The sequence below is a fragment of the Stegodyphus dumicola genome, chromosome 4 (assembly GCF_044657685.1).
Source record: "Stegodyphus dumicola isolate Sdum_Otavi_A_Nest chromosome 4, ASM4465768v1".
NCBI lineage: Eukaryota > Metazoa > Arthropoda > Arachnida > Araneae > Eresidae > Stegodyphus > Stegodyphus dumicola.
The window spans coordinates 58,982,623-59,270,980 of record NC_140771.1 but is presented as its reverse complement, the minus strand read 5'-3'; the positions used below and the strand labels follow the sequence as shown (position 1 = coordinate 59,270,980).

General features: G+C 33.1%; 1 protein-coding gene across 2 annotated transcripts; it reads left to right on the top strand.

Annotated features, from left to right (window-relative positions):
* The first annotated feature begins 61,430 nt into the window (after positions 1-61,430).
* Positions 61,431-218,432, top strand: Pkn (serine/threonine-protein kinase N). 2 transcript variants are annotated; one of them, XM_035377398.2, is made up of 21 exons: positions 61,431-61,588; positions 63,998-64,318; positions 97,704-97,816; positions 114,816-115,011; positions 126,549-126,700; positions 126,823-127,076; positions 129,541-129,713; positions 133,287-133,396; positions 141,787-141,930; positions 142,022-142,094; positions 148,172-148,306; positions 148,577-148,722; positions 162,114-162,373; positions 178,578-178,647; positions 178,793-178,972; positions 183,924-184,075; positions 184,171-184,390; positions 187,522-187,629; positions 187,774-187,854; positions 213,158-213,217; positions 217,520-218,432. In XM_035377398.2, exons 2-21 carry the CDS (start codon positions 64,003-64,005, stop codon positions 217,661-217,663), a joined length of 3,087 nt encoding a protein of 1,028 aa, XP_035233289.1. In that variant the 5' UTR covers positions 61,431-61,588; positions 63,998-64,002; the 3' UTR covers positions 217,664-218,432. The 2 variants fall into 2 exon arrangements, with proteins under 2 accessions (XP_035233289.1, XP_035233290.1); XM_035377399.2 differs by having other exon boundaries at positions 61,436-61,588; positions 64,001-64,318.
* Positions 218,433-288,358: the final 69,926 nt, after the last annotated feature.

The window sequence follows — 288,358 nt, the reverse complement described above, 5'->3', positions numbered from 1 at the left end:
AAAATTGTTGCCAAAATCACATTTTTAAAGATGTGAGATGTGAGAAGTGTACTCGGAAGCTTCATTTAAAAAATCTTTTAAAAATACAAAATATTATCATTTTTCCAAAATTCTTTTTGTAAAAGCATTCGCAAGGATGAAAGTTTAACGTGTCCAAAAATCAAAGAAAAATAAACTTCACATTTTTAAAAATAAACGTTTTTAGAAAAAATCCCATTGAAAAAGTGTTAAGCTCTTTTTGTTCAATATATTCGTATTTAATCGATTTATTGAAACACGAAATTTAAGTTCGTAAAATAGCTAAGTGCCTACGTTTCATGACGATGTAAAAATGGAGTGTGTAGAGTAAAATCTCGCTTTCCTATAGCCCATTATGTTTCAAAATGACACGATTTCTCCACAAAACATGATATAAAAAAATTCGAATTCGAATTTCGAAAAAATCGCTTGGAAGTGCACTGGCTCTTGTGTAGATGTACCTATGTAAAAAATTTCGTAGCCGTGGGTCTATTAGCTTACGCGCAGCGCGAACGAAAGGCACACACACAGACAGACTCTTTCTTTTATTATACTCGTATGTAGAGAAGATATGTAGAGATAAGATTGTTTAAGGGAAGGAAACTTTTAAGTTTCGCAGCTGCACCCTGACCCTTAAGACGGTCATCACGGAGATTCTAGCCTTTTGCAATTATCTTGAGAGCTCACATCTACCGAACAATATCTAATGTAATCAATCTCACTTAGCGGAATCATTGAAGTAAAATTCTGGGAGGGATGGGAAATAACAAAAGAACTGCTTGACAATATTCAGAGGTTTAGGGTTATTTTCGCGACATTTTACGGGAAGTTCGGTCCAAAACTAGCGACAGTTTTAAAGGGATTCGCAGAAAATCACTCGACAGGCTAAGGGTTAAACCGCAACAAAAACAATTATTATAGTTTACTTCCATGGGTTAGGAAAATGATAGAATTTGATAATGTTGTTTATTATCTTACTTAGGCAGGTCAGAGCGTTGATCGGAAGATATTTCAGTACTTCGGTCGCGATGCCATCGTGCCCTGGGGCTTTCTTCATCTGTAAGGAGCTGATGCTTTTGGCTACGATTATTGGGGTTGTCAGGAATGTGAAGTCCGCAACTGACGCATATTCAGTCTCTGGTGCAGACCAAAAAACTGTGAAAAATCCCTGGCATCTATAACATTGTGAAGGGCCGAGTTTCTTGCGTAATAATTCTATTGATACGTTCACATAACCTATACGTTTGATTTTGAATACTTACTCATTTCCTTCTGATTTTGGTATATGCACTAATAATAGCGGCATTGACTTTTTTTTATTTGTCCTCTGTTTCTTAATAATGTAATAAAGTTAACTTTGAATCCCTTGTCAAGTAATTCTTGAGTGATGGTTTGGGGATCTGTGGAGATGGGTAAGAAGTCTCTTATTATGACTTTTAAAACCTTCTCTTCGGGCAATAAGTAGGCGTGGGCCTTAAGCTTTCTTTCTTCTACTATTTCACGAATGAATCGATGGATGCGAGTCAGAGTCTGCAGGCTGGATTTCGAGACGGCGTCCTTTTAAGGTGCCAGTTATCTCTTTTTGAGTTTGCTTGTTTAAGTTTTTTAAGAATTCATCCTCTCTTGGGACGTCATCTACGACAATAATAGGCACTTTATCATTTCTGTTCGTTTTTGGGTTGGAGTTTGGTTTTCTATTTGCGGGAATGGTGTCACTCTTGTTTCGTTGGTCTTTTGAGGTGATAGTGAGCTGAGTGGCTGATTTGTCTTCGTTGTCCAAATGCATGTCTTCTATTTGATTCTCTCATTGTTTATATCGATTCCTGGTTTTGAGGGAAGGCTCCTCATCGGAGTCAGAATCCGTTTGTCTACGGCGCAATTTTCTTTTTCTCTGTTCTTTGAAACTACTGGTGGATTGAAGTATGTCTCAGAAGTTTTTAATCTCTTCAAACTGTTTAGTGAGTGTATCTTTAGAGGCTTGTAATTCCTTTATTTTTGTATTGGCCATCTCGTTTTCCTGCATACGCAGTTGGTTCACCCTTAGCCTGTCGAGTGATTTTCTGCGAATCCCTTTAAAACTGTCGCTAGTTTTGGACCGAACTTCCCGTAAAATGTCGCGACAATAACCCTAAACCTCTGAAAATTGTCAAGCAGTTCTTTTGTTATTTCCCATCCCTCCCAGAATTTTACTTCAATGATTCCGCTAAGTGAGATTGATTACTAGATATTGTTCGGTAGATGTAAGCTCTCAAGAGAATTGTAAAAGGCTAGACTCTCCGTGATGACCGTCCTAATGCCGGATGGTACAGCTGCGAAACTTAAAAGTTTCCTTCCCTTAAACAATCTTATCTCTAAATATCTTCTCTACATATAATAAAAGAAAGAGTCTGTCTGCGTGTGTGCCTTCCGTTCGCGCTGCGCGTAAGCTAATAGACCCACGGCTACGAAATTTTTTACATAGGTACATCTATCTACACAAGAGCCAGTGCACTTCGAAGCGATTTTTTCGAAATTCGAATTCGAATTTTTTTTATTTCATGTTTTGTGACGAAATCGTGCCATTTTGAAACATAATGGGCTATAGGAAAGCGACATTTTACTCTACACACTCCATTTTCACGTAGTCATGAAACGTAGGCACTTAGCTATTTTACGAACTTAAAATAAATTTCGTGTTTCAATAAATCGATTAAATACGAATTTATTTAACAAAGGGAGCTTAACACTTTTTCAATGGGATTTTTTCTAAAAAAGTTTATTTTTCTTTGATTTTTGGACACGTTAAACTTTCATCCTTGCGAATGCTTTTACAAAAAGAATTTTGGAAAAATGATAATATTTTGTATTTTTAAAAGATTTTTTAAATGAAGCTTCCGAGTACATTTCTCACATCTCACATCTTTAAAAATGTAATTTGGGCAACAATTTTCCTGTCTTACTGTTGTTGATAGATTTTTGATGAAATCGCATCATTTTGAATAGTTTCATTCTTTTAGAAATATGGGTTTGGCAACAATTTTTCATCGTATTTCTTATGTCACTGTTTTTAAGAGATTGGCATATTTCATTGTCATTTTTATATAAATATTTTTTTTTTTTTTTTTTTTTTTTTTTTTGGATAAAGTTGTTCTGTGAAGTAAAATTCTGAGCGGAATTTTATGTTTTTTGAGTTGCTTTCATGTCATTTTTTTGCTTATTTCACTGTTTATAAGATATTGAAAAGTTTTACATGATTTTTGTTCTTCTACGGAAAGTTGGTTAATTTTTTAATTAGGATAATTAATATTTGTATTAAGGGATATAGCTTATTTCATTGTAATTTTTTCCCTTGAAAACATAAGATAAAATATCATTAATTATACTTTGCTTTTCAGAATTTGTTTTTTTTTTTTTTGAATTCCTTTATTTTATTTATTGCTCATTTCACTGTTTTTAAGATATTGAAAAGTTTTGACTGATTTTTTTAGGAAACAAAGTTATTAACCTCCTTTATACCATTTGAGTTCTTAAGATTTTGCAAAGGCAATTTGATTAATTTATTTATTAGGATAATTAATATTTGTATTAAGGGATATAGTGATAGTTTTCAAATAAATTGGTTTTAAAATTTACCCGGTTAAATTTTAAATTATTACGCATTTTTAACCTAAGTAACCTAAATCTGTATGTCACTGATTATCACCGGAATTTCAATGCAGAATGATTAAAGTGCTATCACTAAAATTATATTCTGACAAATATCTGGTGCAATTTTCATTCCTTCTGAGATATTGCTGAAAAATTTCGTATTATTTCCGATTTTCTGTATTTTTGTCATTAATTAAAAATCTTTAAAACCTTCTGCATTTTCCTATATTCTTCAACTGCAGGCAACTAATAATTATTTTAAATATTTTCTTTTTTCCTTAATTATTACGTAGTTTTAAGAGAGTAATAAACGAAATATTTGGGTGTTTTTAAGGGTGGTAATATTAATATTAAATTTGCATTTTACTTTTTCATATACATTCAAGATATTCAGAAAGGGAATTATAACATGAAACCGTTTTCAGTGTATCATAAATTTGTGGATTCAAATTAAAAATTCTTGCTTTCCTGTCCAAGAAACACTAGTAAATTTTATCTGAAATAGGAAGGATGAGACATATTAATAACAAACAAAGTAATTAATTTGGAAGTCAAAGAACAAAAATCAGCGTTATATTTTCAAATTTTCACAGGACTAGTTTCGATGGTTTTACCGAACCATCATCTTCAGCTGCAAAAGCGCAAATGAACGAGATAAAATATTGTTACGAATTTAGTATTTAAAAAGCTAATGTTAGTTCAATTATAAATTAAATGGTTTTATTTCTCGCGCAGTGCAGCGCGTGACGAATATTAAAAGAAAGCTAAGCCGGAAAATTGAAAATACAAGTGCGCGTGCATTAAATAAATAAATATCTCTTTTTGATTTCGAGAAAGTACTGGAAAATTCTAGCGCGTGATTTTAAAATCTTATAAAAGGAGGAAAACATCTCAGTTTGTAGCAGTTGCTTAGTTTGTTGTTGCTTAGAAAACTGCTCTTGTTGATTGTAGCGAATTCGTGGATTAGCGTTCTTTAGCTGGTTTGAATTACGTTCTATTGGATATTTGAGTAGCTAAAAGATAACTACTGTGAGATATTGTAATTTTGCATGATAATTTGAGAAAATTCAAGCATTTTTGTTGTGATAATAATAAATTTTTGTTCATTTTTCATCGGACTTGTGCATTCATTTCATAACGAACCCGTACGCACGCAACAATTTTTGGTGTCAGAAGTGGGATTTGAATGCCAATAACAAGAGCGATGGAAGAACAATTCAGGCAAATGATGACTGCATTTGCTGCTTTCCAAGAAAAGATGGAAGGAGCCGTCAACTCCGTTAAGGAAGATATAAAAGCTGTACAAGAAAAGATGGAAGCTGGCCAAACATCTTTTAAAGAAGAAATTAAAGAGGAAATGAAATTGGGCCAGGAATCCGTTAAGGAAGAAATGAAATTGGGTCAGGAATCCGTTAAGGAAGAAATGAAATTGGGCCAGGAATCCGTTAAGGATGAAATGAAAGCCGTTCAAGCTGGTCAAGAAGAAATGAAAAGAGAAATTACTTGCATAATAGAAAATAAATTTGAAGCTATGGAAGGCAGAATTGACGCAGTTGAAAATAAAGTTGAACATATTGAAGAAAAAGTTTCTTCCGTAAAAGATCATATTGAAGAAAGAGTTTCTTCGGTGAAAGAAGAAATAGAAGAAAGAGTTTCTTCTGTAAAAGAACATATAGAAGGGAGAGTTTCTGCTGTGGAGGAAGGAATTGAAGGAAGAGTTTGTGCCGTCCAGCACCAAATCGAACAACAAATTGATGAGAGAGTTTCTGCAGTTGCCAAAGAAATGGATACTTTAAAGAAATTCGTATCGTCGGCAGGGAGCAGGAGTGATGATTTTAAATTCTTACCAATGCCTGCTCGTCCACCTCTGAAGCTATCCACATATGATGGGAAGACCTCCTGGCAGGTGTATAAGACACAATTTTCTATCGTGGCGGATGCGAATGGATGGGATTCCCAAGCTAAGGCCTGTCATCTCGCCGCTTCTCTAAGAGCCGACGCAGCGGATATCCTTCAGACTCTTCCCGAAAACAAAAGGTTAGATTTCGAAGCTCTGTCCGGCGCCTTGGAGTTGCTCTTTGGAGAGAAGTGTTTAAAAGACTACAGCAGGCTCCAATTAAAATCTCGTCAGCAGAAGCCTACCGAAACACTTCAGGAGCTCGCCGCGGATGTTGAAAGGCTGTCCCATCTCGCCTTTTCGGAATGCCCGACAGAAACAAGAGAAATACTGTCCTTGCAATACTTTATCGACGGCATCCGAGATACTGAAATACAGAAAGCTCTACGAATGGCGGATGTAAAAGATTTAAAAAGTGCTCTAGTGTACGCCATGAAATTTGAGGCAGCCCAGCAAGCCACTTGTTGAGACCGCTACCCAGTCAGAGCTGTGCGAGTCCACGACCCAGGGTCCAATTGATGGCTCGTTTAGATGATTTATCCAGACAAGTCGATGCTTTGATACAGAGTAGCAGTGAGAACAAAGTGGCTGTAAGATGTTGGAGATGTGGTTCTGAAGGTCACCTACGACGGCATTGCAGAACACCCCAGGGCACGAATAATGAAACGGATGAGTTGACAAGACCAGTGAATGCTTTAAGACGGAATAGTGGTGAAACAAAACCGATCCTAAAGTGCTGGAATTGCGGTGTTGAAGGCCACCTACGAAGGAACTGCAGAACTCCCCAGAGCACGGAAAATAAGGCATACGATTTAAACAGACAATTAAATGCCACGGGAAGGAAAAGGACTGACAAGAAACCAAAGTGCTGGAACTGTGGAGCTGAAGGCCACGTACGAAAGAATTGCAGAACACCCCAGGGTACGAAAATTGAGACAATTTCTGAGCAACGGCGCAGGAAACAAATTAATGACCATATCAAGGAACGGAGGTTGCCAGATAATGAAAAACCCTGTTTTAAAGCGCTTAAGATCTCTATAGTGAGTGGCAACAATAACGGACTGTCCATCAATGGGAATATCGATGGAGTTCCTTGCAATATGATCATTGACACAGGAGCTAATGTTACCATCATTAGGAAAGATTTAGCTGAACAGTTTAAAGATAAACTTATTTGGACGCCATCCTGTGTTACCCTTCAGACTGCGTCTGGTGACAAGATCGACATAACTGGGAAGTTAAACGTAAACATCACGTTTGGAAGTGCCGCCTACCATCACACGGCATATGTGGCGGATATTACAGATCCATGCATACTCGGATTGGACTTTTTAAGGAAATACAATTTTTCCTTAGATTTCAAAAACAATAAGCTGCTTTCAGCATCTGATGGCATGACTATCCATCCTCAAAAGGGATCCTCGCCTGGAAATGTCGACGCCTTGTCCGAAAGATCGAGCTCGGGAAGCTGCCGAAATCATACCAGGCTCGAAAAGAAACTCAAGACTACCAGCTATTCTCCATCCCAGAAGCTCTTCGGTCGAGACCTTCGTCTGCCTTGTGACCGCCTGTTTAGTCGCCCTACGGATGCGCCTTCATCGCCTGAGGAACACATCCAAGATGCCCAGGCCCGGTTTGAGGGGATGCACCGTTCTGCACGAAAGCGAGTCAACTTGGCGACGGAGAACATGAAGACCAGATGCGACACAAGAGCTACTAGACAGAGATCCAACAAAGGAGACAAGGTGTGGTTGTGGAACCCAATTCAACGAAAAGGACTGAGTCCTAAATTACAGTCACCTTCGGATGGTCCATATACAGCGCTGAACACGAATGACGTCGTGGTTTGGATCCGTGAGTCTTCGAACTCTTACGACAGGTTAGCTTATTACTATGGCCATAGTACGTAATGTAAATAATTGTAAATAGTATCAGTCCATGATCCTTTTTTGTTTTTAAATGTGTTTGATTTGTTTTGTATTTAGTATTTGATAGTATTTGATTTGTTTAAGTTAGTTATTGCATTTATTGTTCATGTTGTTTGATATTGTAATGTAATGTTTATGCCTCAGTTGCATTTATGCCACAGTCGTAAGTTTAGCTTCCTGTCCAGGGATTGTACTGCCCGGGACGTGCAGTCCTTGGGAAGGGGGCAGTGTTACGAATTTAGTATTTAAAAAGCTAATGTTAGTTCAATTATAAATTAAATGGTTTTATTTCTCGCGCAGTGCAGCGCGTGACGAATATTAAAAGAAAGCTAAGCCGGAAAATTGAAAATACAAGAGCGCGTGCATTAAATAAATAAATATCTCTTTTTGATTTCGAGAAAGTACTGGAAAATTCTAGCGCGTGATTTTAAAATCTTATAAAAGGAGGAAAACATCTCAGTTTGTAGCAGTTGCCTAGTTTGTTGTTGCTTAGAAAACTGCTCTTGTTGATTGTAGCGAATTCGTGGATTAGCGTTCTTTAGCTGTTTTGAATTACGTTCTATTGGATATTTGAGTAGTTAAAAGATAACTACTGTGAGATATTGTAATTCTGCATGATAATTTGAGAAAATTTAAGCATTTTTGTTGTGATAATAATAAATTTTTGTTCATTTTTCATCGGACTTGTGCATTCATTTCATAACGAACCCGTACGCACGCAACAATATAATTAAAATTAGATTGTGAAAATTTGAAAATATAACGCTGATTTTTGTTGTTTGACTTCCAATTTAATGTTTGTTCGGTTTGTTATTGTATCTTAATTAAACAAAGCAATGTTGTTACTTATTAGCTTACAATATAATTTATTCAATATGGTATTTTTGTAAAGAAAGAGTGTTGCTGTACATTTGGTAAAGTATAAATAAGCATTTCATTTAATAATTATAAAAGTTATTAATTATTTAATAATTAATCATAAGAATATGAATAATTAAATATTTTTTCGGAGATATATTTTCCGGCGATATTTTTTTTTTTCTAGGGATCCCAGCATACATTTTTGAAGCATTATGTTCTAAATAAATGTCTTGTTTAAACATAGCATTTATTGTTGACAAATCTCCAACCAAAGGAAATACCTTACTAGGGAGGATATTCAAACAAAAATTTTTATTAGAATAAATATTTTCTTTATTTTAATACTACTAATAATATACAAACATTAGTTTAAGTTCACTATAGTTGAGTGAATAAGATTGCTGGATGTTGGTATTTTGTTGTTGGCAACCGAACAGTTTAGCTGCTTGTGGTATTTATGAATTTCTCGATGCGTAACATGAATTCAAGCCACTTTTATTTAGAAAATTGCCCACGAAGGTGTTCTGTTAAAGCAGATAACCCATGACTTCTTAAAAACTGTAAAATATAATCTGTGGATATTTTCCGTTATACGATAACACGAAGAAAATGATTTCCTATACGAAACATATGATCAGCGCTGTTATTGCCCGCCGTTTAATTAAATGCATCCATCTTATTCCTTACAATTAATTTTCCTTTTTCAAAGAAAGTTTGATTTCAGTAAAGTGTACTATTTACAATGCGTCATTTTATTTTGCTCGTTTTTTATGCAAATATTCAAATTCAGATAGATATTGCGTAAGTTCAGAAAGCCAACTAGTCTCCAAGCGGTAAGATAGCTGAGCACTGGTAAATTCTAGCGGCTGCATGGGAGGCTTAGGGGTTTTTCATAAGTACAATTGATTGTGAATTAACAGTTTGTTTCCCACAAAAAAAAAATCTACTCTGAAGACTTCCTTTCCCTTAGACAAATAGGTCCTGTGTGCTTTATCATAATTCAAAATCTTAAGCGTATAAATCTTTTATCATAGCCGATGATGACGATAAAATGTTTTCTATCTGATGTGTCAAGTTAGCATAATTGTATATTTCTAACGAAACTTGTTTGGCTCATGTTACCCTATAATGAAAAAAAGATTCAAATCGGTTTTTAGCTTAAACAGTATTTTCATTATTAGTTATATCACGAATTTTATCAATAGTATTCTTAGTATTAATTGCAGGCATGTATTCAAGAATATAATATACACAAAGCTGTGTCTAATGATTACGGCTAATTTTTATATAAAATTTTATAGTATAAAAATTTAGGTTCACAGGTCAGCCATATTTGAAAGAGTACTTGTGTATTATAAGAAAAGAGAGAGAGAAATTTAAGAATAAAAAAATTTACCAAAGTAATATAAAAATGTAATAGAATACAAAAGAGTACAATACTATTTCATGTTTTGTGGATATACTTGAAGACAGAAACATGTTTCAGCTGTATTCGTTCATCGGAGAAAATCTTTTCATATGAAGCTATTTTTTTCAAATCTTTCACTATACAAGTAATACAAAAGCAGTATAGGAATTTCTTTTCTTAATACCCGACCGAAGAGCTGAGGGGACGTACAATGATTAACATACAATGGGTGCCTTGAATTATTTTGCTTTACATGCAGTTACCTTATATATGTAAAACAAAATAAACTTTCACCCATTCCAAGATTTCAAGAACTCACAGAGAGTGAGAGAGAAATATCTATAACAAATTTTATTGCTGTCCGACTTCGGGAACATCTTCCAACTCAAGCTTTCAAGCTTCAAGCTATTCAAATACGAACGCTTCTCAGAAAAGCCATTTGGACCGCATCTGCTTTGTTAAAGAAAACCTTTTGGGGGTAAAATCATCCACTTCATGGGGATTTCAAACAAAGCAGTCAGTGGTCCTATTACTACCTGCTGACCTAGAGAAATTTCTCAGAAACATTTGTTCGAAAAAAACGAATTTCATATTTTTAAGAATGCCCATTCTGACAGCAAGATTTTGTTATTTTTCATATATAGATGAAAAGAAACTAATTTGTTTTTAATAAAGAAGAAAAAAATTAATAAGCTTATTTAAATTTTTTACACAGCACCGAGTAAGGAGACGAAATTTAATTTTCTTTATAAATATTTTTCTCAGACAATACTTTAGTGTTTTTCAAATTACGAGAATAGCGCGTTAGTGCATGCATTTTCAAATCAGATTTATTTAATTAATATATATGGATATGCCCGAACAAGCACACTTTCGCACACATACACTGTATATTAGTACATACATAAAAATGAAATAAAATTTGAAAACAAGCAATTTAAAAACTACTGTATTGAAAAATTATTGAAAATTTGTTTTTACCTCATTTTTTTTTTTTTTTTTTCGTTATATACATTTACTTCAGTTTTTTTATATGCATTTACTTAATTTATTTTCTTATATGCATTTACTTAATTTTATTTTGTTATATGCATCTGTTAGTGTTTTTCAAAAATTTTTAGATTTTTTGAGTATGGCAAAGGAAACGAGATCTATCAGCCGAAGGCAATGAATGTCTCCATGGACAACTTTCTAAGTAAAACGTACTCATGTTCATGTTACACATAGGGGAAATCACAAAATTCAACCAGTTCGTTTGTTTGGGTTCGAATACGAGTCGAAATAGCAATAATCAGATATCTTAGCCAGGAGGCCATTGATTGAGTTTGACAGATTTGAAAACCTAATAAATAGTATTTAATAAATATAATATTATTAATCCCCCCGAGTGTTACGGGTTTTTTCAGAAAACGACGTAAAAATAATCGTGTTTTCTTACTAGGACTGTGGCAAAAGCGGCAAGCAGTTTTACTCAAACTGCTTCAAAAGCGGGCCCCCCTTACCATGTGGATATAATTAAGCTAATTCTCCCCTCCGTTGAATTTAGCGAGTGAAATTAGTTTTTCACCCTATGGTATGTTCGTCACGAGACTGGTTGCTAAAATAGTATTTTATCTCCTATTTGGCTACTTTATAATTTGCACACTAACACATATGCTATATATTACTCGTACCTTAAATCAAGATGTGTGCCGAATACAGAAAGTTCGTCAATATACATCAGTAAGAGAAACTACGTAAAATGCTTTAAATTTTCAGTTTCTTTAAGGAATTGCTTCGATAATGGTGAAAAATTAATCTTGCATTTTTTTTATCCTTATTTTCTGAGGAAATACTTTTTAATATGCGAAGGGAATTTGTGAGAATTTTTTTTCTCTCGTGTTCCAATTTTTCGAATACAAATTATTCGCAACTTATTTTGGTATTATGTTTATATTTAATTTTCAAATATTATAAGTTTATTCCAGTTTAGTGTTAGATTTAAATGATTCTTTAGATTGCATCATAAATTTATTAGTAGTTAGTTATTTATGACACCGTTTTGACTTGTGAGAAATAAATAAAGTATTGTAATCGCGAAACATTTCGATTTTCATATTTCAAAGGAAATTTCCATTTTGAATAGTTCCATCATGACGTTTACACGTACGTATGACGCATAACTAAACATAAAATGTTGAAATTTTATGTTTGGGACTTATGACTAGTTTTAGCGCGACGTATGTCTGTACGTATGTATGCATGTATATCGCATAACTCAAAAACGGTTAACCGTAGAATGTTGAAAGTTTCTGTATGGGCATCTGTATAACGTCTAATTGTGCACCTCCCTTTTTTATTGCTTTCGGCAGTGCCAAAGGGGCATTTTGAAATGGAAGATCATATCTCATTTTCAAACGAAATAGGTTTAAATGAAGTTTAGCAAAAATTGCGTTTCATTTATTTGTCGTACAAGGAAGTCATGTGGTGTCCGCATCAGATTTTTTAAGATGTTTCAAAATAAATAAATATATGGTTTGAATATCAAATGATCTCAAATGTATCAGCTTCATTTGTTTGTAAATATTCTACAAGGAAGTCAAGAAATAATCTAAATAGCATACCTTGAGAAGAAACACATTAAATACATTTTCTTTTCAAGGAAAGTTGAAATTTGAAAGAATAACATTAAATTTTCTTTAAATCCTTTTATAAAATATTACATATAAAACCAGTTACGGTTTTCAGAAAGACAATTTAAGGAGGAAAATATTGTTTTAGAATGCATATCGCACAATATTTCCACCTTAAATAGTTTTTCTGAAAAATATTTGTGTAATATTCATTATAAAGTAATATTTTTACTCATAAATTTGGTATGCTTAAATTTGTGTTATCTACCTGTATATAATATAAGCAGTCAGTTCAACTACAATGTAACAATGATACAAGCTCTGTGTAAAGATCGATTTCTATCATCTATATCCATCTGTTCTATAATCTATTTCTAACTCTATATTCAGCCAAAATAGTGTTATAATTATCCTTTTGAATATTGGAACGGGTAAAATATATCAATGCGATCAAGTAAAATTATCTCATTGCTGTTACAGGAGATGTTGTGTGTAAAACGTCCTTTAAAAGGTGGCAAAAACACATAAGTGTTTTAAGTTTAGTTTTATTTATTTGATTGCGGCAAAACAAGTATTCGTAAGTATTATCTGCCTAATGGAGGCATGCTTTCGTGGAGAACTGCTTAAGGAAAACTGGTTGGCACTGACGTTAACACATAAGGAAAACCATGAAAGCCTCCATGCAGTCAGCCTGTTCGCCAGAACTAGACACTGGCTCGGAGTACTAGTGTTCAGAGATATTACCGCTGTACTATGTTAGAATTTTAAATCTATGTCATCTTTAAGTTATTTAGCAGATACTATGTAACAACAAATTACTAAATTCTCAATGACTTGATTCAAGTAATTTTCTATAAAACTGGGCCTTCTGGTGGCCGATTGGATAAGCCCAAAGAATTTGAGTTTTCGACCTGGGCCAGAATCATGGCAAATGCCTGGCTGCATTTGTGGATTTCTCCATAGGGAGTACAAATGTGAGGTAGGTTTCCTTACAGAATCCTTCACGAAAGCATTACGCTCTTTAGGCAGATAACCTTAGTATTTTTTATCGCTTACAGTTAAATCAAATGAGCTTCCGATAAAGTGCGATGTAAAAGTAGGACCGACGAAGTACGACAGTCCTCTATATACGAGGGCCATCCAGGAAGTAGATTACGTTTCCGTCTGTGTCCGCTAGGGGCGGGGCTATCGCGGCCATCTTGGGGTCAGAGCGTTGCGTAGCTCAGTCTGCATCTAGCCGTGCTAGTGAGAGGTTCGTGCTGTGCTCCGTTCAGATACTGTGACGGTTTGAAATGTCTGCGTTAATTGAAAATCCCGCGAGCTGCGAGGTGCGCTCAGTAATAAGGTTTCTGACTGCAAAAAACTGTAAACCGATAGAAATCTATCGGCAGCTTCGTGAAGTGTATGGGGACAACATTATCACTGAAGGTGGAGTGCGTCAGTGGGTCATAAGATTTCAAAATGGCCGAACCAATGTTCACGACGAAGATCGAAGTGGGAGACCCAGCATAGTGACCGCCGAACTTCTCGAAAAAGTCGATGCTAAAGTCCGTGAAAATCGACTACATCGCTACGATAAATGCCTTAATTTGTATGGTGACTATGTAGAAAAGTAGTATTTGAGTGTGGCTTTCATCTGTATATAATAAAATTTGTTTCCTATACTTTGTACACTTTTTTATTCCAAAACGTAATCTACTTTCTGGATAGCCCTCGTACATATATCGTTCTGAGGAAGTACGATATACATACACAGAGAAAGTATTACATAAAAAAAGGCAGTAAATACATTTGAAGTGTTGAAACTTTTTTCGAAGGAGAAACTTTTTTCGAAGGAATGCAAACAATATTTTGCTTCTAGACACACTTTCCAAACTGGGATAAATCAGAGTGCAGAATGCACTTAAAACAAATTAGCTTGAATAATTTTATCAAAAAACTTATTCATGAATGAGAAATCATAAACACAATTTTTGTTATTTTTTACGTTCTAGAGACATTAGGTATTTTGGAAGCAGAAAAAATGAAAAATAAGCAATGCCGGGAAGCGAACTATGGACCTTTCAATTATGCGCTGAGCGTGCAGACTACCACACCACGAAGGCATACCAAGAAGGTGGGATTTGGCAACTGGGTTTTTAGGTCGCCTAATCCAGGGGAAGGAGAATCATCATCCAACACCCTTTTAGTTCGAGCGCCACTGTAGAGATTAGGTAATTTTTGGAAAGCAGGAGTGATGAAAAATATGCAACGCCTTTGCCTTGAATCGAACCCCGGACCTCTCAATTACGCGCTGAGCGTGCAGACCACCACACCAAGAAGGCCTGAGAAATACCTTATAATGTAATGAAATTTATAAGTATTAAAAATTTTAATACAGCTAAATTAAAACTGTATTTATATACAGTATATTAGACATATAAAATATAAATACAGTATATTATACATATAAAATTAACTGCGATAATTCGATTCTTCGGTTATCGCCGTTTCAATTCTGCAATTTTAATGTAATAACATAATTACAAAATATTTTTGCCGGTTTTTCAGCCACCTTCTAAAAAAGGAGCATATGATATGACGTGATTTTCTTCACTGCTTAGTTGTTCGATATATTGCTCATTAGCTGTTTATTTATCTGATGTCTCACTATATATGTTATTAAATTAAGCAAAACTTTATGTATAATGCAACTTAATATTTGTCTATAGCAGTTCTGTTACAGATCGGACATACGTACATATTATTTGTCTCATCGGTATATCATATACCTGGGAGTCTAAATTCCCTTTTCTCATTATTTAAAATCTGATAAAATTATTACCTTTAAGCTGAGGTAATCTGGAATACCTTGTCACGCAAGGAAATTTCCCTTAAATTGTGCATTTTACATCCATTCGGTCGTTTTTTTTTTTTTTTTAAGTCCAAAAGTACAGGTTGGCTCTGAAGGACTATTAATTTCGTTTTGGCATTTTGCTAAGAGGCCGTATCACTTTTGAAATCGTTGCCACCATGTATTATCGCCCTGTCTTATATTTAAAGAAATTAAATAATGAAGAATCTCAATAAATGTACGTATGTTTCTCGCATTGTGATAAAACAACGGTACCTAGAGCCACCCAAATTTGAAAAACATGATTTTCCATAGAATATGGGCACGTGGAAGCCCTAATTTGAATTTGAAATTTATTTTATTATAGATTTCAGATTTTGTAACCCTTCAACGAATTTTTGATTAAAAAAACGAAACGATTTTATAGCAAGCAATAGCAACACTGTACGGGGGAAAAAAATTATCTCCAGCGCGAGGCTCTGTATCGGAAATTCTAAAGATATACGTAATTTGAGATATTGCTGTTGAACTGAATTTTATAGTTTGAGTTACAATGCAATTTCCTTGTAATTAACTATATAAGAGTTACAATGCAAGTATTTATATACTACGTGCATTATCGAGATGTTAATAGAAACCAAAAAAAAAAAAAAAAAAATTCTTTGTAGCAAAATTGTTAACGATATTATTTCTCCAAGACATTTACGCAGGTGTGTATTCTTTTCATAAATGATGAAAAATAAGTTAACAGTTTTCCGAGCAGATGCTCCAAATTATACAGCTTTGAAGATTAAGTAATGAAAACATAAACTCTTATTTCTGGTTATGTGCTGAAAAAGATATTACCCTTTTCAAAGAAAACACCTAATAGCGGAATCTTCAAGTTGACTTCAACGTAAATATACCTCCAGGGTAAACTGAACTAAAAGCTTACCACCTTTGTACATTTTCTACTTTGTATGGGAGACCATTACCTTTGTGCAAGGACAATCTATAATTCTGATCCTTCTCAGTTTGTTCCTTTTGTTAACTATGACGAGAAATGGAGCTGCCGTAAATTCTAAATTTATTGCTTCTTCCAAAGACTCTGATTTCAAGTTGTGTATTTGCATTCTGTTAGTAATTTAAGCTACCCTGGCTTTAAATTCAGAAACATCCTTTCATCAGTAATTACAGTACATATAAACACAATATCATTATTTAAATTCAGACTTTAAAATCTTCATCTATGTTAAACTATAGAAAGCGCAAGTAGTTTATTTCGTGAAAATTTATCACATTTTTCGTAGGAATTATTAAAACGGTTTTGTATGTAAACTATATATATATATGTAAACACACAGAACAAAACACTGTGTATACATATGGTGATGTATGTTTGTGAGCATGAGTGCGCGTGTGTGTTATATTTCCCTATTATATATCAGTATTTTATTGAAAGTAGTTGTAGACGACATTTATTTAAAAAAAAAAAAAAAAAAAAAAACTGAAAAGTATAGTAAATCTCAAAATGCCATTATGAAACTGAATATTACATGAAATCGAAAATTTATGTGAAGCAACTATGGAATGAAAATAAATTCTAGTTAGGTTTCACAGCATACAAAATAACACTTTAATCTAACCACTTGAGTAAAACGAATGCCAAGAAAATATCCTGAAAATGTATATCGGTGAAAAAAATCTCCGGAAAATGCCTCACGGAAAATATGCATCTGGTTAAAAATATCGCTAGAATAATAAACAATGTAAATCTTTTAATCAGGTACATATACACATGCACCTTGAAAAATATTTGTAATTTTTATACTTTGTAGAGATTTATAGCGGATTCTTTAACATTAAATATATTTTTCATTTATTTATTACAAAATATTCTTTCTTACTAAAAATATGCTTAATGATTACATCGTTTATATATCCTAATTAATTATAAATATTTTTTTAGTTTCTTGTTATTTGTGTTTCGTTTCTGAGAATTGTTAAAATTCAGGCAATCTTAATTTTGCACACAAATAAATTCTTTCCTTAGTAACAAGTATAACTTTTGCATTCGAAATTATTCACGATAAATGCAATCTTGCTTTTTCGCCAACAGAATGTTTTGGCTTATTTGACTACATCAAAGCATGCTAGAGCTGTCTGCCTAAGAATAGGGTCTCTTCGTGGAGGACTTTTTAAAGGTTAGGTTATTTAATTACGGCAAAGCCTCGAGGGCTATCTGCCTAAGGGGAAGGATGGCTTCGTGGAGGACTTTCTAAGGGAAACTGGCTCGTATACACGTTACACATGGGGAAAACCACGAAAACAGCCATGCAGCCAGCCCGTTCGCGGGATTCGAACCTCGGACCAAACTACCAGTGTTGTTCAGCGACTTTACCGCTTGGCCGCTGGTGGGCCCCAGGACTTTTTAAAAAAACTGCTCGTATATATGTTATATATGCGGAAAACTATGAAAACGCCCATGCAGCCAGCCCGTTCTCCTAGAATCGAACTTAAGTCAGAACTCAGTATTCTGTGACTATTCAGCGACTTTACCGCTCCGCTGACAGTGACAGAATGTCTGCTACCTATACATTAATCTACCACAGAGGTATATTTGTTTCCGAGAAAGAGATGCTAAACAGAAAAGAGATGCGAATGTGCCAATTGGTAGTGCTCTATTTAAATGGTCAACGTGTAAGTTAAGTGGATGGCCAAATCAAGTAAATGTTTTAATGATATATCTAGCATCTAGATATGATTCGAAATTTTTTTGAATTGGAAAGGCAACGATCAGTTTACAAACAAACTTAAAAATAATTGAACATATTATTCATTTTCAAATACTATTGTATCTAATTTTCGAAGTTAAAATGCCCAACAATTCATATAATTAATGCTGTCGTGCTAGTACATTTATAAAGACTTACTGGTTTACCTTGCGTCCTGTGGTGGTGCAAGTAGTAGCAGATCCAGCTAGTAAAATTGGAAGATCTGTGGTTCGAATCCCGGTCCTTAAGGGAGCAGAATATAAGGAATGATCTTTTTTTTTGGGGGGGGGTGCCCTTGTAAGGTAAATTGACAGCACGTCTAGATGAATAAGTTTGAAGATTCATGATTGTGATCCAAGCCTCATCAGTGGTTAAGATACACCTCTGAATACATGCAGTTCGACCTGTTTTGGGTTCAATTACAAGCGAACTGACCGGCTGCATGTTTGGTTCTTATGGTTTTCCCCCTGTATAATATGCTAGTTTCTCTCAGAATGTCCTCCACGAAAGTATCCTTCCTCATAGGCAGGTAGCCCTCGCAGCTTTGCGTGATAATAACTGAATCGATCATGATTTTGATCCTTCCAAGGACGTTTTGAGTTTACCTGTTTCATGGCTTTACTATTATTAATGAATTCCACTCAGGATGTTATCCAAAAATATATTAACAACTCAGATTTTTCGAGAACTTTTTTTTCTATCCGAATACCCAGTAAACACCTTTGTTATGCGTGAAAACTCTTATTCATCAGTTTCGACTGAGGGATGGTAATTGAAAGAAATATGATTATTTTCTATGTGAGCTTTAGTATGGAAGAAGAAAGATACTAGGATGCCGAAACAATGAAATTTTTATTAATTACATAAGAATAAACTGGCGGTTCTAGCTTCATTAATCGTTCATATTATGCTATTTGTAATTATTGAACTTAGAGTGGATCACTTAGTTTTAAAAAACAAGTGATTTATGCATTTACAATTACCAGACAAGGCATTTTTTAAAGCATAAAGATAATTAAATGTATTTTAAAAATTGAGTTTGTAATCAAGCTTCGCTATCTAGGAATAAGATATAGCGCTGCAGTTAAGTTATATTCTTTCTTAAAAATATATTTCTTTTGTTTACCTATTAAAAATAACAATCAGCAGCGTGTGTTTTTGAAAATATCCCTAAATGCAACATAAATACAAGGCAGATTTCTATAGGGAATCCTTTACGAAGACATTTTACCACTTAGGTGGAAAACGTTTTGCTAAATTAAACTCTAAATTTACAAAGGCGATTTTATGAGAAAACAGAAGGAGGACTCTACATTGGACTAATAATTAGAAAGTTGCTCATCAGGAAAAAATAATAGCAATCTTGGATAAAATGAAAATCAGAACGATATTATTGCAAATTCTTCAATAAAGCATCTAACATACTGCAAATTAAAAATTTAAAAAAGCGTTCTTTATTTTGTGAGTTTATTTGTGAAACTATGTGAGAAATAACCTCATTTTATCTTGTAATATTGGAAAATGTTTTCAGCTGTCATTATCTATCACAAATTAAATACCTTGAAATTGGATTCATTTTAAACTGTTTAAAATATTATTTGCGTTCGTGCTAGGGTGAAGAAATGTTTGTGTGCTGTGTTCATTCATAAATATATGTATTTCGCCAGGATTTTGATTTTGCACTTCCCAGTTTTTATCAAATAACATAAAATTAGCATTTCATGGGGGAAAAAAGAAAACAACATTTTTTGTTTATCTTTAATTTAAACAGCAAAGGGATTAGAAATTTTGTTACTTTGCAAAAAGTACTTAGTAAAAAGATGGATTTCGAATTTGAAATGTTTTTGCTATTTGGTTAGTAAATTAATTAATATAATGTAGTATACTACATTATATTAATTAATAGTTAGTTAACTATGTTTAGTTATAGTTAACTAACTATTAATTAATATAATGTATACTACATTATATTAATTAATAGTTAGTTAACTATGGTTAGTTAACTATGTTTTTATTGGGGGAACCATTTAAGGACATATTATAACGGTGGAAATTACTTTTTTTCTTTTTGAAGTTCCTCTATACATTATAAAATTAACCAATTGATAAAAATTTGCATTATACAATAAAATAAATACTGTAACACAACAACAACGATAAATAGCCTTCTTATATAACATCCCCAATTAAAATTGCTAACTAACTAAAAACAACGAACGTGGAGACATTTCTATTATGTAGTAAAGTAAGCTTTAAAATATTTTGGAAGAACTGGTCATAAATTATGTGAAAGTGAATCCTATTTTCATTTTAAAAAATTTTCTTATAATGTGTCAGCTTATTTTAAGCCATTTTATCTAGTAATAACAACATGATATTGTTTCAGATTAAAAATAATGAATGCAATATCATCCATATTTCGAAATGGGCTTATTTAGTTATGCTGTTATAACTACTAATAACTGTTGATGAAACATTTCCACAGCAACATAATTTTGATCTGCTATGCAAGTTTATTTATGTGTTTATTTTAATAAATATTGAATCGCCGAATGTAAAAGAAAGCATTAATAAAATCTTTAACTGCCCGTCTTTGAATTTGAGTTCGAACACAGCATATTCAAAACAAGAGACTATTAGAAGACTTTGCTAGAATCCTGCTAGCCGCGCAAGACGCTTTGTTAGAAGGAAACAACTGATTGAAAGCATGTGTGCAAATATCACATCTGTCATTTATCTGTCGAAGAAAAGGTAGGACTTTTGTATGAGTATGTTTCAAATCTTGTTTTTCCGTTCCCTAAGTACGCCAATCCCCAGGGGTGTAATTAGTCTTTTACGACAAATCTGAACTACTGCAGTTCTTCCGAAACGTGAAGAGAATTAACTTACGATGACATTACTGAATGATCTGAAAGCCATCTGCTATTCTGAACTATTTTGTACTTTCTTTAAAAAGGCAGAAGGTTATAAGTACAGGTTTTTTGCGCATCTACAGTTATTGTTTTCTAAGTACTGTCATGTAACATAAATGCAAAAGCATTTAATATTTATTTAGTCTTTCACATAATATGTCAAAACAAATTTCTCTTAAGTCATCTGTTTATGGCTGAAGTTGCTATGTGTATTTCTTTAATTTAGGCTATGGAAGTTAAAAATACACCAATCCATAAAAAATATAAAAATTCTGCACATGTGAAAATAAATTATGGTAAAATGCTTAAACACCATCTCCAAAACAAGAGACTAAATTTAAAAAAAAATCATGTTTAAGCTAAAATATTTATGTCTTGCAAAATCTTTTCTAACATACGTGACAATTTTACGTGACAATTAGAGGGACAAGCTTTTTTTTACTGCTTAGACCTAGAGTACTTTTTTTTACTTCTTATTAAAAAATCATAGATCCTTTCCCAAATTTTACTAATCAAGTCTTGTTGGCCTAAGATGTAATACTTTGATAAAGAAATTCTAAAAAGGTTAGCTTTTTTTATTTCAGTAATTCTAAATACTTTTAAAAATTCGGACTACTACAAATTTTATTAAAACTCATACTATGATTCAAAAAGGTGCTTCAGACCGAAGGTTTTTGAATTAAAAAGAAACTGTATTTGATATGGTAATGAAGTTAAAATATCATTGCACCTGCATAGACAATATTCAATCTAAGAATGCTACTATTTTAGAGAATTCTATGCATTTCAAATAAAAAATAGCACAAATAATTATTATATATTCAAATTATACACGACTACTGCGTCATTCGCCAACAACATATATTCAAAAAACAATAAAAAGAAAAAAATAAAAGAAAATACGTCCAAAAGGACATTTCTTTAACGTTTTGTGTGCTACCTTTATTTATTAAATACAATGTTCTTTGCACTTACACCATAAAATTCAGTTCAATAGCAATGTCGATAATTTTAAAATGAGCATATATTTAGAATTTCCGGTACACAATTCCGCGCGTTAGAGATAAAAAGGTTTCCACCCCCGTAGAGTGTTGCTATTGCTTGGTTTGAAATCTTTGAGATTGTTACTCAAAAATTCGTTAAAGTTTCACGAAATATGAAATAGATAATAAAACAAATTCCAAATTTCAAATTTGGTCTTCCACATGCCCATATTCGTAGGAGGATTACGTCATTCAAACTTGGACGGCCTTTTTTCAAAACTTTTTTTTTTTATCACAATGCGAGATATATACACACATTTACGCAGATTTTCATTATTTAATTACTTCAAATGTAATGAGGGACTCTAAAATTTGGTGGCAACAGTCTGAAAAGTGATTCGCCGTTTATAGTGATTCAACGCAAAATGGCAAAAACAGTATTAGTATTAGAAAACAGTATTAGTATTTAAAACAAGAGTCTCTCAAGGACTCTTGTTTTAAATACCTTTGGACTAATAAATAAAAATATGAAAGGTTTCAGATTTTAAACTACATCCCAAGGAGCGTTTTTAACGTTTTGTGTGTTACCTCATTAAATATCATGTTCTACGTACTCAAACCATAAAATTCAGTTCAACGGCAATATCTCAAAATTATTTTAAAATGAGCGTATCTTAAGAGTCTCTCGTGCTGGAGATAAAAATGATATTTTTTTTCGTACGGTGTTGACATTACTCGCTTTGAAATCGTTTAGTTTTTTAATCAAAAGTTCGTTGAAGTGTTATAAGATATGAAATCGATAATAATACAAATTTCAAATTCAAATTAGGGCTTCCACAAGCCCATATTGTATGGAGGATTACCTTATTTAAATTTTGATAGCTCTAGTTACCGTTGTTTTATTACAATGCGAGAAACATACGTACATTCATGATTATTTAATTAATCTTAAGATTCTTCATTATTTAATTTCTTTAAGTATAATACAGAGCGATAATATTTAGTGGCAACAATTTGAAAAGTGATTCGCCGTTTATAGTTTTCAATGAAAAATGCCAAAGCGAAATTAAAAGTCCTTCAGGGCAAATTGCCCCTTTGAACCAAAAATAAAGTAAGCAAACATAAAAAAGTAAATTTTCGTGCTTCTTTTCTTAATAGTATTTCGTTTTATTTATTTACTGCGGTTTTTTTAACTGAAATTTGTTACTTTTAGAAAAGTTGCGGGTTATATTTCGGACATTCAGTTGTTAGGCTGTAGGTTGGTTATTTTAATAATTTATATAGCAAAATACAGAAATTTTAACACACCTTTGCCTTTCGGCTTGTAGTTATTTTGCGTTGAACAATGTGATTACAATTATGTAAAAAAATCAAACTCATTGAATTTTTTTCTAATAAAAATCGCATTGAAGTCAATGTACATAAAAAGATTTGGAATATTTGAAATGAATTTGAACAGAACTTCATCAAACCAGTATAAGCCACGAATATTGTTCAAAAATGAATAAATAATTCGCCATTATTATTTTTACTATCAAATTAGATTATGCTTCATAAACCCGTTCAAAATACGCTTATTATAAATTACTGTTGATGGCTAATTTTTATTTGAATTATTGCTTAATTATGTAATTCTTTACATGTAATTATATATAATTCATATTAAATACAGTAATTAAATGCGCTTCGTTTCGCTCGAATAATTAAAATTTATAACTTATCGGTTTTAATTATGTATCTATATATCCATAAGTAAATTTGTTTAAATATTTCCTAATGCTATTTTTTAATTGAATTCACGAGCATTTCGCATATTTCTGAACATTCAATTTAAAAACTAAAGGATATTTTATGAAAATGTTATCTGTTTAAAGAGAGTATTGAAAAAACATGCTTACATGCTACTTTTTTATTTCGCAAAGAATGTCCACGTTTGTTTGTTTTTATAAACCACTACATGCTCAAGCGTTTTCTTGGCGATTAAACATATCGGTCTAAAACGAAAAAGAGCAACCCGCTTTGCCTCCTACTGAGAACTGTCATTTAGAGATCTCCAGGGTTCCAGAAATAAGGGGGGCAGGAGACATCTGCACGGCCGCTTTAAGGCGGTCATAACGCTTTCGAGGTCTTCACCACTGACCGCCTAGAACCGTCAGTAACGCTTTCGAACACTTTTCCAGTGAACGCCTAGAAGCGTCCGTAACGCTTTCGAGGTAGGCCGTCTTGACCGCCTAAACCCGGTCATAACGCTCAGAGGGTTAAACGAATCGGATTTATATAAAACAAATAAAATTCTTATATCGAACACAACTAAAACTCGATATGGCTTACACTGATAAACTGATGTGTAATAACACTGATAAATTAAAATACTAAACGGAATATACATTAATTCTTCATAGATAATTTTTTGTAATTTATTTCGCTGGGAATGTCTGGCCCCAAAATCCTGATTATATATACCCTTATTTTAAGGTTATCACATATCTGATGGTTTGACTTTTACCTCAAAACACAAAGAATCCACAAAATTCAGTAAAATTAATAACTTTATTTCCATGTTGAAAATTCTCTGAATCTTTTCAAATATAAAAGCACACACGCCAAGCAGTTTGCTTTAAATAAATATATGCAGGAACGAGAAGATGCGCTTTTGACAGCAACTCGTTTCGAAAATCGAAAATTTTTCTTAATGTAAGAGATTTGTCGCTTAAAATAATTTTTCCTTAAACAAAAAAGCAAAATAGAATCGCATATTATTAAAAGAATTTTATTGATAATTCAGATTCTGAAAACAAGAACATTGTTGTTATAAAAAACAAAGAAAAAATAAACACTATATTTCATTCAACGGGGGCCAACTTTGGCGCATGAACTTTTCAACATAAAAATATTTGAAGCATGTTATGGATAAAGGTTAATTTGATTATGGCAAAGTACTCGATGGTTATTTGCCTAAGGTGAAGGATGCCTTCGTTCCAGGACTGCCTAACGGAAATTGGCTTGCATACATGTTACACATATGGAAAACTAAGATATATCATCCTGGCAACCAGCTCGTTTCCCGGGATTCGAACCCCGGACAGAACCACCAGTTGTTCCGTTAGACTCCGCTCAGTCCCTGGTGGGCTGTCCGATAACGGAAAAGTTCAAAATTTCATATTAGAGGAAAAGTAGTAGCATAGTATAATTCGAAGTTATTGCCATTTCAGTAATGTGAAGAGATTTCAAGAATGTTTAATTATTTTATTTAGCTTATGACAAACTAAATAAAATAATTAAACATTCTTGGAATCGCTTCTCTTAACATACTGGTAGTTTGACCTGCATTCAAACCCCCGTGAACAAGCTGATTGCATGTGCGTTTTTATGGTTTTAACTTTTTGCAGTGCGAGATTGTTTCTCTTAGAAAATCTGTCACGAAAGCATACCTCCCCTTAGACAGATCGTCTTCACGTGCTTAATAATCTAAAAAGCCAAACCAAACATAACCCGAGCGAGGACTCGTAGTCAAGGCAAGTCATCATGAAAAGCTAAATAAATTGTCTCATATTCGCATTAAACATGCGCAACAAACATTCGCTAAAACTGGTATGCAGGCAATCCATTCATCAGGATTTGAACCCGCTTCAAACTATTAGTATTCAACGATTTTACCGCTACTTCGTTGGCGGCCTTTTGTAGTATCTATAAGAAAAGTAATCGCAAAGACACAATCATTGCGTACCGACGGATGAACTAAGTTCGGAATTTAAAGAATAACTTTCATTCGTGCTATTGCTGTTAGCATTGACATTTGGACAGATGTTAATTTATTTTAAATTCTTTTAATGTAATTAATTTATATCTTTAAATAATTGATCTTCTGACTGCAATTTTTTGTGCGCAGTATATCTAACCCTTCCGTACACTAACTGTTTTAATTAATTTACACTCCATTAATTTTAAGAAATTTTATATCGATAGATTTCTTTCCAAAAATGTTTCAAGGATTACATATTTTTTTCTTTAGATTTCAAAACATTTTGTATTTAAAATCTTAATAATAAAATTTTTAAAACAAATATTTCTAGAAATTTCTTCGGCGTATTCATTTATTCCATTTAGTTGAAGTTTCGAGTAGAATATCTTCCTTTCAACATTCATATAATTTTTAGATGTCAGTTCGCCATTTCTACGGAGCATAGGGCCACACATACGAGTACAAAACTCAGGCATGCTGAAAACACAGTTTTAAAATTAAAGAATGTAAAAAGAAGAATATAACATTATAATAACGCGCATTTGAAATACGAAGGCAAACAAGAAAGCTGGTTGCAACATTTTATATTGTTTCCTGACGAATCAGAAATTGTAATCATTTTTCAATACAAAAATAAAATATTTGATTCTATAACATATAGGCATAAAGGCGTCCTCCATTACAATTCTTATTTTTTCTTTTTTCTACTAAAATTCAGCAATGTACTATAACAACGTCGGATCCTGTTTGACTTTCATTTGTATAAAGTACCACAAGGCAAACAGTTGTAAAACGATTTATCTTCTTTCGCAAACTTTTAGTCGGCACACAGATAATACATACCTGCTGTCTGACAAAGATACTTCACTCTAAGGACTTTTTCCTAAAGTGCTCTTTTGAAAGAGACTTCACACCATATTTTAAGAGCTTTGTGTGAACTGACAGCCGCCTGCAGAAAGGTAGGGGAAGGAAGACCAGATCGCGTCGTCTAAACACGTCTTAAGCAATCTTCGCGAAATTCGGGCTTCGTGTATACACGTCTTAAGCATTTTTCGTGCGATTTGAAATTCGTGTAAAGACGTCTTAAGCATTTTTAAAGAAATTCCAAAAACGTTTAAACACGTCATAAGCAGTTAAAGGGTTAAACTGCTATCACTAAAATTATATTCTGACAAATATCTGGTGCAACTTTCATTCCTTCTGAGATATTGCTGAAACATTTCGTATTATTTCCGATTTTCTGTATTTTGTCATCAATTAAAAGTCTTTAAAACCTTTAGCATTTCCCTATATATCTTCATCTGCATGCAACTAACAATTATTTTAAATAATTTCTTTTTTCCTTAATTTTTACGTAGTTTTAAGAGAGTAATAAACGAAATATTTGGGTGTTTTTTAAGGGTGATAATATTAATATTAAATTTGCATTTTAGTTTTTTATATACATTCAACATATTCAGAAAGGGAATTATAACTTGAAACCGTTTTCAGTGTATCATAAATTTATTGATTCAAATTAAAAATTCTTGCTTTCCTGTCCAAGAAACATTAGTAAATTTTATGTGAAATAGGAAAGATGAGACTTATTAATAACAAAGCAATTAATTTGGAAGTCAAATAACAAAAATCAGCGTTATATTTTCAAATTTTTACAGGACTAGTTTCGATGGTTTTACCGAACCATCATCTTCAGCTGCAAAAGCGCAAATGAACGAGATAAGATATAATGAAAATTAGATTGTGAAAATTTGAAAATATAACGCTGATTTTTGTTGTTTGACTTCCAATTTAATGTTTGTTGGGCTTGTTGTTGTATCTTAAGTAAACAAAGCAATGTTGTTACTTATTAGCTTACAATATAATTTATTGAATATGGTATTTTTGTAAAGAAAGAGTGTTGCTGTACGTTTGGTAAAGTATAAATAAGCATTTCATTTAATAATTATAAAAGTTATTAATTATTTAATAATTAATCATAAGAATATGAATAATTAAATATTTTTTCGGAGATATATTTTTCGGCGATATTCTTATTCTAGGAATCCCAGCATACATTTTTGAAGCATTATGCTCTAAATAAATGTCTTGTTTGAACATAGCATTTATTGTTCACAAATCTCCAACCAAAGGAAATACCTTACTAGGGAGGATATTCAAACAAAAATTTTTGTTAGAATAAATATTTTCGTTATTTTAATACTACTAATAATATACAAACATTAGTTTAAGTTCACTATAGTTGAGTGAATAAAATTGCTGGATGTTGGTAGTTTGTTGTTGGCAACCGAACAGTTTAGCTGCTTGTGGTCTTTATGATTTTCTAGATGCGTAACGTGAATTCAAGCCAATTTTATTTAGAAAATTGCCCATGAAGGTGTTCTCTTAAAGCAGATAACCCATGACTTCTTAAAAACTGTAAAATATAATCTGAGGATATTTTCCGTTATACAATGACACGAAGAAAATGATTTCCTATACGAAACATATGATCAGCGCTGTTATTGCGCGCCGTTTAATTAAATGCATCCATCTTATTCCTTACAATTAATTTTCCTTTTTCAAAGAAAGTTTGATTTCAGTAAAATGTACTATTTACAATGTGTCATTTTATTTTGCTCGTTTTTTATGCAAATATTCAAATTCAGATAGATATTGCTTAAGTTCAGAAAGCCAACTAGTCTCCAAGCGGTAAGATAGCTGAGCACCGGTAAATTCTAGCGGCTGCATGGGAGGCTTAGGTGTTTTTCATAAGTACAATTGATTGTGAATTAACAGTTTGTTTCCTACAAAAAAAATCTACCCTGAAGACTTCCTTTCCCTTAGACAAATAGGTCCTGTGTGCTTTATCATAATCCAAAATCTTAAGCGTAAAAATCTTTTACCATAGCCAATGATGACGATAAAATATTTTCTATCTGATGTGTCAAGTTAGCATAATTGTATATTTCTAACGAAAATTGTTTGGCTCATGTTACCGCATAATGAAAAAAAAAAAAAAATTCAAATCAAAAGTATTTTCATTATTAATTATATCACGAATTTTATTAATAGTATTCTTAGTATTAATTGCAGGCATGTATTCAAGAATATAATATACACAAAGCTGTGTCTAATGATTACGGCTAATTGTTATATAAAATTTTATAGTATAAAAATTTAGGTTCATAGGTCAGCCATATTTGACAGAGTACTTGTGTATTATAAGAAAAGAGAGAGAGAAAAATTTAAGAATCAAAACATTTACCACGAAGTAATATAAAAATGCAATAGAATACAAAAGAGTACAATACTATTTCATGTTTTGTGGATATACTTGAAGACAGAAACATGTTTCAGCTGTATTCTTTCATCGGAGAAAAACTTTTCATATGAAGCTATTTTTTTCAAATCTTTCACTATACAAATAATACAAAAGCAGTATAGGAATTTCTTTTCTTAATACCCAACCGAAGAGCTGAGGGGACGTACAATGATTAACATACAATGGGTGCCTTTAATTATTATTTTGCTTTACATGCAGTTTCCTTATATATGTAAAACAAAGTAAACTTTCACCCATTCCAAGATTTCAAGAACTCACAGAGAGAGAGAGAGAAATATTTATAACAAATTTTATTGCTGTCTGACTGATTGCTTCGGGAACATTAAGTCTTCCAACTCAAGCTTTCAACCTTCAAGCTATTCAAATACGAACGCTTCTCAGCAAAGCCATTTGGACCGCATCTGCTTTGTTGAAGAAAACCTTTTGGGGGTAAAATCATCCACTTCATCGGGTTTTTCAAACAAAGCGGTCAGCGGTCCTGTTACTACCTGCTGACCTAGAGAAATTTCTCAGACTGATAAACTTACACTGATAAACTGATGTGTAATAACACTGATAAATTAAAATACTCAACGGAATATACATTAATTCTACATAGATAATTTTTTGTAATGTATTTCGCTGGGAAAGTCTGGCCGCAAAACCCTGATTAAATATACCCTTATTTTAAGGTTATCATATATCTGATGGTTTGACTTTTACCTCAAAACACAAAGAATCCACAAAATTCAGTAAAATTAATAACTTTATTTCCCTGTTGAAAATTCTCTGAATCTTTTCAAATATAAAAGCACACACGTCAAGCAGTTTGCTTAAAATAAATATATGCAGCAACGAGAAGATGCGCTTTTGGCAGCAACTCGTTTCGAAAGTCGAAAATTTTTCTAAATGTAAGAAATTTGTCGCTTAAATTAATTTTTCATTAAACAAAAAAACAAAATAGAATAGAATATTATTAAAAGAATTTTATTGATAATTCAGATTCTGAAAACAAGAACATTTTTGTTATAAAAAACAAAGAAAAAATAAGCAACATATTTCATTCAACGGGGGCCAACTCTGGCGCATGGAATTTTCAACATAAAAATATTTGAAGCATGTTATGGATAAAGGTTTATTTGATTATGGCAAAGTACTCGATGGTTATTTGCCTAAGGTGAAGGATGCCTTCGTTCGAGGACTGCCTAACGGAAATTGGCTTGCATACATGTAACACATATGGAAAACTAAGAATATCATCCTGCCAACCAGTTCGTTTGCCGGGTTTCGAACACCGGACAGAACCACCAGTTGTTCCGTTAGACTCCGGTCAGTCGCTGGTGGGCTGTCCGATAACGGAAAAGTTCAAAATTTCATATTAGAGGAAAAGTGGTAGCATAGAATAATTCGAAGTTATTGCCATTTCAGTAAGGTGAAGAGATTTCAAGAATGTTTAATTATTTTATTTAGCTTATGACAAACTAAATAAAATAATTAAATATTCTTGAAATCACTTCTCTTAACATACTGGTAGTTTGACCTGCATTCAAACCCCCGTGAACAAGCTGATTGCATGGTTTTAACTTTTTGTAGTGTGAGATTGTTTCCCTTAGAAAATCTGCCACGAAAGCATACCTCCCCTTAGACAGATCGCCTTCACGTGCTTAATAATCTAACAAGCCAAACCAAACACAACCCGAGCGAGGAATCGTAGTCAAGGCACGTCATCATGAAAAGCTAACTGAAATTGGCTCATATTCACATTAAACATTAGCAGCAAAAAAAATTCGCGAAAACTTTTATGCAGGCAATCCATTCGTCAGGATTTGAATCCGCTTCAAACTATTAGTATTCAACGATTTTACCGCTACTTCGTTGGCGGCCTTTTGTAGTATCTATAACAAAAGTAATCGCAAAGACACAATCATTGCGTACCGACGGATGAATTAATTTCGGAATTTAAAGAATAACTTTCATTTGTGCTATTGCTGTTAGCACTGACATTTGGACAGATGTTAATTTATTTTAAATTCTTTTAATGTAATTAATTGATATCTTTAAATTATTGATCTTCTGACTGTAATTTTTTGTGCTGAGTATATCTAACCCTTCCGTAAAATAACTGTTTTAATTAATTTACACTCCATTAATTTTAAGAGATTTTATATCGATAGATTTCTTTCCAAAAATGTTTCAAGAATTACATATTTTTTTCTTTAGATTTCAAAACATTTTGGACTTAAAATCTTAATAATAAAATTTTTAAAACAAATATTTCTAGAAATTCCTTCGGCGTATTCATTTATTCCATTTAGTTGAAGTTTCAAGTAGAATATCTTCCTTTCAACATTCATATAATTTTTATATGTCATTTCGCCATTTCTACGGAGCATAGAGCCACACATACGAGTACAAAACTCAGGCATGCTGAAAGCACAGTTTTAACATTTAAGAATGTAAAAAGAAGAATATACCATTATAATAACGCGCATTTGAAATACGAAGGCAAACAGGAAAGCTGGTTGCAACATTTTATACTTTTTTCTGACGAATCAGAAATTGTAATCATTTTTCAATACAAAAATAAAATATTTGATTCTATAACATATAGGCATAAAGGCGTCCTCCGTTACAGTTACAATTCTTATTTTTTCTTGTTTGTACTAAAATTCGGAAATGTACTATAACAACGTCGGATCCTGTTTGACTTTCATTTGTATAAAGTACCACAAGGCAAACAGTTGTTAAACGATTTATCTTCTTTCGCAAACTTTTAGTCGGCACACAGATAATACATACCTGCTGTCTGACAAAGATACTTCACTCTAAGGACTTTTTCCTAAAGTGCTCTTTTCAAAGAGACTTCACACCCTATTAAGACCTATGTGTCAAATGACAGCTGCCTGCAGAAAGGTAGGGGAAGGAAGACCAGATCGCGTTGTCTAACACGTCTTAAGCAATCTTCGCGAAATTCGGGCTTCGTGTATACACGACTTAAGCATTTTTCGTGCGATTTGAAATTCGTGTAAAGACGTCTTGAGCATTTTTAAAGAAATTCCAAAAACGTTTAAACACGTCTTAAGCAGTTAAATTAAGACGTGTATACACGAAGCCCGAATTTCGCGAAGATTGCTTAAGACGTGTTTAGACGACGCCATCTGGTCTTCCTTCCCCTACCTTTCTGCAGGCGGCTGTCAGTTGACACAAAGGTCTTAATGGGGTGTGAAATCTCTTTGAAAAGAGCACTTTAGGAAAAAGTCCTTAGAGTGAAGTATCTTTGTCAGACAGCGGGTATGTACGTATTATCTGTGTGCCGACTAAATGTTTGCGAAAGAAGATAAATCGTTTTACAACTGTTTGCCTTGTGGTACTTAATACAAATGAAAGTCAAACAGTATCCGACGTTGTTATAGTACATTGCCGAATTTTAGTAGAAACAAAAAAAAATAAGAATTGTAACGGAGGACGCCTTTATGTCTATATGTTATAGAATCGAATATTTTATTTTTGTATTGAAAAATGATTACAATTTCTGATTCGTCAAGAAAAAATAGAAAATGTTGCAACCAGCTTTCTTGTTTGCCTTCGTATTTCAAATGCGCGTTATTATAATAGTATATTCTTCTTTTTACATTCTTAAATGTTAAAACTCTGCTTTCAGCATGCCTGAGTTTTGTACTCGTATGTGTGGCTCTATGCTCCGTAGAAATGGCGAAATGACATATAAAAATTATATGAATGTTGAAAGGAAGATATTCTACTTGAAACTTCAACTAAATGGAATAAATGAATACGCCAAAGGAATTTCTAGAAATATTTGTTTTAAAAATTTTATTATTAAGATTTTAAATACAAAATGTTTTGAAATCTAAAGAAAAAAATATGTAATCCTTGAAACAGTTTTGGAAAGAAATCCATCGATATAAAATCTCTTAAAATTAATGGAGTGTAAATTAATTAAAACAGTTATTGTACGGAAGGGTTAGATATACGCAGCACAAAAAATTACAGTCAGAAGATCAATTATTTAAAGATATAAATTAATTAATTACATTAAAAGAATTTAAAATAAATTAACATCTGTCCAAATGTCAATGCTAACAGCAATAGCACGAATGAAAGTTATTCTTTAAATTCCGAACTTAATTCATCCGTCGGTACGCAATGATTAGGTCTTTGCGATTACTTTTGTTATAGATACTACAAAAGGCCGCCAACGAAGTAGCGGTAAAGTCGTTGAATAATAATAGTTTGAAGCGGGTTCAAATCCTGACGAATGGATTGCCTGCATACCAGTTTTAGCGAATTTTTGCTGCCCATGTTTAATGTGAATATGAGCCAATTTTAGTTAGCTTTTCATGATGACGTGCCTTGACTACGAGTCCTCGCTCGGGTTATGTTTGGTTTGGCCTGTTAGATTATTAAGCACGTGAAGGCGATCTGTCTAAGGGGAGGTATGCTTTCGTGACAGATTTTCTAAGGGAAACAATCTCGCACTACAAAAAGTTAAAACCATAAAAACGCCCATGCAATCAGCTTGTTCACGGGGGGTTTGAATGCAGGTCAAACTACCAGTATGTTAACAGAAGCGATTTCAAGAATGTTTAATTATTTTATTTAGTTTGTCATAAGCTAAATAAAATAATTAAACATTCTTGAAATCTCTTCACATTACTGAAATGACAATAACTTCAAATTATACTATGCTAGCACTTTTCCTCTAATATGAAATTTGCCCACCAGCCGCCGAGCGGTAAAGACGCTGAACACTGGTAGTTCGGTCCGAGGTTCGAATCCCGCGAACGCGCTGGCTGCATGGGCGTTTTCGTGGTTTTCCCCATGTGTAACGTGTATACGAGCCAGTTTCCCTTAGAAAGTCCTCCACGAAAGGCATCTCTCCCCATAGGCAGATAGCCCTAGTGTGCTTTGGCATAATTAAATACACCACACCACACCACACCTAATATGAAATTTTGAATTTTTCCGTTATCGGACAGCCCACCAGCGACTGACCGGAGCCTAACGGAACAACTGGTGGTTCTGTACGGGTTCGAATCCCGGCAAACGGGCTGGTTGCCAGGAAGATATTCTTAGTTTTCCATATGTGTAATATGTATGCAAGCCAATTTCCGTTAGGCAGTCCTCGAACGAAGGCATCCTTCACCTTAGGCAAATAATCATCGAGTACTTTGCCATAATCGAATAAACCTTTATCCATAACATGCTTCAAATATTTTTATTTTGAAAAGTTCATGCGCCAGAGTTGGCCCCCGTTGAATGAAATATGTTGCTTATTTTTTCTTTGTTTTTTATAACAAAAATGTTCTTGTTTTCAGAATCTGAATTATCAATAAAATTCTTTTAATAATATTCTATTCTATTTTGTTTTTTTGTTTAATGAAAAATTAATTTAAGCGACAAATTTCTTACATTTAGAAAAATTTTCGACTTTCGAAACGAGTTGCTGCCAAAAGCGCATCTTCTCGTTGCTGCATATATTTATTTTAAGCAAACTGCTTGACGTGTGTGCTTTTATATTTGAAAAGATTCAGAGAATTTTCAACAGGGAAATAAAGTTATTAATTTTACTGAATTTTGTGGATTCTTTGTGTTTTGAGGTAAAAGTCAAACCATGAGATATATGATAACCTTAAAATAAGGGTATATATAATCAGGATTTTGCGGCCAGACATTCCCAGCGAAATACATTACAAAAAATTATCTATGTAGAATTAATGTATATTCCGTTTAGTATTTTAATTTATCAGTGTTATTACACATCAGTTTATTAGTGTAAGTTATATCGAGTTTTGTGTTCGATATAAGAATTTTATTTGGTTTATATAAATCCGATTCGTTTAGTAATATTATATTTATTAAATACTAATTATTAGGTTTCCAAATCTGTCAAACCCAATCAATGGCCTCCTGGCTAAGATATCTGATTATCGCTATTTCGACTCATATTCGAACCCAAACAAACGAACTGGTTGAATTTTGTGATTTTCCCATTGTGTAACATGAACATGAGTACGTTTTACTTAGAAAGTCGTCCATGGAGACATTCATTGCCTTCGGCTGATAGACCTCGTTTCCTTTGCCATACTCAAAAAATCTAAAAAATTTTTCAAAAAGACTAGCAGATGCATATAACAAAATAAAATTAAGTAAATGCATATAAGAAAATAAAATTAAGTAAATACACATAAAAAAACTGAAGTAAATGTATATAACAGAAAAAAAATGAGGTAAAAACCAATTTTCAATAATTTTTCAATAGAGTAGATTTAAATTGCTTGTTTTCAAATTTTATTTCATTTTTATGTATGTACTAATATACAGTGTATGTGTGCGAAAGTGTGCTTGTTCGGCCTATCCATATATATTAATTAAATAAATCTGATTTGAAAATGCATGCACTAACGCGCTATTCTCGTAATTTGAAAAAGACTAAATGTGTAAAAAATTTAAATAAGCTTATTAATTTTTTTCTTCTTTATTAAAAACAAATTAGTTTCTTTTCATCTATATATGAAAAATAACATAATCTTGCTGTCAGAATGGAAATTCTTAAAAATATAAAACTTGTTTTTTTCGAACAAGTGTTTCTGAGAAATTTCTCTAGGTGAGCAGGTAGTAATAGGACCACTGACTGCTTTGTTTCAAAAACCCGATGAAGTGGATGATTTTAACCCCAAAAGGTTTTCTTTAACAAAGCAGATGCGGTCCAAATGGCTTTGTTGAGAAGCTTTCGTATTTGAATAGCTTGAAGCTTGAAAGCTTGAGTTGAAAGACTTATTGTTTCCGAAGCAATCAGTCAGATAGCAATAAAATTTGTTATAAATATTTCTCTCTCTCTGTGAGTTCTTGAAATGGGGGAAAGTTTATTTTGTTTTAAATACAAGGAAATTGCATGTAAAGCAAAATAATTCAAGGCACATATTGTATTGTTGCGTGCGTACGGGTTCGTTATGAAATGAATGCACAAGTCCGATGAAAAATGAACAAAAATTTATTATTATCACAACAAAAAAAAAAAAAAAAAAAAAAAAAAAATGCTTAAATTTTCTCAAATTATCATGCAGTATTACAATATCTCACAGTAGTTTTCTTTTAACTACTCAAATGTCCAATAGAACGTAATTCAAAACAGCTAAAGAACGCTAATCCGCGAATTCGCTACAATCAACAACAGTAGTTTTCTAAACAACAAACTAAGCAACTACTACAAACTGAGATGTTTTCCTCCTTTTATAAGATCTTAAAATCACGCGCTAGAATTTTCCAGTACTTTCTCGAAATCAAAAAGAGATATTTATTTATTTAATGCACGCGCTCTTGTATTTTCAATTTTTCCGGCTTAGCTTTCTTTTAATATTCATCACGCGCTGCACTGCGCGAGAAATAAAACCATTTAATTTATAATTGAACTAACATTAGCTTTTTAAATACCAAATTCGTAACACTGCCCCCTTCCCAAGGACTGCACGTCGCGGGCAGTACAATCCCTGGACAGGAAGCTAAACTTACAACTGTGGCATAAATGCAACTGAGGCATAAACATTACATTACAATATCAAACAATATAAACAATAAATGCAATAACTAACTTAAACAAATCAAATGCTATCAAATACTAAATGCAAATCAAATACTAAATACAAATCAAATCAAATACACATTTATAAAAAAAAAGGACCATGGTCTGTACTATTTACAATTATTTACATTACGTACTATGGCCATAGTAATGAGCTAACCTGTCGTAATGAACGACTTTAGGTTTAGAGTTCGAAGACTTACGAATCTGAACCACGACGTCATTCAGCCTTTTTAGGACTGTATACGGGCCATCCCAAGGTGACTGTAATTTCGGACAAAGTCCTTTCCGTCGAGTCGGATTCCACAACCACACCTTGTCTCCTTCGTGGAACTGATGTTCAGTAGCTCTTGTGTCGTAGCGGGTCTTCATCTTCTCCGTCGCCAAGTTGACTCGCTCTCGTGCAAAGTTGTGCATCACTTCAAACCGGGCCTGGAGATCTTGAATATATTCCTCAGACGATGAAGGAGCATCCGGAGGGCGGCCAAACAATAGATCACAAGGCAGACGAAGGTCACGACCGAAGAGCAACTGTGATGGAGAATAGCCGGTAGTCTCGTGGACAGCACTGCGGTAAGCCAGTAAAAAGAGTGGTAATTTCTTGTCCCAGTCTTGTTGGTTACTGGAAACCACTAATGAGAGGTTATTAAGGATGGTTCGATTGAACCTCTCTACCATGCCGTCCGACTGGGGATGCAATGGCGTCGTTTGAGTTTTGTCAATGCCAAATAGTTTGCATAGTTCTTTGATTACTGCCGAGGCAAAATTCCTTCCCTGATCGGAATGTAACTGAAGAGGCACTCCGAACCTGGAAATCCAGTGCTGTATCATTACCTCAGCTACTGTGACTGCCTCTTGATCAGGAATAGCATAAGCTTCAGGCCACCTGGTGAAGTAATCAATGACAACGAGTATGTATTTGTTGCCATCAGCAGTTCGTGGCAGAGGTCCCAGGATATCAAAGGCGATACGTTCAAAAGGCGCACCTACGTTGTAACGTTGCAGTCTGCCTCGGCTGCGTTTCCTCGGTCCTTTCCGACCTGCACAAGCATCGCAAGATCGGCACCAGTTTGGCACATCATCCTTTGCATTATTCCAGTAAAAGCGCTCACGAACTCTCTGCAAGGTCTTCATTATTCCAAAGTGATCTCCAGTAGGGGTGCTATGTAACTCTTTAAGGACATCAGGAATGCGGGATCTTGGAAGTATAAGTTGCCATCGGAACGTCTTCCCATCATCCGATTCGAATTTCCGGTATAAGACGCCGTTTCGAATATGAAGTGAATCCCAGAGTGCCCAATATTGTTTGGTTGTAGGACTACAGATAGAAATGTCCTGCCAGGTAGGTTTTCTGTTTGATGACTCCATTAAATCAATTATGGGTTTAATGTCGCGGTCTTCCAGCTGGTCTTTCCTGACTTCATCATCACTCCACGGTTCTCGATCAGCCGATGTTGATGTTGTAATTTGTCTTGCGACCGGAGTCATCAGCTCGTATTTCGCTTCCACCCTGGAACAATATCGGCAGCTTTCTTGGCAAGGTCTTCTAGACAGGGCGTCGGCGTTTCCGTGTGATGATCCCTTACGATGACGGATAGTGATGTCATATTTTGAGTCTCTGTATCCCCCTGGCTATTTGACCCTCAGGATTCTTGAAATTTAAAAGCCAGGTCAATGATGCATGATCGGTGCGGAGCAGGAATTTTCTGCCGTATGGATATTGATGGAACTGTTCTACAGCTTTGACTATGGCGAGCAATTCTTTCCTGGTGACAAAATAATTCCTCTCCGGTTTAGACAGGCACTTGCTCCAGTACGCCACTACACGTTCTTGGCCGTCTATTTCTTGGGACAAAACAGCAACGACACTTTCATTGCTCGCTTCGGTGTCGAGAATAAATGGTCGGTCGAGCTGAGGATACGTCAGGATTGGAGCAGATGTTAAAGCCTCCTTTAAGTTGCTAAATGCATCCTCGCATTCTTTTGTCCATAACAATCTTTGCTTGCTCTCTGTCAGCTTGTGAAGGGGTCTTGCGATGGAAGAAAAGTCCTTCACGAATCTCCTATAGTAGGTGCAAAGCCCTAGGATGCTTCTCAGCTGTTGGACATTTTCGGGACGTTTCCAGGATTTAACCGCTGATACCTTTTCAGGATCCGTGCGCACACCTTCTGCAGAGATGACATGTCCCAGGTAAGTCACTTCCTTTCGGAACAATTTACATTTAGCGGGACTCAGCTTCAGATTGGCTTCTTTTAGTTTCTGAAGCACCTTCCTAAGATTTTCTAAATGTTCTTCAAAACTCTTTCCGACGATGATGATGTCGTCCAGGTATATCAGGCAGGCTTCGTAGGAAAGGCCTTTCAAAACAGTCTCCATAAGACGTTCGAATGTTGCCGGCGCATTACACAGTCCAAACGGCATCACCTTGAATTGCCAAAGCCCTTGTCCCGTAGTAAATGCCGTCTTTTCTCGGTCTTCAGGCTATATTTCTACCTGCCAATACCCACTCTTTAAATCAAGTGTTGAGAACCACTTGCTTCCAGAGTGTCTAGAATGTCGTCAATTCTAGGAAGAGGGTAACTGTCTTTCTTCGTAACCTCATTCAACCGGCGATAGTCGACGCAAAATCTTGTTGAGCCGTCTTTCTTTCTGACTAGGACGATGGGAGATGCCCATGGACTTACTGAAGGCTCGATGACATCGCTTTCTTTCATATCTTTTAACAGTGTTCGCACCTCTTCCTGTTTAGCAAACGGTAGACGTCTTGGATGTTGCTTGATCGGGGGATGATCGCCGGTATCTATTCTATGTTGTGTCAAACTAGTTCGACCCACGTCAGAAGACGAGCGGGAGAAAACAACTTGAAGATCTTTAATGACGCGATCGGCAGCATTCCTCTCTTTATCGTTTAATTGCGCATTCTGCAATAACTCCGATGTAATTCTCTCTGAGGACACGGATTCTTGGATGTTACTCTTTCTTTCAACGGTGGTTACTGGAGTACATGTTGCAACCACTTCACCTTTCTTAATAATTCTCCCCTTCTCAGTTACATTGGCGACTCTCACCGGGATAACCGTTCTGGATAGGTCGACGAGTGTTGAGGCTACTAGTACTCCTTTTGGGCTATTACAGTTATTGGGATATTCTATGATGCCGTAGCGGAAATTTCTGTTTTCGGCTATGGAATCCAGGAAGTAAAATTTCTGTTCTTGCCGGTATTGTGATATTGTCTTGTGCTATGATTTTATGGACAGATTTAACTTCATCATTGACTCCAAATAACGCTATGTCCTCAGATGTAGAATGCAATTCGTTATTTTTAAAGTCCAAGGAAAAATTGTATTTCCTTAGAAAGTCCAATCCGAGTATGCAAGAATCAGTGATCTCTGCTACATATGCCGTGTGATGGTAAGCGGCACTTCCAAACGTGATGTTAGCATTTACTTTTCCATCGATGTTGATCTTCTCACCGGACACAGTCTGTAGGGTAACGCAGGGCGGCGTCTAGATAAGTTTGCTTCCCAGTTGTTGAGCCAAATCTTTTCGGATGATGGTAACTTTGGCTCCTGTATCTATCGTCATATTGCAGGGAACTCCATTAATATGTCATATTATGAAAAGTCCATTACTGCCGCCTCTCACTGCAGAAATCTGAAGCGCTTTAAACTGGGGCTTTTCATGATCTGGCAACCTCCGCCCCGCGAGATGGCCACTAATTAGTTTCCCTGCTGTTTGTTAGGAGCGGTCTTAGCATCCGTGCCCTGGGGTGTTCTGCAGTTTCGTCGGATGTGTCCTTCAGCACCGCAGTTCCAGCACTTTACGGTCAGTTTCTTGTCACCAATATTCTGTCTCAAGGCGTTCAGTTGTCTAGTTAAATCGTCTAGACGAGCAGTGACTTGATCCCCTGGCTCCTGGACTTGAGCAGCTCTGACTGGATGGCGGTCTCGACGGGTGGCTTGCTGGGCTGCCTCAAATTTCATGGCATACACTAAAGCGCTTTTCAGATCTTTAACATCCGCCATTCGCAGTGCTTTCTGTATTTCAGGGTCCCGGATGCCATCGATGAAATATTGCAGGGACAGGATTTCCCTTGTTTCTGTCGGGCACTCCGAAAAGGCGTGATGTGACAGCCTTTCAACATCCGTGGCGAGCTCCTGAAGCGTTTCGGTGAGCTTCTGTTGACGAGATTTTAATTGGAGCCTGCTGTAGTCTTTTAAACATTTCTCGCCGAAGCGCAGCTCCAAAGCGCCGGATAGAGCTTCGAAATCTAGCCTTTGATTTTCGGGAAGCGTCTGCAGGATATCCGCTGCGTCTGCTCTCAGAGAAGCGGCGAGATGACAGGCCTTAGCTTGGGAATCCCATCCATTCGCATCCGCAACGATAGAAAATTGTGTCCTATACACCTGCCAGGAGGTATTCCCATCATATGTAGATAGTTTCAGAACGGAACGAGCAGGCATCGATAAAAATTTGAAACCTTCCGGATTGCTACCTGCCGTCGCTACGAATTTCTTTAAATCATCAACTTCTTTGGTGACCGCAGAAACTCTATCATTAATTTGTTGTTCCACGGCAGAAACTCTCTCTTCTATTTCTTCTTTTACCGAAGAAACTTTTTCTTCAAAGTTTCCAACTTTATTCTCAACTGCGTCAATTCTGCCTTCCATAACCTCGAATTTGTTTTCTATTACGCTGGTAATTTCTCTTTTCATCTCTTCTTGTCTTGCTTCAATCTTTTCCTGTCCTGCTTCAAACTTTTCCTGTCCTGCTTCAATCTTTTCCTGTCCTGCTTCAATCTTTTCCTGATTACATTTCAACTCTGCTTTCATTTCTTCTTTAAACGAGGCAAACGCTGATATCAGCTGTCTTAATTGCTCTTCCATCGCTCTTGTGATTGGCATTTAAATCCCACTTCTGACACCAAAAATTGTTGCGTGCGTACGGGTTCGTTATGAAATGAATGCACAAGTCCGATGAAAAATGAACAAAAATTTATTATTATCACAACAACAACAACAACAACAAAAAAAAAAAAAAAAAAAAAAAAAAAAAAAAAAAAAAAATGCTTAAATTTTCTCAAATTATCATGCAGTATTACAATATCTCACAGTAGTTTTCTTTTAACTACTCAAATGTCCAATAGAACGTAATTCAAAACAGCTAAAGAACGCTAATCCGCGAATTCGCTACAATCAACAACAGTAGTTTTCTAAACAACAACAAACTAAGCAACTACTACAAACTGAGATGTTTTCCTCCTTTTATAAGATCTTAAAATCACGCGCTAGAATTTTTCCAGTACTTTCTCGAAATCAAAAAGAGATATTTATTTATTTAATGCACGCGCTCTTGTATTTTCAATTTTTCCGGCTTAGCTTTCTTTTAATATTCATCACGCGCTGCACTGCGCGAGAAATAAAACCATTTAATTTATAATTGAACTAACATTAGCTTTTTAAATACCAAATTCGTAACAGTATGTTAATCATTGTACGTCCCCTCAGCTCTTCGGTTGCGTATTAAGAAAGGAAATTCCTATACTGCTTTTGTATTACTTGTATATTGAAAGATTTGAAAAAAATAGCTTCATAGGAAAAGTTTTTCTCCGATGAACGAATACAGCTGAAACATGTTTCTGTCTTCAAGAATATCCACAAAACATGAAATAGCATTGTACTCTTTTGTATTTTGTATTCTATTGCATTTTTATATTACTTCGTGGTAAATTTTTTGATTCTTAAATTTCTCTCTCTCTTTTCTTATAATACACAAGTACTCTTTCAAATATGGCTGACCTATGAACCTAAATTTTTATACTATAAAATTTTATATAAAAATTAGCCGTAATCATTAGACACAGCTTTGTGTATATTATATTCTTGAATACATGCCTGCATATAATACTAAGAATACTATTGATAAAATTCGTGATATAATTAACAATGAAAATACTGTTTAAGCTAAAAACCGATTTGAATCTTTTTTTCATTATAGGGTAACGAGCCAAACAAGTTTCATTAGAAATATACAATTATGCTAACTTGACACATCAGATAGAAAATATTTTATCGTCATCATCGTCTATGATAAAAGATTTTTACGCTTAAGATTTTGGATTATGATAAAGCACACAGGACCTATTTGTCTAAGGGAAAGGAAGTCTTCAGGGTAGATTTTTTTTGTGGGAAACAAACTGTTAATTCACAATCAATTGTACTTATGAAAAACCCCTAAACCTCCCATGCAGCCGCTAGAATTTACCGGTGCTCAGCTATCTTAACGCTTGGAGACTAGTTGGCTTTCTGAACTTACGCAATATCTATCTGAATTTGAATATTTGCATAAAAAACAAGCAAAATAAAATGACACATTGTAAATAGTACATTTTACCGAAATCAAACTTTCTTTGAAAAAGGAAAATTAATTGTAAGGAATAAGATGGATGCATTTAATTAAACGGCGGGCAATAACAGCGCTGATCATATGTTTCGTATAGGAAATCATTTTCTTCGTGTTATCGTATAACGGAAAATATCCACAGATTATATTTTACAGTTTTTAAGAAGTCATGGGTTATCTGCTTTAAGAGAACATCTTCGTGGGCAATTTTCTAAATAAAGTTGGCTTGAATTTACGTTACGTATCGGGAAAATCATACAAGTAGCTAAACTGTTCGGTTGCCAACAACATACTACCAACATCTAGCAATCTTATTCACTCAACTATAGTGAACTTAAACTAATGTTTGTATATTAGTAGTATTAAAATAACGAAAATATTTATTCTAATAAAAATTTTTGTTTGAATATCCTATCCCTAGTAAGGTATTTCCTTTGGTTGGAAATTTGTCAACAATAAATGCTATGTTCAAACAAGACATTTATTTAGAACATAATGCTTCAAAAATGTATGCTGGGATCTCTAGAAAAAAAATATCGCCGGAAAATATATTTCCGAAAAAATATTTAATTATTCATATTCTTATGATTAATTATTAAATAATTAATAACTTTTATAATTATTAAATGAAATGCTTATTTATACTTTACCAAATGTACAGCAACACTCTTTCTTTACAAAAATACCATACTGAATAAATTATATTGTAAGCTAATAAGTAACAACATTGCTTTGTTTAATTAAGATATAATAACAAGCCGAACAAACATTAAATTGAAAGTCAAACATCTAAAATCAGCGTTATATTTTCAAATTTTCACAATCTAATTTTCATTATATCTTATCTCATTCATTTGCGCTTTTGCAGCTGAGGATGATGGTTCGGTAAAACCATCGAAACTAGTATATAGGACATGTAGATGTGCACCGCGTATTTTGGTTGCAATCGGCCGCACCAAACGTATATAAATATATTTATATATATATCCACTCTGTTACCCGGTTGAGTGATCTGAGGTTCTTTACTCTTATATGGTTGTAAATTGTACATTTTTTGCTTTAAAAATGATTGAATTATGTTGTTCTTATCTTCCGGTTAAGGTTTTTATGCCTTTAGTAAATCTGTATGCAATATTTTTAGAATCAACAATTTTAAAGTTGTTTAAGTGCCGCTAAGCCTAATAATGCTTTTGATGGTGGTCATTGCTTGTTTACATTTGAAACAGCAGAATAGTGGATTTGTTGCCAATCTAGGGAAACTTATCTTCGCAACAGCAAAGATAACGCCTTCATTAATTATTGCGAATTAAATCATGTTTAATCCTTTCTGGAATTTTTTCGAGAAAATAAGTGTTTCAGATTTACTTCGTAATTTTTAATACAGATATTTGGTATTTTTGCCTTGTCGCGAAATGAGAACTGAATTAATTCAATGAGAAGTACTCAATCGTCTGTGAAAAACTGTTTCTTTTTTGTTTTGTTTGCTTAATTTCTTTTATACATCGTTCTAGCTTTATTATAGTATTTGAATAGAACATGTGGCAACGATTAGATAATTCTTTAAATAATATAAATTTTGTGCATTCTGAGTTATAATATGAACGAAATATAATACTGTTAAGTGAACCTCGCGGCAGAGTGTCGCTATGGTAAACAAATAGAGTGAATTTTTAAGAATGCATTTATTCTATTGTGGTTTATGCGCTGTCGGCGAAGTAGATTTAATTCAATCCATTAAGTTTAAATGAAATGCAAGAAAAAATGCGTATAATTTAATATTCTGTACAAGGAAGTCATGTGCTGTACACATCAGATTTTTTATATTTATTATCGTACAAATGTTCGTTTAAATAAACTCGTGGCTTTTACAAAATATTTTCATTCAAACCTGATATGCTTATCAAGATATTCTGTAAGTAAGGATATTCGTAGAACAGCTTCTGTTTGTTCACAGCATTCTAAAAACATTCAAACTCGTAACAGATTTAAAATGTTAAGTTGGTATATTTCGGGGTTGTGGCTTTCATTGAAAAGATAATTCAAAGTAAATCAAGCCCAGTAAATCATTTTTAACAGTATGGATTTTGTATATGATCGGGAGTGATTGTAGGAAAGCTGTACGAAAACATTTACGCTTAAGAAATAAGATTAAAATGCAAAAGTAATGCACCCCTTTTCATATTTTTTTTTCCATTACAGTTCCAAATACAATGACATATTAGTAGTATAAAACAGAGAGCCTAAAAAAATTCGAAACACTACAGGTTTTATGAGAAAAATAGATATTCAACAGATATTTCAAGACAGAAAATATTAATCATCTGTTGAAGAGAAATGCAAAAGCAGTGACTTCCAAAATTATGTCATGAGAATAATATTTAGCATTTTTATATTACTATAATACTTGCATTTTGCATATAACCAGCAACTTTTATCTACATATTTTGTTATTAATTACAAATTACAAAGATTCGGAATCATTACGCCGGGATAGCGTCTACACACCGGCATCCGTTTTGCGAACCTCATCGAGTTTGCCTGAGCCGACAATAGCTTCATCATCATAGGCAGGTATTCTTGAGCAGTTTCTGTTCATGTTATCATTTATTAAATATATACTTTCTTTACAAAATAATTAAATTATTTTTAGCAGTGATCTTCTGCATATTTCCTTTATTTATTTTTATATTTGTCAAAATATGCCCCTGTTCGTATTTTATACGCAAATTTCCAAGTTTACTATTTTCTGCATTTCACTTATTCTTTTAATTGCTTCTGTAGAAACAATGTTTCTTACTTTTTTCTTACATATGGATCGCTTTAAACAGCACTTTTCTTGGAAAGAGAGATATAAAAATGTAGTACTGGAAAGAGATAATAGAAATCATGAAAACTAAACGCTTAATGAAATTTCCTAATTACGTTAACTTTTGAAATTTATTAGAATAATAACAAATCTAGTATTTAAATTAAGTGAAAAATAAAACATAAATGAAATTAATTTCCAAAAGAAATCTAGTCCTTTGAGTAAAAAGGCGAACTAGTGGCAGAGCGGTAAGTTCATTGAATCCTGGTAGTTCGATCCGGCTTCGAATGCCGGCAAACAGGCTGGATGCAAGGGTGTTTTGGAAGTTTTCACATGTTTAACTAGGATATAACCTAGTTTCCCTTAGAAAGCTCTTCACGAAAGCATACCTCTTTAGTTTGCTTTGCCACAGTAAAAGAAAATGCAATATAAGAGACACTTTAAGGAAAAAAATTGTTTGTTAACATGTAGGGATTATCTTAACTTTTGAGATTATTTTCTTAAAGATCAGAAGACAATAGAAGAAACAAAATTTTTTTGTTAATATCAAAATAGATAATTATTATCTCACATATTTTATATTTAAACGAAAATGTTAATTTCTTTTCTTCATCGCGTTTGCTGAAATTGTTATAAACTTGCCATTGTCCTGAAATCGGTAGCAAGTGAATGTTTTCGCGATTTGATATCTGAACTATTTAATCATGATATTTTAATCTCATAAATGAACTCAGTCCTGGCCAGAGATATGACGGTAACATTAACTTTCTAAAGCAGGCGGTACAATCAAAGTATCTATTCCCTATAGATTCTTGGTACAACTATTGTACCGCGAAAATTATTTGCTTTCAAGCCGTCTATGGTACAACTGTCCAACCAGCCTTACTGTCTCCCCCTTTTCGAGTAATCGTTTTTCTTTAGATTTTCCAGGTGGTCCAAATTCCTGTTCGGAGCAGCCCTTGGCTATGCATTGTTTCCCGTTTCTTAGCTGGTTAGCTACGTTTTGGCGAAGACCGTAGGTTTCGTCTCATGCCAGTGTACTTGAAAATAAAACAGATGATATCTCTCTTTCAAACATTAGAGCTTTTTCTCGTGTATCTTTTTTTCTCGTTGTCTTATTCAGTTCTTATAATGGCACCTCGTGTCAAAGGTCCCAGTCAGGACGAAATTAATAAGTTTCTAAAGAGATTTAGAAGAGGAAACTTTTGCTGATACAGATTCGGACTTTTCAGATACAGAAGAAATATATTTTAATCAAGCTTTTAATAAAGTTACCGATGACTTCAAAAGCAAGGCTAATAATTTATTTGAAGGGACACAGCGAAATGAGCATGACAAAGCTAACATATTGACATTTAGTGGTAATCCTGGTATAAAGACTGAATTTTCGGAAACTCATCTTGCTACTGATTTTTTAAATTATACTTTTCAGATGAATTGTTTAAAATTTTAACCAGAGAAACTTTTTTTGATTTGAGAATCGACATGCTTCTCAAATCTTAGAGCTGCCACCAAATATAAGCGGAAAAAGGAAGCACGAAAGCGACTGAACGCCAGTTACATCAGATAAGCTTCAGAAATTTTTTGAATTAGTCTTACTCACAAGGCGTATTGAAAAAGACAGCATTCGAGATTATTGGATCTCGCCCTCTGACGAGGAAAGCGATTTCATAGCATGTAACTCATGAAAATCCCAAATAAATATTTTTTACGCTCCTAATACCAGGAATTAAATCTTGACGAACTACCAGTGTTCAGTGGTCACATTCACTCAATCATGGTCTCTTAAATTACTATTTGTATATCATAAATAAGGATTAAAATAGTGAACAATAAAAATTAGCCCGGTAAATTTTTTTTAATGAGCTTTTTACTACAAATTTTGGAAGTTTAGTTGAATAGCAGAATTTTACATTAGATCATGGTATTTATTTAGAATTCACCGCTGCTACTTCTTCATACAAAATAAAAAACTGGAAAAAATATTCCTAGAAGAAGGTAGTTTTGTAAAAATTACACCCAGAAAAAGTATCTCTGGAAAAACTGTACCCGTTCTAGTATAACAGTATTTCAGTATAAGGGGAATATTTACACCTTATACTGAAATACTTTGGATTATGAGAACTGTTTAATACTTTTTTATTCATGGCAAAATATACACTAATATTTACTAGTACGTTGGCTATTAGCTTGTAAGGATCTTAAGTTTTACTAACGTTTATTTTATTTTAAATCTTTACTATCACTTCTTATTTTCTACTTCCGGCCAGAATTAAAAGCATTAACTTATTTATGCAAAATTTGTCTGGCGAACGCCAAGTACTTAAGTTGTGGCTTTTTGCCAAGCGAGAGAGAGGAAGGAGTTAGTCGAAGCAGGCCGCTTGCCTTAGAAGTTTTACTCGGTTGCTGTTTGCCTTCCAGGCCAGAGGTTTAATCCTCGTGATAATTTTAAACGTATTGTAGTGTTAACAGTTCTCCGTACTACATACGGCTTCCTGTTAATATCCGGCCAATCTTACACGTAGGCCCTTGTTGATTATTCCAAATTTAAGTTAGAGTTTAGTTATATTTTTATATTCTTACGTTCAGACCACAAGTAGTTGGTCTCTGTATTCCGAAGTACGGAAATTATTGTAAAGAGTGAAAAATAAAGGGTTTCATATACCCTTCCTGTGTATCTTGTCTATTTCCCACAGTTATTGAACATGGCTTTAGTAAGCTCCCTGTTCCGAGTCAGGTCTGTGCATGTTCCCAAAGAAAGTAAGACGGAACATTGAACCTGATAGTGGCGCCCAACGAAGAAGAATAACCATGGCCGAGTTTCAAGAAGAACCTGTGCTGCCTGCAGAAGCGGCTCAGAATCCAGAAATGCCAGCTGCCGCCCTGGAAGGATTTGGTTACATCGTCCAGACCATGCGCGCTTCGATGAAACCAGAAGCAACATTTAATGGAAACTCACCGGTAACCAGTTTTTTGGAAAAATTGGATGACCACTTCATGCTCTACCCCGTGCACGAGTTTCAAAAAGTTACCTTAGCTACCAGCGCTTTGAGGGGCCAAGCGCTTAACTGGTTCAAATGTATAGGCAGAAGTCTCTTGGGTCAAGCAGGAAGTCCCACCTATACTTACGAAAATTTCAAGACTGCCCTACTAAAAGCCTTCCCTGTCGTAAGGGATCGTGCGAAATTAGAAACGGAACTTTTCAGCATATATCAGCAAAGAATCAAAAATCTCTCAAGCTTTATTTTAAGAAAAATTCACGTCTTCAAACTCTTGTATGGAAACCGTCCGGATCCTGAGATAATTCAAGTGATTTTGCCGAGGTTACTTCCCCAAGTGCAAGACTTTATTGAATTAAGGAATCCGACTACACTGGAAAAATTATTTGAGCTAGCAATCCAGTTTGAAAGTAGAAGAACGGCGGACATTGAAAGAAGACGCCAATATCAACAACGAAACCAATTTGGTGCGCCAAGACCACAGCAAAGTCAAGCACACGGCTACGGAAGCAAAGCGAATCAGTGGGCAAGGAAACCCGAGCATTCAAAAACAGCCGGCGAACGTCGACAGTTCAATAGCAGTCCAAGAAAAAAGTCTCAAAGCCAGTGGAAAAAGAAGGAAAGCATGGAAATGAAAAATTATTTAAACTAAAACGGATTTCTGCTGACGGGAGGGTGCGGAAATCCGAAGGCCAAGAAAACCCCTCTTCCTTCAAGATAAATACAGTAATGGTGAAAAATTTGACTCTTCCGAAGATTGAAGTGTTGGTGAATAATATCCCAGCCACCGCACTCCTGGATACAGGCGCGCAGTGTTCCTGTGTGGCAGAAGATTTTTTTAGGAAGTATTTTCGTAAATATCGCATATATAATTCGGATAATACGACAGTGTTAGCTGCCCAAGGAGAAAGATATAAGTGCATAGGTAAATTACCGCTATACATCCGTATCAAGGACGAAAAAGTAAAGGTTATGTTTTTCATAGTAAAGAATCTGAAAGCACATATTATCTTAGGAATAGATTTTCTTCCAGAGGCACAAACAACGCTGGATTTTAATGAAGCGTCCCTTAAGCTGACGATGAAACCAGTTCGAGAAGAAAAGACTGAACCGCCGATGTTAAAACTTGACCACCTGCCTAATGAAGAGCAACGAAGAATCCGACAAGTGGTAAGTGAATTTGCTTCGTTATTTAGTGATATTCCAGGATTTACTCAGGTTACTAACCATAGTATTGACACCGGAGATTCAATGCCAGTTCGCCACAAAGCATACCGGTATGATAAGAATAAGGAAAAAATTATAGAATGGCATATCACCGATATGCTACGTAAAAAGATCATAACGCCCATCTCAAGTAGTTATGCTAGCCCGGTGGTTTTATGTAAGAAAAATAATCACTATCCATTGACACATCCAAATAGGTGGCGATTCGCTATTGACTACCGTAAATTAAACTCCATAACTAAATATCCGGTATATCCGTTACCTGTTATTGAAGAAATTCTAAGGAACATAACATCGACCAAATATATGACGACTTTAGACTTAACGACTGGTTATTTTCAAATAGGTGTTAGGCCTGAGGACGTGCCTAAGACTGCTTTTATAACCAAGTCTGTCACTTATGCATTCCTGCGTATGCCGTTTGGTCTTTCAGGGGCAACGGCAACATTTCAGCGATGTATGGACATTGTGTTAAGGCCTGTTCTTGGAAGGTCCACATTTATCTATTTAGACGATATCATTATTACTAGTGATAATCTCGACCAACATGTACAGGATTTAAGATAGGTGTTTTCTTTATTAAATGAGGCCGGTCTAAAAGTTAATGTCGAAAAGTGCAAATTTGCAGCAACTGAATTAAAATATTTAGGTTACAAAATATCTCAGAAAGGAATCGAGACAGACGAATCAAAAATAATTGCTGTACAAAAGTATCCGACTCCAAACACGGCGAAGAAGCTCTCTTCTTTTCTAGGACTTTGTTCATATTATAGTTCCTTTATAAAAGATTTTGCAGCTATTGCTGAACCATTGTTAAAATTAAAAAGGAAAAAGGCAAGATTCTCGTGGACGCCCGAAGCCAATAGTGCGTTAGAAAAATTAAAGCAAGCATTAACGCAAGCCCCTGTGTTGAAATTTCCTGAAAAGGATGAGAATTTAGAAATTTCAGCGGATGCTTCGGATTATGCGGTAGGAGCGGTACTTTCACAAAATCAGCAGCCCGTGGCATTTTTTAGCCGAACTTTAAATCAAACACAAAGAAACTATTCCGCGACCGTGAGAGAGGCACTTGCAGTTCTGTTAGCAGTGAAAAAGTTCCGAGTCTATTTTGGAAAGGCGCCAATAACAGTGTACTCTGATCATGCGGCGGTAACTAGGTTGTACTCAGGGAAAAACTTATCCCCAAGGTTAATAAGATGGGCACTCAAGCTACAAGAATATAATCTGGTAATCAAGCATACCCCCGGAAAGGAAAATTTCGTAGCAGATGCCCTATCCAGAATTAGAATAGATGAAGAAGGTAATACTATAAAGGTGGCAATGCTCACAGCATGTACAATAAATTCCCGAGAAACTGTAATAACCGAACTGGGTAAGGATCCTGAGTTTGGAAGCATTTATGAGTATTTAAAGGATCCTGATAATTTTAGCCACCAAGATATTGTGGCGATAAGAAATAGGGCGGCCCATTCCGAACAAATAGATGGTCTATTATTTTATACAAAAACCACAAATTCCAACAACGAATTTCGACCTGTTATCCCAGCTGGTCTTAGATTAAATATCCTGCAGGAGTTGCATGACACCCCTTTAGCTTCTCATGCTGGTATTCGAAAAACTATACAACGCGTACGCGAGGCAGTCTATTTTCCTGAACTGCAAAAGTTAACAAGGGCGTATGTCCAGTCCTGCCCAACATGTCAAGCAGTTAATTATATTAATTTCCGCCCGGCCGGGTTTCTAAATAGTATTAAATCCGAATTTCCAAATGAAATAATTGGCATCGATTTATTGGGCCCTTTCCCAAAAAGTCAGTTTAATAAAAGTCGCTATCTCCTTGTTATGGTTGATCATTTTAGTAAGTGGACCGAAATTGTTCCCTTAAAACGAGCCTCCGCAAAATTAGTTACTGATTCTATTTTAAATAAATATATTTTAAAATACGGGGCGCCCCTAAAAGTTATATCGGATAATGGTCCTCAATTTGTAAGTAATGTATTTGAAGACATGTGCCAAAAACTGTGCATACGTCATTTAAAAACGGTCCCGTATCGGCCGCAATCAAATATAGCGGAACGGGTCAATAGAAATATAGTGAAAATTATCCGTAATTATGTTAAAAATTTTCATAAAAGCTGGGATAACTATGTCAATGAGTTTGCTTTCGCCCTTAGGACCGCAAAACATAATACAACGGGCAAAACTCCTGCTGAGTTATTTTTAGGCAGAAAGATTATAACGCCGTTAGATAAATTATTTTATGTGCAACAAAGAGCCCCAGAATTTAAAATAGGTGATATAGAAAAATTAATTAAAGAAGCAAAAAAGAATACTGAAGTAGCACAGAGAAAACAGAAGCTTTATTACGATATGAAACGACGGGGAGTAACTTATAAAGTAGAGGATGAAGTGTTAAAAATTAAGCATTCACTTTCTTCAGCACCAGAAGATAAAACTGCCAAATTTTTTCCACGATTTGAAGGACCATATGTCATAGAAAAAATAACTCACGCTGTAGTGGTGTTAAAAGCCAGAAATGGTGAAACATGCTCCGCAAACATTGATCAAATAAAACCCTACTATGATCGTAATAAAATGCAAATTTTCAAAGATCTTTTGCAGGATCCGGCACGGCAGACATGGCAGGCACAAGCTCCAGAGGTGGAACAACGTCAAGCACAAGGACAAGCCATTAGGAGGCAGGAGCAATTGAAAAGAAAGTTTCCCTTTGGAAAAAGAAAAAGAAGAAAAAGAAGCCGTTCCACCGTCCAGAAAAGAGAGCTCACGAACAGCCCCAGAATGAAGAAGGGAGATGTACGACGAAGGCAAAGAAAGCCAGGAGAAATAACGGCAACTATAACCCGGCTCCCAAACGGAAGATCGACTCATCGGACAGGACTCTCCGCAGCAAATGTCGCCGAACTGCGGAAGGGCCACTAGCGGCCGAGGAAAAGATACAAGGAAAATTTGAACGGCCAGCAACGAGGTCCAAGCAGGAACGAGAAAGAAGTGCCCCGGTTCCGCCAAGACCAGCTGCCATCAAACGGCCAAGACCACAGGCAGAGGCAAAAAAGAAGGTATTCAAGGGTGACCGAACTGGAGGAAAAAGAAATCTTCTAGAGGAAGAAACTGAGGGGCGAGCCCGCACAAGAAGGAGGATAAATCAAACGAGAATCTTCGCTACCTTCCAGGACTGGGCTCAGAAAAGAATGTCCGAATATCACAAAGATAAGTAAAATTTTATGTTACTTTGCAAACTTAAGTTAATCTTTCATTCTTACTGCAAGTGGCAGATTTCAAGAAGTTTTACCTCATGCGAGGTCTACCTTTATCGCCAAAAGGGCGAGAAATGAGTTGTTACCGATTTTGGTATTATGTTTTTCAATTACTCGCGCGTAAAACTAAAGTTGATGTATAATAGGAATGTGTAAATACTTAAATATTGTAAAAGTTATTGTATAAATTTTATTTAAAACATTCTGGCAAGAAAGAAGTTTTAGTCTAACAGACTTTTTGAAATGTAGTATTTCAATGTAGAAGAATTGGCACTTCCTTTGAAAAGAATAGAAGTTAACAATGTACTACTAATGCATGTTTTAAAATGCGTAAAATTAACGGCATGTTAATATGTTCTTATATACAATGTGAACTGTTATTTTAAATGTTAAGAAATACTGTGATATGGTAAAAGTGAAAGTAATGTTAAAAATTTTTTTTATTCGTGTGACTGTAAAAAGACCAAATTATGGTGAATATGTGTTAAAGGTTGAATGAATGTAGTTAGGCTCTCTGACGCTAAACTTCAGAGTTAGCCACTTTCAGAATAGTACCTCAGGGTTTAGAGTTGAAGATAGGGTGTGTTACGAGGTGTTGTCATGTTGAATTTTAACACGTTAGTGTTTTGATTGTAGGAGGCAGTGTTGAACACGTATACATAAACACATTCGTGTTTAGTGTTCTTTTACAACACATGTCAGAGAGCACGGGGAGAGATAATTAAAATAGTCATGAATGAAATAAGAATGTTAAGAGAACTTGCCATTTTCATTGTGTAACATTTCATTAAACTAGTTTTCCTTCCAGATCTCTGGAAGGAACCAGATTTGAATAAAAGCTCCTGTTTAGATGCAGTACAGATGAAAAATTGGGTGTCCATGGAGCTGCTATTGTAAAAAACAATTTTTTTTTTAATTTCTAGTTTCTAGTGAGAAATGTTTGTAAAAGATTGGCCTCGCGTTAGATTCTAGAGCTAAAAGTTTTCAACAAGGTCGTTTTAGACCTCAGTTTCAAACTAATTAACTCTGGCGGGAAGTATGTAAGGATCTTAAGTTTTACTAACGTTTATTTTATTTTAAATCTTTGCTATCACTTCTTATTTTCTACTCAGAATTAAAAGCATTAACTTATTTATGCAAAATTTGTCTGGCGAACGCCAAGTACTTAAGTTGTGGCTTTTTGCCAAGCGAGAGAGAGGAAGGAGTTAGTCGAAGCAGGCCGCTTGCCTTAGAAGTTTTACTCGGTTGCTGTTTGCCTTCCAGGCCAGAGGTTTAATCCTCGTGATAATTTTAAACGTATTGTAGTGTTAACAGTTCTCCGTACTACATACGGCTTCCTGTTAATATCCGGCCAATCTTACACGTAGGCCCTTGTTGATTATTCCAAATTTAAGTTAGAGTTTAGTTATATTTTTATATTCTTACGTTCAGACCACAAGTAGTTGGTCTCTGTATTCCGAAGTACGGAAATTATTGTAAAGAGTGAAAAATAAAGGGTTTCGTATACCCTTCCTGTGTATCTTGTCTACTTCCCACAGTTATTGAACATAGCTTTAGTAAGCTCCCTGTTCCGAGTCAGGTGTGTGCATGTTCCCAAAGAAAGTAAGACGGAACATTGAACCTGATAAGCTATATATAAATCTACTTAAAAAATGTACAAAAAGAGTCTGTTTTCTATTCGATTGCGTATACAGCTCCTTAGAGAATAAATGGTATTTATACGATATATTTCAAAATGTTTTCGAATTGAAAGTACGATTCTGTATGATGCGTGGAGAAAATTAATCAGCGTAACTAACGTTTTGTATATATGCCCACGATTTTCTTCATTAAAAGTATAGCTTAAATTTATATTCGAAAATCCAGTTAATGAAATTATACTCGTATATCACTTCATGGGTTATTCTATTAATTCTCAATAGCTCTTAAAAATAATACATATTCAATGCATCTTTTATAACACAAATTATTAAGTGTAGAGGTAACATTATATATTCAAGTCAACAAGCCTTGTTAATGCATAAATAACTTTCGTTACAAATATGAGTTGAAATTATATAATTTCTCTCAAAGCTTAAAAAAAACATAAACAACAATGTATTTCTTTTGGCATTTTTCCCAAGAATAATAAAATACAATATTACTATAAGAAACGTGATAAAATTATCTCTTATGAAAATACAATAATGCAATGAATGTTTTTGCAAGTGTACTTATTATTCTGAAGCTTAAAATCAATTTACATACTAACTCAGTGATTTTCACATAAAACTCGTATTAGTTTGCTAGCATCTAGTGCTGCAGCTTTTACTTTTCAAATGAAACATGAAAGCAAGAGAGTCAGAATCCCTCTAAGCTCACTGTTTGAGATTTTGTGAGGATGTTAAAAAATATTGCACGTTTCTTATGATCGAAGCCTCATCAGTAGACGAGAAGTTAAAGACTGTTGAATTGTTGAATACTGGTAGTTCGATTTACTTTCGGTTGAAACCCAGGCGAATGGCATGCCAGCGTGTTTGTTTTTCCCGTATGTAAGGTTAATTTGTTCTTGTTTCCTACAGAAAGTCCTCTTTTTGAAAGAAGACGTAATTGTCAGTATAAAAAATACATGAAAATACTTTAATCTTCTTAATTTATAATTCTGAATATTGTTTAAATTTAACTTCTTTAAATCTCACATCAAATTAAGTTGATAAAATTTAGTGTAACTAATAAAGTAATTATTCATCAAATCATAGGCTATGCATTTTGTAATAATATTTATTAAAATAAGAAAACTGTAGAGGTATTTTTAAAAATAATTGTAAAAATAATTGTTGCTAATACATAAATGGAGAATAAGAAAGATTTTAAAGGTTTTAATGTTTCAATTCACAATGAAAAAGTACTGAAAAACAGAAATATAATTGCAATAGAAAAAAAAATTGATATTTCCGCGCTTCAGTCATGAAAGGAAGAATAGAAATTGAACTAAATAAAAATGATTTAAATTCAAGTTACGTATGAGAAAAATCATAAAGACTCAAGCAGTTAACCAGTTTAGTTGCCAGGACCCAAACTCGTCACAAACTACCAATTTTCAGCAGACTTATTCAATCCACTATAGTAAACTTAATTTATTTTTTATATATTAATTATTAACAGCATTAAAATAATAAAAACATTTGTTCTAAATAAAAGTTAGTGATCCTTCCTTGTATGGCATTTTCTTTGATTAGGAGTTTGGTGTAAATACTTAATGCTATATTCAAACAAGACATTTATTTAGAGCTTAATGTTGCAAAAAATGAATACTGGGAAAATTATCACCAGAAAAAAAATATCTCCCTGATAATGAATCCCATAATATATATTTAATTACTCATATCCTTTATTAAACACATTATCATAATTATTAAATGCAATCTTTATTTATTACAAAACATTGTACAATACACTTTCTTTACAATAATACTTTACTTTTCTATACAAAAATACCATATTGAACAATTATATTACTTATGTGAGTTAATAAACAACAACATTGTTTAGTTCATGCATAATAACTTAGATAAAGTGTAATAAAACATTGCATAGTGATATTAATTATGTTACATAATTTCTTTGCAGCTTTCAGTTTGTAGAGTCATTCGGTTATTTTTGAAGAAACGAAAAATGTGCAATGCCCTAGCCAGGACTTGAACCTGGGCCTCTCAAATACGCGCCGAGTGTGCGAACCATTACAGCACGAAGGTATAAAGAAAGGAGGGGAAAATACCTTATGTACTCTCCCTTTTAAAGAGCGACTGGGGATTAGAGTACCCAATCGCCATATCAGGATGGTGAAGAATCATCATGCATCACCTTTTTTAGTTCGAGTGCCACTGAAGAGTCATTAGGTTATTTTTGAAATAAGAAACATGAAAAATGTGCAATGCCCTAGCCAGGACTCGAACCTGGACCTCTCGAATACACGCCCAATGTGCTAACGATTACACCACGAAGGCCTAAAGAAAGGAGTGAGAAAATACCTTATAAGTTATAAAAGTAATGTTTTAATCCTATTTCACATCAAGTTTAGTGTTTCAGTGGCAGAAAAGTAAGAATTTATAAACTCAGTCAATTAATAATAAATTTCTAAGCTGCATGAATTTCTAAGTTCTGCAAGAATACCATTAAAAATGCAATCCTTAAAAAGAAGAGTGTATTATTTTGGAGCTGATATAGTTTGCATTGAGATTCAAACAACTGTCCTTAAATAATCCAAATTTTTGTTTTCGTTAAATAAGTCATATTTAATACCTATCCTCTTTCAAATCAGCAATCCACGTATAATTTTAAAAATGCTTTCCTTTACACTAAATTTTAGACATTTAGTCACAAAGTTAGTGAATATTTAAATTTGTTTAAAAATTCTTTTCTATAAATTTTTCAACTATAAACAAACAAATTAAAAATAATTTTCCAGAAAACACCATTCCTTCGGAAAAAGATTCGAATTTGAGCATAAGAGAGGCCTAAAGTTTGAAATATACCTTATTTGTCACTATCAGTTTCTTTAAAAAGCAGTTTTAAAAGTCACATCATATTCCGTTGATTAAACTTGCAGAAATCATAAAACACCATTTTTTTATAATAATTATTCGAATATTATGCTAAACATCTTAAAAATATAAAAAGAAATATATCTATAAGGAACTATAGAACTGTTAAAAGATAATTATTATTTGCATGCAAATAAAAAATATAGAAAAAGATTAATGTTTTAAAGATTTTTAATTTATGCTAAAAAAATCGGAAAATAATGTAACATTCAAGAGAACTAATAAATAATGCTATTTAAATGTTGTCACAGTGTCACAGAAGGAATGAAACATGTACCAGTTAATACAGATTTTATTAATAAATTATAATGCAATTTAATCGATCTGCAATGAAATCAGTGACTTCGAAATCTGGGTAACTTGGTTATAAAATGCATAAAAATTAAAAATCAAAACAGGCAAATTTTAAAAGCAATTTATTCGAAAATGAGATGTTTGTATGAAAGAATATCCTTTTAGTTCTGATATCGTTTACTCATGAAATGTTGATGAGTATTTGGTGGACAATTACCCTAGAGCACTCCCAGGGTCCGTCAGAGAGAAGCTATTCCTTCGCAAAGTTCTTGACAGTTCGCATCTACTAATGTTTACAGTGCAATCAATCTCTTTTAGGCGGAACAATTGATCTAAAATTCTGGGAGGGATGGGAAATAACAAAAGAACTGCTTGACAATTTTCAGAGGTTTAGGGTTATTTTCGCGACATTTTATGGGAAGTTCGGTCAAAAACTAGCGACAGTTTTAAAGGGATTCGCAGAAAATTACTCGACAGGCTAAGGGTTAAAGGGTTAATTGCTTTTTACAAGGAGAATGTTTAGTCGTTTTTGATCTCTAGCGAACATAATCACATTTGGGTCGTTACGGATATCTTGGATATCTCCCACCAAGGATGTGGTAGTTTTAACGTCATTAGATAAAGTAATTTTGTGACTTAATATTTAGAGAACGTGGGGTTCATCACTGAGATGTCTCGTGTGAGGATTTTCTGAGTTGAGATGAATTCTCCCTGTTTGTGTCATTATTAGTTAAATTTGTATTTGTTGTGTCATATTGATTGATCATGTGAGGAAAAAAAAGCCTAACTAGAGGCCGTACCCAAAGGCACCCTTATCAGCACGGTGAATAAAGAGAATCAGAAGGAAGAATAAAATACGACCTGTTTTGGTAAAAGCATAGAATAAGCTGCATCAAAAAATTAAGAAGGCGGAGCTGTGTGACGTCCATAAATAGGTGGGACTAATTTTCTGACTTCATAGTGTTTTATCGCATTTACACACACACACACACAGAGATCGTATTTTATTATGGAGTGTCAAGATGTAGAAACAATTTTTACTCGACTTCTGATAAGAATCTGGAGGAGGAGAAAGAGTGCGTACACTATGCGTATTTACACTATGCGTACTTTCTATTTTCTCTTGAAAATAACAATAATGAATTGTTTATTATTGTAAATTAATATCAAATTCTTTACTTTTAATTTATATTTATAGCATTTAAACTTAGGCTTTACTGAAAATAAGTATAATAAATTTTAATATCAAATTCTTTACTTTCAATTTACATTTATAACAGTTAAGCTTAGGCTTTACTGAAAATAAGTATAATAAATTGTTTATAATTAAAATTACCATGACACATTGAGCGAATTCCACCAATTACTAAAACGATAAACAACGTCATTGTCTCTCATATTTGTGCTTCATACTGCTTTAATTTTTTCAAAGATTTTTAATCTTTAGCATTTATACAATTAAAAAAGTTATTTTAAATTTAAATTCATATTATGGAACATTTTAATTTTATCATTTTAACAAATTACTTTAGTGCTACGTAAAGACGTTAATTCCTTACATACCAGTAATTAGACAATTTTCATTATTTTCTAAAAATTTTAAATCACGCCATATTCTCTGTAGGCATACTAAAATTCTACGCATTAATAAATAAAAAAACTAATTTCTCACAATGAAAGAAACCATATAAGAAAATAAATACTACAAATTTTGATCAGTAAGCAATGCTTCACATACGCACACACACACATATTATCAATGAACACATATTATCGAGTGCAATTACGATACCAACAACTACGTATTAAAATAATGAGGTCAGCGTTACTTATAGGGTCAAAGTTGACAGTGTTGCTGCTGTTTAGTAGATCGTCGGACTATCGATATTTATCATAAGTCGGAAAATATTATCAACATATCAAAAACAAACAATTAAAAATACAATTTAAATAACAAAAGATCACATTTTTCTTCAAGCACTCCACCCAACACAAAATTCTTTTTCAAGCATAACTCTATGCACACTTCCCTACAAAAACTTTTCCAATCTGTCACAGTAATTTTAGCGAGTAATTACGATCGTATAAAATCATTCCCGCACTTACCCGACCACATATAGGTAACTCACAAGATACCACACATGCTCAATGCCACACATCGATACTTACATTCGCCTCCAATAACTCTACACAGCCACTCAAAACTATCTATAGAGTTCTTTCGCTCTACTAGTTTCAAATCAGTTTCACAAATGGGGCATTTATACGATCTTGCAAGCAAACGTTTCTCCATACACCACTCAATAACGCCTTTTTTTACCTCTTTGCTCCAACTAATAAAAAAAATCAAGATTCATATAATCATCCATTTCTTTCTTTTCTGTATTTTAAGAAGTTACGGTTATAGTTTTTAAATCATGCATTCAATATTTTCAATCGTTTGATAATGTTTGTTTTCAATCGTTTGGTATCTTAATAATACATTTGTGAGAGATAACTCATTGCGTTAAATGCTAACACTACCTCACAACACACAAAAGTATATTTATAATTAAAAAACTCTCGCGCAGAACATTATAAATTTAACATTTCAATTCAGTTAAAATATAATTTAAGTTTTCTTCAAATAAGAATACTGTTTAGAAGCGCAAGCCAAACTTCTGTTTATGTTACTTCTCGCCCTTCAGCGCATGCTCAAGAATTACCATCCAGGCGAAACAATTCGATTTGTCCATGACGTCAAAAATTCAAAAAGTGGGGTAGGGTTTGGAAATACGCATGGCATACTTATAACTTGTTTTTAAGAAGAGGCGTAACCAATATTACGTCATAAAAAGGCGTGGCCAACATGTACATCGCAATCGTAAACACCTCATCGACTGAAGCAGCCTATTCTGCGTTTTAGCCACTGTTTCATCCAGCGAAAAAAGGTTGCATGCGAGGCGAAAGCGGAAGAAGAAACAACACAGAGCCCGTGAGGAGAGGTCGATGAACTTGGTTCAGCAGCGAGGTGGTAGCAACGTCAAGTCGATTTTTCCATGATGTCAAAAATTCGAAAAGTGGGGTAGGGTTTGAAAATACGCGTCCCAGTTCGGAATGACTGAATTTTAGGGTTTAATTGCGAAGAATGTGATATTTAATAAATAAAGGTTATAGAGAAAATGTTAAAAAAAATAACGCTCCTTCGGACGTCATTTAAATCTGAAACCTTTCAGATTTTTTTTTTTTTTTTTTTGCATATTTTGTTAAGAAGTACTGCACTGCCTAGTATGATCAGTTTTGAAAAACACCAGAACATTTAATTTCTGTCCGAAAGTGCGGTTTGTTAAGCCTGCAGTTTTATACTTTAAAAAGTATCGTATAAAAGTGTTGGCAACACAGGATTTTCTTGTTTTGATATACGGTAATTTAAGTGTATAGTGTTTCGGATATGTAGCGTTCGTAAATTGTTATTGTTATTTTTTTTTTATTTTAGTTATAATCGGAGGCAACTTTTATTTTTTAGAATTGATTTTCTGTGTTTGAAGTAAGTAATTTTTTATTTATTCTAGGACTTCACTCGTATCCAATTGTATGTAGCTATCCATACATAATATTAAAAATACTTTTATTAGCCCTAATGACAGTACATTTGATTTCATTCAATAATTTTTGGCATTATTGTTCATATTTTCTGTGGAATCAGTTTTATAGTTTAAGAATGAATACTTATAAAATGAAAGTTTTTTAAAAGTATTTTTTTATTTAGTCTGTGGTATAATTTCATTCCTATGACGATCTGTTTAAAGCCCCGGCAAAAATATAAACTTGTTTATAAATGATATTTTCGCCGTGAAATGAACGATTTTATATTTTTTTATTCATAAGTAATTACGCTGTTTGGGATTTTCCCCAGTTTTGTTTTAATTTATTTGTACGTTTCACTAAATTTATTTTGTAATTACATGTGTGTGTTGTAAATTATACATTTATTACACTGTTAAGTTTGTCTGTGTACCGCAAATGATGATATTTTATTGTGCAAAGTTTGTGATAATAAAAGTCAGTTCATTTTTTAATGCTAAATCCATTTTATTTTGTTAATTGTATTTCTAATATAATCTGCTTTAAATATTATTTTTTTTTTAAATTTTTAAAAGAACTTTAATTTTTTTTTCTATTATTTTGTAATGACAGATTGTGTATGAAGAACATTATTGTGTCAAATATTTTGGAATTTAAATCTCATTTCAGAAACTTAAAATTTTTGCTAAAATAATGACATTTTTAGTATATAATTTAAAAAATTTTGCTGAATTGAAATCGATTTGATTTTGATTGATTGATTGTAATTTTACTTTTTTTTATTGTAGGTGTGTTTTTATGTTTAATATTATTCATAACTGTGTGTTTCCACACTCTGACTCAGAGTTTTTGTAATAAATAGATATAATATATTTGCTAAAAAATTTCAGTTTGACTTCTAAATGTATAATTTTAATATATTCTACCCTGGAATGCCTCATGTTAATATAAATTTAACAGAGTGTGTGAGGACAAGCACTGTAAGTAAACCTTAATTTCCCATGCCATATAAATAAAAAACAGGAATCATTTGAGTTACATGTTTAATTTACAGATTTAAAGCATGGTGAAGTAGTGACTTTTGGCAAACATGTCACTTTTATCTAACATGTCTCTGTACTTTATATATAATCATATATAATCTTTCTTGGTTTATCCAAAATAATTATTTTATGTTTAAAAAAAATTATGACTTACAAATAAAATTCAAATATTTTACATAAATTACTATGATGTATAAGAACAGCCATCTGAAGGATGGTTGTATATTACTAAATGCTTCCTGAATGCTGTATTGAAAATAAGCTTTATTCAGCTTATATAGTATGAAATGAAAATTTCATTCAATTGCAAAACAGAATGTTATTAGACAGAAATGAAAATTTCATTCTGTCTAATAACATTCTGTTTTGCAGGTTTGAAATTATAATGCTTAAAATAGTTGAAAAAATTAGTAATATTTTTAGTTTTCTAAAAACCAGTTCTAAAAAGATACAAATCATAAATAAAGTGCTTAGTGGTCATCTTATTGCCTCTGATTCATTGCAAAAAATACCACTTTTAAAATAGTTGAAAAAATTAGTAATGTTTTTAGTTTTCTAAAAACCAGTTCTAAAAAGATACAAATCATAAATAAAGTGCTTAGTGGTCATCTTATTGCCTCTGATTCATTGCAAAAAATACCACTTTTAACTCTAGTTCTTGGGAGTGTTTGGTAACCTTGGAAGGTATTCTAAATACTTCTACAAAGATGAGATTTTTATTTCTTTTTTTATTAGTGTTCTCTTTCTCTTTTCAAAACGAATTCTGGGAAAGGGTGGGGATGATTTCATTTCAGTTCCAGCTTTGATTCCAAGACTGATGTCCAAACGTGAATAGTAAAGTGCTCATCGGAATCAGTAGGTACAAATCACTTGTCATTTTATTTGTCAGGGTTCACATGGAGATAGAGATAAGCTGTGGAGAATAGCAATCTGTTGGATGTCATTTTGAATGTGATTGCCAAACAATATCTAGAAATAAAAATTGAATAACTAAGTAATAAAGAGAGAAAGGGGGGAAAACTATTTTATTGGCCCAAAACACCAAAAAATGATTTACAGTGTATTGGTAGTTACTGGATGACTATCAAGTGCCCTTAATTTTATATAGCTGCTATTGAGTACCAGTCAAGCAGAAATACTAACTTCCACTACAGATTTTTAAGCTGAAAAGTTAACTATTTAATAACTATGAAAGTAAGTAGCAATCTACATGTAAGTGATAATGCAAAATGTGTTTAAAATACCAGTCAGATCTTTTTATAAAGTGTTTACATTTAGTGAATATATGAAAGTTGTGTAATTTTGCAAAACTTTTCTTTCTTTCATAGTAGTAATGAATCGTAGCCAGTCATCACACTGTGATCTTGTTTCAAAATATGGGTTATATCACAATGTTTCTGATGCTAGCTTACCTCCAAAACTGGAAGATATAAAAAGACAACTAAAAGAAGAAATCCGCAAGGAATTAAAAATAAAAGAAGGTGCTGAAAATCTTAGAAAAGCTACAACAGATAAAAAGTCTCTGTCCAATGTTAACTCAATCGTCAAAAAGGCTAACAGTAAATTGCATGAGCTTCAGCAAGAATTGCAGGATCTTAATGCTTATATGCTGGTCATTCAAGGACAAAGTTCTGATTTAAATTTTACTGGTGAGTAATTGAGTTTAAAGTTAGTTTTTCTGTATAGTGTTATCTTATTTATAATATTGTGCGATATCAACTTGTAAAATGCATCATTCTTTACTGCTTGTTTTCATCAATATGATGGATTGTGATATTGTTTATTTCTTATGGTTTTCAATACTACTGGATTGATGTATTGTGGAAACTGATGCTTCCATGTTAAAGTGGCAACCATACTTAGTTGGCAAACTCACAGACTTAATCATTCAGTGTGTAATGTTGGTATCTTCTTAACCAGTTCCCTGTTCTGATAAACGTAAACATTTCGTGCCATTTTTCTCCTCCAAAGATAAACTTTTTGTGTCTAAAACTTGCCTAAGAGTATTTCTTTCCTCCTTATTCAATGTCTTTCCCAAATGGTTCACTAAAACTGTCTGGGTACCAGTCTAGCAAAATGTCTCCAGGGATAACACTGCGTTAAGATAAGATGACCAGAGATTTTAACATTGGTTGACTTGGGGGTGGGGAGGGGTCTTGATTAAAAATTTGGTCTCTATTGAGCAACGAAAATTTTCATAGAATGCAAAAATAGCATTGTAATATATTTTTTAAAATTTCAACATAAGAACAATTTACAAATATAATACATTATAAAATATAAAATTTATACATAAATGCATAATAAAAACTAATACATACATACATAATAAAAGTTAATACATACGTACATAATAAAAAATTATGTATAGTATTATTTTATTCTTTGGCATATTTCTTATTTGGTTGAATTTTTTTTTATTAAATTGCTGTTGTTCTTTGAAAGGTCATAAAATTTTTCACAAGAATTTTTTATATTTCATGGATAAAATGGCTTTTAAAGTGTCAACACTTACGTAATTGTGTTTTTTCTTATGTCCACACTTTATTTACTGTAGAAAAACGCAAACGCGTTCAGTCGCAGCATTAATTCCTGGTAAGGGCAGCACTATTTCCACAATTTTTACTGCATTATTATATGGAACATGGTTTGTTTCAAAATGATAAAATATTTCTAACCATTTGTTATCTATTGTGATTTTTGCTGATGCCCAAGATTTAACCCTTTCCTTATCAATATATTTTTCTAATAATGATACCTCATTAAAAAGATCATTTTCAGAAATATTACTACATAGGAAATTTTGAGTAATATGATCGAATGATTTTTGCACATCATTCCAATTAAGTTCTTGTTTTAATGTAACCCACTGAAAATGTTCAATATCATTGTAATGAGAACTACTCTCATATACGCTCTTGCTTTACGACAAATTTCTCGAAAAATATCTTCGGCGCGAAAATCTATGTGGCCGTATTACTACCTAAATTTTTTGTCTACATTTCAAACTTTAAGCCTAAAATGTCTGCAAAAACCACGTTTTGAACACAATTTAAGCTAAAAATCCGAAACAAAAACAAAAAATTTAGATAGCAAAAACGTAAAGTTTCTAACCAAAAATATTTGACAAGAATCCATGTACAAAGCGATATGTTTTAACTTAAAGAAACATCACAGAATTGCACAATCTATGCAGTGAAGAAATTTACGAACTGCGCACACCTAGCTTAAATAAATTAACATAACAATAGATTTCAAAGAATACCATGTACACAGCTTTCTCTTAAAAAAATCTACAAATCACACAATCTAGGCAGCAAAGGAATCTATGACCTACGCACACCTCGCTTTAATAAATTAGCATAACAACAATAAATTTCAAGAATACCATGTACACAGCGTTCTGTTTAAACTTTAAAAAACATCTACGAATTGCACAATCTCGGCATTGCACACTAATCAACAAAATAAACAAATAAATTTCATTCAATCAATTCAAAAAACAACAATAACAACAAATTCGTACTAAAAAAACAATGAACATAACATTCCACAAAATAAGAACAAGAATAAAACAAAATGCACTTACCATGAATGAATGCTTCTTCGAACAGCAGAAATACCAATTTCAAATATTACCAAAACAATTTCACCACAAATTTCTTAAAAGCATCTTCTCCCGTTTTAGAACAATGATGGTAAAATATATAAACCATCAAATAAGTCGGCAACATAGATTTAACATGCCACCATGTAATCTCTATTTATATGATAGCCAGACTCACTATCCACAAAATTGATACTATGTTTCACATACAAATGTTCAAAACCTTCTTCTCCTAAATACTTGTAGAATTTCCAGCCACCCCAAAAAATAGTGTACCAGGCCACGTGACTAAAATTTTGCCAACACGTCTTTCATTACATATACGCCCTTGGTTGCATCATAAATCATTTAAAAACCACACACTTCATGAACCAACTAGTAAACTAAAACCTAACCACTACAGTAGTAAAACTTAGGAAACTAAAATCACTGCAGTAGTAAAATCCAAGTTTTCCACGTAAAAAGGTTTGCCATAGAAACCAACATCGCCCCCAAAACCACGGCAGAACATGCAATTGCGCCAGAAACCAGCGCGCAACGCATATCGCTGCATTTGGTGACCTGAGGGTGCATATAAGAGTAGAGCCTTGTAATGTACACATCCACTCTTCTCAATAATCTATGCAGTTGCTATAGGACTTTTTAACATGATTCATGATATCTGCAAAATTTATTACACCTTCTTCTTCTAGCTAGCATATACTGTTATGGATAGTTAAAGAAAAAAAAATTATTGGAACTACTTTGATATACCCCCAAATCGGAAATTTGGCGACTTTTTTCCCTCGCCAAGCAAAATACCTGTTTTTGGCGCCTTTTTTTCTCACTAAGATGGATTCTCGCTAAATGCAAATAATTAATACATAAAAAATACAGAATCATTAAATACAAAAAAAAAAAAAAAAAAAAAAGAATTCATAAAAAATACAAATAAATGACACTGAATAACATATTATATACAATTTTCACAAAAATTTTAACAAATACAATTGAAAATACGTGTCGGCAATCTAATAAAAAGAATTATTTATACAGAAATTTTGAATTCCTCCCAATTTACCCCAGCAGCAATTTCAATAAATCTATTGAAACAATCAACATTAACCACTAAACATGATTTACGAAACATGTACATCGCAAGGTAAAATTTATAATCTGCCTTGCGATTGTACGTAGGCAAAGAAGCTTTAACATGCCTCCACGTACTTTCAATTGTATGACACTCGGAATCGGGGTGTACAAATATTAAAGAATGATTTACCTTTAAATGCTCAAAACCCTCATCCGTCAAACAATCATAACTTTTCTAACAATCAGAATAAACAGACGTACCTGGCTTAATCCATTCCTTAATTACAGACAACAATGTCTCCAGAGACCTATCATGCACAGCAACTAAAAAAACCTTATCTGATCCCCTTTCAACACCACCAAAAACCCACTGACCTTCAATACTATGACCCCTATTGTACTTCCTTTTGCCAAACTTCGACTCATCTATTTCCACAACAACACCATCACCACATACCTTCTCAGAATTCTCCTCAATATAATTCAAAATGGTCTCGTTAATGAATTGCCTCAATCTGCTAAAGTAGTACTAGAGAAACCATACTCCTCTGCAATCCTACCTGTCTTAGTGCCTCTCAAAATCTCATACGTGATCAACAAAACCTCAAACAACTTAAGCTTAGACTTCGAAAACCAAGAATTATGCCTTATCAACATTTCAGTGCAGAGTCGTAGCTAGGGTTTTCAGCGCCCAGGGACAACTGAAGATTTCGTGCCCCCTACTGCTTGCCAAGGATGGAAAACATTTAATTCTAAAATGTCGTAACATCAGTTTGGCGCCCCTTGGATTCTGTGTCCAGGGACAGATGCCCCCCTCTAGCTACGCCCCTGTTTCAGTGTTGCACTGATTACCACCTACCATTTTGCGACAAACATACACAAATCCATCCAAATACGACTTCTTCAACTTCTGTTTCATACCAGACCCACATTTCTTACACACTGCAGCCTTCAACAATCCAACCTCCATCAAAAAATCAACATCTGCATATCCTGAGCCAAATGATGCAAAAATAAACAATTAACAATACCTGGCCTTCCAACTGTCGGCCTACCTGACGAAAATGAAGCACAACTATCAATTTTCCAACTCAAAATTCCCTGAAACTTTATATATTATATACAGTAGGCATATTGAAAGCTAAAAGCTAAAAATAATTAATAGAAAAAAAAAATATAATTGGAAAATACAACCAGATTTGCAGCAAAATACAGCAAGTCAGAAATCCGCCTGATCACTTCACAAAAAAATGGCGGTAAAACATATATGAAATCCAAAAATTGTTGCCACAAAACTTAAAAAAAAACTTAAAAAATGGTACAAAATACAAGAAAATACTAAATTTGGCAACAGAAAAAACCTAAATTGGCAACACCAAAATAAGAAACAGCAACCCTAAAACGTCTGTAGGGAGTGCCAGATTTGGTGCGTAATTTTTGGCAGGGTAACCGCTCTTGACACTGGAATTTTCTAACCGCTCTTGACACTGGAATTTTAAATTATTAACTTCATTTGCTACTTCAATTACCGAAATTTTATCACCTTCAATAAGTTTTGCAGCATTTTGAAAAAGAACTGCTTGATTGTGTACAAACTCTAGCCAAATTATTGAAGATTCTCTTAAAAAAAAAAACTCTACTAAAATTATAGGACGTTTATCCTGTGACAGAAAGTAGGATTTCAAAGGATCATAATTTTTCAAAATTCTTTCGAAAGCTGGCAAAAGAGCTAACCAGCGCGTTTTATTGTATCAAAGTATTTTCTGATATTCGACTTCCACCATTTCACAAAATTTTTTATGCTTTTCAACATGCATAGTGTATATATAGAAGTAAGAATATATTTTAATAACAATATTTTCCACATCTACGGGCAACAAGTCAGCAGCTGTTTGAATGGCATTATGTATTATGTGTGCTGTACGACCAACACCAATAATGCTTTGATTAAGGTTTTTGTTTAACTCATAGAAAATATTATTTGTACCTCTTCTTGCTTTTCCTCCAAAATTTGTGTTCATGTTATCTGCTCAATATGCAATCACTTTATATTATAGATTGTTTTTTTCCAAAATATTAATAATGGAACTGAAAATTATTTCGGAAGTTTCGCCGTGCGAAGAAACAAAATCTAAAATTCTAATTTTTTATTCCAGTTTCCAAATTAAAACAATCTATGGTTCTAAGATTCGTCAGAATATATGGATATAAAATTAATATTTTGTAGATTTTGTTTTTAAATTCTGAAAATGCATATGGGGAAAGCACATTACACACATTACACAATTGCCTCGAATTTTGTTCCTGCATAGGCAGATTTTTTGTTGAATAACTTTTGGACAATGTGTGATATGTAATCCATAGATCTTAAAGAATGATTGTGATTAATAGCATGAAAAAACGTCAAGTCCTTCTGATAATGCCAATTTCTTCTCTTCGTCTCCATAAGTTGTTTTCCGAAAAAATTCCTGTATTTTGGAGGAAGGGGCCGCAGTATTTAAATACCTTTTGTGTTTCTGTGTTCCCAAATGCTTTGAAATATTATTTTACCCACATACGAAATAGAAAATTCACCATTACATTTCTCACATTTTACTATGTAATTGCTTTTGATTCTTTTTAATAAAAGGAAACTCGCATCTTAGACCTCGTTGAACTTGCATCCTCTTTTCTTAATTATGCTAAAAATCTTTAAAAAAAATTATATTATAAATTATTATATTCATATTGCTTAAAAACACAGTAAATAGGTATATAATTATGTGAACATATTTATTGTTAGTTTATAAATTAATTTGGTTATTATAAAGTAACTATATTTAAAAATTTATTTCAATTTAAATCCTATATTTCTTTCTAAGTAATAACAGTACTGACTTGTATTATTTTCCTCTGAATTTACTGTAACGTGAGTCAAATGTGTCATTTTCAAGACCGGTACTAGACCTTTTTGTCGCCACTATAAAAATAAATAATACGATATAATAATAACTGATCAATGATGCGAACTTTGATAAACAGTTCTCGACAATAATGTTTTCAACAATTATTTGTTATTATTAATTATATTATTGATTTAACATCGTAAAATTAACAAAAATAATATAAAACTCATATCCTGTTGAAATAGCCACACGGCCGCCAAAAAGCATATATTCCCTTCCCGTTCTCCCGTGGTTGTCTAGCTTGTCATGCTTCCAAAATCAAGATTTCTTTAAAATGTCATGAGACATGGGACAAATTGTTAAAAATCGGATCTGTCCAACCAAAAGCGGGACGTCTGGTCACCTTGCGTAAAGAGTCATATAAATAAGATACAACTGTATTTGATTGTTTATGACAGGGTTTCTTAAACTTTTTTCAGTTACGACCCCCCTTTTATCATTGAGATATTTTCGCAACACCCAGGACCCTATAATATTTTAAAAAATTTTGTGGGATCCCATAAGTATTGTGCAAATCCGACACAGGCTTGAGTGAAACTATCAATTTTTTTCATTTGTACTGTAATATACTATTTGAGTTTTAGATCATTAACTTTAATTTCTCATTTTAAGACATAGAATAGAATTTTAAATAAGTATCAGACGAAGTGACAGTATCACTTGCAAAGCAAGGAAAATGAACGTTTATTTGTAAAAGGAATGTGTCAAAACATTTTCTTTTCTTTTTCTTTGTCTGTATTGTCTTATTTTTATCTATTTTTAGATGCATTGTGTAAAAATATTTGGTAATTGTAAAATTATTATAATAAGTTAAAGAAATATCAAAAATGCTAAAATTTTTGGGTACCCCTGCTGCAGGTTCTGCGACCCACAGTTTAAGAAACCCTGGTTTATTATACTAGTTATTTCCTAAGCATTTTAGCTATTTTCGCTCCTTATTCTTTTTAGATAAAAAAATTTCCTTTGTCAGAGGCTAGAGTAAAAGTTTTAAGAAAACAGATCATATCCTCAGCTACTTGTTAGAAATTGAAAAGATAGCATTTAAAACCTTCAAATCTCTTTGTTTTGCGGCGTGCAATGAACTGGAAGTTGATCTGTCAGCACTATCCTTATCTTCAGGGAGATGTTTTTATTTTATTCGCCTTATAATTCCTTACTAAATGTAGTATTTCATCTCGATGTACTCCTTCTTTGATATGATTTAAATCAAATTCCTCGTCATTATAAATACCACGAATACACATCAAATAGTTTTCAGGTTGCAATTTTCTAATTTCGACTATGCGTAATTTCTGCTTTGCGCATGCGCGCGTTGAAAGAAATGTTTAGAAAAGTAAACAAATAAATATTAAGCTTTTTTTTTTATATAAACTTTTATACCCTTTAGATCATAATTGCTCTTTATTTCATAAATTACGGTTTCATATTTTTAATTTTATAATTTCTGCATGTCATCTTACCAGATTTAAACTGATGATCTATAATCTGGAAAAACTGATAATCCGGAATCACAGAAGTCCTGACGAGTCTGGATTAAAGACTTTTGACCCAAATATTTCACCCTTTTTTGTTTATATATATATATATAAACAATAGCTTAGAGTAAATTGAAGTGTGCCCTTAGTATTATAGCAAAGTTCTTGTTTCATTTATCGCCAAGTTGTAGTTTCATTTATGGTAACCTGAGTTTTTGAATGTTATGGAAAGTCTATTAAGACATAATCAGTTGCGTGATTGCGGTAAATTTTTAATGATGGGAAAAGATTTGGATTTGTAAGGGCTTTTGGTATGTATTTGTTAGGAAGTGTATTGCTTGTTTTGTGGTTTAGATGATAGAATGACTGAATGTGGTAAGATTAATTTGAAGTTTCTATACAATTTGGAATGAAAGGGATAAAAGAGCATTAATTGACGGGTGTGTAAATGAAGGTTTCCTTAGTAGCCATTATATGTGTCCTGTTTGTAGGAAGGAAATGCGTATGGTCGAACATAAAGATCGTTCAGATGGCTTTGAATGGGTTTGTCGTAAGAAAGGTTCATGCAAGAAATGCCACCGACAGTTCGGCACTACGGAGGATATTTTTTAGTCTTGTTTTTGTGAATTTACGTGGTGACCCCGCTATACGATTCTAGTACTGATAATTTAAGAAGTTTTTGGTTGCTGTTAAGGAATTTTGTGCGATGCAGAAATTTCTAAATAAGGTAAGTGGATATTTGCTTTGTGTAGTGCTTAGATGCATAAGAGGAATTTTCTTTTTTATGTTATTTTATTGTTTATTTAAAATGTAGTTTATTGAGATTATGTATTTTTTTGTTTGGCTCTACTGTAGAATTGGGTGCTCCTTTGATTTTTTAAGTGAAAATAGGTTGATGTGTACATGGATAAGGGGACTGTGCAATTCTCTGATGGTTTTTTAAATGAAACTAGGTCGATAGGTTTGACTTGTTCTTTTGTCTTTGTGTAGTGGTGATTTTTGGTGCAAAAGTTGCCACTACACAAAGACAAAATAAGAAGTCATCTCCTACACAAAATCTGCTACACAAAGCCAAAATAGCAAGTCAAAGAATTGCAGTAACTTGGTATCCATGTACTGTTAAATGTCGCCAATTTTCCTCAAGGGCCATCCATAAATATATTTTTACCAAACATTTTACCAAACAAAACAATTAAAAAAATATGTAAATATGCCTAGTATTTTCACACTAATAAGCTGCAGAAAAATATCATTAAAGATTATTTTATATATAAAGTAAGTATTGTATATAAAGTAAGTATTATATTATTTATATATAAAGTAAGGAATTTAGAACTAATGTTTTACAAAGACAAAAATTTTGAAATTTATAATTAATAAATTTCAAATAATCTAATAAATGCAACAAAGGATTTAATAAATGTAAAACCAAAACTTCCTTAAGAAATTTAAAGGGAATATAAATAATAATAGTAATATATATGAAAAAATGAATCATTTCCTACTTAGGTCAACAAAGACAAATTTTGAAAATCCAAAAAAAGAAAAATTTTTGTGAAAAAACTGTATTTACATCAAGTGTCATCCACTACAAGTTTAAAAAAGGTATTTGAACTTTGGACGAATAAAAAGTATTTTATTAACGATTAAAAATTTGAACAATATACAGTCAAAAGTCGTTAATTCGGACACCCATAATCCGGAATGATCTATAATCCGGACCTCAAAGCTACAAACTTTCTGCGCATGCTTCGCGTTCACGCATGCGCACAGGCGTTTACGAGAGCGCGTAAGACCCTTACGGCTGCGAATATGTTTGTGCGCATGCGCGTTTAATGTTTAACGCAGTTATACGCTAAGCTAAAGTTATCTAATTCAGTTAATGTTGCAGATTGCGTTGTTCCTTAATCTTCGAATTTGATCCGGCTTATTATTTTTTGCAGACTGTTAGAGCAATTTTATAAAAGTAAGCTTGAACTTTCGATTATGTCAAATAAATTTCCGATATATATTTACTACAAAGCAAAAGTATGTTTTGAAATCCGAAATCTGTTTATCAATTTCACGCTGCTCTGCGGCAGAGGGGGGGGGGAGAAACGTCATTATTAGATTATGATAGATTAGAAAGATTATGTCAAATAGAATTTCCAATATATATTTACTAATATGTAATTTGTATCTACAAAGCGAAAGTATGTTTTGAAATCCGAAATCTGTTTATGAATTTCACGCCGCGGATTGGAAGTTGATCTGTCAACACTATCCTTATCTTCAGAGCAGATGTTTTTATTTTATTTGGATTATAATTCCGTACTAAGTTTAGTATTTCGTCTCGATGTACTCTGTCTTTGATATGATTTAAATCAGGTTCGTCGTCATTATAATTCGCTTCCGATAGTGAAGAAAGTGACCCAGAGGTTATTGAAAACGAAAACATTTCGATTGACAAATTAGTCGGTATTGTCAACACAGCAATTATAGGACTTGAACAGCGGAACTTTGCAACTAAACAAGAAATTATGTCTGTTTAATAGAATTAAAGAGAAAGTATTATCACATAAAACGAAGCAACTTACATTGAAGGAAATGTTTAATAAAGTAAACAAATAAATATTAAGCTTTTTCTTTTTGTAAATTTTGATACCCTTTAGATCATAATTGTTCTTTATTTCATAAATTACGGTTTCATATTTTTAATTTTGTAATTTTTGCATGCCATCTTACCAGATTTAAACTGATGATCTATAATCCGGAAAAATCGATAATCCAGAATCGCCGAAGTCCCGACGAGTCCGGATTAACGACTTTTGACTGTATAGGGAGAGTGTGAGCTAATAATAGGAATTTAAAAAGAGCATAACACAAGAGTAATTCAATCAACTTCATTGCTACTTCATTGGGAAAGGAACACTGAAATCAATTGAAATCTCTCTTTTACAAAAATCCTTGCTTTTCTGTTTCCAGAATTACCCTATGAACCATTTCAATGTATTTGAATTATAATAGCTCACCCGAAAATTCTGGCCCTTCCCCAAAGCAAGGGAAAAAATTCAATTAGAACTTGTACTTTAAATAAAAAGAATTTTATTTTATTTAAAAAATTGAAACCAAAAGTGAATAATTAAAATACTTCAATGAATAAAAAAAATATAAATCAAAATTTTACTTTTAAACATACAGTCAAAAGTCGTTAATCCGGACTCGTCGGGACTTCGGCGATTCCGGATTATCGATTTTTCCGGATTATAGATCATCAGTTTAAATCTCGTAACATGGCATGCAGAAATTACAAAATTAAAAATATGAAACCGTAATTTATTAAATAAAGAACAATTATGATCTAAAGGGTATCAAAATTTACGAAAAGAAAAAGCTTAATATTTATTTGTTTACTTTATTAAACATTTCCTTCAATGTAAGTTGCTTCGTTTCATGTGATAATACTTTCTCTTTAATTCTATTAAACAGACATAATTTCTTGTTTAGTTACAAAGTTCCGCTGTTCAAGTCCTATAATTGCTGTGTTGAGAATACCGACTAATTTGTCAATCGAAATGTTTTCGTTTTCAATAACCTCTGGGTCACTTTCTTCACTATCGGAAGCGAATTATAATGACGAGGAACTTGATTTAAATCATATCAAAGACGGAGTATATCGAGATGAAATACTACACTTAGTACGGAATTATAAATCAAATAAAATAAAAACATCTGCCCTGAAGATAAGGATAGTGCTGACAGATCAACTTCCAATCTGCGGTGTGAAATTGATAAACAGATTTCGGATTTCAAAACATACTTTCGCTTTGTAGATACAAATTACATATTAGTAAATATATATCGGAAATTCTATTTGACATAATCTTTCTAATCTATCATAATCTAATAATGACGTTTCTCCCCCCCCCTCTGCCGCAGAGCAGCGTGAAATTGATAAATAGATTTCGGATTTCAAAACATACTTTCGCTTTGTAGTAAATATATATCGGAAATTCTATTTGACATAATCGAAAGTTCAAGCTTGCTTTTATAAAATTGCTCTAACAGTCTGCAAAAAATAATAAGCCGGATCCAATTCAAAGATTAAGGAACAACGCAATCAGCAACATTAACTGAATTAGATAACTTTAGCTTAGCGTATAACTCCGTTACACATTAAACGCGCATGCGCACAAACATATTCACAGCCGTAAGGGTCTTACGCGCTCTCGTAAACGCCTGTGTGCATGCGTGAACGCGACGCATGCGCAGAAAGTTTGAAGCTTTGAGGTCCGGATTATGGGTGTCCGAATTAACGACTTTTGACTGTATATCATATAATCCAAAGTGCTGTAACTTTAGTGAAATTATAAAACTTTGGTGAAAAACAAGAAAAAAAAATCAATAAGGACTTGTACTTTAAATAAAAAGTATTCTATTTTGTTTAAAGAATTTAAATTGAAAGTGCATATTAAAATACTTCAGTGAAAAATATATAAATCAAAATTTTACTTTTAAACATATATCATATAATCCAAAGTATTTTAAACTTTAGTGAAATTATAAAACTTAGGTGAAAAAACAAGAGAAAAAAAACAATTAGAACTAAATAAAGAGTATTCTATTTTGTTTAAAGAATTTAAACTGAAAATGCATAATTAAAATACTTCAGTGAATAAATTAATCAAATTTTACCTATACAGTACAAAGTCTTTAATTCGGACTCGTTGGGACTTCGGCGATTCTGGATTAGAGTTTTTTTCCGGATTATAGATCATAAGTTTAAATCTGCTAAGATGGCATGCAGAAATTATACAATTAAAAATATGAAACCGTAATTTATGAAATAAAGAGCAATTATGATCTAAAGGGTATCAAAATTCACAAATAAAAGCTTAATATTTATTTGTTTACTTTATTAAATATTTCTTTCAATGTAAGTTGTTTAAGTTGCTTCATTTTTTGTGCTAATACTTTCTCTTTAATTCTATAAACAGACATAAATTCTTGTTCAGTTCCACTGTTGTCCTGTAATTGCTGTGTCGAGAATACCGACTAACTTGTCAATTGAAATTTTTTCGTTTTCAATAAACTCTCTGTCACTTTCTTCACTATCGGAAGCTTTACATCGAAATATGCTTTTGCTTTGTAGACCCTTTGGCAGCTTCAGAATCAGAAACTTTTTCTGACATAATCGAAAGTTACTTTTTATAAAATTGTTCTAACAGTTTTCAAAAAATAATAAACTGGATCCAGTTAGAAGATTAAGGAACAACGCAATCTGACCCATTAACTGAAATAGATAATTATAGAATTTTAGCCTAGCTTATACCATCCGTTATACATCAAATGCGTATGCGTAAACGTATTATGTGCATGCGCAGAAAGCTTTGAGGTCCTGATTATAGATCATTCCGGATTATGGACAGCCGGATTAAAGACTTTGTACTGTATACATATATCACATAATCCAAAGTATTTAAACTGTATTGAAATTAAAAACTCAGGTGAAAAAACTTAATTGAAACTCACATTAAGTAATTAAAAACCTCGAGCATTTTCATTAGATTTCAATGCAATTCTCGATTGTAGTAACTTACAGGTTTGCCATTTTGACTTCGTTGGCGAAAGAAAACAAACTTTGGCGAGAAAGTAATCGCTCAAAAGGCTGAAATTTGGAACATAAGAAGGAATTGTTGAAACCAAAAGAAAAACTTTAAATAATTGACTGAAAATTTTAAAAATTTTGACAAATAAAAAGATTACAATATTATTGAGAGAAATGAAATTTTTGACTCTTTGAAAAGTCGGAATAAAGAACATTCATTTTAAAACTTTAATTACATTTTAAAAACAGTTATTCTTTAAAAATTGCCTAAAAATTGGTCAAAAAGTTTTTACTAATTGTCCTGAATAATTGAGTAGAAAATTCTAATTTTAGATTTTTAAAATTGTGAATAAAAATTACAGAAAAGAGTTAGAAAAAGGAAGTAAATGAACTATTGTTAGAAAAGTAAACTTTGAAAATGTACAAGGCCCTTGTTTACTGACAGAATAGTAATTAAAATAAAAATAAAATTTATTAGAAAATAAAAACTTATAAACCCTTTAAAACATCCTTCTTTATCCTTCTCTTTTGGAGCTTTCAGATTAAAAATTCATACATTTAAAAAGTAATATAGAGTGTAGATTATTCCCGATATCTTTGAAAGGCTATTATTGAATTTTAAAGGAATTTCATTATCTTTTAAAATTTTAGTGAGAATTATAATTTCTTCTTTTTGTGTTTCTATATGAGTGTAAATGTTTTTAATTCTGCTGATTTGGTTAATAATAGTATTTGCGATAACTTTTTTAGATATGTTGGAGTTCTAATTTGTAAGTTTATTAGCTAAAAAATTATACACAGAGAGATATGAAAATGTGTATTTTCAATCCATTCGTGGATATAATATTGGAAACATATTCATATGTACAAAAGTACATTATAAATTATTAATTTTTGTATGCTTTTATGTGTTTACAATTAAAATAATGCTTAAGTGGCTTTTGAAGTAATAAATTCACAATAATAAAAAGTTAGTATTGCTTCCTCATACTAATAATATTCAAGCCACTTAACTGCATAACAAATATACAGGAAGAAGGTATGGAAATATTTTTAAAGAAGCTTTTAAATTTCAGCAGGGCAAATTTATGAGCACAAAAGTTTCTATTAAAGAAACTAATTTTATATGCACATATACAAACAACTTGTGTTGCAGTTCTTTCTGATTTTTATTAAAAGCAAGGTGTTAGCTGAGATTTCCAATCTTTGTTACCACAGTGTATGTGGTACAGCCTAATTAAGTCAGGAAAAGTGCTCTGAAATAATAGGATACCAGATGTCTGTTGCATTAACACTCCATCCCTCCCTCCTCCCGTAATGAAATTCACAATTTTTAAAAATAAATTTCCTTTTGCTGTAATTTTAACAAGTTGTTTAATAATATTCTCAAAATATGCTTAACAAATATACACAAAGAATTAAATTGCATTAAAATTCTAGATTTTTCATATAAATTAGTATTAAATAAAAAAATTTTGTTAAAAGTTTTGTGCTGTAATTGTATTTTATACTGTTGCAATTAAATTTTTATGCAGTGATTAAAAATGAAGTTTTTCAAAAGAAAATTTAAATTAATCTGTTTTCATCATTAAAAGTTTGAATTTTGCTTTTTTTTCCCCCTGCTTTGTTCGGACAAGGAATCATTTATTGTTTTGTAATAATTCTTAAGAATATGTCAGTAGCCACATGCACAAGCAGTCTGCTGGACGAGTGCTCATTTTCACATGCCTCAAATGGCAAATGTTTTTTCATCATTATAGTGTTGTTGTCTTTAGAGTTTCATTGTAAAAACTTCTGGCACAAATATACACAGTAAAATGTCCGAAATCTGGACGTCCAATAACCCGAATGATCTAAAATTCGAACCTCAAAGCCACTAGCACACCACCACATTGAATCAGTTTAGAACCGAGAAGTTTTGCCCGAAGATTGAAAACTGAGCATCATCTGTCCTATACACAAAAAAAGGAGACATTTTGGAATGTACCAACTACAGGGGAATCAGTCTCCTTTGTGTTTTCTACAAACTATTTTTCAATATACCTTTTAGTAGACTAGTAACTTATACAGAAAATATTGTAGGTGATTACCATTGTGGTTTCCGCAAAGAAAGATCTACAGCAGAACAAATCTTTAACATTAGGCAAATTTTGGAAAAAAAAACTAATGAATATGGCATTGCAATGTACCATCTTTTTGTTGATTTTAAGACTGCCTACGATTCAGTAAATAGAAAATATTTAATTGAAGCTATGAGAGAATTTGCAATATCAGAAAAACTTACAAATTTGGTCACCATTACTCTCACTGAGACAAAACTTAGGGTTAAAAATCCAGAATAATCTGTCTGAGCCTATTGTTGTTTCAAATGGGCTCAGACAGGGTGATGCACTGGCCTGCTTGCTTTTTAACCTTGTCCTCCAAAAAATCATAAAAGACTCCAACATTTATACTCATGGAACTATCTTTAACAAGGTCTGTTCAGATTTTTACGTTTGCTGATGATATTGACATAGTCGCATGCACTCCCGAGTCACTTAGAGAGGCTTTTACATCTCTAAAGGCTGCAGCCAGCAAAATGCATCTAGCAATCAACCAAAATAAAACTAAATACATGTCATGTGGTAATAAAAGCAATCCTTATTTTGAAATTGGGAATTGCAAATTTGAAACTGTTAGCAAATTTAAATATTTAGGATCAGAAGTTAATACTCTCAATGATTTAATGCCTGAGATCTGTAGTAGTCACAGATGCTAACCGATGTTTTTTCGGTCTAAAAAAAATACTTGAAGTCTAACTTCACTAGCAGAAAAACAAAGATTCTAATTTACAAAAGCTTAATCAGACCCATTTTTACATACTTTGCCTGGGCAATGACAGAAAAAGCTAAAAGTATCATTTCTGTCTTTGAAAGAAAAAATTTGAGAACTATTTTTGGTGGCATAAAGTGTAACAGTATCTGGAGGAGAAGAACTAACTCTGAACTCTATAAATCATTTAAAGAAATAGATGTAGTAAAATGTATAAGGATTTAGAGAATTAAATGGGCAGGACACCTGTGCAGAATGGATGGAAATCGAGTAACTAAAAAGATCTTCTCGGTCAGACGATTCGGCACCGAAAATTGAGGGAGACCTTAACATAGGTGGCTCGACTGTTTGGAAACAGACTTAAGAATTTTTAAAATAACCAATTGGATGTCCATGGCAAGGGAAAGAAGAGCTTGGAATTCGATTCTGAGGAAGGCAAGGGCCCATCCTGGGTTGTCTGGCCATTGAAGAAGACAAAGCCACCACCAACTCTTTTTTTTAACAATTTTTTTAAGCTTTATGCATGCACATTTGATTTTTTTTTACCCATAATAAAACATGGAGAGTTCTGATACTTAATTTCACTTCGTCACTAAATAAAATACTTCATTATTCAAGAAAAAATCATTTTACCATAAATTTGCATGATCAATAATTTGGCTCCTTACCTGTGTATCTGCTTGGCATACATCCCATACCGAAACATTCTACTTAGAAGCTTCATTGATTTTACACTACTAATATTTTATATCCCTGATGCCAACCTGGCGAATCATTATTATATTTTGCTTTTATCACTGCATATTTATCAACATATGATAACTTGAGTAATAACTCATGCAGCGATGCCTAGATAATTTTTTTTATATTAGTAATTGAATAGCAAAAAGTATGGTAAACTGTTATGTTGACATTACCAGGGTTGCCACGCTACCTGGAAAACCGGGAGAACCGGGAAAAGTCAGGGAATTCGAAAATTGACCAAAAAATTCAGGGAAAAGTCAGGGAATTTAAGTATTTTTGTCAAAATCTGGAAAAGTCAGGGAAGTTCATACAATGATCCCGCCAAAAAAAGCGATTTTTGCGCCGACGTCGGAAGAGATAACTTTTTTGGCGAATTGCCTATCACGTGAGTGTCTGCTGGCATAGAGCCAATTTTCGCAGCTCCAATTTGATTGCCTTTTAGAAAGGCAAAGCAAGTTTCCCGCAACTTTTGGTTTCCAGTATTCTCGACAATCGCATGTGCAGTGCATGAACTAAAGAAAGTACCTGTTCTCGTATAAAACAAAATGGGTTTAATCTTAGTATACGGTACCATGGAGGTAGGAATCAAAGAATATGTATTGTAAAGAAGGAAAACCTCTCTGCAACAGACGTGGCTCCGTTCCATCATAGAGGGAAACAGCTGTGCATGCGTGATATATCTGCCGCCAAAGCTGGAAACCGGTGTCGAAGTTCGAAGGTCACGTTATCAAGAGTTCATTAAATGAATATCCTTTAAAATTTCTTTAACCACTTGCGCTAAAAAGACGTGCCACGCACGTCGAGATGTTTTTGTCTCAAACTGCGAGCGACGTGAACACCACGTCGATAAGCATTTATCGCAAAAATGAAAATAACATGGTGCACACGTCGCCTAACAACGAGATTGTTTATTTCTCGAGTTACAGCTCTGGATTGCACTCGCAGATGCGGAGCGGCGTAAATGAGACACTTTACCACTTGCTATATTGTAGCGCACGGCACAAGAAAATATTTTTTGGCGCAAGTAAATTAATTCATAGGTTAGTAATTTTCAGGGGGGGGGGAACTATGAAAATCCGTTTTTAAAATTATTGCGAAAAACGGATTTTCGTAGCTTTCTTTTTGTCAAAGAACGTTTCTTCTTAACACGTTTCTCAATTTCCGGTACACATCGCGGAGAGGGAAATTCTGGCCGCCAGGTTCCGTCGCCAAATCCCTTGGCAAATTTTCCCTCCGCATTCTAGCGGCGTAATAGCATTTTACTTGTATGGAAAATTTTCTTCTTTACATAGACCAAAGAATTAGAGATTCTTTGCATAGACGTTTTTTGGTTAAAATAATCTCCATGTATGGATTTGGCGACATGATGATGCGCAGTAAACGGGTCATTTTGGTCTTGGCGACAATTTTCAAAATCGTGCCAAAGCCTTACCGTATACTAGAATTTTACCGCAAAATCTTTTAAAACTTTTCTTTTTAATAAATACCTTGCCATTTTGCAGTAAAATAAAAAATAGTAATCTGTCATCTAGGCTAACCATGTAATATAACTATATTCGCTAAAATATCGTTGACTATTCTAATTCAATTTTTAAGTAATTATCTTTATTTTTGTTATTCGTATAATTTAATGATGCTTCTTCCCTCTAAATTTATTAATTATTAGTAAATAATATTTCTAAATTTCAGGAAATTTTCTCTGGCATAATCTTGAAATTAATTCTAGCAGTATGATGACATACCATCACGAAATTTAATGCACATATTTTTTTTCTTATGTATGCTGCGAACTAAATATAAAATACCTCAATTTATTAAAATAGATTTCTTTGTTTCGTTTAGCTGCAGAATGTTTGCAAAAAAAGCCTTATTTTATTCCAGATTGGGAAGATTCTAATCTCAATCTTCAATGGAGAAAACAACAACTATTATAATTATATTTGTGTTTTCAAGTGTTAAGGTGCTTTTTAAGAACATACCTCACACAAATGAAATTTACCTAAAATCTAACCTAACTATTTAGCATTGCGTTGTGATTTATAAGGACCAGATTAGCCTCGTGTTGAACTGGTGATGATCATGAGTAATAATTAAATAAAACATACATTTGTTATCCAATGTATATATCTTAAATTTTATTAAGTTTCTTAAGTGGAAAAGTAAACAAAATTATCAAACCAAGTATACCAAGAATAATTAAGAATAAATGTCCTCTGGGATTTATTGAATAATTAGTGAATTTGCTACACAATACAAGTAATACCATAATTTACCTCTTAGCGTAGTCAACGTACGTTACGCGGATAGACTGGAATTGTCTTGAAACGCACCTGGAAAACCTGGAAAAGTCAGGGGAATTTCATTCTCCTGTTTGAGTGGCAACCCTGCATTACACTTGGCGATGATTACAGATTTAAGTTAAATGCGCTAAGAAAAGTTGACGTAGAAAAATTTATCAAAAATATCCTTCCATATGCTAAAAACAGGTTTTGTTAATGGTACTCATAGACCAGTAGATTACATTTAGTGCTATTTGAATTGAGAATAACTGATTTGTTATTCATGTAAACCCAGAACTGACAGCAGAGCTCGTATGGCCCCACTGAGCAGCAGAATTTAGGAAAAACAAAATTTTTAGAATTTAGAGAAGCACCAAGCAGCAAAATAAACAGTAGATTTAATTTTTACAATTTAGAGAAAGCACTGGGATCTAAAATTTAAGGGCGGCAAAAGTTTAGAGCTTAGGGAGGCACTGAAATGTGCAAATTTATTTATTAAGGACTTGGATAAGCCTTAACCTATTAAATGTCAAGTTATTTTGATGATTCTGGTGCATAAATTGTCAATTTTTTTTTTATTTCAAAAATTAAATGTTTGCCTCGCAGTCAAAAAAAAAAAAAAAAAAATGCCGCGCACTTTGAACTTTAACCTCTATCCTTTGAAACCTTAATAAAATGCTGCCATCTGTTGAACTGAAGCCGAAATAAACTTCTCACGATATATATTTGGGTATAACAATACGATGCACTCAAAAAAAAAATTAGCCCGAGTAATATTCGGGCGTGACATTTTGGAATACCAGTGCTGTGCTTGAGATTATTTCGGGTATGACAGTTAAAAGGTTATGTGCAAAAAATAGACGTAAGTATAATCAATAACTAAATTAATACAATTCTGGCTTAACTGCTTTAGTGCGCGATAGAAGCAAGACAAAATTTAGTGGAAGAACTTGTCTTTCGTTCTCATAATACATAGCCAATAATATATAATGGATGCTATTAAGTTCAACGCAATCTGCAACATTAACTGAAATAGATAATTAGATAATTTTAGCTTAGCTTATACCGTCTGTTATACATTAAATGTGCATGTGTAAACGTATTATGCACATGCGTAAATGTATTACACGCATGCGTCAACGCATTATGTGTTGATGCATGCGCAGAAAGTTTGTAGCTTTTAGGTCCGGATTATAGATCATTCTGGATTATGGGTGTCCGGATTAACGACTTTTGACTGTATACCAGATTGCCCTGTTGCTTAACTTTCTGATTTTATCCAGCTTATTATTTTTTGAAGGCTGTTATTATTACAACAATTTTATGAAAATTAAAGATTTAACTTCTGATTATGTCAAAAAAACGTTTTTAATTTGGGAGCTGCAAAAGGAATTACATTCTGACACCTCACTTGCAGTGAATAAAAAGAAAAATTATTCGTTATGCTAGAAGTGACGATCATGAGAAAATGATGATTGGAATGGGCCAGACAGCGTCGCAGTCAGTGTCGAGGGTGTGCCATTGTGGGAAACAGAGTTAATGGCTCATGCCAAAATATTTCACTAAGAAATAAGCTTAAAAAGTAAGACTATTAAAAATTTTAGGTGAAAGCTGCTGAACTATTTGCAGATGAATTTACTGAACTCATTAAAATTAAAAAGTTATCTCCAGAACAAACTTACAACGCTGATGAAACTGGTCGTTTTTTGGCAATATGTACCGCAAAATACCTTGGCAACCTCTACAGAAAAGGCTCCAACTGGTGTCAAAGATTCCAAAGTGAGACTAAGAATTTTATCATGCGCAAATGCTGCAGGAACATACAAGTGTAAACGTTTCGTAATGGGAAAAATTACATGAGCTTGAGCGTTTAAAGGAGTAAAGAATTTCTTCGTTATAAATTTTGAAAATAAAAGAGCATGGATGAGTCAAGTGTTAATGAATGATTGGTTTGAAAATCACTACATACCTGATGCTCTATAACCTTTGAAATCTGTTCATTTACCTGATGCCGCAAAAATTGTCCTGATTGTATAGAAAACTGTTCGGCTTTTATTTCACTTAAATTTTTAGTCAAAGATATTGTATCCACATTATGCTTTCCTCCAAATTGTACGGCCATCATTCAGCCTATGGATATCGTAATAGTGCGTGTTCTGGAATGGAAATATAAAATAGCATTTTTCAAATCAATGTTGAATTTCTTGAATAATGGCAAGATTTTTTAAGAGTTTTTGAAATAATTTGGCATAAAAAATCTGCTGTGTGGAATACTTAAGCTCATGGGAGAATGTGTCTCCAAATACTTTAAAAAATCCTTGGCATAATTTATGGCCAGCTACTATATTTCATGGTGAGGATGATGAAAATGATAGTTGTGAATCTGAAGGCTTTTGAATATCGCAAACCAAAGGTGAAATTGTCCAATTAATGGATTTTGTAAAGAAATGTGGTGAGGCGGTAATAAATGAAGATGATGTAATAGAAGTTTTTCATTGCGATGACAATGTCCCAATCATCAATAAATTAATGGACAGTGAAATGTGTAGTATGATTCTAGATTCAGAAAATACCACTACCGACAGTGAAGAAAGTGACAGAGAGGTTACTGAAAACGAAAATATTTTGATTGATAAGTTGGTCGGAATTTTCGGCACAGCAATTACAAGTCTTGAGCAATGGGCAGCAAACTGAACAAGAAATTCTGTCTGTCTATGGAATTAAAGAGAAAGTATTAGCACGAAAATTTAAGCAATTAAACAACTTATATTGAAAGAAATGTTTCATAAAGTAAACAAATAAATATTAAGCCTTTTTTTGTAAATTTTGACACCCTTTAGATCATAAATACTTCATTATTTCATAAATCATGATTTCATAATTTTAATTTTCTAATTTCCACATGCCATCTTACTACATTTAAACTGATGATCTAATATCTGGAAAAATCCCAAATCTGGAATCAACGAAGTACAGACGAGTCTGAATCGCGGACTTAGTACTGTATTGTTACGTGTGTATAGGTTCGTACTAGATTAAATGCACAAGTCCGATAAAAGGTTAATAAAACTTATTCTTATCAAAAGAAATATAACAGAACACTGGAATTTTCATCAGAGATATTCAAACAAGTGTTCATAATATCACACAATATAATCAGTAGTTATACTTCAAACTACTAAAAATGTTAAAATACAATGCAGTGCAAAGCGTTATCAAAAGAGAAAGCTAAGTCAGATATCCGAGTTCACGCGGAACTAAATAAATTACAATAACAGTGACTAAGCAACTCAGGTGAGATGTCTCTTTCTGACTTTTAAATAATTGTCAACCGGTCTCGCGAGATATTTCTAGTATTTTTCTGCTTCTTGAGATTTCTGAAAACCAATAAGAGGATGGAATTACGGTTTCGACTAACAGAGTAGTCAATTGTATCAAAACAAATTAAAGAGATATCAATTTATTCAATGTTAAATGCATGTGCTCCTGTATTTGGAACTACTCTGATATGCGCCCTCAAGTCGCCAAATTTCTCGCCAAATGTTTTTGGCGAGAAACTTTACGCTGCCATATTACTATCTAAATTTTTTGTTTGCATTTCGAACTTTAAGCCTAAAATGTCTCCAAAAACACTGTTTTCGCACATGCAAAAACAACGTTTTGAACACACGATTTAAGCTAAAAATCCGAAACAAAAACAAAAAACTTAGATAGCAAAAACGTAAAGTTTCTAACCAAAAATATTTGACAAGAATCCATGTACACAGCAACATGTTTTAACTTAAAAAAACATCTACGAATGGCACACTGTAGGCAATGAACGAATCTACGAACTACGCACACCTCGCTTAATAAATTAACATAACAACAATAAATTTCAAAGAATACCATGTACACAGCGTTCTGTTTCAACTTTAAAAAACATCTACGAATTGCACAATCTACACTAAAAACAAATCAAGAAAATAAACTAAAATAAATTTCAGACAATTCAAAAAACAACAATAAAAACGGAATTTCATACAAAAAAACAATGAATATAACATTCTACAAAATAAAAACAATAAAATAAAATGCACTTACTATAATGAAAGCTTCTTTTAAAAGCAGAAATATCTTTCCCCCCCTGTCTTCTCAGATACAGAGCATACAAGGTCCAAAATGCATTCGTTAATAAAATTCGCCAGTCACACAACGTCTGTGAAGAAAACTTCCACGATTTTGCTATATCACATGCCTTCCTACGATTCAAAATTTCGAAAGTAACAATAAAAACTTCCTCCAACGTTAACTTGAAACCCCGCTGAAACCCACATACTTTATTAGCAACAATTTTACTGCAAACCCGCACAAGTCTATCAGAAACACCATTTTTAGTCCGAGTTCCCATATCAGCTCCGCATTTCGGACACATCAAACTCCGTTTTAAAAGTCCCGACTCCCACAGAAATTCCAAAAATACACTTCATAAATACATCCGTGAACAAAAGACTCGTTAACAACTCCAACATCGTACCTTTTCATACTAAATTTACTTTGCATACAATCTAAAATACGCGGCTGAAACCTTCCCACCACGTCTTTCATCGCAACATAGGCCATTTCAAAAACACACGCGAGACGAACCAACTAGCAATTATTAAACTACTCCACCAAAAGATTTTTCAACGTTGACATGGTTGTTATACAACACGCAATCGCGCCAAAAACCAGCGCAAAACACATATCGCCACATTTGGTGAAATTAGGGCGTTTATCAGAGTTGTACCCTGTATTTTTACTTTACTGCCATAGCTTTCTCGTGAAATTTGTCCTGCGCTGTGTTGCATGGGGACATACAAGATTCATAATTCTTCTAAAATTAGTTATTGTAGCGTAAGCACATCCGAGATGGATGAATGATCAGACTAGAGTTGTTTTAAATATTTATTTTAAAACTTAACAAAACTTCTGGATTAAATAAAAGTAAAACATTATTATAATACAGCCATATCATACAAAACTTCTGCTTGATGCGGATTTGAACAGTCGCTCGGCGCGATTTACCTACAACATCTCTCTAAGTATAATTCTTTACACCAAGACCTCTTCCCTTCCTTTTACGCTATTGTAGCAAGCAAACCGCACAGGGGGTGTCCTTACGAGTTCCTTTGTTGAATTACCTTCCGTTCATTTAGCGGACACTAGGTGATAGTTCGCAAGGAAACCGCAAAACGGCGGTGTCCGCAATGCACTTCCTTTGGTAATTACCTGATGATTAGTTCTCTTGAGAACAGGAAGTCCTCTAATTTAAAAACCAAAAATGAGGATCGCTACACTATCTAAAAACTAAATTCATAACAATATTAAATTTAAATACTTTCTTTTCTATTATATACACATGAACTCAAAATTTTAGGAAGAAAATCTAAAATAAATTTTAAAAAAATTGAGATGAAAACTTTAATTTTGAATAACATTTACAAATTAATTGCACTACTGTTATAATATTTGAGAAGGTAAAAAAAATCTCATTTATTTTTAATGCATTGCATCCTAAAGAGAAAAAGAAAACCGCATTGTAATATATGTATTTATGCAACTGATGAAATGTATACTTACAGACTGTTGACTTTCAACTGGAACTAAAAACTATTACTGTCCAAACTTATAATATAGTTTATGATACAAAAAGATAAATTATACTGAAATGTTATTAAAGAAAAATATTTTACTTTCTTATATTTAAGTAAACATAATTTTACTTAATTTAAAGTCATAAATAGTTTTTGGAAGAATTTCATTTACCTTTGACCTTTCGGTGTTACCAATAGTACTTGCATTCTAGAAATGTATGTATTTTTAAAAAGATCTTTCACTGATTGTAAATGCCCATTTTATTCAGTTACTTGCGTTTTCAAGTGCTTTATAAACTCAGCAATGTCCAGAAAATAATTTCATGCAAACGTGGAAGCTACTGCCTTAACGGTATGCTGCTATACATTAAATTTAGTAAGATTTCATATTTTGCAGAGCAGCTGTATAATGTACATTTTCAAAATAAAATTTCCTTTCTGAATTATAAATTCAAACATGACAATACATATTCTATTTTATTCCTGTATCCCAATTAAAAAAACACATTATGAAAATGTGCATTTAAATATAGTATTTACTATAAAGTAAGTGGATTAATTACAAATAAACACTCAAAAATTAAGTAAAACAAAAATATACTACTTTGTATGAACACCAGTCTTTTAAACAGGATCAGGACACACATTTTGAACAAAAAGCTTTTGTTCTTCACCAGCTGCAAAGGATCCAACTTTCATCTGATAAAGAAATAAAGCTTTTTGTTTGAAAAGCATGTCCTGCTCATATTTGTAAGTTTGGTGTTCATACAAAGTAGTATATTTTTATTTTAAGTGGATTAATGCTTTTTTTTTTTATTTATTTAAATTATTTTTTCTAAAGTATATCAGGAACAAGTACCAAAAATCACCTACTCAAAATGGTAGTCAAGTATATTCCAAATTTCCTATTTTTGATTTGTGAATAAGTAATGAGCTTTTTAAAACAAAAACACGCAATTTGGGCGAAATATAGAAACAAGGTATTACTATATACTACATGAATAACTTTAATGGACCATGGAAATCTTTACGAAATATTATGAAGCAAAACGATATTACAGTTAAAAATTCTCTCTCTCTCCCCCTTTTTTAATGCTATTTAAAATATGGTAAATTTTTCACATCATATTTTTTCAATTATGATAAATTTCTAACAGCATCTTAAATGAGACAGAATTATAATCCAGATTATTTTTATTGTAATTGATTTTATAGAAAATAATGATAAAGCACTGAGCTTTATAAAAGTAATCTGATTTTTAAAATAATGCTGTTTAAATGTTTATATTCAATATTGCATGAATCAAGATTTTCAGCTTTTTTTTTAACAAAGTAAACATATCGCACAATCTTTTCTCAATAATTTAATAATAATAGCATTTTTCTTTTTTTTTTATTGCTGGCAGTACTTGTTTACGAAATCAAAAAACGCATACGACTTCGCAAAAAAAGGTTAGCGCCAATTGCCGCAGCTTTCTATTTCATTGGAGTACACGGAAAAAGAATATAAAATTTAATTATTTGTAAAGCGTGATTCCAGTAAATAGTGTCACAGTATTTAATACATTTTGATGCTAATAATACATGCTGAAAATGTCATATACAGCGGCAATTTTCTCATACAATATGGCTGAAACTTTCCAACCAATTCAACAGAGATGGTAAAAGGACAAAAATACTGGAAATAAAATAATAAATCATGCAGTTTTAACTTACCTATGAAAGGTTACAAGTCCTCCTTTTACAAAACTTTCTTTACATCCATAAGCACTGTAGCAGATAACAATTTTTTATTAAATTTTATGTGTCCAAGCAGAGCAGCAGTCTTTCGTCCCATAGAAATCAAAGTATTTCTGGACTTTCGGAATTCGACCAGCAGTTACGTGACACTAATGCTGGAACTGGTTGGAGGTTGCAAATACGCTCTCTACCAGTATATATCTCGTTGTTTAATCCTAGTATACGGTACTATGGAGGTTCATGTATTCTATTCTAACCTCCGTCTGTGGTACACACGGGATTTAGCGACTTTATGATAAGCAGTAAACAGATAATTTTGGTGTTGGTGACAATTTTCAAAATCTTTCCAAGGGCATCGAAGTGTTATACTACTAGGATTTTACCGCAAAATCTTTTAAACACATTTTTTTCTTTTTAATAAATGCCTTATTTGTCATTTTGCAGTAAAATAAAAAATTGTAATTAGTCATCCAAGCTAACCATTTAATATAAATATATTCGCTAAATTATCGTTAAATATTCTAATTCATTTTAAAAGTTTTTTTAATGTTACCTATATCATTTAATGTTGCTTCTTTCCTCTAAGTTGATATATTATTAGTAAATAATACTTTCAAATTTCAAGAAATTTTCTCTGGCATAATCCTGAAACTAATTCTAGCAGTATGATGACATACTATCATGAAATTTAATGCACATATTTTTTGCTTATGTATGCTGCTGAATAAATATAAAATACCTGAATTTATTTAAAAATATCATTAAATAGATTTCTTTCTTTAATTGCAAAATGTCAGAAAAAAAAAAAAAAAAAAAAAAAAAAAAAGACATTTTTTTAATCCAGGTTGGGCATCTTCTGTGGAAAAAAATAACTCCTATTGTAGTTATCCTGCAAGAACTCTCACCGGTTATGACATGCCCAATCCATTTTCATTCAATGTTTTGTTACTTTCTTCTTATCAGATTAAGCCAGAATTTCGTGTAGCTGTATTCAAAGGCACATTCTTTCAGCAGGGGAAAAACTAGTTCAGCTCTAAAAATAGATTTTGAGATACAGGTGTCTCAGGGGTATGTCATACCCGTGCTAGTCCTCGCATCAGTCAGATCTTTCCTTTTTTCTGACAGCTTAGTGAATTATGACGCGCTATTTGAATTATGACGAAGAAAATGAATATTTTCAACACCTTATCGAGACGTTTCTAGTGATGATGAACCTATATCTGATGATAGAGTTGCCTCTGAAGAAGGACTGAATACTGTAGCAATTATGATTCTTGCCCAGTTATGAAATTGAGATAAAAACAGATGATGAAAGTTCATTGTCAACAACTGATTTTTATATTGGTAAAGATAAAGTTACAAAATGGCAGAAGAAAAAATACCGGCAAAATGTTAGGAAGCCTTCAAGGAATATAATTAGCAAGCTTACAGGTAATACAGCTTATTCAAGAGATGTCGCTTCTCCCCTAGATGCATGGAATGTTTTCTGTTTTATGAAATCAGGCAATATATATGCCCAAAAAGCTTAACATCAAGATATTTGCACTAGCAAATTCTAGAGTATTTTATACCTGGAATATGGAAATTTATGCCGGTCAACTCGATGGACCATTCAAAATAGACTGTAGCTTGAAATGCATTGTGATGTGGTTGATGACACAGCTTTTCAATTCTGGACGCAACTTGACAACTGACAATTGGTATATGGGATATGAGCTAGTGCAAGAACTTTTGAAAAATAAACTTACAATGGTTGAAACACTTAGACAAAATATAAGAGAAATACCGCCTGGATTTTTGGAGAAAAAAGGAGCTGTACGCTTCAGTTTTTGGATTTAAAAATGAAACAACAATTGTTTCGTATTCTGCAAAAAAGAACAATAATGTAGTTATGTTATTCATAATTCATACTGGTGATAAAATAGACGAAACCACCATAAAATTGAAACAAAAAACGAATGTCATCACGCTTTATAATCTTACGAAAGGAGCTGTGGACGTTGTTGACAAAATGGCTCCAGTATACACTACAGCGAGTATATGAAATCGCTGGCCAATGGTTATTTTATTATATATGTTGAATGCTGTTATTAATGTTAGGATTTGTTGATGTCCATGAAACATCCTACCACACAGTTCAGAAGCAAACGTTTCTTTTTGAAAACACGGGAACTCGTTCTTTCAGAGCAATACAGAAACCGTAAGCCTGAAACTTCTAAGCACTTCCAAGGAACTGGAAATCGATAATAGTGAACTGCCTGTATAAAAAAATCTCAAAGCATATCATAAACAATGTGCATTTTGTCCATGTAATAAGGACAGAAAATCAAGATTTATGTGCCAAAAATGTGAAATAAATCTGTATTGAACATCAGTATGTAGTTTGTGAAAATTGTCTTTAAATGTGTGTGTATGCATAATTAAATTCACTAAAATTCTTTAATGTATTATTTTATAATATTTAATTACATAAGGTTTGCTTATAAACAGTATTAATTGATATTTCAATAGCAGAAATGAACTAGGGCATGAGATACCCGGTGCAAGTTTTCATGCTCGAAAATGGGTGCATGTTCTCGCAGGTTATAATGGGGGGATTATATATATTGAATATATGTATATAATCATAAGTAATTGGTGAATTTTTGTGTTTTTAAGTGGTAACATAATTAATTTACCTCTTAGAACAGCTAATGTGCATTATGCGGATAGACTGGAATTTTCTTAAAACACACCTGGAAAAGTCAGGAAATTTCATTCTCCCGTTTGAGTGGCAACCCTGATGAAATTCTGCAATATTAACCAATTGTCATGCCTGAAATAATCTCGGGCACAGCAATGGTATTCCAAAATGTCACGCCCGAATATTACTTGGGCTAATTTCTTTTGAGTGCATCGTATTGTTATACCCGAATATATATCATGAGAATTTTATTTCAGCTTCAATTCAACAGATGGCAGCATTTTATTGAAGGTTTCAAGGATAGAGATTAAAGTTCAAAGTGCGCGGCATTTTTTTGATTTTTTGATTGCAAGGCAAACATTTCATTTTTGGAATAAAAAAAATTGACAATTTTTGCACCCAAACCATCAAAATAACTTGACAGTTAAAAGGTTAATATACCCATTCTTTTAAATACAGAAGCAAATACCTTAATAAATTTAAATTTCAAGCTAGGCATAACTTAACCTAGAATGCTTTGAAGTGGTAAAATTTTCTCACTGCATGAATTTTAACTTTCTTTAAAAAATCTGGTTCCTTAGGAAATCTGTATGCTGACATGTTAGGGCATCATTATAATTTCCTTGGCATAATGACATGCAATACTTTAAAAGCTAATACACAGGCTGTTCGCACATTTTTTTAGACTATTTTGGTAAGCGGTAATAAAACATCGTTTGCTGAAAAAGAAGTAATTGCGATTGTACTATGTTTTTAAAAGTCAAAATTATCGTCTGTGACTTGAAAGTTTTGTTTATATTCAAAAGGGCGAATTTAACAAAGCAGTGGTTCGAAGGCTACATTTACGCTCTTTCCGAAGAGAAATATGCATACTCCGTTATCCAAAAATGATGTGAGAGTCATGGTTTTGGGATATCTAAAGTGTCGATAGGTAATATCATCAACAAGAAAGGAAAAAAAAAAAAAAAACGTTAAATTGGAGCCTCAAGTGGGACAAAAATTCCAAACAAGTATCCAAGGAAGAAACGGACATCTTCGACTATTGCAAAGGTACATTGTTTAATGTTAAAAGAAAATCCCCCTAGTCAAAGGACAGTTGCAAAATCATTAAAATGCTTGGTGTCCACTGTAAACAAAATGATAAACGTTGATTTAAATCTTAAGAAAGCAAAAAAGCGCAATGTGCATCGTCTTCTTCCAAAGCATATCGCTCAATGTAGGACACGCTGCAGAATTCTGTATGAGAAACACTTATCTAAAGAAAAATGGAAAACCATTGTCACAATAGATGAAGCAGGGGTGTATTTAAATGATTGTAACAAAAAAAGAGCCATTTATTATCATAAAAGGGGAAGGAAAAATATTTAAGTACATGGTTCAAAGAATCGAAAGAAAGTTTTTCTAAGAGATTCAGGATTGTTGCTGGTTTTTTTTTATAATGGCAAGTTAAAAATAAAGAGAGTGCAAAATAATGTCAAGATTAGCTCCAAATACTATCAGGAACATATTTTATCGCCAATTTTTCTGAATGAAATACCATCGCTTTACCCACAGTGCCATCAATCTGTGAGACTCCATCAGGACAAAGCTAGCAGTCACACATCAAAATCCACTGTAAATTTCCCAAAAGAAATGGAACAGAAAACTGGTATGAAGGCCATACCCTTCACTGATATTCCTACTAAATCTCCGATGTGTCACCTATGGATTTTTGTGCTTTCGGACTTTTAAAAACTGCATTATCCAAACGTTGTCTTAAAACCCTAACAGGACTCTGGAAAGCTGTTCGGGAGGAATGGGATAGAATACCTCTTCTGCCACTTCAAAAGGCATTATTATCCTGGAAATTGTGGTGTCGAAAGATAGTTCAGAATAAGGGATGTCAAATAGAACATTTAAAACACAAGAATTTTATGTAATTTAGTTTTGTGAATACGATATACACCATCTAAAAAATGTGTGAACCGCCTCTGTATATTGAGCCTTCAGTAGGAAGGGCTTTTGTTTAAGAAAGTATTGGGAATGTGCAAGTTTCAAATGTCATCACAATCCGTGCAGTCGCTGCTTTAACAAGGAAATACGTAAAAAGTGCAGAATTTCTCTTCTTGATCATGATCAGTAAAAATGTCTAACTATTTATATGTTATTAGAGAAACTAGACTGAATGACTAGTCTTTATGTGATTTTAGTCATATATTTTATTTTGAAACTTCAAGGGGGGGGAAATCCTTGGTGGCGTAACAGCCCTATGCCTACAATGCCCCAAAACCGTGACCGTGGGCCCCGGGGTACATAAACATATGCCCTGAACATTGTCGCAGGACCCCCAGTGTTTAGTCCCCAAGTGAACTTGGTACTCATTTTATCGACCCAAAAGGTGTAAATTAAGGGATGAAAGTCTGAGTTGACCTTGCCCAGCCCAAGGATTGAACCCCAGACCTGTGGTGCTGCTGTGCAGTGCGCTAGCCATTGCGCCACCGGGCCTCATTTTGAAACTTAATTAGTGTTCAATTTCTTCAATAAAAATGGATGCGACTGTTTTCATGAAAGGTGATTCGTAAAGGTTAATAAGACTTAACCATTGGATTATGTGGTTTCACTTATTAAATTTTTTCAATAAATATACTGAAAATGCTTTTGAAACCTTAGACTAATTTGAAAACATTAACAGACAAATTATATAGTCTTCATTTTGTGAAGTATTTGTTTTATTAAAAGTAAGGTTCTTTGGATAAATTTGGAAATTTTCAATTTTGTTAAAATTATTAAATCATCGAGTTTATCTGTATGTATGAACATAGTAAATTAAATCTTTTTTAAAGTGTGTTGGAATGTAAATTCTTTAATAAATCAAGATAGTTGCAAAGACTTGTTGACGTGTGAGCTTTTTTTGAGATTTCTCGTACTTGCTTAAAAGTTGATTTTGGAATTTAATGTTGTTGTTAAAAATAGTGCAGTTAAGTAAGGTTTTTCATTTAATCCATAGTCTAGAACTGTTAGCATAGCAGGAAAGATTTTAGGTAGATCATGTAGGCTAGTATAGATTTCTTCTAGTGGAAGTGAAGTATATAAGTTTTCAAAGTCATAGCAGTTGATTTACGGGTGCACCTTATGTGCCAGACATAAAAACAGTAGATTAAAAATAATGAAAAATCAGTATACAAAATCAGATTTTTACATGTACCTAAATGCTGTTTATTTAAAAGAAATGACATACCTTATAAACTTTTTTTCAGTTTCCATTCCAGTCCATTTTTTTTTTTTTCAGTTTGCACCTAGAATAATTCACTTGGTCAAACTTTGTAATTTATAGCAACCTATTTTCCTTTCCTTTTTTTCATTGCAGATGAGCGGGGGAAAAAGTCATCGTTCATACTTTCAAATAATTTTAACAAAGTGCTGAAACCATGTTTGGCATTATTATCGCTTATAACAAACATGCCAAATTTCAAAATGCCCCAATAGGTAAATTCATGTATATTTTAGAAAATTGTGAATAAAAAAACTCTTAATTTTTTGCAGGTGTGGCTAGAAAAACATCTACCTTAAGATGATGACAAAAATTTAATAAGTTATAATTCAAACTTTTTTTGAAAAATTTATAAAAATTATTTAAAAATACAAATTTAAAAAATAAATCATAAAAAAATGGGTGAATTTTATTTGGATTGAACCCAAATTTCGAAATGTGAAAGGAAGAATCAAATAAGTTTAATAAGAAAAGAGATATTGACCAAATTCAATGAACATTGAGGAGCTAAAGTTTTAAGAGCTAATTTGTTAAAAACTACTCTTGCGATTTTTATTAAACTTGGCAGTTTGGCATAATTTGAGTCGTAGAATCGAAATGTGGGAAAAAATTGGCAAGTCATTTCAGGAAAAGTATGAGAACAATGGTATATATAAATCTAATACATATCTTAAGTCTTGCATTCGAGGAGTGGAAAACAGAATTTGAATTTCGTAAATCGGAATAGTAGAACGGGAGATACAGAACTGACGCATTTTTTTTTTTTGCATAGTGTACATCTTGATTATGGAGTATAAGACAAAGGAAAAAAAAAAAAAAAAAAATATTACAGAAACTAAATGTGTTTCTTCTAATGCATAATAAATAAAAAATGTGTTTGAAAATTCAGTTCAACTAAAATTAGTTAATTATAAATACTTTCTGACGTAAACAATTATAATTAAGTGCAGCAAATTATTGTGACCAAATAATGTTCATAAAAAAGGAAAATACGAAAATTGGTGATGGTATAACTTTTAAGAGTAAAAGCAACTTTTATTGTGCCATCTGTATACATTATTTCAAAAAGTAATTATGAAATATTCTACATGTATTGAAAACTGTATAGTATATTTTATGTTTTATAGTAAAAAATATGTAAATGTTTGTGAATTTGATATTGTTAGGTTATTTTTAGTTTATTGAAAAAATGTTAAATGAATTGTACTTTGTTATTTTGTATCATAGAAAGCTGTGTAATTTCACCAGACAACTATGAAAGAGAACCTTTTGAAGTTCCCCTATCAACATCAGGGCAAAGGTTAAAGTCAATGGAAAAGCAACTTAATATTGAACAAAAGGTATTATTGCTTTATATATGTATACATATATTAATAAAGTAAATTGAAAATTTAGACCGGATATAATATTCAGCTTGAGATAATTTCTGAATTGATAAGTTAATAAAATCTAAATTATTCTGTAAAAGGAATAAGTTTTTCCTTATTTTTTCATAATGGTTTATTGCTTTTGCATAATAATTTATTACTTATTTTCCCAATTCCTTATTCCAAGTCGAATATGTATTAATTTTTTGATTTATTTTGCTAATATTGCGATTAATTTTTGCAGCTTATAATGCATAATTGATTATTGGTTTAGAACTTGTTCATTAGTGTATTTAATTACTTTTGTTGATTTTGAAGAAGTTCCTTCTTGAGTATATGTATTGATTGCTAGCATTTCTGCCATTAAGAATGTTTTTGGATACTGCTCATTTGTGATAGAAAATTTTCATCAGTTCCATTAATCAAAATAAAAAGGGTGTGACCTTTGAGAGCAAATTTTATTTGCAGGGGGGGGGGAATCTTTGGCATTCAAAACTTGGCCAAAAACTTGACATTAATAACTTTCTCATTTTTGCATAGAAAAAAATTACAAAATGCTGTCAGCAGTTGTTTACAAAAATCAGCATAACTCAGCATTAAAGTAAAATAATAACCTCTTAATAAAATCACAGATTTTTAAAATCAGAGCCAATGACATCAATTTTGATAATGAAATTATTATCAAATGAATACAATATCATTATTAAATAAATGCTTTATAAAGTCAGTGCTACTTTATAAAAATGAAATTGCTTGTAAAATTGTAAAGTCTAACTCCAGGTTTGTACGGTACAAAGTGTGAGATCTGGACGTCAAATATCCAGAATGATCTATAATCCTTACCTCAAAGTCACCAACAATCTTTTTCTTTTTTTGGTATGCTTTATTGCATACGAATCTGTTTATAATAAAACATGTGAAGAGTCCTGACTCTTAATTTCATTTTGGCAGTAAATGAAATGCCTCGTTATTGAAGAAATGATTTTAGCATAAATTTGTGTGATCAGTAATTTTGCTCCGTAACTGCATATCTACTTGGCGTACATCTCAAGCCGAAACATTCTACTTGGAAACAACACCTACTAATATTTTATATCCCTGATGCCAACCAAGAAAATCATTATTTATTATATTTTGCTTTCATTACTGCATGTTTATCAACACGTGGCAACTTGAGTAATGACTGCTGCAGCGAAGCCTAAAAAAATTTTTTTATATCCTTGTACGAAATAAAAGAAGTAGTGTAACCTGAAAAATTTCAGGTATCATATTTCAACAATAATGTCCATTTTGACTGCTATCGAATGCAATTTAACAATGTTTTTTGGGTGACATCTGTGCATAAGGACAGCATAAAGTACTCTTTTTCCCAAATTGGATTGTAAAATGGATTCAGAAGAGATCTTTTTATGATGTTTGTGCCTATGTATGCTTGCATATGTCTCATGTAACTCAAAAATGAACCTTGAAATTTTGCATATAGGAATGCTATAACATGCAGTTGTGCACCGTCCTTTTTAGTTGAAATTCACCGCACCAAAAGTACATACAGTACAAAGTCTGAGATCCGAACTCATCGGGTCTTCCGAGATTTCAGATATGGGATTTTTCCGGATATTAGATCATCAGTTTAAGTCTAGTAAAATGGCATGTAGAAATAATAAAATTAAAAATATGAAATTGTGATTTATGAAATAATGAAGCATTTATGATCTAAAGGATATAAATATTTAGAAAAAAGCTTAATATTTATGTGTTTACTTTATTAAACATTTCTTTCAAGTTGTTTAAGTTGTTTTGTTTTTTATGCTAATACTTTCTCTTTAATTCTACAAGACAGACATAATTTTGGTAAAATCCTAGTATAGTACAAAGTCTTTAATCCGAACGATCTATAATCCGGACCTCAAAGTTTAAACTTTCTGCGCATGCGTAAACGCATAATGCATTTCCGCATGCGCATAATACCTTTACGCATGCACATAATGCGTTTATGCATGCATGTATAATATGTTTACGCATGCATGTTTAATATGTTTATGCATGCACGTTTAATGTATAATGGACAGTATAAGCTAGGCTAAAATTATCTAATTATCTATTTCAATTAATGTTGCAGATTGCGTTGTTTCTTAATCTTCGAATTGGATCCAGCTTATTATTTTTTGCAGATTATTAGAGCAATTTTATAAAAAGTAAGCTTGAACTTTCGATTATGTCAAAAAAAGTTTCCGATTCTAGAGCTGCCAAAGGATCTACAAAGCAAAAGCATGTTTCGATGTACTGCTTCCGATAGTGAAGAAAGTGACAGAGAGGTTATTGAAAAAGAAAAAATTTCGATTGACAAGTTAGTCGGTATTCTCGACACAGCAATTACAGCACTTGAACAGTGGAACTGAACAAGAAATTATGTCTGTTTATAGAATTAAAGAGAAAGTATTACCACAAAAAACAAAGCAACTTAAACAACTTAAAAGTATATGGAAGAAATGTTTAATAAAGTAAGCAAATAAATATTAAGCTTTTTTTTTTTTTTTTTTTTTTTTTTGTAAATTTTGATACCCTTTAGATCATAAGTGCTCTTTATTTCATAAAATACGATTTCATATTTTTAATTTTATAATTTCTGCCCACCATCTTACCAGAATTGATGATCTATAATCCAGAAAAACCCCTAATCCGGAATCCCCAAAGTCCCGACGAGTCCAGATTAAAGACTTTGTACTGTATCCTAGTATAAAACACACAGTAGAACACATTTAAAGCATAATTACTGCTTTATTTTACTAATATTAAATAAATGAAATAAAAGATAAATTAAGGTGAAAGAGAATAGTACAGCTGGTAACCTCACAATTAAAGTCTCAGTCCATTTGAAACTTAGCAAAATGGTCAGTTTCACCAGTTTTGTTGTTTTTTTGCCAAGTGAGACCAGAAGTAAACTTTCAGTTTTGTGCACTGAAAAATCTATCTTCTTGCCCACTGGCCGAATTGCTTGTTTTGTGTAGAAACTTTTAATTTTAATTCTGAAAATTATTTTTTTATATTGTTTTGACTGCATTTGTTGTTTTATGTTTTTCCATATTTTTAAATTTTTAATGAAGGTATTTTGAGTTTTTATGCCTCACCGCAAAGTGAGAACTGAATTAATTGAATCAGAAATATATCTTTAATTAAATTTGAGGAAATAAGTTTAAATGAAATGCAGCAAACAACGTGTATAATTTAATAGGTCATACAAGAAATTCATGTGGTATCCATATCAGATTTTTTTATGTTAGTAATTGAATAACAAAGAGTATGGTAACCTTTTCTGTTAACATTATGCTTAGCAATGATTACAGATTTAATGTGCTAACTGATGCTGTCAAGAAAACATTTGACAAAAATTTCTTTCCATGTGCTAAAAAGAGATTTTGTTAATGATACTCATAGGCCAAAAGATTATATTTAATGCTATTTGACCCACAGAGACTGCACCAGGCAGTAAGATATATAGCACCTGCCTTCTACAAGCTTTAAGTATATGTGTGAATCTATTTATTAAGGACTCAGCCTTAAGTATGTGCAAGAGATATATGTAAATGTAATTCAGGCGTAATCGTCTCAGTGTGCATTAGAAGCAAGACAAAATTTAGTTGAATAACTTGTCTTTCGTCACCAATCTCATGATATATGGCCAATAATGTATAGTGGATGCTATTAAGCTGGGCTAAAATTATACTTTACTGATTCCAAGGAATTTCAGTTAATGTAGCAAATTGTGCTGTTTGTTTACTTTCTGATTTGATCCAGTTTATTATTTTTTGTGGGCTGTTATTTATTGCAGTAATTTTAGGAAAATTAAATTTTAAACTTTCAGTTATATCGAAAAGAGTATACGGATCTGCAAAGCGAAAACATGTTTCATTCAGAGTCAAAAAAAAAAAAAAAAAGAATTACTGCAAAAAACTGGATAAAGGTATATTAGTCTCAAAATAATGTGTGGATTATGGCAGTGGAAATTCAACTGTATATCACATAAAGAAATAAATAAATAAAAAGGGGAGAACATTTAGAAGTTTTTCGTGGATTCGGACACCACACTCGCAAAGACTAACAAAAAAATTATTTGTTATGCTAAAAGTGATGATCATGACAAAGTGATGATTGAATGGGTCAGATAGCATTGCAGCGAGGGTATGCCATTGATGGGTCCAATGCTAATGGCTAAAGCCAAAATATTTCATGAAACAGTGAACTTAAAATCTGAGTGCGCATGTTTAGGTTGCTTAACCAAATTTAAAAATTGCCATGGTATAAGGCAATTAAAAATTTCAGGTTAAAAAGCTTCAGCTGATACTGAAGCTGCTGAACTATTCACATTTGAATTCATTGAATTCATTAATGTGAAAAGTTATCTCCGGACTTATTTACAACACTGATGTAACTGGTGTGTTTTGTCAATATATACCATGAAATACCTTGGCAACCTCTACAGAAAATGCTCCAAATGGTGTCAAAGATTCCAAAGCGAGACTAACAATTTTAGCATGCACAAGTGCTGCAGGAATGCACAAGTGTAAACTTTAAATAATTGGAAAAAATATACGACCTCGAGCATTTAAAGGAGTAAAGATGTTTCCCATTATATATCATTGAAATAAAAGAGCATGGATGACATGAGCATTAATGAATGATTGGTTTGAAAATCATTTCATACCCGAGGCTTGGCAGCATTTGAATTCAATTGGTTTACCTGATGACACAAAAATTGACATGATTGTAAACAAGTGTTCGACTCGTACTTCAGTCAAAGTTTTATTGAAAGATAATGCATCTGTATAATTATTTCCTGCAAATTGTACATCCATCATTCAACCTATGGATATCGGAATAGTGCGTGCACTGAAGTGCAAATAGAAAATAGTATTTTTAAAATCCATGTTAAATTTCTTTAATAATGGCAAAACTATTGAAGACTTTTGGAAATATTTAGTATAAAATCTGCTGTGTGGAGCATCACAAGATCATTTGAGGATGTGTCTCCAGATATTTTAAAAAATGTGTGGCATATTTTAAAAAATGTTTGCCATAATTTATGGTGAAGATGATAGTTGTGAATTTGAAGTTTTTGGGATATATCAAACCAAAGGTGAAATTTTCCAATTAATGGATTTTGTAAAGAAATGTGAAGAAGTGGTAACAGACGAAGATGATATAACAGAAGTTTCTGATTATGAGGACAGCCCCAATCACCAATCAATTAACGGATAGCAAAATCTCTATAAGTTCTGTATCCAAAAAATATTGCTACCAGTAGTAATGAAAGTGATAGAGAGGTATTGAAAACAAAAAATTTCAATTGACAAATTAGTCAGAATTCGCAACACAGCAATTACAGGACTTGAACAATAGAACTTCGAAACTGACCAAGGAATTATGTCTGAATTAAAAAGAAAGTATTAGCACAATAAAAGAAGCATCTTCAACGACTTACATTGAAAGAAATGTTTAATAAAGTAAATAAATATTAAACTTTTTTTGTAAATTTTGATACCCTTTAGATCATAAATGCTTCATTATTACATAAATCACGATTTTGTATTTTTAATTTTATAATCCCTACACATTATCTAAGATTTAAACTGATCTAATATCCGGAAAAATCCCAAATCTGGAGTCGGTGAAGTTCCGACGAGTCTGGATCTCGGAATTTATACTGTATTTCAAGTTTAGTGATTTTGTTCAAAGGGGATTCATGTTCACACATGGAAGTGCAAATGCTAGAATCTTCATATCTGGAATTATCAAAACCCTGCTTTAAAATTGATTCAGCTTTACATGGGGAACTGCAAATGTTAGAATTTTCTTATCTGGACTAATCATGGGTGGGGATGGGTCACAAGAGATTTGTCAAACTCGGTTCAGACCAGTTGAGGGAAAGGGGGAAAAGACATGAGGGAGAATCTGTATAAAAAATAGTCTGTTTTTGCTCATACACTTTGTTTAGTTCATCTAACCATATCATGCTTTTGTTGTGGATATATGTTGTATGTCTCAAAATGTCCAAAATCAAGAACTTAAGCTTTATCTTTTAAATAAAGAAGAATTGTTGAAGCAATATCATACTTTACCAGAATGCAGACTACATGAAGCTTCTGTACAGCCTTGAATTTCATAATCTGCATTATGCAGTTTGTTGAAAAAAAGGCAGGCAGTTTTGGATGAACTGATGGCAAGTGCAGATGTCTCATTTAATGGAAAGCTAGGTGAAAGTCTACTGATGTGGAAACTGCCTTCTTGGGGTGGTTTTAAAATGCCAGGAATGCCACAATGTCGCGAGAAATTGCGTATCAGAAAGTAACAAACAGAATTCGTCAAAATGCTGGGAGAGGAGTCCTTACCGTTAGATGGCTCGCAAGATGGAAAGAAGGAAACAATATCGTTCTGAGAAAATTACATTGAGAGATACAAGATGCAGACTCTAATGAAGCCAATAACTGGATAGAAAAGAATTTATGTGGACTTTTGGAAAAATACAACCCACATCATATTTTTTACACTGGTGAGATTGGTCTGTTTTATCGAGGCCTACGTCAACACACTTTAATATTTAAAAAGTGAGTTGTCAGCTGGCTGTAAAAGAATGGTGCTTTTGCAGTATTAATTTATAATATGGATGGAACAGTTAAAAAGACTCCCATAGTTAACAAGGCAAGCAAAAACTCTCGCTGTCCGAAGGGCATCCAACATTCACCTGTGACTTATTACAGTAATAAAAATGCTTGAATGATGAGCAGTATTTTTAGTGATTTTCTTGCAAAGTGGGATTAAGAATTAAGCAAGAAAATGTGGCACTCTTGTTAGAAAATTGTGTTTCCCATGCAACTGATCTCTCCTTGAAGAACATAAAATTAGTTTTCCCAAGTACTGATATGACTTCGATTCTTCAGCCATTAGATCAGGATGTTAGAAAAGCATTCAAAAGTCATTACAGTAAGGAAGTGGCTCAAAATGTTATTAATGAAATTGACACGAGATGCAGTTTATTCCTCAAAGAAAATTAAGTTGATTTTTCTCTTAGATGCCAGGCATATTATTTTAAATATGAGGCATGGAATAACTTTGCAAACAATTTCATATTGTTTTAAACTGCCGGTTTCCATCCAGAGCAAATTTCTGGAAACTCTCAAAATGTGCCAGAAGGCAAGGGGGACAATGAAGAAATGCATGATGAAACTTTCTTTAAATATTTGGAAATCGATGAAAATATCCAGATTTGCTACGAAAAGAGTGATGCAGAGATTATCGAAGTTATCAGAGAAAATTAAGGAATTAGTGAAAATGAAAGTGAGTTTGAAAATGAAAATCCCTATCTTGTACCCACAACAGCATAGTGTCAATAAGCATTAAAATTTTTGAAAAGAATGCTCGTACTTAGGAGGTGGAGATATAGAAAGTTACAGGCTGTGTAATATCTCAGAGACCACCATTGAAAAGCTGCTAACAATCAATATGCAACAAACTCGATAAATTTTAAAATAATGTTTGATTATGCTTACATATTATATTAATCTGTGTAACATTTTGAAATAACGAGTTTTTCTGAATTAAGATGGCTTTTGTCATTCACAGAAAAAAATAATGAAAGTTTTATTAAAAGAAAGTGTACATAACTTTACATAACATATTAAACAATATATTGAAAAAGAATATTAATATCAACAGTAGGGCTGTATGCAAGGAGAGGGAGGTTCAGGTATGTGTACTTTTCATTAACAAAAATTTATTGAAATCTTATATAAAATAAGTCTACTTTAAAAATTTTTATTTTTATACCTCACTCCAGCCGGAAAATATCCAACGTGGTATCCCTAACCAAAACAAAATCCTTCGTGCGCCCCAGCACAGCATATATAACTCAACTGCTTTGATTTTGATTGACAAGTTAGTCGGTATTCTCGGAACAGCCATTACGGGACTTGAACAGCGGAACTTTAAACTGAACAAGAAATTATGTCTGTTTGTAGAATTAAAGAGAAAGTATTATCACATAAAATGAAACAACTTAAACAACTTACATTGAAAGAAATGTTTAATAAAGTAAACAAATAAATATTAAGCTTTTTTTTTTTTTTTTTGTAAATTTTGATACCCTTTAGATCATAATTGTTCTTTATTTCATAAATTACGGTTTCATATTTTTAATTTTAGAATTTCTGCATGCCATCTTACGAGATTTAAACTCATGATGTATAATCCAGAAAAATCGATAATCCGGAATCGCCGAAGTCCCGACGAGTCCGGATTAACGACTTTTGACTATATTGATGACTATGTAAATAAAAGGCTAACTGCATTCTTCCTTGAAAGTATGAAATTGTCCCCTGATTGATGGGATGTATGGTGGCAGTGAGCTATGAAGTAAGTCTTCACTTTTATCACAGACATCAACCCACAATGTCACGGAAGTGAAGTGTATCTGATGTTCATGTGGAAGAAAGATTGCAACAAATCATGTTCATGCATGCTCTATCTCATGCAGAGCAGTCCTTAATGAAATATGAAATAGCAGATGTAGTAATTGCAATTATTTAAAAATGAATGATAAAGAAATTTGGAGAATGAACTTTTTGGAACTAACAGTTTTTATTAGCTTCTTTTTCAAACAAAATTAATTATGTATTATATATATATATATTTGAATTCAGTTGCAGTATTTTTTGTCTTCCATTTATTAGCTTTACTGTTATCTTAAAATTAAATGAAGTAAATAATTTTTTGCTTTACTATGTATTCGTATATCTATATTAGTGGCTTTCAATTTAATGAATAATCTTAATTTAACATCTTGCTCCCACGAGATTCATTGAACCTGGCTTTTATATATGTATATATATATAATCTATTTACTAAAGAAATATTGATTATATTAGCTTCTAATATAAATTTAGTACAAGTATAAAAAAAGAGGGAACCCATATGTAGGAAGTTTAATTCCGAAAATTGTGTTTTGGTAAATTGTGTTTTTGAAAGTAACTTGAATGTAAATTATGAAAAAAATGTTTTTCAGGGACTTGAATTCAAATCATGAATAATAAAATTTCGAAACAGAAATTAAAAACAAGTAATTATTGCTATTGATTGGAAATTATGAAAGACCTATTTTTAGTACCTTTTTCAATTATCAAAAGATATCAAGATAAAAGTTTACAATCAGGTGCCCCCTGGCAATGATGCCAAGAATAGCATCTAATTTTCAAAATGGCTGTCACCCAAAGCAGTGTCAAAAATGTATGTTAAAAAAACAACAAAAGTACTCATGTTGTGTATTCTATGCTATGTCTTATTGTCAGTGTTGGATGACTGCAACACATACAGTCCTTTAATGCAGTTGATTTAGTTCCGGAGTGCTTCCTTATCCTCTTGATCCTGGTGCCCACGACATCACAAAAATTCTGCAAATTAGGAATCGGAAGTTTCATCTCTTATTTAATTTGGCTGTATATGTCCTCTGTGGTGTTCATATGAACGTTAATTTCAGGGTCTTTGTATGTCGGAGAAAGATCGACTGACGAATGCTCAAAACCTTGATTACCGAGGCAGTCATGCACTTTGTGATAGTCGGAAATAATTGTGAGGCTGGGTAAGATTTTCTGAAATGTCACATCCAACAATGTATCGTTCATGCAATCTTCACAATGGGAAAAAAAAAAAAAAAAAAAAAAAAAAAAAAAAAACAAGTATTTAAAACACAGTTAAAATTCAGAGTGCGTACTTGTGATGCACATACTACAAATTTTCTTCACAACTGATATCAAAGGAGGAATTTTGTTTTTCTGCAAAAAGCCAGAAATTAAAAATATTATTCATTTTTTGTTTTCTGGAATTTGCAGAGCAATATGACTTAAATCGGGAAAGAGCATGTAGGTTGATTTTGAGGAATTTTTCTCTGAAGAAATCATAATAGATAGTCTTTTAGTCATGAAAGAGCACATAAGAGAAGTCATGAAAGAGCACACAAGAGTAGTTTTGAACAGAATGCTAAATAATATCTAGCCTTTTACATAAGCGATAGCAGAGAGCAGATCTCAATTTTCATTAACCACTTGCGCTACGACTAAACTTCACGGTTGCGGTGCCGTGCGCTACAATATAACAAGTGGTAAAATGTCTCATTTACGCTGCTCCGCGTCTGCGAGTGCAGTCCAGAGCTGTAACTCGAGAAATAAACAATCTCGTTGTTAGGCGACGTGTGCACCACGTTATTTTCATTTTTGCGATAAATGCCTATCAATGTGGTGTTCACGTCGCTCGCGGTTTGAGACAAAAGCATCTCAACGTGCGTGGCATGTCTTTTTAGCACAAGTGGTTAAAGTAACAGATGTAGAAATTTCAGATCTAATGGACTTCAAATGATAATAAAATGTGAATAAGGGATGAAACAATAATTATCACTTAGGGTACTTACGTATTAACGCAACCAGGCCAAAATTCGCATAAATTGACAAATTTGGCGACCCTACTTACGGCAACCCTACGTGTTATACGTAGTTTTGTAAAAAGAGCATGTGGAAATTCACAAAATTTTCCTGCATTTTTGTGCAAATTTTTGTAATTTATGAGAAAATAGCAGTGTACATGGATAAAGTCAAGAGTGTGCGCAATGCCATTTTTGTGCAATTCTGGGATGATTTTTTAAGTAAAAATAAGTCGACGTGTACATGGTTTCCGGTTTCGAATTTGAATAAGTTGCAGAATTATTTTTTCGGCAGAAATCTTTTGGCTATTTCTTTTAGCACTGATTGAAAACCGTATTCGCCATAACCATGTACACGTCAACTTATTTTTACTTAAAAAAAAATCCCAGAATTGCACAAAAATGGCATTGCGCACACTCTTGACTTTATCCATGTACACTGCTATTTAATAAATGTACATTTTCTTTCTATTCATACTTTTTTACTCAAACTTACAAATCGCGCGAACCTGGTTGCGATAATACGTAAGTACCTCACTTAGTTTATGTAATTACTTATTTTACACATAATTTTCATAACTGTTCATTTGTTAGGATGATATTTAGGTCATTGAAGATTGTTTTATATTTTAACTAAGTATGGTTAATACGAAATGACAGGATATAGCTTGGTACACAAAATTTCATAACCATGTGTTTTGTTTATTACATATTTATGTAATTGTGAAAGACTGAAATCTGGAGAATGTCGACATGTATGTAATCTCTTGGTGTATGTCAGAAGTATTTGCTAAATGTCCTTATTTCTCACTTACACCAGCAAATGTTGACATTTGCCATGCACTGATGGTGAATATTGAATAAAAATATTTTTGTTACAATTTTTAATCATACTTTGTTGTTAAAACATATTGTGATATATGTCAAAATAGGAAAAAGCTAAAGTAACAGCACATGTAAATACACTGTTCAATATAAAATGATCAATACATTCTGAATGAGAAAAGAAAATAACATCAATCATAAACTTACTGAATTACGTGATTGACATCTTACTTATTGCAACAATAACAACTGGTGATGGTCCGAATGTATAAGAATATAACCAAACATTCAGTCTTTCACCAACGTATTAACCAATTTCGATCATTCATGGTAGCACTTCATCAAAATATTGTAAGGTTAATTACATAGTTAATTGTTTGAATGTGGGTTGATTCCAGTTTGTTTACTATTTCATTTAACAAACTCTTGCAAGCGAACGTTTGCATTTGTTAGAACTCTCTGGCATACTTCTTTTGAAATTGCAAGGCACAGTTGCATGGTAAGGGCCTTGAATAGCACTGCATATGCAGGTTTCCTTGCAAATAACTTATCTTTCAAAAATCCCATAGAAGGCAATCACATGGATTAATATCCGGGCTTCCACTGACTTTTACTTTCGATACATTCAGGAAACTAATGGGATGTTAAACACACACTAAATATCTCATATAAGAAACTAACATTTACTTATGTGAGCAGGCCATGTCATTCATGAGCAACAGAATATATTAAAAGAAGACCTGATACTAGGGGCTAAGGAATAAATCTGTTCTTCATTATATACTTGTATTGCTATTTAGTTAATGCTGTATCAAAGAAAAATTGGTGATTTTTTGGGATGAAATTGCTATTCACACAATGACCTTTTTGTCATCATTCTCAATTTTTTTCATGTTCGTTTGTCCAGTATTGAACATTTTGCTTCACCTGATTTTTATTTTTAGCCTTATTAAGGAAAATGTTTCACTGCAATAAATGAATTTTATTGAATTAATTAAATTCAAATTAGACATTTCGTTCTGCCACTTCTACTAATTTTCAGTATAATTTTTCTTATTAAATTCTATTTCATCTAAATCGTGTTTTTTGTTACATTTTATTGATCTTACTTAATGTTTCTTATTAAATTTCATTTGATCTGAGTTGTTTTAATCTATTGTGAAAATATATAGATTTTTATGTGAAGATTCAAGCTGTGTTTAATTAGTTTATATTTAATTTTATTTCAATATTGTCTTTTATTTATTTATTTATTTATTTATTTATTTAAGTTTATCTAGTTAATATGCGTAAATTTCTTCATTGTTGGTTTGTTTACATTCTGTACAATGAATGCAAACTTGTCTATAGCGAGTAGAGACAGATCCTAAAAATAAACAGTAGAGAGATGTATGTGGTGTTAAAAATAAATAAAAAAAACATGTTAACAGTAGTGTATATGTATGTATGTGTATATAAAATTTTAATAAATCCAAAATTTCAATTCTGTGCTTTTTATTAGCTACTAGTGGTGTTCATCTAACAACAGAAATGTGGAATATAGTGGCAGAAATGTGGAATAATACATAAAATTTACATACATATATTTTTACATAAAATGTTTTAATGCATTTTTACAAAATAATAAAGTAATAATTAATAAAATTAATAACTTATTATTTATTCTCACACATCTCCAACATTTTTTTTTGTGGTTTGACATTTCCTTTAACTATAAATGTATTTAAATGTATAATTCTGTATTTAATAAATCCTGATTAAATAATTCTTAACTTGTAGTTTTATTTGGTGCTCATGCAAAAAATCCAGATTTAATGTTAAACAAGTGAAAGTGTAAACAAAACTCGTACATCACCTAAAAATCTGTAAAAGCGAATATAAGTGAATATATTGTAAAAATAACTGTGAATATGAGAATTCTACTGTGTAAAATAAACGACCCTTTGAGGAAGCTTACTAAAATTTCATTTTGAATTTCAACCCAGTCAAAGTATGGATCTTTATTCCAGTGACATACTTGGATTGTACATAAATGATTGACACAACGGCTCTCACAACAAAACTATTACACTGTTTTGACGAAGAGAAAGCAAGTGAACTAGACATAAGGGGACATGTACTACTCAGAATGCATAGATGGAGCTGGCCACAAGCGAGAGGTATAAATCAGCCACTGTCCCTTTCGCCATCATCATTGAGAGTGTAGACAGCAATGATGGAAGGTTATTATCACAGTCAGCATTGGACAGTGTGGTTCATATAGAAGGAAGGGATACAGGGTAATGAGACCCATCATCGCATGGTACCGGTGTGCGGGAAAAAAGCACCCTCAAAGCATACCCTATCCCATTGGTTGACTAAGTTCAGCAGTGGAGTGGAGACCGCAGTGAAAAGTGTCAGTGCGCAATGACATCATCGCATACAGCAAGCAAATGTGGCAGCCGTGTCGAATTTGATCATGGCGAACAGGTGCATAACGTTCAACTAGATGCAGAAAAAGACAGAGCTTGCGCTAGGAACATTGCAGGCGGTTGCTTGTCATGATTTGGAGATGACAAATATGTGTGCAGAGTGGGTGGACCTCGGTCTACAGCTTGCTTGACAACATGAAGTATGCGGATGGGGGCCAACATGCTGAATCTTCTGCCGAATTGCATGCAGTTCTCCATAGGAGGTACACCAACACCCTCACAGACTGCTTTACCAAAGCCCTTCGGGACCTCCCAGCCAGATGGCAGAAGTGTATTCACATGGGCGAGGATTATTTCTAACAGATGTACTATCAATTTTTTCTTAATACATTGTATTTCGCTCTTTAGCAGCATTTGTGCCATTCATTTTTGTACGACCTTAATATAATGATACATAGTAAATACCACTCTGTAAAACCAGGACTATTAGTGCAATAATGAGTCTCTTTGAATAGAGTTTTAGAAGCAAATCAAGCATTAATTTTAATCCATTTTTGGATCTTAAACTGTAAAAATATTGAAAAATCATGCATTTTTTAAAAGTATCTTGCTTTTATATTATCTGTTGCTGTATATAATAGATATTTTAAAAACAGTATGTAGTAAGCCTAAAATTGCTAACCACCATGAACATTTGTAAAGGTATCAAGAAGGCAATCATATTTGATAGTAAATTAAATGAAACTGTTATATTTTTTACTTCTGCATTGGACATGATTACTTTGGAGAAACTTTGTTTTGCCTGAGCATTTAAATTTATCCATCTAGTCCAGTTTGTAAATTCTGAAGAAAGTAATGAAGGATCTTCTTCACTATACTGAAGTCCGCAGGTTTGTATAATGTTAGAAAATGGAGAATTCTGAGGCAAAATTTGTATCATGGATAATATATAAATGTGTAACCATCATTAATCTTTTCAAAATATTATCTGCATAAAGGGGTGGACATAAAGTTATAAATTAAGAACTTTTGTACTCAGTTTTTTAGAATATTTTTTCTTCTAACAATACTGTAATTTAATCTTAAGAAACTCAATGGACTCACAGGAAGAACAGCAATTCAATATTATGTTTAAAAAAAATATGTGCTAATTACTTTACAAGGTAAACAAAAAAGTTCTTGCCGTTTCTGATATGGCATTGGAAGAGTGAGCCACAACATAAAAATAGGCTCCAAACCTGGCGATGAAGTGGTTACGATGGGAGCCCGGACATTGTATAAAAGTGTGTTGCATCGGTACTTCAAACATAACTCACACAGTGACTGATTGAAATGGACATGTCAAAGGTGCTCGTTCGGAGTTGTTTGCTGTATGACTTTAAAGTGAGCTTATCAGCAGCAGAATCAAGTCGCCGAATTTTCCAGGCCTTTGGGGATGATGCCGTTAATGAACGAACTGCTAGACAGTGTTTCCAGAAGTTCATGTCATTAGATATGTCTCTTTAGTGATGCACAACGCAGCGGGCGGCCACAAGCACTGAATGATGAGGCCCCGACAGCAGCCAAACATGTGGTGAGCTTGCTGCTTATTTCCAGGTGTCTGATGACTTCATTTGCACTGCATAGGAAAGGTATACAATCTGAGCAAGTGGGTACCCCATTCACTACTCGAAGCAAACAAGCAACAGCATGTCGCTGCCTGTTTGTCATTGCTTACTCGGCACCTCAGTGCATTCCAGCGATGACAAGTGGGTCCAGTATGGCATACCCAGGTATTCGAGACATTGGTTGCGATCATGGGACCCTGTACTTCACACTATGAGACTTTCTGTCCACCCACGCAAGATCGTGCTCTGTATCTGGTACACTAGTAACCAAGTGGTGCACTATGAGCTCCTGCCAGTGGGCCAAATGATCACGGCATACCTGTACTCAACAGCTGGAATGAATGCATGAGGCACTGATGCATAAAGAGCCAGCATTGGTCAATCGTAAGGGTATACTCCTCCTCCATGACAATCCGAGGTCACATGTGGCTCAGGAGACTAGCGAAACCATCCAGCAACCAAACTGGGAGACACTCCCCAGACCTCGCACCTAAAGTCTACCACCTTTTCCATTCCCTTGACAACCATCTTCGTGGGAAATTCTTCAGCAACCAGCCAGATCTCGAAAAGGCCCTCACGGATTTCTGTGCATCCAAGACGCCAGAGTTTTACCGTGATGGTATTGCACAGGTGCTGATGATGTTAACTTCGAGGATTAGTGAGTTTTTCTTTCTAACTGTCCAAAATGGCAAGGACTTTTGTGATTACCTCGTACATAAATTTAAAAAAAAAAAAAAAAAAAAAAAGATTTTTTTGGAAAAGAAGTTAAAAAATTGAAGAATGGCGAAAGGAAAATAAAAAAATCTTGAGCTGAGGAGAAGCAAAGTGAAAACAAGGAAAAAATTTTTAAAAATCTGAAAGGCTTCAGATTTTAAAGTACATCCAAAGAAGCGTTTTTTAATCGTTTTGTGTGTTACCTTTATTTATTTATTATCATGCTCTTTGTACTTAAACCATAAAATATCGTAAAATAATTTTAATATGAGCATATCTTTAGAATTTCCCATACAAAGTTCCGCGTGCTGGAGATAAAAAGGTTTTTTTCCCCTCCCGTAGAGTGTTGCCATTGTTCGCTTTTAAATTGTTGAGTTTGTTAATAAAAAATATGATTACAAAATATGAAACCGATAATAAAACAAATTCCAAATTTCAACTTCCAGATGCCCATATTCGCCTTAGGATTACGTCATTCAAAATTTGATGCTTCTAGGTACCATTGTTTTATCACAATGCAAGAAACATACATACATTTATGCAGATTCTTTTATTATTTAATTTCTTCAAATATAATACAGGACAATAGTATTTGGTGGCAACAGTTTGAAAAGTGAAACGGACATTCAGAGTGATTCAACGCAAAATCGCAGAATGAAAACAATAGTCCTTAGGGACAAAGTAAAATAATAATAATAAGGCTTCTTAAAAATATTCTTAGGCAATGAATTCTTCTTATTATTTTATATAGTGTTGTTCATTTTTTACATTAGTGCTTCACAGGTTTGGTGAAATTATAGCTAAGATCTTGGTGCAAATCTAAAATTTCCAAATCTGGTTGGGGGCTGCTGTAACAAAGAAGTATCATTTCTCTTAATTATACTTTAGATATTCAGCTGTTTTATTATTTTTTTTATTTTATTTATTTTAATTTTTTTTTTTTTAATATAAAGGTGAAACTTGGAGCAGAAAATATGATCCAGATGTATAGTTCTGGATCTTCAAAAGATAAAAAACTTCTGGCTGAAGCTCAACAGATGTTGGCCGATTCGAAAGCTAAAATAGAGTACATTCGAATGATGATCAACAAAGTTAAACATGACAAAGAAAATCATGCAGATGGTAATACTGTTGGATCTGAAGGAGCAGGTAAATTGCTGTAAATATATATCTGAACATAGAATAACTTTCATTTTAACAAAATAAAATACAACATACTAAGGAAGTAATTTATTAAATAGTAATTTAGTGGCATAAAAATGTATAGATATGTAAATCTGTATTTTTAAAATTCAAATATTTGCTTTAATATATTTGTGAAAGTTATGATCTGTCTTGTGTATCTGTTAATGCAAAGTAAGTTCAGTATTCATGTTCACTTTAGTTGTAGTAACCACTGCAGCTTCATTTTTATAAGGATTGAGAATACAAAAATAATTAAAACACGCAGTGGCATGTTACAAAATCAGTTATGGGTACATCTAATAAACATTATTTCTCTAAAATATAAAATTATGTAAATGATAAATCAGAAAACACGGAGTGGCATGTTACAAAATCAGTTATGGGTACATCTAATAAACATTACTTCTCTAAAATATAAAATTATGTAAATGATAAATCAGATTTGTAGCTAATATAAATAACAGAGCCAAGCTATCAACTGAAAGTTAGAAATTATAGCATTTTATTTCAGGAATAACAGATTGTGGACAACAGCATCAAAATAAGGAGTTAAAAATTCTTGAAAGCAAAAAATTTTAGGATTTCAAATATGATTTTAGAGAAAAGGGTAACTTTTAAAATATTACAGTATACTAAAATTTAAAAATAGGGTTAATAATTCTCTTAAGACAATTTCATATTGAAATTATAAAATCTGATGTGTACACCACATGACTTCCTTGTACGGAATATTAAATTATATGCATTTTTTCATGCATTTAAACTTATTTCCTCGAATTTCAGTAGAGATATATTTCTCATTCGATTAATTCAGTTCTCACTTTGTAAAAAGGCAGAAATACATATAACCTCAAAATATCTTTAGAAAAAACTAAAAAAAAAAAGAAAAAATCTGAGTTTTCAGGTTTTATATTACACCCAAAGGGGCATTTTTTAAAAATAATTTGTATGTTACCTTTATTTATTAACTATCATGGTCTTCGCACTTAAACCATAAAATTCAATTCAACAGCAATATCACAATAATAATAATAATATCACACTAAGGAATAAACATGATTCTTTCATGAAGACCACGTTGTTTAAGTTTTTCTTATTTTTATCCATAACACGTCTCATGCATAAACATATTAGACTGAAATATAATAAAAGTATAATCAAGTAATCTGAGATAAAGAATAAACTAACCTAGTAAGCAAAAAATATTCGTTACATTCCGAATTCTTAATATTTGTTTACATGAACATATATCGCAAGCCCTGCAGGAGCACAGATATCAGATGATTACAAACGCACGATCGCCAGAGATCGTATGATAATTTTTTCCTCAACATTTTCAAAACTGAATTGACACAAAATGACAAAACGAAAGTACTAGCCCTTCTGGTCAAATTGACACTTGGGCTAATGCAAAAACAAGCAATTAGGCCAGTGGTCAAGAAGGCGGATGCAAGATACATACATACGTAGGTACAGATGTCACAAAAAATCTCTTCTAAATCCATTTAAATCATTTTTTCAACTCGTTTTTGTAGAAGAGTCCTTTATTCTGTCTTTATGTACAGTTGTCATGCAAAAACATTGTTCAGTTACATTTAAAAATGGTCGAAATGTATATTTTCGTTGAAATATGACACCCAAAAATTTTCACGATTACAATACTTCCTTTACTTTGTACTAGGAAGTAAAAAGGAAAGGAAGAAATAAAATATTTTCTGTAAGCTTTTATTAATTCACTTCTGTTGCTTACCGCTATGATCGAAAGTTTGTAATCAGTTTTTAAACTATTTCTTGATAAGCTATGAAGCTCAAATTTTGCACAAACACTCTTCGATAATGCAGTATGGTGTTGTATGCAGTATGCAGTTTGATGATAATGCAGTAGGTAAAGCGATTTTTTTTTTTTTCAAAATTCAGTTCAGACATTTTTAACATTAATACCAAAACAATTTTTTGCACATATCATCTTTGTTTACGAAACCAACTAAAAACCTTAGAATTTTACTTTCTGCAACATTGAATAGAGGAAAAAATATAACTTAAAGAATGTTTGTATGAAATTTTTAATGTTACTTTCTGATTTTTTGTGACAAATTTTTGGAACTTAATTTTTCTAACCATTTGATATCCATTACTATAAAAAAATTCAACATCTAAAATTATATGTGTTATAAAGTTTCTGAAATTTTCACAGATTATAAAACTTATAAAACAAACTCTTTGCTTTCTATTAAAACAAGAATGATGAAAAGATTTTAATAGATGATTTTGTACACTTTTTTTCTTAATATATTGTGATATGACCTTATGTGGAAGACAAAACATTGAATCTCTAGTAGGAATCACGTGACTGGTTCTGAAACATAGTACAAAGTTGTCACTACACTTTAGGCTGCATTTTTTGTTTTGGTATACATTTCTTACTCTGCATTTTGTTTCAACAAGAATGATTAAAAAAAAGTATTCATTTACATGACTTTTTAAATTTTTTTAAAAACTAGATACATGAATTGCCAGACTAAATCATGCCATATGTGGTAATATATCTAAGAAAACAATTATTCACAATGCATATGTTGCTTTTAGCAGCATAAAGCCACGGGAAGAACTAAAAGTTCAAGAGCTGTGTCGTGAAACTGAATGGAATAAGATTCGTTTGATAATAACATAATTAGAGAAAATAGAAAGAATGCAAATCCACTATCAAAGATAAATCTAGATTGAATACATAAATTTTTTCTTTGCAAATGATATATGTAAATTTTAATATTAAATTACAGAAAGTGTATATTATTGTAAGAATGTAAACAATAACAGAATTCTTGGATGTAAAGTGAATATTTATTGCTGAAATACGATTTTTCTGTTGATTACTTGATTGATAACATGCAACTGAGACTAAAATGGAGAATGTGAGACAAATAAAAATTTTTATAAAATAAGCTTATAACGATGTTTAACCACCATAAGACTCCATCAGAAAGGCCTAAAAATTAGAAATTTCAGCCATTGATTAAAACCAACTAGAGAAAAAGCACATCTCATAAGAGAATTCACTCAAGGAATCTCACAAGGAAATCTTGCACAGTCACATCTTGCAAGAGGTTAAATACACTCACTTCTAAAAGTTAAGCACAAAGATGTAAATTACAAAAAAAAAAAAAAAAAAAAAAAAAAAAAAAAAAAAAAAAAAAATCAACAAATAGTACTGCTTTGATTGACACAAAATTTGGCAGGAAAGTAGCATATATATTTATGCATAAAACAAAACCAATAATTATATACAGAAAAGAAAACAATATTAAATTTTTGTAAATTATCAGATAATGACATACTGGAGACTTAAACAGAATTATGTATAAAGTGAAAAATAAACAGCATAAGATTGGGGGGGGGAAAAAGGACATTAATAGGGTATGTGACCCTGCAGATCTGTGCTTGTTTGTCTGATCTCTGCTTGTAAATTTGGTAGTCCTCATCCGTATGCTTATACTAAGGACTTTTAGAATCTGTTCCGTGACAGGGTGGGCTGTATTCCGCTAATGAATTTTATTCTTTCCTAAGTATATGTATTAAAAAAAAAAAAAAAGAGAAAAAAAAAAAGAAACGCTAGAGGGTTGTGATGCGTAGGTGTAACTAATGACATAACATATACATCCCGCTTTGAAATTTCAATTTCAAATTTGCCATTTATATTATAATTCAACACTGACACAATAAACAAAGAAATACACATTTTTAAACAGATAAGGAAATTAAGTGAATAAATTCAAATATGAAAAAAAATATATATATACAAATGCAATTACACTATTACAATCAATGCAAAATGGAAATTCGTTCCTTCATTGGAAGCAAACAAATTTGGCTGATACCTCTTTTAAAACAACCTTCAGATGTTTTTACTAAAACTACTAACCTCTACATCTGATCCTTCTTTTTTAAATCCTTCTTTTATTCTATTCGAAAATTAACCACTCAATTAGCAGCCATTCAAACAATCCAAGCAACAAAATTTCTCATCGAACAAGCTAATAAAAAAGAATTACAAAAATCAAGTGATATTGACACATGCGAGTTACAGGATTCATTGCTAGGCAACAGAGGTAGAGGAGAAAGTTTCATATAGCAGACATTCAGGCGCCAACAAATAGCCTTAGTGGCAAATTTTACAAAGATTGAGACATAAATTTTTTTGAATGTGCCCTTGCATTGACCTTTGTATTTAATCAAAAACGGGCCACAGAAGTCGATTCCACAGTTATAAAATGGAGGACTAGGGTTAACTCTCTCTGCAAGCAAGTTTCCCAAAAGCTGCTCAGAGCGTCTGGGTTTATTTTTAAAGCACATTATTCATTTACGATTTTTCGAGCTAAATTTCTTCCTCCTGTTGGCCTAAATTTCTGCCTCATGCAATATAATAATTGACCTATATTAAAATATCTCCTATGGAAGGATTCCATTATAATTTTAATAAGTTTGTGCCTAGAAGGCAGAAGTTCTGGATGCTGTTGGTTTTGATCAAATTCTGCTTTTTGTAAACGTCCACCTACCTGAAGGATCTCATCCAAAAATGAGTTCAAATTACTTAATTTGCTACTCTTAATATTTTTGTTCCTCTTTAAACAAGAAATTTCTTCACACAATTCATTGCTTTGCACTAATCTTACCAATGCATCTGAAGCTTGGTTCAATTCTTCTACACTTACCCTTTCTGGGCTCCCTGGGATGTTTCATGTTATGGAAAAACCTGAAAATAAAGCTTAATATTTGACAAAGTGTAGTGTAATTATTACTTAAAGATAAAAAATTATCAATAAAGTCACAATTTAAATTAATTAATAAAATTGGTAAGCTAGACGGTTTTATTTCTTTTGCAAAGTCTTCATCAACTAGTGTTGCACAAGCACTGGCACTGGCACTGGAAGGTCAACAGCCACACAAGCAGGGCCACTCCACCATAAGGAATTGTTCAACAGTTCTGTAGCTGAGGTACCTCTGGAAATGATGTCTGCAGGATTATCGGTTGTTGGAACATACCTCCATTCAAAATTTGGGTACAGAGCTTAACCTGATTAGACACAAAGTTTTTTAATCTTTCAAGGAGATGTCTTGATTCAGGCTAACGTAATTGTTGAATCACTCCATAGATAAATGTGGTTAAATTGTATTTGAAGAATTAAGGCCAAAAGCCACAAGGCAGCACAAGAGCAGCGCAGCGGACAGTTCCAGCTGTGGAATGGTTAGAGATTTAATTGGGCAAATTCTTGATTTGCTGCACAGTAGACTTTTTTTCACAGCTCCTTTTCTTGCCTTTGAGATGATATAAATCATTGCTCCGAAAGCTTTTTCGGATGCATTGCAGAATCCATGAAGATCAGTAACGATGACTTCAGGTATAAGAATGAATCTAGAAATTTGTAATTTATTAATTTCTGGTAACTGCGTTAGAAATTTAATCCAGAACTTTAGCTCACTTGATGGAATGTGATTGTTCCAATTGAGTTTATTCTTCCACATTTTCTTGAAGAAATATTTTGGCCTTGGTAATACAGTAAACTCTCGCTACAGCGATACCCGATACAACAATAACTCCCTCTACTACAATAATGTTTTGTGGTCCCGGTGATTTTGCATATAAACTAATGTTAATCTCCCCTCAATATTGCTATATTCTCTAGAACAATAAACCTCTGTAAAACGATTTTTTCAATCTAAATTTCAGTATTATTTTCTCCCTTTATAATAATATTTTGATTTTCAAATGCTATTTTTTTTTTTTTTTCATTTTCTTTTGTTATTTTTTATGTCTATTAAGACTCATTGTGGATATTCAACTTATCCCTGAATAAATAGCTATTGTTCAGATTTCAAAACAGATGAAGACCACCCTTTTGGGAATTCGAGTGGGTGAGGGGGGTGAAGTGTAAATGTATGCCTAGTCTCATTTCCCAGTAAGCTTTGGAATTCTGATAAGGTTTAAGGACATCTAGACCTGTCTGGTCACCTTGTCACAGAACAAGTGCCCTTTGTTAGAGGAACAGGGGGAGATGGAGGCGGGGTATTGTTAAGTGACGTACTGAAAAGGGAGTTCAAAGGTTGTTTTATAGTCTTTAACGATTTTGAGTTCTACGCGAAACATTTGGTTTAAACTTTTCTTTCTTTCACGCGATATTGTTCCCTAAGATGGCAGGGCGAAAGCAACTATCTTTTCGAGATAAACTGAACGTTATCAATGATATTGATGAGGGAATGAAGCCGATTGATGCGGCTAAGAAACATGGATTATCGCAATCTACAGTTGCAACGTTCCTAAAGAAGAGAAAGCAAATCGAAGATGCTGTAACTTCAAATGAAATTAACCCAGAGCGAAAACGACTGAAAGTTGCGACAAATGAAAACATTGATGCTGCTGTTTTAAAATGGTTTCAAGAGATGAGAGCAACAAATGTCTCAATAAATGGACCTTTATTATGTGCAAAAGCACGGAAATTTGCAGCAATGCTAGGGAACGAAACTTTCAAAGCTAGCAATGGTTGGTTAATGTGTTTTCGAGATCGTCATGGAATAACTTTCCAAGAAGTTCACGGAGAGAAAAAGTCAGCCCCGATAAACGACGCAAATGAATGGCGGCAAAACAAGATGAAAGAAATCTTAGAAAAGTATGCTCCAGAAGACATTTATAATGCAGATGAAGCTGGGCTGTTTTTCGAACTCCTACCCGATCGAACATTGGCATTCAAGGGTGAAAAGTGTTATGGAGGGAAGAAATCAAAGCAGAGACTGACTGTTCTTCTGTGTACAAATAGCACAGGAATGCATAGAATACAACCTCTCGTCATTGGTAAATCATTGAAGCCAAGGGGATTTAAGAACTTGAAAAGTCTTCCCGTGGAGTATAAAGCAAATAAGAAGGCTTGGATGACGTCTAAATTTTTTTCCGAATGGTTACAGAAGTTAGACAATGAAATGAAGAAGAGAAAGAAAAAAATCGTTTTGTTGATAGATAACTGCGGTGCTCACACATCATTTCCAAAGCTACAAAATATCGAAATTGCTTTTTTCCCTGCCAATTGCACTTCAATTTTACAGTCTCTTGATATGGGCATAATTAAGTGCTTCAAAGGATATTACAGAAAACGGTTGGTACAAGCGGTAAAAAGTTTGGAATTAGTATAGAAGACTATTTAACAGCAGATGATGATCTTATGGTTTTCGCAGGAGTTACTGATGAAGATATTCTCTCTGAAATTACTGATGAGATAGGAAACAATAATGAAGATGATGATGATATTGATGATGATGATAATACAGGTCCATCGCAGTCCTTATTGTCATCCCAGGAAGCTCTTCAATCTGTGAATTCTCTATGGACATTTTTTTCAAGCCTTCCGTAGATAAATGAAGAACATTTTCGTGCACTGGACTCAATGCATACAGTATTGGTGAACTTAACAGTTAAAAAAATCAATAAACAAACAAAAATATTGGATTATTTTCAATAAAAAGTGTTTTCAGGTATGTGAATATGTCTGTGTTTATTTTCTGAATTTATCTTATTTATTTATTTTTTTAGTATATAAACCACTATTATTAGTATTTTACAAATTAATTTCTTCTAAATATAGACTTAAAAGTAGTATGTTATGCACCTTAAACTAATAATAATAATAAAAAAAAAAAAAAACTCTTATTAAATGCTCAAAATATGTGGGCCCTCGATATAACAATATGACAACAATATATTTATTTGGTCCCTAAAATATTGTTGTAATGAGGTTTCACTGTAATTGGACAAGTCCCAATGGGTCAAAGAGTCGAGTGATGGTTGAAAGGATTTCACGTTTTGTAAAATTATTGGACAACTGTTCAGATACTTTAAAATTAAAACAATCTGATGAAGGTTACACTAATCTTAACTGATGAGAATATGTATTCGGTTTTACTGTCATTTAACAACTCTGGATTATTCAAAACCCATTTATGTAGCTCCTGCAGCTAAGAGTTTTTTTAACTCAATCTGCAAGTTCTTTGCTTTTTCTAAGCAATTAGATCCAGATAAAATGTCATCAACATATTGATGTTGGTTAGTACTTTCGATGCCTGAGGAAATTTCCCTCGTTCATTTTCTTGATGTCTGCACTAAATGCATACCTATGAGTGTGAAATATGGCTACCGTAGAAAATAACTCTTGTTGTAGAGTTCCTCTATTTAACAATATAGAATTGAGTGAAACCACATTACTTGTTTTAGAAGACGCATCGAAGACAACGTGGAGGGGGGTTGTTGTACTCTCAGGACAAAAAAAGGGCATGGTTGGGGGATATAATATTATTCTATATTAGAACACTCATCATCTCTTTCCATGTGATCAAGGGACAGATATTCATCCATAAATGCCATACATAATGTTGCCATGGTTTTATTTTTATCTAATTTTTTTCAAAGTAAGTTTGATCGCCTTTCTGCTATTTCCTTTGACGCTCCCAACGTTGGTAGTTCATCTTCAATTACTGGTAACCTTACAATATATCTTCCATTTTCAAATCTCTTGTGTGTAAAAATGAAACTTTCTCACAGTATTGCTTTTCAAAGGTTTTGTCACTTACATTTTTAGCGTGATCACCAGGAAAGGATTCTAACTTGAAGAATTGTTTGACAGACTTATCTAAATTATCATCTTCTGAAATTAACCCAGAAAAATTATAAGAATTTGAATTTTATATCGAACCTGTTATTAAATAATCAAACACACTATTTTGTAACAACAGGGAACCATCAAAGGACCTGAATCTTTCTGCTTTTAACAATTCAAAAAATAATTCACATTCCAATAATACATGAATTTTGCTAGGTATATGAAAGGTAGGATCTGCTAGTTTAGTTTCCTTTGGGAAATCTATTTTAGAAATATCAATTTTATTTGTAGGTGTAAGTCCCGTAATATGAGGTAAAATCAAAAAGGATAAAGTCCTACGCCAATCACCATCTTCATTTGAGATTTTTGCAGTTGTTTTGTTTTTCACAAAATATTCATGTCCGCTTATTCCCATTATGGTTGTATTTATTTTTTGCTTATTCAGTTCCAGAGCATCAGCGGCTTCAGTTTTTAATACATTGCAGCTGCTTCCGGAGTCCAATATTCCTTTTAATTTTACTTTTTTCCAACATGTGGTTTCAATAAATAATGATACTGTACACAGCAATCCAGTTTGTTCGTTTATCTTTGTTGGTTAATATGGCACCTAACACTTCTGCAGACTGCTGTGCCATTGAGGTAGATTCGGAATCTAATCTTTTCTTTTCGGTGCCGATTGCTTATTAGGAACAATCTGAGAAACTTCTGGTTTTGAATCAACATGAATTAAACTATTTTGATCGGAATGTTTACAGATTCTACTTGTGAAGTTTGACTTTTAAAACTTTATGCATTTTAAAATATATCTTGCATAACTTCGATTCTTGAATTATTTGATTACGTTTTGAGACACTCGTATTAAGGAATTTAGAAGATTTGTGTAAAGAATGTTCGACGTTCCAGAGGATACAGGGTTTCATAATTTTTCTGGATGCACTTACAATTAAACTCTTAGGTTTTATATTCCCTTGATCTGAAATAATATTTTTATGCAGTAATGGTTTCTGATTAGTATTGTTATACAAACTTTCTAATACTAATGTTCTTTTTCCAGAAGACTTAAGAATTCTTCTAAAGTGGGTACTTCTTTTCTTTTGTTTTTAATGTCAACTCGATTTGTTTATGCATTTCCTTATTGATTTTTCGAAGTAGTATATTCATTAATATAGCATCAAATAAGTTACTTTGTTCAAATTCCAAAACCTTTAACGTGCACAAATTACGTTTTATATTATCCAATAAATAGCGTAATTCCCTGGGAGATTCATTGTCAATTTTTTCATGATTTAATATATTTTGCATGTGAGAATCAGCAATTGCTCTTTTATTTTCAAAACGAGCTTTAAGAAGTGAATTATAACTGTCTCGATCTGTTTCTGTTTGTTTTGCTTCTCCTCGTAGGGCAGCCCTTAAATAATGCAGCTTTTGTAAATCGCTTAGTTTATTATTATCGCCAGTTAAAGAAATAAACTACTGTTTAGCTACTAAAATCTTCATAATTTCCCATAAATATTGCCAGTGGAATTCACAGGTAATTTTACATTACAGAAAGTGTTACTTTGATTGTGAACTGTTATACCACCATCTTTAACTTTTAAAACATTATTTAATTTAATCGTTGAAAGAAGGTATTTAATTCTTACCTTCACGTTATCCAGTGATGAGTCCAGCTCTTCCATACTTTTTAAGCTTTCATCAATATCTAGCTTTTCATCAATGCTGCAGTAGTCGTTGGAAAGGTGAGTCATGCCAACTTTTAGTTCCTTGACATTCTGTAATTTTACTTCTAATTCAACTGAACTTCCTTCAGATTTCTTGAAGTTATTCACGAACTTCTCGAGTTTTGTAATTTTGCTTTTTATCACGCCTCTTTGGCGATTTTAGTTGTGCTAATTTATCCGTTGTATTTTTGCCGCTTTGAATAGGCACTGATCTCCGGCTTAACGGACCACTTTTTTATGAACTGTATTCCGCTAATGAATTTTTCTTTCCTAATTATATACAAAAAATAAATAAAATCAAAAAAAGGCCACTAGGGCTGTGGTGCGTAGGTATAACTAATGACGTAACAAGGGGTGTAGCAGTTTTGTATGCCAGAGGTGGAGTAACTTGGTATTAGGAAAGTGGTGTTTGATTACTGTATGCACATTTCAGTTTATAGTGTAGACATTAAGCTAAAATTGAATTGAACAATATCAAATGATTTTATCATTTATGTGATAAGACTTACAAAATAATGACTGTAATGTTTAACAAAAATAAAATGGCAGTTGTAGACAGAATTCTAAACAGATTTAAAAATATATTTAATTCATTCATTAATTTTACTTCTATGACGGTTAGATGAAGTGGACGTAATGTCCTGTTTTGTAGCAGGAAAATCTCCCCACATTTCTAGAATTCTAAATATTTATTGTTGAGTTTGTATATAGAGAAAAATAAATGTTCTTTTGTTAGTGCGATAATAAACTGAAAAATTATATGGACTGGTCTGTCATTATTAATTACTATCTGCAGCTTTACAAGTGGTCATAATGTTATGACTATGTAATGTATTTATATTAATATATTTTGGTGGAAAATATGTTGATGGAAGCTTTATTAATATTTCAAATGTGTTATATGACATCTTACTAATTTTCACATTGTATAGATCTCTGATAGTGAGATTTGTAACTCAAGATATAGATAATTGTGCTTTGTGTTAACAAAGTGCGAATGAAGCATTTATATTATGCTCAAGTTGGTTTTGTTATTTTAATGCAAATTGTATTTTTTCCCTCCCTCAGATTTTGTGAAAAGCATGACACATAATTCTACAATAAGCTAAAATTAAATTTTCTTTCTATTACATGTTTATAGCTAAATTGCCTGAGATAATGTCACCTTTAGAATTGAGAATAGAAGAACTGCGGCACAGACTAAAAGTAGAATGTGCTGTTGTAGAAGGGGCAAAAAATGTTATCCGTCTTTTACAGAGCTCAAAATTAACAGATAGGAAAGCCTTACAGGAGGTATTTTTTTTTTTTTTTACATTTATTTTTTATTTAGTATTTGTGTACATATTTTTGATTATGTAAATTATTTATTGAAAATTTTGGGTACTTTTCATGAGCTAGATTTGGTCATTTTTCAGGCTCAAATGAATCTATCTGAATCTAGCCAAAAATTAGATCTTATACGGCGATCCATGGAAATTAGAAAACTTGAACTTCCACCGGAGTCTCCTAAGTTGGAAATTCTGAAAAATGAATTGGAAAGCAGTCAAGCAACAAGTCCGGTGTTGTACCCGTCCACAATTCATCCTCATGGAACAAGAGAAACTCCTATACCTTCTTGTAGTACTTCCTTATCAAAACCTGCTACTGTGACTGGCAAGCTAGAAGTCAGGTGTGTTAGGAAAAAATATAATACCTTTAAATTAGGACTTCTTCCATTCAAGTGACTTAATTTATATTTTTATTCTCATTTTATTATATTGTTATTAATTGTTAAAAATGGCTTATCTAATCTTCTAATTTTTCACATGTTGAATACATTATGTTAATGCAACAGTAATATTCCTAACAATTTTGAAACTGCCAATTTTGAAATGCAAGATCATTAATCTGTTAGCGGTTATCAAAATCTTCAGGCTTTGCTCATGGCAGCAGTAAATGAAAATAGCTTCTACTTTTCCTGTTGCTACTTTCATAAATGAGATTCATTTTTCGGTGACACTGAAATATTGGTGGATTTTTTTAATGAGATCTACATACTTCATTTTTAAGCATGCTTTTCTTTCATTGGAGCTAGAAAGAATGTGGTAGTTTTATTAACAGCAGTAGAAACTGTTGCTTAAATCATCGTCTGTATTTGGCTTACTAGCAGCAGAGTAGTAAATTCATTGAATAGTAGTTGTTTGACTTGACCATTTAAAGGTGCAAATTCTGGTGAATAAGCTGGCTGCATGGGAATTTTCATGATTTTCCACAGCAAAGCCAGTGTTTTTTATTTGCAGCCACAAAATCATCCTCAAAATAAGGGAAGTGAAAAAAAAATGGATGTGGTCTTAAATGCACCTTCGATTGTCCGAGTGCTTATCAGAGGTTGATTGCTAGTTTCCAAGTTGTATGTTTGAACCCTGCACAAACAGCAGTTATTTCTGTGTCTTCTGTCTTCTCAGTGTAATAATGGTCACCTCCTTTTGATGCATCTTGGGCAACAGTTTTGGGTGACTAAATGATTGACATATTTGGCCCTTCATAATGAATGAATTAAATTGGAAATGGATAGCCATTTAGTGGAGAAAAAAATAGTAGCTTGTTTTATTATTGAGGAGTGCCTGTAATGCCATATATATTCACTAAATTCAGTTAGTTTTTGTGAATTAGTATTCAGATGTTGTTTGGAAATCAGTGAATCATTTTTAAGAATGAGGCCAGTTTAACTTGCATATATGTTTGTGTCCCATTAAGCAGAAAATGCTTAATTGAGCTGAGCTCATTTATGACTTATACCTCAAATGCGAACAAAGCTTGTTCATGAGTTAAAAAGTTAAATCTTCCTTGCCATACTTTCAGTTTTCATAATTATTATCAAGATTGTGAAAGATCCTTAATATATCTTTCAGTTTATAAAAGTGAATTGAAAGTTAAATGATTAAAAAGCAGTATAATGCTTCTTAAGAATTTTCCCATTTTTTTAATAATATATTACTGATGTAATTTATGGTGTATATAATTGTGGATATTCATAAGCATTTGCATCATAAATGCAACAATATATATATATAATGCCAGACATTATGTACTAGCTAGAAATTCATAATATTTGGCATAAGAAATCCTTTTTTAAAAAAAATCCAAATCTATGCTAGAGAATGAATGTTGCATTTTGGGTTACAACAAGTTAGGTAATGTTAAAATTATTTAAATAATTGAATTATTAAATGTCTTATAATGCATAACATTGTAAAAAGCACTGTGAATAATGCTTAAAATTAGTGCATTGCTTAATCAGATTCCAAACTAATATTCAATTACGTTTAAAGTGATAAATTTGAATTTATTGGGCCCTTTAAAAAATTTAAATATAACAATCTGTAATTTTTTATTTTTTACTGCAGCTAATCAGATTGATATGTAATAAGGTTCGAATGTATTTAATACTGTGATTATTGGTAATTATTATACACCTATTTCTACTTAGCCTTTTTTTGGGACAAAACAGAAATTTGTTTTTAATGATTTTGCTGTTATTTAAATTTCTTTATGTACAGTATATCTAGAAAGCCCCTTAGTGCTGTCAATAAGCCTTTATATTTTATTGTAATGAAATGAGCCTTCATAGTTTAATGTAATGAGTTAACTTGAGTAGTTGTTCTAGAGGTCTGCATTTACTTCCATATGTAGATATTTTACATCTTTATTTCCTTTTTAAGTTATTTCCAATATTTAGATATAGAATATATAGATAAGTTTGTCATATACTGTGCCTTTTTTACCATTCTTATGCTTCATATTTCATTTTTGCATTCATGTTACGTTATGTCTTAGGTAGTAAAGTATAAATATGTGTAAAATAATTACATCATTTACTGTGATAAAATAAGTAAATTCTATTTAAATACTTTAAAATTGTAGACAATGTAGATGTAAGTATATTATCTATCTAGTTGTAGATAATATAGATGTATGTATTAGAGACTTCTCAGATGCAGTCTGTATGTATTAAGTTTTTAAAACATGTATGATTAAAAAATTGAATATATATAAATATAGTTCTCATAGCTTTATATATATATATAGTTCTTGTAACTTTAAAAGTTTGACTGTAGTGTTTTTAAACTTAAGGTTTTATATTTAAATTTTAGACTTATGGGTTGTCAAGATTTACTAGAAGATGTTCCTGGTCGTTTACCTCGCAGAGAACAAGGCCCTCATATATCTAGCCCTGCTGATTTACGTAGTTTTGTACGGGCTACTGGAAAGGGACTGACTGGAAGAGGCTCATCTAAGTCATATAGCATTAAAGAGGAAACATCTAGTATGTATAACATTTTATATGTCTTCTAAAATGTATGAAATGTATGACTGACATATGAAACCTAAGGAAACGTAGGTTTTAGCCACCAAAACATTGTCAACAATCTGTTGGAATTTTTTGTCAAAAAAATATATTTTCTGCATTAATGGTTTAATTAATTTTTTTTTTTTTTTTAAATTCCATGTGTGGTAATCACTTTCGAAATTGCATCAGTAAAATGTTATCTTCTGCAAGTTATTTCTAAATACATGTGAACTCTGCTAAATAAAAAGGCAAGTGAAGAAGGAATTCCTATTTATTAGAATCATATACAGTCAAAAGTCGTTAATTCGGATACCCATAATCCGGACCTCAAAGCTACAAACTTTCTGCGCATGCGTCGCATTGACGTATGCGCGTAAGATCTTTACAGCTGCGAATATGCGAGTACGCATGCGCGTTCAATATATAACGGACGGTATAAGCTAAGCTAAAATTATCTAATTCAGTTAGTGTTGCAGATTACGTTGTTCTTTAACCTTTGAATTGAATCCGGCTTATTATTTTTTGCAGACTGTTAGAGCAATTTTATAAAAGTAAGCTTGGACTTTCGATTATGTCAAATAGAATTTCCGATATATATTTACTAATATGTAAAGGATCTACAAAGTGAAAGTATGTTTTGAAGTCTATTAAACCAAAAGTGGAATCGCTGTAAAAAATGGATAAAGGCATATCTTTTGTTTTTCTAACCATTCCGAAATCTGTTTATCAATTTACGCTGTTTTACGGAGGAGGGGAACGTAGCGGCACACAATGAACTGGAAGTTGATCTGTCAGCACTATCCATATCTTCAGGGCAGATGTTTTTATTTTATTCGGCTTATAGTTCATTACTAAATGTAGTATTTCATCTCGATGTACTATGTCCTTTATATTATTTAAATCAAATTCATTATAAATATCACGAATACACATCAAATAGTTTTCTGGTTGCAATTTTCTAATTTTGACTATGCGTAATGTATGCTTTATGCATGTGCGCGTTGAAAGAAATGTTTAATAAAGTAAACAAATAAATATTAAGCCTTTTTTTTTTTTTTTTTTTTTTGTAAATTTTGATACCCTTTAGATCATAATTGTTCTTTATTTCATAAATTATGGTTTCATATTTTTAATTTTATAATTTCTGCATGCCATCTTACCAGATTTAAACTAATGATCTATAATCCGGAATCGCCGAAGTCCCGATGAGTCTGGATTAACGACTTTTGACTGTATTATGTGTTCTTTATTTTAATACTTTTTCGACAAGTGTTAATTATTGCATTTGCATTGTATATATGCTGTCATATTCAGTTTCTGTACATGAAAATTGGATCATTATTTAATATTTTTTCAAAATACCACATACTCATAAAGAATACTTTATTTCTGTGCGAATCTAATATATGCATGATGAAAATGCAATAAAAATCAATATGAAATATTTTGAGAACTTATCAGGAGAAAAAGGTTAACAAAAATTGTTGCATTGTTTGTACTTCTTCTAATTATTCAAAATTTGATGTTTAAACATAGAAGAAGCTATCCTCGCTTTCCCTTAGTTAGAGGATAAATAAGTGAATAATAATAATAATAAAAGTAATCTTTCTTTAAAATAAATAAATAAGAAAAAAAAAAAAAAAAAGCTTTCCTGAAGAACCCAGAACAGCTTTCAGGATTGTTACTATGCTGCAAGAAAGGAATCTTTAATGATATTACTGGCAGTGTATCATTGGGTACCAGCTAATACCTGAATATGGAATTGCATGTTGTTTTTATAAAATGTAAAAAGGTGCATGTTGTAAAAAGGTGCATAATAAAAATCAAATCTTGGAAATGCTGTCTTATGTGTATTTTATTAAATTTATGACTCGATCAGAGTGCCTTTATGATAGTCATACAGTTCTGGGCCAGTTTGTAATTAAACATGGTCTTCTTTATCAATAATAAAAGTCAGAAGTCATACTCTTTCATTTCATGCAAATGCTGCATCTTTTATATGAGATGTGCATGAATTTAAAAATGTCACTGAAAGAAAGGTGCTGTTTTCCTACTATGAAGAGAAGAGAGAGTAATTACTTATCTGGGAATTCAAGTAAAGGCTCAATCATCTTGAAAATTTCACTGAAACTATTTAAATGTTTATTTACAACAGTTTTTATTTGGACTGAAAACTGAATGGTCATAAATGTAATTATGTCATAATATTTTTCACAAATCTTGATGTGTAGGTAGGTAATGGAGACCTAGAATTGTCCTAGGCTAACGCACATACCATTCAAGAGAAACTATGAAACGAATTGTTACCTCTTGGTAAAAGATTTAAAAAAACTGATAATATTTCAGTTTATATCTGAAATTACTGTAACTACTAATTGAGCAACTTCTGTGTAGATCAGAGTTTATAAACTGGTGATACTGATAAGTTGCGTTATTCAGAATGGATAAATTTAAAATTTCTATCATTAATAAGCTGTCTTTAGAAAGTAAAATAATATTTAAATAGTTTAATACCTTATGATAGTATCTAATAAAATTTTTATTGAGCTAATAAATTTAATATAGCAAAATTTTCATTCAAAAAATAAATATGGTCTTCTGAAGAGAAAATTTTATCTTAATGTTCAGCATTTTAAAAAAAAAAAATGCAGTTTATAATTTTTCCATTGATATTTCTTGCAAAGTTTACAAAATATAATATTGTAGCTTTATGTGTGGTACATACTTAAATATCTGTCTTCTGGATTTCTGTCATTGAAGCACGCAAGACTTTATTAGCTATTTTATAGCAGGAAACAGGAAATATCAGCAGTACTTTAGCTCAAACTTCAAATCTTCAGACTGTCAGCTGGCTGGGCATCATAAAGCACTTACATCATAAAGGCTTTGCAGTAAGAAAGAGGAAAATTACTTATATTCTCTCTCACTTAAATGGAAACTGGGGAGGGAGGAGACCTAGTCTTCAAATGCAGGTGGTCAAGATAAGAATAGTCAAGATAAGATTTTATTCTTATTTCTATGGATTGACTTCTGCATTCATTCCTTCAAACCATGGTTTAATTTCTTATTGTACTGAGCCCTTCTTTTAGAAATCCTGATATATTGTAGTTTATTCTGTACAAAATTTGGAAGAAATTGATATATAATTTCTATGATTCTTTAAACTTGAAGGGCACTAGTAAATTTTTTTGTTTTCCTTACTGTTGAATGAAACTGAAGCTACTCAATTTAAAGAATGTAGCCTTAAATGAAGAACCAGGGTTTTTCATTTAATATTCTGAAAATTATCTTATCAAACTTAACATAAAATCAAAAAACAAAGCATAATGTTCTGAAAACTGTCTGACCAATTATTGTTTATAAAATTTAGAAAGAGAATGCAATTTGTATAAAGAGAGTAATATTTTAATTTAATCATCTGTTTTATGTTAAGAAATAGTTTAAGAATGCTATCATTTCTATTCATTATTGCTACTTTGATATATATTTATGTCGTGCTTAAACTAAGTTTGTAAATTAAGACTTAATTATTCCTCTCTTTCTATATAGATGAGATAATGGCAGTCCTGAAGCTTGATAATGTCACAGTTGCTCAAACAACATGGAAACAATGTAGTCAGCAAGCATGGGATCAACGGTTTAGTATTGAGCTTGACAGGGTAAATATACTTCTCTGTAACATTTTATCTGGCTAGAAATTATTTCATGATGTTGCAGTAGTAATAATTTGGTAATAAATAGAATTCTTGTAATACTTTTTTTCTTGTCTATATGGAATGGCTCAAAATAACTAATATATTTTTAAAAATTAACACTATTATTTTTGGAAAATACTTCTATAAGGATACAGGACATTGATCAGAAATGAAATAGAAATCTCCTTGATTAAAGATAGCTTGGTTAAGAGCAATTAAAAACTCACCCTGGAATGCTTTATGCTGATTGTTCCAATTCACCACTGAATATTGCAGTTTGTGGTGATCATTAATATGTATCTTCACCAAACTAAATAAAATTATAATAACTAAATTTGCTAATTATTGTTCCATACATTGGTAAAAATGGTTTCATAGTATGCATTTGGTTTCATCATCAAATGTTTTTTTTTCCCTTCCATATTTGATACTATGATTAATGTTTTAAAATAAATTTATTCTATTTACCAATAATGAGTAATCTTATTTAAGCAATAAATTTGTTTTAGATAGTCTGAAATCATTTTAGAAATTAATAGATTTCTGTTTGTTTAATTAATTAGCAAATATTTATTTTATATTCGCCTTCCTTAAGTGCTCACAACCTTTTTCATGCTCATTGCATATCACAAGAATTTACTGCATTTCTCCTGAGTCTGTGGCATTGTCATAGAAGAAAAATTTGTATACTGTAGAGTGTCTGCATTACATCAATGTGAACACTGGTTATTTAAAGGCAGCAACTTCCTGGTAAAATTCTATATTTGTTAAATAGACCTTTTATCAATTTTCCATTGGCTTCAGAAATAATGAGCCTTGTAAGGCCCAATACTTCTTTGTAATCAAATTAAAAACTACCGTAATCTGCCAGCTAAGCTTCATTTTTGGCCTAACTTTTGCTCTTATTACTCCATATATCTGTTTTTGATATTATAAGTGCAAGCTAATTTGCAAGCTAATCCGTATTTTTAATATAATTGAAAATGGTGTTTACATGATTGTTTTAAATTATGTTTGTTACATTTATATGCATTTAATCTTTTTGGTAGTGTAACAACATTTTAAGTCTGTAAAGAAATTTTAGAATTTTGGTCAAACATCAAGCATTTTGTTTTTTCAAGCTTACAAAACCTAAGGCATTCCTGAGTGAGGATTTTTTAAGCATGAGAACCTTTTCATTTCTCACTGAATATTTATTTAGTAGTGTAACAATGCAAAGATGTTACAGTTCCCACGTACAGTGATTCCATCTGGCTTTTAAATTCTCAGAATTTTTTTTGAGCAGCTTAATGTAGGCATTGCATGTAACAGAAATTATACATAATTAGAAATTATACCAAAAGAATACTGGGGTAATATTTCATATGACATAAACTGTTTCATTTTTGAGCAACTTCCGATGGATTAGGCAATAACATATTTTTAATTGTCCATTCCTTGCAAAAGAATTAAACATATTCCAGTGTCTATCATCATTGTCATATTCATGGTGATGTTAAGAAGGTAAGGTGACAGTTGCCAAGGTATCATTAGGGTATTAAGAGAGTCCATCAATTTATATGCTGCATTACATGTGGTTAATCAGAAGAATTTTTATTTATTTTCATGAGCACTTTTAAGAGCTCTCTTGGAATCATTTTATATTATAAATGATGATGGGCGATTCAGTTATCCTTAAAGTGTTTACCAAAAATTTTCAATTTATTGGTTATTTTTCAAGGGAGATGTGTATTAGAGAATTTAGCACTTCTATATAGGATATTTTAGATAAATATGTAGGCTATTTAAGAAATCCTATATATATTATATAGGATATTTAAGAAAATAAAATTATTTGACAGATCTATAAGCCTTAATCATTCTAGGTATGTATTACCATAGACCTATGAAAAGTACAATTCAGAAAAAAAGTGTGAATCTTTGAATAGGGGGGGGGGAATAAATAAATAAATAAAAAACTAGATTCTAGTTTTAGTCCCTATTAACCATAGTATTATTTTTTGATTGGGGGGGGAGGGTTGGTGGTGAAGTGTAGGCTTGGAATTTTCATGAGTTAAAAATATTTATGAGTTATTAACAGTCGTTTTCTTCACTTGATTGGTTATTTTTCAAGGAAGATATATATTAGAAAATATAGCACTTCTATATAGGATATTTCAAAGAGAATAAAATTATTTGACAGATCTGTAATATTTTGCTATTTCATCTGTCCATAGCTAACTTAGTGATTTCTCCATTTGACATAAATGTCATCAATAATGATGACACTAATGATAGGGAAACCAGTCAATATCTATGAATAAGAACAATATCCAAGTTTTGCTCACAAAAATCTGCAGATTTCCTATTTAGATTGCATCTGAGGTAGTATTTGTATATTTCTTTTCTATTTGGAGCTTACATCAAGGAATGTGCCATGCTACCTTAAGAGTCGCCAATGTGATAATAATGTATTGAAGACAGCTTGACTTAGATTTACTGCAAGATGTGTGGAAAAAACGTGATTACAATCTGTGCATGTGGCTGCATTATATGTAGTTCATATATAAAAATATGGATTTTTGCGATCTGAATAAAATTTTAATATTTTTCTTGTTTGTAGGTATTTAATTACTTTCATATAAATACTTTCTTTATATTAAAATCTGGAAAATATTACCATTCTTCTTAAATTACATTTCTTGTTGTTCATGTCATCTTAATAAAAATACTTGTTATTAAACTCAGACTAAACAATTCTAATTCTGCAAACATTCTATTATGTTTATTCAGTTTACTTAAACAAGAGAGTTTTATCTTTTGTTGTTTAGAAATTATACGTACACCAATAATGAGAATATATTTCTTCTTTTCTTTTTCATTCCTTGTTTATCCCTCTTTCTTCTAAATATTATGGGAAATAAACATGTTCTGTAGGGTGTCATCCTTTGGACTCATGGTACTTTTGTGTTTGATGGTTTGCTAACATGCTCTTAACCTACATAAGTAAGTATAGCCAGCAGAAAAAAGCCAAAATGCATAATAAAAGATTTCAGTAATGGTATTTTAAAAAATACTTTATTATTATGATATTTTGTGTCATAATATTCTGAAGTTGAATTACTTTCTACATTTGGCAGCATCTTATGAAAGCATATAGTTGCTGCCATTTGCAAAACCTGAAATGTCACACAATATAATATAAAACTATTTTAATCATTGGCAAAAATGCAGTGCTTAACAGAATAAGCTGGATATAAAAGTGCTGCCAGTTCCTTGATTGATAGTATAATTGATCAAAGTAATATCTATACCCTTCAAGTAACTGAAACAGGGTTCGTACGGTAATTAAAAGTCCTTAATTTTGGCCAAAATCAGTAGAAGGTCCTTAATTTTAATCATCTGAAATTTCTCTCTGTTTTTACGACTCCCATTTTGAGTGTGAATTAGCATTTTGGAGGAATATTTTTGGCAATTCACTGATGTATATGGTTATCTTTTGAATTGGTTCATGGGTTATAATTTGTTTCTATTTCTAACATAAATGATGGGATACTCGAGTTTCTAAGCAAGAAGTGAAACATAAGCATTTCAAAATTCATTTTTTCTAATAAAGAGCTCTTAAACAACTTTTCGCTTTTGGGTTGTGAATTCTTCTATTGAATGATTTTAAATTTGACAACTTGTCAACATTTTGGCGATTTTAAGGTAAGTTTCTATAGAAAATTTTTAATTCCGAGATCTGAGAATTTTTCTGCGATTTTTTTAAAACATCATAACATTGATAAATTTCATTAAAATAATGGTAATATATTAGAATTATATTTAAAAAATAACATTAAAATAAAACATTTTTATTTTTCCCTGTCATATTATAGTTTCATTTTGGCAACTTATTATACAATATTTTAAATCTGAAAAACAAACAAGGTATATAGCTGTAAAGAATAATTTATGAAACAGCTCTTAGTAAAAGCAAAATTAGCTATGTAATTAATTAAAATGTCTTCTTTTTAATTTTTTCATAGTAAGCGTTTTTCCCATGTAATTGTCTCAGATTATTCAAAATTCTGAGAATATGCATCAGTTTTCTCTATAAAATTAATTTTACACTTTTTTCCTTCCCCCCTTTTTTTCAAAATATTTCTGGCTTTTTGCTGTTACAGAATTGGTTGGGATAATTTTTCTTTAGTATTTTTGACATTGCAGCATGGAAAGTTTAGAAGGATTTGAAGGCAAGGTTTATAGACCCACGATTCTAGAAGGTTCGAGAAATATGTGACAAAATGAAAAATGTCTCCATGGTATCAACATATCAACATGTAATGGATGCATTTTACAGAAAGTTTGCGATGAATTTCTTACTTTTGGAGAACATCTGCAAGAACAATGGAAACATAATATTTGAATGTTTTACTCCTGATACTAGAATCTTTTTTCTTAACATATTTATCTTCCCTTTATTTTCTCTACTTTTCACTAGACAAAAAGTATGGAAAATATCAAAAATGCTTCTAATCTTATCACTTGGGCAGGCATTATAGAAAGAGATTTTTTTATTAATAAAGAAATTGAAAACTTACAATTTAAAAGATTCATCTAATGTGTCTAAATGTATTGTACACAGAGCTGGTGCTATGCATTTTCCCACCTGATGCAATCTCTGTGTATCCTAAATTCTGCTGCCTAGTGCCTATCTAAATTCTGCTTCCATTGCCTGCTCTAAATTCTAAAAGTTTTGCCATTTCTAGATTTTGTTGTTCTGTGTGTCACTAAATTCTAAAATTTCTGCCACACCTGCTCTGTAACCGGCCTTTACCATATATATTTCATATTTCTTCTGAATGTTCATATTACTAAAAAATTAAATTAGCCACTTTTACTGTACATTCCAAATGCATTTAGTGTTTTTTAGAATAATAGAAATCCTTAATTAAATCCAAAAATTCTAAAATTAAAAGGAAACACGTTGAAGAAAGCAACCGAATACATAAAGAAGATCATTCTTCAAAGATATGTGCAGTTATTAGTATGTAAATTACCCAATTGTTTATCATTTCAGCCTTTACTATAATTTCCCACTTCTGTTTCCTCATATGATAGAGTTACTGAGCCAGATTAAATTAAAATTAAATTGTATTATCTTTGACCACTAATCCACATTTTTAGTTTGAATTTGACTGTTCTTGTTTAATTACGTCACCGTGAGCTGTAATTGACTTTGTTAGCATCAGAACATGCCTTTATGTTCTAAGTTCTTTGTCTGATATTCTAGTTACTTTCAGATACAGTGATAATTTGCTTCACATCTATTGGGGAGGGGGACTATTTAACTTTTACCAGATCAAGTAAACCTCATAGGTACATTGTGGAGAGGTTGAAAAGTTAGGAGATAAAGCACACAGAAACTAGCGAGAACATTGTTTTGTATATTGAGACAAATTTCTAATTATTGTTAGAAATGATTGATAATTAAAGAGAAGAAAATCGATATAAACTAGCCAAAATGTTTGGGAAGGCTTGTAGAGACATTAGGTATTTTTGAAAGCAGGAAAGATAAAAAATTAACAACGCCTTCGCCGGGAATCGAACTGCGGACCTCTGGAATACCGCTAACAGTGTGCAAACCACTACTCCACGAAGGGTCGCCAAGAAGGTGGGAGAAATACCTTTTATACTCCCTCTTTTAAACGGCGACTGGGATTTTTAGGGAATCCAATCGCCAAATCCTTTGTGTGGAGAACCCATCAAGTAACCATCACCCATCAAATAACCATCAACACCATCAAGTAAAACTTATTCTTTGCAACTGCTGAGACATATATAAAACAACTTATCACCGCTGGCGCTTATTGGAACCTTAAAGTATATTAACTGGGTTACAACCCCTGGAACTCTACACAAAGCTATGACATTAACTGGATTAAGCAGAGCTTGACTAACTTCAACACTTGCCAACTGTACCTACATCAGACCTTTCAGGTTTGTTCCAATCAGCAAGTCTCTCTATAGACAAGCAACAGAGGGACAACATTCAGTCTTTTGTTATGAATCATGCTGATTATGATCTCACTTCTCATTTTAACCTATGCCATTTGACATAAAATCTCCCTACTATTTGCTAAACCTCTAGACTGACCAATTATGTGACAAAATTAGACATAAATAAATAAATAAAAAAGCATAAAGCTAACTATTAGTAAAACATATATGTCACTTATCTTTTTTAAATATGTCCAACTATTATAAGTGTAAAATATTTAATGCTACGTGATAAACTGCATGAAATGTATTTTATTCTCAAACTTATTAATAATTATGTTAGTTAATTCATGTTTAGTAATAATGCATACTACTTAGGGATCTATTTTATTTTTAGGATGGTATTACAAAAGTGAAATTCAGGCATAGAATAATATTTTTAATTGAATTTATTCAGCTCCCATTTGCTCATAGGTCCTTAATTTTTTTCATTAATGGTCCTTAAAAGTACTTAATTTCCGTGTGCAGAAATGTGTACGAACCCTGTGAAAGAAGAGAGATTTTTTTCATTTAAATAATGTGAAAGAATTAGAAAGCTGTTTTTGATGGTGTAAATATTCATGTATGTTAATTTTTATTATCACACAAATGAAGTATTTTTTTAAATTTGCATATTATTTTGTGTGGTTGCACTAATTTGTCAACCCATAGTGGTAGGATGATCTCATTAGTAATGAGATATTTAAATTATCTTTTTTCATTATATTGATGATATATTATATTTCATTATATTATATTTATTCAATTTTAAACTGCTGAAATGTTACAAAAATTGAAGGGCTTGCAGCAAGAAGGGCCCAGCTCTACTTTTTTTAATTTTCGAAAAATTAAAAAACTTTCAAAAAATTATGTTTTAACTTATTTCTAAACTTTTTTCCTCATTAAAAGTGCTAGTAAAAATGAGTTTTTATGGCTACTGTAATGGCTTTTTGTGCCAATGCAAGGAATGATTTCTTTAAAACAAAAAAGACCCATGAATACAAAATCTAGCAAAGTGGAGCTGTTCTCTTCTTGCTGTAAGCCTTTCAATTATCTTGAGAGATTTAGAAACATGTAAAAATAATGCTTTTATAAAATCTGCAAAAAATATAATAAGAATGGTACTTAATATGAATGTTAAGATTCAGTACGATAAAATTAAATAAGGAACTAAAAAATGAACAGGGCTTTTTGAAGATTAAAATGATTTAATACAACAGACATGCTACTATCTATTTATTACTAATAATATACCTTTGTTTAAGGGGGGGGTGCCAAATCATTCTTGGTTTAAAGGAGAGTGGAAGACTCAATTTTGTAACTTGTAAAATATCTAGGTTTTTTTAATGTTTTTGAATGTTAAAATTTTAAAAAGACAGTTGTGCAGTGGTTTAAAAAAATCAACAAAAATTGGTAAATTGCATTAGAGATTCGAAATAAATTTGATTTGGAAGATCCCCTTCCCCTAAAAATTGCTTTGAATTGCACGCTTTTATTGTTCAGATAACTTGCACCAAGTTTCATACCTCTGGGTCTCTCTGTCTGTGCTGTATTGACACATATTCGCGTACTGACTAACTCTGTCTATTATTATAGATGTAACTGTGATTATTTATGTTTCCTTTCCCCTTTTTTTAATTTGGCAGTATTATATATTTTGAGTTTTGGACTGGTTTGTGTTTTGCTAGGAATAGAGTCTAGATATTCAGATTATCAGACTCATGTACTGAGTACAAAAGTGTATGGACAGAATGGTCTTTAATTGCTCAAGTCCTTCTCAATCACTTAAAAAAGCAACAAGGAGTGAGGTGATCCATAGTTGGCTGAATCAGTTGATTATGAGTTATTGTTCACCAGTTTTAGTTACGACACTTCTGTAACAATATGAAAAGTTAAAATGTAAGGCATATAGAAAAATTCATTATGCTTTTGCTGGGAATTGAACTGGTCTTCAGTTGATTGGACTAACATGCTGATCACTGCACTGCTAAAAAGTACGTAGGAGAAATATTTTTAATTGTTTACAAAATCAGACATTTAAATATGAAATCTTCATTGTAGTTTTAAATATTGAACTTCTAATGACTAAATCGTGGTTGAAAATGAAGATTATAATTTTCCAGGAAAAGAAAAGGACAATTTTTCAGAGTAGTGATATGTATACTTTTGTATTCTATGTTGCTTATCGTTCTGATAGTTGTCAGTTTTAGAACTATATATTTTTGAAATCTTAATTTGTCTGCAATGCATTTAGAAACTAAGAATTCGCATAAAAAAATTCTATAACATTTATATAAGAATGAGCCTTCATTAAATGAATAGTTTTATTTATGCATAGTTTCAATTTCATTTAGTCAAGAGAATTGGAAATTCAAGTTTACTGGCGAGACTGGCGTTCTATGTGTGCTGTAAAATTTCTACGTTTAGAAGAATTTATTGATGACAATCGTCATGGTATAGCTCTTCATATGGAACCACAAGGACTTCTGTTCGCAGAAGTAAGTTTTCTGCATATTTATAGTAGCTTATCCTTTTATATTTTGGACTTTGAGAGATTGAGAACTATAACTCTATGATGCTTTTAAATAGGTTAAGTTCTTAAATCCTATGATCTCAAGAAAACCCAGACTACAGCGGCAGAGGAAATTATTTAGGCACAAAGGTGATTCTTGTTTTTGATTTTTTAATTGTTTATTCATTTTTCCCCTCTTTCTGTCTTTTTTCTTTTCATCGAAAAATTATTCATTTTAATAGTTTAAAAACCACTGATCAAATTTTTAATTGAATTATGAATTAACTTTATTACAGTTTACTCAGGAATTCAAGCTTATTTATTGTGTTATGATACATAAATACATTAAAATGTGTTTTGATGAAACACTAAGTGCTTTTTTATAAATATCGAGGAAAACTATTTAGTATGAGTGGTATTGTAAATCTATGCCAATTGTTGCTTATTTGTTTGGGGGCTAATTATTGTGTCTTTCATTTCATTTTCAGAATCTGAATTTTCAGATTAAGAATTTTTGTTAGATTGAAATATACATGTACAGCATACCTGCCAACTTTTACGAATTTTTCGTAATTTTTACGAAAATGCATTTGTCTTTACGATTTTATGATCGTAAACCATTTTTTACGATTTTTTTCCTTTTTTAAGAATTTTTAGTGATTTTTGTCGAAATTTTAGAATTTTTCGCGAATTCAGCGATTTTTGCCAATTGCATCGTGTTTTACCGCCAACTACTGACTACTTCGAATCCAGTAGCCTGCGGTTTCTCCCAACTCGCCGCTTAACCAGCCAATCCAATGCGCTGAACTTGTTTCTCTCACTCTTTTCTTTGTGGGCGCCAGATTATTTTTTTCGCGTTCGCTTCAGCAGCAAGCATGAATTGTAGCATTTTTTTTTTTTTTGTTTTTTTTTTTTTTTGTTTGTTTGTTTGCGTGTGCTACGAATTTTCTTAATACGTCCTTGTTATGAAATGAGTTCAAAAAAACCGTATTCTCAATATTTTCGGCCTGCCTACAAAGCCGAATTTCCAACAATTAAAGAATCCTTCAAAGGAAATAACTATGCATTTTGCAACGTGTATGTGTGTGACTTCATAATAAGTTATGGTGGAAGAAGCGACATTGTGAAGCATTGTTAAGTCTAAAAAGCATGAAGTTAATGCTTCGGCTTCGACAATGTCAAAGAAAGTGGATGATTTTTTTTCAAATTCGGCTACGAATTCGGATGCCGATGTCATTTTGGCAGAGTGTTTGTTTACTGCATTTGTCATCGAACACAACGTGCCACTAAGCGCTGCCGATCACGCCGGTCAACTTTTCAGACGGATGTTTCCCGACTCCAAGCTTGCTCAGAAATATGCTTGTGCTCGCACGAAAACATCTTCTATTGTGAACGAAATTGCTTGCGATGCACAAAGTAAAACGATAGCTGCACTCCAGAATTCAACATTTTCAGTGTCAATCGATGGCAGATGGCAAAATCTCCCCTGCTTATCCAAATTCTTAATGATCTTTTGAAAGAACTTTATACTAAGTTTGTAAAACCGTCCGTTGTGAAAAACAGTGTGTTGATTCGTGTTGCCTATAATAGTTTGGCAAATCAAAAGGATGACAATGATCTTATAATTGGAAATCAAACCAAGGAACTTGTAAATTCTTTGAAAGACCATGAGAAAAAAGAATTTTTTCAATGTGTTAGAAAGTACTTTTCCTCAGCCTGTGAGTACATTGTAAGGAAGTTTCCTTTGCAAAATGAAGTTCTTTTAAATGCTAAAGTGGCAAATTTGAAACAAATTGAAAATTCATCTTTTGAAAAGATTCGTTTTTTTATTGATAAATTTCCATTTTTGTTAACAATTAAAGAAAATGAATGCCATAATGATGCTTTAGATGAACTACAGAACCAATTTTCTGCTGCACAGTTTGAAGACTTTGCCAGTTCTGGAGAAGATAGACTTGATGTCCTTGTTGGTACTTTAAAAAGAATAAAAATAGCTGATGGAACACCAAAATATGATAGACTAGCAAGAGTTTTATGTGCTATTCTTGTAATTCCACACAGTAATGCTGAGTGCAAGAGTCTTCAGTGTTGTGAAGAAAAACAAAACTATGTTTTGTTCTTCAATTTCACCAAAAACCCTAGAAAACATTTTAATTGCTAAATGTTATGAGGAAACTAATTGTTATGACAGGAAATTTTCCAAAGAATTTTTGGCTAAAGCCAAAAAATGCACTCTAAATTCATTGAAATAATTTTTTTGTGTAACATTAAGTTCTTGTTTTATGTTTCCTAATAAATTTTTTAGTTACTACTTAATTGAGATTTACTAATGTAAGTACAATTTTCTTTTTTTTTATTTGTATAAATTGTTATTTTTTTAATATCAAAGCATGATATTAATTCTTCGTGTTCTTCTGAATTTTGGAGAAATCTTCTGAATTTGGGGGAGAAAACTTCTGAATTTTTATCTTTAGAGGTTGGCAGGTATGATGTACAGTCAATTATTTTGTTTTTATTTCGTAACTTAGAAGATTTAAATTTTGATTGATTGTATTTAACATTTAAAGCATATCTGCCAATTTTTTATCAATTTTGGGGGATGTTTTGCAAAAATGTTTCTAGTGATACACTCTTATACGCAAAATAGGTTTTTGACACATTGCCTTTTTTTTTTTTTTTTTTTTTTTGTAAAATATCAAAAATTGTGTCAGTTCGTCACCAAATTTGTATTTTTTATGTTCTTACAGCAACATTCAGACATTCAGGCATATGTAGCAGACATTCAGATTACTGTCCGAATTCATCCTCAAAAGCATGTTCTTCCTTTTCTGAATATGAATATTTTTGTGACCTTTTGCTAAGTTTGGTGACTTATAAATGCTTTGAAAATGATCATTATTTTCGCTTCCACAATTGAAAAGGATTCAGTGTTTAACTTTTGAAACTATAGTACTTCAGATTTATTCTTTTTATGCCATTTTTCGTCCTCTTGCTCTGTCCATTTTTCGTAATTATCGGGTTTTCCTGAATACAATTGTTTCACACATTCAGACATGTATCAATTTTGTCTGCATATTCACTTTACTTTTATTTCCCAGAATTTTTTTCAAGTTCCAATTTTTATTCTCACAAAATTGGCAGGTGTGATTATGTATAGCATGTTAAATGACAAATTTAAGCTGTGTAGCACTTTTATACAGTACAAAGTCCGTAATCCGTGCACTCGGGACTTCGGCGATTCCGGATTAGGGGTTTTTCCTTATATAAAGTTTCCGTAGTGAGCTTTGCTAGGTCATGAGAAGATAGGTCTGCATATATTTTTAAAATTGTTTGCCTGGGTGACATAAATAGTTTACCATATACATGCTGATTATTGAAGGGCACCAATTTAGTTTTTGCACAAATGGCAATTAAATGAAGGTGCATTTCACTTTGAATACGGTATAAAGGGTGAAATCTGAATATCTATTATCTGTAGTAATCTAATATTAAAATTTCTGAGCCAGCAACCCTCCTCTACAAAAAAAAAAAGAGTCTTTTGCCCCCTTCCCAAATACAAAGTCCAGCAATTGAGAATGCAGTACTTGGGGGGGGGGAATGCATATGTGCATGAAAGAACTTTTTCTCCCTATTAACCAAGATGTCACCCAAGACATATTTGTTTGAGTTGGGATGTTGCTTATACTGCTCTTTTTTTTTTTTTTTTTTTTTTTTTTTTGGAAGGGCACCAGGAAAGAGTGAAAGAATTAAATTCAAAAAACTTCAGTTAACGTAGCAAATTTCGCTGTTCCTTACATTCTTAAATTGATCTTGCTTGCTATTTTTTTGCAGCCTATTATCTTATCAAAATTAAAGTCTGAATTTTTGATTATGTGGTAGAGTTTCTAAATGTAGAACTATAGCAGGATCTGCAAAACTAAAGCATATTTGGTACTTGCTTTTCTATAACAGTGTTGGCGCAGTTTGATGCAAAAATGTGATTCAAAATTAAGTACAACAGCTTTATTTTGGCCTAGATTTTAAACTCTACAGAAGGTAAAATTTAAATTTTACCTTCTAATTATCTAGATTTATTTTCTAGAATTTGCAAATAAATCTAGATAATTAATAATAAATGATGATTATAGGACAGAAGTCTTTCACTGTAATGACCATGCTGAATTGCTTTGACCGGGGGGGGGGAGTAAAATTTCATGATTAATAAAATTTGCAAGAAAATACCAAATGTAGATGATATTGCTGGAATTCTCAATGGGATGACAGTGCTCTAATTGCCAATCAATTAGTGAATGACGTAGTATGTCTTTAAATCCAGAAAATAACACTACCCATTGTGAAAATAGAAGAAGGAAGTTGTTAAAATGAAAAGATTTCAGTTGATTATTTAATGAAAATTCTTAACATGGCAATTACAAGACCTGAACAGTGGAGCTTTGTAGCTGAACAAGAAATTACACCTCTCTGTAAAATTAAAGAGAAAGTATTAAATAATAAAGTAAGAGTTAATTAAACAACTTATACAGTCAAAAGTCTTTAATACGGACTCGCCGGGACTTTGGCGATTCTGGATTATCGGTTTTTCCGGATTATAGATCATCAGTTTAAATCTGGTAAGATGGCATGCAGAAATTATAAAATTAAAAATATGAAACTGTAATTTATGAAATAAAGAGAAATTATGATCTAAAGGTTATCAAAATTTACAAAAAAAAAAAAAAAAAAAGCTGATTATTTATTTGTTAACTTCATTAAACATTTCTTTCAATGCGCGCATGCATAAAGCATACATTACACATAGTCGAAATTAAAAAATTGCAACCAGAAAACTATTTGATGTGTATTTGTGATATTTATAATGACGAGGAATTCGATTTAAACCATATCAAAGACGGAGTACATCGAGATGAAATACTACATTTAGTAAGGAATTATAAGCTGAATAAAATAAAAACATCTGCCCTGAGGATAAGGATAGTGCTCACAGATCAACTTCCAGTTCATTGCGCGCCACGACGTCTCCCCCCCCCCCTGCAGAGCAGCGTGAAATTGATAAACAGATTTCGAAATGGTTAGATAAACAAAGGGTATGCTTTTTTTCATTTTTTGCAGCAATTCCACTTTTTGTTTGATGGACATCGAAACATGTTTCGCTTTGTAGATCCTTTGGCAGCTCCAGAATCGAAACTTCTTTTTGACATAATCGAAAGTTCAAGCTTACTTTTTTAAAATTGCTCTAACAGTCTGCAAAAAATAATAAGCCAGATCCAATTTGAAGATTAAGGAACAATGCAATCTGCAACATTAACTGAAGTAGATAATTAGGTAATTTTAGCTTAGCTTATACCGTCTGTTACACATTAAACGCGCATGTGTAAAGGTATTATGCGCATTTCTATGCATGCGTAACCGCATTTTGTGTTTACGCATGTGCAGAAAGTTCTTAGCTTTGAGGTCCGGATTAACGACTTTTGACTGTATTAAACCTTTATGTTGCCTTAAGATCATAAATGTTTCATTATTTCATAAACAACCCTTCATATTTTTGTGTGATTTCTGCATACAATCTGATTAGATTAAAACAGATGATCTAAAATCTAGCTTTTGGACTAATATTCTAGAGTAATGTAATTTTGATTATATTCTATGTAAGTATTATAGTTGGTTTTGTGTTGATATCAGCAGTGAGAATCATTTATATTTATGGGTAGTTGTATATTCTAAAATAATATTTCTTGAATTTTTTTATGGTGTTTAAGTAAAGATATTTGAGATATGTATCCAAAATTTCATGTACTAAGATTAATAAGGGGTATTAAAAGGTAAAGAATAATCTTTTAAAAATAACTTAAAGGCTCATATTAAAAATTTAATAAAAATGTTAATAAATCACCTTTGAAATATTTTATAATATGTGAGAAATGAATAACAGTGCATGCATTCATTGATGAAAACCTTGCTTTCTTATTTATACGAAATTTAGTTTCAACTCTATATAAAATCTAGTTGTTTTAAGAATAAGCCAGATACTGGGTGATGTATGAATAAGATTTATTTTAGTTGACAATTGTATGTAGAATCACCTGGTAATTAGTAGAATGCACAGATTGATTTATCGTGAAATATGTTATTTAACAAATTTTAAAAAAATATTGTGAAATATTTTTTGTTGATAATTTACATAATTATTCAATGCTGATAATGTATTATATCCTTTTTCTTTTATTTAGGTAAAAATTTCTTACGTCCTGGTCAAATGAATATCAATGTAGCAACGTGGGGACGTCTTATGAAGCGAGCAATGCCTCAAGCTTGCTCTGAACAATCTGCAACTATAAGTCCTCCATCTTGCTTATTAGCACCAGGTATGAATTTCTGAAAATTTTTTTGAAGTATTCTTTAATTAGACATGCTTTTCTTTGATATATAATTTCATGTTGAGTTAGAAAACTGCTATTTCTACTATTTTTAATTAATTTATTTTATACTATTTAATTAGAGTTACAATATTGTATCAGCATTGTTTAATATATATATGTTAAATTATGTGTTTATAAAATATTCTAACTATACAATATTTGTGAACAGTATATAAATTCATATGTAAGTGTAATTTATTTTTTCTTTCTTTTTAGTCTCTAACAAGAATCGTTCCTTAGACAGCATTGTTACAAAGCTAGATTTTGATGCAACTCTTGGAGATGATCAAGTAGATAAAGAAGATAGTCGCAGGCTATCTAATACTGAACAAAATGCAGCTGTTTTAGAACTTGATATAAAAGTATGTTTAAACTATATCTGCTTACTTTAATAATATTTTATTGGTGGAGGTAGAAACAGTTATCTAATTAGAAGATTTGATACTTCAATATTATCATGTTGATTGGGAAACTGTTTCCAAGTAGTTTAATTTAGTGTCAGTTATGGATTAGTGTGATGCCATATTATCTGCACTTTCATTTGATGTAACTACTATTGATTCTTGGTAAGCTACCTTCTGTTTTTATGAGAGAGAGGGAAAAACATTATTGGTGTATTTTCCCCTTGCATTTTGAAAGAAAAAAAAATTGAGTAGAGGGCTATAGAATTACATTTGTGACTGCACTCAATTTCATTTGCAGCTGATGTAGAGAATTAACATCTGAATGTGAAACGAATAGCGTAATATGGTTGACAAAACAGTAATAGGGTAAAATAATCATCTGTAGGAAATTTGTACACTTAGCACTCTAAACAAAGCTGGTAAATTTGGATGGCTTAATGAAATAGTAATAATTTACATAATTATTTAAGCCTTTTTATGAAGTGTAAAAATCAAATTAGTCAAATACTTCTGCAGCAGTGGCTATTTGATGGATTTTGCAGAGAAACTGACATATATTTTATTGCAAGAGTTGCAGATAGAAGTGCAGGTCAAAATTTCATGGAAACAAGCATGACAGTTTTGCGGAATATCTGCCAACTGTCATGGTTTGATCATAGCTGACTTTTTAGTCAGTTGAATAGTGCATAAGTACTGAAGATTGATCTTAGGTAAATATTCTGTATATTACTAGATTGTAAAGATGTAATAAATAAATGTGAACGAAACAACCTTACAAGAATTCCGAGCATAAGTTTTACAGAATTTTTATTTCGTTTTCTAAAATAATTTAACAAGAAGAAGTTTAGTATTTTGGAAGAAAAGTGTGTGGGGTTCCACCCTTTTATCTAACAATTAAATGTGGAGGAACCTAGTGAACAGCTAAGCAAATAATCGCTTAAGTTCAGTAACAGTAACGTAAGACTCGAGAAGTGTCAATTACCCTTTATTGCTCAAAATGAGAATGAACAGTTGGCCCCTTTCTCAGGGCATACAGCAAAGCTTCCACTTGGGCTTGAACTCAAAATAATAAGAAATAAGAACTTAACTAATGCTTAACTAAAGAGATATAACTGGAGCTATCACAATTCTAAGTAGTTGGCCCCTAAATATCGAATTAACTAGCGAAGCCTATCAGTGGCTTGTAATATGTCTGAGCGTAGTAACAGCATAGAGAGAAAAGGCCAAAAAGCAAACATGCACTAGTATGAACTTTTGAGGCTCTCTCTCGAAGTCAGTGAAACTTCGACTTAAATACTACTCTTACTCATTTGCATTAAACATGATTCTAAAAACACATTCAGGTAGGAAATTTAAGCCAAAATTAGAAGAGATAGGAAAGGAACTTTAACTTCAAATAACTGTTAAAAACTTAGGATAAACCTTACACTTTCCCCACCAAAATTTAACTACTTGTAGAATAAGATCTCAGAATGAGCTTGTTTAAGATTGTAATATCTACAAAACTTCTTAAACTTCAGTGTTATATTTCTAAACTCTGCTTTCTTAAATCATTCTCATCATTAATTTTTTTTCTGTTAGGGCCAACTAAACAAAAAAATCTAAGGCTAGACTTAAAACTAAGAAAAATAATTTTTACAAATTTACAATCTCATTTGGTACAATCATTTGCTTCATCTTGACTTTCAGTACGCTATCTGCATTGGCCCTTCCAAATTATCTTAGAAGGAACAGTATTAGTCATGTTTTTTATGAAAAATTTCCATTTTCCTTACAAATACATTTTACTGCAATTCTTTGGCCCTTAAACAGCTTTCATTCACACATATTTTTAACTGTTCCCCTCATGATCTCCAGAGACTTGTTCTGAATGAACTGAGCATGTCGGTGTTGTGTAAACACTACCAACTAATCATCATGTACGATGTGTTAGAATTTGACATGCAAGACCTCTAAAAACTCTCTAAATACAAAACTGCACCTAATGTGCTAAAGAGAGCTTGATTTAAACTTTTAAGTGTTGGCTGGAGAACCTAACTTTTAACACATTCATTCTGTACTTTCTTTCCAATCGTTCATTTATACAAGGTTTTTGTATTTTGACCAAAGCTTACATTTACACAAGTTTAACTTTGAGATATTTTTACAACTGACATTTAAAAATTTTTACTTTCAATACAACAATTTTTCACCATATAACATTTTAAAATTCATTTTACATTATCAGTTATAGTTGCTATACACAATTTACAATCTTCTCCTAAAATCTTAAGTTAACAATTTTCAATATTATTTAACGTCTTTCCAACTAAAAGATATTTATAAACTAATTTTTCGCCAACTTGCGAATTAAAAAATTCTTACTTTTAATAGCATTTAGCAACTTTAAACAACATCATATAAATTGAACCTTCAATGCAAAATAAGCGAACAAAGAAAATTTTCACTTAACTTTTTGTTTTTAAACTTCTTTTCTCAGGTGTCAGAATAGTTCCTACATATGATATCTTATAGTTTGGATTTTAATTCTTCTGCTTGGGCGGCTGGTACTTTCTGTTGAAACATCTTTTCATTTCATTCTTGTGTTGATGAAACACGCTGATTTCCTGGTCAGTTGAGGGATCTGGAACTCAGCTCTTCTTTTGACCTTCTGGGGGCCACTTTGTTCCTGAGGATCCTTAAACCTCCTCTTGGATTTTCTGGCTTGCTGGAACGACACAGCTACCACATTGACTGTCCTTTTTCCTTTGATGATTCTTCACTCTAAACCTGATCTGACCTCCCTTGGGGTGGTTGTTGCCCACTAATAAAGACTATCTGGCGAAGCCTCTGTCGTTTCATCCGGATTCTGTAGTGGTGCCATCCGTTGTTCCCTTCCTTTTCTCCACTAGTACTGGAGTTCGGTGTAGGGGAACTTTCCTTACTGGCCTTTCCGTGGTTTTCCTTTTTCTCACTGACCCTGGACCTTGTGGTGACTGCATGCGTTTAGCCGGCCTTTCTTCCATACTTTTAGCCTGTTTCATCTTCTCTGTTCGGGGGACCAGTTCGCTGTGTGATTCACTGGAGTTCTTGGCATGATTCCACGATCCTGCAATAAATCTTTTAAAACTTTTAAGTCAGTGTGACTATAATGCGGTTTAATTTGGTCCATATTAGCAATTATTTGCTGGTCATTTGCAGCCTTTAAATAGACCTCCGCATGTTTAATCCTTTCAATGACATACGGCCCTTCAAACCTGAGTGCGAACTTTGCTACTCTGTTTCCCAGTGCAGTCGATAAAGAATGTTTAAATTTCAATATTACATCGGAATTTTTAATCGCTTCATTTATTTTTTCGATGTCCTTTAATTTAAATTCTTCTTGCCTTTGCTGCACAAAAAAGAGTTTATATAAGTGAGTTAGAATTTTCCTTCCTATGAAGAGTTCTGTGGGATTCTTATGTGTAGTATCGTGCTTCGCTGTTCTCAAAAAAAAGCCCAATTCATTGATGCAGTCAACCCAACGGTCACGATAGTTTTTAACGTATCCCCAAATAATTTTAATAATATTCTAGTTTACTCGTTTTGCAATATTCAATTGTGGTCTATATGGTACCATTTTTAGATGATATATGGCAATTCCTGTGCAAAGAATTTTAAATAAGTGACTCGCAAATTGTTTCCCATTATCTGATATAACTTTTACTGAGGCCCCATATTTTAAAATATACTTGTTTAAAAATGAATCTGCTACTATTTTTCCTGATGCTTGTTTAAGGGGAATAATTTCCACCCACTTTGAAAAGTGATCAACAATAGTTGAAAGATATCTGTTTTTATTTAGTTGTGTTCTAGAGTAAGGTCCCTGAGTAAATCAGTGTCAAACAGTTAATGTGGAAAAGTGGTTTTTATGTTACTTAAGTACCCAGCCAAGTTGTAATTAACATCATTAATTAATTGGCACAAGTGACATGACCTGATATATGCTGTTACCACCCTCGGTAACTGCAGAAAATAAACTACTTCGTGGACCACTGTTTTACTGACATCTAAAATGGCCCAAAATGGGTGAATCATGCAACTTCCCTAAAATATTTAAGTGCAAAGTCGCTGGGATCACTGACCGGTATTCTTGATTATCGTTAGTTATTTTTGTATAAAATAGCAATTTATTAATGATTTTATAATGGGCCGCCCTATTGCGAATAGCCGTTATGTCCACATGTTCAAAATGTTCCGGGTCTTCAGGATATGCAAATATATCCTTGAATTCAGGTTCTGTCTTTAATTCCAAAATTATTGTTTCCCATGGCACTCAATTACTTTGAAAATTAGCATCACACAGGTGATTGTGTTTCCCTCTTCGTCAGTCTTAATTTTTGATAGGGCATCTGCAACTATGTTTTCCTTCCCTGGTGTATGTTTTATAATTAAGTTAAACTCTTGTAGTTTTAACGTCCAATGTATAAGCCGGAGTGAAAGATTTTTCCCCGAATACAAACAACCAACTGCTGCATGGTCTATGCGGTGACCAGAAAAATGCCCACAGGAAAAAAGCCCACAGGAAAAATGCTTACAGGTATAAATGCTCACAGGAAAAAAGCCCACACAGAAATATGCCCACATAGAAAAAAGCTCACATGGAAAAATGCTCACTTAGAAATATGCTCACATGGAAAAATGCTCACTTAGAAATATGCTCACATGGAAATAAGCCCACTGATAAATAAAATATATAGAAATATTCTTACATTAATCAATCAATAATTAACCAATTTAAACATCGTACACCTACTTGAATTTTTCAAAAGAAAATTATTTAAATTACCAAAACATCTATGGTATATATATATATATATAATTGTATAACTTGTGTAGATTTAGTTGCTATATAAGATTAAAAAGTGGACCGTTTTGAATCTGGAAAAAGAGATGAGGAAGGAAGAAAAATGAAACAGTATATACAGCAAAAAATTATTACAATTTTAATTGTTAAAAAAATAAAATAATAGTATGAGTTATATATTTTATAATATAAATATTTAGAAGACTAAGCAAATAGAAATAATTATTTTATTTAAATTGTGTAAAATACCTTGTTATATATAAATCATGTATATTTTGCATAAACTTATAAGGTGTTTCTCCCGCCTTCTTAGCATGCCTTTGTGGTGTAATGGTCTGCATGCTGGGCGCATATTCCAGAGGTCTGTGGTTCAATTTCCAGCGAAGGCTTTGCTTATTTTTCACATCTCTTGATTCCAAAATACCTAATGTCTCTACAGTGGCGCCAGAACTAAAAGGGTGGTGAATAATGATTCTCCATACCCAGGATTTGGCGATTGGGTCCCCTAAAAATCCCAGTCACCCTTTAAAAGGGGGGGGGGAGTATATAAAGTATTTCTCCCATCTTCCTAGCATGCCTTCGTGGTGTGGTACTCTGCACGCTGGGCACATATTCCAGAGGTCTGTGGTTTGCTTTCCAACAAAAGCTTTGCTCATTTTTCACATCTCATGCTTCCAAAATACCTGATGTCTCTACGAACTTACTGAATATTAGCTAATATATGTAAATACCTAATTTTATCATCAATTTTATCGTAGTTTCTTACATCATTCGTGATTACCAAATGTAAGGTTTTTTTTTTTCTTTTTCACTTCCATATGCATTGTATTTACAATAGTTAGTAATAAACATTGACAGGCTAAATCTTTTTTCAGTTCATCAAACAAAAACCATATACTAAGATGGCTACAATTAAATAAGGAGTTTAGTACCTTATGAAAGCTTTTATAATAATTTGTTGTTTTAGGAGATTTTTCGAAGGCTGTTTCATAATGATTCCACACTTTGATTGGAAACTGTGGTCTTCTAGAACTTAAATACTGTGGTTGGAAACTGTGGCTGCAAACATAAATAACTACATCAATTTCTATAGATACACAGCAAAAGTATGCAAAAATAGAGTAAATAAAAAACAAAAATAAACTATTGGCAGTTACAGGAAAAAAAAATGTCATACAGGGGGCAGTGGTATAAAATATTACAGTACGTGCAAAATTTTATGATAGTTTTCATTCTTTAATAGACCGCCTCTGAAAAGGTTAATATGAGCATTTGTCCAATAATTTTTTTCAAATGATCAAATAATTTTTCTTTAAAAAATTCAAGTAGGTGTACGATGTTCAAATCGATAAGTTATTGATTGATCAATGTAAAGATATTTCTGCATATTTTATTTAGCAGTGGACTTATTTCCTTGTGAGCATATATCTATGTGATCTTTTTTTCGTGTGAGTATTTATACCTGTGAGCCTTATTCTGCGAGCATTATTCCTATGGGCTTTTTTCGGGTGGGTTTTTTCCCCTAGAATCAGCCTGAGTATACTGTTAACGGAGTGTTTCCGAAATAAACGCGGACTTTTTGCAATGGTAGTAAGACAGCGAGAATTTCTAAAGTTTTATTAAAAAAGGCAATTGCCTGCCTGTTTTGGGAAAGAACTACGTCAGCTGCGAAATCCGAGGCATCTGGTCTGCTTCCGTGAATTTGAGAACTGGAGCGTTAATTAGTGTATGCTTTAATTCTTCAAATGCAGTGTTCACCTCAGCAGTCCACGTGAATCTATTTTTGTGGTATTTAAGAACCAGCAAGTGTTGAACTGTTTTTGCTGTCTTTGATAAATACTTTGTAGTAGGAGCACATGCCCCAAAAGGATGATTCTTAGTGGTATTTGGAAGTGGATAACTCTTAATCGCTAATATTTTGGAAATATCAGTCTCGATTCTTTTTTTAGAAATTTTATAACCGAGATATCTAAGTTCCTTGCCTGCAAACTTGCATTTCTTTGGGTTCGCCTTGAGACTGGCTTCATTTAATAATGTAAAAATTTCCTCCAAATGTTTAATGCACTCATCCATCATTTTGCTAGTAACAATGATGTTATCTGGTTATTTTAATTGCCTAAGCCTTAAAACAGTATGCATTATTTTTTGAAATGTAGTCATACCTCCGCTTAAGCCAAACTGCATTCTCATACACGCCTGACTTTGTTCTAAAAGCTGTTTTCTCGTCATCCTCGGTTTTACTGCAATCAGAAAATAGTCTGACATCAGGTCTAGTGTAGTCATATACTTAGTAGAACAAATTTTTCTTATAATTTCATCAGTTATTGGGAGGGGATACATGGAGTATTTAGTTATGCTATTTAACTTGTGGTAAACGACCGCGAACTTCGATGAGTTTGGATCTGAAGGCGAGAATCCTTTTTTTTCGACATAAAACTACTGGACTTGCGTAGGGGGTGCTACTTGGCAGTATTATTTTATTGTCGAACATTTTCCTTATATGCTGCTCCAAAATTTCCTCCTTCACGCGTTCATACCGATATGGCTTAGACCAGACTGGCTGGAGGGGGATGTTTCCTATATTAATCTTATGCTGCAATATTTGACAGAAGCCAGAACTGTCGTCGAATAATTTACAAAATTTTCTTAGCGGTTTTCCCATTTTCTTTCTCTCTTCTTCCTGGAGATATTGAGATTTACCTCCAGCATAGCCCCCTCAACAGTGTCCATGTGCACCTGTAAAGTAGAATTCTTGAAATTTAATTTTGCTCTTACTGCGCTTAAAAAGTCAACCTCCAAAATAACCAAAGTTAGCAGGTTCTTTACTACCAAAAAATTAACTTTCTGAACCTCGTTCTTTACTTGAACGTGCAACCCCACTTTTCCTATGCAGATACACTGCTTTTCTTGGGTGCCAGTTACCCTCTGTCCCATCGTTTTAAACAGTCTATCAGGGTTTGTACGGTTCTTAAGAGTCCTTAAAAGTCCTTCGGTTTTCTTGAATCAATTTCTGGTACTTAAAAAAGTCCTTCAGCCAAAATGGGCAGAGGCTCCTTAATTCTAATCATCTGAAATTTTTGTCTGTTTTTACAACTGTCATTTTGAGTGTGAATTAGCATTTTGGAGAAATATTTTTGTTGATTCACTGACAAATATTGTTATTTTTTGGATAAGTTCATGGGTTATAATTTGTTCCTACTTCTAATATAAAAAAGGGTGGGATACTCGAGTTTCTGAGCAAGAAGTAAAACATAAGTGTTTTGAAATTATTTCATTTTTTAAAAATGAATAGCTGAACAGCTTTTCCCTTTTGGGAATGTGAATTCTTTTATTAAACAATTCTAAATTTGGCGACTTATCAACATTTTGGCAATTTTAAGATCAGTTGCTATAGAAAATTCTTAATTCTGAGATCTGGGAATATTTCGACGATTTTTTTTCAAACATTCTAACATTGATAAGTTTCATTAAAATAGTGGTTATATATGGTATTATGTATAAAAAATAACATTAAAATAAGACGTATTTAATTTTCGCTGACGTATTAGAAAGTTTCAGTTTGGCCACTTTTTATACAATATTTTGAATCTGAAAAATAAACAAGGTATAATGCTATGAAGCACAGATTATGAAACAGTTCTTAGCAAAATAGCTATGTAATTAATTAAAAACTTTTTAAAAATTTTTTCATGGTAAGAATTTTTCTCATGTAATTCTCTCAAAATATTCAGAATTCTCAGAATATGAATCAATATTCTCTATAAAATTAATTTTACACTTTTTTCCTCTTCCCCCCCCCTCAAATATTTCTGGCTTTTCGCTGGTACAGAATTGGTAGGGGTAATTTTTCTTTAGGATTTTAGACATTGCAGCTTGGAAAGTTTAGAAGGATACACCCAGGATTCTGGAAGATTCCAGGAAAAATGTGATAAAATAAAAAATGTCTCCACGGTATTAGCACATTACGGATATATTTTACAGAAAGTTTGCGATGAATTTCTTACTCGTGGAGCACATCTCTAAGAACAATGAAAACGTAATATTTGAATGATTAACTTCGGATACTAAAATTGTTTTCTTTAACATGTTTGTCTTCCCTTTATTTTCTCTACCTTTCACTAGACACAAGCATGGAAAGTATCAAAAAGGCTTCTAATCTTATCACTTGGACAAGCATTATAGAAAGAAATTTTTTATTAGGAAAGAAATTGAAAACTGAAAATTCAAAAGATTCATCTAATATGTCTTAATGCATCATTCACAGGGCTGGTGCTAGGCATTTTCCCACATGATGCAAACTCTGTGTATCTTAAATTCTGTTGCCTAGTGCCTCTCTAAATTCTGCTTCTAGTGCCTGCTCTAAATTCTAAAAGTTTTGTTATTTCTAGATTTTGTTGCTCAGTGTGTCACTAAATAGTAAAAATTCTGTTGCATCAGCTCTGTAACCATCTCTTACCATATATATTTCATATTTCTTCTGAATGTTCATATTACTAAAGAAATAAAATTAGCAGAATTTTTGCAGATTTTTTTTTTTACTTTGATTTCATTTCTCAGTTTTTCAACTTGAATTCTGATTTTTGTGAAACTTTGCCATATCATGAACAGACCTTACCTTTTGACTTGATAGGCTATTGAGAAGAGAATCTCCAAGTACCGTGCTGCTGGATGGTGTCACTGGAGTTTCATAATTTTTTCACATCAGTTTTGAGTACTATTTAGTCCTAAATGAAAAATTTAATGCCAGTGCCATAAGGCACATTTTCCCTGATCATGCACTAAAGCAGAAATGCTGTGTGCTCATTCCATTTGTCCAAACTAAGTCAAGTTTATCGACACCAGCAGTGTATATATTAGTTATATCATTTTCATTGTATTTAAAAGTACTTTGATAAATACAGAGGCTGTTTGCACATTTTTTAGACGATTTTCATTGTAATTACAGAAATATTTTACCTAAAATTTTTATGTTTTAAATGTTCTATCTGATAACCCTTAGTTTTCACTATCTTTATGCACTGTAATTTCCTTTTGTAGTGTCAGAAGAGGAAGTTTATCCCATTGCTCTCAAACAGCTTTCCAAAGTAGGTCAATGTTTGGGCAACCTGCTTTTTAAAAGTCCAATAGCACAAAAATACATTGGTGATTGATCAGGAGATTTATTATCTCTCTCTATTATCTTTATAACAGCCTCTGTAAAAGCTTTCCTTCCCTATTCAGGATATTTCCAGTGTTAAAGTATAAAAAATTTAAAAAGAAAATGAGTCAGAGAGCATAAAATGTATAATATGTAATTAAATTTAAATATATGTTACGCCATAGTCACTTTGTAAATAGTTCAAATCATATTCAGTGAATTTAAACCACTGAATATGATTTGAGTTTGAAATGGTGTTTGAAATGGTGTAGCCATGCTATGTGAAAAATTTCCTGAAAACTGTTTTCCCATGAGATCTTTCCATCTTACGAATATGAGGGAAGGGTATGAGCCTTGTTACCTATTTCTTGATCCATTTTTTCCATTAACTATTTGCGGCACAGAGTCAACTTTTGAAGCCACATGTTTAGATTTTTTTTTCTCAATTGTGAAATGGTTTTACTGTGTTCATATTTTTAACACTCAAAAGAACCAACAGATGGCAACACAAAACAGAGCCTTTTTTCTGTGTCGATTTATAAGTGCTTAAACTTTGAACAAACAAAGAGAAAAAATTAACAAAGAGAAAAAATTTCATTTTTTCATTTTTTCTCTAAAAATGAAATTTTTTCTCTAACTCCATAAAAATTGCGTCTGGTTCCCCAAGTATAACATATGAATTTTTTATTTACGTACTCTTTTTATTTGTGAAAACACTAATCTCAGGAGAAATCAGTAATAAATTTTGTATTTTTTCTATAATTCAACATGTGGTTTTCTACTGAAACCACCGCCCTCTTAGAGCTAAAACATTCCTGTGTATTTTCTGTTTGCTAAATTATAATGTGATCTTAGGACTAAAATATTCCTATGTATTTTTTGATTGCTAGAGTGTAATGTGATCTGTAATATGATCTTAGAGCTAAAACTTTCCTGTGTATTTTCTAATTTCTAGGGTGTAATGTGATCTATATGTGATCTCTGTGTTAGCAAGAGAGGGAGTATGTTATAAGTTTGGAGAGAAGGTATTGCCCTTTTCTTTTAGAGGGAAAAAATAAAAGATTTAGCGGAAACTTTTCATTCTTTTAGCCTCTTATTCTAAAGATAGCCGTGTCTTTAACTTTGTACCAATATGTAATTATCAGAAAGGCATCACATGCTTTCAAAATTTTCATAATTTGTAAAGCTGTGTGAATATGTCAATAGTAACATATATTTTAGATAACTGCTGCACACTATTTTTGATGAAAATACAAAGTTTTAATGATATAAATTTTACATTTTTAGCATTTACTTTGTATATTTATACATTTAGAATAACATCCTATGAAATTTCCTTCTAAAATAAGATCAGAATAAATAGTATTATTTGTACTATATTTTTTAAATTATGGAGTTAATTTTCAGAAATTATATTATTATTAATATTTGATAAAAAATCATAAATAATTATACTAATATGCATTATTTTGCTATAAAAATCAATGCCCAAAAGGTTTGCAGATTTCATGCTCTACATGAGCAGTGGTTTCACTCCTTAACCACCACCACCTCCCTTCTAAGGTGTGCAAAAAAATTTTTTTCTTTTGATTAATTTCACATTTACTAAGCTCAAAGGTACTCATTATCATTTAATTTCACTAAAGACTGAAGAATTTTCAATGTGCCCTTTAAAGAATTAAATTAACAGTTTCTGCTTGCTTTGTCGTGATGCAGTTCTGCTGATTGATCGCACTGTGTGTAAAGAAAAAGTATTTCATATTTGAAAATTGGGTATAAAATATATTTCTGATAATATGTGGAGTTAATCTTAACATTTTTCTCCACTCTCTTTATTTTTAATTTACCATTACATGAAAAACCAGCAACAATCATTAATCTCTTGGAAAAACTTTAGGTTACTTGAACCATGTTTTAAGATATTTTTCTCCTCTTTGATGGTAATGAATGGATCTCTTTTTATTGCAGTCATTTAAGTGCATCCAAGATTCGTTTACTGTGACAACATTTTTCCATTTTTGGTCCAGCTAAATGTTTCTGATAAAGAATTCTGCTGGACGTTCTGTGTTTGGCGATATGTCGTGGAGACAGACGACACACATTATGTTTTTTTTTCCCTTTTTAAGATTCAAATCAGCATTAACCACTTTGTTTACAGTTGACACTGAGCATTTAAATGATTTTTCAGCGGTCATTTGATTTGGTGGATTTTCTTTTAACATTTTAAAGATGTTACTTTTGCAACATTTGAAACATTCTGCCCTCTTTGTTTTTGACAACAGTTCCTATCATTACTTTAGATATATATATAAAAATGGCTTTCACAGTGTTTTTTTAATAACTAGATACAAATAATTTTCTTCGGAAAGAACACAAACATAGCCTTTCATCTATTGCTTCTTTAAAAGTGACATTTTGCATGAAAACAAAACTGTCAAATAGCAGATAATAATTTATACTTTAAAAATATAGTTGCAGTTAAAAAAAATTCCAAATGGAAGATTTTCTTTTACAGCAAAGATAAAAAGCCCTAAAAATGTGCGAACTAAAATCCTTGTCTAAAAAATGTCCGAACAGCCTCTGTAGAAGCTTTCCTTCCCTATTCAGGATTTTTCCAGTATTAAAGTGTAAAAAAAAAAATAAAAAAAAAATAAAAAAAAAATAAAAGGAAATGAGTCAGCAAGCATAAAATGCATAATATGTAATTAATTTTTAATATATTTTATGCCATATTCACTTCATAAATAGTTCAAAAGCATGAATCATATTCAGTCAATTTAGAGTTTAGAGAAATGGTATAGCCGAGCTATGTGGAAAACTTTGTTTTCCCATGAGATCTTTCCATCATTTATATTTCAATACTGGCAGCTGTGGATGCATGGATGATTCATGGTGTATTTATGTATGTATGCCATTAATTGAGGTTTACAGTTTGTTTTTCAATAAATTTATGAGACTCAGAAAATTTCTTTCATTATTGAAAAATATTCTAATGAATATTTATTCATTGAGCTGATCTCTGTGTTAGTTTACACAAACATTATTGATGGTGTATTTGGGATTCTTGTTTTACGTATTATATTTCATATAAATTGTTTCTTCATTATTTATTACTGTAATTCCATTACTGAAATCGAGTTTCTTTTTTTTTTTTAACTGTGGTCCTGAAAAAGTATTGCATCATAAAAGAGTGTGTGAGGGGGATAGAGGAAATTTGAAATTCAGAATTTTCCAGTAAAGGATAAATTTAGTATTCATCTTTGCTTAAAAACCTAGTTTTATGTTTTTTTAATTGTTTAAATAATTAATTATGTAAGCTTTTTTTCTTTGTATGATGTATGATAAAATTTTTAGAGAAATGATTTTGTCTTTTTGAACTTACTCTAGACTGCACTTGGTGAATTTGATTTCCTTGGATCTGAGTTATACCCGCCTAATACTGTCAAGAAAGATTGCTATCCTATGAATGATGTTGGATTAGATCGGTATACCCACAGCTCTAATATTAAGGAGTGCCTTACTGAATCTGATTTAATTGTGAATAATCGAATACGTCACTCTCCAACACCTGAGCCATTAGTGGAAATGCCAGATGAACAAGGAAATCTGGTAACTCAGCTTCCTCCTCCAGTTCAGGAAGCTGAAAAGTATGCAAATGATTGTTTTCTTTCAGCACTTAAAAATTTGAAATTTAAGTCTTTTAATGTATTTCATAAAATAAAGTGATAAGTTTAGTAATAAGTGATTGTTTGTTTAAACTTCCACTTCATGGATATTCTAATGTTCTAATTGTCATACATGAGTTTAGAATTAGAACAGTCCTATATGTGTATGAGTATAATTGGTTATAATTAACAAATTTCTAGATATTTTATATGAAATCTTAAGCATAGTGCTGAAGGGGGCAAGCCTACCAAACCCGCTGTAGATGTCAAGAAATAAAAGTCATTTGAAAAATTTTATAGCATTACTATGAGCTCAAAGATCTAGATGTTTTTTAAGAGTGCTTTATAAAGTTTCTTTATTATTAATAAAGAACAAAATGTTTCTCGAAATCAAATGATAACTCAAATCTAATCATTTATACCAGTGGTTCTAAACCTTTTGTCTAACACGTAGCACCTAAACAAAAATTGAAAACCTTTAGTACCAACACTGCAAATACTACTACCACCACCAATCTTGAACAAAGCTCAGATCGCATAAATTTATGAGTGTTAAAGAAAATCAGGATGTTGGTGTTTTAATTTTTGAATTTAAAAGTTAAAAATACTTTGCTTCTTTGCTATTTTTCTCTTGCGTACCATCAATGGTAAGCGTACCACCGGTTGAGAACCCCTGATCTATGCTATTAAAATCTGTGCGTATTTGTCTGTTTGTTTGTGATCAACAACGCAACTCCCCCGGAATGGCGAGGGAGTTGCGTTTTGAGAGAGGTACCTTCCAAAAATTCATAGGAAGCCGTTTTGACCATTCTCATTTTCGAACGACTTTAATCAGCTGAGATATTAGTTGAAAACTCTAATTTTTACAAGCAGGAAATAAAAATCTGCTTTATTTCGAAAAGTGTTGCTAATGCTCGCTTTCAAATCATAGAGTTTGCTAATAAAACATTTGTAAGTTTTACAAAATATGAAATAAAAATAGCATTGCCAAACATTAAATATATTCTTATTATATAAGGCATATTCTGACATTGAAGAAAGTATGCAATTGCATGTGCTGTCATTGTGTGTCGAAAAGTTTTCGCTAATGGTTAGCATTTTAAATAAATAGCTGCTGTTAACACTTTTTTGTTTCAAGTTATGATAATTCACTTAATATGTTATTGCCACATATTAATTCTTTTATTGATATTGAGAAGAATTTGTTATATTACATTAAATCAAGATTTCATATGTATACGTATTAACCTGATGTGTATAAAAAGGTTTTCTATCCTGGTTTGGCAACAAAATATTATTTACGGATTGTTTTTTGTTTGGAAAGAATGAATTGATTTCATTCATATTGAAATGTTTTTATACATTCTTTTTTCAGGTGTAACTAGAACTTATAAATTTTGCTTTGGCAGCAGCACGCTGATCTGGTGGGATTGCATGCTAGCATTTTGCAGGAAAAATGCCAAAAAGCAAAATTCCAATAATTGTTCAAAAAAATGACAAATAACAAAGATGATATTTTAATTTCTTTAATAAATAAAATTTTATGATACATGTTTTATACATTTATTAAGGAAACTGATGAGTGGAAAACATTTAAACAGTTTTTATAGAAATTTAAATATATTTCAATATTTATAATAATCTTTATTGGTTCTGATAATTAATTATTTATTGGCATCATGATAAAAACAGCAGAAAGCATTTGTTGTATTACACATGGTATTCTTAAGGTCTTTTTTACAACATGTGATAAGTTCTGTTACTAAGGAATGTAGTATGTTTTCAGAAACTGATATTCAATTTGGTGTTGAAATAGCAAACCATGAATTTTATTGGTATCTGGTTGTAACGGAAGTTCTTTGCCAAAAAGCATTCTTAATAAAGTTAGGGTGAAAAAAAACTTTTCAAAGCCTTCAACCCAGAAAATTGGCAGCCACGAGTCCAAAAACAGATCAACCTCATTTCGAATGTCCTGTGCAAAATGGAAGATGACGCCAGCAAGATGTAGCTGCAGGTGTGAAAAGAGGTAGAAGTCCAAAGGAGCAACATAGGGGCTGTATGGTGGGTGTGGCAAAATATCCATAAAGAGTCCAGCCAGTTGCATTATCTTGATAGAAAATTACCTTTTTGTGCCGGAACTCAGTTAAAAATTTTTCCTTGATAGCAGCATCTCGCTGTACACCTTACTGTCGAGAGTTTTACCTTTTTCCAGATACTCTTTGTAGATAATACCATGGCAGTCCCACCAAAAACAAAGCGTTATCTTTTTGGTAGTCAAATTGCGCTTTGCAATGCTGCTGAGATGCTCACTGGGAGCAGACCAACCTCCTTTCCGGCCAGTGTTGTTAAAGTAAATCCACTTTACATCACAAGTGACAATCTGGTCTAGAATTTTGTCCTTGCGTTGATATTCGAGTAGATTGGTGCAGGTCTGAACACATCTGTGTTTATCTGTTTGAGTCCGCTCATGATTTGCGATTTAACTTGTACGCCATATTTATGCAATTCACAACACGACTAATGATATGGCATTAACATCTAACTCTTTAGCAAGCTCTCGAATGGTTGCATACTGATTTTCTTCCACAAGTTCTCACAGGCAGGCTTCATCAACATCAGTAGGCCTGCCAGAGCGCTCTGCGTCTTGAATTCATAATCCTTGTTTTTGAAATTTAGGGACCAAATCCTCACAGTGACGTATGATGCTACTTTAGTACCTAAAGCTGTACACATGATTTCGTGGCATCCTGTTAATATTATGAATTCAAATTTATTTAATTATGCTTTTGTTTCCGTGTGCAATGTATTTTTTATTATTTGTCTCTTTTGGCAACATTCAACTGTAGTTTAGAAAACCCTGTTCTAAAGAAACTGAAATGTAGTGTTACCACTTGTCTTCACTACACATTCTGTACAAGGTAATAAATGCTTTTCTGGTTGTATAATCTGAAATAAATTAAGCTGTAATATGCTTTGCATTCCTGATTGAATAATACTGTAACAGGTTATGGGCCCAGTATAACATTATCTACGTTATAAGAAATTTTATTGCTTAGCCTAACCGTGCGAGTTCCTCAGAAGTGAAAACGAGTTTCATTATAATCGTGGAAGTATTTGGTACAGAAAAACTTTTTGAATTGCAAATTTGGAGACAAGCAGTGGAAGAGGATGGTTGAAGGTTTACTTATAGAAAAAGAAGGAGCTTTCGAAGTGTGTTCTGGGGAAGTAGTCAAACCAGAGCCGGTTGCCGAAGGTGCTCCCCTTGAAGTCTGGAATAAGTACAACCGAGAATTAACCAAGTTTGACAAGGGTAAAAGAGCTGCTCGTGGAATTTCTCGCAACATTATACTCAACAATTTGTGATTTAGTTTCCATGTGCAAAACAGAAAGAGAAATATGGATGAAGCTGCATGAATTGTTTGAACAGAAAAATAAGCAAGCAAGTATGCATGCCAATTGCAGTTTTCATCATTTATGCTTTATCCTACAGATACAATGGCCATCAATATAGCAAAACTAGAATGTCTGGAGTCACGAATGCACGATTTAGAAATTAAACCAAAAGACTTTGTTATTATAAGCAAACTGTTAGAAACTCTCTCTAATGAATTTGAGCCACTAAAAATTGCTTGGTGTGCAAGGCCGGAAGAACAGCAAACACTGCCGGAAATGAAGGGACTGCTAATTTCAGAAGATCAGAGAAGGATGTCAATGGCATGTAGGGACAGTAAACTTGTTGCATTAATGGCTAAATGTACTGTTGGAAAAACTCCAAGCACTCAAAACATTTTCAAGAAAAAATAGGCCTGTTAACAAACAGAGAAAACAGTATAAATGTTTTAAATGTAGCAAAAAGGGTCACTTTAAAAGAAACTGTAAATCCCAGAAAAATAATTGCACGACAATCAATCATGATGGAAAAGTCTAACTGTGGAGAAGCTTTTATTAGTGAGAGTCTCATTGTGACTGATAATAATGCATGGGTAATGGACACTGGAGCTACTCAGCATATTACAAACAAAATTGACTGGTTTCAATCATATACAGTCAAAAGTCTTTAATCTGGACTCGTCGGGACTTCGGCGATTCCGGATTATCGGTTTTTCCGCATTATAGATCATCAATTTAAATCTGATAAGATGGCATGCAGAAATTATAAAATTAAAAATATGAAACTGTAATTTATGAAATAAAGAGAAATTATGATCTAAAGGGTATCAAAATTTACCCCCCCCCCCAAAAAAAAAAAAGCTTAATATTTATTTGTTTACTTTATTAAACATTTCTTTCAATGCGCGCATGCATAAAGCATACATTACGCATAGCCAAAATTAGAAAATTGCAACCAGAAAACTATGTGATGTGTATTCGTGATAATGACAAGGAATTTGATTTAAATCATATCAAAGACGGAGTACATCGAGATGAAATACTACATTTAGTAAGGAATTATAAGCCAAATAAAATAAAACCATCTGCCCTGAAGATAAGGATAATGCTGACAGATCAACTTCCAGTTCATTGCCGCAATGTTTCCTCCCACCCCCGCAGAGCAGTGTGAAATTGATAAACAGATTTCGGAATGGTTAGGAAAACAAAGATATGCTTTTATCCATTTTTCGTTTGATGGACATCGAAACATGCTTTCGCTTTGTAGATCCTTTGGCAGCTCCAGAATCGGAAATTCTTTTTGACATAATCGAAAGTTCAAGCTTACTTTTATAAAATTGCTCTAACAATCTGCAAAATATAATAAGCCGGATCCAATTCAAAGATTAAGGAACAACGCAATCTGCAACATTAACTGAAATAGATAATTTTAGCTTAGCTTATGCTATTAGTTATACATTAAACGCACATGCGTAAAAGTATTATGCGCATGTGTAAATGTATATGCGCATGTGCAGAAAGTTTGTAGCTTCAAGGTCCGGATTATAGATCATTCCGGATTATGGATGTCTGAATTAACGACTTTTGATTGTACAAAATTTGAGCTTCCAATTGAAGTAATAGTTGGTAATAATGCAACAATGAAAGCTTATGGATGTGGTTCCATATCCACTTAAAATATTAGTGCAGAGTTCATAGAAAAACAGCTTCGTGGAAAATGTACTGCATGCCCCTGATGCTGCAAGGAATTTATTTTCTGTAAGCCAGGTGCTAGATCGTGGATGTGAGTTTAATATGTCGAATGATAAATGTGAATTTTTGAAATCCAAAAATGTTTTTGTAGTTGGAATTTGCTGTGGTAACTTATTCAAGTTATTGTGTCTCCTGAAGTTGAGTGTAGTGTTGTGTGTCTCCCTGAAGCGCAGGCAAGTGAAACAAATTCTTTTCAACTCTGGCATGAAAGGCTGAGACATTTAAATAAGCAGCATGTTAAAAAGGTATTACAGTCCAATGGCATTGAAATAAAATTGGATAGTGATTTTTGTGAGGCCTGTATATTAGGAAAACAGCACAGGTTGCCATACCAGTCATGAACAACATGCTAAAGAGGTTACTGAACTCATTCATACTGATCTTTGCAGGCCTATGGAACTAGAATCCATAGGTGGTTCTCACTATTATATTTGGTCTATTGGAAAGTTCTGTCCATTTTTGAAATAAAACAAAATAAAAATTTTTCTTACCGTCAATAAACTTTATTAAATTAATGTAATTGCCATTATTATTAATGACTTCTTGCCAGCGTGAGGGCAATTTGTATATCCCGTTTTTGAAAACTGATGTAACTTTTGATGCGAAAAATTGAGCTGGTGCTTGTTTGATATCTACTTCATTTTTGAATTTTTTGCACTTCAAAAAATTTTGTAAGGACAAAACCAAGTGATAGTCAGAGGGTGCTAAGTCCGGGAAATATGGTGTATGTGACAGAATTTCCCAGCCTAGTTCTGCAATTTTTTGATGAGTCCACAAAGCAGCATGTGGCCTGGCATGATCATGATGCAGCAATGTCCTTTCTGTTGAAAATCGCCGGCCTCTTTTCTTGAACTGTTGTTTTAAATTTTCTAATTTCTGACAGTACTTCTCCGAATTGAGCTTTTTGTTCGGTTTCAAAAACTCATAATGTACTGATCCTCGAATGCTCCACCATCATTCTCCTTATTCAGTGTCAAATTTCGTTTAGAGGTGGGAGGGCTAGGTTTTCTGGGTTCACAATATGCCCTTTCCTTTACGATTTTTCTGTGGGTGATCCACTTTTCATTCCCAGTTATCATCCGGTTCAAGATGGGCTTCATTTTGTTCGGAGCAAGCAGAGATGTGCATATGATGACTCAATCATCCAAATTCTTCTGACTTAATTCATGTGGCACCCATCTTGAATATTTCCACACCAATCCTATCTTCTGAATATGGTTCGAAATGGTTTGTTGAGCTGAATTAAGCCTTTCTGCGTGCGATCTCCAATGTTGTCGCAAAAGGATCTTGCTCCAACATGTTTGTAACAACCCCGTCGCTGATCGAAGATGATCGCCCAGAATGTGGCTTATCAGAAAGTTCGAAATCACCTATTTCAAATTTTTCGAACCATCTTCTGCATGCCATATCAGAAACTGTACATTCACCAAACACTTTCAATAAATTTCTATATGCTTCCGTAGCATTTCTTCCTTTTGAAATTTGTATAAAATACAGTGGCATAAATGAACTTTATCAGTGGCCAGGGGTACACTATCCCTTCACATTTAAGACTAACATGAATCAACTTTGTTTTAGTTAACTTGCTACTTTAGCATGTATACATTAAGCAATAAAAATAGAGAGCCGAACATACGGCAAATAAACATGAGCTTACGCGTTGAAAACTGTTGTCGTAAAACGGACATAACTTTCCGGTAAAACGAATATATGCTTTACAGATGAATTTCTAAGTGCAGAAAAGTTTATTTTCTTATGCATAAGCCAGAAACTGTAGCTAAGTTTGAAGAATTTTATACATTTTTTAAAAATAAAGCATAAAAGCCAATCAAGGTAGTTTTAAGTGATGGTGGACTGTATATAAACAAGGACTTTAAGAATATTTTGCAAAGAATGAGAGCAGAGCTTTGCTACAGCACCCCCTATACCCCCACAGCAAAATGGAATGTCTGAAAGAACAAATAGAACGCTTGTTGATTTAGCTTGAACAATAATGATTGCTAAATCTTTGCCAAAGTCATTGTGGGTAAGGTTGTTAATACTGCTGTATGTATATTAAATTGTGCTGGAACCTCATCAGTAGATGGCAAGTCTCCCTTTGAATTGTTTTGTGGCCTAAAGTTACTCCTGAGGTAGTTTTATCATCCACTACTGTTACATCAATTCTTGAAGAGCCTATCAGTGTATAACTTTACCTATCAGACACCAATGAAGAGGAAAATACTACAGAACCAGCTAATGAGGACATACAATCAGAAAGACATCTAAGAAATCGACAAAACCTGAAAGCACCTGAAAGGTTGATCGAGTGTTGTTTTGTTGAGTATGTGGAACCAGAAAATTATTGCCAAACTGCAAATTTGGGTAATGCCTTGGAATGGCAGGCTGCAATGGATGAAGAGCTCAAATCTTTATCAGAAAATAAAACATGGTGCTTAACTGATCTCCCAGAGGGCAGACAAGCTATTTCAGATAAATAGGTTTACAACGGGAAATGTCATACAAATGGAGATACAGATTTAAAGTTCAGTTGGTAGTTAAAGGTTTTTTCAAAAAGGCAGGCTGTGAAATGTTTAGTCCTGTGGTACGTTTTGAAACCATTCATTCTGTGATTAGTGTTGCTGCTAATGAAGGTCTAGATTTGATGAAATCTGATATCAAAACTGCATTCTGTATGGGACACTGAATGAAGAGATTTATATGCTTCAACATGAAGGTTATGATGACATTTCAGGCAGATTGTTAGATTGGTAAAAGGTCTGTATGGGTTTAAACAGTCTCCTCATTGTTAGAATAGAAGATTAAAAAATTTCTTGTGACGTTATGGTCTGAGGGAGAGCAAGAGAGAGTCTTAAAATATGTTAAAGGAACAATTAACTTTGGAATATTGTTCCAATGAGCCTTCAAACCTGGAATCCTGTAAGCATATTGTGATGCTGATTATGTGAATGATTCTAGTACTAGGAAGTCAGTGTCTGGCATGGTATTTAAATACAGTGATGGAGCTATTAGTTGGACAAGCAGACGCAAACAGTGTATTTCTTTAAGCACCACTGAAGCAGAGTATATTGCAGGTAGTGAGGCTGCCAAAGATGTAATATGGCTGAAGTGGTTATTTGAAGACATAGCTCCTCTAAAAGTAACCCCATCACTACAGATTGACAATAAGTGCTGTTCGCCTGACTAAACCCAGAATATCATCAAAGAACTAAACGCATAGATGTTAGGTATCACTTTGTGATAGTTTTAAATGGTGACCTCTATGTTGATTATACCTCTGGTAATGAACAACTTGCTGATATTTTCACAAAACCATTGCCAAGAAAGGGTTTTGAAACTCTGAGCTGCTCTTGTTGTTGTGAACATTAATTTATAAATCGAGTTCAAGGGGAAGTGTTAAGATTATGAGCTAATTTACTGAATGACTGAATTTATTTAATTATGCTTTTGTTTGCATATGCAGTGTCTAATTTTTTTTTAAATATACAATTCATTTGGCAACATTCAACTGTAGATTAGAAAACTCTATTCTAAAGAAATTGAAATGTAGTGTTACCACTTGTCTTTGCTTCACACTCTGTAAAAGGTAATAAATGCTTTCCTGGTTGTATAATCTTAAATAAATTAAGCTTTAATGTGCTTTTCATTTCTGATTGAATAATGCTATAACACATTCTGTAGCTGACTTTTTGCAACAGAACTGGGAAGTAAATGATGGTTCTAATCTGGTAGTGTGATATTCCCATGTCAGACACCTTGTATCTAATGATAATGATATTTTTTAACAAATTTCACAACACAATGTTTTAAAACAAGTCTCTTTCTTTCAAATGCCAAAAATCGTTAGACAAAATATGATTTAACATGGCAACATGAAATGTTTGTATGGAGATATTTGCGGTGGTGGGAAACTTCCGTTAAAACCCGATATGAGACAGAATAGTATCTAACGACCAAGTGATACATATTTTTAAAGAAATAATTTCAATTACTGTAGTAACAGAAAAATTCAACAATGTAATCTATAAGTTTAGGAAGTTCTTAAGATTGGGGAAAAGTAAAATTTATTCATAACTAGAAGCATATTTTTTAAATTAATGAAAGTAGAGTTTAAAAAGGTTTTCTGGTCAGAATAGATAATTGGAAAGTATTGATGAAAATAATATGAACCTGTTATGTTTTTAATGTGTGAAGAAGACATTCATGAAATAATTTTTCTTAAGTACAAGCCCTTCACAACTGCATAATTCAGAATGAGGATGAAACTCAAGGTATGAGGTTTGCAAGATATACACTCAAGAATGATGTGAATAACAATTTAGTTCTCAGTTATATTTACTACAAATATCTCAAATTTATAATAGTAATGGCCACCTTTTTGCATTACTGCTGGATTGATGTTGTGGGGAGGGGGGGGGAAAGAACTGTAAATGTCATTATGGTACCAGTTCCTCAGAAAATGCTGCCATGAATATACTGATGAAATGGAAGACTGGGAATGACAAACAATGGAAAAAACGTAATCATAAAATTTACAACATATCAGTAAAACTGTACACACAGTGCTGGAAACCACTAACACCATTCACATAGCACAAGGGCTGCAGTCATTAGTGATATATCATCTAAATGTGATTTAGATGTTATAGACACATATTACAAAAGATGTAATAGCAACTTGGATTACTTATTTTCCTCTGATTTTCTACTGTATATATGCTGTGCTGCCATGCTCAAATTACATATATTTACAAAGATATGTGTAGTCTTTCTTCTTCTTTTTTTTATTTTATTTCATTTATATATTTATTTATTTTTAATCCTATGCCTGTCTTTGGTATTTCTGCCATTAGTCAACGGGCAGCCCAATGAGAGTGTAAAAAAGCAAGGATAAAAATTAGCCTCCATAGAGTTGTCTGTAATAAACTTTAAAATAGTCAGGCAGTTCTTGAAGTGGTCACTATCCATATGACCCTGATGACACAGAGGGTAACAAGCTGAATCCTTGATTCCAGTCCAATATAAATGTTGCTGTAAATAATCATGGCCAGTTGTTGAACGAAAGCTAGCAACTCCAGCAGCCAGAGGGATGGAAGTTGGTTCCCCCCCCCCTTTTAAGTAGGTTATCCCACTTCGTATCCATTGCTGCATCAACATCTAAAACTATTCTAAAAAACATTGCAATGGCTCGGAATCCACTGAAAGACTCTTTCTGTTTTGTCTTAGTTAAGAAAGTTTCACTTTTCAAGAATGATCCTGCCCATTGTCTTTATAGTTAGAATTGGTAAATGACAAAATAGCAGCTTGTGAATTGATGAAAAGCACAATATTTTGATCTAAAGTATTTTTTAATTTGTCATTTGCATATAGCTGCTATTTCTCCATCAGTATTGTCACAATACTTCCCAACATTACAGATAATACTAAAGTTACTCCAGCTCAGCATTTTTTTTATTGCATTTTCTGCTGAACCATAAATGTGAAACCTCTTATTTGAAACGTACCTGTAATGGTAGCCAGAGCAGCATTTTTTAAATCATTTGGAGTGGAAGGGTGTTTGTTGACATTCCAAACAAGATCCAGGTGTTTTTCCAGCTTATCTAAATTTAAAGTGGGATTCCACTCCTGTTAGAAGACCTGATGATTGGGTATAGGAATATCCTAAGAATTATAAAAATCATACATAGTCAAAAGAAAGGCTGTATGAGTCTTTCACTTGCTGGTCTATAGCAGTTTTAAAAGTTTTCTTAAGATTTTTTCAGCAAGATTCCATAGCACACCTTTGGCACCTTTCACTTAAAGGCTCCAAATCTGGCTGTAATTCCATAGCAACAATAGGAGTTGATTTTGCATCATTATCGTCCAAGCCTTTGGTGGCAGTTGTTGGACCGGTTTTTTTCCTCTTCTGCTGCTGGCGTTCGGGGGTGTAGGACGGGGCTTCGGTCTGTCCTCTCCCTGGCCAAGATGATGTGCCATTTTCCTGCTTCGCTTTGCTGTACCTTCGATGCTGTCTGCCATAGATGAAAATCCTTTTAGTGAGATTTTTACATGAAGATTCAAGAAAATAATTACTCCTGTTTCCTATACCTCATTGCAGAAAATAATTTTTTTGAGCTTCTTCCTCCTTTCCAGAACTCTTCGCGCGCACGTGTTTGTGAGATTTCAAACTTCCTGATTTAAAGAAGAAAATGCAGAAATACCAGGATTGATCAAGTATGCTTAATGACTGCCATCAAATTTTGATTGTTCCTTTTACACCAAGACTTTGTTTCGAGCGGATCCAGATAGATTGACTTTATTCTCCGTGCAGTGTTAACTCTAGTGATGCGCATCACTCGTGCTTGATGTTCAAATATTTTCGTCTGTCTGGTTGATAAAATCATTTATATTAATGCTTGTCTCAATATCAAAGATGAAGAATAAAATATAATTGATTTGGTAACATACAGTAGTCATTCTCTGGGGTAAGTACTTTATTTTGCTATCCTCTGTGGGTCACATATTTTATCCCTGTCATTCGGGTTATTGCGGAAACAACGTGATGTACTCTTAATCATTGTTATAATTTCTTCGCTGATAATTACATAAGAAATTAAAATATATAAATATTTTTACTGCCACAAATATTTTCACCACATATGGTGCCATAATATTTTTACTACATATACTACTAATATATTTTTACTACAATCATCAGTGATCAATGACAACATGTTGTTTTGGAAAATATTCAGCTTGTTTCTAACACTCTAAGGCAATAATAAAAACCTCATTTTTATATTCAGCAACAGGATGCATATAACCTGTAGTTTAGATATCATATATCCTTGATCAATGGCTGCATTTGCAGTCAAAAGTCTGTAATCCGGACGTCCATAATCCGAAATGATCTATAATCCAGACCTCAAAGCTACAAACTTTCTGCGCATGCATAAACGCATAATGCCTTTACGCATACAATATGCATTTTCGCATTCGCATAATACATTTATGCATGCGCGTTTAATGTATAACGGATGGTATAAGCTAAGCCAAAATTATCTAATTATCTATTTCAATTAATGTTGCAGATTGCGTTGTTGCTTAATCTTCTAATTGGATCCAGCGTATTATTTTTTGCAGACTGTTAGAGCAATTTTATAAAATTAAGCTTGAACTTTCGATTATGTCAAAAAGAATTTCCTTTTCTGGAGCTGCTAAAGGATCTACAAAGCGAAAGCATGTTTCGATGTCCATCAAACAAAAAGTGGAATTGCTACAAAAAATGGATAAAGGCATATCCTTTGTTTCTCCAACCATTCCGAAATCTGTTTATCAATTTCACGCTGCTCTGCGTGGGGGGGGGGACGTCACGGCGGCCAATGTACTGGAAGTTGATCTGTCAGCACTAACGTTATCTTCAGCGCAGATGTTTTTGTTTTATTCGGCTTATAATTCCTTAGTAAATGCAGTATTTCCTCCGTCTTTGATATGATTTAAATCAAATTCCTATCATTATAAATATCACAAATACACATCAAATAGTTTTCTGGTTGCAATTTTCTAATTTCGACTATGCGAAATGTATTCTTTATGCATGCGCGCGCTGAAAGAAATGTTTAATAAAGTTAACAAATAAATATTCAGCTTTTTTTTTTTTTTTTTTTTTTTGTAAATTTTGATACCCTTTAGATCATAGTTGCTCTTTATTTCATAAATTTCGGTTTCGTATTTTTAATTTTATAATTTCTGCATGCCATCTTACCAGATTTAAACTGATGATCTGTAATCCGGAAAAACTGATAATCCAGAATCACCGAAGTACTGACAAGTCCAGATTAAAGACTTTTGACTGTATTTGCGTTTTTCAGAGTAATTTTGTTTCTAAATGAATGCCTAAGTAAACAAAATCATATGTTCTATTTAGATCTCAATTATTATAATGAAGGTGAATGTCATGGTATATGGTAATAAGGAAGAACGATTAGAAGGGTTTTTTTTTTTTTTTTTTTTCCTCTTCATTATTTACTACCATATTATTTTCATGAGTCCAGGTGTTAAGAACATTTTAAGGCTTATTGCAAGACATTCTCCAGGACAAAAAAGTCTGATCCAGTAGCATCTATCACCGTATCATCAGCAAATATCAAGATAGTAATGTCCAGAACAGATCTAGAAATATTGATAATTAAACTGTTTATCATAACATTAAAAAGAATAGGACTCAGTACTGCTGCCTGAAGTAAACTTTGTTTTGTTTGTTGATAACCCAACACATTTTGACCATATTTAACACTTATGAATTGGTGGTCAAGAAAACTTTTAATCCATTCGTATAAGTCGCCAGAAATGCCATAGAAATCAGTCTTTTAAGCAAACCAGCTCTCCAAATTTGATGAAAAGCATTTTTGAAATCTACGAATATAGCAAGGGTACTAGAGATAAGCGGACTATTTGTTCAGCAGCATGTCTGTATCTTCGAAAACCCACTTGCCTTTCAGAAATTACAGCAGCTTTATCCAACACAAACAACAATCTGTTAGGAACCAGTCTCTCAGTTAATTTACATGAAAAGTTTGTAAGAGAGATTAGGTGATAACTGTCCAAATTCTTTTCAGATTTGTTAGGTTTGAGAATTGGTATTATCATAGCCTTTCCCCAGGCACTTGACAAACTATTTCTTGAAGTTTGGTTTATAAACTTCAATAATAAAAGTTTTGCAGACTCTCCGAGGTTAATGAGAAATTCAGGTAAGATCCCATGAGAGCCTGCACTCTTACATTTCACTAAAGTACGAAGACAATTTTTCAGCTCCTCTGTACTTCAAATCAGCATTGAAAAAGCTTTTCAAACCTTGATGTATTTTTGTCTTGGATAGATCTCAATTCATTTTTCTCCATAGCAGCAGTATGTTTTTATACGTATGAACCATTCATCCATAGCAACAATATGTTGTGTATAAGAGCAAATGTTGTTCTCCATAACAACATTTATCTTTCTTCAATTCTCATTTCCTTTCCTTTTCTTTATTATTACTCTTGCACTGACATTTTCTGATTTATGAAACATTACATTCTGATGTCAGTTATGATTTTTCTCTGTACTAATCACATAATAATGAAAAAAAAAAAAAAGTAGGTATTGCTTTTGAAAATTTTCAAAATTTGTTCACTAACAGTAATCATAAAAGTTCAGTTGCCATGATTCATGTAACACCCGAACATGTGCTTTGCAGTCCTTATATCTTGAGATTCATTTTCATTTGTTCAGGCATATTGCTGTTAAGAGGCTCATATACAAGTAAAGTTATTTTATGGTCACCTGGTGTTAAGAATAACTGGAGTTTGATAAAATTCATCATCGATTATGTATCATATTTATTTGCATATTCTTCCTCTTGCAGATACCTTGTAGTATTTTGAACATAAGATTTAGAAACTTTTAGTTTGTAATAAAAATGTATACTACATGGGTAGGGGGTAATCTGCAGTATGGAAGAGAACAGAATAATACAGTCAAAGGTCGTTAATCCGGACTCATCGGGACTTCGGTGATTCCGGATTATAGATCATCATATTAAATCTAGTGAGATAGCATGCCGAAATTATAAAATTAAAAATATGAAACCGTAATTTATGAAATAAAAAACAATTATGATCTAAAGGGTATCAAAATTTACAAAAAAAAAAAAAAAAAGCTTAATATTTATTTGTTTACTTTATTAAACATTTCTTTCAATGTAATTGCTTCGTTTTTTATGTGGTAATACATTCTCTTTAATTCTATAAACAGACATAATTTCTTGTTCAGTTACAAAGTTCCACTGTTCAAGTCCTATAATTGCTGTGTCGAGAATACCGACTAATTAGTCAATCGAATTTTTTTCGTTTTCAATAACCTCTGTCACTTTCTTCGCTATCGGAAGCGAATTATAATGACGAGGAATTTGATTTAAATCATATCAAAGACGGAGTACATTGAGATGAAATACTACATTTAGTAAGGAATTATAAGCCAAATAAAATAAAAACATCTGCTCTGAAGATAAGGATAGTGCTGACAGATCAACTTCCAATTCATTGCGCGCCGCGGCGTTAAAGATAAACAAACGTTAAAGTTTAGATAAATAAAGGATATGCCTTTATCCATTTTTTGCAGCAATTCCACTTTTTGTTTAATGGACTTCAAAACATACTTTTGCTTTGTAGATCCTTTACATATTAGTAAATATATATCAGAAATTCTATTTGACATAATCTAAAGTTCAAGCTTTCTTTTATAAAATTGCTCTAATAGTCTGCAAAAAATAATAAGCCGAATCCAATTCGAAGATTAAGGAACAACGCAATCTGCAACATTAACTGAATTAGATAATTTTAGCTTAGCTTATACCGTCCGTTATACATTAAACGCTCATTGGTAAACGTATTTTGCGCACGCGCACAAGCATATTCGCAGCCGTAATCAATGCGACGCATGCGCAGAAAGTTTGCAGCTTTGAGGTCCGGATTATGGGTGTCCGAATTAACGTTTTTTGACTGTACTAACAATGACCATCATTTTGCAATTATCTGATATTCATAGTATGATTATGTAAGTATATTTATTCATTAGTGCTTTTTAAAAAAATGGAGGAAATATTTAGATAAATATGTTATCTCTTAAAACAAATGTTGTTCCATTGGAAAAAAACTAGAGTACTATTGATGTAGTGGATAAAAAAGTTTATTATATAATTTAATTTCAAAACTATATATTTTATGTCGACAAATGATTACAGTTTTTAAATTTTTGCATTTTGCTTTATTAACCTGCACAATGTTTTATTTGTTTGGTTACTTTAATAAAGAAAGGTGGATACAGTTTCATTTAACTATCTCAAATTGCATTTAGCATTTTATCTTTGTATTATTGTCAAATAAATTATTTTAATTATTTGCTGCTCTGTACTGAAAATTTTGCTTTGTATTAGATGGTATCTTCACTTTGTTTAAAACTTTCTTAAAACTGAAGTTTGTTTAAATCTCCATACTCATGTTTATAATACGTTTTTATTTTTATTTAGTGTCAGAGTTGGTCTTTCTCTGGAAAATTTTCAGTTTATTAGTCTTCTTGGCAGAGGTCATTTTGGAAAGGTGAATATTTTTTTCTGGCTTTCTCATAATGGTGTGTTTTACGCATGGAAGCTTATTCCTGTGTTTCAATTTGTTTTGAAATAAAGTGTTAAATTTTTCTCTCTCTCTCAACTTTATAATGATAATAATATTAATATTTATGTAGGTTATATTAAGTAAATTTAAAAACACAGATGAATATTTTGCTATAAAAGCACTGAAAAAGGGAGACATTCTTGCCAGAGATGAAGTAGAAAGTTTAATGGCTGAAAGAAGAATTTTTAAAATAGCTAATTCCATTCGCCATCCGTTTCTGGTGAATTTATTTGCCTGCTTCCAAACTCAAGTAAGTTACTAGAGCAGATTTTATTACCTCTGGTTTTATTGTTATTTGGATGAATTTTGATCTTTGTAATGATGAAAAGAAAATTGGTTGTGTATGTTTTCTGTTTCATATCTTTTAAAATATCTGGATTAGAAATCTCGTTTTTATGCTATATAATATATAGAATAGTTAATCAATATAGTCTTCTAACAGTGTAAAAATATAGCTTACTAAATTATTTCCATTCATTTGACAAGTATAAACAAATATAAATTCTGTAAAATGTTTTCTTCATAATAAAAGAATGCATACACTTTTTAAGTTTTTCTTCTTAAAGAAAATTTAAAAGCTCTTGAATTTATGTTCCCCCCCCCAACCTATTTTAAAATCATTTATATATTTGGTTATTTTTTTCATTTTATTCATATTTTTCCTACCATTTGGTTTTAATGCATTTATGTAATTTTTAATTGATTACTTAGCATATAGTGAAGTTTAACTGTTGCATTTAGTATCTCCTTTTTTTATCAGTGTTCATGAAAAATTCTTTGGAAGATGAAGGTGCATATTTGGGTCTATTGGGTCTTTTCCTACATACCAGAGATTTTTATAAGTTCTAGAGGTCTGATTGTCTAAACTTCATGTCAAACATTTCTCCAACACTGAAACCTTGTTGATTGTTATGTTTTTTATCATTATGTAGATTTGTCAGCATTTCCTCCTGGTGATAATTTACTGTAGCAATTGTCCATATTCCAGTTTTATTAAAAGTTTGCATTCTTCTGATTTTAAACTTTTGAACAGTGATTTCCTTCATTAACCCTTCTTGATTTATTTTTGTGTTTCAGCATTTTAAACTTTTGTATCTTTCTGTATCGTTTGGATATATGTTATATTCATGCATGACCCTTTGTTCAAAAGTTTATGGAAAATGTCTGTAGAGAGTTTTGTTGAATATTACACTTTGTCACCTTCTAAGTAATATCTATCAGAACACATACACTTATTTTAGTATTTTCAGTATTTCTGGAAATACAGATACTGGAAATGTTGACCCCTTAATCTCATGTTGATAAGGGAGGGGAAACATTTTTAGTTGAATGATGAGAAATCTGAAAATAAGGTAATTATAGCTTGGTAGGGATCTGGTTCTGGTTCCTGCCAAACCACAGTTTTGGATTTTGAAATCTATGTGAATTTATGTGAAGATAAATATTGTCAAAATAAGGGAAAATACCATTTATTTAAACATGTGCATAGAAAATTGTGTTTTGTTTAGAATTGCTGTATTATTTTCACCATCTTCAAAAAAAGTGTAAAAAATTTTAGTTTTCCATTTTTCTAAAACATCAGAAAGCATTCTTTGCATATTCTGTTGTGAAGTTCTTTAAATGCAATAACTTTATTGATATTATTTTTTAAATTCATAAGTTATTGCAAATATGGTTTTTATGAGGGGCCATTTATATATCTGAGAGTTTTTTGTAACCCTTTGCATTTGAGCCTGCAGTAACAAAGATATTTTTAATTCATTTCATTTGTAATGTATAATTTATTTAAAAGGAAAATTTATGAATAAATTTAAATACACTATTTTTAAACTGTATTATTTTTACTATGATTTGAACATGTTATAAATCAAAATTTAATTATAAATTATTTGGGATATTCAAGTATGAAACTTCTGAAGCAAACAACAATATATAAAATATGAATAGCAGTCACAGATTTTGCAGTAATAAATGGTTTGTTTTCTAGTCTTTTCAGATGAATGAACAAGACAATTTTTCTTCGTTGGTTAAGTACTCACTATCATCAGAATCATAACTTGGCAATGCAAAACTTGTATGTATCCTGAAATAACGCTTTCTGTCTTTAATAATAAATAACAGCTTTTGCTGTGATGAATATCTTTTTAAAAGAAATGACTTAATACTAAAATTAGTAATATATGAAAGTAAATGCAACTGAACTTTTGCTGGAAATCTTAAAAGTTCAGTGTGTACTGGTTCGTAATAGATTGAATGCACACAGGTCCAGTAATAGGTTGATAAAATTTATTTTATGAAAAGAAACATGTCAGAGTTCTGGAATTTTCTACAAAAATCCTATAAATCTTTGTAGTTTCACAGCAGCATATCTGCCAACTTTTACGAATTTTTCGTAATTTTTACGAAAATGCGTTTGTCTTTACAATTTTACGATCGTAATCCATTTTTTACGATTTTTTTTTTTTTCCTTTTTCGAGTGTTTTTAGTGATTTTTGTTGAAATTTTAGAATTTTTCGCCAATTCAGCGATTTTCGATATTGCATCGTGTTTTACCGCCAACTACCGACTACTTCGAATCCAGTAACCTGCGGTTTCTCCCAACTCGCCGCTTAACCAGCCAATCTAATGCGCTGAACTTGTTTCTCCCACTCTTTTCTTTGTGGGCGCCAGATTAATTATTATTATTATTATTATTATTTTGTTTTGTTTTGTTTGCACATGCTACGAATTTTCTTAATACGTCGTTGTTACGAAATGAGTTAAAAAAAAAACGTATTCTCAATATTTTCGGCCTACCTACAAACAGGGTTGCCACGCTACCTGGAAAACCGGGAAAAGTCAGGGAATTCGAAAATTGACCAAAATATTCAGGGAATTTAAGTATTTTTGTCAAAATCTGGAAAAGTCAGGGAAGTTCATACAACGATCCCGCCAAAAAAAGCGATTTTTGCGCCGACGTCGGAAGAGGTAACTTTTTTGGCGAATTATGTATCACGTGAGTGTCATTCGGGTAGCTGCCATAGAGCCAATTTTCGCAGTTCCAATTTGATTGTCTTTAGAAAGGCAAAGCAACTTTCCCGCAACTTTTGGTTTCCAATATTTTCGAGAATCGCATGTGCAGTGCATGAACTAAAGAAAGTACCTGTTCTCGTATAAAACAAAATGGGTTTAATCCTAGTATACGGTACCATGGAGGTTAGAATCAAAGAATATGTGTTGTAAAGAAGGAAAACCTCTCTGCAACAGACGTGGCTCCGTTCCATCATAGAGGGAAACAGCTATGCATGTCTGATATATCTGTCGCCAAAGCTCGAAACCGGTGTCGAAGTTCGAAGGTCACGTTATCAAGAGTTCATAAAATGAATATCCTTTAAAATTTCTTTAACCACTTGCGCTAAAAAGACGTGCCACGCACGTCGAGATGTTTTTGTCTCAAACCGTGAGCGACGTGAACACCACGTCGATAAGCATTTATCGCAAAAATGAAAATAACGTGGTGCACACGTCGCCTAACAACGAGATTGTTTATTTCTCGAGTTACAGCTCTGGATTGCACTCGCAGATGCGGAGCGGCGTAAATGAGACACTTTACGGCTTGTTATATTGTAGCGCATGGCACCGCAACTGTGAAGTTTAGTCTTAGCGCAAGTGGTTAAACTCTAAAGGAAAAGAAAATATTTTATGGCGCAAGTAAATTAATTCATGGATTAGTTATTTTCAGGGGAAAAAAAAAAAAAAAACTACGAAAATCCGTTTTTAAAATTATTGCGAAAAATCCAAGAAAAAACGTCCTTTGATAAAAACGTTTCTTCTTGGATTTTTCGCAATAATTTAAAAACGGATTTTCGTAGTTTTCTTTTTGTCAAAGTGCGTTTCTTCTTAACACGTGTTTCCCAATTTCCTGTACACATCGCGGAGAGGGAAATTCTGGCCGCCAGGTTGCGTCGCCAAATCCCTTGGCAAATTTTCCCTCCGCATTCTAGCGGCGTAATAGCATTCTACTTGTATGGAACCTTTTCTTCTTTACATAGACGTTCTTTGGTTAGAATAATAATGGGATTTGGCGACATCTTGATGCGCTGTAAACGGGTCATTTTGGTCTTGGCGACAATTTTCAAAATCGTGCCAAAGCCTTACCGTATACTAGAATTTTACCACAAAATCTTTTTAAACCCTTTTTTTTTTTTTTTTTCTTTTTAATAAATACCTTGCCATTTTGCAGTAAAATAAAAAAAATAGTATCAGTCATCTAGGCTAGCCATGTAATATAACTATATTCGCTAAAATATCGTTGATTATTCTAATTCAATTTTTAAGTAATTATTTTTATGTTATTCATATAATTTAATGTTGCTTCTTCCCTCTAAATTTATTTATTATGAATAAATAATATTTCCAAATTTCAGGAAATTTTCTCTGGCATAATCCTGAAATTAATTATAGCAGTATGATGACATACCATCATGAAATTTAATGCACATATTTTTTCCTTATGTATGCTGCGAAATAAATATAAAATAGCTCAATTTATTAAAATAGATTTCTTTCTTTCGTTTAGCTGAAGAATGTCTGCAAAAAAAGCCTTATTTTATTCCAGATTGGGAAGATTCTAATCTCAATCTTCAGTGGAGAAAACAACAACTATTATAATTATATTTGTGTTTTCAAGTGTTAAGGTGCCTTTTAAGAACATACCTCATGCAAATTAAATTTACCTAAAATCTAACCTAACTATTTAGCATTGCGTTGTGATTTATAAGGACCAGATTAGCCTCGTGTTGAACTGGTGATGATCATGAGTAATAATTAAATAAAACATACATTTGTTATCCAATATATATATCTTAAATTTTATTAAGTTTCTTAAGTGGAAAACTAAACAAAATTATCAAACAAAATATACCAAGAATAATTAAGAATAAATGTCCTCTGGGAGTTATTGAATAATTAAGTGAATTTGCTACACAATACAAGTAATACCATAATTAATTTACCTCTTAGCACAGCCAACGTACATTACGCGGATAGACTGGAATTTTCTTGAAACACACCTGGAAAACCTGGAAAAGTCAGGGAATTTCATTCTCCTGTTTGAGTGGCAACCCTGATTTATGTATTTAAATCAGAAATAGCTCATGACTATAATGAATAAAAATATGAAAATTAAAATAAATAAGCCTCTTTCTCTTTTTTCTCCCCAGACACATGTTTGTTTTGTCATGGAATATGCATGTGGTGGAGACTTAATGATGCATATTCACACAGACATTTTTCCAGAACCAAGAGCTGTTTTTTACGCAGCTTGTGTTGTTTTGGGTTTACAGTACTTACATGAAAACAAAATTATTTACAGGTAAGTGTAACTTTTTTTTAAATATATCATGGCTATAAAGATACATAAATGTGTTAAAATATTTTTAAACACATCTTTCCTCTGTTTATTTATAGGGATTTGAAACTAGACAACTTGCTCCTGGATTCTGAGGGATATGTCAAGATAGCAGACTTTGGCCTCTGTAAAGAAGGAATGGGCTATGGTGACCGCACAGGAACATTCTGTGGGACTCCAGAATTCTTGGCTCCTGAAGTTTTAACAGAAACTTCATATACCCGTGCTGTTGACTGGTGGGGTCTGGGTGTTCTCATATATGAAATGTTGGTTGGAGAGGTACAAATGAAAAAATCTGTTATTACTAGCTCATAGTTTAAAAAAAATACTTGTCTAATTTAAAATTTAAATGCTTCCATTTAAAATTTTACAATTTTTTTAAGAGTTAGTTTGATATTGGATTTATAAATTGATAAGATACAAAATATTATTTTAATTTCTGATATATATGTAAAATATAAAATATGAAACAAAATTATCAAACTTAATTGGAACCAATTGGCAATAGACCTTTAAATTCATAAATTTTAATTAAACACATCTCTACTTCAAGGATATGCTTTGCACTATTTTGCGTCACACTGCATTGCATTTATCCCATTCATTGTTCATGATTAAAACAAAGACTTTCTGGCTTATAAATATGACTGCAGTTAGTATATATTACTTTTTCTCCCCTTCTGCTGCTTGAATAAATAAGGTCTTTTCCTTTCTCTATTGTTTTAAAAAATGTGAGTGTGTATTTAAAAATTTTAAGGGGCAGATTGTCCTTGATTGTGCTACTGAATGTAATGTTTGACCAGCTTAATCATCAAGTAATAAAGATGTATTGTGATTATCCAAGGATTTTATGGTCCTTTTAAGAGTTCAAGACATCTGCTGTATTATCTTCTTGTGTGTCACATCTATTATCACTTGGACCATGACTAAAAAGGGAATCGTACCACAATTGTGAACCTCTAAATTATCACATATATGATAATCTACATAATACCTTTTCTTTTCGCAATGTTATGTGGAAAAGGCAGCATATGGATTGTACTGTTTTTTTTTTTTTTTTTTTTTTTTTTTTTTTGCAAGCAAGCCGTAAAAGGAAAAAAATGAAATGAAAAATATATTTTTCATGAGTTTTAAAAGAGAAGTAAATAATGATTCTCCTCACAAACATGAAACTTCCATACATGAATAAATCAGAAAACTTCAGAATTTGGCGGAAATACCCGGATACAATTTTCTATGTAAAATTTTAAAATCTCATTCTTTATTTTTGCATCTGTAATTTTTGGATGTATTTATTTACTTGCAGTTTATTAAAATTATGTTGCATTTATTTGCAATATAATATATCTCTCCTCCTTTTTTTTCTGAAAACATTTCTATAGTCGTTTCTGTAACTTGTAAAAATTCTTTAACTTTGTGATCAAATTATGTGTTTACAAAATGCAAAGGAAAGCAATATTTAAATTAAATCTGTTTTTTATTTGGATTTGAAAGTATCAAAACGGGTCTTAAATAGAATTTTATTCGGTTTTATATTCCTAAAACAAAATTTAGTCAAATTTTCATTTTTTAATTCTTATTATATCGAAAGGAAGTTTATTTTTATATTTGAAATTTTGTTTAACAAAATGTTACATGAGAAAATTTAGTTAAATTTTACAACATAGAAATTTGGTTTTTAGTTCACTTAAATACGAGGGCTATTTTTTTTTCAACCTCCGATGGGCCATAAAGAAAAGACGGGTGAATATACAAAAAAGATTTTATTACCAAAAGTAATGTACAATACAGGTTATTTCTCTACATAATCACCTTGGCGATTGAGGCATTTGTCATATCTGTGAACAAGCTTTGCAATACCCTCTTCATATAGTGTCCCCGCCAATGATTGGAAGTGAGTTGCGATGGTTTCTTTCAGCTCCACATCATTTCGGAAGCGCTTCCCACCAAGCCACTGTTTCAGTTCAGGGAACAGATGAAAGTCACTTAACACTAGGTCGGGACTATATGGTGGATGTTCGAAAATGTCCCATTGAAATTGCTGAAGGAGCTGTTAGGTTACACGAGTGCTGTGAGGATGGGCATTGTCGTGGATCAAAACAATTCCAGAAGTCAGCATGCCTCTTCGTTTGTATTAAATAGCTCTCTGTAAGCGTCGCAAAGTTTCGCAATATGAATCTACATTAATTGTTGTTCTAGGCTGCATAAACTCCACAAGCAACACACCTTTTTGGTCCCCAAAAACAGTTGCCATAACCTTACGGTTGTTAAAGGTTCGTTTGAATTTTGTGGGTCTCTTTGGAGAATTTCTGTGCATCCATAGTTGTGATTGTCGTTTCGTTTCGGGCGTGTCATATTGAATCCAAGTCTCATCACCTGTCACAATGGATTTCAAAAACTCTTCTTCATCAGTATTGTAAGGGTCAAGAAACTCAAACGCTGCAACCATCCGTCGAATTTTGTAGTCGTCAGTCAACATCTGTTGGGACCCAGCGAGTGCAAACTTTTCTGTAGTGCAACTGTTCAGTAACAATAGAGTACAGGAAAGATCTTGGAAACTTCCGGAAATTTCATCGATAATTCACTTATGGTTAACCTTCGATTTTGCTTAACCGCTTGGTCAACCCATTGTACAATGTCGTCTGTAGCGACAGACATGCGTCCTTCACCTCCTTCATCATGCACATCAGTTTGACCATCTTTAAACTTTCGACACCATCACTCATAAAGCTGTTTCCATACACTCGATTCATTCTTCGATGAATTTCCGGTGCACTGTTCCCTTCTGCCTGCAAGAAACGAATAACAGCTCGCAATTCACACTTGGCGGGAGAATCAATAGCGACAGCCATGTCTGCGTGACTGCAGCTTAACAGAAAATGGCGTGTTGAATGCGCCAGTGACAGAGCGTGTGGAGGGGAAGATGCGCAGTCGCCTACTATGCACACCAACCACCTGCCGCATACCTGGCCATCATGCTGTGCGATCGGAGGTTGAAAAAAAACAATCTACGTATATTGTTGTTTAATTTAGTTTTATGGAACTAAGTTAAACATGTTATTACTATGTAAACTAAATTAAATATGTTTTATGGTTGTTTAGTTCTGCACTTTTTAAATTATTTATTTTGCTTTCCTCTCCTCTTTTTGTGAAAATTATAAATTAATTGCTTAATAAATACAGAAAGATAGCCTATTTTTTACATTAAATATTCTTTCTCTTTGTTTGCATTTTTTTACATCTATACTTGGCTTAAAGCCAATAAATGTACCTTTTGTGTATCTCTTTGTATGTTCAAAATACAAACTCAAGCTTTTTTCCTTTACAAGTTTGAAATATAAAATTTTGTGTTTAATTTTTGCTCTAACTTTTTAAGTATTTATTTTAACAATTAAAATATTTTATTATAGTCTCCTTTCCCTGGAGATGATGAAGAAGAAGTATTTGACAGCATTGTTAATGATGAAGTTCGGTATCCCACATTTCTCTCTCTCGAATCTATTGCTATTATGAGGCGTGTAAGTAAAAATTTTGGATAATATGTGTAATTAATTTTATGTGTTTGATATTGTATTTCAATAGAATTGCAATAAATTTGTATATATACATTTTAATTGCCATGTTGAAAATTGTAGAAATTCAACAAATATTTGTATGTTTAGCTTTTGCGAAAAAATCCTGAAAGAAGGTTAGGAGCAAGTGAAAGAGATGCTGAGGATGTTAAGAAGCAGGCATTTTTCCGAGTGAGTACATACATTATTTACTTTCTTCCAGGTTGTGTGCATTATGCATATAAGATATGTGACTGTTAAATAATGCACTTGAAGACAAAAGCTATTGTTAAAATCTGAAGTGCTATCCTCTAGCTATGTACATTAGTCTTCTGTTGCTGAACACTGTTGCAGGTCTATTTGTATCAACTCTTTCAGTATTGCACAGACTTCTTTGTCTCATCCATAATCTGAAGTAAATATAGCAGTGTTGCTAATTCTCCCGATTGAGGCGGGAGACTGCCAATTTCTGACTATACTTCCATAAACCCGATTTTCAACACATTTCTCTGGGCTTTCTGTGATTTAAAAAAAAATTTCTCATGATTTTTATATAGCTTGGCTCAATACTTCATTATTTTCAGCTAAAAAAGTGATTTTTGGTGTCTGAGTTTTTCTCTAGATGCATATAAAAATACCCATGTCATTTTATCACTGGCAAATCGTGTGCTTCTGCGTTGTGTATAAATCCAAAACCCGTGTCTGAAAATGTCATGTTTCAGTTCTCCAGTGAGAATCAAGCACCACTGTGGTTCACCTGGCATATATTAGCAAATGATACACAAAGCTAGATCAAGGTTGTTTATTTTGTTTGTCTCATGCGTGAGCAGCTTAAGTTTCGTGTGCTTCCTAGGAACATATTAAGAAACTGTGATCTTTTGTCTTAGTTATTTGTATGAAAAATGTAAAATACTCAGCTACTTTTCAAAAATCATACACAGATGACTTTCCTTCTGTTATTTTAAGAAGATGTAATATTGCTACGTATATCATCTGTCATTGAAATTTTTTGATTTCGCAGGGTGAAAGGGCCAATGTTCTGAAGCATGTGCTTGCGTACGCAAGGACAGCATCAGTTGTATTGGAAAAAAGAAATTATATGGAAACAAAAGACCAAAAAGTTAATTATCCAGAATGCCCATTCTCTGCCTTTTTACTGGCACTTCCTCCCACTCATTGCATCGAATCATGCTGAGCTTTTTTCGAAAAATATTTCCCATCAGTAAATTCGCTAAGAAATACTCAAGTGCAAGGGCAAAAAAGAAATTGGTCTGAAAAATAACAGGGTTCGTATGATCCTTAAGAATCCTAAAAGTCCTCAGGTTTTTCTAAATCGATATTTGGTCCTTAAATGTCCTTAATTTCAACCGAAATCAGGAGAAGGTCCTTAATTTTAATTATCTGAAATTTCTGTTTGTTTTTACTACTGCCCCTTTCAGTGTGAATTAAGCATTTTGGGGGAATATTTTTAGCGATTCACTGACAAATAAGGCTATCTTTTGAATGGGATCATGAGTTATAAATTTGTTCCTCTTTCTAATACAAACAGTGCGATACTCAAGTTTGAGTATCACTAAAGTGAAACATAAGCATTTTGAAATTATTTCATTTTTTCCAATGAAGAGCTCGTAATAACTTTTTGGGGATGTGAATTCTTTCATCATTTTGACGATTTTAAGATCAATTTCTGTAGAAAATTTTTAATTTGGAAATCTGAGAATTTTTTGCCAATTTTTTTAAAGCTTACAACATTGATAAATTTCATTAAAATAATGGTAATATCTTGAAATTGTATTTAAGAAATAACATTAAAATAAAGCATTTTTATTTTTCTCTATCATATTATAAAGTGACATTACTTTCCATTTTGTATAATCTAAAAAAGATTAGAAAAAAGAAGGTAAGCAACTGCATAACCTTATCTATAAAAAATTGCTAACTTAATTATGAGATTATTTTCTTCACTTTTGTTAATCTAATACTCTTATAGTGAAAATTATTTCTTGTTTTGTTTCAGTTTATTCTTAAAGTGTTATTAAAATTTTCATACACAGCATGCAGTCAGTTACTTGAATGTCGATTTGTTAGTTATGATGAAAGTCAGCTATATAATATTTCAGTAGGGTTTGAATTTATTAGATTGTGCCAAAACACACTATGGCTATCTGCTTAAGGGGTAGGATTCCTTTGTAGAGTACATTCTGAGAAACTGGTTCATATGCACATTATACTTTAGGAAAATCATGAAAATCTTCACGCAGCTTTGTTTTGTTTTTTAGAAATACTGTATACTTGCAGTGAACCTCCTTGGTGACTATCTAAGACGAACAGTGTTTTTGAGATCAATAACATAGGTTTTGATCATTATTACGCTAGTTCACCACATCCATACAAAATTAAAAAAATACGGAATTTTAAGTGGTCGCTTTAAATTGGATAGCTTACATTTACTTTTAGATTTAGTTATTTCTTATTAGCACTGTAAAAGTATTATTTAATTTTTCATATACATTTTATTCGAAAATTTCATAGTTACTTATTGAACTTGCAGTGACCAACTTCCTAAGACAATTTTTAATGTTTTTCTTCGGTGTTTCTTAATTTTCAAAATATCTTAATTTATGCACTTCAGAAATCTGTAGTGAAATTAAAATTAATATTTCTCAGTGAGATTCTATTTTGGGACGATTTTTTGTCCTTGGATTTCTTTGCTTAGCAACTTTGAAGGGACTAATTTTTTTTGTAAATTTTTAATTAAAAATAAAATTTAATGAAATAAAAACTAATTTAATTCTCCTTATACAATTTTCAAGGATAAAAACTGCATGTATTTTACATTGGCATTTATTTTCAGTGAGGGAAACGTTTCAAGTATAATTTTTTTTTTTTTTTTTTTTTTTTTTTTTTTTTTTTTGTATTTAAATGACAAACTGTTTGGAATAAGAAAATGTAATATTTTTATGTGTCATTTTAAATGCTTTAGAAACATGATTTTGAATATCAATCATAACTAAATTTTAAAATCCGAGATTGCTTTGTTGCATGATTATTTTTTAATTAAAGTTACCAGAAAGAATATTTTTTCAATAAAATGAAAGTATTTAGTTCTTCTACTCATTAAACTATTGGAAAAAGATATCTTGAAAGAAGGCATATTAATTTCCATAGTTTACGTCTTAAATCAAACAAAAGTATCTTTTAGTTTTAATAATTTTACAAATCTTTTAGTTTTTTTTTCATCTGTAATTAACTGTAGTTTTAGTTTCACAATTCATAATAATAAACAAAGATATACTGTGAATTATATAAATCAATGAGGTAAATGTAGAATTCAGTACATCCATGTACACCACTGTAAATAACAAATATCATAATTGCTTGTCTGATTTCTTTTGATGATTGAACTGGGGGGGGGAAATAACCACAGTAATTTTAAAGCATTATACCAATTTCATATACTTGTAAAGCACTTATATTTTTTCATTTCTTTTTATTTATATTCTTCTCATTATTTACATAAAGTTTTGTGCTTAAATACATTAAATTGTAAAAGCAAATTTTATAATTTTTATGTGTAAAGACCAGACACCAAATTTTCAACGTTATTTTGACAGAGTAAAACATGTTTCGGGAAAATCTGTATATTTCTCTTATTGGTCTGAAGAAATATTTAATAATAAAGAAATAAAAAAGGAAATAAATGCATATTGCACAGTTCTAAAAACACACTGCTTAAAATTTATATAATTAAAAAAATATTTAATTTTGGAAAATGTTTGCCTCATTCTAAATATTTTCCATTCTCAGTGACAAAGTTTGAATTTATGATGTTTTTATCATGCGTATAATCGAAAAGTTTTGCCTCCTTAATCAAACTACATGAATATGTAATTTTATTGGGAAAAGATTAAAATGTTGTATTATTCATTATTCATTTTGCTGAAGGTTGGCCAAAAAAGAGAAAAAAAAAATATCCATTAAATCTATAATTTTAATATGCATAATTCATTGATGAAATTATATATTAATTAAATAAATATGTATGTATGAATAGATATATGCAAAAGAGGCAAAGGTCTTTATCAAAAACAAACAAGAAAGGGTGATCTAAACATGTTTGGTAAACTCTTAACTAAACCTTTCTGGGTTCTCTTTTTAAACTGCATGGTAGCTGTAAAATATACAAGTTAAGAAATGCTGTTTCTGTCTGTACGTGGAGCATCATCAGTAATGACTGAAATTTTCAGCTGTCTTTTATTAACCAAATATCCTTAAGCGCCCAGAGGGGACAGATCATGGAGGTAAGAAAGCTTCTTCCTACCTCCATGGGACAGATTTCCAGGAGTTACGCTTGATCGAAACACCCGTTCTAACAGTTGACTCTCCTCAATAGTATAATTAGCTGTAATTTGTCCCTCCCCCCTGAGTTCAGCCGCTTAGCTTGTTTTACAATGCCATACTCAGAACTAAGGTCTTGTTAGTTTCCTGAAAAGTTCCTAAATGCTTTTATCTTGCGTACAGATTGCTACAGTTTCCAGCCAAACCCTGATTCTCACTTCTTTTTCGAAACAAATATATACTACTATTAATGAAAGAAAAAATTTCATTTCATGAATAAAATAACTGAATATAAAATGTGAAACTAAAATCATTTATTAAAAAATGAACTTAAAAAAAATGCTCATAAATCAATATTCTTAAAATTTTAAGTGCGGTGAAATACAGCATTTAATTCTTTCCCTTAAACATTTTAAGATGTTTTTTAAATTTTCAATATTTAGTTATTCAGATTTCAAGCAGCAAAATCATCTTCTCCAAATGCCAATTTTTAAATGTATTTAACTCCTCAAAAAAGTATTTTTTCTTTCATTTAAAGATTTTATATTTTGACAACTTGCATATTTTTGTTTTTGATATTCTGTACTATATCACAAATAAAATTATAAAATTTTGCTCATAAAAATTCATAGATTCATGAGTCTATTTGAACTAATTGTGTTTAATATGTTGAAGGCTTATGTTAATAGAGTTTTATAATATGTTTTTAGTAGAAAGTATGCACTAACATACAATGTGCATTAAATTAATTGAGTCGCAGGATCAATAAGAAACCATGGTTATTACCAAAATATATGAGGACAAAGTCTACAAAAATGAATGAGGGCAATATTTATAATAAATAAGAACTATATACAACTTCTCATACTCCCACACCATCGCCACTATATAAAAATTAAACATATTGGAACAATAAAATGAATAAAAAAAGGAAGTCTGAGCAAACCAGTACTCCATAAAAAAATCATGTGGTTCGAGTATATACAAGTATTTCGAGTATATATAAGTATTAGTATATAGTATGAATCACAACCAACATACTAATTAAGCCTAAAGAGAACATATATCAAAGTATAAGAAATGGCTAACTCCGTGAAATACAAAGATGAAAAAGATATTTTTGTTTGATTTAAAACGTAAACTATGAAAAACATGCCTTCTTTAAAGATATCTTTTTCCAAAATGTGTCAGATGCTTTTAGTTGAAAGCGTAGAACACTAAATACTTTCATTTTATTTAAAAATTATTCTTCCTGGTTATTTTAATTAAAAAATAATCATGCACAAAGCGAACTCAGATTTTAAAATTTAGTTATGGTTGATATTCAAAATCATATGTTTATAAGACATTTAAAATTATACATAAAAATGTTACATTTTCTTATTCCAAAAAATTTGTCATTTAAGTACAAAAAAGCTGTACTTGAAACGTTTCAGTCACTGAAATAAAAGTCATTATAAAAATATGGAGTTTTTAATCCTTGAAAATTATATAAGGAGAATTAAATTAGTTTTTATTTCATTAAATTTTATTAATTAAAAATTTACAAGAAAAATTAGTCACTTCAAAATTGCTAGGCAAAGAAATCCAAGGACAAAAAATCGTCCCAAAATAAAATCTCACTCAGAAATATTAATTTTGATTTCACTACAGATTTCTGAAGTGCATAAATTAAGATATTTTGAAAATTAAGAAACACCGAAGAAAAGCATTAAAAATTGTCTTAGAAAGTTGGTCACTCTAAGTTCAATAAGTAATTACAAAATTTCCGAGTAAAATGTATATAAACAATTAAATAACATACTTTTAAGTGCTTAATAAGAAATGTCTAAATCTAAAAGTGGGTTTTTTTTTTTTTTTTTTTTTTTTTTTTTTTTTTTTTTTTTTTTTTTTTTTTTTTTATTATTGGCGGGCTCTTATCCGACTTGGACTGGGCCACTACTAAGGCCAGAAGTGATAGTCACTTTATTATGAAGGCACCGAATACCTTTTCCTCCTATGAAGAGATGGACAGTTAGAACCATTCCTCCTCCAAGATTCGAATCTGGGACGTTTGGTATTGCAACCAGACTCTCCAAACCACTATACCGTCTGGGCGGCCTAAACCTAAAAGTATTTGTAAGCAATCCAATTTAAAGCGGCCACTCAAAATTCCATATCTTTTTAATCTTGTGGGGATGTAATGAACTTGCGTAATGATTAAAATGATTATTCTTCTCATAAAAGCTGTTCATCTTAGAGACATAGTCACCAAGAAGGTTCACTGCAAGTATACATTACGTCTAAGGAAAAAAAAAACCTGCATGAAGATTTTTGTGATGGTACTTTCTAGTACCCGGTACAAAATACCCTTTACTCAAGTAACCATTACTTTGAAAAGTACCGAAAACCGATTTCAAGTATCGAGTACCCAAGTAACGATTTGGAGTACCGGAGTAACAGTTTGCTGTACCGGAGGACCCTAGTAACGATTTGGAGTGCCGAAGTGCCCTAGTAACGATTTGGAGTACCGAAATATGCAGTTAACGATTTTGCGCACTGAAGGAACTCTGCCATGTCACCACGTGTTTGATTTTATCTGTACGGAGTAAGATTTTGAATATCAGAAAACATGTCAACTACGGAAGTGTCTGAGGAGCAGGAGAGCGCGGCGGGTTGTTTCTGGTGTTGGGTTTGTGTAGATTGTCTGTGATGGCTTGATGGCAAGGGGGTCCAAAATTTTGCAGAAAAGTGTGACATGATTTATGGACAGCCCCAAATGAGCATAGTTGCATACTTGAAAAACGTCGGAAGATTTTCTTTGTATGATATTGAAGGAAGGCAGAGTACACTATGTTTTTTTCGGCTGTGTTGTGTTGTTGGAGGGAAACAAAGGATAAAAAATCGGAAAATAGAAATTTTGATGTAACGCTATACTATGAGTAAAAATGTCACAATAAAATAGAAAATTAACTATAACTAGCTGTGTAGCAACCTGATAGGTTGCAGTTCCCTAAGTAAATATCAGAAATTTAATGATCAATCTGTTTTAACATGATATTTTTTATTTATATGGATAAATAACATACCACAGAAGTCGTTTAATACCTTCAATTCGGTAGTAAAGGGCATAGGGGTGCGTAAGGTCTAGAAATTAAAATAATCACAAACCTTTATCCTACTTATAGATAAGATAATGACCTTCAGTACCACTGCGAAATAAAACTTATTCAAGCTACCAAATTTTAAAAAAGATAAATCTCTTATTCTCTACTCTCCCCTATATATATTAAAAATTCTGAATAAAAAAGTAAGATAATTTAAACATTAAATATAACATAAATGACCTTGTATGTTTAATTGTACAATACTGGCATAAAATAAAATTTACACATTTATTCATATACACATGGTTGAAGAGTTTTTCCACAAAAAAGTTTATACTGTTCCTTTTTAAATTACATTTAGGTTTATTTCGAGTTAAATTTGTACTTTTGGAGACTTGACACCGTACAATAAACAACAAAATGATGAGAAATATTTTTAAAAACAAATATGATTTTAAAAAATGCATAAACATATATATCTGATTTAAACATTTTGAATTATCAAAAGCACTAGAAAATGAGGTGTGTTTTGAAAAGTGAGATAAGTTAATATATTTGGATGTACTACACTAATCAGTAAATTTCAGCAAAATGGTTAAAAATATTTTTAAAAATGCACAATATGATTTTAAAAGGCACATTCGATATGAAAATTTTGAATTGAAGATTATCAAAAACACCAGCAAATAAGATATCAAAGGGTTTAAAACTGTGAGAGCGCAATACCTGGATGCAGTAACTGCTGTAAACACAAAAATGTAACAGAATGGTAAAAAATATTTTTAAAACTCAAATTACAGCCAAAGCGCATTCGACATAAGAATTTTGAGTAAAAGATTATTAAAAACACTAGGAAATAAGGCAGCATGTCTTTAAAACTACGAGAACGTAATATCTGGATGCTGTAACAGCAAAAAGCAACAAAAATATTTGTAAAATCGCATTATATGAATTCAGTAAGTACATTCGATAAAAAAATTTAAATTAAAGATGATTTAAACACTAGAAAGTAAGATAGCATGCTTTCAACTATATGAAAATTTAACATATGTGAGCAAAGCTAAGTAAGTTATAGAACTGTAGAACTTTATATTATATTAATAATCTAAATACAATTTCAAAATAATATTTTTTTTAAGAAATTGATATTTGAATGAAGTAATATTTCATTTAATTAAAACAAATAAAACTAGTTAGATAGGCTGTGCAAAACGTTATAAAAGTATCAAATTTTTTAACTTTATGGAAATTTTAGGCATTTAATTCCTTTTATTTTTTTAATAAAGACCACTTAAAATATGTAACGAAAAATTAAGCATAAAAAAATTGACTCCCAGAAACAGTTTTGAAAATAATGCAGCGAAAATAAACATAGAAAAAAACATTTTAAGCTGAACTTAGGTTGGAATTTTAAGAAGGTCAACAAATGATTAAATATTATAATTGTAATGTAAGAAAATTAGTTGTTTCAACTTTTGTCCACTCAAACGGTTTCGCCGATTATTCAGTATTAATCCAGCTTTAGAGAACACCCTTTCGCATGGCACTGAAGTAGCCACAAGGCCTAATTTTTTCCGTGATAATTCATACAAATTTGGAAATACATTTTTACTCTTTTCCCATCACTCCAGTGGATCAGATTTCCTGGAAAGAATGGGCTCTTGCAGGTATCTTTTCACTTATGTCGCAGCTTTGTCGATCGCCACATCTGCTGCGGGAGCTGATGAAGTTCGAGAGTCTTTAACTTTACTCTTAAACTCGAACCAAACCCATGATTCGTCTATCTCTTCATCATCCCCTTCCACATCCTCAACAAGATTATGTGTAGTTTGTGCAACTACCGATAACTCGCAGATAATATCACTTTCAATTATTTTGGCGACATCACATTTGAGCCCTAATTTTTTTATTCGGGTGTCAAGGAAAGCGGCTTGAGCCAATGTCTTCTCTTGAATCGATAGTTGTAAATCTATTACCCAATTCACGTTATAGTACTAGTACCACATTTTGTACTTGTTCATTAACACTTTTTACTAAGCAGATTTTCACAGATTTTTTGAAGTCCGCCGATTAACACAGGCGCTGATGCTGGCAAGTATTTTTCCGAACTCAACTCGCAAGTCACCTTTTCAAAAGCTTCCAAAACGTCACAAAGATGTTGGACACTTTCCCATTCCGGCACATCAAGAGCCTCTGGGGGTCGTTCATCAAACCCATTGTAGAACGAATAGCGTCTTTCAGTTCAAGGAAACGTTTTACCATATAAAACGTGCTGTTCCAACGAGTCTTCACATCTAAGATGACTTTTAAGTCTTTTCTCTCCTCACTAGAGCACAGGTATTTTCGCAGATTTTTTGCAGCGATATTACTTCTCCTGTAAACTATCACAATATCCCTAATTTCCGTTAGAAGGTCAACCTCGTTTAGAAAATTTGTGACAGCCAAATTGAGAGAGTGTGCAATGCATCCTAAATGTTTTAACGTTGGATCGCTGTCGACAGCGTTAATCATATTTTTGGCATTGTCAGTCACTATTAAAGACACTTTTTCCATCGGAAAATATGGTTGGCAAATGTGTATGATATTTTCTGCAATATTTTTGGCTGAATGACGTTCATCAAAAATTTAGCAGTCAATCAGTACCATTTTCCTTTGCATGTGTTCGTCAATAAAATGGCCTGTCACGGCCATGTAACTTTCAGCCTTTGCTCCAACAGTCTACAGTCAAACAGATATTTTGTACAGCACTAAGAACGTTTTTTAAACTATTCTTTTTTTCTTCATAAGCAGCAGGAAGCAATGATTTAGAAACCGTTTTCCGTGAAGGTAAGGAATAGGTTGGATTCAAAGCCTTTGAGTATTCTCAGAATCCCTCGTTTTGTACGATACTTATTGGTTGTAAATCCTTATATGCCATTTTGATCAGTGCATGATAGATTACTTTTTTTTTATGTACATCCATCGTATTTCTCTGGACAAACTGCATTATGCTAGACTGGGAGTTTTGTGAAAATACACCAACAATATCACAAACACTGATGTCTACCGTAAGTTGTGTAGTCTGCTGGGATGTGCATGGTTGCCCACCATCTGCAGGGCTAGTGACGACAGAACGGGCTATAGCAGCATCAATATCATCAACATCTTGATTCAGCAAAGTGCGTTTCTTGTGAAGATTTATACAAGGATGATCCTTTGCAAATGTTTTTTTTAATTTCCTGTTGAACTACTACCTTTGATGGATAAAAGGTCTTTACAAATGTCACACATAACGTTTTCGTCTTCATTAGTGTAGGAAAAGTGCTGCCAAACCAAGCTGAATTTCCTTTTCTTACTAGACATTTTGTAATTCGATTTTTTTTTTTTTTTTTCCTGAGACGTAAGAAACTGATAGAGACTAAGCAATTCTATAACGTACCGATACTCACCAGTACGAAATAAGAATGAATCTTATGGGAAAAGTGATGAAATTGGGAGATGGTCATCAGCATCGTCAGATAAGCATAAAAAAAATTCTATTAACGACTTCTGCTGTTCACTCTAGCTGCAAATTCTAAAATCAGCACTACGCTGTGAAAAGGGTAAGTGCAATATCGCTTAATGATTCTATTAATCAGGCGTGAAAGAGCAAAAAATGCAAAGGAAAAAAAGGGAGGGACGTGTATGTTTACATAAACATGTCCGTATAATTTTCGGTGTTCCATTCGATAGTTCCCCCCCCCTCAAATAAGCTCCAGAGGGAGTTAAAAAAAAAAAAGATTCGGACTGCCAGGTCAAAGTTCACCTCTCTTCTTATCGGAGGAGCATCGTCACGTCCTGGGGGGTAAAGCAGGCGTTGACAATCCAGCGTTAGGCACGTGACCTGGGTTTAGTTTTTGGAGAGATGAAAATCTGTTTTTAGAAGGGGGAAGAATTATCATAAGTGGGTCAGTTATCTTTGTTCTTTCATTAGAAAAGTTTAAATTGCATCTGTATTTTATGTTGATCGGCTTAGCGATCCACTAGATGCTGTGGCATTTTCTGAAGTAGGTACAGCGGGATAAAAAAGGATCATATGATTTACGTTGCCCTATTAAGCAAGCAAACGAAAAATATTTTTCGTCATTTATGCTAAAAATATGTTGAGGAAAAGGAAGTAATCTAGTTGGTAGTTGATTCCATTCACCAATCCAACAACAGCAACTTACCAAATCAATCATTTCAGATCCACGCAGTTTTTTTCCTACAAACAATGAAAAATTAAAACATGCACAATTTGGATTGCAAATCATCTAGCACTCCCCTCCCTTTTCCACCTGACTATACCGACTCCAATCACAAGCGAGCAATGCCGGCGACAGTGACTCCAACTGCTACTATTCCCCCCACACACAACAAATGGCCTTTCGAAAAATTTCCACTATTTCACACTCGTCCTCCTGCGCACACAAAGGCAATTAATTATACTCCCTCAAACTCTAGTCTCCGTGACGAACGGAACGGAAGTTCTCCCCTTTCACGTTTGCCATTCAATGCCCTATTTCAAAGTCATTTATGGACACAAGGAGCGCATATCACCATTTCGCAAATACAACCAGATACTACTTTCCTCGTACCAAAACCGAAGTGAGCTAAACCCTCATCTATCCTCCAGTAACGAATACCGAAATACCGAGAAGAGACGCATATTTTCGTTACAAAGTAGCGAATACCGAAAAGCACCCGTTTCGGTACAGAAGTAATGAATACCGAAAAGTACCCATTTCGGTACAGAAGTAACAAATACCGAAAAGTACCCATTTCGGTACAGAAGTAACGAATACCGAAAAGTGCCAGTTTCAATACAGAAGTAACGAATACCGAAAAGTAACGGGTACTTGGATGTACCGATTTTCAGTACCCGTTACAACTAAGTACCCGTTACAAAATACCCGGTTCGGTAGTACCGACTCATCACTAAGTATAATGTGCATATGAACCAGTTCCTGAGAATGTACTTCACAAAGGAATCCTACCCTTTAAGCAGATAGCCATAGTGTGCTTCGGCACAATCTAATAAATCCAAACTCTACTGAAATATTATATAGCTGACTTTTGTCATAACTAACAAATCAACATTCAAATAACTGACTGCACTCTGTGCATGAAAATTTTAATAACACTTTAAGAATAAACTGAAACAAAACAAGAAATAATTTTTGCTATAAGAGTATTAGATTAACCCTTTCTGGCATGCTACCTTTTAAAGTCGGAGTTTTGATTAAAAAAAAAAAAAAAAAAAAAAAAAGTAGGCAGTCTAATTAGGCCTAGAGGAGTACACAAGTAAAATTTTGTGAAGATAGCACTTATCGTTTTAATTCTGTGGATGTGCCCAAAGTGGCACACTGATTGAATAGAGCTTCGAAAAAAGTGCTGAAACGAGCATTGTTGTCAATGAACTGACCGATGAGATGCGGAGAAACAAAGAATACAGACTCTCATTTGTCCTAGATAGATTATCAGTGAGACCGGTCTGGGCACACCTAGGGTTCGCCGTTTGATTTTAAGCAAGATTTCAAGGTAAAAATTTAAAACTAATATAGAATAAGGAGATTAGCATACAGCCAAAAAAATAACATAGAAATTTCTTTTCAAACAATTCCTTTTATACCCTAAAAAAAAATCTGGAAGATTTCTTTGAAAAATGTGGATCTTAAAAAACTAAACATGGCTAAAATATAAGGACTGGTTTGTGTTGAGTTACCATCTACTATAAATAAAGAAGGTTCAGAGTAACCTATAGTAACCTATAAATCCTTTTTCATTAAATTTTTCTGTGCGTACGGAAGGAAATTTTTTAGACTGGACACTTTCTGCTGCAAAGGGGTTAACAAAATTGAAGAAAATAATCTCATAATTAAGTTTGCAATTTTTTTATAGATAAGATCATGCAGTTGCTTACCTTTCTTTTTCTAAGCTTTTTTAGATTATACTTTGCATGAAAAATTGCCAGTAAAAACTTCATAAAAATGATTTATTAATGACTTTTGTTAGTTACCTATGTTGTTATAAAATTGTATTAAGTGATATAACTTGTATTTATTTTCTATGCTTAAGTTTCATTCTTACTTTATCAGCAAAAATTTATTAGTTAATAAAAGTATGAAAGTAAAAATTATCCTTTCTCTTATCTTGCGCTCACAAATCAATATGGGAATATCCATTTACATTTATTAAAGCCTGAAAAAAGCATGTCTGCAATGTTATCATAATGCAATGATTTGTAGATACTTTATTTTTTACCATGATATTTTCGACGACGATGTTTTTAAACTGCAAAGTTTTTTAACTACTTTATTTTCAACGACGATATTTTGTACCACGATGTTTCAGAACTGCGATCTTTTCTCCCACGATGTTTTGTAGCACGACATTTTCGTCTTGTGTTGTTTTCATCCGTGCCAGACACTGTTTTTATATATATATATTTATAGCCCAAAGGAACGTTAGCTCAGAAGGCTACTAATTTTGTTTTGGCATTTTGCGCACATCGGTTCGCTTTCTGCGTTGTTTCACTTTTCAAACTGTTGCCACCAATTATTATGACCCTGTGTTACATTTAAAGAAATTAAATAATGAAGAATCTGCATAAATGTATGTATGTTTCTTGCATTGTGATAAAACAATGGTACCTAGAGCCATCAAGTTTTGAATGATATAATCCTACTGCGAATATGGGCATCTGGAAGCCCAAATTTTAAATTTGGAATTTGTTTTATCATTGATGTCGTACTTTTGAGTAACAAACTCAACGATTTCAAAGCGAGCAATGGCAACACTGCACGGGGGGGGGGATTTTTATCTCCAGCACGCAAGATTGTGTATTGGAAATTCTAAAAATAGGCTCATTTTAAAATTATTTTGCAATATTGCTGTTGAATTGAATTTTATGGTTTAAGTGTAAGAAACATGGTATTTAATAAATAAAGGCAACACTTTTGAGATTTATTTATTGTTTTATTTTTATTTTATTTATTTATTTATTTATTTATTTTTTAATTTTAAATAAGTAGTATGTAGGTTGGCAAGAATGTCATAGTCATTGGTTCTTTTTGATATGTATCTTGCAATCAGTTAAACATCACATGATGATAAACCTCCCAAATCGTAATGAAAAATCCATGTATTGTTTTTCATTTCTCAAGCATATTCAAAACTTCAGGAGAGTTGTCATGTCTCCCAATTTTTGACCCCCACCAACCCAATTTATAACATATTACTCCCGACTTTTCTTGTTCTTAAAATCTGTCATAATTTTTATATCGTTTGGCTTAATGCTTCATTATTTTTCCCCAAAAAGTGATTTTTGGCTTCTGAAAGGGCTTGTTTTTCCGTAGATGCATTTAAAAATAAAAAACCGAAGTTGTTACATCACTGAGATATGGTGCTTTTCTGCTTTGTGTATGAAAATCCGAAATGTGTCCAAAAATGTTAAGTTCCAGTTCTTCAATGAGAATCAAGTGCCGCTGCGGGTTTATCTGGCATATATTAACTAATAAGCACAAAGCAAGCTCGACATTGTTTATTTCGATCGTCTTGCCAGTTAGACGCAGAAGCTTCATGTGCTTCTCAGAAACTGCAATCTTTTGTCTTAGTTATGTCTCCAAAAAAGTGTAAAATACTCATGTACTTTTTAAAAATTGTACACAGATGACTTTTGTCAAGGAAATCTACTTTTGCAATGTGTGTCATGTCATTGCTTTTTTTTCATTTTGCACATTAGAAGGGCTGATGTTCTTAAACATGTGCGTACACTACAACATGAATTGTACTGGGAAAAAAATTAAGTTTTCTGTGAAATTAAAGGACCAAAATGTAATTAATGCAGAATGCCTGTTTTCTGCTTTTTTACTGGAGCACAACTTGCCACTGAATGCATCGGACCATGTTTCAGCATTTTTAGAAAGATGTTTTCTGGCAGTAAAATTGCTAAGAAATACTTGATGGCAAAAACAGCTGCAACTGTAGAAGAAATGGGTTCAAGAAATTGGTTTGAAAAATAGGTTTTCAGTTATTGATTGCATTAAAGCAGTTCCATTCCACCTCTCTATGGATGGAAGCAGTAATACTGATGCAAACTGATTCTGTATCCAATTGTTTTTATTTTTATTATTTTTTTTTTAATCCAATTGAGTGTAGTTTACATTCTTTCCCCACTTTAGAAGATATTCAACAGGCTTTAATAATAGCACAGCTAATTTATAACTTTAAAAGAAAGTGCAATTCTTCAGGATACTTGCTTAGCAATTAGTGACATAATGGGAATGCAACAGGAATTTTAGGCTTGAAAATTGATGCTGCAGGCATCTTAAAAAGCGATTCATATTTGCAAATTAAGAAATGCACCTATGACCTCTTAAATTTAACAGTCAAAAAGGATCAGCTTCTTTGACAATAAGTGTGGTTGAACTCATTTTTGATATTTATTATTATCTTAAGAAAATTGCTAAAAAGGAAGAGAAAATCAAAACAATTCCAACAGCCACATAATACTGAAATAAGAAAAAATCTGAAATATGTATGCACACACTGGTTATATTTAGAGAAATGTTTAGCTAAAATCCTCGGCCACTTTATGCATTTTTTAAGGAAGAAGTAAATGCTTCTAGAGTTAAGATAAAAGGCTCTGTTGAAGGTTATAAAATACCTTAACTAAATGAATATGTAGTTATTTCATCCGCTGCCAATTTTTCGATGATTCAAGTTAGAAAATGTAATGATCATTTAAGATTCAAATGACCAAAAAAAAAAAAAAAAAAAAAAAGGCTAAAATTACAATTTAGAATTTTAAATATTTTCGAAGATTTGTGGAATTGGAAGATTTGAATACCCACCAGCGACCTAGCTGTAAAATTGCTGAGCAGTGGCATTTCGACCAGGGCTCTTATCCTGGAGAACTGGCTAGCTGCATGGAAGCTAGCGTGGTTTCTACCATGTGTTAATGTGGATACTGTTGCCATTGGAGCAGTCACAAAGCATACTTTGCTTTACTTAAATAAATGTGGAAATTAATATAAAAATAAAACTAATCTTTACTTCATAACTTTAAATAAAAATAAAATAAAATAAACTGTACCAATGGCCTTTACATTAAAAGTAACAAAGAGAAAAGAAAACTAGCGAACTCCTTCATGTTCACTATCTTTTCATATATATGCAACATCGACCAACCCACCAATATAGCGTCATCGGCCAATCAACGGTAACCATGTTAGTTAATCGCTGATTGACCTCTGAACTAAATTTGCATGAGACAAACAACCAAACATTAAGTCAACAGTGACCCCTTTTTCCTCATACAAAAATAAATAAGTAAATAAAAATTCTGAAAGATTTCAGATTTTAAATTATGTCCAAAGGGGTGTTTTTTTAATGTTTTGTGTGTTACCTTTATTTATTAAATGTCATGTTCTTTGCACTTAAACCATAGAATTCAGTTCAATAGCAATGTCGTAAAATAATTTTAAAATAAGCATATCTTTGAAATTTCCGATACACAGTTCCGCGCGCTGGAGATAAAAAGGTCCCCCCGCGTAGAGTGTTGCCATTGCTCGCTTTGAAATCCTTGAGTTTGTTAATCAAAAATTCGTTAAAGTTTTACAAAATATGAACTCGATAGTAAAACAAATTCCAAATTTCAGATTTGGTCTTCCACATGCCCATATTCATGGGAGATCATGTCATTCAAAATTTGATGGCTGTATGTACAGTTGTTTTATCACAGTGTGAGAAATATAAATACATTTATGTGGATTTTTCATTATTTAATTTCTTCAAATACAATGCAGGACATTAGGTGGCAATAGTTTGAAAAGTGAAACGGACATTTATAGTGATTCAACTCAAAATCGCAAAACGAAAACAATAGTCCTTCAGGGACAAAGCCCCTTTGGACTAATAAATAAAGTAAAATAAAATAAAATTCATACTTCGTTTCTATAATATGGACACAATACTTATTGTTCTTAAATACTGTAAACAGTTAAACAAAACTTTTTCAAGTCCATAGCAGTTACAGCTTTTGTAGATAAGTCCGCATTTTTAACTTGATGGCGATGAATTCGAAGTCAAACACCCCATCATTCGCCAGTCTTCTAATAAAGTGATATCGTATGTCAGTATGCTTAGTCTGACTGTTTTCTATTGGTGATCTAGAAAAATCACTTGCAGATTTATCGTAAAATAGTTTACATTCTTTTAAAACTGAACTTCAAAACTTTAAATGTTTTCCCAATTACTGTTACTTCATCCAAATACTATATGAATCCACCCATGGACACATGGTCATCCCTGTTACTTTCATAAGTAAATCAGCATCTGAATAACAATATACATTTAGATGTTTAATCCTCAATAAGTTTAACTTATATGATTTAGTACTATTGAGATTACAAAGCAATTTCAACAATGCGTTCCAGTGCCTAATTCCAGGATTCTCCTGAAATTGCGATAAGATCTTCACTGCATACGCGATATCGGGCTTTGCAGTGCATGATTTACGTATAAGCTACACAAGCTATAGCTTAAGGCGCCAACTTTTTGGCCCCCACCAAAAAATTTAAATATAATATAAATATAGTATAACAGACTTATAAAGGGCTCCATATCTCATTAAGTTGAAATCTGGTTCTGGGACCTTTTTCTATTAGCTACAAAATTTAAACATCCCAATAGATTTCTAAAAGGTAGGTTTTGCATTTCAGCAATTTCTACATTTGTAGACAGACAGTCTAATTTTGTAAGAATAATGCCTTTAGCTGTGGGAAGTAAAGTTATTGGTATCTGAAAATGTTCAAATTTTCGAAAAATTTCTTCGATATATTTTTACTGATGTATGAAAGTGCCCTCGTTGTTTTCTAAAAATCCGATTCCAAGTAATTTTCTAGTTCTGCCTAATACTATAAGATCGAAAAGCTTACCCAACTGTGAGATTACTTTATCCATACACTGTTGAGCTTTACTAAAAATTACAATATCATCTACATATAATAAGAGGATTATATGAGAGCTTTTATAAACACAATTACACCATAGTATTTTCTTAAAATCTAGATTGTCTAAGGTATTTTAAAATTCGCAAAACCATTCATGGCTACTTTCATGTATTATGTGTGTACTTTCATGTAGACCATAAATGGCCCTGTGTAGTAAACTCACGGTATTTTTTCCTTCAATAAATCCCTCTGGCTGAGTCATTTATATGCAAAGCTTAATATTTTCTTATTGAGCTTTGCATGTAAATATGCATTTTTCACATCTTATTGTCAGTTAGTCCATCCATACAAACATACTAGTATTGTGAAAAATATTCTTATGATTGAATGAAAAATTTACTACAGGACTGTAAACCTCATCAAAATCTTCACCCCTTTTTTGTCTGAATCCATGTGCCACTAGATGTACTTTATATCTAACTACTTTGGTCTTTTCATTTCTTTTTAGCATATAGACCCACTTGTTTCCCAGCATAATTTTCTTTTCTGGTTTCTCAACTAATTTCCAGACCTTCCTTTTCTTCATCATGTCAATTTCTTTCCTCATTGCTGTATTTCATTCTTTGGCATTTACAGATTTCTGTGCTTCTTTCAAATTTTGTGGGATAATAATTTCTACAGGATTTCCCTCTTCAGATACAGAACCCTCTTGTTCTACAAAATTAACTTTTCCAGAGTATTCGTTTTTGCAACTGAAGTCAAATATATCTCTTTCAAATTTAATATTTCTAGCCTCACGGTATTTTTTTAAATGTTGTTATGAGACCTAAAATGAGTGTCTGTTTTTTCTATGGAGTAATATTTACCTGTACCATCTAGCCTCTTAACCGCTTTTCTTTGCCAATTTAAGTCTGAAATCTCTTTTGAAGTAGATTTATGTTTTAATGACTTAGTTCCTTCTGTAGAAGTTTCCTGTTCTTTATCCGATTTTGATAACCCCTCTGATTCTTCTAGTCTTTTAAACTTAGTTTTTGATTTCTGGCCCACGATGCTATCTTCTGTGTTCATTTTTTCATTAAATTTCACATTATAAGTTTAAATTCTTGTTATTGTAGAAATGAGTTGTAGCTGCCATATCTACAACCCAATTAAATTTATCTGCATAACCTCCTTTATCTGTAGTTGGCACATAATTTTCTACTAACATTAACTCTTTGTCTTTAAACGGCTCATTTTTTATCGCCCACCTTTAAACTTCTGATTTTTACTTAAATTTTCTTTACACTGAGCTATTATAAGTGTCCACTTTTATGACATCCACAACAAGGTCGTATTTTCGTATTCCCCACTTTTTTTAAGATTTAGTTTTACTTTCAACTTGACAATTTTTTCTGGCATTTGTGCTAATAGTATTAAATATGCTTACCTTGCTGTCTTCTAAATCTGCCTGTACCTGGCAAAGTCAACTTCCTTCCCTTACCAGTTCTTCAGCAATTTTTTCCAATGTAAAATCCTCATCCTTCCACCTATAAGTCAATTGCACAATCCCTGAGTATTCCTGGGGTAACCCCGAATTGCTTGAAACCCTTTAAAAAGATCTGCTAAGTTTTGGCCAGCTTCTTTGTGGTCATTTTTATCCTCGCGATCAATAGCCCGATTTTTTCATCAGGTGCATATCTAATGTTGAAAAATTCAAATTGCTTCTGTAGAACCTCCCATGCTTCTTTACCACTTGAACATTCTTGTATCAATGGCCTGAACTCAGTTTTAATTCCATAAAATAATGTAGTGGAGGCTCTGTTTTCTCTCAAAGTGAAATCCTGCTTGTCACGCCTTGTTGCACTTTTGTACAATTTTTCTTTACCTACTATGAAGCTCCAACAATTTCTGTCTAGCAACAGCATCTTGATATTGACTATTCACCTGTCCCAGTTCTTGTGGTTGATTAATTCAAACCCTTCTGGTAGCAATGACATCTTTAGCCACGTGTAAGCACAAACGCTTAAACCGCCATCTAGACACTTCAACTTCTTTTCGCAGATAACAGCCCTCTTTGCTTAATTCCTTCAAAGCTAAGCTGAGGTGAGCCCATATTGACTATCCACCGGTCCCAGTTCTCGTGGTTCAATTATTTAAACCCTTCTGGTAGTAATGACATCTTTAGCCACGTGTAACCACAACCACTTAAACCAATATCTAGACACTTCAATTTCCTTTTGCAGATAACGGCCCTCTTCGCTTAATTCCTTCAAAGCTAAGCTGAGGTGAGCTCATAACCTGTTGCAATTGGAGGAGTACTTTGCTTAGTACTGCAGGCATATTTTGCTTTGCTTAAATAAATGCTGGGACTAATATAAAAAAAAAAAACAATCTTTATTTCATAACTTTGAATAAAAGTAAAAAGGGGGGGAAAAAGAGTTTTTTTGCATAAAAGAAAATCTGAAAATTTTCCGTCTTTGCACTTAAATCATAAAATTAAATTCAGCTGCAACATCGCAAAATAATTTTAAAATGAGCATGTCTTTAGAATTTCCGATACCCAGTTTCATATGCTGGAGATAGCACCCCCCTGGGATAGTATTGCCATTGCTTGTTTTGAAATTGTTGAGTTTGTTAATAAAAAATTCGTTAAAGTGTTACAAAATATGAAATCGATACTAAAACAAGTTTCAGAGTCCAAGTTAGGGCTTCCAAATGCCCATATTCAGTGGAAGATTACATTATTCAAAATTTGATAGCTCTAATTACGTTGTTTTATCACCATGCGAGAAACATACGTACATTTATGCAGATTCTTCATTATTTAATTTCTTTAAATATAAAACAGGACGATAATATTTCGTGGCAACAATTTGAAAAGTAAACCAACATTTAAAGTTTTCAATGCAAAATGCCAAAATGAAATTAATAGCCTTCTGAGCTAATAAACTAGGCTGTAACAATAGCCTTTACAATAAAAGCAACAAAAGTGAACTCCTTCACTTTCATGATCTCCCCCTATATATGCAACATCGACCAATTGTCCAATTGACCTCTGAACTAATTTTGCATGAGGAAAACAACTGAACAGTAAGTCAACAGATACGACTCGGTTGTTCTTAAGAAGTCCTCTACGAAGCCATCCATCGAGTTACTTTGTCTTAAATCACTTAACATAATCTCAGGATTCAAATGTGCCATTCCAAGAAAAATGTAAGTGATAAAATTCAGTTCACGTCTAAGGAATTAATTTAATTATGTAAGATTAAATTAGATCTCGATATGATGGTTATTGTATTAATTGCGTGGGCGGAAAGCTAAATTATTTACGTTTTTGTTCTCATAAAGGCCATTAGATCTTATAATTTCAGCTTGCATCTACTTAAACCATTCAACAGTTATATAAAAAGAAAAAAGGATTAAAAGAAAAGGTTTTTTTTTTTTTTTTTTTTTTTTTTTTTTTAAGCATTTTAAAATAGTCTCACATGAGTACCTTATAAGAAAATATTTTCTTAAGGATAGAGAAGTAAGAATAACATTTCTATATATAAACACATTCTTTTCTTAAAATTATGAATTTCTTATTAATGTACTGCAGGCTTTTTTTCCCCCATTTCAAATCTTTAACAAAAATATTAATTTTAAAATGAAAATCTAGTTGCTCTAGAACTTTCCTGAATTCCAACATGCAGGTCCTACTGATATGAAATTTGGCCATCTCTTCTATATATTCACCTTTCATGTTTAGTCCAGCTTAGCAATGCATAGTATACCGTATTTGACGGTATATAAGACACACCCTTATTTAGAAGGCCACACACAAGGGAAAAAAGTTTCAATAGTCCACACGATAGCGCAGTACCACAATAACTTAAAATGTGGTTTCTTTTAGTTCTCCCGTTTCGTGAAAGCCAAATAAACAATCATTGAATGCAATTACCGAACATATTTTTATTAAGGAAAATTAACAAACGGCAAGCTATTTTGAACATGATATGAAAATTTCAATAATGAATAAATGAATGAACAGCAAGCAATCAAACATAATACAAAATAAAGCAGAAACAACAAAAAACACAGATTCAAGAAAAACGTTGCCTATCATGAAATTAGACTTTAATCACTTTCAAAACCATAAGAATCCTTTTCACTATCATCATCATCGAAAACGAGAATATCGTCATCACTACTGTTTCCGTCATCGCTAGTATCACCTTCTTCGAATAATGCGTCGTCTTCTGTTCTGTTAAGAGCATTACTGATTCCGCACTTCTTAAAGGACTTAACAATTACTTCAGTCTTTACATCCTCCCAAGATCTTTTTACTCACTTGCACACTTGTGAAATAGAGGGTCGCTTCATTCTACCTGAGGGTGTGAGGGTGTGATGTGGCTCTCCTATCTACTTGTTCAATCGTTCTCGCACTTTTTCCTTAAATGGCTTATTCACCAATACATCTAAAGACTGCAATTGGCTAGTCAGTCCACCAGGAATGATAGCTATCTGGGTTTTTAATTCTCTCGCTTTATTCTTTATGGTTTCTTCATGGTTCTCTATGGCTAAACTGATCCAAAACCAAAAGAGAGGGTTTTCTTAAGAGTCTACCAGGTCACCTCGCCCATATAATCCGAAAGACTGGTTCATCCGAAAGGCTGGATGGACGAAGCTGAAATGTAACCACAGTTTCATTCCAGCTTCGTCCATCCGGCCTTTCGGATGAACATCAACAATTACACCTGTTGGAAGTTTTTCTTTTGGATGTGTTTTTCTTTTGAATATGAAAAATGGCGGTAGTTTTGTGCCATTAGCACAACATGTTAGAACTACCGTATATCGGGTTTTTTCATGACCTGTGGTTTTTATGGTTATTGATTTAGAACCTTTAATACTCACAGTCTTGTTGGATGGTAAATCAAATGTGAGTGGAATTTCATTCATATTTCCTATTTGACCGAGCTCAAAAGAAGTTTTCTTACCTATGAAAGAAACCTATGAAATGCTAGTATTTTTTCTTCATAATCTGCTGGCATTTTCTGTGAAATAGTTGTTTTGTGCGCATTGATAAGCTGTGCCTTTTCATGAACCTGTAGCACCAACCCTCAGACCCTGAAAAGTTCTGATTCCCATGTTTTTCTGCAAATCCTTTGGCCTCATTGATTAGCATTTTGGTTGAAACACTTGTCCCAGATTTCCTCTTATCTATTACCCACATTTTTACGGCATTTTCAAATTCAGGCCAAGATGGAGCTGGGCATCGAAGGTTATGTTTTTGTTTTTTAGCAGTCTTCAGTTGATCTTCCTGCAGTCGCCAAGAACGTATAATTTTTTCGGTATGTGGTGGACCGAAATGCCTTGCTGCTGCTCTGTTTCCATGCACTTTGGAGTAGTTTAACACTCCTAGTTTATACTGAATTGTATAGCTTAATCTCTTGTTTCCTGTAGTCATTTTTTCCAGGGTATTTCTTTTAAACAAATAGTTTTAAGCACCAATACCAACACGTTTATACAGAGTAATACCGATACCTACACGTGTACCAGCTGAGTCATAGAAAGTCTATGTAAAGAAGGAAAGGCTCCATAGATGTAATGTGATCGTTGAACCTGTTTGAACTTCGACATCAGTTTCGAGTATTGGTACTTTTTGGCAACAGATATTTCATGCATGCGCAAAGTAATTATGGCAGATGTAGAAAAAGTTATGTGTGTCTAGAACTTTATCCGGGCTAAAAATAGCATTCAGTGTTGAAAGTTAACCTCCGTCCTTCACGTTTAAGAGGCAGGTAACTTTTTTGAGACCAAATTTAGGAGAAAAAAAAATGTGTGTCTTATATGCCGTCAAATACGATATTTTATGCTTAATAATGCTATATGCCAAGAAATCAAACAATCTGCTAAAATGAAACTGTAACCCAGTCTGCCTTTATATAACTTTTAAAACTTCTGTTTATTCTCTGATAAATTATTTTAATGTTTAACATGGATTTAAGATACTGTGAAGCATGGTTTGTTTGAATCCAGCAAAAATGTTTTAGATTACTGATAAACTGACAAAGTTTGCTGATAGAAGTTGCAATATCAGCTTATATTTATGTAGCTAAATATATTAATAATCTTATTAAAGGTTGATATTTATTTTAGTGTATACTTATCTCTTCTTTGATGTAAATAAAAATAATTAAGACTACATAAAAAGAAAATGATTCCATTACTTCACTGTTTTAAACATAAATAAAAATAATTAAGACTACATAAAAGGAAAATGATTCTATTACTTCACTGGTTTAAATATTAATACTCTTTCAAGATTGAAAAACTTCTTTTGTGGTTTATGGTTTGAAGATTGTATCCTTATAAGGATAGATTAAAGTATGAATATTTTATCACATATCAAGCATAATCAAGCACACAATAAAATATCCCTAATTGAACATGCAATAAAAATGGAAAGAACGAGATAGTTAAAAAAACAGCCAAATTTAGTCGCTCCATTTAAAAAATAAATGTTATATTTACTCCTGTATTGCCGCCTTTTTTTTTAATTAATATTATCATACCAAAATTAAGAGGGGTAAAGTATGTGAATAATTTAATTTCCATCGAAAGCAGTTTGGTAAGAATGGACCAGGTAAAATGTATTCATGTATAAATTACCAGTAACTTTTACAATATTTAAAAGAAACCTATATTGTAATAAGAATACATAGTAATATTAACATAAAAATAGCTAATAAGATATCTTCAAGGAAATGTTTTTAGTTCTGTGGCTTGATTATTCTTGTTACAAAATTTTTTTTTTTTTTTTTTTTTTTTTTTTTTTTTTTTTTTTTTTAAGTTTCTGTGTCATGCTTATGTTAAACTTTTCATTTCTATGATCCTCTTTATTCCATTTATTAGACTACCAGTGTTATCTCTTTTTTAAAGTGCCTAGTTGTGGACTGGTGACTAAAAATTAAATATTGCTCCCTTCCCCATACAGATTTGTAGAGGCATTAGAAAAATGTAAATTTGATTGCGAAAAAATATCAAACTTCTGAACCAAGAGATACTGTATTAAAATCACGAACAGCTGTATTTCAGCAATATAATTTGATCCTTTTGTTAGATATTATGTTTTTTTAATTCATTGATTAACTTTTTTAGAATATTAGATGGGATGATCTTTTAATGCGAAAAGTGAAACCACCATTTATACCTGTTGTGGTAAGTTTCTGAGACATACTATATTCATCTCTATATTATGTGTTAAGTAGTTCAAATAAAATAATTGTAATATAGAAATTGCTTGTTTTTTTATTAATTAATTATACTTTTAGTATGTCTATAAAGTGGTTGTTTTATATTTTCTGTATAAGTTGTATATTTATAAACGGCAGAAATTCACTTTATTTAGATCTTAGAATTTATTTCTTCATTAATAACTTTATTTAGGTATTATTAGATGTTAAAAAAATGTTTTTATGATACAGTATTTGGCCAAAAGATCCCAGATACAGCAGAATCGGAGAACTCATGTGGTATATATTAATAGGATGTCAGTCCGCTGTTTGACATCAGTCATTGCCTGCACTCATGCAGGAAGACTTCCTGCATATATATCTGCAGGAACCGCTTTATATTTGCATATGAAAATGAATGTCTCTGAAGAGGAAGAGAAAAGGTTTAGGCAGGTATATAATCTACATTCTAGTTCTTCCCAAAATTTTTCTGTGGGATTGAGATTGGGTTCTGTGAAACCAGTTCAGTTTTTCAACACCTAGCTCTTCAAATCACAGAAGCATAATCTTATGTGTAGACAGAGCATTTATCCTATTGATATAGGTATGGTTTTTCCTAGAACTGATTGATGCTAGAGTGTTGAAGTTAAGAGTTGTAAAAACTATCACTATACATCTCGGCATTCATTTTTCCAGGCACAGGAACTAAAGAGATTCAGGTCAGGCCATAAAGAACAGCCCTAATCATGTTGTGTTTGTCGCCAAACTGGCATCAACCAAAGAGGTGCTTCCATTATACCACCTAATCTTATAGCAAGATTTATCACTCTACAATCCAATCACAATTGGTTTTGCTTTTCTGCAGCCAGTGTTTGACAGTGACTGTGTTTATGCTGGATTTATGAGCAGCTGCATGGCTATGTAAGCCTATATTTTTTATTTTTCTGCAAATAATCATGGTGCCAGCAACAGCACCAGAGGCACTTTGAAACTCATGAATGAGTGTTGTACTGAGGATGTATGATTTGTTTTGTTAACAACCCTTTCAGAGCTCAGCTGCTGTGATCATTAAGTTTATATGGCCTACCATTTTATTTTCCTGCCCTTTCACATTTCAGACATTTATATTTTTCAGCATCATCACTTAAGTTGATTTAAGCACCTATAATAGGGCAGATAATTCATGAACTGATATGTTGCGTAAATGATATCCATTGATGTACAATGTTCGAAATCACTAAGCCCTGCCATCTTATTCATTAGCTGTCTAATGCATGTGTATTAGACAGCTAATGAATAATCATGTCACATGTCATGATCTCTAAACGCTTTTATCTTGTTTGATGTCATTTCAGACCATGATAATAGTCCTATCCAAAATACTCTAATCCAAAATACTTTTGGCCTCTAATCCAAAATACTTCTGGCCAGACAAGAAAAAAACATAGAGAAATTATTGTGGCTCTTACAGTGTATATCATACGTTCCCATTGGGGTTGGTACTGCACCCCTCAGTGAACCCTGAAGCCTTCCATGGGTTCGGTAGCAGGCTCAAAGGGAAATGGGATATGTTCAGACAGTTGAGAGGAGCAGCCGTGGCTTACTACCTATTTAGGAATTAATATTAATAAAATACTTTGAAAATACCTACTGTTTTGATGAACAAATATTTTATGTAACTAGCTAAAATTGTTACCTAATTGTTATCACATAAATAGGCATTAAAAATTTTTAATTAGCATTAGATATACATGTACCTAATTCAGTGACGAGGCTTTACAAGTTGGTAAACAAAAGCGTGATTTATGCAGTCACATATTTTAGTAAAAGTATAGAAGCTTGTAATGACTTATTTACAGAGCAAGTGTAACAGCATCATAAACAAGCAAACACATGTATAATTTTTGTTTACTTTCCCTGTAATTTATATTCGTGAATGAAACTGATAGAAATTATTATAGCCATTATTTTTATAGCTATGTATATATTTTTTGAAAAGTTAATTTGTTTAAACCATGCAAATTTTGCATTCCAAAATCTAGTATTTGAAATATAGGTTTATGCACTCACGTACAAACCTATCATTACCTATGTGTTTATTTTCCCAAAATAAGGCCAGAAGCTTTCTAGTCTACAAGAGCATTTCAATGAAAGACATGCTAATAAAAGGACAAAGAATTATCCTATTTTCAAGGACTGAAAAAAGAAATATTTAAAAGAGCCAACTCTACCAAATGTTTTTGTGTCGTCATCTAAACAAGATGATGGACTCTGAACCTCATATAGTATTTGGTTGTTAATTTTAAAAGCAAGAAAACCACATGCAGTTGAAGAGGAATTAATCTTGCTGATAGTCAAAGAAAAGTAACAAAAACTGTTTTTCATCTGAAGACACTGTCAAGTATTATCAGAAAAATTTGTCTGATTAATAATTTGATGCAAAGAAGAATAGATGAAATGGCTAAAGACACTGAAATATCATTATGCGATTGCATAGACTTGCAGATTTAGATGGATGAATCAATCTACCAAATAATGAAGCACTACTCTTATGATATGTTTGATTCATAAAAAAAGAAAAAAAATTGTCAATAGTTATTATTTGCTAAAAATTTGGAAAACCAGTACAAAGGGAGAATCGATATTTAGTACCATGAATACATTATTTCTAGAGAAAGAAATTTCTGTTTGTAATATTTTGTCATCTGCTACTGATGTAGCTCCAACAATGATAGGGCATCCTATGGGTGTCATAGCACATTTGAAATAAGCAATACGAAATGTACTCCCTGTACATTGTGTTATTTATCATTAGCATTTGGTTGTAATATTTGTAAATGAATGCCTGTTTTTTGTTGCTTCATCGCAATATTAGAGCAGTCAATAAGATTAGAAGCAATACATTGCATATCAGATTATTTGACCAACTTTGTAATGGAAATGATGAAGATTACAGCTGCTGCACAGCATGAAAACCTTCTGGAAACTTCTGTTTTTTGGTCGGTGAACCTTCCTTTAGGTTTTTCATGTTTTAAGGTTGGCAGTTGTGGTATATATATGTGTGTATATTGCAATGTTTTTATATGTCATAATGTTTAGATTTTTGTATGAATTTCATATATCATCATAGAAATATTTACATATCAATATTACATATCAAAGTGCAATATTATTATTATTGAATTAATTACTTTTTATTACCTCAAGAAGGGTTTTTAGTATATACAGTCAAAAGTCGTTAATTCGGACACCCATAATCCGGAATGATCTATAATCCGGACCTCAAAGCTACAAACTTTCTGCGCATGCGTCGCGTTCACGCATGCGCACAGGCGTTTACGAGTACGCGTAAGACCTTTACGGCTGCGAATATGTTTTTGCGCATGCGCGTTTAATGTGTAACGGACGGTATAATCTAAGCAAAAATTATTTAATTCAGTTAATGTTGCAGATTGCGTTGTTCCTTAATCTTCGAATTGGATCTGGCTTATTATTTTTTGCGGACTGTTAGAGCAATTTCATAAAAGTAAGCTTAAACTTTCGATTATGTCAAATAGAATTTTCGATATATATTTACTAATATGTAATTTGTATCTACAAAGCGAAAGTATGTTTTGAAATCCGAAATCTATTTATCAATTTCAGGCTGCAGATTGGAAGTTGATCTGTCAGCACTATCCTTATCTTCAGGGCAGATGTTTTTATTTTATTTGGCTTATAATTCCTTACTAAGTGTAGTATTTCATCTCGATGTACTCCGTCTTTGATATGATTTAAATCAAGTTCCTCGTCATTATAATTCGATTCCGATAGTGAAGAAAGTGACCCACAGGTTATTGAAAATGAAAACATTTCGATTGACAAATTAGTCGGTATTCTCAACACAGCAATCATAGGACTTGAACAGTGGAACTTTGTAACTAAACAAGAAATTATGTCTGTTTAATAGAATTAAAGAGAAAGTATTATCACATGAAACGAAGCAACTTACATTGAAAGAAATGTTTAATAAAGTAAACAAATAAATATTAAACTTTTTCTTTTTGTAAATTTTGATACCCTTTAGATCATAATTATTCTTTATTTCATAAATTACGGTTTCATATTTTTAATTTTGTAATTTCTGCATGCCATCTTACCAGATTTAAACTGATGATCTATAATCCGGAATCGCCGAAGTCCCGACGAGTCCGGATTAACGACTTTTGACTGTATAGCTTAAATTGAATTCTTATTGATTTTTTGATTACTTTTTTTATCTTAATTAGCTGTTTCCACATTTTTTTAGAAAAGTCCTGAAGATGTTAGTAATTTTGATGAGGAGTTCACATCTGAACAACCTATTCTTACACCTCCAAAAGATCCACGTCCACTTACAAAAGAAGAGCAGTGCTTATTCAAAGACTTCTCTTATATGGCTGATTGGTGCTGATTTTAGCCTTTGTACATATGGTAGCACATACATGCCTTGTTTTGCCTTAACAAACAAGTCAACTCCGTCCTCCAGTTCTGAGGTCAGTGGATGTGGGAAATCCCTGTGCTTTGGGATTCCTGTGAGCATGCAGCTAACTTCATTAATGTAAAGTATGTTACATTTGTGTCCTAGCTCAGGTCATCTTGTTCATATGATGCAAACTTCATCATTGCCTTACCTTGTGTGCCTGTCCTGCATAGTACTGAGAAGACATTTTGTGATATCTTTGAGCCTTGATATTTGTTTTAAAGGAGAGACAGTGCCAAAAGCCATAAGAGCAATGTCTCTAGTTTTTGCTCTTAATGTCAATTGTTATGTCTCAATAATATTAGGCTCCATTGCATTGTACAGTTTTATACTAGTTTAGCAAATAATCACAAACAGTTTTTCAATATTCATAACAAAGTATATATTCTTAAGTTCTAAATGGTTTTTTAGAATCTCTATAAAATTATTTTATGTAGATTTCAAAATCTAAAAACTACACATTTATTAATTTTTTTTAAAAAAAAATCTAATTTTTCCATTGGATAAAGCAAATAGTTTTTGATCTCTACTATGGTCGACGGTGATTAATAATTATTTAACTTCTATGTGGTGATCTCAATTGCATTTAAAATATGAACTAAAAAGAGCATTTCAAGTAAACAAATGCAGTTTCTTTAATGTGTATAATTTTCCCTGATATTTTTAAATGACTGTAAAATAAAGCTGTTATTTGTCTTCATATCAGTGTAGTTTACTTTTTGTTTAAATTTCATCAGGTGTATATATATATTGGATTAAATATCATTCTCTTTCAGTGACTTCAATTTATAGATATCTGGCAGATCTTTTGTTCTTAGGGTAGTCATATTATTTGCCAAAGGAATGGATGCCCTTTGGAGGATTTTTAAGGCAAACTGGTTTGCATCCACTTTACAGATAGGAAATGCCACGCACATGTAGCCACCCTATTCACCAGAATTCGAAATCAGAACCAAACCACCAGCGTTCAACAACTTTACTGCTTGTTTGCTGGCCTGCTCGACTTATCAACATCTTTTTTTATTCTCAAAATAATAATGAGTCTGCTTATCTAAAAATAAATAGTGATAAAAATTAGCTGCTTAAATTCTGTAGTTACGCAAACACAAATATGCAAATTACAATAATATTTGATGATTTTTCTTGTTTTTAAAATGTTTTCTCAAGTCCCTGGATGATTGATTCTTGGAAAGAACATACAGGTTTATAAACAAGTAGATACATGCTGGATTATATTTTGTATGATTTATTCATTTAGGAGTTTCATTACTGTTATTTTATTTATTAGTTAGATTAGTAAAATATTGCAGTCAATGTTTTTTTCATATTTTTACAGCATCTTGTGCAGGGAAATGTGCATTTGTATATATATATATTATTACAACAAATTATGTAAAAGGAACTTAATAATTGTTCCTGTGCAAATTGCTCGAAAGATTTAATTAATAAATAATCTAAAAATAATTATACAGGGTTACCACGCTACCTGGAAAACCGGAAAAGGTCAGAGAATTCGCAAATTATATATAAGCGAGTTATATTTTTTAATTAAACACACAAAAGAAATTTAGCAAAAAAATATAATGTAATGATATTACAATGTTAAAATTATAAAAATTATTTTGCATCTGTTGGAATTGCAAAAATTATAAAACTCAAAATGGGACTGTGAAAAAAGGGGGGCAAAACTTCTAACAAAGAACAAATGACATAGAAATAAATAAGAAATAAAAAATCCTTAAAAGTCCTTAGGTTTTTTGAAACCGATTTTTGGTCCTTAATTTCAGCCATAATTGGCAGAAGATCCTTAATTTTAATCATCAGAAATTTCTGTCAGCTGCCATTTTGAGCGTGAATTAGCATTTTGGAGGAATATTTTTGGTGATTCATTAAGAAATGTGGGTATCTTTTGAATGGGTGAGTAAGTTCATGGGATATAATCAGTTCATATAAATGGCCAAATAAGGAGTTTCTGAGAAAGAAGTGAAACATAAGCATTTTGAAATTATTTCATTTTCATCTAATGAAGGGCTCTTAACTTTCTGAAGCCGGCTGGTACAGCAGTTGTACCAGGAAAATGACCTTCCTTAACTCCGGCTCTGGTACAACTGTCGTACCACCCATTCCCCCCCTATTTTAGAGAATCGCCTATCAATAGATCTCAGGGTGGTTCATTGTCGCTGCTCAGAATAGCCACTGGCTACGCATTATTTCCCTCTTCTTATCAGTTTGGCTACATTTTGGCAAAAACCGCAGGTTTCGTCTCGCGCCAATATACTTGAAAATCAAATAGAGGCCATCTCTAATTTTTTTAGTACTGACTTTTGCTATGATTAAAACGTCAGCGATTTTGCACGCTGTTTAAGCTTGCCAGATTTAATGCTTTTTAATCATAGCAAATAAGAATAGATTAATTTTTTAGATTTAATGCTCTTCTAGAAAATAGCTAAAACTGCTTTTATCGTTTACTTCCTTTTTATACTTTTCGTGGTTTTCCCCATGTGTAACGTGCATACGAGCCAGTTTCCCTTAGAAAGTCCTCCACGAAAGGCATCCCTCCCCTTAGGCAGATAGCCCTCGTGTGCTTTGCCATAATTAAATACACCAACACCTTTTTATACTTATGAATAAGATTTTATTTTGACATTTTTTTTGAGTGCGTAAAACCCTTAAGAACTGTTAACTCTTTCAAAGTGCTTGTATTATATAGGCAATTTTGTCTGATTTATCAGGAGATAAATAAGAGACAATTGAATGCATAATAGTTTTTGTGATTTTCATTCATTCAATGATTGCTTTCATTGATTTTCATTGATTGTAAATTAAGTAAAATCAATTTATCTTTAAACCCTCTTTTAGGATGAGATCTGACAAAAAGTGTTTAAATATCAGTAAAGCTCACCTTACTTCTAAATTGAATCAAAACTTGAGTTACATTGTATAAAATTCCGGCCAGTTTTATTTGCTGAAATACTTATACTTCTCAAGAGATAAAGGGAATTCAGGCAAGTTAATAAAAATTTTTTTAAAAAAAGCTTGTTATTTTGTCTGTTATAAGGTGTATGTCAACTTACTATTAAATGTATAAGAATTAGGATTGGATTACAGGAAAGCGCGCGAACGCTCTCTGCTTAAGGGGATGGATGCTTTTGTGTAAACCTTTTTTAAGAGAAAATTGCTCGCATTTACGTTCCTGGTGGAAAACTCCACATGTAATCAACCCATTCTTCGGGTTTGATTGGATTAATTTTGTTCGCTTACTGAATTACATCAAAGCACACAACAATTACCTGTATAAGGGAAGGGATGCCTTCGCGGAGGACTTTCTAAGGGAAGCTGGCTTGCATTTACGTTACACAAAAACCATGAATCCAACCCTTTAGCCTGGATTCAAACCCGAGCGAGCTACAAGTGTTCAGCCACCTTTACCGCTCTACTGAAAGGCCCGTAAAAAAAAATGATAAAGAAAAAGTATTGAAATAACCGGTTTAATTTACTAACCTATATTTCTCAATCAACAGTACATAAATTATGCATATGAGGGGATTATTTGAGAATAAATAAACTGTATTGCACTTTTCTCCACTATTTCATATTACGATGGAATTATTGCATTTCAAAGTTATTTCTCATGAATTAATTTTGCTCCATTCATGATTTTTTATATTTTCAAAGAGAAAACTTCACACTTTAAATAAAAAAATATACGAGAAGATACTTTATGCAAAATTTGGTGTAAAGGGTTGTTTTAATTTTGCTTTGAAAAATATTCCAGGGTAATCGTTTTCATTACTGGAAGAAATATGAAAAACAGATTTACTGCATTGTAAGTGTCAAGACCCAGTATGTCCTTATTCTTTTGAAAACGTGAAAGATTACTCTTTCTAAAATAAATTAGAAAATGTATTATGTGCAAATAGAATATTCGTTGAAAGTGAAGGACTTCAACCTCTAGATATAACGATGGTTTTAGATGAAATTTCTACCTATGAAAAGAAATTGACGTATAATTAATTCTTCATGAACATTTAAAACTGTTCTGAAAAATACTTTTGATGATTGCATGTATAGGTCACAGATTTCTTTTCTCTGCTAACATAAACAAAAGCCAATTTTACAAAGAAAAATTCTCGTTAAAGATACACCTCCTTTGCCTGATAGTCCAATGTAATATTTGTTAAAGTTAAATGATGAAACGCAACCAATGTATCTCAGATTTTCTTTTTTATATTATAATAACAAAATTATCGAAAAAAACAGACTTAAATCTCTGTTATTGTTATGTAAAGCTGTAAGTTCTTATTCTTATGTTATTGCTGTAAGTTCATCTCAAAATCTAATTGTATTGGATCTCATTCTAATCATCTAATGGTAATAATTATTATTATTATTATTTCCTTAAATTAGTCATTACCATTATTTTGTTAATGAAAATATGTTATTAAAAATCGCATTCCAGCTTGCAGACTTATAAAGCTAGTTCGTATTTATTATATTTTGTAAAATTTTGTTCTCGTTTTCTAATTTCTAATATGAAAATACGAAATATAAATGAAGAGTGAAAACAAAGTTAAAAAATTCACAAATTATTTACGAGATTGTTCAGAAATAGTGAGTGAAATATAAACATTGCATACATTTTGTTCTAAATAAATAGTGCACTGGATATGCATCCAGTACTGCATATTTATTTACGCACTATTTATTTAGAACTTCATTTAAATGAAAGCAAAATAATCATCCAAAAAAACCCAAATCTAGCAACCCATCTACTATGGGGCAGCGTCCGACAAACATGTAAATTTTACTGCATCTATGAAGGGGGGGACTAACGACTTTTCTCATTAGGAAATTGTCAAAGATGGGGCAAAACTGTTTCGAATCGCGCCAGTCTGAAGGCTATATCACAAGAATTTCAGTCCGGTTTTAGAAGGTTAAACAACTTTTCGCTTTTGGGGGATTGAATTCTTTTACTAAACTGTTCTAAATTTTGCGACATCTTGGTGATTTTAAGATTGGTTTCTATAGAAAACTTTTAATTCCAAGATCTGGGAATTTTTCAACTTTTTTTTTTTTTTTTTTTAAGAATTGTAAATTTGATGATTATCATTAAAATAATGGTAATATAATTGAAATTATATTAAAAAAATAACACATTTTTATTTTTTGATGTCATATTATAAAGTTCCATTGTGACCACTTATTATACAAAATTTTGAATCTGAAAAATAAACAAGGTATAATACTATAAAGTACAATTTACAAAACAGCTCTTAGCAAAAGCAAAATAGCTCTGCAATTAATTAAAAATTGTCCTCTTTTAATTTTTTTCATAATAAAAGTTTTTTCCCCATGTATATGTCTCAGATTATTTGGAATTCTTGGAATATGCATCCGTTTTCTCTATAAAATTAATTTTGCACTTTTTCTGTGTGATTCCTCCCCCTTCCCCTCGAAACAAAAATTATTTCTGGCTTTTTGATGCTACAGAATTGATAGGGGTATTTTTTCTTTAGGATTTTCGACATTGTGGCTTGGAAAGTTAAGAAGGATTTGAAGATTCCAGAAAAATGTGACAAAATGAAAAATGTCTCCATGGTATTAACACATAATGAATCTATTTCACAGAAAGTTTGCAATGAGTTTCTTACTGTTTGCAGAACGTCTAGAAGAGAATGAAAACATAATATTTGAATGTTTTACTTCGGATACTGTAATATTTTTCTTAACATGTTTATTTTCCCTTCTCTTCGCTATACACAAGGATAGAAAATATCAAAAGTGTTTCTAATCTTATTTCATGGACAGACATTATAGAAAAGAATTTTTTTATTAATAAAGAAATTGAAAACTGACAATTTAAATGATTCATCTAATATGTCTTAATTCATCATTCACAGGGCTGGTGCTAGGCATTTTCCCACCCGATGCAGTCTCTGTGGATCTTAAGTTCTGTTGCCTAGTGCCTTTCTAAATTCTGCTTCCAATGCCTGCTCTAAATTCTAAAAATTTTGCCATTTCTAGACTTTGTTGCTCAGTTTGTCACTAAATTCTAAAAATTCTGCCACACCAGCTCTGTTACCGACAATTACCGTATATATTTCATATTTCTTCTGAATGTTCATATTACCAAGGAAATAAAATTATCAGCTTTTTAGAAGTGTTTTTAGAATAACAGAAATCTTTGATTAAATCCAAAAATTCTAAAATGAAAAGGAATCGTGTTAAAGAAAGAAACTGAATACATAAAGAGAAAGAAAATTATTCTTCAAAGATATGTACACTTATTATTATGTAAATTATCCAGTTGTTTATAGTTTCAGCCTTTGCTATAATTTCCTATTTCTATTTCCTTAACAGAATGCAAATCTCTTAGACAGTTTTAAACTGAGTTTTTTAGTACGTAAGACAGAAGTGTGTTTTTGACCTCCGCTTGCTTACTGCATTAGTTCCTGCCAGTTCTGATAATTTGTAATTATTCGTCTTTGCATTATCGCTATCGACATTTGAATTTCTTATGATGATAGAGTTTTTGAGCAAGCTTAAATTAAAATTAAATTGTATAGTCTTTGACAGTAGTCCACATATTTAGTTTGAATTTGATTCTTCTTAATTACATCACATGAGCTGTAATTAATTTTGTTAGCATGAAGCATAAAAACATGCCTTTATGTTCCAAGTTCTTTTTAAATCAGAGGCTTACTTAAACCTTTGTCTGACTTTCTAGTTACTTTCAGGCATAGTGATAATTTTCATATCTTTTGGGGGGGTTGGACTATGTAATTTTTACCAGATTAAGTATAGCCTCATAGGTACATTTTGGAGAGGTTGACACATTAGGGAATAAAGGATGCAGAAACTGTTGAGGACATTGGTTTGCATATTGACACAAATTTCTAACCATTATAAAAGATGCTTAAAGAGAAGAAAATCGATATAAATTAGCCAAAATGTCTGGGAAGGCTTCAAATTAGAAAGATACATAAATCTTTTGTTGAGTGTTGTTGCTACAAAACATAAATGTTGTATAGCTTTTAATGTTAAATTATCCTAATATTTAACAATGAATGTTATAAATTACTTGTGAAATTTTATTAGATTCTGATTTTAATAGGGCTTTTTTAACAAAAATTGTTAAAAAGTAAATAAAATTTAATAGTGGCAATGTAAATTTATAATTATTAAGGTTATCTAACTACCTAATTTAATTATTTATAATTAACCTCTTATCCTTAAAAATTATCTCTGCATATTAATCCTTACCGTGGTCGCAAGATTAAAAACAAAAATGTAAAAATTCGTGTAAAACTTATTCTTCGCATCTAGTGAGACTTAATACAAAACAACTTATCAGCTCTTGTGCTTTAGTGGATTATTAGTACACTACAAACAAAAAAGCGGGCAGTTCTATATCTCTTGCTCTACTGGGCCGATTGATGAAATTCAACTTGCGTTTTTCATGTCTCGAAAGCGCAAATTTGCATATGTATTAGATTTATATGTAGCATTGTTATAGGCATCTTGACATAACATTGGAGTTTTTCTGAAATGACATGCCAATTTTTTTCCATATTTCGATTTTGCAATTCAAATGATGCCAAACTACCAAGTTTTGTAAAAATCACACAAGTAGTTTTTGAAAAATTAGCTCTCAAAGCTCCTCAATGTTAATTGAATTTGGTATATATTTATTAATACAGTACAAAGTCCGAAATCCGGAATGATCTAAAATCCGGACCTCAAAGCCACAAACGTGTTTTTTGTTGTTGTATGCTTTATGCATGCGCGTTTAATTTTTCCTTCCATAATAAAACGTGGAGATTTTCACTTAAAAATTCCGATTCTTAATTTCTTTTGGGCACTAAATAAAATACCTCGTTATGGGAAAACAATCTGGTAAGCATAAATTTGTGAGATTAGAAATTTGGCTATGTAGCTGAGTTTCTGCTTGGCATACAACTCAAACCGAAACATTCACCCATTTTATACTCCTGACGTCGACCTGGTGAGTCATTATTTATTATATTTTGCTTTCATCACCGCATGTTTATCAATAAGTGACAGCTTCAGTACTAACTCATGCAGTGATGTCTAAACTTTTTTTTATCTTAGTAATTGAATAACAAAAATATGGCAACCTTTTATGCTAACATTATGCTTGGCGATGATTATTGTTGTGAAATGAACTGAAGTAATAACTGGCGCAAGGCGCTGCTGTTCGTGACGTCAGCCTGCGTGCTGCATGGACCTTATAACCTTATAAGACCTTATAAGGTCCATGGCGTGCTGAGTGTTTCGAATGGTTTGCTTGTAGACAAATCGAAAGCTGATCTCGGAAGTGAAAGACTGTTTTGATGAAAATAAAGAATGGCTTATTAAGAATTTTCTTGTCTTTATTCATAATGCACCCAGCCTCGGGTAGAGGCAACCCGCAACTGAATGAAGGTTTAATCCTAGTATCCGGTGCACACGGGATTTGGCTACTTTTGGCGACTTTATGATGAGCAGTAAAATCTGGACATATACGATGAGTAGTAAACGGGTCATTCAAAAAATATATACCGCCGTATACATAGATCTACTCATTGTATACATAGTATGTACTATGGTTATAGTGATGGTATATAGTGTATAAACATAGACGTTCTTTGGGTCATTTTTGGTGTTGGCGATAATTTTCAAAATCGCACCACGGCTGCACCGTCTACTAGGGTTTTACCCTGAATGAACTGTTTTGAATATATTTGATTTATATATTTTCTGTGTTCTTCGTAACATAGTGGTACCCTCGGTGGAACCGGGTGTTATGAATTAGAATTTTCCGATTGAACTTTTGATTTTGAACTTCGATTTTGAATATACTTTGATGATGGATTTGATCGCTTTAAAGGCCCAAAGAAGATGACTTAGAATTGCGTTTTCTCATACCTCGAGGAAAACGGAAAGTGGTGTGTGGTGTATTTAATTATGGCAAAGCACACTAAGGCTATCTGCCTAAGGGGAGAGATGCCTTCGTGGAGCACTTTCTAAGGAAAACTGGCTCGAATACACGTTACACATGGGGAAAACCACGAAAACACCCATGGAGACAGCACGTTCGCGGGATTCGAACCTCGGACAGAACTACCAGTGTTCAGCGACTTTACCGCTCGGCCGCTGGTGGGCGAAAACCGAAAGTGAATTAACTAAAGAAGTAAGAGATTTAAAAATACTTTCGATTTTGAAGTGTCAACTTTGTGATAAATTCCAGAGACATGACGTATGCCAGAGTGCTATATCGCAGCAGATTTTGCAGACTGAAGATGGAGAAAAATTATTTAGTGATGATTTTCAAGAAGCGAAGGATTACCGAGATAAGTTTCTTGAACAGTGTGCTCAAATAGATGCGGAAATACAAGCCTCCTCTCTTCCAAGTAACTCCGAATCTAGGACATTTAAATTGCCTAAAATTGTTAAAATTCAGTGGTGAAGCTAAGGATTACCTGACTTTTTGTAGTCAGTTCCAGAAAATCCACGACGACAAAACTATCGCTGATGAAGATAAAATGCAGTATCTGTTGCAGGCCATGGAACCCAAATCGAAGGCAGAACGCCTAGTTCTTAGCAACTAAGAGAGCGCTTTGGACGCGAAGATTTACTTGTGCAAATCTATGTGAGAGACTTGTTAAGCCTAGTGATGAAGAACGCTGTAACCGGAAGAGCAAAAACGGATCTACCCTCCCTGTATGATGAACTAGAAGGAAAATTGCGAGCGTTGGAAAGTTTGGGAAGAACGCAAGAAAAATACGGGGATTTTTTTACCCCCTTAGTTGCTTACCAGAAGAAGTACTGATGGCATGGGAAAGAAGCAGAAATCACGACTCCATTGAAACTAAAGGCACTCAATCCTTGCAACATTTAATGAATTTCTTAAAACAGGAAGTTAAGGGGGAAGAGATGGTTCTACTTGTAAGAACTGGTATCGCTTCCCAACAGAACCATCGGAAGAAAGACTTTTAACCACGAACAGGTAAAGCAAAATGAACCTGTAACAGCGTCAGCTCTAGTAAGTCTTGAGAATTCAGGTAAGAGTGTTCCGAACTGTAATTTTTTGTGAAAAGAAACATTGTATTGAAAAATGTTACTCTGCAAAAAAAAATGACTTTAGCTGAAAAACAACAATTGTTGTTGAAAAAAGGTGCTTGTTTTTCTTGTCTGAAAAGAGCGAGTCACATTAGTAAATTTTGTCCTTTCAAAGGTAAGTTAAGTTGTTCTATTTGCAAAAGTTGTAATCATTTTGATGTAATGTGTAATCAAAAGGTAAAAAATAATGATCAGATAAATGTTTCAAAAGAGAGTTCTCTTTCTAACTGTAGCAGAAGCGAAACTGTATTTTTGCAAACGCTTTGCGTTCGAATTCGGTGTCAAGGTCGCGAGAAAGTTATTCGCTGCATAATTGATAGCGGAAGCCAAAGTAGCTACGTTAGTGAAAATATGATGGGTCAGCTTAAAGCATCTCCACTTCGGAAGGAGACAGTTATACATGCACTGTTTGGGGGGGACGAAACGAAACCTAAACAACATGAAGTGTTTTCGGTCGAGGTCAGCAATTTAAAAGGAACATTCGCATGTAGTTTTGAGGCATTATCGGAAAAAAAGATTTGCGGTGTTATTCCTAAGGTTAAAGATAAAGAGATTTTGAATGAATTAAAAGAAAAAGAAATCGAATTTTCTGATCCATTGCGAAAGGAAATTGAAATTAACCTTTTAATCGGAGCAGATGTTATTGAAAAATTATTGACGGGAAATTCTATTGAATTACAGTCCGGGGTAACGGCTGTCGAAACGAAACTTGGGTGGACGGTATTTGGAAAACGAAATTCGGGTGAAAAGGATAATATTTTGAAAACATTTTCAGTGCATGTCAGGAGAATTCCTCTGAATGAGTTATGGGAACTTGAAAAAATAGGAATATGCGCTCCAAACGAAACTGTTAAAATGAATGAAAGTTTTAATTTATCTGAATTTGAGAACAAAATGAAAATTCTTCCAGATGGAAGATATGAAGTAGAACTTCCGTGGAAATGTGATACGACACATTTAGCCGATAATAAAGAATTATCCTGGAAAAGGTATCAAAAGATGATCTATAAACTCAGATGTAGTAAATTTTTCGATGATTATCAAAATATGTTCACGGAATGGGAAAGGTTGAATATTATTGAACACGCACCAGAAAACGAACTGAATAATGAATGTCATTATTTGCCGCATAGGCCTGTAATCAAATTAGGAAGTGAAACCACGAAAATTCGTTCTGTTTTTGACGCTTCTGCGTCTGAGAAAGGGAAACTCTCTTTGAACGAATGTTTGTGTAAAGGAATGAATCTTATTGAATTAATACCTGATATAATCGTTTTAGAATGCATCCGATAGATATTAGTGCCGATGTTGTAAAAGCATTTTTAATGTTATCCGTCCATCTAAAGATAGAGATTTTCTCAGTTATTTTTTCCCATGCAATGAAGGGCAATTAATTTATAGGCATTGCAGAGTTGTGTTTGCAGTTTCTTCGAGCCCCTACTTGTTGAACGCATCTATAATTAAGACACAATAACACGCCGAATGAATACTAATTCAGAAGTTAAACAACAAAAATCAGCGTTATGTTTACAAAATTTTCACAGGGCTAGTTTCGATTGTTTTACCGAACCACCATCCTCATGTGTAAAACCGCAAATGAACAAGATAGGAAATAATGATTAGATAAGATAAGAAAGCCTGGACAAGAATAAGCAAGTGGCGCCATCTGTTGGTGGAACCAGAACTAAAACATAATTTCTTTAAAGGCCGAAGGCAAAGTTGGATTGGAATTAGGATCGTTAACTAGAACATTTTTATGAATGTGAAATGCCTATAGAAAATCCAGTTCTCCAATAGAAGATGTTTTTTGAATAATTTTGGCAGCAGAAAAATTGAAGGTGTGATTTTCGGACCGACAATGTTGAGCAACAGAAGACTTCTGTGTTTCCTTTTTTCTAACATATACCTCATGTTTGAGTACATACAATTCTTAAAAAGGCGTCAAGCAGTGCGTGATTCTGCACTTACCCAAAATTTTATTGCCGGCTTTTCTATTGCCGACATGGGCAATTCCCAAATTGTTAAATCCATAGAATATCAAAAAAGGATTTAAAAATTAAACTATTATTTCAATGGCGTCCTAAGAAATATAGAACTATATAAGCTTACGCAATCTGAAATCAAGGCGTACGCTAGATTTGGCGCGCTGTTAAATGGGCGCGTTTGCGCATACACTTTCGCTGCAATTTTTTTACGGTCCTCAAAACAGAATAGTACCGAAATAGTTAATAAAGTAAACAAATAAATATCAAGCTTTTTTTTTTTTTTTTTTTTTGTAAATTTTGATAACCTTTATATCATAATTGCTCTTTATTTCATAAGTTATGATTTCGTATTTTTAATTGTATAATTTCTGCATGCTGCCATCTTACCAGATTTAAATTGATGATCTGATATCCTGAAAAATCCCAAATCCGGAATCGCCATAGTCCGGACGTGTCCCGATTTCGGACTTTGTACTGTATCTTTTATTATTATTATTATTATTATTATTATTATTATTATTAAACTCATTTGATTCTTTCTTCCAGAATTCGAAATTTGGGCTTAATGCACATTTTTTATTATTTATTTTAAAAATTTGTATTTTTAAATATTTTTTATAAATTTTTTGAAAACAAAATTGTATTATAACCTATAAAATTTTTAACATCTTCTTAAAGTAGATGTATTTCTAGACACACATGCAAAAAGTTTTTTATTCAAAATTTTCTAAAATATACACGAATTTATATATTTATTACGAATTTGGCATCTTTTTTTTGAGCGATAATAACGCCAAATGTGGTTTCCGCAAGTTAAATTTATTAATTTCTTCGTAAATTTTGCACCAAATTATACAAAGTTTAATATTTAGGCATAATATGAGTCGTAGAATCGAAATATTAAAAAAATTGGCATGTCATTGTAGGAAAAGTCCGATTTTGTGTCAAAATACCTATGTTAGAACGATGCTATATATAAATCTAATACATATCCTAGGTCACGCTTTTGAGACATCAAAAACGCAATTTGAATTTGGCCAACTGGTCCCGGTAGCGTATTTCCAAACCCTACCCCACTTTTCAAATTTTAGACGTCACGGAGATATCGACTAGTTTCACCTGGCAAATAGAAGATGGCGTATTCCAATTTTGACTACTACGGCGCCCTTTCGAAAGAATTGTGGTGCTGAGTAGTGTGTTTAAGTGTTGATTATGAGATTTTCGCAATTTAAATTATTTATGATTGGAAATTTATGCAGAATCTTTAGTAAATGGTTATTGTTTATCGGCGTAGTGTATTTGAGGGAAAAAGAGAATAATTCACTGCTGATGTATACATTAACAGTATGAAAAATAGGAAAGGTGATACTCAGCAATAAATGTGATGCATTCATCGCAAAATTCCGCGACGCCAGTAAAACAAATGAGATTGTTCGAAAAACTTATCCAGATCTGAAGTCACTATGCAAAAAAATTGTATGTGGGCCAATACAGCAATTTTAATAAAAAAAACACTTGCAGAAAACTTCAGATCAAGGAATAAGAATTGCAGTGCCTCTGTGTGCTTAAAAACTACGAAGCATTCTGCAGACTTTTGTGCCAAAATCAAGGTTGACAAATAGATTAATACATTTTAATGTTTCTTTTAGTGTATATATTTCAAAATTATTAAAATAACTTGCACAGTTGTTTAATTGCTTAAAACAGCAATAAAGTTCATCTATAAGAATATACAAAGAACTTCATAATTATCAAAATACTTCATTGCTTTGGTGAAAAACTGAAATTTACTAAATTACCTAACTTTATAACATTAAATATCTTCGCAACTGTAGTATTATGTTCTATTTGATAAAAGCTTAAATACTTTATTCATTTGTTATGCTTTAAAATATTTTCTACCAGTTTTTTGTCAAATTTTAATCACCAAAAAAATGCTAATTTCTCTACACCAAAAGCTATAATCGTAAGTTTCTAGTGTTTCCTCTTGATTCTAAATGGCAGTGAATACTCAATATTTTGCAATTATGAAATTCATATACATCATTCCAAGGTATCATGTTTGAAGATTGATAAATTCTATTGGAGGAAAAGAAAAAATTTAAAATCTGTAAATATATGACGTACACATGCTAAACCTTTTAAATTTACTGCATTTCAATCAAAACTGATAATTAAAAGAAGGTTATGTATACGTTTTTAATACCGGTGCGCCCCTACTGAGGGTACCTTGCCAATAGATGGCACCAGGCTTCTCCTTCTCTACTCAGTGAAATGACAACAGTTCTTTACATTGTAATAGTTTATGATGTAATAATTTGTTTATGATTAACTTACAAGTTGTTTAGGATTCAGTATTATGTTCATGGAAGAATGGGGAGTTTACTGACCCTGCACTAGGACTGAATACAAGTATATTGGTTTCTCTTTATTCTTTTTTCACTCCGCTCGAGTTTCATTCCTCTCTATTTAGTTAAAATTTTAACTTCAGCACTTCACCCTTTCCCAAGAGAAAGACTCATCGATTTCAAAATTGCTGTCTGGGTTCAAAATTTTACACAAAAATAGGAGTTAAATGTGGCATGCTAGCCGCCAAAAGACACCCGTTGCTTCGGGTTTTCTAAAATCCTAGAATCCAAAGAAAATGAAAGGAGGTGATTGACAACTGGTTTGTCATTCTGAAGTCACGCCTTCTTCCCTTTGTGTGGTATGATAAGATCACACAAAGAGAAAGCTCACTTAAAAATACGGGAAATGGAAGTGTACTCTTAGTGTAATCACAAAAACTGCTGATTTGAATTTTATTCTAACTGCTTTTATTCTTAACATCTTTGTTAATTTCAGATGAAAGACTAGGGAACGCAAGAGAAATTTAGACAGATAGGTTGTTTTTGAAATACATTTCACAGTTGGTGAAATGAGGGAAAATATTTCTAAGGCCGGTTTGAGATGCAAACTAGAATTTATCCAAAAGTTGAAAAGGATCTCCTAGGAAGCCAAAGGAGTTAAAAATCGAAATAAGAGCTTTGAGGTGTCTAAAATAATAAAGTTGTTTAACAGCGTTTCTTCCTGAACAAAAAGATATATTACAACCTATATGTACAAAAAATGAAAAAGGGGCCCTTACGGTCCTCAATAATCTAAAGTGTGTGTGCGTGGGTGGGGGGCGATTTTTTGGAATCAAACCATGAACCACGGTTTTTTTACATAATATCTAAAGCATAAAATATTACTTCAAAATTGCAACATACTTTCTCATCGGAGTCGTACTGTTTCATTTTTAATTTTTTTTATTTTTCGGCCTTTATATCTCCTTGTAATATTATACTAGTTCGTTTACAGCATGATACGATTTACGCATGCAGTGTTATATTTGCTAATTTTTTTATACAATAATAATATTGAATTTAAGTCAAGTTCTTCAAAAGCTTTTTACCCATATTTTACATAAGTATGTTCAGTTGGGTTGCACCATCAAAGTGCATAAAAACATAAATTTAATTTTTAAAATTTTAAATTTCTACCGAAATTTTAAAAGTTTTTGTCTTCAGACTTACATAACCATATTCATGCACTCATCTCTACAGATGCACGTCAAAAGAACGCAAAATTAATTTTAAAAACAAAAATTAACAATTTGCAGCTACCTGTAAAAAATAATGTCTTAGAGGGGCGCCAGTATAAAATATATAATAGGCTCTCAAAATTTAGTATTTCGCTTTAGATTTTTTTTAAGTCTCAATTTTGTGTCCTTAGGTTCCATAAGTTATAGTTCATGCAAATTTTACCACAATTTAAATTATTTTATATACCGCCCCTCAAAGGGTTAACATAATTATCAGGATTATTAAATGAGTTAAGAATTTCTATACAAGCTTGTGCCGTGTGATCGCATGTTTGTGAAATGAACTTTTTAGATTTTCATGAACGAAAAAGAAGTACAATTTTGTACTTTTTTGTTTTCCAGTTCCTGTGTTCAACTGTGAAAGTAAATTCACTTCAAGTATGTGTCTGTGCACTTTTTATGATGTAAATACTGAAATGTGTGTACAGTAAAAACTCAAAAAATATCAGGAAAGCTCTTGAAATTTTGGATAGTCGAGCATATAAAAAATGAAATACTGTAGTGAATGGAAGAATAAACTATTAGTCTAAAATCATAAAAACAGTTAATCTTATTTATATCGACTTGGCTATCAAAAGCCAATATTTAATATTATGCAAGATTTTGAAAAAAATGTATGCTGCTGATTTTTGGAATTTGATAACAGGTGATTTTTGCAATGGTTGTTATGTGGATTAAGATTGCAAGTTGAAACTTTAAATATGAACAATAGTAATCTGAAAATTTGAAGTAGTAATTTTATATCCAACAATCTCTGCCAAATAACTTCTATTGCTTATTATGCTTCTGAATTTAAATGATATTGTAGATTAGTTCGAGAATTAAATCTTTTACATGTTTGCATATTTTTAAATTATTTTGGCTTTTTTCCCTTTTTTAGAATTTAAATTTGCTTTTCTACTTTTTTACTTTTATACGTATTTGTTTAGAATTTAAATTTGTTTAAATTTAAAAGTAATTAAAGTATATATTTTTAACCATTTGTTATTAATTTTATAAAGTACATTCTATAATTTAAATTTTATTTACTTTTATCTATTTTAATGTTTGCCATTATAAATTTCATACTACTTTTTTAAGATTTCATTGTTGCTAATTAAGCGAACAGAACAGAATACTTTTTATCCTGACTTCTTTTACAATTTATTTAGTTATTTTATACATACATATTTTATGTAAGAAAGGGATTTATGTGCAATAGATATATATACAGATGTGTTTGGACTATGTATATACAAATAAGTTTTTAAAAGGAAAATTTACAATCCTTCCAAGAATTTTCGTGCATTATGCTGCTAAAAATTGATCAGTAAATATACAAAGAAAGAAATTTATAACCAATGTTTTGTAAAGACTAAAACTTGAAATTCAAATTAACTTGCTAAGATCCTGTAAATGTAAAATATCAAATGTTCTTTTTAGACTGATAAAATCTTTTTAAATTGGAAGAAATTTTTAATGATTTTACTTTGTTTTTTTCCATTTTCCTTTGCTACTGGTGTTTGATAAGAAGTGTTAAGATTATTTTGAACTTTCAAAGATTTTTCACGGTAGGATTTTAATTTTTTCAATATTTTTAAGGGCATGTTTTCATTTTTTCAAGATTCTTTTTAGATTAGAAAAATATTTTTAAATTGGAAGATATTTTTAAATTTTTACCTTGTATTTTTGCTATTTTCCTTCGCTTTGAAGAGGACCAGAATTTTCGAGTGAACCATTAAGATAAAAAATATACTGAAATGGTTCATTAGCTGATTCTGGATACAGAAAAGCAAGGATTTTGTTTTAGAAAGGGTATCAGGACTTGTGTTCCTCTTGACTTGCTTTGGAAACATGAACTGTCCTGACTCGGAACAGGGAGCTTACTCAAGCTATGTTCAATAAATTGTGAAGTAGACAATACATACAGGAAGGGTATACGAAGCCCTTTATTTTTCTATCTTTACAGATATTTCCGGAACTTCGGAATACAGAGACCAACCATTCGTGGTCTGAACGTAAGAATATAAAACTATAACTAAAACTAACTTTGAATTAGTATACAAGTGCCTAGCTTTAAGATTGGCCCTTATTTAACAAAGTCCGTATGTAGTACGCCGAGCTGCTAAAACTACGATACGTTTGAAATTATCAAGAGGACTAAACCTCTGGCCTTGAAGGCAACCAGCAACCGAGTGAAAGCTCGTAAAACGACAATGGCAAGCGGCCTACTTCCAATAACTCCTTCCTCTATCTTGCTTTGCAAAAAACCACAACTTAAGTACTTGGTGTTAGCAAGACAAATTTGCATAAATAAGTTAAAGCTTTTATATCTGGCCGGAAGTAGAAAATAAGAAGTGATAGTAAAGATTTAAAATAAAATAAACGTTAGTAAAACTTAGGATTCTTACATACTTCCCGCCAGAGTTAATTAGTTTGAAACTGAGGTCTAAAACGACCTTGTTGAAAACTTTTAGCTCTAGAATCTAACGCGAGGCCAATCTTTTACAAACATTTCTCACTAGAAATTATCTAATCTAGAAATTAAAAAGTCGTTTTTACATTATCAACTCCATGGACAAATAATTTTCATCTGTACTGCATCCATAAATAGGAGTTTCTTAGTTGAATCTGCTTCCTTCCAGAGATCTGAAAGGAAAACTAGTTTAATGAAATGTTACACAATCAAATGGCAAGTAACATAAATACTTATATTTCTCTTTTAAAATTCCTATTTCATTCATGACGTTATTTAATTATCTCCCCGTGCTCACTGACATGTGTTGTAAAGAAAAACACCAAACACGTGCGTGTCTATGTACAAGTGTTCAACACTACCGCCTGCAATCAAAACACTAACGTGTTAAAATTCAACATAACAAGACCTCAGAACATACCTTATATTCATCTCTGAACCCTGAGGTACTATTCTGAAAAGTGGCTAACTCTGAAGTGTAGCGTCAGAGAGCCTAACTACATTCATTCAACCTTTAACACATATTCACAATAATTTGCTCTTTTTACAGATATACGAATAAGTTGAAATTTTTTGGCATTACTCTAATATTTTCACTTTTAACATATCACAGTATTTCTTAATTTTTAAGATAACAGTTCACATTGTACATAAGGACATATTAACATGCCGTTAATTTTACGCATTTTAAAACATACATTAATAGTACATTGCTTGTTAACTTCTATTCTTTTCCAAGCAAGTGCCAATTCTTCTACATTGAAATACTACACTTCAAAAGTCTTTCAGACTAAAACTTCTTTCTTCCCAGAATCTTTTAAATAAAATTTTACACAATAATTTTTACAATTTTCTTAAGGTACCTTTCTCAAAGATTATCAATGCTTTTACAATATTCAAGTATTCAAATATTTACACATTCCTATTATACAATAATTGTAGTTTTACTCACGAGTAATTGAAAAACATAATACCAAAATAGGTAACAACTCATTTCTCGCCTTTTTGGCGATAAAGGTAGGCCTCACATGAGGTAAAACTTCTTGAATTCTGCCACTTGCAGTAAGAATGAAAAATTAACTTATTGTTTCAAAGAAACATAAAGTTCTACTTATCTTTGTGATATTCAGACATCCTTTTTGCTACCCAGTCCTGGAAAGTGGCGAAGACTACCGTCTGGTTTATCTTCCTTCTTGTGCGGGTTCGCCCTTCGGTTCCTTCCTCCATGAGCTTTCTTTTTCTTCCAGTTCGGTCACCCTTGACCTTCTTTTTAACATCTGCTTGCGGTCTCGGCCGTTTGATGGCAGCTGGTCTTGGCGGAACTGAGACAACTCTCTCTCTCTCGTTGTTGCCTGGATCTCGTTGCTGGCTGTTCAAACTTTTCTTGCTTCTTTGCATCTGCAGCTGATTTTCCTTCATCAATTCGTCGACATTTGCTGCGTAGACTATCCGATGGGTAGATCTTCTGTTTTGGAGCCGTGTTATAGTTGCTGCAATTTCTCCTGGCTCTCTTTGCATTAGTCGAACTTCTCCCTTCTTCATTCTGGGGGTGGTCGTGCACTCTCTTTTCTGGTCGGTGGAACGGCTTCTTTTTCTTGTTACCTTCAGTTTTCCAACAGGGGAACATTCTTTTCAATTGTTCCTGTTTACTCATGGCTTGTCCTTGTGATTGTCGTTGTTCCACCTCTGGAGATTGTGCCTGCCGTGCCGGATCCTGCAAAAGATCTTGAAATATTGGCATTTTATTACGATTATAAAATGGTTTTATCTGGTCAACTTTTGCGGTGCAGGTTTCACCATTCCTGGCTTTTAACACCACTACAGCCTGAGTTACTTTTTCTATGACATATGGTCCTTCAAATCGTGGATAGAATTTGGCAGTTTTATCTTCTGGTGCTGAAGAAAGTGAATGGTTAATTTTTAACACTTCATCCCCTACTTTATAAGTTACTCCCCGTCGTTTCATATCATAATACAGCTTATGTTTTCTTTGTGCTACTTCAGTGTTCTTTTTTTTGCTTTTTCAATTAATTTTTTATATCGCCCATTTTAAATTCTGGGGCTCTTTGTTGAACATAAAATAATTTATCTAACGGCGTTATAATTTTTCTGCCTAAAAATAACTCAGCAGAGTTTTGCCCGTCGTATCATGTTTTGCGGTCCTAAGGGCGAAAGCTAATTCATTGACATAGTTATCCCAGCTTTTATGAAAATTTTTAACATAACTACGGATAATTTTCACTATATTTCTATTAACCCATTCCGCTATATTTGATTGCGGCCGATACGGGACCATTTTTAAATGACGTATGCCCAGTTTTTGGCACATGTCTTCAAATATATTACTTACAAATTGAGGACCATTATCCGATATAACTTTTAGGGGCGCCCCGTATTTTAAAATATATTTATTTAAAATAGAATCAGTAACTAATTTCGCGGAGGCTCGTTTTAAGGGAACAATTTCGGTCCACTTACTAAAATGATCAACCATAACAAGGAGATAGCGACATTTATTTAACTGACTTTTCGGGAAAGGGCCCAATAAATCGATGCCAATTATTTCATTTGGAAATTCCGATTTAATGCTATTTAGAAACCCGGTCGGGCGGAAATTAATATAATTAACTGCTTGACATGTTGAGCAGGACTGGACATACGCCCTTCTTAACTTTTGCAGCTCAGGAAAATAAACTGCTTCGCTTACGCGTTGGATGGTTTTTCGAATACCAGCATGAGAAGCTAAAGGGGAGTCGTGCAACTCCTGCAGGATATTTAATCTAATACTAGCTGGGATAACAGGTCGAAATTCGTTGTTGGAATTCGTAGTTTTTGTATAAAATAATAGACCATCTATTAGTTCGTAATGGGCCGCCCTATTTCTTATCGCCACGATATCTTGGTGGCTAAAATTTTCATGATCTTTTAAATAATCATAAATATTTTTAAATTCCGGATCCTTACCCAGTTCGGTTATTACAGTTTCTCGGGAATGTATCGTACATGCTGTGAGCATAGCCACCTTTACAGTATTACCTTCTTCATTTATTTTTATTCTGGTTAGGGCATCTGCTACGATATTTTCCTTTGCGGGGGGTGTGCTTAATTACCAAATTATACTCTTGTAACTTGAGTGTCCATCTTAACCTTGGGAATAAGTTTTTTCCTGAGTACAATCTAGTTACCGCCGCATGATCAGAATACACTGTTACTGGCGCCCTTCCAAAATAGACTCGGAACTTTTGCACTGCTAACAGAACTGCAAGTGCCTCTCTCTCAGTCGCGGAATAATTTCTTTGTATTTCATTTAAAGTTCTACTAAAAAATGCCACGGGCTGCTGATTTTGCGAAAGTACAGCTCCTACCGCATAATCCGAAGCATCCGCTGAAATTTCTAAATTCTCATCGTTCTCAGAAAATTTCAAAACAGGGGCTTGCGTTAATGCTTGCTTTAATTTTTTCAAAAGCACTATTGGCTTCGGCGGTCTACGAGAATCTTGCCTTTTTCCTTTTTATTTTTAACAATGGTTCAGCAATAGGTGCAAAATCTTTTATAAAGGACCTATAATATGAAAAAAGTCCTAGAAAAGAAGACAGCTTCTTCGCTGTATTTGGCAGCGGATACTTTTGCACAGCGATTATTTTTGATTCGTCCGTCTCGGTTCCTTTCTGAGATATTTTGTAACCTAAGTATTTTAATTCAGGGGCTGCAAATTTGCACTTTTCGACATTAACTTTTAGACCGGCCTCATTTAATAATGAAAACACCTCTCTTAAATCCTGTACATGTTGGTCCAGATTATCACTAGTAATAATGATATCTTCTAAATAGATAAATGTGGTCTTTCCTAGAACAGGCCTTAGCACAATGTCCATACATCGCTGAAATGTTGCCGGTGCCCCTGAAAGGCCAAACGGCATACGCAAGAATGCATAAGTGCCAGACTTGGTTATAAAAGCAGTCTTAGGCACATCTTTTGGTTTAACACCTATTTGAAAATAACCAGTCGTTATATCTAACGTAGACATGTATTTCGTAGAAGTTATGTTCCTTAAAATTTCTTCAATAATAGGTAACGGATATACCGGATATTTAGTCATGGAGTTTAATTTACGATAGTCAATTGCAAAACGCCACCTTTTCGGATGTGTTACTGGATAGTCATTATTTTTCTTACATAACACAACCGGGCTAGCATAACTACTTGAGATGGGCGTTATGATCTTTTTACGTAACATATCTCGAATGTGCCACTCTATAATTTTTTCTTTATTCTTATCGTACCGATACGGCTTGTGGCGAACTGGCAGTGAATCTCCTGTGTCGATACCATGGTTAGTAACTTGAGTAAATCCGGGAATATCACTAAATAACGAAGCAAATTCACTTACCACTTGGCGAATTTTTTGTTGCTCTCCCGTAGGCAGGTGGTTGAGATTTAACGTGGGTGGTTCTCTTTTTTTCTTCCAGAACTGGTTTCATGGTCAGCTTAAGGGACGCTTGGTTGAAATCCAGCGTTGCTTCTGCTTCTGAAAGAAAATCTATCCCTAGAATTACATGTGCTTGTAGATTTTTTACGATAAAAAACATGATCTTTACTTGCTCGTCCTTAATGCGAATATAAAGTGGTAGTTTACCTATGCATTTGCATCTTTCTCCCTGCGCAGCTAACACTGTCGTATTATCCGAATTATATATTCTGTATCTACGGAAGTACTTCCTAAAAAAATCTTCTGCCACACAGGAACACTGCGCGCCTGTATCCAGGAGTGCGGTGGCTGGGATGTTGTTCACCAAAACTTCAATCTTTAGAAGAGTCAAATTTTTCACAATAACTGTATTTAACCTGAAGGAAGAGGGCTTTTCTTGGCCTTCGGATTTCCACACCCTCCCGTCAGCAGAAAACCGTTTTAGTTTAAATTTTCTTTCTTCCTTTCCATGCCTTCCTTCTTTTTCCGCTGGCCTTCAGACTTTTTTTCTGGCTTACCATTGAATTGTCGACGTTCGCCGGTTGTTTTTGGATACTCAGGTTTCCTTTCCCACTGATTCGATTTGCTTCCGTAGCCGTGTTCTTGCCTTTGCTGTGGTCTTGGCGCACCAAATTGACTTCGTTGCACATACTGGAGTCTTCTTTCAATGTCCGCCGTTCGTCTACTTTCAAACTGGATTGCTAGCTCAAACAACTTTTCCAGTGTAGTCGGGTTCCTTAATTCAATGAAGTCTTGTACTTGGGGAAGTAACCTAGGCAAAATTACTTGGATTATCTCAGGACTTCCATACAAGAGTTTAAAGACGTGAATTTTTCTTAAAATAAGCTTGAGAGATTTTTAATTCGTTGCTGGTATATGCAGAAGAGTTCCACTTCTAATTTTGCACGATTTCTTACGACAGGGAATGCGTTTACTAAGGCAGTATTGAAATTTTCGTAAGCATAGGTGGGACTTCCCGCTTGTCCCAAGAGGTTTCTGCCTATACATTTGAACCAATTAAGCGCTTGCCCCTCAAAGCGCTGGTAGCTAAGGTGACATTCTGGAACTCATGGACTGGATACAGCATGAAGTGGTCATCCAATTTTTCCAAAAAACTTGTTACCGGTGAGTTTCCATTAAATGTTGCTTCTGGTTTCATCGATTCGCGCATGCTCTGGACGATGTACCCAAATCCTTCCAGGGCGGCAGCTGGCATTTCTGGATTCTGAGCCGCTTCTGCAGGCACCACAGGTTCTTCTTGAAACTCGGCCATAGTTATTCTTCTTCGTCGGGCGCCACTATCAGGACTTGTGTTCCTCTTGACTTGCTTTGAAAACATGAACTGTCCTGACTCGGAACAGGGAGCTTACTCAAGCTATGTTCAATAAATTGTGAAGTAGACAATACACACAGGAAGGGTATACGAAACCCTTTATTTTTCTATCTTTACAGATATTTCCGGAACTTCGGAATACAGAGACCAACCACTTGTGGTCTGAACGTAAGACTATAAAACTACTAACTAAAACTCTAACTAAAACTAACTTTGAATTAGTATTCAAGTGCCTAGCTTTAAGATTGGCCGTTATTTAACAAGGTCCGTATGTAGTACGCCAAGCTGCTAAAATTACGATACGTTTGAAATTATCAAGAGGACTGAACCTCTGGCCTTGAAGGCAACCAGCAACCGAGTGAAAGCTCGTAAAACGACAATGGCAAGCGGCCTACTTCCAATAACTCCTTCATCTATCTTGCTTGGCAAAAAACCACAACTTAAGTACTTGGCGTTAGCAAGACAAATTTGCATAAATAAGTTAAAGCTTTTAATTCTGGCCGGAAGTAGAAAATAAAAAGTGATAGTAAAGATTTAAAATAAAATAAACGTTAGTAAAACTTAGTATCCTTACAAGGGAAATGTAATTAAATTCGGCTTGACAATATTACGTTGACAATGTTACGTTGAAGGTGGTTGGATTCTTCGTCTTTCTTGTTCTTTTATTCCCTTTTTTTGGTTTTCTTGTGATCGTTTATTTTAATTTTTACATTTTAAAATATTCTTATTCTACATTTATAGGATTTTATGAAGTTCATTTAAATTTCAATGTTTTGGTCTTTGTGAAAAGTTGGTTCTAAATTTCTTTATTTATATATATATATGTATATATAGTAGTAGGTAGGAACATTGTAGCGATCTTGCTAAAAAGTTACCAGTAGCTGTAGCTCCACGAAATATTGTAACACAGTATTACATAAATAATAAGAAATTTGTCTGGAACAACTGGAAAAAACTGTAAACACGCGATAAAACTGCCAAATTTTGTGCTGGAAGACTTGCTAATGTACGAAAAAATTAATTAATCTGACCGTTGTGAAATGTGAAAAGTTAACTCACATGAAAAATAGATCGACATAGAAAAATAGATTTTTGAGACCAGATAGGTCTTACGTCTAATTACCAGTTAGCTTGTGGGGTTTATATTTATTTTAACTAACATTTATTTTAAGTTTAAACTATCTTTCCAGTCAAGCCTTACTTTCCCCTGGAACTGCCAATGCCAGAGTATGTAAATTTTAGTAGAACGCGCAAGGATTCAAATTATCAGCGGAAGTATTCTGAGTTAAATAGAAAGGAAACGAGTTCGAGGTGTGCTGTTCTTACTTCACGAGCGCGGAAGTAGTTAGCCAGAAATTGAAGAACCCCGCGTTTCGGCCTGTGTGCTTGCCTCGGAGAATTGTTAATCGTTCAACGTGATATTCAAAGTTTGCTGAACTAGCAGCGGCATTGTAAAACGCGGTGAGGTTAGTTACTTTTAGAGAGCCTCGTAGTTAGAGTCTTGTTATTATTTCTTTTAAGGTTCTTATTTATATTTTACCGCCGGGTCGGCCTAGCTTGTGAGCGTCAAGAGCACGCAATTGTAATTTCTTAAGTTGAATAAAAAGGGACTTAAAACCTTAGCAAGACTCTGTCTATTTTCCAGTTTCAACAGTCACCTCTTGGTTGCGTGCAGGTTGGAGGCGCGCAACTCTACATTGGCGCCCGAACACTTATCGAACTGAAATGGCCCAAAATCGGATGGAAGCCGCGGGACAACACCAAGAAATGGCAAGCCAATTGGAAGGATTTGGACAGCTGGTCCAGACTTTGAGAGCGTCAATCAAGCCAAACGTCAATTTCGACGGAAAAAATTCGGTGGCGATATTTCTAGAAGGCCTAGAAAATCACTTTCAGCTCTACCCTAGGGTAGAGCTGTGCCTGAAAGCCCTAGGGTAGTGCCTGAAAGACAAAAAGTTGCTATCGCCACATCCGCACTAAGAGGACAGGCCGCGCTATGGTGGAAGAATATAGGCAAATTTTTATTAGGGGAATTTGGAAGCCAGACATATACATTTGTAAATTTCAAAAAATCGTTAGTAAAGGCCTTCCCCATAGTGAAAGATCGAGCAAGGCTGGAAGCCGAACTATATAGTTTCTAATTAAGACACATTTTTCTGCTATTTTGTGTGTACTTTATTATTGCTCAGTTAATTTAGTTTGATTTTCTGCATTGTTTATCATGCCTTCATCCGTTAATCGTTTCACTAAATTACGCCTGAAACGGCAAAAATTCCTGAATCATCTTGACTTTTTACTTAAATGTAAATGTAAAAAATTGATCCCCAATTTTATTCAAATCAAATCTAATCAAAAACCTTCGAGTCGCGTTTCAAGAATTGTGTTAAATTGCAAACTTGCCTTACTTCGGTCCGTGATAAGGGATACACGTCAACAATTGTCCAAAATTGAACATGAACTCTATAAGCTTCATCTGGAACTCGCTAAAACATATCCAAAATTCACTGCCCTTGAACAAAAGTCTTGGTCTAGAACGGAGAATGCAGTTAACCGTCATAAAAACACTCTTGCAGTTAAATTCGAAAAACTTCTTTTACAGTCTTCCAGTTCAAGTAGTTCAAAAAATCTTCCCATTGTAAACATCAAGCCAATAGTTAATATTTCTAATGTTAGTCTTTCAGAAGAACAAGAGAGAATTCTAAAATATAATTTTAACTTCTCACAAACCTGTAAACCCTCGATTCCAAAGATTTTGGCTCCTATCGAAAAAGCTTTCAAGTTCAGTAAAGTTTCAGATTCACAGAAAGAAATGATTAGGCATCTTATCACTCATAATGTGAAATTCAATAATAAACCTTTGAAACCAAATCTAACTGCGAGAGAAAGAGCTACAATGCGCGAGATTCATTCTAACCCGGATATTGTCATTTCAAAGGCCGACAAAGGTGGCCAGATAGTCGTCATGGATAAGAACACTTACATCGATGGTGTCACTAAACTCTTAAACGAAGGACCATATAATCCGATCCCTAAAGATCCTTCACCTTCGTACTTGTCAAAAATAAAAACTGCGATCAAATCTTCACAAATCATTTCAAGCAACTTAAAACATTCGCTTATCCCATCTGTTGCGAATTGTGCCAGATTATATGCTCTTCCCAAAATTCATAAAAGTGGTATTCCTTTCCGCCCTATTGTATCAAATTTAGGTACTGCCTCGTATCCATTAGCTAAATATTTAGTTTCTAGATTTTCCACTCTATTAGACAATAACATTTACACCATAAAAAATTCAATAGAGTTTGTAAAAAAGGTTAAAAACATTTCTCCTCGTAATTTACTCATGGTTTCTTTTGATGTAAAATCATTATTCACCAATGTCCCAGTGGAGGGTGCATTAAGATGTCTAGAAACCAGACTTCGCGAATTTCATTTCTCTTGCATCGAAATTGATGAGCTAATTTCTCTCACTCAACTCTGTTTGAAACAAACACATTTTGTTTTCCAAAATAAATATTACAAGCAAACTGAGGGATTAGCCATGGGAAGCCCCCTCAGTCCCATCCTGGCTGATATCTACATGCATTATTATGAATCAAAATTGTTTGAAACTTTAAACTTCCCGGCATGGTTCCGCTACGTAGACGATACTTTTACCCTGTTTGAAGGTAATAAAGATGATTTAAATAGAGTTCTTTCAACAATGAATTCTATTGATCCTGCTATTCAGTTCACTTTTGAACTTGAGACTTGCAATTCTCTTCCGTTTCTCGACATTCTGGTCACACGTAACACATCCAACTTCAGTACTACAGTTTACCGTAAACCTTCATCGGTTTGCCTTCCACCACACTTTAAATCATGTCATCCGACTAAACAAAAGTTAGCTTCATTTTATTCCTATGTTTTCCGTGCTCTTCAAGTTTGCTCCTCCAAACTAGCCCTTGATGAAGAACTAAATTATTTAAAAGCAATAGCTATTGACAGGGGCTTTTCACCCAACATTATTAATCAAGCAGTTAAAAAATTCTCATCTCAACACACTAAAAGCCACACTCTTATTTTAGGAGATTATAAAAATTCTGTTGTCATTCCCTTCTTTCCATCAATTAGCTATAAAGTTGCACATATTTTGCAGAAATTTAACTTTCGGGTTGTCTACTCTCCCATCAATAAAATTCCAACTTCTATACTCAAGGACCCCATTCCGGATATGAATTCCTGGGGTATTTATAGGATTCCTTGCCAGTGCGGTTTAATTTACATTGGCCAAACTAAGAGAGCCTTAAAATTTCGCGTCAAAGAACATGAGGCATATGTTAGAAAAAAGGAAACACAGAAGTCTTCTGTTGCTCAACATTGTTGGTCCGAAAATCACACTTTCAAGTTTTCTACTGCCAAAATTATTCAAAAAACATCTTCCATTGGAGAACTGGATTTTCTAGAGGCATTTCACATTCATAAAAATCTTTCTGTTCTAGTTAACGATCCTAATTCCAATCCAAATTTGCCTTCGGCTTTTAGAGAAATTATGTTTTAGTTCTGGTTTCGCCAACAGATGGCGCCACTTGCTTATTCTTGTCCAGGCTTTCTTATCTTATCTAAACATTATTTCCTATCTTGTTCATTTGCGGTTTTGCAGCTGAAGATGATGGTTCGGTAAAACCATCGAAACTAGTCCTGTGAAAATTTTGTGAATTAACGCTGATTTTTGTTGTTTGACTTCTGAATCACTATATAGTTTCTGTCAATGGGATATAGAAGAGTTGACGGACTTTATTTTGCGAAAAATTAAGCTGACGGATATGCTGTATGGGAAGAAACCCGACGCGGAGATTATTGAAATAATCTTACCAAGATTGTTACCTGCTGTTCAAGTCTACTTCGAAATTAGAAACCCAAGCACATTGCAGGAGCTCTTCGAATTGGCGGTGAAGTTTCAAAATCGCAGAATAGCGGAAAAAGCTAGAGGGGCAACGTATTCTCAAAGTACCCGAAGGAAATCTTCAAATGAGCAAACCAGAAATGCAAACCGCTCTTATGGGGGAAAGAGCTATCAAGCTAACTCATCGAACCTCGAAGGTCAAGGTCCAAAAAGAAAATTCGAAAGCAAACATCCGCGTACCCAGAAGGCAGAACTTGAAAGGAAACCTTTAAACGACTAGAGGGGCCTGTGAAAGCGAGGGTCCAGACCCCGGAAGTTTTAAAAAAACCTTCAAGAAGATACTTAAATACGGTCATCGTAAAGAACTCACATCTACCAATTATACAAGTCCTGGTTGGCGACGTACCAGTAGAAGCCCTCATCGATACAGGAGCAGAAGGACATTTTATGAGCGAAACATTCTTCAAAAAGAATTTTTATTGGGTACGATTATTTAAAACCAAAAATACCGAAATTATATCGGCGCAAGGAAAAACCTGTCACTGCATCGGGAAATTATCATTAAACAGACAGGTAAAAGAGGAAAGCCTCAAAGTATTAATTTTTGTAGTGAAGAATCTGCAAAATCCTCTTATTTTAGGTATGGAGTTTTTAAGGGCCGCGAGGGCCAAATTGAATTTTCAAGACTGTTCCGTTGTGCTGGAGATGGACCAGAGGGTGGTGGAACCTGTGGAACAACCGCAAGTGGACCTTAGCCATCTGAATGACCATGAAAGTCAAGCCATCCAGCAAGTGGTGAGTAATTTTTCTAACTTGTTTTCAGAAAAGCCTGGTAGTTGTCAAATAGTTACTCATCAGATACACTTAAATGCCGAAAAACCTTGTAGGACTAAACCATATCGTTATGACAAACAAAAAGACGTAATCATCGAAGAACATATTCAGGAGATGTTAAAGAATAAAATAATAACGCCCATAAATAGTGAGTACGCGAGTCCAGTCGTACTATGTAGGAAAAAGATCGAGTTTCCTCCTTCAGATAAAAGGGCTTGGAGGTTTGCTATCGATTACAGAAAACTAAATAGTATTACTAAATTCCCAGTTTAGCTTTTGCCGGTTATAGAGGAAATTATTAGAAAGATCAAATCTACAAGATACATGTCTACTTTGGACTTAACGTCTGGCTACTATCAAATAGCTATGAGACCCGAAGACATACATAAAACCGCGTTTATAACAAAATCGGGCACTTATGCATTTTTACGCATCCCCTTTGGGTTGTGTGGGGCCCCATCAACATTCCAGGAGCTATGGACATTGTTCTAAAGCCTGTCCTAGGAAAATCAACTTTAATTTATCTAGATGATATAATTATAACGAGAAGTACGTTGGAACAACACATTAATGACCTCGAACAAGTTTTTAAATTATTAAAAGAGGCCGCTCTTACAATTAACGCCTCAAAATGCAAGTTCGCAACTAAAGAACTTAAATGTCTCGGTTATAAAATTTCGCAAAAGGGTATAGAAACGCAAGATTCAAAAATAAAAGCTATTAAGAATTTCCCACCGCCCAATACCGCCAAGAAACTTTCATCTTTCCTTGGATTATGTTCTTACTATCGATCTCTCATAAAAGATTTCGCTAATATTGTTGAACCACTCTTAGTAATTAAAAGAAAGAGAAGTAAATTTACGGGGACAGCGGAAGCAAATACAGCATTTGAAAGATTAAAAGAAGCGCTCATCAATGCCCCTGTCTTGAAATTCCCGGAGGGGGACGAAAACCTGGAAATTGCAGCAGATGCGTCGGACTATGCGGTGGGTGCGGTTCTTATGCAAAATAGCCATCCTCTGGCATTTTTAGTAAAACGTTGAATCAGACACAAAAGAATTATACAGCTATGGAGAGAGAAACATTAGCCGTATTAATGGCTGTACACAAATTTCGAGTTTATTTCGGCGAAGCGCCAGTAACAGTCTTTTCGGATCATGCGGCTGTTGGTAGACTTCACTCGGGGGAAAACCTAACGCCCAGGTTAATAAGATGGGCTTTAAAACTCCAAGAATATAATCTAATAATAAAATATAAACCGGGTAAGGAAAACAATGTAGCTGACGCACTCTCTCGTATAAAACTGGACGATGAAGGAAATGAACTTAAATGCGCTGTGTTGACTTCAAAAAGTTTAGATTCTAGAGATACGATTATCACTGAACTGAAAGCTGATCCTGAATTTGGAAATATCTATGCATATTTGAAAGACCCCGAAAGCTTTGAGCACACAGATATCGATGCGATAAGAAATAGAGAAGTAAACTATGAAATAATAGATAATTTATTATTCTATACGAAAACAACAAACGAAAATCTGGAGTATAAGCCAGTCATCCCAGCCTCGCTTCGATTAAGCATTTTGAAGGAGTTGCACGAAAAAAAAACAGCGGGCCACCTCGGGGTCAGAAAGACTATAAAAAGGGTACGCGAGGCGGTATATTTCCCGCAATTATACAAAATAGTTACGGCGTATGTCAGGTCCTGCAATCAATGTCAGTTAATAAATGATATTAATTACAGCCCGGCCGGGTACTTAAATAGCATTCGCGCCACATTTCCGAATGAAATTTTAGGCATAGATTAGGCATAGATCTTCTTGGTCCCTTCCCCCAGAGCGAGTTAAATAAAAATCGTTTTCTTTTAGTAATAGTAGATCATTTTTCAAAATGGACAGAAATTGTTCCACTTAAACGCGCTTCAGCCAAAACAGTCGCAGATGCATTATTACACAAATACATTTTAAAATACGGTGCACCGATAAAAGTCATTAGCGATAACGGAAAACAATTTATTAGTCAAATATTTGAAAACATATACACTGGACTTGGCATACGCCATATCAAAATGGTTCCGTATAGACCACAAGCAAACATAGCAGAAAGAGTGAACAAACACATTGTAAAAATAATTCGCAGTTACGTTAACACACATCACAAGCGCTGGGATGGCTACATAAATGAATTAGCTTATGCTTTAAGAACGGCAAATCACGATACTACGGGAAAAACCCCAGCAGAAATATTTTTAGGCCGAAACTTAATTACGCCTTTAGATAAATTATTCTTTGTGCAACAACTCGGATACGGCAAGAAATAAGCAAAAAGTGTATTACGATAGAAAACGCAGTGAATCAGATTTTAAAGTTGGGGATAAAGTATTGAAGCGGAAATTTTCTTTATCAAGTGCCCCAGACAATTTTACTGCAAAGTTAGCTCCAAAATTTGATGGCCCCTATGTAATTCAGGAAATCAAAGGAGGCGTATTATATCTTAAGAACGAGAGAGGGGAGATCTGTAAAGCAAGTCCCGACCAGGTGAAAAAATACTATAATCCAAATGATTTTGAAATCCTTAAAAGTTTCTTGCAGGACTTAAGCCTAAAAGAAGTAGAAGGTCCAGAAATAACGACAACCGTTCCACCACCTAAGAAGCAGAGAACTGAAGAGAGACCTAGCCCTTCTACAACCCAGACGACGGTACCAAAAAGAAAAAGTGAAAACTTTCAGAGTCCAGCATTTAAGAAAAACAAGAATGAAAAGCCACCGCGTAAAGAAACCTTGGTAAAGAGGAAAACACCACCTACAACGTATCGCAGTAGAAGTTATACATCAAGGAGAACACTCCCAGGGCCAGAGAGTCAGGTGCAAGCAAGGCCGCCGTTCCGGAAACCGAAAAGGCAGCAGGAGGAACGAAAATACTAGGAACAACGGAAGAAATTCAAGAAGGACTCCAGACCGGAGGACGTCAAGACCAGCCGTCCAAGAGAAAAACAAAAAAGACAGCAACCCGACGATTACTCCGCCAAGAGGCCAGCATGCAGAGGACGCAAGAGAAAAACTAATGTGGACGACACTCGGAGGTCAGTAAGGAGAAGATTGACGTCCATGAAACCTATAACGTGGGAACAATTTTGCCAGAAAAGAATGACGGAGTTTCAATCATCGAAAACTCAAAGATAAGTTAAAATTTTCTATAAAATTTTTTCTTTTGTGCCCAAATGTTATGCATAAGTACGAAGTTCTATGTTTTGACGAAAGTCAATATGTCTCTGTTGAAACTTAGTTTTATTTTACTTTTTTTAGCTAAGGCAAAAGTATTATTTTCTTTAAGTATAAAATCTAAGAAAAAGCATTTTCTGTTGGTCGAAAGACTAATTCTGTTATGTTAAAGCCAAAATTTGGCCGAAGATAAAAATAACTTCGTATTCTTGTATTAATAAGAATTTTAGTTTCAGTGCCGCCAGCTTGGCGAAGAATGAGTAAAGTAAAAATTTAGTTTTCTCTTATTCATTTTATGGTAAATTGTAAAAATCATATGTATTAAAATTTTGTAAATGTACGTAAATACTTGAATGTTATGTAAAAGTAGAATTTAGTCTAGAAGCATAAAATTTTAGATGCTAAAAGTAAAATGCTCAAAAGCAATGAATTCAAAATTTAAGTATTAAACTGTAGATAAAGTCATGCTTTAGAGCGAAAGCCTGCATGTTTAAAGATGAATGAGGGGGAAGTTAGAATGAATGTGTTTTGTAGGGTTCTCCACCTACACTTGAATTTTTAACAATGTTAAAGTAGCTCATCGAGTTGTAGAATGTCGAGTAAGGTGTGTCTATTTGGTCGTTTCCAGCTCATGTTTCCAGATCAGGAGGCACATGACTTTAGAAATTCTGAGGTGGAAAGTTGAGGCATTGAGGTGATGAAGAAAAGAGGCAACAAGAGGTCGCAAGCCTAAAAAGGCCACGATAGAACGCGCAGCAAGACGAAGCAGTGCTGGTCAGTTCAGTCATGAATTTGTACGGTTGTACAGTGAAATAATGCTTGACAAAACGAAATTGCAGGAAGCCTGCAAGATCTCAGTAGACACAATGTATTTATGCATAATACAGTATTATACTTGAATACAAAAATATATGCGATAAATACAAACTAATGATATACGAGGGATAAATATGAGGTCTATGTACACTATTAACAAATTCTTTTACAGTATTTCGTACGGTAGGTAGTACGAAGTTAGCATTTCGTGGAATATGTGCCGCAAGCGGCCGCAGTTCTTTATCCTCTGGTAATATGAGGTAATCGAATACTTTAAGTTTCTCTAAGTGGGGGCACTTGAGTGCTTTTAGGAAGAGTGCTTTTTTTGGTACTAGGATTCCAGGTTCTGTTTCAAGTCTTACATAATCTATTTCTTTCTCTGATTTTCTCTTTAATTTGTCGGGGAAGTCTCCCCGAAATTTGATTTATAGGGACTTTCTTGGTAGCTGAACTGATTGCGTTTATTATGCTGTAAATGAAGTGATGAACGGCAAGTTCTATGCCTTGAGTGGTTCTGAGTGCCGAACGGGGAAAGGTTCTATTGCTTAGAATACTGTTAGACAATTTCCAATCAGTAATCTTCTTCTCTTGCTTTGCTTTATCCTTACGTATGCCTAAAGTGGCCAATACAGGTAAGTGATCTGAACTTAAATCATTGATGGCATCCATGTAAACAGGGAGAGCGGCTGAAGTGATCATCAGATCTAGTATGTCTCCTCGAAAATGATTGAGAGGTAGATAAGTGAATTCTTCTGGGACGAAGAAGTACACAGGATAGTTATTTAAGAATTACAAGAGGTGCTTACCATTTAAAGTTCCACTCTTCATGCTTAGCATTTAAGTCTCCTGCTAATATTACAGGAACGGTGGTAAATAAGACTTCTTTCAGCAAATCAGCATCTAGAGGAAAACCTGACGAATTATAAAATGAAGTGAAATATGTATTTCCATAACAGGGCAGAAGAACTGAAACAGTAACATATTCTTGAACATTGTTTTTGAATTGTTTGATCATACATGATTGAAGAGAATTCTTCACATAAATCGCTACTCCTCCTCCTCTATAATTGAGTCTATCAGGCTCGACTGAAGTAACTGCAGCTCACGGCGTAGCGAAGGTGGGACTGTCAGGTGACTGTAGGAGCTAAAGCTATTGGAGGAGAGAAAGGCATGGTGCAGTAATAACTATATTGGCAGGCAATGGTGGGGGGAGGTCAAGTTCGCATCGCGACTTGAAGCGTGAAGGTGCTTTGTCCCCTCACTCCTGATAGTTCGAGTCTTTGTCATCATCTTATAAAGTTGATGCCCTGGTTTTTACTGTTATTTTAATCTTTTGCTATGCTTTCTCAGAGTGCACGGTGCAGTAACAGTAGGCCACCGCTGCAATAACTCTGATTTTGCTCATACTTTGCAACTCAGCGATACATCATGGATCGCATGATCAACTTTATTAGTGCTTAAATTACTAACCTTCAGTGCATGGAGGACGCTGACGGACCTCCCAACGAAAAAGATGCCCGGGATCTACAATTCGTTTTGAAGCTCAATCTTTTCATCGAAAATAAGATCACCCTACAGCGTACTGCAGCTCTTCCGAAGCCTAAGCTTCCAGCCGCTAAGACTACTGACGAAATTCACCAGAATCAAGGACTACATAAACCTAATGCCCCCGAGCAAGCAGTCCTGCCCGCTCCGATGAGGAGAGAACACAAAAATTCAAAGCTCTAGATGAAGACAGCAGCGACTCAGACTCTCCCAGAGGAGATATCACTGTTCGTCTGAAAAAGCCCATTCGAAAGACAACTCTCACGGACAACGCTGATTCGTCGGAAGTAACGACACCAGTTACGACTACAAGTTACGACCATGAGAATATGGATACGACCCCCATAACTGCACAGCCATCACCAACGGCCAGTAAGAATTCAGGAGGAAGGAAACCACCACCTATTATGGTAAAAGATGAGAAAAATAATTTTTCTAAGATTAGAGGACTACTTCTAAGCCACAATCTCACTTGTGAAAGAGGTTACTATGGTCAACTAATCCAAAGTGGATACAAAATTCAAGCAAACAAGCCCATAATTTACAAACAAATTGTGAAAGTTCTCAAAGATGAACATATTCTTTTCCACTGCTATGAACTGCCGGAAAGCAAATATATTAAAGTTGTAATCCGCAGCTTACCTACATACTACAAACCTGAGGAGATCGGGGATGAACTTAATGCCAAAGGATACGGAGTGGAACGAGTTAACCAACTCAAAAGACGCAGAGACGGAAATATTCAGCTTTCTTCCCCTATTCCTCGTTATTCTCTCACGTAACAAGAAAAATAAAGATAAACGTCAGGAGCGTTTCCTCCTTGGAATGAAGATTACCATCGAAAGCTACAAAGGTATCAGTATCAGTAGCAGGCGCAGCCCGACCCGCCTAACCAAACAAGTTGGTCTTATGTGGTCATGACAGACCATGCCCATTTCAGCAAATGAAAAAAGGAAACATAAAATATCTAAATGAGAATAATCATGTGTAAATAATAATTATAAGCATAAAAGTGAAGAAAAGGAACAAATACAAACATTTAGACAAGAACTAAACACAAAAACACTAACACAAAAACAAAAAAGCGAATAACAAACACAAACAATGGTAACAACAAATTATTAAAATATACCAATTAGTGATGGCAATAAAATGCAAATATCATACACTGATTCCCACTGCCCGGCGCTCACCGTCAATAAATGTCATCACAGATTTACATAATTGTGCGAAATCTTTATAGCATAAAAAGGGATTTTCAAAATCAATATTTTTATTGTTTCTTAAGCCATCAAAGTAGGGACAGACCTCGAGGAAATGCTTAGCATCACCAAACAGATCACATAGTTTACATTTATCGTCGTTCTGTATCTTAAACTTAGCGAAGTATCCCGGGAAACGCCCATGTCCGGTCAGAAACTGGTTAACTTCAAAATCATTAAAGATAATTTTTTTTTTCCTAATCAGTTCTAAATGTTTCAAATAGCGACTTTTCCTTTTAGAAGAATTCCATTGTAACTGCCATTGCTTAAAATAAAACGAATAAATAACTTTAGTTGCTATTTTTTTTTTAACCCTCAACATAAGGCGTCCCCGAAACACTCCCTATGGCAGCCTCTTTTGCGAGCACATCCGCTCTTTCATTACCGTATATTCCGATATAGGCTTTAACCCAACCAAACTTAATATTAAAGGATAAGGATAGTTTTTGGAAAAGATCTTTAATATCTATAATCAGACCATTATTATTTTCTGCATTATAAAGTGCATTTAAACAAGACATGCAATCTGTAAAAATATAGAAGTTAGAATTTCTTGCAAAATTACTTTTCAATATCCATTTAAGGGCATAGAGGACGGCGATGAGCTCGGCTTGATAAACAGAGTTATATTTTTCTAAACCCAATTTATAGTGATAGATCTCAGTATCAAAATAATATACAACAAAAGCCGAACCCACCCCGCCCCCATAACCCGATCCATCAGTAAAAATTTGGTATTCCGTTAAACAAGGATAATAAATATTATAATTGATAGAAATACGGTTTGCCGGATGGATCACATGTAAATTAAAGACAGAAAATGAGTCAGCAAAAACTGGGATTTCATCATAGTTAAATAAGTACGAAATATTGTTTCTTAATATAGTTTTATCATAATAAAACTTGTAGATTATCGAGATAGGCGGAGTGCCCGCCAGGACGCAAAGCACCTCACTCGAGACTGTGTGGAAACAACGGGTGAGCGCGAGAAGCCAGCTACGCCGAATGGAATTGAGTTTCGTACGTAAGTGTAGTTAACTTCCCTGCCCTGCGACCCCAAGCCGTAATTCCATACATAACAATGGGTATAAAAACATTATTATAAAGAAGTCTTAAAATATCGTTTCTTTTATTCAAGATATTGGAGGGGTAATTTCTTTTGTAAAAATTTAAAATTAAATCAGTTCGTTTTTGAATATAATTAAGATGATAATTAAAATTGAGTTTTGAATCTAAATAAACACCTAAATATTTAAATTCTTGATTGATTTTCAAAATTTCACCGTTAAATCTTAATCTAGGGAGCCGAGTGGGGCGACCGGACTTAGGAAAAAACAAAAATTTAGTTTTGGCAGCATTTGATTTCATTTGCTCCTCAGAGCACCATTGATTAAAAATTTTCATAATGTTATTAAATTTATTTTCAACTTTTTCTAATGATTCAGCTGTAATTAGGAAAATCAATCGTCCGCATAAGCAACCACATCGACCCCCGAATCAAATTCTGTCTTTAAAAATTTATGGACTATGAGGCCCCAGAACAGCGGAGCACTACAAGGTCCTTGTGGACAACCCTTGAAGATACTTCTTTTAATTTCAATCATGTTATTCGGTTTATAGATTATAATCCTATCATGGAAAAAATCCCTAATGAGTCCGAAACTATTTGAGCTAATACCAATATTACACAAGGAGGAAAGAAGAGAAGGCCAAGAAAAGGCGTCAAAGGCACCGGAAATATCGACGGAGACCACCGCGACGTGCAAATTAGGTTTATTATATCTTATAAAATCAACCACCCGGTAGAGAGCGCCCTCTGTTGACCTACCAGGGACAAAACCAAACTGTCTTTCTGAAATTAAGTTATTAATAAATAAATGGTGATAAATCCTTTTTGTAATCAACTTATCAAGAGTTTTAGCAAAAACTTTCAGTAAGCAAATCGGTCGAAAACGATTCTCTTCCTTCGGTATCAAAATAATCTTGGCTATTTTCCAAGCGTTAGGAAATGTGTGTAATTCTAAACATTTATTAAACAGTGTGAAAAGAAAACCAGGAAAGAAATCAAAAAATATTTTAGTAAAAGTCGGGGTGATCCCGTCGAGACCCGGTGCACTCCTTAATCGATTCGCGGAAATAACAGAAACGCGTTCGGACCTGGTGAACTGTTTTTCCTCACAGCCAGCAAAATCATCAAAGCAAATTGTGTCATCACAAAAACCAAAATCAAGAGCATTATCCAATATATTTTCGTAATAATGTTGAGGATTCAATAAATCACTTGCCGAGTAAAAAATATTTTTTTTACTCTTATTAGTAGCATTTTTAAAAGGTCTGTCATAATAATTTTTAATTTTTTGAAATTGAATGTATTTAAACTCACGTTTAGATTTACGAATTAATTTTCTGTATAATGCAAGTTCTCTTTTGTATTCAAATTTTCTCTTAATTCTTTCATCGTAATTAAGGTCCCTGACCTGAGATCTGAACCTCAGAGCACGGACTCTCCTAAGAGTACGAGCCAGTCCGTCATTCCACCAAGTGACTAAAGTGTTGAAACTAAATAACGTTTGCATAATCCGAGTTCAGAAAACAAAACATTTATTTTACATATTTTAAAGAAATAACATTCTGAAACAACATGTTTCATCTACACAATCAATCGACGCTCTCACCAGAGCATTACGCCATCAAACTTGGCACACATCCAAAAGTTCAAATTGAAGAATTACAGAAGCGTTGTTGCCACACAAGAAAAGACATATAGTTACAACTTCACACAATAATAAAACAAAAACACACTTTTGAAAAATAGACAATAATAATAAAAAATAGTAATAATAAAATTCTTAACAATATTTTCTCGATTATGCAACATCCTCCCCCCTTTTTGAGTCAGTGGCAAACGACTCAAAAACATATGTTATCCTATTAAAAAGGTCTAGTACATTAGGCTTCTTAACAAGCCGTCCTGACGACGTAAATTTCTGTTTTATATGCTGTACGTCAGTCTGATCGTTTTTCTTATCGTCGTTAACGTTAGGCTCTTCAACTAAATAATTTTCACTTAGTTGTATCTCTAGTGGATAAATACGCTGAACGGGCCTTATGAAAATCCCATTCTGAGTTTTTAGTTTAACTGTTCGAACTTTGCCATCCCGACCAGGAATTTTCTCTATAATTTTACCCAAAGGCCAATACAAGCGTTTTTTGAAATCATCGCCTATTAAGACTATCTCCCCAATTTTAGGCAACCGGGTTACTTTATTTTGTGGTTGTTTCATTATTAATTGCCCCAAATATTCTTTTCGGAAACGGTTCCTTAAATCTTTAAGAAGTTTTGTGCGGTATTTAATTCTTCTCAAAAAATGCTGAGAGTCAATTTTATCTATATCTGCTACATTCGAAGTACAATTTTCAATTAAAAACATTGACGGAGTTAAAGGGATAGCATCTTCAGAGTTCTCCGAAATATATGTTAAAGGTCGAGAATTAATTACCGACTCACAATCGCAAATTAAGGTTTCCAGTTCTTCATAAGATAAAACCGATTTTCCCAAAGAACGTCTTAAAAGTTCTTTAACCATGCGAACTAGCCGTTCCCACCAACCTCCCCACCAGGAGGCTGTTGGTGGATTGAATTTCCATACTATTCTCTTTATTTTTGCCTCATTCTCTATTATGTCCCAGTTAAGTTTAGACATTTCGTTATACGTTCCTCGGAAGTTAGTCCCATTGTCAGAATAAATGGTTCGTGGTCTGCCACGTCTGGCTATGAATCGTCTTAAAGCCAAAAGAAAAGATTCTGTTGATAACGAAGCCACCAGTTCTAGATGGATTGCTCTGTACACAGCGCATGTGAAGAGTGCCATCCAAACCTTCTTACCGTTTTTCAAAAACAATGGGCCAGCTAAATCTACTCCCAAAATTTCAAAAGCCCTATAATCTCCTACGCGATCTTCAGGAAGAGGAGTCACTTCGCAAGACATCGGTTTCGCTTTATATCGTTGACATATTACACACCCTTTTAACACATTACGCACAGTTTTACGTTGTTTTAGTATCCAGAATCTTTCTCTTAAAATAGATTGAAGCATTTGAGTTCCAGCATGACAATGTTTCTTATGAACTGACTCAATTAACAATGTAGTAAAGATACATTTACTCGGTAACAAAATTGGTGTTAAAAATTCAGAATTGTCTTTGCGTTCCAATATTCTAGTTTTAACTCTTATAATTTTTTCATTATCAATGAATACATCAAGTGGATTAAGAGCTCCAATGTCAGGGAAATTTGAGCTTTGAACCAACCGAATCAAAACTTTTTCGGAATTTATGATTTCAGCAACAGTTAGTTTAGATTCTTTACACAAATTTGACTTCTTCCTACAGTTAGAAATAAAACGTAACACCCAACCGGTTACACGAATCATTTTTTCATAATCAGAAACTCTTTCTGCATACCAAGGAGTGGTATCCTCTGAAAAGTTAACATTAATAAGTTTTACCTTCCTCTTTTCCAAGTCAGCTTCGCTCGGCTGACAAACAATATTGGTAGGCCAAAATTCAGGGCTTTCTCTTAGCCAGAAAGGTCCCTTAAACCACTCCGAGTTAATCATTTGTTTAGCAGAGCAACCTCGAGATAACACATCTGCTGGGTTCATATTACCAGGCACATGCCTCCATGATTCAGGTTTTGTCAACTTAGTAATTTCTTTAACACGATTGCTTACAAAGTTTGACCAATTACCAGGATTTCTGATCCACCATAATGCGACTGTGGAATCACACCATAAAGTTACATTTATATCAAAATCATTAAGAGCTTTACAAACAGAATATAATAATCGGGATCCAATGCAACAGGACATTAATTCCAATCTAGGAATCGTCAAATTCTTAATAGGAGCTACTCTAGATTTTGCTCTTAAGAGAGTAATTTTTACACTGCATGAATCAACACTTCTCGCGAAAATACATCCTGCATAAGCATATTTGCAGGCATCGACAAATACATGCAATTCAACTGTTGCAAAGGTTCCAATGAATCGGGGTATTGCCACATTTTTCAACAAAAGTATATCAGATAACCACACAAAAAATTTACTTACAAAATCATGAGGCAATACCTCGTCCCAAGAAAATTTCAACTTCCATGTTTCTTGTAACAAAAGTTTTGGAAGCAAAGTTATTGGTGCAAGTATTCCAATTGGATCAAAAATTGATTGTACAATAGACAGAATCAGTCTCTTAGTTACCTTAGTATCACAAGTTATCATATTTACATTTATATTACACCTTAAAGTATCATTGTCTAAATTCCACAATATTCCTAAAAGAGGTGTGTCCCCAGAATGTTTTGTAATATATTTGGAAGCAACATTGCTCTCCCATCCCCTTAAATTAAATCTGCCTCTCGACATAAGACTTTTGGCCTTTTGAATTAAATCCTCTTGTTCCTCAATATTGTAAACACCCGTAATACAATTATCTACATAGAACGAAATTTTTAATTTGTCAGCCACATCTAAAAAGTCAGATGGACAATTATTCAAGAGATATTTAATAGACGCACCTAGTAGATAAGGGCTGCAGGAAACCCCAAAAACTACTCTGCAGTGCCTATACACTATTTCTCCCTCATCACTTGGATAGAAAAATCGCAAGTAATCTCTATCCTTCGGAGAAATTCCTAACTGCAAGAATGCTTTCTCTATGTCTGCACTCAGACCAATAGGAAAAAATCTCATTCTGTCTAAAATATCAGGGACTAATTCTATTAAATTAGGTCCTTTCAATAAACACTGATTCAAAGATGGTTTTCCCTTTTCACAAGATGAAGCATCAAAAACGGGTCTTACCTTAGTGCTTTCACTATTCATCTTAATAACCGGTCTGTGTGGTAAAAAGTGGCATTTATTGTTTAATTCCTTTTCCGGAACCTTTTCTATAATATTTAAATTTTCCCACTCTCTAAACACTTCTTGATATTCCTTCAAAGAATTATTTTCTTTTGCCCTCTTTATCATTTTTTGATGACGTGTCAAAGCAATGCTTTTATTATCTGATAAATTGGTAGATTCGCATTTCCAGGGTAATTCTAATTCATATCTACCATCGGGCCGAATAGATAATTTATTCTGAAAATCAATCTCGTAGTCGCAATGAAGATTTTTCATTTTACTATTTTCCGTCGGGTCGGAAATACCCAAAACTTCAAGCTCCCATAAAGATTTCAAAGAAGCATTATTTACATGTAAGGAAAGACTTATTAGGGCATTATCCCTGACAGTATCATTTTCTTTACCCATAACCGTCCAACCCAGTTTTGTTTTGACTGCAGTTAAACCAGAGGGTAATTCTAGGTATTCGTCAGTTAACAGTTTACCAATGACATCTGCACCTATCAATAAATCAATTTCACTTTCCTCGCAAAATGTGTCACTGACCTCAATTTTCCTGCTTTTCAATTCCTCTATAATCTCAGCATTTTTGATTGTTGGAACAAATCCACATATCTTTTTTTCAGAAAAAGCTTCAAAACAACACCTAAAAGTGTTATCTAAACTGCTTATGTCAATAGCAAAAACAGAATGGGTTACAGGCGCAGTTTCCCTCCCCCCAAACAAACCATGAATTACTTTCTCCTGTCGAATAGGATCAGCCTTCATTCGCTTCATAATTTTCTCCCCAACGTATGATCGTTGGGATCCCGAATCCAAGAGAATTCTAATTTTTCTCTCTCGATCTTTAACTTTAATTAGAACACATAAAGTTTGCAAATAAACTTTCTCGCTCTTACTATTATTAGAAAGGGAAACATCCAACTTAGAGTCATTTTGTTTTACAGAACTAACATTCTGAGGACACATAAATTTTATATGATCACAACTGCAAATGGGGCATTTAATATTGGCTTTACATTGGTTTTTTAAATGGCCAATTCTTAAACATGAAAAACAAACACCTTTCTTTTGTACAAGTTGCCTCTTTTCATTTAAGCTCATATTTTCAGCTTTAAAACACTTAGCACTCATATGAGGCTTACCACAAAATATACAAACATTTTGCTTACCTTTACTGGTTTCATTTGTACTTACCAGCGCGGCAGCTGTTGCTAAATCTGAATTACCTGAAATAACACTTTTATTAAGACGCTTAACAGAATGAGTAAATCCTGATTGTGCTAATCTAATCATTTCTTCCGATTCTACTTCATGCCTTAAAAAACACATTAGTTTTTCAAGCGTTCTTTCAGAACTCTTTTCCTGTCCTTGTTCAGAAGTTCGACTCCGCTCCCAGGCACGTAAAATATTCTCAGGTAGGCACGACTCCACTAAAGGTCCCAAGAAATCAGCAAACTTTTCCTTGGTGCGTCCTAAGCTTTCCAGTGCTCGTAATTTACTTTCTATACTATCATAAAGTACTCCTAAGTCCGACGCCGTTCTGCCTGTTGTAGCATTCTTTGTAACAAGCCCAAGCAAATCTCTTACATAGATCTGCACCAGAAGGTCTTCTCTACCAAATCTTTCTTTCAGCTGCTCGATAGCTTTAGGATAATTCGCGGCGGTAACAGGAAAACTGTTCAAAAGTTGAGCTGCCTTTGAGCCAGGTACTGCACTTTGCACTAAGTACAAAAATTTATCTTCCGGCACAATATCCGCATCTTCATGAATTTTGGAGAATTGGCTCCAAAAGCCTAAAAATTCTCTTGCATCTCCAGAAAATTTTTTCAGTTCAAGTTTAGGAAGTTTGAACTTCCTGTTTTTATTTTCTTTAGGATCCGAAATCGAAAGTGAAGCAATATCTGTAGTAACATTCATCGAATTCAATTGTCCAATTTTATTCTGAAGTTTCACCTTTAAAGCTATAAAGGAATCTCTGTATCCTTCAGCCGTATTAAATTCATTCTCGAAATCCGCTTCCTTGGTTTGTTCTAAAACACTGCTTTGAGTACTGTCCAAGCGTTCAAATTTGTCAATTAGTTGCCCCAACAACACTTGCAATCTCTCAGGATCCGTACAAGTAGGCAATTCTTCTTCCACAATCTTCGTAGTTAACGTAAACGAAGTACGTTCACTTTTACGTTTTGCCTTTAACAACTCCATTTTAACAAAACGCCTAAATCAAAATTACTCGAAATCACACAAATGTCCTGTCAAACGGACGCCAAACTTTTATGTTGAAACTAAATAACGTTTGCATAATCCGAGTTCAGAAAACAAAACATTTATTTTACATATTTTAAAGAAATAACATTCTGAAACAACATGTTTCATCTACACAATCAATCGACGCTCTCACCAGAGCATTACGCCATCAAACTTGGCACACATCCAAAAGTTCAAATTGAAGAATTACAGAAGCGTTGTTGCCACACAAGAAAAGACATATAGTTACAACTTCACACAATAATAAAACAAAAACACACTTTTGAAAAATAGACAATAATAATAAAAAATAGTAATAATAAAATTCTTAACAATATTTTCTCGATTATGCAACATAAAGATTTATTTTTCCTCCTAGATTTTAAAAGTTTTTTCATATTTGAAGTCAAAAACTCTTCCAGATCAAAAACAAAGTTATTTAAGTCTTTTTTAGAGTCAATATTTCCGAGAAGATATTCAAATTTCCTAATTTCTTTTTTCAGTTTATTACAAAAGGAGCGAATTCGCCTGCTATCAGCCGAAATAACATAGTCATCAGAACTCAAAATTTCAATTTTTCTAATATCAATCAAAATAAAACGATGATCGCTGTGTGATTCTTCATCAAGAATATCAAGCTGAATATCAAACTGATTCAAGGAGAAGGATCCGATTACAAGATCGGTTCACACCTGCCCAACCGAGGAAACAAATGTAGGAGAGGAATCCGGCTCATTAAAAAGAATCAAGTTCATTTGAGTTGTAAAATTAAGAGTTAACAGTCCTGGGAATCGTTCAATCTAGCCCCCCATATAACATTTTTTGCATTAAAATCACCGCAAATTATAAAATTATCAAAAAGACTAACAATCCCTTCCAGTTTCAGTGTGGGTTAAGATCCTCGGCGGGCGAGAAGTAGACCGAAATTACACCAAGATCAATCCCCTCACCGTAAATACGTACTGCCACTATAGTATCCTCCACATAGGCTACCAAAAAATTAATAGAGCTATTTGGAAAAAGAATGGCGGCTCTTCCCTCTCCTTGATAACTGCTCTCCAATTTTCCGGTAGAAAAGCAGGGATGCCCCGAACCAAACAAGGCTCCTGGATTAATAAAATATCAATCTTTCTTTGAATTAAATTTTCGACCATCGGTAGCTGACACGCAGCGGTTCTACAGCGGTTAAGATTAATGTTAAGAATATACATCAATTAAATTAAAATAAGGGAGTCCATCCACTCATAAAAAAATAAAACCATGTTATATTAGTGTAAATATAAATAATCCCTAACTCATTAAAATGTTTAATAATAATAATAAATTTGAAATTTAAACATACAAATTATTGAAAACAAATATACCAGAGAATTATAGAAAATGAACTTATAGAAAGTTCATTACACACCTAAAAATCCTGTGTCAAAATTCGTGTGTGCCTTAATGAAATTTAACTCCCTTTTATAGATAGGACACTCCTTTGAATTGGCATAATGAGCAGTATCAGAATCAATACGAGTCACGTTATTAGTCGCAATACAATTAACACAACAGTGTTGATTCTTATTTTGGCATTCTCTCGAACTGTGTGTGCAGCGCACCAACGACAGACTGAAACATTTCGACAGAATTTGGCAACATGACCATATTCCTGACAATTTAGGCACTGTTTAGGTCTTATAAAAAGATTAACATCATAGGTGCGCCATCCAATGGAGATACTTCGGTGATCCACGAAACCAACTTAGCATAAAGGCAAATTCTGAAAAATCCTGTGGCTCAAATCATTGTCTCTCCTGTTCCGAATTTCAAAAAGAAAACGTGCACATTTCTCAGTACCACATTTGCAGTTACCCTTTAGGGCTTTTACTAAATCATTGTTTGAAAGATGCTTAGGCACATTATAGATGATAATCTTAGGAGTAATAAATCTTCTTCTTCTTGTACGAATGATCTCATTACATTCTTTTCGAGAGCGGATTTGTGCATCCAGCCTTGAAACCTCTTAGCTGGAGCCTAATCTTAACACAACATCACCATTTCTCCTAACAAATCTCTTACGTGGATGAACCCCAAGGGATTCAGGGGCCGGTAAGTTCTCCAGTGCATCGAGTGCAGATACACCTTCCTTCAAAGAGCATAAAAAATTTCATCATTACCCTTTGACACTTCATCCGTATCCATTGCCACGTTCGGTCTCACAAATTCTTTAATTGATAGAATTTCATCGTGCAGAACCTCCAGTTTTTGCATCACTCTAAGTTCATTGTTTGAAAAATCGTTAGTAGTTATAACATCAAAAGTATCTCTTGCTGACACTTCCGCTTCAATAACTTTCAAGCATTGATTAGCTGCCAATGCATTAATATTTTCAAGATTTTCGGATATGGCATCTAGATATTTCTTCGCCACTTTCTTTTCTCTTAGTATGTTCACAGTCTGGCGAGTTTGTCGAACCAATGACATAATAGCACTGCCAACTTCGTTTCTCTTATCATGCGATAGAGTGGGCAAAATATTCTCATCAGATTCTGCTATACAGTCGGTCATAGACTCCTCTTTTTGTTTTATATCTGCCATAAGACTGGCTACAATTTAAAAAATTTGTACAAAAATTATTGAAATACAGAAAAATAAAGTGATGGACTCCCCGTAAAATCTCAATCAAAAGAAAAAAAAACATAATGGGAAGCAAAACAAATCCCAAAGATGAACAATATATTTAAATGCACAAGAAATCAAATAAAACGTATTCTAAAATAATTCATCTGAAAAGCATGATGCAAAACTATATACACATGTAAACAAATGAATTTAACAAACAAATGAAGCTAAAGGTAAAATCACCAAGTATATGGATAATATTAATAATCAATATAACATCTGAACAATCATATAATGTTTACCAAAAGCGGTCTGTTTTCACAAAATAAATTGCACACACGTTTACACCACAAACATATAAGGTATTTCACAAAGAACAACAATAATTATAAAATTCTCAAATGCAAACATTCAAATACTTAAATCTATCAGAACATTCGAAAAACACCTAAATATTCCTTAAAATCCAATTAATTACAATAAAAAGAATAAAATGGGAGTGTTCTGCGCTAAAAGTCAAAAATCGACCATAGTGCACTCAATATTCACTAAGTCTGTCCTGGTGGGAAGGAGAGAAAATAGTAAAAACAAAATCCCTGAGTTGGCAAAAAATTCAAAGTGCAAGGAGCAAAACTCAAAAATATCAAGTATCAACAAACGACGGCCACATTAAGCCTAACTATTCACTCGGAAAAGTAAAACGTTCTAAAAATCTATACTACGAGTTCAAATGCAATAACTTCCTGTATGTAAGTAGAAAAACACATAATCAATCATAAATTAAAGTCAAAAATATCTTGCACAGTTTATAATTAGACAGAGTCGTAGCTAGGGTTTTCAGCGCCCAGGGACAACTGAAGATTTCGCGCCCCCTACTGCTTGCCAAGGAAGGAAAACATTTAATTCTAAAATGTCGTAACATCAGTTTGGCGCCCCTTGGATTCTGCGCCCGGGGACAGATGCCACCCCTTGCCCCCCTCTAGCTACGCCCCTGTAATTAGAGAAAAAAGCATAAACTTATGTTTGATATGCAAATGAGCATCTCTTCTGACACAGAATACTAAAATTCCTATATCTTTGCGAAAACACGATGCATATCCAAAAGAAGCATAATTTTATAAATCGGAACACCAGTAGATTCTAAAAATCACAAATGCACAAGAGTAAAACCACTATTTCACATAAAAAATGCATAATTGCCGAGAGCACTAAAAACGCCAAGCAACTTGGACGGCGACATGCGCAGAACATAGGTAGAGCGGGACCCTTGCAGTGTTATCGCTGCCAAGGGTTCAATCATGCCCAATCAAATTGTCACCATAACTCTAAATGTGTAAAGTGCGGCGGTGACCATAACTCATTCCAATGCACTAAGGATAAATCCACTCCACCCACTTGTGCCAACTGTTCTAAAGAAGAACACACGGCAAACTACCGTGGGTGCGAGAAGTTCCCTAAATCAAGGACTACTCAACCTGTTAAAACTTTCGAAGACAGATTTGTGATCAACAAGTCGTTCGCCCAAGCCTTAAACTCCGGACTTGCACTAGGATCGGTCAACGAGGCGAAACAAGTTCTCAACGAACTTAAAATGTTTGTGGCTCTCTTCAAAGACTCTGGACTGCCTCTATTATGTAAACAACTCTTAAATCAAAATTCTTCCGAATCTCATGACAGTGTTAACGATAAACCTGTTAATGGATAGATTTCTTCGAACACTTACTCCAATTTCTTGCGCAGTGTGGAATGCCAACGGCCTACACAACCGTATGCATGAACTCAGTAATTTTCTTCAATTTCATGACATCGATATAGGAATAATCGCTGAGACACATGGCCAGGCATGCCAGCGTCTCGCTATTCCTAATTATCAGCTATACAGATGCGATCGAACAACCCATCGCTGCGTTGGAGTTTCAATATATGTTAAACGATCCTACCAGTCTTGTTTCATCAAAGAATTTAAAGACAACAGCGGTGAAGCGCTCACAGTGTCAGTCACTCTCCCTTCTTATGGGAATATACATTTCTGCGGATATTATAATCTCCCAACAGCAGACTGAGTGATACGATTTTGAATAATCTTCTCCCCAGTGATTCTCCAGCTACTCTGGCGGGGGACTTAAACGCGAAACATTCTGCCTGGAATTCTCGTCGCAGCAATGCGAACGGTAAAATTCTACATGACTACATCCTCAGTCATCCAGTGGTTATCCACGCAACTACTGAATATACATACCGACCTGCCACAATCGAGAGATCGAACATTTTTTTATCTACAGTGACTATGCCGATGCTTCTCACGGTAAACCATGAGATGACATCTGATCACCTTCCTGTTTTAGCAACGCTAGGTGTTTTAAAAATAAACTGCTTAAATACTAGGACTGTAACTAATTGGTGTTTATTTGAAAATTTGTTGCAAAATAGAATTGTGCATTTTAGTGATTTAAGTACTGTGACCGGAATTGACTCTGCCATTAATTCGCTCACCTCGCATATTAAAACAGCCTGTGAGGAAGCCATCGATAAAATTCCCATTAGCGACAATTCACATCGCTTGCCTAAAAACATCAGAGACATGATGAGACAGCGTAACAGGCTTAGGAAGTCATATCACGTGACTTGGGATCTGTCTACCAAACGAGAATACAACAGGAGTAATAAAAGAACTAGCAAGGCCATCAAACTTTATAAAGAAGAATTATGGACAGAAAAAATGCTCAATTTAAACGTAAAAGATAGTTCCTTCTGGACTTTAATTAAAAATTTGAAGAAAACCTTCTCCACAAACTATCCTCTTCATTATAATAACTCTGTAACCACATCTAATCAGGGAAAAGCTTATATATTTGCATCCCATGTCCAAACTCAATTTATGCCAAATTTATGATTTTGAAAAGGCTACATTAATTAAAGTTCGAGACTGGCTCAACGCACGAACAGCCAAAAATATTTGTAAATTAACTACTATTGCTAAAGTTTATATAAGAAAATTACATCCAAAGAAAGCACCGGGAATCGACTGTATCACTAACATTACCTTAAAACATCTCCCGAGTAACATCATCACCAAAGTTACTAGTATTTTCAATGCTTGCATTTCAAACTCTTACTACCCCAACCCCTGGAAAGTTGCAAAGATCATCATGATACCCAAACCGGGGAAAAATCAACTTCAACCAGACGGATTTCTTCCAATAAGTCTCCTCCCGAGCCTAAGCAAAGTCTTTGAAAGAATTCTACTGGAAAAAAAATGAAGTCTTATCTCACCTTACTGCCCCCTGAACAATTTGGGTTCAGAGCTCACCTTTCAACTTCCAAACAACTAGTAAGATTGACTGAGTTTATAGGCTCAGCTCGTCACTGTAATCAAAATGTTGCTATCCTCATGCTGGATGTGGGGAAAGCTTTCGACCGCCTCTGGCATGAAGGTCTCATAGCGAAACTTATTGATTTCAACTTTGAACGTAAGCTCCTGCTAATTATTTTCTCTTTTATCCCCAGCAGAAAATTCGTAGTTTCTGTTCACGGTGCCTTCTCTTCAGAACGTCCAATTCACAGTGGAATTCCTCAGGGGAGTGTTTTAGGTCCAATTTTCTATCTCTTGTATGCTGCAGACTTCCCTTCTGTGTTCTACAACAATAACTCAATTTTAGCTTGTTACGCAAACGACACTGCTTTGGCGGTGAAATCTGCAAATGTGAATCATGCAGTTAAAAAACTCCAAGACCACATCCCTTTCATATAAGACTGATGCAAAAAGTGGAAAGTACAAGCTAATGCATCCAAGTCTCAACTACTCGTCATCAGAAAAAGGAAAAATAAAAAAAACCTCAAGAGGCAACTCTTATTGTTTAATGAACCCATACCTGTTGTGAAACATGCTAAGTACTTAGGAGTTACCCTGAATAGTAAAATTACATGGACTAACCAAATTAATAATGTGAGAAATAAAGCCATCTATGTAATGAAATGCTTGCATCCTATGTTAGGACGCTTTTCAAAACTTGATCTCACCAAAAGAGATTAATCTATCTCTCAACTATTCGTCCTATCATGACGTATGCCTCACCAGCCTGGACTACTGGGACTAAAACTGACTTAAACAAGCTTCAGGTTGCGCAAAATCGTATTCTAAGACTGATAACTAGTGCTCATTACTTTGTAGGGAACGAAGTACTCCACAGTGACTTAAAAATCGAGCCACTAGATACTTTCTTACGCAAAACAAATGACAAGTTCTTCAGGAAAGCTAAAGACTGTGAACATCTGAATTTATTTAATCTATTTCATTATGAAATCTTAAACGAAGACAGACATCTCCGTCCTTTTGCTGCTTTTATCCTGAATAGCAATCAGAACCTTCCTACGTAATTGCTATCTATTTCATTTAGTGACTATTGGAATTTTAAGTCGAAAACGAAGCAGCATTCATCAGCACTTGGGATGGTGGCGTCCCATGTGACCTGTGCACACCGCTATTCAGATGTATTTTTCCTGTAATCAAGCTTTCCTGAAACTATGTACATATGTATATAATTTATATTTAACCTAGAATATTGTTTTCAACTATTTATTCTGCATTTTATTTTACATTTTTCTTGTATTCTATATATGTTACTTTTTGATGAATGCTTCAACACCGATCAGATGTCATCTCAGAGCTAACGTGACTTTGGTCACACCCCTTTCTACATTTCAGCTTCCTGCACCGCCCAGCTCAAGCACTTCCCTACCTGCAGCGCTCTTAGTAGCATCTAAATCAAGACAGCCGGAACACAGCACGTAATTACTGCGTGCTAATCGCGGCTTAAAGAGGAACTTGGGACTTGGGGTGAGGATTTTCAGAGCCATACATAATTTGGAATAGGATGAGCCGAAAAAGCAGGGAGGAGCTAAAGTATTAGAAATTTATCTAAACATTTATTTCTAAAGTAAAGGCACAACATCCAAGGAATTTATTTAATAACAGTATTAAAGTTAAAAATAATTCAGATGAGAAGTGAAAATTAAACTAATTACAGGATAATTGAGATTAAAATTTAGCTCAAGGCACGAAGTAGCGCACCAGGTCTCCTGGTGTTATTTCTGTCATTAATATCATAATTCATTAGAGGAATACTTGGGTTTTCCACACTGCTAATTTTCCTGAAAAATTTCTTGGCAATTTCAGCCATATACCATTTCAGCTGAGGGATTTTGAACTCCTCATGGATTGCACTGTTTCTGATAAACCAGCGGCATCTAGTAATTTGCCGTAAAGTTACATTTTGTAGAACTTGCAATTTTTTAATATGCGTTTGGCTGGCAAAGCCCCATATCGGACCGGCGTAAGTTATTTTGGAACGTAACATGACTTTATACAGGAGTAACTTATTATCTATAGACAAAACTGAATTCCGAGAAATTAGGGGGAAGAGTTTTGATTTAGCAGCTCGGAATTTGGAAATTAATTGTGTTATGTGGGGGTTCCAACTTAATCTTTTATCTAACGTTATACCAAGGTATTTAACAGTCCTGGTCAACGGGATATCAGTGCCATACATAGTAATTTTTTGGGTGACTGTCCTCTTCCTAGTGAAGAGTATGGCTTCAGATTTCTCAACGTTAATCAATATTTTCCATTTTTGGAGCCAGGCCTCCAGTGCATATATGTGTTTTTTTAGTGCGAGTGTGATTTGATCTAAACATGCGTTTTTTTGCTAGAATCGCTGTATCATCGGCGTACATGGCAAGTGTAGTGTAGGGTGTCTGTGGTATGTCGTCCGCATAGAGTAAGAAATAAATCGTGCCTACCAGGGACCCCTGCGGGACGCCAGCATAGATGCGCCTCTCAGTAGAATACGTGTTTTTGTAGCGAACGACAAAGTGTCTCTCATAGAGATAAGATTTAGTGATGTTAATGATGTATCTTGGGAAACTCAAGTTTATGAGTTTGCAGATTAAGCAGTCTAGCCAGACTCTATCGTAAGCTTTCGATATATCGAGGAAAAGTGCACCAGTACTCTCTTTCTTATTCAGACCTTCTGCAATGTATTCCGTTACTCTATACAATTGATGGGTTGTGGCATGCTTTCGTCGAAAGCCGTGATGTTGAGGTATAAGTATGCTCTTTTCATTAATATGCTCCAATATTCTATCATAGATGACTGCTTCCGCAATTTTGCTCAACGTCGAGAGAAGACTTATTGGTCTGTATGATGCTGATTCGTTGGCCGGCTTTGAAAGTTTTGGTATAGGAACAATAACTGCAGTTTTCCAGGCTTTTGAAAAGTAATTGAGTGTTAGCATTTGATTGATGATATTAGTGAATTTAAATAGCATCACATGCCCCATCTGTCGAATCATCTTCGTGCTTACACCATCTCATTCCAGGTCGTTTTCTAACGTTCCTTTTTTTGATATATCCAATAACCTCCGAAGGTTTGGTTAGACGAATGTTGTTGTGAAATGAACTGAAGTAATAACCGGCGCGAGGCGCTGCTGTTTGTGACGTCAGCCTGCGTGCTGAGTTTTTCGAATGTTTTGCTTGTAGACGGAACGAAAGCTGATCTCGGAAGAGTGATACTGTTTTCATGGAAATAAAGAATGACTTATTAGGAAGTATTTTGTCTTTATTCATAATGCACCCAGCCTCGGGTAGAGGCAGGCCCGCAACTGAACGAACTGTTTTAAATATATTTGATTTATATATTTTCTGTGTTCTTCGTAACATAGTGGTACCCTTGGCGGGACCGGGTGCTTTGAATTAGAATTTTCCGATTGAACTTTTGATATTGAATTTCGATTTTGAATATACTTTGAAGATGGATTTGATCGCTTTAAAGGCTCAAAGAAAAGGACTTAGAATTGCGTTTTCGCAAACCTCAAGGAAAACCGAAAGTGAATTAACTAAAGAAGTAAGAGATTTAAAAAGACTTTCGATTTTGAAGTGTCAATTTTGTGATAAATTCCAGAGACTTGACGTATGCCAGAGTGCTATATCGCAGCAGATTTTGCAGACTGAAGATGGAGAAAAATTATTTAGTGATGATTTTCAAGAAGCGGAGAATTATCGAGATAAGTTTCTAGAACAGTGTGCTCAAATATATGCGGAAATACAAGCCTCTTCTCTTTCAAATAATTCCGAATCTAGGAAATTTAAATTGAATAAAATTGAGCTTAAAAAATTCAGTGGTGAAGCTAAAGATTACCTGACTTTTTGGAGTCAGTCTAGAAAATCCACGATGACAAAAGTATCGCCGATGAAGATAAAATGCAGTATCTATTGCAGGCCATGGAACCCAAATCGAAAGCAGAACGCCTAGTCCTTAGCTTCCCGGCAACGGCAGCGAATTATCCTAAAGCCATCGAACAACTAAGAGAGCGCTTTGGACGCGAAGATTTACTTGTGCAAATCTATGTGAGAGACTTGTTAAGCCTAGTGATGAAGAACGCTGTAACCGGAAGAGCAAAAACGGATCTACCCTCCCTGTATGATGAACTAGAAGGAAAATTGCGAGCGTTGGAAAGTTTGGGAAGAACCCAAGAAAAATATGGGGATATTTTGACCCCCTTAGTGGAAAGTTGCTTACCAGAAGAAGTATTGATGGCATGGGAAAGAAGCACAAATCACGACTCCATTGAAACTAAAGGGAATCGATCTTTGAAATATTTAATGAATTTCTTAAAACAGGAAGTTAATGGGGAAGAGATGGTTCTCCTCGCAAGAACTGGTTTCGCTTCCCAACAGAACCATCGGAAGAAAGATTTTATCCACGAACAGGTAAACAAAATGATCCCGTAACAGCATCAGCTGTAGTAAGTCTTGAGAATTCAGGTAAGAGTGTTCCGAACTGTAATTTTTGTGAAAACAAACATTTTAGTGAAAAATGTTACTCTGCAAAAAAAATGACTTTAGCTGAAAAACAACAATTGTTGTTGAAAAAAGGTGCTCGTTTTTCTTGTCTGAAAAGAGCGAGTCACATTAGTAAGTTTTGTCCTTTCAAAGGTAAGTTAAGTTGTTCTATTTGCAAAAGTTGTAATCATTTTGATGTAATGTGTAATCAAAAGGTAAAAAATAATGATCAGATAAATGTTTCAAAAGAGAGTTCTCTTTCTAACTGTAGCAGAAGCGAAACTGTATTTTTGCAAACGCTTTGCGTTCGAATTCGGTGTCAAGGTCGCGAGAAAATTATTCGCTGCATAATTGATAGCGGAAGCCAAAGTAACTACGTTAGTGAAAATATGATGGGTCAGCTTAAAGCATCTCCACTTCGGGAGGAGACAGTTATACATGCACTGTTTGGGGGGGACGAAACGAAACCTAAACAACATGAAGTGTTTTCGGTCGAGGTCAGCAATTTAAAAGGAACATTCGCATGAAGTTTTGAGGCATTATCGGAAAAAAAGATTTGCGGTGTTATTCCTAAGGTTAAAGATAAAGAGATTTTGAATGAATTAAAAGAAAAAGAAATCGAATTTTCTGATCCATTGCGAAAGGAAATTGAAATTAACCTTTTAATCGGGGCAGATGTTATTGGAAAATTATTGACGGGAAATTCTATTGAATTACAGTCCGGGGTAACGGCTGTCGAAACGAAACTTGGGTGGACGGTATTTGGAAAACGAAATTCGGGTGAAAAGGATAATATTTTGGAAACATTTTCAATGCATGTCAGGAGAATTCCTCTGAATGAGTTATGGGAACTTGAAAAAATAGGAATATGCGCTCCAAACGAAACTGTTAAAATGAATGAAAGTTTTAATTTATCTGAATTTGAGAACAAAATGAAAATTCTTCCAGATGGAAGATATGAAGTAGAACTTCCGTGGAAATGTGATACGACACATTTAGCCGATAATAAAGAATTATCCTGGAAAAGGTATCAAAAGATGATCTATAAACTCAGATGCAGTAAATTTTTCGATGATTATCAAAATGTGTTCACGGAATGGGAAAGGTTGAATATTATTGAACGCGCACCAGAAAACGAACTGAATAATGAATGTCATTATTTGCCGCATAGGCCTGTAATCAAATTAGGAAGTGAAACCACGAAAATTCGTCCTGTTTTTGACGCTTTTGCGTCTGAGAAAGGGAAACTCTCTTTGAACGAATGTTTGTGTAAAGGAATGAATCTTATTGAATTAATACCTGATATTATAAATCGTTTTAGAATGTATCCGATAGATATTAGTGCCGATGTTGTAAAAGCATTTTTAATGTTATCCGTCCATCTAACGATAGAGATTTTCTCAGTTATTTTTTCCCATGCAATGAAGGGCAATTAATTTATAGGCATTGCAGAGTTGTGTTTGCAGTTTCTTCGAGCCCCTACTTGTTGAACGCATCTATAATGCATCTATTAGAAAACTGTCCACGTCAATATAGTGAAGTTGCTCAAAAATTAAAATCGTCATTTTATGTGGATAATTGTTTATCTAGTGTTTGTAGTATTGATGAACAGTTTACTTTTATTGAACATTCCAAATGAATCATGTCAAATGGATGTTTTATCTTGCGCGGTTTTGAAAGCAATGTGGCTGGTACAAATGTTGACAAACATTCAGGGGATACTTCCGTTTTGGGGGTAATTTGGAATTTGGATAATGATACGCTGAGGTGCTGCACAGACACAGATACATTGACCTGTGATACGAAAATCACAAAGAGGACAATTTTGGCAATTGTGCAGACAATTTTTGACCCTATTGGTTTATTAACGCTAACTACATTGCTTCCAAAACTGTTGTTGCAAAAATTGTGGAAAGTGAAAATTGCACGGGATGATGAATTGTCTCCGAATGATGTAAATATATTTTTGAACTGGTTTAAAGAACTTAATGTTTTGAAAGATGTTACTTTGCCTCGATACTTGTTTATCAATAACACGTCTGAACTACATGTATTTGTGGATGCTTGCAAGGGGGCGTATGCAGCGTGCGTCTTTGTTCGATCAATATTTAATTCTGAAGTAAAAATAAATCTCGTACGGGCGAAGTCTAGAGTATCGCCTTTGAAATCTTTAAGCATTCCTCGCTTAGAATTAATTGCCTGTTGTATAGGTTCTAGACTTGCAAATTCTATTATCAAGGCTCTCAGTTTGCCCGATTTAAAAGTTACCTTCTGGTCTGATTCAACCACTGCCCTTTGGTGGATAACAGAGCAAGAAAATTGGTCCGTTTTCGTCGAAAATAGGGTTAAAGAGATTCGAGAGTTGACGCGAGGTCATTCATGGAGACATATCCCAGGGAAACTAAATATTGCCGACTTGTTATCGCGCGGATGTTTTGCGAAGCAAATGCTTCGGTCTGGATGGTGGGAAGGCCCCTTGTGGTTGCGAGAAGGCCCTGAAAACTGGCCCACTGGTGAGATTATTTGTTTGCATGAAGAAATAGAATTGGAGAGGAAAAAGATAAAAAGAGTGAATATTGATCTATCAAAAGACGCACCCCCTTGGCATCGAATCAGTGTATCCAATTATGATATAATTATTAGAGTATTTGCATGGATATTTAGATTTGTAAATAATTATAAAGGTGGTTCTGAAAAGAATGGAAACATTGAACTTTCACAGTATGAAATTGAAAATTCTGAGAAAATTTTAATTCGTTTGGTTCAAAATTATTATCTGACTGATAAGAAATATTATAATTTTATTGAAACGCTCATTGATGATGATGGTATTCTAAGAGTTAAAACGAGAATACTAAATAGAGATGACCATGAATCCTTTCTGTATCCAATACTGTTACCAGAAAAATGTGATTTCACTAAGTTATTAATCAGAAATGTGCATAATAAGAACTGTTATGCTGGATGTACGTTAACAAGGGGAACTGCACCTGATAAAATGGTGATGCAACAATATTCCTCCTCTGGACGACTTGTAGAAGCTCCAAACAGACTTGATCTTTTAAATAATGTCTGTTATGAGTTTGAGACTCAACCTGAGTCTCAAGGGGGGGGAGGATGTTGTGAAATGAACTGAAGTAATAACCGGCGCGAGGCGCTGCTGTTTGTGACGTCAGCCTGCGTGCTGAGTTTTTCGAATGTTTTGCTTGTAGACGGAACGAAAGCTGATCTCGGAAGAGTGATACTGTTTTGATGGAAATAAAGAATAACTTATTAAGAACTTTTTTGTCTTTATTCATAATGCACCCAGCCTCGGGTAGAGGCAGGCCCGCAACTGAACGAACTGTTTTAAATATATTTGATTTATATATTTTGTGTGTTCTTCGTAACAAATGTTGTCTGCGTTTGTTTTTGAAAAATATTGATTGTTCGTGAAGCTAACTGTCTGTTCTGTGTCTGGGTTAGCAATGTTGTGAGTGCAAAACTGAGATGCATAGTTATCAGCTAGTGACTTAGCTTTCTCAGTTTCGGTGTAAGCGATTCCGTTGCGGCCATTAAGAAGCGGAATATTTATGTAGCATCTTTTATATTTGGACACTGCTTTCCAGATTGAATGATCATCAGTGGAGAGATAATCCAAATAATTAGATCAGTCTCGTTGTGCATGTGAATTAGTAAGGGACCTGACTTCCTGATTGATTGAGCTGATTTAGTAATCTTTTGTCATCAGGACAGCGTGAGCGTTGCCATTCTTTTCGTGCTCTGTTACGTCTTTCGATCAATGTCTTAATTTCAGGATTTCATAAGCGTTTGCAGACATGAACCTCTTTGCTATGATCAAATAGAGCACTTTTAAGAGTATTGGTAAATTCATCAACTAGAGCATCTAACTCATCCTCACTTTGGGCTGTGAGTAAAGTGTACTGTGTGTTGTTCAGAGCTTGGGCGTAGTTCGCCCAGTTAGTAATAAGGGCTCTTTTGTGTGGTGTACTATAACTACTGATAGTAACTTCCATTAATACCGGATTATGGTCCGATGATAATTCAGTAAGGCTATCGATCTTGTGTGGAGCATTGATATTTTTCATAATGACGAAATCAATAGCACTTGCACTATCAGAGCTATAGCCTGTTGGGGAGGGCGGAGCTGCAATTTGAAAGTTGGCCTTAGAGGCAAATCTATCTATAATGTAGCCCTATCCAGTGTTAGTACTGCAGTTCCAATGTTGTGCACTGAAATCTCCAGCTAAAATAATTTTTATGTTGAGTTTGGAAATCGCTTCTAAATCAGCAAAGACTTCATTTTTCGCGCGGTGGGCGGGAAGATAGGTGGAGACTAAAGTGATTGGTCGTTGAGTGCGTGAAATGATCGTGATAGCTAACGCCTCCGCGGCCGAAAGCTGTGGAATTGTATTTTCGTAGGGAGAGATGGAGCGCTTGACTAAAATCATAAGTCCACCATAGATTCTATTGTTCACACTTGCTCTGCCTTTCCTGTAAGAATCATAATTGCTCACTCTGAAATTTTGGTGTGAGCCAAGTTTAACTTCTTATAGGAAGACTACGTCGGGACTGTACTCCTATATAAAATCCCTGAGTTCATTATATCTCTGGGATAAGCCATTTGCGTTCCATGTAACAATGCTTAAATTTTCACAATTTTGCAAACTAGCCATTAATTTCATTGAGCATTTCAAAGCACACAAACAATCTATCAATGTTATCAGTATAGGTTTTAAGTTTAGGAACATATTTTTTAAAAATTTGAATCATTTTTCTTATATTAGCCTGTCCAAATACACTATGAATTTCTTTCATATATCTTAGGAATTCAAACATATCTGAGGCACTAGTGCTCTTTATACTAGAATTAAACATGTTATTATTATTATTATTTACATTTTTATTTACATTTCTATTTTCAGCCTGTGGCAATTCAGCAATGGGGGCATTTTCTGGACTTGTGTCCTCACTAGCTTCGCTATTAGGCCTATTTGTTGGATTCAAAGCCTGAGCAAAACTAAGACCAGGTTTGACATGGTTTTTCTTGGTGATTACAGGTTTGTACTTAGGAAATTTCGGGCAACCACGATACGACGATGGGTGATGGCCTAAGCAGTTCGCACGCTTGGGATTGTCTGTACGACCTTTTATTGGACATTCGACAGTTCTGTGTTTCTCAGAGCATTTAACACATCTAGGTTCAAAGAAACAATTCTCCGAGGAGTGATGCCATTTCTGTCAGTTATGGCACTGAGGTACCTGATTTTTTTAGATGTCTTTTTCAACTGCCACGGAGAATAGCATAAGCCCCTTCAGCTTATATATATCTTTTATATTCTCAGATTGCATGAGTGTCAGCAAGGACATGGGCCAAGGCCAACTAGATATCTACATGCCTGCTCCAATCTGATGATCACATGATCTGACGTCATAATCTTAGTCCTTCAATTTTGCAGGTTGAGCTTGCTTCGCCGTAGGACTAGTGCTAGTGAGATATTTGTTTACATGTGTTTTTTCTTCTGAAAAATTTTGTATTTTACCGGAAAGTAAAATATTATATTGTGAATTCGAATTTATAAGAAAAAGTGTGTTTTAGAATGCCAAGGAAGCGTAGTGTACCTAAATGCCGATCAAATTACGATAGCACTAATGAACATGTGTCCACTTTCAAATTTCCTTCGGATCCTGTACTCTCTCAGAAATGGATAAAAAATATTAATCGCAAAGATTTTGTAGCTGGCAAACAGAGTAGTGTATGCATTAAGCATTTCGAAGAAGAATTTATCGTTCGAGAAGATAAAGCTGTTCTTGATGATGGAATGATATTAGTAGTTCCTAGAACTATTCCAGCTTTAAAAAAGGGTGCTTATCCAACGATTTTTCAAAACCAGCCATCTTATTTATCGAAGAAACTTCCCACAAAAAGAAAAACACTGGAAGAAAGAGAAGCAGAAATTGATATTCGTTGTGATAAACAATTTGAACAGTGGAAAAAGAATGATATTATTAGCGATTTTGAAAACCTAATAAATGGTTTTGCAAGAAAAATAGATCTTCCCTCTTCGTGGATATTCATAACCAAAGGTAAGATCTTTTGGCTATGGAAATTAGAATTTTTAAACTGTCCAAAAGTGCTTGTATCTTTAAAAATATTGGAAGATTTAAATGTAAGAGTTTTTTCTATGAAAATGAAATTCCCATTGAAAAGTTCAAATGGATATTTAGAGAAGAAAAACTATGTGATAAATGGTCTAAACTTGAGACAATGATTAGCCATTTGGATGTTTTTTCTGCTTCTGATATGCATGATGACTGCAATTTAAATTTAGATAAAATATTAAAACTACTGTTGAAATGTGCAGAAACAGAAAATAACCCACATTCTGAGAAATTTAAGTTTTTGTATGAACAGATTCAATTAATGCAAATGAAACAGCCTTCGTATAGTGCAGAATTCCTTGCCTGGTCTTGTTGTATATTTTATTGTAATCCAAACAGCTACAATATTATACGTAACAGTAAGTATTTTATATTGCCTCATCCGTCATACTTAAGGAAGTTATCTCTGAAAATTGGCCGAGCAGTTTCTGGATTACAAACAAGTCACTGGATGTATTTGAAAAAAAAAAAAAAAAAAAATGTGAAATTTTAAATGATTCTGAAAAAATTGTCAATTTATTATTAAATGAGAAATATATAAAACCACAAGTTTCGTATAAAAGTGGTCGTGTTTTAGGTTTTTCGGATAATTCGCAGATGGAGGCCACAACTCTGCAAACATTTATGATAAGCTCTATATTATCAAAAAACAGAGATATTGTAGCAATGTTTCCTGTAAAAAACTTATCATCACGTCAATTATTAATATTTACAAAACAAGTAATTGACCATGTGCAGCAAGGATGTCAAACTCGCAGCCCGCGGGCCGCATGCGGCCCACAACAAATATTTTTGCGGCCCGGCCAATATATCGGCAAATAATAATATATAATAATAAAATAACATACCGACGAAGAAAAAAATGAAATGTTTACTGCTAAGTAATTAACGATAATTTATTCAGTGTTGTTAGATTACTCACAGCGAGCTGATACACACACTACTTAAATTACAAATGCGTGTGAGTAGCTTGCGTTCAGCTACCTTCGGCTTTTGGGGAACACGTGCACTCAGAACTTGTACGCATCCCCCGATAGCCGAATGTGGCCGAACTCATGGTCTCAGTTTTCCAATCATAGTTTAGTACGATATATTAGTGCATGCATCTGCATGCACTTTGCTTTATCATTAATTATTACTTAATTCATATTGTTACGGATTTCATAGTTATTTATTTATTTAGTTTTTTTTTTATTTAGAATTGTAATTAGATTTGCTTCATGTTGCCTTAGCAACGCAGACGATTTTTGAAAAGACAGCTGCGTTGGAAGGTTAAAAATAGAACAGCGCGTGCATTTAATACCTAATAAATAAATATCTCGTAATTGCTGTTGCCATCCACAAAAATCCAGATATTTATAGATGTTTCCAGTATATTCGAGAAATTAATTATAAAACTTATAAAAGCCGAGAACAAACAACTCATCTCAGTAGTAGCTGTAGTTCTAGCGAACTGTTTGTTTACTTAATGCTGTGATTGATTTGTAGCGATTTCGCTGTGAGATAGAATTAGTTTCTCTGTTTTGAATTGATTTTTGCTAAACGTTTGACATTTTGTGATATTGTTAGAATATTTTTGAAGAAATATTTCAGCATTTTGATTTATCTCTTCTGGAAAGAATAAATTTTTGTTAACTTTTTAACGTTAACCGTGTTTATTCCAGCCCTTTGTATTCAGTATGTCTATATCAAAACCAAGTGGTAGTAAAATTAAACGAAAAATTGCTGACGAACATAAAATATTCCAAGTAAAATGGGAATTAGAATATTTTTGCTGTGAAATAAAAAATAAAATAATCTGCTTGATATATAATAATACTATTAATGTAAAGTTATATAATATTACACGTCATTACGAACAACACAAATCGAAATATAACAAATACGAAGGATTAATGAGAGAAGAAAAGTTGAAAGAGCTCAAGTTAGGAGTGAAAAAGGCAACAGTCCATGTTTAGTAAAGTATTGCAAGAAAGTGAAGCGGCGGTACATGCAAGCTACGTCTTGTCCGAGTTGATAGCTAAACATTCGAAGCCTTTTACTGACGGTGATTTCATCAAGGAATGCCTAATGAAAGCTGGAGAAATTGTTTGTCCTGGAAATGTGAAGGCTTTTCAATCAATTTCATTGTCTCGAAATACAGTTGCGGAAAGAGTTACTGATTTAGCCGCGAATTTAAGTGATCAGATCAAAGCAAAATCATCTAGTTTCGAAAGTTTCTCCATTGCCTGTGACGAGAGCACGGACATTAGTGGCAAAGCTCAATTAGCAGTGTTTATTCGTTCTTGTGACAAGAATTTTAACATTTCTGAGGAATTACTGGAACTAATACCGATGCCTGGTACTACCACAGGAGAAGATATATTTACTTGCGTTTTTGGACTTCTGCAGAAATACAATCTACCTTTGGCAAAATTAAATTCTGTAGCTACAGATGGCGCTCCATCAATGACCGGGAAAAACAAGGGCTTCGTAGCATTACTAAGAAAAAAACTTAGTGAAATTCACGCTTCAAACATTCATCATATGCATTGTATTATGCATCAAGAAGTTCTATGCACGAAAGTAATAAATATGGAGAATGTTTTGTCATATATAAAAAAAGTTATAAATTTTATAAGATCTCGAGGTTTAAATCAGCGTCAATTCACTGCTTTCTTAAGTGAGTTAGATAGTGAATATTCGGGTTTGTCCTACTATACCGAGGTACGTTGGTTATCTTGCTCCAAGATTCTCAAACAATTCTGGGATTTGAAAGAAGAAATATGTCAGTTTTTAAAAACAAAAAATCAAGACGTAAGTTTGTTTTACGATCCAATATGGATACAAGATTTATCTTTCTTGGTTGATATAACCAAACACTTAACCGATTTAAATTTATCGTTACAAGGAAAAGATCATATCGTTACGAACATGTTTGACATAATTAAAGCATTCAAATGTCAACTAGTTCTTTGGGAAAAACAACTTAAAAATGAAGATTTGACGCACTTCCTGACGTGCAGCATGAATAAATCAAGTTTAGATGATACTTGTTCGTATCCAAAAATACGCAGAAAAAATTGCAAATTTAACAACTGAATATGAAACGAGGTTTAATGATTTTAGTTCCCTCGAAGACAATTTTTTTTTGTTTGTTTTCTTCGATTTTCTTAATAAGTATTGACTCAGTACCCAGCCATATGCAAATGGAGGTGATGGAGATTCAATGCAACTCAAATTTGAAAGCAAAATTCATTGAAGTGGGCGTGCCTGAATTTTACAAATATTTACCAGCCAGGTTTGAAAATACTCGAAAATTCGCATATGAAATTATTTCCATGTTTGGCAGTACTTATGGGTGCGAGCAGTTATTTTGTAGAGTTGCGCGCCTCCAACTTGCACGCAACCAAGAGGTGACTGTTGAAACTGGAAAAATGACAGAGTCTTGCTAACGGTTTAAGTCCCTTTTTATTCAACTTAAGAAATTACAATTGCGTGCTCTTGACGCTCACAAACTACGCGACTCGGCGGTAAAATAAAAATAAGAACCTGAAAAGAAAATAATAACAATACTCTAACTACGAGGCTCTCTAAAAGTAACTAACCTCACCGCGTTTTACAATACCGCTGCTAATTCAGCAAACTTGGAATATCACGTTGAACGTTTAACAATTCTCCAAGGCAAGCACACAGGCCGAAACGCGGGGTTCTTCAATTTCTGGCTAACTACCTCCGCGCTCGTGAAGTAAGAACAGCACACCTCGAACTCGTTTCCTTTCTATTTAACTCAGAATACTTCCGCTGATAATTTGAATCCTTGCACGTTCTACTAAAATTTACATACTCTGGCATTGGCAGTTCCAGGGGAAAGTAAGGCTTGACAGGAAAGATAGTTTAAACTTAAAATAAATGTTAGTTAAAATAAATATAAACCCTACATTTGCCGCTGCTGAATTTGGAAAACTTGGAAGCAGGTCCTACAAACGACCTGTTGTAAGTTTCTATAATTCTGAACTAACTCTCAAGAGCCTCGTGTACACACAAAAAAAAAAAAAATCTTATGTAACAAATTGTATACTAAATTTCTGTCGATACTTATAAATCTCTCTTCTTACAGCAACTTTTCCTGGACTTCATCAATCAATCTTGTTCTTTTCCTTCCAGCATCTGGAAGGAATAAGTATCAGTATCTTTCTAAATACATTATAATTTACACTTTCTTGACACTGAATAAATTTTTGTTTTTAAACGATTCGTTTTCCTTAGTTATTGCTTAATTCACATTCATTCAATTTTTCAAGCATTAATTTAACTTTACCCTGGCTCTCCACCATGTGTGGTGTCAAACGGGAATATTCGTGTTTTAGTCTTACAACACTTCCCCTAACCACCATGATTTGTTAAAATTCAACGACCAAATAGACACACCTTACTCGACATTCTACAACTCGATGAGCTACTTTAACATTCTTAAAAATTCAAGTGTAGGTGGAGAACCCTACAAAACACATTCATTCTAACTTCCCCTCATTCATCTTTAAACATGCAGGCTTTCGCTCTAAAGCATGACTTTATCTACAGTTTAATACTTAAATTTTGAATTCATTGCTTTTGAGCATTTTACTTTTAGCATCTAAAATTTTATGCTTCTAGACTAAATTCTACTTTTACATAACATTCAAGTATTTACGTACATTTACAAAATTTTAATACATATGATTTTTACAATTTACCATAAAATGAATAAGAGAAAACTAAATTTTTACTTTACTCATTCTTCGCCAAGCTGGCGGCACTGAAACTAAAATTCTTATTAATACAAGAATACGAAGTTATTTTTATTTTCGGCCAAATTTTGGCTTTAACATAACAGAATTAGTCTTTCGACCAACAGAAAATGCTTGTTCTTAGCTTTTATACTTAAAGAAAATAATGCTTTTGCCTTAGCTAAATAAAGTAAAACAAAACTAAGTCTCAACCGAGACATATTGACTTTCGTCAAAACATAGAACTTCGTACTTATGCATAACATTTCGGAACAATAGAAAAAAAAATTATAGAATATTTTAACTTATCTTTGAGTTTTCGATGATTGAAACTCCGTCATTCTTTTGTGGCAAAATTGTTCCCATGTTATAGGTTTCATGGACGTCAATCTTCTCCTTACTGACCTCCGAGTGTCGTTCACATTAGTTTTTCTCTTGCGTCCTCTGCATGCTGGCCTCTTGGCGGAGTAATCGTCGGGTTGTTGTCGTTTCCGTTTTTCCATTGGGCGGCTGGTCTTGACGTCCTCCGGTCTGGAGTCCTTGAATTTCTTCCTCGTATTTTCGTTCCTCCTGCTGCCGTTTCAGTTTCCGAAACGGCGGCCTTGCTTGCACCTGACCCTCTGGCCCTGGGAGCGTTCTCCTTGATGTATAATTTCTCCTGCGATACGTTGTAGGTGGTGTTTTCCTCTTTACCACGGTTTCTTTACGCGGTGCATCTGCATTCTTGTTTTTCTTAAATGCTGGAGTTTGAAAGTTTTCATTTTTTCTTTTTCGTACCGTCGTCCGGGTTGTAGAAGGGCTAGGTCTCTCTTCAGTTCTCTGCTTCTCGGGTGGTGGAACAGTTGTTGTTATTTCTGGACATTCTACTTCGTTTAGACTTGAGTCCTGCAAGAGACTTTTAAGGATTTCAAAATCATTTGGATTATAGTATTTTTTGACCTGGTCGGGACTTGCTTTACAGATGTCCCCTCTCTCGTTCTTAAGATATAATACGCCTCCTTTGATTTCCTGAATTACATAGGGGCCATCAAATTTTGGAGCTAGCTTTGCAGTAAAATTGTCTGGGGCACTTGATAAAGAAAATTTCCGCTTCAATACTTTATCCCCAACTTTAAAATCTGCTTCACGGCGTTTTCTATCATAATATAACTTTTGTCTATTTCTTGCCGTATCCGAGGTTTTAAGCGCCTGATCAATCAACTTTTGCACATCTTGTTGTTTAAACTCCTGCTCTCTTTGTTGCACAAAGAATAATTTATCTAAAGGCGTAATTAACTTTCTGCCTAAAAATAATTCTGCTGGAGTTTTTCCCGTAGTATCATGATGTGCCGTTCTTAAAGCATAAGCTAATTCATTTATGTAGCCATCCCAGCGCTTGTGATGTGTGCTCACGTAACTGCGAATTATTTTTACTATGTTTTTATTAACTCTTTCTGCTATGTTAGCCTGTGGTCTATACGGAACCATTTTGATATGGCGTATGCCAAGTCCATTGCATATGTTTTTAAATATTTGACTAATGAATTGTTTTCCGTTATCGCTAATGACTTTTATCGGTGCACCGTATTTTAAAATGTATCTGTGTAAGAATGCATCTGCGACTGTTTTGGCTGACGCGCGTTTAAGTGGAACAATTTCTATCCATTTTGAAAAATGATCTACTATTACTAAAAGAAAACGATTTTTATTTAACTCGCTCTGGGGAAAGGGACCAAGGAGATCTATGCCTAAAATTTCATTCGGAAATGTAGCGCGAATGCTATTTAAGTACCCGGCCGGGCTGTAATTAATATCATTTATTAACTGACATTGATTGCAGGACCTGACATACGCCGTAACTATTTTGTATAATTGCGGGAAATATACCGCCTCGCGTACCCTTTTTATAGTCTTTCTGACCCCGAGGTGGCCCGCTGTTTTTTTTTCGTGCAACTCCTTCAAAATGCTTAATCGAAGCGAGGCTGGGATGACTGGCTTATACTCAAGATTTTCGTTTGTTGTTTTCGTATAGAATAATAAATTATCTATTATTTCATAGTTTTCTGCTCTATTTCTTATCGCATCGATATCTGTGTGCTCAAAGCTTTCGGGGTCTTTCAAATATGCATAGATATTTCCAAATTCAGGATCAGCTTTCAGTTCAGTGATAATCGTATCTCTAGAATCTAAAATTTTTGAAGTCAACACAGCGCATTTAAGTTCATTTCCTTCATCGTCCAGTTTTATACGAGAAAGTGCGTCAGCTACATTGTTTTCCTTACCCGGTTTATATTTTATTATTAGATTATATTCTTGGAGTTTTAAAGCCCATCTTATTAACCTGGGCGTTAGGTTTTTCTTCGAGTAAAGTCTACCAACAGCCGCATGATACGGAAAGACTGTTACTGGCGCTTTGCCGAAATAAACTCGAAATTTGTGTACAGCCATTAATACGGCTAATGTTTCTCTCTCTGTAGCTGTATAATTCCTTTGTGTCTGATTCAACGTTTTACTAAAAAATTACAGAGGATGGCTATTTTGCATAAGAACCGCACCCACCGCATAGTCTGACGCATCTGCTGCAATTTCCAGGTTTTCGTCCCCCTCCGGGAATTTTAAAACAGGGGCATTGATGATCGCTTCTTTTAATCTTTCAAATGCTGTATTTGGTTCCGCTGTCCACGTAAATTTACCTCTCTTTCTTTTGATTACTACCCAACTAGCACAAGAACGTTCAGAGAACGTTAAGAGCAAGTGCTTCACAAACGTGTCGGGAACGTTCAAGCAGAACGTTCAAAATGCCGTCTACATGTTACAGTTCTAAGACGGGCAATAACACGTCAAATACTTGTGTTTGTAACACTTTCATGCAACGTGTCATTAACGTTCTAGTACAACGTTTTTGGCACGTTTTACCTGAACGTTCTGAACCACGTCTATGTATTGCAGTTCAATAATGGACAGTAGTACGTCAATAGTGGTACTACTATCACTTTTTTATAACGTTCTATGAATGTTCTTCTAACGTTCTAACAGAACGTTCCTTTAACGTTCAGGCAGAACGTGGTGAATCACGTCAGTATGTTACAGTTCAATAACGGGTAGTAGAACGTCAAAAAATGGTGTTACTAACAATTTTATAAAACGTCCTTTGAACGTTATATGAAAGCTCCGTTACCTTCTAACAGAACGTTCCTTCAACGTTCTAGCAGAACGTTTCTTTAACGTTCAGGCAAAACGTTCTGAATTACGTCTGTAAGATGTAGTTCATTAATGGACAATAGAACGTCAAAATGTGGTACTAGTAATAATTTTATATAACGTTCCTAGAACGTTCTTTGAAAGTTTCTATAACGTGCTAGCAGAACGTTCTCTTAACGTTTGGGCAGGCGTTCTGAATGTCGTCTATAGATTAAAGGTTTATGACGAGCAATACCACGTCAAATAGTTGTACTGTTAACACTTCTGTATAACATGCAAAGAACGTTCCGAATCACGTTTAACTAGAACGTTTTGAGTTACGTCTAACTAGAACGTTCTGAATCCGGTTTACATGTACAGACTCTGAAGGACAACAGTACATGAAATATTTGTGTTTGTAATATTTGCGTCTAATGCGAAACTTAGTTTCCAAATAGTGAATTCATATAATAATTTACATTTCTTTAACGGAAGAGAACACTGCAATTTTCTGGAAAAGACATTATCTGTTTGAAGAGTTGAGCCTGAAATGTTACATTTACAAATATATGTTATGCTTTATATGTGCATCAAAATTCGAATTCTACTTTTTTTTTTTTTCTATTTTCTTAGTTCATTACATACATGCCATTTATTAATTAAACTTTACACTTTTTCTCTACATTTACATGCAATTCCTCCAATGCAATATTATCTAGACCTTATATTCCCATAGAAGTTTTACACACCATTCTTATTAACTACATATAAAAACAAGATTTGTTACAGTTCTAATGATAGAAATGTATTTTAAGTTTAATAAATTAACCAAGAAATTAAGTTATTGTTCTCACTGGAAAAAAAAGGAATCAGACTGCAAATCACGATTTTTAATATATGGCCAGAATCATTGCAATTTTCAAAATTCTGAAACCTTATTCATGTGATCATATACACCAAACTATTTTAATGGGAGACTGTATTATATTCTGGACGAAATAATTATTTCTTATTAAATATAATCCTCGGTACTTTTTTGCAGTAAATTAAAAACAAATTGTTTTCTTTCAACACTAATAAGCTCTGATATGCCAGACCCACCAGCGGCCGAGCGGTAAAATCGCTGAACACTGGTAGTTCGGTCCGAGGTTCGAATCCCGCGAACGGGCTGGCTGCATGGTGGGCGTTTTCGTGGTTTTCCCCATGTGTAACGTGGATACGAGCCAGTTTCCTTTAGAAAGTCCTCCACGAAGGCATCCCTTCCCTTAGGCAGATAGCCCTAGTGTGCTTTGCCGTATTCTCAATACACACACACTGATATGCCAGTTTCATAACTGTACTTAAACTTTATATGAGACTACTGCTGTCTAGAGTTTTTGTCATTGCAGTAGACTAAAAGCATCAGGATGAT

Excerpts from the sequence above, each read along its gene's own strand:
- Pkn (XM_035377398.2), top strand. The coding sequence starts at position 64,003 with ATGAATCGTAGCCAGTCATCACACTGTGATCTTGTTTCAAAATATGGG. Across the intron at positions 162,374-178,577 it reads CCAGTTCAGGAAGCTGAAAA|TGTCAGAGTTGGTCTTTCTC; the intron begins GTATGCAAATGA and ends ATTTTTATTTAG. Across the intron at positions 213,218-217,519 it reads CACCATTTATACCTGTTGTG|AAAAGTCCTGAAGATGTTAG; the intron begins GTAAGTTTCTGA and ends ACATTTTTTTAG.